General features: G+C 37.6%; 17 protein-coding genes, 1 long non-coding RNA gene and 9 other non-coding genes across 32 annotated transcripts in view; 11 read left to right on the forward strand and 16 right to left on the reverse strand.

The window, feature by feature from the left end:
• Nucleotides 1-16,996: 16,996 nt before the first annotated feature.
• On the reverse strand, nucleotides 16,997-23,437 carry LOC108594443. Its single transcript, XR_004458923.1, has 3 exons — nucleotides 22,750-23,437; nucleotides 21,800-21,889; nucleotides 16,997-17,046 (listed from the first exon to the last, which is right to left on the reverse strand). It is a non-coding gene; the product is annotated as an uncharacterized LOC108594443 (long non-coding RNA).
• A 6,004-nt stretch (nucleotides 23,438-29,441) lies between these two features.
• LOC108607860 (tyrosine-protein phosphatase Lar) lies at nucleotides 29,442-123,231 on the forward strand. Its single transcript, XM_017998943.2, has 18 exons — nucleotides 29,442-29,551; nucleotides 61,373-61,504; nucleotides 61,567-61,728; nucleotides 90,161-90,340; nucleotides 100,891-101,127; nucleotides 101,189-101,335; nucleotides 101,393-101,668; nucleotides 102,239-102,262; nucleotides 106,610-106,710; nucleotides 107,492-107,684; nucleotides 108,749-108,899; nucleotides 108,966-109,102; nucleotides 111,126-111,422; nucleotides 116,981-117,120; nucleotides 117,183-120,521; nucleotides 120,945-121,055; nucleotides 121,121-121,426; nucleotides 121,488-123,231. The coding sequence occupies exons 1-18, from the start codon at nucleotides 29,464-29,466 to the stop codon at nucleotides 121,554-121,556; spliced, it is 6,090 nt and encodes a 2,029-aa protein (XP_017854432.1). The 5' UTR covers nucleotides 29,442-29,463; the 3' UTR covers nucleotides 121,557-123,231.
• LOC108601017 (protein screw) lies at nucleotides 99,392-100,611 on the reverse strand. Its single transcript, XM_017988075.2, is given in 3 exon segments — nucleotides 99,392-100,468; nucleotides 100,470-100,511; nucleotides 100,513-100,611. Coding segments are annotated over 3 exon segments (1,218 nt in total).
• A 1,381-nt stretch (nucleotides 123,232-124,612) lies between the features above and the next one.
• Nucleotides 124,613-127,631, reverse strand: LOC108598492 (zinc finger protein 236). 3 transcript variants are annotated; one of them, XM_033293145.1, is made up of 6 exons: nucleotides 127,469-127,631; nucleotides 127,193-127,311; nucleotides 126,899-127,117; nucleotides 125,663-126,842; nucleotides 125,167-125,603; nucleotides 124,613-125,107 (listed from the first exon to the last, which is right to left on the reverse strand). In XM_033293145.1, the coding sequence occupies exons 1-6, from the start codon at nucleotides 127,587-127,589 to the stop codon at nucleotides 124,772-124,774; spliced, it is 2,412 nt and encodes an 803-aa protein (XP_033149036.1). In that variant the 5' UTR covers nucleotides 127,590-127,631; the 3' UTR covers nucleotides 124,613-124,771. The 3 variants fall into 3 exon arrangements, with proteins under 3 accessions (XP_033149036.1, XP_017840646.2, XP_033149035.1); XM_017985157.2 differs by having other exon boundaries at nucleotides 126,899-127,311; nucleotides 127,481-127,631; XM_033293144.1 differs by having other exon boundaries at nucleotides 126,899-127,311.
• Nucleotides 127,632-127,915: 284 nt separating this feature from the next.
• Nucleotides 127,916-128,631, forward strand: LOC108607915 (nuclear transcription factor Y subunit beta). Its single transcript, XM_017999027.1, has 3 exons — nucleotides 127,916-128,073; nucleotides 128,145-128,440; nucleotides 128,509-128,631. Exons 1-3 carry the CDS (start codon nucleotides 128,001-128,003, stop codon nucleotides 128,590-128,592), a joined length of 453 nt encoding a protein of 150 aa, XP_017854516.1. The 5' UTR covers nucleotides 127,916-128,000; the 3' UTR covers nucleotides 128,593-128,631.
• Nucleotides 128,632-128,699: 68 nt separating this feature from the next.
• LOC108607916 lies at nucleotides 128,700-142,044 on the reverse strand. Its single transcript, XM_033295008.1, is given in 12 exon segments — nucleotides 128,700-129,612; nucleotides 129,672-132,063; nucleotides 132,978-134,306; nucleotides 134,338-134,904; nucleotides 134,963-137,374; nucleotides 137,415-137,468; nucleotides 137,470-137,489; nucleotides 137,546-138,628; nucleotides 138,752-139,019; nucleotides 139,081-139,413; nucleotides 139,474-139,625; nucleotides 141,104-142,044. Coding segments are annotated over 12 exon segments (9,633 nt in total). The 5' UTR covers nucleotides 141,699-142,044; the 3' UTR covers nucleotides 128,700-129,184.
• Nucleotides 142,045-142,522: 478 nt separating this feature from the next.
• On the reverse strand, nucleotides 142,523-143,785 carry LOC108602592 (GTP-binding protein 10 homolog). Its single transcript, XM_017990732.2, has 3 exons — nucleotides 143,744-143,785; nucleotides 143,168-143,690; nucleotides 142,523-143,109 (listed from the first exon to the last, which is right to left on the reverse strand). The coding sequence occupies exons 1-3, from the start codon at nucleotides 143,783-143,785 to the stop codon at nucleotides 142,523-142,525; spliced, it is 1,152 nt and encodes a 383-aa protein (XP_017846221.1).
• Nucleotides 143,786-143,962: 177 nt separating this feature from the next.
• LOC108601464 (tRNA-dihydrouridine(47) synthase [NAD(P)(+)]-like) lies at nucleotides 143,963-145,972 on the forward strand. Its single transcript, XM_017989366.2, has 4 exons — nucleotides 143,963-144,053; nucleotides 144,111-144,261; nucleotides 144,321-144,618; nucleotides 144,674-145,972. The coding sequence occupies exons 1-4, from the start codon at nucleotides 144,022-144,024 to the stop codon at nucleotides 145,921-145,923; spliced, it is 1,731 nt and encodes a 576-aa protein (XP_017844855.2). The 5' UTR covers nucleotides 143,963-144,021; the 3' UTR covers nucleotides 145,924-145,972.
• Nucleotides 145,973-146,046: 74 nt separating this feature from the next.
• Nucleotides 146,047-148,308, reverse strand: LOC108600563 (fructose-1,6-bisphosphatase 1). Its single transcript, XM_033294060.1, is given in 4 exon segments — nucleotides 146,047-146,891; nucleotides 146,893-147,139; nucleotides 147,546-147,625; nucleotides 148,237-148,308. Coding segments are annotated over 3 exon segments (1,062 nt in total). The 5' UTR covers nucleotides 147,568-147,625; nucleotides 148,237-148,308; the 3' UTR covers nucleotides 146,047-146,098.
• A 1,985-nt stretch (nucleotides 148,309-150,293) lies between these two features.
• LOC108595621 (brain-specific homeobox protein) lies at nucleotides 150,294-154,046 on the reverse strand. Its single transcript, XM_017980890.2, is given in 7 exon segments — nucleotides 150,294-150,667; nucleotides 150,809-151,013; nucleotides 151,015-151,047; nucleotides 151,049-151,113; nucleotides 151,204-151,457; nucleotides 152,077-152,211; nucleotides 154,036-154,046. Coding segments are annotated over 7 exon segments (963 nt in total). The 3' UTR covers nucleotides 150,294-150,407.
• A 1,657-nt stretch (nucleotides 154,047-155,703) lies between these two features.
• LOC108600249 (bifunctional lysine-specific demethylase and histidyl-hydroxylase NO66) lies at nucleotides 155,704-157,912 on the reverse strand. Its single transcript, XM_017988417.2, has 2 exons — nucleotides 157,681-157,912; nucleotides 155,704-157,538 (listed from the first exon to the last, which is right to left on the reverse strand). Exons 1-2 carry the CDS (start codon nucleotides 157,843-157,845, stop codon nucleotides 155,781-155,783), a joined length of 1,923 nt encoding a protein of 640 aa, XP_017843906.2. The 5' UTR covers nucleotides 157,846-157,912; the 3' UTR covers nucleotides 155,704-155,780.
• Nucleotides 157,913-159,885: 1,973 nt separating this feature from the next.
• Nucleotides 159,886-160,523, forward strand: LOC117134854. The gene is made up of 3 exons (XM_033294072.1): nucleotides 159,886-159,944; nucleotides 159,997-160,401; nucleotides 160,494-160,523. Exons 1-3 carry the CDS (start codon nucleotides 159,909-159,911, stop codon nucleotides 160,521-160,523), a joined length of 471 nt encoding a protein of 156 aa, XP_033149963.1. The 5' UTR covers nucleotides 159,886-159,908.
• Nucleotides 160,524-162,368: 1,845 nt separating this feature from the next.
• LOC117135062 lies at nucleotides 162,369-162,532 on the reverse strand. Its single transcript, XR_004458968.1, has one exon. It is a non-coding gene; the product is annotated as a U2 spliceosomal RNA (small nuclear RNA).
• A 3,081-nt stretch (nucleotides 162,533-165,613) lies between these two features.
• Nucleotides 165,614-185,867, reverse strand: LOC108608231 (GTPase-activating protein CdGAPr). 3 transcript variants are annotated; one of them, XM_033294542.1, is made up of 7 exons: nucleotides 185,247-185,867; nucleotides 172,649-173,109; nucleotides 171,299-172,587; nucleotides 168,931-170,529; nucleotides 167,961-168,285; nucleotides 166,071-167,896; nucleotides 165,614-166,009 (listed from the first exon to the last, which is right to left on the reverse strand). In XM_033294542.1, exons 2-7 carry the CDS (start codon nucleotides 173,015-173,017, stop codon nucleotides 165,931-165,933), a joined length of 5,487 nt encoding a protein of 1,828 aa, XP_033150433.1. In that variant the 5' UTR covers nucleotides 173,018-173,109; nucleotides 185,247-185,867; the 3' UTR covers nucleotides 165,614-165,930. The 3 variants fall into 3 exon arrangements, with proteins under 3 accessions (XP_033150433.1, XP_033150458.1, XP_017855003.1); XM_033294567.1 differs by lacking the exon at nucleotides 185,247-185,867 and adding an exon at nucleotides 173,422-173,537; XM_017999514.2 differs by lacking the exons at nucleotides 171,299-172,587; nucleotides 172,649-173,109; nucleotides 185,247-185,867 and adding an exon at nucleotides 170,594-170,679 and having other exon boundaries at nucleotides 165,618-166,009.
• A 161-nt stretch (nucleotides 185,868-186,028) lies between these two features.
• On the forward strand, nucleotides 186,029-186,626 carry LOC108597169 (RNA-binding motif protein, X-linked 2). Its single transcript, XM_017983587.2, has one exon. The coding sequence runs from the start codon at nucleotides 186,055-186,057 to the stop codon at nucleotides 186,604-186,606; it is 552 nt and encodes a 183-aa protein (XP_017839076.1). The 5' UTR covers nucleotides 186,029-186,054; the 3' UTR covers nucleotides 186,607-186,626.
• A 43-nt stretch (nucleotides 186,627-186,669) lies between these two features.
• Nucleotides 186,670-188,940, reverse strand: LOC108597155 (probable RNA polymerase II nuclear localization protein SLC7A6OS). 2 transcript variants are annotated; one of them, XM_017983566.1, is made up of 4 exons: nucleotides 188,686-188,940; nucleotides 188,196-188,629; nucleotides 187,004-187,182; nucleotides 186,670-186,937 (listed from the first exon to the last, which is right to left on the reverse strand). In XM_017983566.1, the coding sequence occupies exons 1-4, from the start codon at nucleotides 188,869-188,871 to the stop codon at nucleotides 186,678-186,680; spliced, it is 1,059 nt and encodes a 352-aa protein (XP_017839055.1). In that variant the 5' UTR covers nucleotides 188,872-188,940; the 3' UTR covers nucleotides 186,670-186,677. The 2 variants fall into 2 exon arrangements, with proteins under 2 accessions (XP_017839055.1, XP_017839063.1); XM_017983574.2 differs by lacking the exons at nucleotides 186,670-186,937; nucleotides 187,004-187,182 and adding an exon at nucleotides 187,390-187,658.
• Nucleotides 188,941-202,706: 13,766 nt separating this feature from the next.
• On the reverse strand, nucleotides 202,707-202,902 carry LOC117135082. The gene has a single exon (XR_004458988.1). It is a non-coding gene; the product is annotated as a U2 spliceosomal RNA (small nuclear RNA).
• A 4,719-nt stretch (nucleotides 202,903-207,621) lies between these two features.
• LOC117135067 lies at nucleotides 207,622-207,742 on the reverse strand. The gene has a single exon (XR_004458973.1). It is a non-coding gene; the product is annotated as a U5 spliceosomal RNA (small nuclear RNA).
• Nucleotides 207,743-207,947: 205 nt separating this feature from the next.
• LOC117135061 lies at nucleotides 207,948-208,143 on the forward strand. The gene has a single exon (XR_004458967.1). It is a non-coding gene; the product is annotated as a U2 spliceosomal RNA (small nuclear RNA).
• A 1,976-nt stretch (nucleotides 208,144-210,119) lies between these two features.
• Nucleotides 210,120-210,259, forward strand: LOC117135064. The gene has a single exon (XR_004458970.1). It is a non-coding gene; the product is annotated as a U4 spliceosomal RNA (small nuclear RNA).
• Nucleotides 210,260-211,290: 1,031 nt separating this feature from the next.
• LOC117135069 lies at nucleotides 211,291-211,408 on the reverse strand. The gene has a single exon (XR_004458975.1). It is a non-coding gene; the product is annotated as a U5 spliceosomal RNA (small nuclear RNA).
• A 211-nt stretch (nucleotides 211,409-211,619) lies between these two features.
• LOC117135060 lies at nucleotides 211,620-211,815 on the forward strand. Its single transcript, XR_004458966.1, has one exon. It is a non-coding gene; the product is annotated as a U2 spliceosomal RNA (small nuclear RNA).
• Nucleotides 211,816-213,461: 1,646 nt separating this feature from the next.
• LOC117135068 lies at nucleotides 213,462-213,582 on the reverse strand. Its single transcript, XR_004458974.1, has one exon. It is a non-coding gene; the product is annotated as a U5 spliceosomal RNA (small nuclear RNA).
• Nucleotides 213,583-213,793: 211 nt separating this feature from the next.
• Nucleotides 213,794-213,989, forward strand: LOC117135080. Its single transcript, XR_004458986.1, has one exon. It is a non-coding gene; the product is annotated as a U2 spliceosomal RNA (small nuclear RNA).
• Nucleotides 213,990-224,976: 10,987 nt separating this feature from the next.
• LOC108595698 lies at nucleotides 224,977-226,593 on the forward strand. The gene is made up of 2 exons (XM_017980984.2): nucleotides 224,977-225,467; nucleotides 225,675-226,593. The coding sequence occupies exons 1-2, from the start codon at nucleotides 224,977-224,979 to the stop codon at nucleotides 226,591-226,593; spliced, it is 1,410 nt and encodes a 469-aa protein (XP_017836473.1).
• A 31,309-nt stretch (nucleotides 226,594-257,902) lies between these two features.
• LOC108607674 (protein sickie) overlaps nucleotides 257,903-288,358 on the forward strand; it is a 119,232-nt gene continuing 88,776 nt past the window's right edge. The window contains 2 exon segments of the mRNA XM_033294079.1: nucleotides 257,903-257,977; nucleotides 260,140-260,310. Coding sequence (XP_033149970.1) covers nucleotides 257,903-257,977; nucleotides 260,140-260,310 — 246 coding nt within the window.
• LOC108595720 lies at nucleotides 280,412-281,703 on the reverse strand. The gene is made up of 2 exons (XM_033294897.1): nucleotides 281,588-281,703; nucleotides 280,412-281,531 (listed from the first exon to the last, which is right to left on the reverse strand). Exons 1-2 carry the CDS (start codon nucleotides 281,645-281,647, stop codon nucleotides 280,515-280,517), a joined length of 1,077 nt encoding a protein of 358 aa, XP_033150788.1. The 5' UTR covers nucleotides 281,648-281,703; the 3' UTR covers nucleotides 280,412-280,514.

The following is a 288,358-nucleotide window of genomic DNA, read 5'->3' on the forward strand; positions in this document are numbered from 1 at the left end:
TATAAATAAAGAGTAAAGTAAATTAATTTACATAGTCAATAAATTTAAATTGTATTACAAATAAAATCATTATCTACATGAATACTGAACCACATGCCACTTTTTAAAGTGTATAATATATTTCGCATAAGCAAAAATTGAAATTTAAATTTTCTTGTATTTTCGTTTGCGTTTTCAACGTCCTTTGTGTGTGGAACATTATTGGAAAGTCTTTTGTGCAGCAAACCATCAACGCCCTTAGCCCACCCAACACTCCCCCTCCTGCTCTTATTGCCAAGCATTATGCTGTTGTTATCATTTAATGTGCGGCCAGTTAATTGCCCCGAAAAGAAATTTACCAAGCTGTCGCCTACGACGTTCATTTTATCTGTTCAAAAAGAATTTTTTTTCTATTTCCAATGTATGTGAAATTTAAATTCTCTTGCCCTGGCTGCTGCTCTCATTACTGAGCAATTATGAAGTTTATGCCAATTGCTTGTGGGTGTAAGTGGGGTAAGTTGGGTAGGCTGTCAAAAGTAAGAATTTCCTTATTGAAATTGCTGCCCTAAGAGAGAGAGAGAGAGAGAGAGAGAGAGAGAGAAATGCGTTCAATAAGCTTAAGCTTATTTTCTATTTTCAAAGTATTGCTTTTCATTTGTAGTCCTAGGCTAAAGACTTAAGCGTGGCCACTCTAATTAGTTGTACCAAATTTTCTGCCCTTAAGCTGCAATTGCATGTGAGCTGCATTTGCTTGACCCGCTGGCAACAACTGTTCATTCATTAAGGGTTGCTTTGACGGCCGGATTAGGGATCCATCCCCCACGCTTAATAGTTTTTTTTTCTTGTCAAGGGTGCTGCGTTAATCAAATTGCCAACTAGACTACCAAATGGCAAATCAATGAACCAGGGTGTTTGGAAATTAGTTTAAATTGCAGATTGGCTGCTATTGATTATTTTCAATGCGGAAATCTGTTGCAATTTAATAAAAATGCTCACGAGTTCATTTTAAAATTTAAAACTAGAATTTGTGCTGCTTTTGCGCTCTTCACTATGCCAAGTACTTACTGTAGTATGCTTCATATAAAATATATACTATATTTTATACATTCTGCAGCATTTTGCGTATAATCTGCTTGGGAATTGTGTCAGACTTTGTGTAACAAAGGCCCCCCCCTGTAGTAAATGTGTTTAGTGAATAAAGCGTATGAGAATAATTTGCATAAGAAAGCAAAGCGTAGCTTTAACAATATTACAAGGACCAAAAGGCTTAAATTAAATAAGCAGCAAACGCTGTTAAGAAAAACATATAAATTGAATTTATTACCTTGTTACTTTTTTTCTCTTATCAGTTGCGTTAGTAGCTGTTTGTTATCAGCTTTATCTATATAAGTGAGGCAAGGGCTCTTGCCAAAAATTGCCCATGTTAAGTAGTCTATGACGTATTCTCTTGACATGGCCAATGTGTATGTTATCTGTGTGTCTCAATCATTTGGCTTAGTTGGCCTTTTAGGCCAGCGCCCACACATACACTATAAGCCTCATATATATAAAAGCCACTTGACATATACGCAATGCAGACTTAAGTGCCCCATCATATTGATAAGCTTCGCCCCAACTTTTTGGCATATAAAATGCTATCGGGTTATTTTGCTTGGTTTTGTTTTCATAAGTTGGTCAACTTAATTTGCATTTAAATTCATGATCATCTTTGTCAACTATTGTAGTCACTTAAAGCACTTTGCATGTATTACAAACTAAATAACTTAAAAGTCTTATATGTAAATTTAATTTAATTTATATTGCTAGCTGAACTGCATTAACTTAATGTTTATATGCATTGCATTCATTTGTATAAGACTTTTCTATGTTTTTATATAATGCTATAAATACATTTATAACTCTGCAGCTCGACTACTCTGCAAAGCTTTTGTTGAAGCTTTTGTGGAGACTTTTCCAAAAACCTTTCAAATAGGTCGAAAAGCTTCAAATATAAAACAGCCCTTGTAAAAGTAATATACATACATGCTGCTTATAACATATAACAGTATTACAGTATGTACAAAATTCGTATAACAGTTAATTTATTTGTCGCTTTATAAACAGTTATATGTTATAACAGTATACAACCCTTATATGTGATGATGGTTACATATGCAGCTGTAATTTCTCATTTGCATATAACACAATTTTATGCTGATATATAAAAGTTATATATAGCAGTTTAATTTAACTCTACACAGTCCTTATAAATATGAGTAGAACACAATTCTAAACTGATGTTTTAACCCTTAAAAGATTTATAATGATATCCTATTATATTGAAGTTGTATGAGAGCTGTGGACAGCCCTTATAAAAGTAATATACATACTGCTGCATGTAAAAAAATCGTATAGCAGTTAATTTACTCGGAGAGTATAACAAATAACTGTATACAACCCTTATATATGTGAAGATGGTTGTAATTTTTCTTTTGCATATAACACAATTCAATGCTGATATATAACAGTAAGATATAGCAGACTGCAGTTTAATATAACTCTATACAGCCCTTATAAATATGAGTATACAGTCGTATGTATAACATTTTTCTGCGATATATAACACAATTCTAAACTAATGCTTCAACCCTTAAAAGATTTATAATGTTATACTTTTATATTGGCGTTGAATCAGAACTGTTGTGCAATGTTCTCAAATATACTGCTGCATATAACGGTACTACAGTATATAACAAATTCGTATATCAGTTAAAATACTCGGTGTTTTATAAATAAGATAAGTATAGAAACTCTTAAAATGGATGCTGACGTATGCATTAAATATTCTTAGCTGATGCTGCTGTTTAATATAACAATATCATATAAAAGTTTTCAACCCTTATACTATGATGATAAATTAATACATACATAATGCTTATTAAAATTATCTGCTGCATATAACACAATTCTAAGCGAATTCTTCAACCTTTTGCAGATTTCTTATACCTTTTTTATACTGTTATATTGAAGTTATATTAATAGCCCTTACAGCCCTTATAAAAGAGAACTCTTATACGCTATTAGCAACACATACTGCAGCTTATAAAAGTAATGCAGTATATGTGCTAGCTTAGCAAACTTTGTATAAGTTGAATGCAAAGACTTTAACCTTATACTAACGTATTAGGCTCTCCCCTTTTTAGATCAAAATGTACCATAAAACTTGCCCCTAGCTGAACTTATTTCTGTCTCCACACACAACATATCTACTCTAGTAACCCCTCAAATAGTTTTGGCTTGCAATTCAAATGAAATATCTCACTCTACTGACTCTCAAATAGCGCAGCTAGGTTGACATCTTCTTGCAAAAAATGACACGCATATAAATTGCACGTTATTATGCTTGCAACAAAAGCAAAATGCATCCCTTGACGCCCACAAAGCAGCAGAACAAAAAATGCAATCAAAGTGGAAAAGCAAAGCAAAGCTTTTACTTTAATTAATTAAATGCGTGCGTGTGCTGCAAAGTGCCATTTACGTATTCTCTCTTGTTTCTCACATTCTTTTTTGTTTTTGTTGTCTATTATTTGTTGCTGTTTACATTTTGTGATTAACGGCAGCTGCTTTGGCTTGAAAATCCTTTTCCCCTTTTCTTTCTTTTTTTTGACATTCCTTAGTCTACTTTATGCTGATTGAGTGCGGCTTATCTAGCAGTGCCTTGTGGTTGCTGCTAGCTTAAGCTCTCATATATAACATTCCATATATATATATCGCATATTTCATATGATCCCACTGTTATGTCAATTGTAAGCAAATCAGCGCTGTGGCCCATAAAAAACCGCAGTCAAGACAAATGTTATTATTAAAATGTTCTCGGTTGAGCAACAAAAAAAATATGACAAGCAAAAAAATGCGTAATGGTTGGCAATGCGTACTAAAGCGAGGGCGGCTTGACGAATAAGTCAAAGAGCGTTCAGAACAGAAATTAAGCAATAATTTTGTGACTGTTCAATACAAACTTACAAATACTTAAACAATTTGTTGCATTTTAATATTCAAAAAGTAAAACGTATTTTTGATAATAGCAAGATTTAAATGGTAGTACTTTGCAATAATTTGTCTGGAAAATTAAAAAAAAATGTTTAAAAATTGTGCGTGGTTTAATAGAATTTTTACAAATGTTTTAAAAATGTTTAAAAATGTTTTAAAATGAAAAAATAACAATATTTTCAGAAAATATATCAGAATCTATTCTCAGTTGAATAGAAATTTGTTGACAAATAATTAACAAATTTGTTACTAATTTTTTAAATATTTAAGCCTAATGAAAATTTTTATTTATTAGAGAAATACTTTGCAATAATTTGTCTGATAAAACGAACATTTTCTCAATAAGTTTGTTGACAAATATATTTTAATAATAAAATTTCTTCAATAAAATTTAATATTTCTTACATGAAAATTGTTTTTGATGAGAGTAAGACTTAAATATAAATATTTTATATTAAAATAGCTGAGCAAAATTTTTAATTGTTCGAAGCAAATGGTTAAAAATATGCTCAATAAATTCTTATTATGAAATTGTTGTTAAATTCTTATTCTAAATTTTGTGTCTATTGCTTTGCAACTTTGAGGTCAACCCTCGCAAATTTGTGCGCTGCCCAGCCGCATCCTTTAAGCAATAAAATATCAAGCTAAAAGCCCTTCAAAATGACAGAGAGCTGTTACTGTTGTTGCTGTTGTTGCGCTCACTGCTGCTGCTGCTGCTGTTGTTGTTGTTGTTGCAGTAAGCGGCTGCTATAAATTTGAAGTATTAAAACAGATATCGAATGGATTATTTTTAATATATGACCATGCATACAGTAAGTTGCAAGTGAGAGCGAGACAGTTGCCAAAGCTGGCAACGAAAACTGCAGCCTGGCAGATTGCGGGCGTCAAGGCGAAACGCAATTAGTTCATGTTGCAAGTGCCACCGCCCATCCGCCCCCTCACTCTCGCTCTCTATGTATGTGTGAGTGTGTGTGTATTTGTAGGCAAACTGATGCTACTACACAAATTGCCATACACAGCGTCATATACTCAGCCGCAAGAAACAAACAAATTCGCATTGCCATTGCCACTGCCAAGTTGAAGCTGCTGCTGCTGCTGCTTCCATCGCAGCTGGCATTTTCCGCTGCGTAATCCTTTTATTAATCCCCTTGGCTTGAGCCAAGTTGCTTTACACTGCTGTTGGCACTTTTGCAAATCATGAACGCCGCAGCAGCAACAAGAAGCAGAAAAAGGAAAAAATTAAAACCAAGATCAACATTAAATTAAGATAAATATATGCATGGGCAACATACGAAAAACTCTGCTGCTTCTCCTCAGACTTTACCACAATTTGTTTGCAATGTTTAGTGCAGATTAAAAATTAATTGGACGCGAGTTTTTACACAAAATTTATGCACTACGCACAATTTACGGTTAGGTTAGGTGCTTAACAAAGTGAGGAACTAATTAAGAATTAAAATAAGCAGCAAGTACAAATTGTTTAAAATTTATTTAGCTCAGCAGGCGTTGCATTAAATGTTGAACGTTTTGCTTTTGGATCTGGAATTTTCTGAATATATCCCGGCAATATCCTCACTAGCCATTCCCCAATTCTTATCGCTTGTTGGGATCATAGTTGGGATGCAGCTGTTCAAGAATCACAGGAGATGAGAATTGATTTTAATTTTATTTTGATCACGAATCTTGGAAATACTTTTTAACTTTCTTTGCAACTGGTTTATTGGCTGATTTTTAGAAACATTTTGAATCTGAGATAAACGCACTATATCTTAATTATATTTTTATGTACATCTTTCGAGTGTTTACTGTATTTATAATATCTGTTAGCGTAAACAGCTTTTGCTTTTGCTTTTGCTTAAGTGCACGCGATTTTCTTGGCCGTATGGTATTTTAATAAAGCAAATTAATCAGCAGCCAAGCGTTGGAGCTACTCAAGAGTCACCTTACAACGACCCACTATACAACATAAAACCCGCTCAGATCCCCCCACAGTTTCCCCCTCGCAACGCTTTGTGCAAGTTTTTGTGAAGAGCGCGCAACATTAAAAATTCAAAATGCACTTAACGAAGCATAGCGCGTAAACCGATAGCCAGGCAAGTTGTACAAGGATGTTTACCACGGACATAGTTACGGACACGGACACGGACACGAAACACGGATACAGACACAACAAGGCTGCAGCAACTGAAACCCTTTTTACATTTTTCCTTTTTTTTTGTTTTGAGGGGCAGGCGCAACACGCTTAAGTTAAAAGCATTGTGGATTCTGTGAAACCTTTTGGCAGCTTTACGGATTAAAATTAAGCAAAGGTTTTAACGGCAGTTTATAGTTGAAAAGATAATTGATTTTGACTGAACTTCAAAAAGTTAATACTAAGAAAATATAAATGAAATAAAATGTACACAAATTTAATCCACACTTTTATTACATTTGCTAAAATTATTCTTGCTACTAAATTTCACCATTAAGAGCATAAGCTAAGCCCAACTTAAGCCACGCTTGTCATCATTTTTGTTTATTCTGCTGTCCCTAACATTTTTTTTTGAAGATATTGCAAAAAATTCTCTGCCAGGGCAAAAAAAAAAAAAATCAAAATATTGTAAAATCCCTTTGAGTTGACGGCACTTTATCAACATTAGCGCAACTTGTTACGCATTTTACTTGCTGCTGCTGTTGCATGTTGTTGTTGTTGTTGTTGTTTGGCAGCTCCGTTTGCTTTTTTCACGCACCACGCAACGGGGTTGAAAAGTTAATTCAATTAGCTTGACTCTGCCACTTAAGCTGCCTTTTTAATAATAAGCAGACAGTTAAGTACTTTGCCTGGCAACAGTCATACACACACACACACACACACCCGCACCCGCAGCTAGTACTAAAAATCAGGCAGGTTGGAATAACGTTAGCAGTTAGCAGTTTGGTTAAAATTTTTCTCATTTTCTTGCTTCATTTTGGCGCTGATGCAAATTAAAAACTAAACAACTTGAAACTTTGGCAATTAAGCAATGAAGTGTTAAAAGCCAAAGTAGAGCGAAGCGAAACAAATCAAATCAAATCATCAACAGGGCTTAAAGCCCAGAGCCCAGCCAGCCATATTTACCTTGCCCCAGCGTGAAATAAATGTTGAAAACAGAACTTTAACTGATGATTAAATGTCATATGTGCGGCATACAGGGCGTATGCGTAGTAAATGACATATTAACGTGCCCATATGTGGGTGTGTATGCTTTTAGTGGTGTGCGTGTGTGTATGTGTGTGTGTGCGTGTCCTGTATTTGCCTTGTGCAATTGCACATAAATCAAATAAACAACTCAATTGAAATGTTAGACGCAGTTATGTCATAATTATATTGTCATAAGCTAAAGCTAACGTCATTATTGCCAATATTTATGCACTGCAAAAAAAGTAGTGTTGAATAGATTGTTAGGCAAATAAAACATTCCACTATAATTTCATTACAAAATACATTTGAGCATAATAAAAGAAAAGAAATAAGTCTTTATTAATATGTTTTTTATTAGAGTCTTAGCTATCGAGTAGCTAGCGATATCCTTGTGCTCGATTATTTCTCAGAGTTGCTAATTATCGATAGCTATAAGCAATAGTTTTCTTACTACAATTCTTATGTGATTTTAACTCTTATAATTGCATAAAAAATATTTTTAATAATCATTTTGTTTAGTTGGCATATTTGAAAATAAAATAAAACTTTTGAATAGATTCACACACATTTATTATAATATTTAAAAGCATTTACTAATTATATAATTTGTTTTTAAATCTTAATATCAAATTCATATATTATTGCATCAGAATATTTTAAATATGTCATATATTAAGCTTTTATATTTGACAACATTTAATTTTTTAATACATCACACACATTTGCTCGACAAAAGTGTTTAGCGTCAGAATAAATAATTTTAATAGAAGGCTAATATATATTTAATATTAATGTCAATTTTATAATTGAGTTTTTAAATAAATTCACACACATTTGCTCAATATATTTGAAGTAATATAAAAAAGAAATTTACTATTTGGCCAATTTATTTTTAATTTGAACTTCTATTGCGAATTTTCGCTCAGTGCAGGCCTGCATACATGCAAATGGTGGGGATCATTATCAAGCTTAGGCCAACACGCATCTATCTTCTTACACGCGTGTATATATTGCATAATTTGTGTGGTGGGGAGTCTTAAACTTTGCATGTGTGCGGGTTCCCTTGCCTAATGAGTAAATCGTAAACTAATTGCAAGATAATTAATTTTAATTATTTGTGTATTTTACTTGGCGCTTTTGCCCTTTAGCCCAACACCCCCTTGCCCCTCTTAGCCGTAGCCGTAACCGAAAACATTGCGCACACGATATAATCAAGCGGACAAACGGACGTGGCCAACACGGACCATTAAAAGCACATTAGCTTGTTAAGCGTCGGTATTTGGTGGCCCGCTCTCTTTCTCTTACTCTGTTCCCCTTTTGCTTTCACACACACACCCAACTGCTGTCCACGACATCAACAATAATAACAACAACAAGAGCAGCAGCAGAAGCAGCTACAAACAACAAAACCGGCAACAAGAAGAATAAGCAACGAGAATAACACACGTGCAACTTTTGTTTGTTGTCTTTACTTGTTCATACATCATTATCATTAAAGCGTTAAATTGTTTTGTTGCTCTGCGTTGAAAGCTGCAGCGTGTGGCAGGTGGTTGGGGGTGGTGGCTAAGCGGCGCTGCCAGCGGCGTTTTAAATGATTTGAGCATTAAGGCCTTTGGCAGTCATTTGCAGTTGCTTAATAGAGTGTCAAGGGATTTTCGTCATACTTTTATTTTTACAAACAGATTATTGCTACGTCAATCAAAATATAATGCGCTTGAATTGATATAACAAAATGATGAGAGCAGTAATCAATGATTATGTTTAATAATTCGCAGTTTTAGTTGAGGATTTAAGGGTTAAGAGTTAATTGATTTTCAGCAACTAAAAAATATAAATTCAAAAAATGTTGACAAAGAATTAGCAGTTGCAGTTGAATTAAATAATTAAAAATTTAAATAAATTCAATAAAATGTTGACAAATGTTCTTATTGCAAATTATGCAATTATGCAGTTGCAGTTGAATTAAATAATTAAAAATATAAATAAAGAGACTTTTTGCTATTAAAGTTAAAAATATAAAAAAGAAAAATGTGCACAAACTTATTGCAAATTATTCGTCCATTTAAATAAGTAAGCAAAATAATTAAAAACACAATTAGAGCGGCTTTTTGCTAATTACTTGGGCAATGTTTATTTGGCGAGCTTCAACTATAGTTTATATACATGCGTATATAGTTTGGGTGTTGTGCGCTTATCAAAAACAAACGCAAAACAAAAAACTTGCTACTGTGGCAAATAGCAGAACACTATGGAGCTATCAATTATGCTGCATGCAAGCGAGAGGACCAAGACCCTAGGACCAAGACAAGAAATTAGCCAACAATATGTGAAACTTTTACGTTACATATGTAGTTTGTCTCGTCATTTATTTTGCAGATGTTTTTGCTGCTGCTGCTGTTGATGCAGAGTTTGGGTTTATTTTTGTGTGTCTAATATATATATATATATATCGTACTTTGTACATGTCAGCATTATATATTCATGATACTGTGGCGGTATGAGCGAAAGCTGATTGGGTGGTGGTTGGATGGGTGGGTGGGTAGACATAACGTAACGTTACGTCTTCATACGCATAGAGCGCAAAAAAGTAGGCAACATTTTTATGCCAGCACTCGCTTGTATTAGTTTATTTGCTGTTACACGCTCAGTTTGCATGGTGTGGTGTGAGTGGGCGGTGGGCAGGGCCATTTGGCGCTGCCATTAATGTAGCCGCTAAGTGGCAATGTCATGGTAGGCTAGGCCCCACTGTAGCCCAACCGCAAAAAGCCAACGGAAGATTTCCGGCTAAAAGGGTGCGTGCTATGCTCGCCTCTCGTCCTGGGGGGTTGTTGTTGCTGCCTCGGTTTGGTCCAAGGCGAGGACGCCTTTGCATATTTCATAAGCAATTACTAAGCGGCTTTTAGGCGTTGGCATTTCAAAATACGAAAAAAAACGCAAGCAAACAAACTTGGCTTAGTTGACAACACAACACGCCCCAAACGCAGACAACGTCAACGCACAAATTCACAAATATATATATATTAATTTATGTGTGTTTGTGTGTGTGTGTGTGTGTAACTAGCTAAACGCACTGCACTTCAGCTCAGCTCAGCTCTATGCCAAATGGCTGGGGCATATAATTTATGATTACATTTTATGACTATACACTCATTGCCTGTTGTCTGTTTGCTTTTGTCTTTCTGCTTTGTGTTCTTCGCTTCCTTTTTTTATTTTAAGTCATTGCTTCCTATTATTTTGTTATTAAATTACACGCAATTGCCTTTGGCTTGCGTGTGTGTCAAGTGTGCTCAACTGTGTGTGTGTGTGTGTGATTTTATGACTTTAGCAAATAAAAAAAGTTCAAAGTGTGCGCTCTTGCCTGTCTGGCTGCCTTTGCTGCTGTAACACGCCCACAATGCCATTAAAAGTTGATTTCATTTTATTAATTTTTAGCGGTTTTATGCTGTTGTGATTTTTGATTAATTTTAACAAAATGTTGACAGCAGCGTCTGTAAAAAAATATCTAACGAAAATGTTAACGAAATTACAACAACAATAAACAAAGGAAAGAGCACGAAACAGTAGAGCAAAAAATTATAAAAAAGTAAAAGTATGAAAAGCAAATGAAATTATTTATATTTTTAGATCTAGTAGTCCACATTGAAAACAAGTAATAATAAATATATGAATTGTGCATAAAAATCTGGGATTTGTTTAATAATATATTTTAGTAATGATATTTCTAAAATTGTTCATTTTATTTTATTTCATATTCCTCAATTCTTGGCTACTGTCCCTTCTCCAAACTCAGTAGGCTTTGCTTTAGGCCTACGACGCTCTTACTTGAATGACTTGGCAGTTTTATAAGATTGTGGCACAATTCAGAAATTACTTGTAAATATTATATATATTCTATATGCTGTATGATGTGTAAAAATTAAAATCTACACTTTGATTACTAAAATGCTAGTTAAAGCATTAAAGAGCAGCCACGTACTTGTAATTAATTTGATTCCATTTTATTTCATTTTGTTTCGATAGACCGTATGCCTGTGCTTCCTTTTTCTGTTTGTCTGCCTGTGCTCTGCAGCACAGAGGGGAGGGACTATGGCAACTTGATTATCTAGTACATATCTAAACAAAGGGCAACAATTATCTTAATGCCAGGTGTAAGAAATTAATGTGCTGTAAGCACATTTCAGCACAATATAACTAACGAATACTATGGCCACTGATGATGACGATGTCGCACTTAATCTGCGATAAAGGCGTGCGTCGTCCTTTCGGCCTAACAGCAACAGCAACAGCACAAAAAAAAATAGACAGAAAATAACAGGAAAAGGTATCTGCAGACAAATCGCTGTCTATCCCAAAAAAGCGGACAAGGCATAAGCAGTGTGACCATTATAAGAACCTGATTGTGGTCCCTTTTTTTTGCTGCTGCTGTTGTTGTTGTTGCTGTTGCTGGGTGTCATCTATTTGTATTTTATGTGCTTAATGTCAACGAAATAATTGAGTAACTTTGTGGGCGAGTGTGGTGCGGTGGTTTGAGTAAGGTAAACCGGAAAAAGGCGACAACAAAGTGCAGGTGGATAGAGCATTTGGTATATAGCCAAAGAGATTGGCTGAGCGTGGGGGGTTGGCATAAACTGGGGGTTGCTTGCCTGCTTGGTTGACAACTTGACTGAAATGGAAAGTTAATGTTGATTCTATTTTTTATGAAGAGCAGCTGGCATTAAGAGCTTAAAAATTATCTACATTTTGATGTTGCTTAGCAAGCAGCTGGCATTTGCTTTTTAACATTGAAAGCAAAAACGCGTTGCTGATTCTAATATGAAAGCATAAGATATATGCATAAATACGTAGCCAGCTTTAAATAAATCTGTTTTTTCCATAGAACTCTTGCTGATTGAGTTAATTCTTTGGGTATTAACTATTGCTTTGCTTTTTATGTTGCAAAAAAGTTTTGGCTTGACGCATTTTTTATGCTTTACGCTTTTAGCTTTATGTCTATTCAATGCATTGAAGCTAAACAGCAAATGAGCAAATTTTATGTGCACAACAGTCGGTCCACCTGTTCAGCATACACAACTAGTTGGTAAACTGTTTTTGCCTATAGCTTATATGATTTTTCTTTTTTCTCTCTTTTTTTTTTTGGATGCCTGGCAGATATTATTTTTCGGTTGGCATGGTGCGTGGGAAAACCAATTTCCTCAGTGCGGCACTTACCGCTGCTTTTTCTTCTTTTTGGTAATATGACCATTTTATGGCCAACGCATGTGGTGTGCGTGTGCGTGTGCGTGTGTGTGTGTTGAGGTGCTAAAGCTAAACACGTACTAGCATAGCCCACGGTTAGTTGTTGCTTAGCTTAGAAGAAATATGTGAGCCAGCAGCAGCACCTGCTCTGCTTCTTTTTTTCTTTGCTTTTTTTAATGAAACAATCTCAGCAAATATGATATTTTGTATGCAAACATGCAAAATATTGCCAGAGCCTGGAACGCGAGCGAGCGCGCGCACTCGTAAAATGAAATAAGCCCAGTGCTCTGCTCTCATGCTGAGCTTGAGTTCAGTTGCTGCTGTGAGGGGCTGGGGGGGTCCTCCGATTTCGCTGTATACTTTGTGTGGTTAGCTGTGGGTGGGCGCTTGGCTGCTGTCTTACGTCAAAAGACAAACAAACAAATATTTGTGTTGACAATAAGCCGAGTGAAGCGCGCTGAAAAAAAAAAAGTGAATTAAAGACAGCGCCCCATGTGTGTTCTGCATATAAAAATCGTCAGTAAATCGCAAAATGCTTGCCCTAGAGCGTTTATTATTGAATTTATATAGGCAAAAAGCACTTTAAGAAATATGTTCAATATATTTTTAAATGAAATGAGTAATATTTCTAATATTTTTTACGCGCCTCAGCGCATTTATTATAAATTTATAAGCTAAAGCAGTCCTATAGATTTTTTCAATATTTTTTAATATATGCCTAAGTTTTGCTCTAAACTATTTGCAACTTATTTGTTTTGCTTTGCATTTAAAAATATTTTTTACTAATAATGATAATAATAAGCGGAGATTTATAAGAATCTTTGATAAGCATTATTATTGACTTAAGTCGTTTTTATGCTTACAAATAATGACCAGTGTTGTAGCTTTTAATTAATAAAATACGCATTGAAGAATAGTTTTGAAAAAAAAAATAGTACTACTCGCCGTTGTTTTGGTATCTGTTTATTTTGAAAATAAAATATAATAAGTATGGTATTTAAAGTCTCTGATTTTCGCCACTTACTTTCAATTGAAATTTGCAATTGGGAACACTCTTCTAAATTTCTTCTGTATACATTTGAGTTGTCAACTCAGCGCGCTGTGAAGCGCATAGAGAGGCGCAAGCGTCTGATGCTTTATTTTATAATACATCAACGCATTTTGTGTATGTTTTTCTTTTTATTTATTTTTTTTTGATAAAATATTTGTGTTTTTAGTTGTCGAACGCAAATTGTCAGCTGCATTTAAAATGAGGCGCAAACCCCTTTGATATCCAAGCGCTGCTTCTTGCTTTTGTCAACTTAAGCGCGGCACGTGCTCACATATTTATATATCAGATATATGTGTGTGTGTGTGTGTGTGTATGTGCTTATATTAAATATGTATTGTGTATCAATAATTCAATATTTATTTTCACTTTTGTCAGTTTTTCTCTCATTTGCTGCTTCAGCCATAAGCCTTAACAATGAAGGAAATTTAATCTTTTCTTTTGCCACAATGCTTCACCTGCTGCAAATTTCTTACTTCTTTTTTGCGCTGTTATATATTTTATTTTTTATTGTGTATTTGCACTCTTGCCTCTTGGCAGCGCCACTTTTGACGAGCCCTGGAAAACCCAATTAGTTGACGATGACGTTGATGTTGAAATTTGACAACGCCAGCAGCCAAAAAGCAGCAGCAGCAACGAAACCAATTGTAAATCGAACTCACCAAATTGTATTTATAACTAACGAATTGGGGACAATAATATTTTTTCTTCCTTTGCTATTCGTGCCGCTATTTCTTCTACTGCTATGTGTGTGTGTTTTATTTTTTATATATTTTATCTCTTTGTGAAGTTTGTGCTAGCACAATTTATAATCAAATCACGAGTAAATGCGGGCATGTGTAGACTGTAGTTTGGGCTGGGGGAGGCCCAGAGGCAAGTTGGGCTGATGAAGTGTTGCTGGGACATCGCAGTCGAGAAATTTAAGGGCAGCTCTAAAATTAAGTACACATTAGGGTGGCTCCATTAAGGTGAAAGCTGAACAAAATTTACTAAAATTCTGAAAATAATTTCTGTGGCAATGATGGTTCTAAAATAAATTTTGGGCGTTTCAATAAAATATCAAAGCAACGCTTTAACTTTTTTGACAACTCAAAAATCAAACACTTTGGCGTTATCTTCCCATCAGCTCAATTCTGCAGCGAGTGTTGCCATTTTAGCTTTTTTGCTAATAGATTTAATAATAGTAAAATTAAATTTCGTTAACAATTTATGTACAATTTTTCTCTTCATATTTTGCTTACATTAAAATCTACGAGATTTTTAAATTTTCAATTTAATTTATTTAGTCCACATTTTCTTTTCATATTTTGCTCAGCAGGCGTTGCATTAAAAATTACACGTTTTGCTTTTGGGATCTGGAATTTTGTACATTTACTTTTAAGTTGAAGCAGTCAAGCAAGTTGCTAGTCCGAAATTAAAACTTATTCGAAATTTCCGAAAATAATAAGTACGCAGTTAAGATTTCTTTTTTTTTACTGCATTTGGCATTTACGTGCGGCTTTTTTTAAGTGGACGGACTTTTTCCTTTCTTTTTATCTTTCTCTTGGGCATTGGCTTGGCCTTCGACTTCCTCTGGACTTGGGCTTCCATCGTTTGTTCTTGCTTGTCCGGTCTTTTGGCTCTGGATTTCATCCTGCAGAATGACTTGGATCCGACAGGCTCCCATAGAAATGGATCCAAATCCCAAATGGATCCTCTCTGTGCAGCGCTTCTTTCTCTTGGTCAGAATTTGTTGTTCTGTATGCAATGCTTAAAGAAGCTTTCAAGCAGCGAAGATTCCTCTTGGTCTTCTTGTGCAGCGCTTCTTTCTCTTGGCCTCGCCTAATTACTTACTTACTCATTGGCTTGTGACTCACAGCGCTTCTTCCGCTTTAAATTTGATCGGGGCTTTCTGCTCTTCTGCGCAGTTTGCATGAGGAGCTAAGCTTGACCTTCGGCAGTTCTCCATTGACAATGGCAAAATGAATACCAAGTTACAGGCTTAGGATTTGCTTTCTTCTTCAAGTTGGTCTTGGTCTTCGCTTCCTACAGAGAATGGATCATAGCCGACGGTTTTAGCGGCAATATAGTCGCGACGATCGATTGCTACAGATGAAAAATCATTCACCAATTCTTCCCGATTTGTTGGTACATCAACGTTGAAATAAAAAATATATAAAAATATATACACATTTTTTTTATACATATATATATTTATTAAACTATGTACTAGCTATCTTATCATTCGATCTTAACTTGGCATAATTATTTATTGAATTCGAAGCTGGAATTATTTAATTTAAGGTTTCAATTGTTTATGCTTTAAATGCGCCATTTTTGCAGTTAGCCTATTTCAGCTCTGGCCATTGCCAAGTCCGAAACTATTGTCACAATTTCTAATTACAACTGTGCGCTATTTGCCTATTTGCTAGACGGCTGCCATTTTGTTAAGCTGCTGCTGCTGCTGCTGCTCGGCTCGTGTCACTAAACATGCTCGCCTTGTAACCCCCAAGGAGCAGCAGTTGGGGCAGCTCTACATGTGGGTGGAGGTGGCATTGGCCAACTAAGCTGTCAGCAAATTAACTGTGACGCTCAGCGCTGACCATGAGAGCATGAGGCCCCCAACAGAGCGAGAGAGAGAAAGCGCTCGAACATGCATGGACATGGACACATGTTGGGGGCAATGTTGCAGGCCTTTTCGTTTGCCACATGTGTCGTAAATTGCATGCCCCACAGGAGCGGCAAGCAAACTGCTGCATATTGAACAATTAGCAGATGGCTTACAGCCAAAAAAAAATAAAAAGAATATATAACTATAAGCTGTGCTTTTAATTTTATATCCAATGTATATGTGGCATAACTTTTGTTGCGTAGCTTGATAGCTACTTTTTTCTTCTTCTTCTGGTTGTTGTTGTCAACATAAACGATATACATTTTGTATAAATAACGCCCGCTACGTGTGGTAATGATGTCGACACGTGACAAGCCCACGAAAAAGTCAAACGAAAACGGTAGACAAAAGGCGCTGAAATGAGATATTTTTGCAGCATATTTATTATATGTAGGCAAGGCGTATAAATTTGCATGAGCTACGGGCTGTTCCAAGTATGTGCAGATTGTTGTTTGTACAGTAGCTGAAGAGGAACACACACACACACACACAGCCACACAGACTAGAGTTGTTTGCAGCGGCCGGGCTAAGAACAAATAAAACAAAAAAACATAAATATTTTTCGGTTAGCGCTTCCGCACCTCTCACTCGTACTTCCTTGTAGCTGTTTGTATATCCGTTGTAATTGCTTGCACGTCGCTTCGGCTAGCTACCCTTGCTGGCTGTGGGCTGGTGCTGTTGCATCGACATGCTATTGATAACAATAATAATAATAAGCAGGCATAATAACAATCATTTTGTGCTCATAAATGCCGTTGGCCCCGCCCTTTATAAAATTTTACCACATTTCTGTTTTCATTGATACTGTAAAAATTACGTTTATTTATAGCTATATTTTTATATTTATTATGCTTAGCATATAACAATTTTTTAAAAGTAAATAACAATATTTGAGTGGTAGCTGCAGATCAAAGAGCAACGTTCGTTCCAGCTTAAGACTTCAACCTGCAAATATATGAAAATTTATTATTAGCTTTGCCATTAATACTTTTCATATTTATAGCTATATTTATTGTGCGCATAACACTTGTAACTAATATATTTTTATTGTATTTTTTATATGCTTATAGCTGATGAACTAGGACCAAGTACAACAACAACAACAATTGGTGGCAAATATGGCGACAATGTGTAACGTGAGTAGCATAAACTGTTTGTTTTATTGTTGACTAAATACTTAAGAGCTCTTTTATATTGATGATATTATGTTAAAGATATGCAGTCATGTTATATAAATAATTACAAAAACTATGACAAGAGTGAAACATATGCTGAGTTAATATGCTGTTTATAAATATACAATGGCGCTACTGAAAAGAAATTTACACATATAAATCAGTTTATTGAATATGTTTTAATTATGTTTAGAAAGATTAAAACATATTTATTTGGCTGGCTTATGCCTTAAAATCCAAAAAACTTTTTTTTCATATTTAAGTTTAATTTCAGCTTTTTAACAACATCAAATCTACACAAAAATTAGCTTCGAGCTGATTTAAGGCAACTCTGTTTTCGCCTTCGCTTTCATATTTTTTATCTACTCTTAGTGCTGTGCCCCTGAATGTTTGTGGCACCCCTGATTATATTTTATTATATTATAATTATTACATTTTTTTATTTTATGCCTAACTGAAACATATTAAAATTTTCTACACACAAAATCAATTGAAAACTTTAGCAATTATTTTTTAAAGCAATACTTTCTGCCATTAATAACAACTGATAATGTTTCAAATGTCGCACTTAATTCGTTTGACTTCTTGCCTAACGTGTTCGACTGTAAACCTATGCAGCAACTATAAACTTTTCATAAAATTCAGTAAGTTTGTCTGCTTGCTTATCCATTCAATTAGCCGTTTGTTTATTATCTGGATTTAATTGCATAGAAGCTCGAGTAAATTATGAACATGTTGTTGCAAATTGCAAAAGCGAATAACTAATTAAATGAATTCACAACTTAAATAAGCAACAACTGAATGTTGGAAGTTATTGAGCCATAGCCCAGTTGCATTTTGTACAATTAATTTGGGTAAACAGTGGGTTAAGCCATTGGTCATTTGTCAAGTGCTGCCAAATATCTTTGCCACATATCTCAAGCGCTCTCTCTCTCTCTCTCACTCTCTCGCATATGTGCAACGCTCTGTTGAATTGAAACTGTATTTTAATGTATGATTTGTCCATTAGTGAAAGGAATATATGGCTACGTGCCAAAGCAAAATCGAGGCAGCTTTTGCTCGAGTGCCTGACACCATGGACAAGTTTCAATGCAAACATTTTCTCAAGCATTCTAACGTATTTGCATTTTAGTCAATTGTATGTGTGTTCCACCAACATGAGAAGAGCAATGAGGGGGAACTGGAAGGCGTAACTAGTTTTGGGTTAGATCAGAGGCAGCTTAATTACTGTGAGCGTATCGAATGTGCTTTTGCCTGTCCCTCGAACAACTTGCCCATAATGCAATCTGTTCATAAAGTAATTTCGCCTTTGTATAGCACACAAGCATGTATGTGTGTGTGTTCGTTTGTGTGTGTGAGTTATATGCGGGTAACATTCAAATGTTCGCTTGCCATTCAGTTCGAGCGCTTGGTACAGTTGTAACTTTTAGCTGATAGACAAAGCATTTGCTCTCTGCCTCATATGTGTGCGTATGTGTCTTTGTGTGTGTGATTGTGTGTGTATCTGTGTGTGGACGAAGGATATCAGCTATTATTGGCACAAAGGCAACACAAATTAAACTGTTCTTTAGTCCTATTTGCAAATGAATTGTGCGTGTCTGTGCTGCGTAATTTCGCAACAAACTTTTGCCGGAAAATTGCTACGCTCGCGTCCGTTCTATCTCCTCATCTCGTTTCTATCTCTTTGTATCCTTATCCTAGCAACAGCTGCTGCCTCTCTAAATAGCTGCACTGTGAACAAAATTTGAAAAGCAAAATTTAAATGGCAGCTTTGAAAATGAGACGTGCAAAAAGGCTTCAGATATATTTTTTAGCTTCATCTACAATTCTTAAAAATTGTATGAAAATATGAGCACTTAAATTAAATTGTAAATTGTTATTTTTTAATATTCTTAAAAGTATATCAAAGCATTGAAAATTTTATATTTGAGAATTTTTAAAAGCTTGAAAAGAAAATTGTATGAAAATATATTCATTTAAATTAATTTGTAAATTTATTTAATGAATATTTTTAAGTATTGCCAAGGCAATGAAAATTTTGTATTGAGAATTTTATCAGCAGCTTATATTTAATTAATCTTTTTGCTTAGTATGGGCAAAGAGAGTGGAAAATTTTATATACGTGCGTATACTTTGATAACCTTTCAAAGATTGCAAAGGGTTGTAAGCGAGCATGACGTATACTTGATATACCATGAAAATTTGAATAACTTGAAAAAGAAAACCAACACAGAAATTGCAGCTAGAGGCAAACAAATTTCTTTCTATATGAAAATATATTCAGTTAATTCATATGCATCAATTTATGGCAAAAGACTGAAAATTTGCTTTTCTATAGCGTATACTTAATTTATGTGGATATTTTTAATAAGCAAACTGCAAAGATTGCAAAGTATTGAAAGATACTTGATTTTCGTTAATAATTTGACTAAGAAAAATAAAACCTAGAGGCGCTGCCAATTGCAAACATAAGATTACTTTAGCATATATACAAGCGAATCAGACTCAAATCTCGAATTGGCTGCCAAGTCAAAGATTTCTTTTGATGCCGACGCAAACTTTGTTGGTTCTTTTTGTTTTTCCCAGTGCACTTGTAAAACGGTAAAGGAATAATCCAATATGTAGGCAGATAGGCAATGGCTGCAACACACGTTTCAATGCTTCAAATAAAATAAGTAGCATAATATAAAGGCAAAGAAATGAAAGAAAAGGATTCACCCGAGCTCGAGTAAAACTTTCTGCGTCTTTCTGTGTGTGTGTGACTGTCTCCTGTACCGCTTTGTGCTTTCGTCGTGTATAAAAGTTTTGTAAGGGCTGCTTACTGTTCATGTGTTGTTGTTGTTGTTTTTTTTTTGCTTTTTCTTGGCGTTTCATACGCTCAATTGCTGGTGGTTAGCCAAAGACGGCTGCGTGTTCTGGTCGACAGTCAATTGAAAATGAAATTGCTAAAACTTGCCAACAGCACTGGGGTGTGAGTGTCTGTGTGTTGTGTGTGTGGACCAGCATTTTGCCTCAAAGGAGTTGAAGAAACGTGCGGACAAGCATGCATAATGAGCTGGAATCCTGTTGCAAGCTCAAGCTCAAGCAAATGGCAACGGGTACAGGTAGTAACTGGTTTCGTCTGCTTGGCCCAAATGCGGGCACAGCAGAAAGTTACCGTACTGCAAATTAATACTAAGAGACGCGTAAAAGTATGCAACATCAAATGGCTACGTGCCACAGTTTTGTTTCTCTGTGTGTGTGTGTGTGCAACGCTTTTACGAGCTCAGGGAGTGGGATCCCTTTTTGCTTTGTTTGTCCCTCGAAATTCTTTTTGATCGTAAAAAGCAAGTTGCAACGTGTGGCAAGAGCACCGGGGGGAGGTTGCACATACATATATCCCTGACACTATTTGTTGGCATTTCCTGTTTGCTGTTCTGCTTATCACAGGACACGTTCGCTTGTCGAATATTTTTATAGATTTCCCTGTAACTTGTATTATGATTATTTGTTGTTATACTTTTGCCCTCTCTCTCTTCTCTCCTTCTCTCTCGCTCTTTTGTTCTTTTTGCAACTGAAGTGCATTTGCTTGTTGCGTTGACTACGCAGTTTACAGATTTTTACGATTTAACACTGTAAAATTTCTGTTTCTCTCTCTTGTTGTTGCCACATGTGCAAAAGTTTTCATTTTAGTCACAAAGTGACAGATTGTTCTCCCTGCAGCAGCAACACACAAAAAGCTGCTCGGCTACACCCCATGCGACGTGGCTTACGCAGTTAAAAGGGATTAAACGCATAAAAAACAGACATCATTTGAGGATATTAGGGGAAATAGCTGTGCATTTAACGAGTCGAAAGACTCGACTACAAAGCAAAAATAAAAAGTGTTGCTCTCTTCATATTTTATGATTATTATAATTTCTAATTAAAATGCAATAAAGCGAAAGCTACAGGAATTTTATGCATATTGGTGGGTTCAGTAAGCAACTATCATAGGTTTTTATATTAACAATATGTTAAGAATATATTTGTTTAAAAATTATACTAATAGTTGCAATCTATAGCGCACTTTAGCTTTAGTTGTGTTAAATTAAAGGAAAAAAAAGTTTGAAGCTTAAATTGCGTTCGATCAACTTTTTTTCACTTCTGCAGCAAAAATATCAATTAAATATTTGAGTAAATTTAAAAAAAACTTTTAACAACTTAAGTAGCTTAAGCAACATTTTTTTTTAAACTTTGCACTTTTTGCAGTAATATAATATTGTTTATTGCATAAATATTGAAGTGCGCTTGTTGTTGTAAATTTTAAATATTGTACTTGCAGCTTAAATAGTTGACGTTAAGTTTAAAATTTTTTTCACTTATACAAAATAAATATAATATTGAATTTTGTATTTACATGTGCAAACGTTTTGCATTTATACAGAAGTGAATAAATATTAATAGCGCCAAAAAATTGTTGCAGCTTTAGTAGCTTACATTAAATTGTTCAATAATAATAATATTTAAGTAAAAAATATTGCACATACAAGTGCTGAACTTACCACATAAATGTTTTTCTAACGAATTTTCAGTCAGCTGCTCGTTTATTTTGCAGTCATTTGATTTTCAGTCTCTTCCATTTGCACAGCCAACTAAAAAATTACAAAATATTTTGACTGATTTTACATTTGTCATTTTTATTAATAGTCCACTTATTTTTTCAGATTAACAAAATATGCTTTTCTCAAGTAAGTGACTTTTATATTGTACAATTTTATCATTTGCTGTGTATTAGTCAGGCTATCAAATCGTTATTATTTTGGTGCGATTTAATTTGACGTTTGCACTGCATTGTGTCGAGAGATGAATTTTGTTTTGGCATTTTCATTTTATTTTGCACAGTATATAAATTCAAATCGTCGACAATTTGACATTTTGTTCAATGCCTCGAACTAAACAAAGCGCGTTCATGGCGATATTGAGGAAAATACAAAATAAAAAATGTTTTTTTTTTGATGATAATCGTTTGAATTGCTAAATGGAAATTATTGTGCTAAAAATTGTTTTTTTTTTGCTGGTCAAAATTGTTTTGTGCGTGTGCTGTCAAATGAATAGAAATGTATTTTTAGCAAGCAAGCAACTGTTGATTTTTGGTTTAAAATAAAGCAAAGAAATTTAAATAAATAGTAAAATTTCAAGTTAACATCATACTAAAATTAATGTCATATTAGCTGCAGTACTGCGCATAAATTAATCAGTTACTATAACCATTTGAACACTTATTGGTTGCCACCCAAGCGATTTAATACAGTGACACACACACACACAGGCAAAGAAGAAATCACAAGCATAAAAATTTATTTCATTGTTCGTGTGGAGGCTGCGACTAATTCAAGCATTTGTATTTACGTTAAAATCTCATAAAAATGCGCGCGCGCGCAAAAAAAATAAAGAAAGTCGTTATGAGGTTCATTGTTGTTGCTGCTTGGCTGACAGAGATATTCATACTCACATGGAAACTGGAGCTTAAGCATCTCATATCAGACGTGTGGCTGCCTCTCATACGCCCCGCTCCGTTCGCTCCGCTGGCAATGCGCACATATTTTTTTGTTCCCACGGCGGCATTGTCGTTTACATATCGCTGCTGAACTGCCCAAAGCGAAATTGTGTGGTCCTGGTCCGGGTGCTGGGTCCGTGTTGTTGGCGCTTTTCACGTTTTGCCGTCTAAACGATTTACGACACTTTTGCCAACTGCTTTGGCGCACACATTTGCAATATTGTTGCTACTATCTCGACTGCTGTTGTTGCTGTTGTTCGTTATTAGCATTAAACAAAACCAGGCAAAAACTCACAGCCACGAACGAATGCTGCACACGTTCGTTTTTATTATGTTAAATGTCTCCTGGGGCCAACACACACTGCATACAATGCCTCGAAAACTTGTAACGTCTGCCAGCCAGCATTTGTTTATTTTCTTGTTCCGCTCTCTCTTTCGGTTTGTTTGTATTTTTGCAAATGTTAACTGTCACTGCGTTTGTCACATTTCACGTTCACTCAGCTCTGACACGGCTTTGGCTTTTTACAGCCTCTCGACGCGCCAAAAAGTACAATTAGTTGCTCATTGTATTTTGTCCACACGCACACACAGGCACAAACTTTTTTTTCTGGATAGTTGCAGCAGCCGCTGTTAGACACACAGCGTACCGTCTCAGTTGAGACTGACTACGAATTCCTAGCAATGTCATATCCACCCACACGAAATGCACGAACGTTGCGTATACGAAGTGTAAGCAACGAAAGCTTTGCGAACCGAGTTGAGTTTCTGTTCGCTCGCTCGCTCGCTCTTTGGCTCTGCGTTTCGTTTTTAGTACCTTTGAGCCTTGAGTGCTTTGCTTAAAACTCTTCAGCGTAGCGCTGAGTGAGAATTTCCGGCATGTTGAGCTCAAAGAGCAAAGAGTGAGCAACTCTGAGTTTTACTGCTCGACTCTTAAGTCGCTTGCTCACTCAGCTCAGCTAGCAATTGAGTTATTAAACATTGAGTGAGCTACTCTATGCTTAAGCAAGCAGTTGATTGTCTCTCTTGAGTTTATAAACAAGCTGGTCAAGTTTGCTGCTCATTCTCACTCTCTTCTGAGTTGAAACATTGCAATTGCAGTTGAAGCTTAGATTTTGAGTTATTTAAGTGAGTTTTATATTCCAATTGCAGTTGAGCTTAAACTTTGGGTTATTTAAGTGAGTTTTATAAAGCATTTCAACTTAAGCTCAAATCTGCGTATAAATTTGATACATAAATTAGCAAGTTAAAAAATATACAAAAATACATCACATTTGTGTGATTTGTTTTGCCAAAGCAAACATATGACGTCGCATTGGGAAATAACAACAACAACAAACACATATAACGGGGCAAACATGTAAAATGCCAACAACAATTTATTTTGTTAATTTACGGCAAGTATTTGCATAAATAATAAGTTCGAAACGTAAAATGCAATCAAGTTTTACTTTGAGTTGAGCATTTATGTCTTGAGCTCAAACTGCAGTCACTCACTTTGTCTCAAGCGCTCTTAGCGTTCAATGCCTTGAGTTAGTTCTGGTTGCCCACATTGAGTGTAAAAGCTTTGAGCGTTTGTTTTAGACCAACTGAGTAAATTCACTTGCTCTTCTCTTAGGCGCTCTCTCACTCACTCACTCGCTTCGTATACTCACCACAGCTATTGGCGCTTCGTGCTTACGACTTGGCAAACTTTTTGCTCGTCGTGCGTCGGCAAACACACACATACACACACACAGAGAAATGAGACGAGCACGCCAACGCTGCTGGTCGCTTGGGTATACGAGTAGCTGCTACGGCTGCTATTGAGCCTTGGCCAATCGTAAAAGTTTTGTACGTATTTAGTACAATTTCGGGATTTGGCAGGATGTAACGAGCGTGTAAGAAACTGAAGCGCGCTGTGTGTGTGTATGTGTGTGTTTCAAACGCAAATCAAAGCAACGACAACGCATAAATAAATAGCGAAAAAATAGTTACAAAAATTCACAAAGTTGAATTGAAGTTTCAAGTGTATAAAATGATCGAGAAATAAATAAATGAATTAATTGCTTTGAGATTTGTTAACTTTAAGCAAATACGACACGCCTCGGTTAGAAATCGTAACCCCCGCGCCCCTACCCCGACAAAGCACACATTGCGTATACGCCGCGTGTGTTGCCGGTTAATACTACTTTCGGTTTAGCTGAATCCATCGTTTTTAGCGGTTTATAATGCGGCGACTAAAGCACAATTAATACAACCAAATGCTGGTAAAGATTAAATCATTGCTTATATAAAAAAAGTTGAAAGCAGAGCTTTGTGTGTTTGCCAATTGATATAAAGAGATGTAAGGATGTTAGTTTAATTTGCTTATGCAATTTGCCAGGCAGTGTATTATGCTATATAGACATATGTGTAAAGAAAGGCGAAAAGGTTTTCTCTGGCCTGAAAGTGGCTCAACAAAAACGCAGCGATTTTCTCAGCAATTGGTGTAAGGGACTAACCCAAAATCAAAATCTCTTGTGCACGTTCAGCTGCTGCTGCTTCTGCTTTCTAGTCAAAGGGCTGTGTCATTGTGCTGGTTCTTGGGTAATAGTGTCGTTTCCTTTATTTGTGCCCCGCATTGACTTTTATGTTACCTTGTTTTTTTGTGTTGTATTTTTTGGACGCACACACAATTGAAAATTCAATTGATTTACAAAATGAAGTTGAAGCGGGCTACAAGGCATTAGCTGCTGCTGTGTGCGTGTGTGTGTGTGTGTGTGTGTTGTTTGCTTTTATTATTTTTATCTATTTTCATTTACGATTTTACGAGCGGTACAGCAATTTTTTTTCTCTTGTGCTTAAAGCGTGCATTAACAGTTTGACAGTTTGTAGTGTTGGCTTCAAGGGTCTGATTTCTTTTTGCCTTTGTTTTGTGGGCGGCAATTTAAGTTGGGAGTGGGGGGCAGCAGCAGCAGCAAACTAGCGTCACGTCTGATAGACACCGAGTCTCTCTACTCGGGCATCGTGTCCTAAATCGCTTTTAGCAGCAGCAGCAGCAGCTGTGTGAAGTGCTGCTTCCTCCTTTTTTCTGAGCGTGTGTGTGTAGCCATCAAGGCGTTGAAATGTTTGCAAAGGACATTTGATTTAAGTTAGTGGGAAGCCTGCGGTTGAGATTGACACAATTGCCTGCCAGCGCGCAGGCTTTCTGACCAGCAAACTGATTTGTGTTAGCCCCAAAAATTGTTATTGCCTACATTTTGTTTGGCAATTGATTATGCTTTATATATTTTTAACAATAACAATGCGCACTTTGCATAATAAATTATTTGCAATTAAATTATGAATTGTTGACCTGGTTTTAGCGCTAATTAACTGCATTATGCGCTAAAATTTCATATATATCATTAATTAAGTATGCTGGCGTTTTTTATAAATAATTGTTAGCAACTTTATTAAAGCGGCAAAATAGTTTCGAAAGCTTGAGCTTTAAGCAGCTTAACAATGAGCGAACAACAAACGCGCAATGTAATCGTAATCAACTCGCTGGAGATCAAAGGCCCCTCGATAGAGAGTTAGCTGCTGCTGCATTAAAAGTACAGAAATATTAAGCACAGTTGTTATTGTAGTTATTCCCCCTTGGCTGTTATTGCTTTTAAGCTACTTTGTAGCATACTTTGCTGCGCTTTTTATTGCAGCGACATTTTGCACACAGTCAAAGATTTTCATACTTGCAGCTTTAAGTTGAAAGTTTTTCAAGCCGCTTGTAAATCGTAACAAAATGCTTGATACAGTTTTTCGACACGCAGCTTTTTGTTTAAACAAGTTTCGTCGTTTCGGTGTCAAGTGTTTTTATTAGACCCAAAGAGCAAAAGCAGGCAAAAAAATTTGCAGCTGTTGCTTGAGCAGCAGCAGCAGCAGCAGCCACTAGTGCTACACTTGATTTTTTCTTATGCTTAGCACTCACGCTATAAAAGCCTGGCGCCTATTTTGTGTGTGTGCGCCTATCAAAACAAAATTTAAATGTAGTTTGCCAACAGCGTTTTGCTTTAAAGCGTAACTCATATCACGCATACGCCATATAGGCGCAACTTAAGCAACTTTAGCTTTCAGCTATTAGTTACATTTGCATTTTATAGACACTAATTAATTGAAATTGTAAGCAGGTTTATAATGAAAGCTAAAACTTTTCACTGTCAAGTCAAATCAAAGCGTTCGATTTAATTTCAAATTATATGCATTTATTTTTAGCTATTGACTTCAAGCTACACTATGATTAACTTTTTAGCTGCTGTAACTTCATAAATGTGCTTACAAGCAATACAATATATCAGTCTTATAGCCCAAGATAATGACAGTTCGTGCGGCATATAAAATCCATTAAATCAACTGCGTGTAAAGGCAGCGAACACTCCACTATGCATATAGACATTGTAGGCGTTTGATCAGCCACGCCCATGCACTCTGCATGTCAGGCGCTGCTTCTGGGTAGCTGCTGCTTCAGTTCGTTGTTGTTGACGTTTGCAATTGGTGTTGAAAACTTCACTGGAAATTGGGTAATACGCTCAACGATGATGACGAGCGACTGCAGTCAGCATTAAGTGTAGGGCGCCCCCACATTGCCTGCCTGCCCTTATAACAAAGAAAAATTTTAATTTTTATAGAATGGGCAGCGAGCACTTATTGTTGTTTTTATTTTTTGGGGGGCTACCTACGGTTCGTTCATTTGTAGTTCGTGCCTGTGCTTACAGCACAAGTGCGATGCGATGCGCTGGTAAAAAATCCAATTATTTTAAAACTTTTGACAACTGCAACAACAGCAACAACAACAACAAAAACTTTAAGGCACCAATAAGAAAAGCAAGCGCAGGAAAATGAAGAAACGGGTTGTGCCAGGCCATTATAACTTCACTTGAAAAGTTTAATTGATTTTTACAAGTGCATTTATATATATGAGCAAGTGAAAGAGTGCAAGTCATTCTGCCAGCGCCCAGCCACGCCCACCTGCGGCTATGGCAGCTAACTTTTGTAAATTTGCCTACAGTTGGTTTTTGCTTGTGCTAAGTGGGCAGTTCGATGTGCCCACTTGCCACAAGTTGTTGTAAACAAACTGAGCGCAGCAACAACAACAACAACAACAATAATAATAATAACAAGAAATCAAAAGTAACAATGCTCATGGCTCATGCAATTTGCGCCGCAGTGACTTTGTATTTAACTTTTGCCAAAGCTTTGCCTGCCAAACTGTCTGTCTGTCTGTCTGTCTGACTTTGAGTTCTCATTTTTTTTAATTGCCTCAGCTGCTATGCGCGCGCTGTTGTTGCTTTAATCATAGCTTGTCGTTAGGCTTTTATTGCGCCTTAAGGTATGCAGCGCTTGTTTTCAAACATGATTAGCTAAATTGAGTGCAGAGCTTTTACTGCAAATTGCTCTGCCCGCGCATTACATGCAAAAGCTGCTTAGGTTGCCTTGCCGGCTGTGATTAGCGCCACGACTAAAATGCATTTCATGTGGAGAGCCCAAAGGGCTTACAACACACACACACACACACACATAAGTGTGTTTAGGTGAGTTGAAATTTGAATAGAGAAGCGCGTTGAGCTTCAAACATTTGTTGAAATTTAAATCGCACAAGTTGTCAGTGCGCTTGACTTCAAAGCAAAATTCCTTTAAGTTTAGCCAGTGGCTTTTCCAAATATTTTTGTATTATAGTATTTATTTACTTATTCATTAAGCTGCAGCAGCTTTGAAGGTCTTTGCGAGATTAAAATATGTGGTTACTTGTATTTTTACACCTTTTCAAACAGAAAACCACAAAAGGCAAAATACACATACAAAGCTCTGCTTTGACTTGCTTTGCAGCTTTGTCTACAATATTTCACTTTCTCTTTTGCAGGTCACAGCATATAAAACTCAGCATATATATATATAAGATTAAATCAATAATAAAAACTGCATATCTTTAGCATATATAAGAGTTCTCAATTTAAGTATTAAGTTCAACTTAAAGCAGGTAAATTTGTCATTTAGTAACAACAGCAACTTCCCTCCACATGGCTACGCTTCACCAACGCTTCACCAACAACGCTAATGATGATGATAATGATGATGAACTGAATGCAATTGCTTGAACGCACGCACACAACTGTACAAAATAAAACAATAAAAATACGCAACATGTCAATAGCACAACGCCAGATGCGACAATATTGGCAACAACAACAACGAATATTACAACAATCATTACAATGGGCGTGACAACAAATTTTATTGTACTAATCAAATCAACGCTCACATATAATGCCCAATGCCAATAATAATGATGATGACATCGCATTTACTAACACATCTTGTTATATCCGATGATTTTCGGCTTGCGAAAATGTATTTAACAAATGATTGAACAAACTAATGCTATAACGCCAAAAACAAACAACACTACACACCTTACACCAACAACACTAACTATATCTCTCTCTCTCTGCTACACACGTGCGTCTCTTTCACACAATTAGTGTCGCAGCGGCGTTGAGCACGCTTGAGTGAGAGTGAGCGAGTCAGCCGAGAGTAAGTCTGATTAGCTCTCGTCGCCACAGCCAAACGCGCATTGTAAATAAAAAACAAACACAGCGTATTTTTTAAAGCATTGTTGTTGTCTATATATATATATACTAAGGCTATATAGTATATAAACTATATAATATTGAAATAATGGGTCTGCAGATGGCAGGCAGCTTAGTTGCAGCCACATTTTTAGTAGCGTTGCTTATCTGGACACCAGCGCCCGTCGATGCATCCCGTGAGTACAAAAAATAAAATACATAAATAAATTATAAGCTTAGCATAAAAAAAACATACTTAACTTGTTGGCTCTTTATGCAACACGTTGCAAGTTTGCCAGCTGCCAGTTGCACGTAGGCAAAGTCAACTTCAGTCTGTGTGTGTGTTTAAGTTAAATTAAGTTAAGTTGTTAGTTAAGTTACGATTAAGTCCTGACACTTAAGTGGTTAAGCTCTAAGTGCGTAGCATAAACTGCTGCTGCTTATGCTGCTGGGCGCACAAACTTGCCAAGTTTAGCAGTAATGTTGGACTTGGAAATACACTTTGTTACATATAAATGAAGGCAGCAAGAAATGCAATTAAATATGAAAACTATAACTAAATATTTAATTGATATAGAAATATATTTAGTCTTGTTTTTGACCGGAACTCAGGTAAAGTTTAAATATATTTATATATATTATGACTTCCATATTTACTTTGATTAAAATATATTTAATATATCCAAATAATCTATATGAAAGTTGAATTCAAATATGTTTTAAATATTTACTTTAATTAAGTCTTAAATATATATTATGATTTCCATATATACTTTGATAATTTATCAAATATTTATGATGATATCTATTTATACTTACAAAATATATTCAATATATGTAAATAATCTATATGAAAGTTGAATCACCACAACAATATTTACATTGATTAAATCTATATATATTATGATTTCCATATTTATGATAGTTAAGAAGTTTAAAAGTTAAAAAATATATTTAATATATCTAAATAATGTATATGAAAATTGCATTCTTTACTTTGTTTACATCTTAAATATAAATGATGAATTTCATATATAATTTGAGTTGTTAACTATAATATATTTATTTATCTAAATAATTTATTTAAAAGTTGCAGCACTTTAGCAAATATAATTTCTATATTTACATAATATAGCTAAATAATTTATATAAAAGTTGCATCATTAGTTGCGCCGCTTGACTTTTTGGCTCAATCAAGCAAAAGTTGTAAATTTCAAATTACTTTTATGCCTGCCCGAAAGTAAAACTACTTTGCAGTCATATTTCATCAGTTAGCTTAACGCTCAAGTGTGTGTGTCTATGTGTGTGTTTTTGGCGGCTTTATGGCTTAGCAATGCGCCAAAACTTTTGCTATATGTTAATTATGGCGGGGGCTGCATTTATTTGAGGCTTAATATAGCTTGTCGTATTCTCATATATGAGACTGAGTGAGAGAGAGAGCGAGAGAGTGTGTGAGCGAGAGTTTTGGCACTTTAGGTAGCGATTTGGGGCTAGAGCGTTCTACTTTTTGAGCAGCGACAGCAACCGCTGCTGCTTGTCTAAGCGAAAACTTTTCAAATTATCGTAGCATCAACTTTGTGTTACTTTTTTTTGTAATATAGCGAGAGGCTGTAGCGTTAGTTGCGGCAAATTAATTAAAACTTGTTGCGAGTATAACCAAAAACTGAATTCAGACAGATATTTGAGTTGGCTAATGCTGGTTTGAGGGCTGGCAGAATCGCGAGCGCTTGAGCGGCTTTTGTATCATAATTTTAACAAACGACAAATTAGCCGGCAAACGTTTCCGTGCAGCAGACACTAGACTGACTGTATGTGTGTGCTAGTGTGTGTGTGTGTGTGGCGGGTCAGCAAACCATTTACATGGCAATACATGGCAAACAGCAAACAGTTTTGCATATGTTTTAGAGTTACAACCACTCAACCCAAAACCCACTCCCATGCGCTCTTTGTCTGCCTCGACACCAATTCAAATGTTGTCGTTCTAACATTTTGTCGTTTTGTCAACGCCTATGGGCATATTTGCTGCTTGAATTACATGGTTGTGGGGGGTGGGGTGGGGTGTGGGGTGTGCTAAGCCGCAGCCCGCAACGAGTTGTACAAACATTTCACGCGGCAAAGTGCCGCATAAATTTCAATTTAATGGCACAAAAAGAGGTGCGACAAAACTGCAAACAAAAAAAAAAAATGCAGCAGACAACAGCAGCAGCATGTGCATTGTCCTGTTTGCTAGTTTATTGGCCAAATGCAATACAACAGCTGGTGGCAAGGTGTGTGTGGCTACTTTTGTTGCAACAAACTTGAAATATTATTTCTGCTGATTGCCTTAAAATAAAACTAAAAATCAGCTGCAAATTACGCTTATTATTTAAATTTAAATTGATAGTCAGCTGTGTTAACTTTTAATAATTAATTATATATATTTAATAATATTTTTGTCATTTGCTCAATATGCAACTTTGATTAAACAAATTGTTAGTCTTAAAATAAAACTTAAAATTAGTTGCAAATTACGCTTAAATTTAAATTGATAGTCAGCTCAACTGTAAAATTAGCTTTTAATTTATACATGTCGCTCTCTCATTTTTAGCATCGCGTAATTAGCCTAAAATGCTGCAAGTATTTATGCGTCCATTTGGCTGCCACGGCGCGTCATTTTCAATTGCCAACGATGTTCAGCTGATAAATGTTGATTTATATGACCTTTGGCCAGTGCTGGCGCTTTGGCTACTTAATGTGTTGACATTAAGATTGCAAATGAAAGAAACTAACAGCATTTTGTTGTAGTCATCAGCACACACACACACACAGAGTTGTAATGAAAAGTAATAATATTAAATTAACAGCGCACTTGGGGAATTGTTGTTGCTCAAGCGTTGTTGGCACTATTATTATTTTTTTTTTTTTTGGGGGCTAGGCCGTAGTAACATCTTATTTATGGTCTCTGGTTTCGTTTTTTTGGCTCTCGTAAAAATTTGTTATTTAGATTTATGGCGCTTTGCTCTTTGTTGTTGGCCACATTTATTTATCTGCGTTTCGTTGCGTTTATTTATTTATTTTCTTGCCGCATTGTTGTTGGGCAACTGAAATTTTAGAACCACTTTGCTTGGTCAACAAAAAAACGCTGTGATAAATGCTTAGGCATTATTTTTGTTGAGCAGTCAAGTTGGCACAAGACAAGACAAGTGTGTGTGTTAATCTAATGATATGCGTTGCAAATGTTACGCATACGCAACGTAAGCCAAGCGTTGGTAGGGAAAAAAATCAATGGCACTACTATTATTTTTAAATTTAGCAAACTCTAATTAGTGCATCACTCAAGTAGCCCAAGTGACTTGTTAGCTGTCTCTCTCCCTCTCTTTCTCGCTCTATTTTTTATTTCCACCTCAAGCACAATCAGTTTATGCAAATCTTTGCTTAACAGCCACAAATTGTGGCAAGCCGTTGTACGTTCTTCTCGTTTTTTATAGCACTTGCTGCCAGTTTAATTAGAAAAAATGTTAATTTAATGCTTCGTTGGCTCGTGGCCGGCAGCTTAACAGTTTGACGTACGCTTTGTCTCTATTTGTTTGGGAACTGAGCTGAGCTGTGCTGCTGCCTCCTAAAACGCACACAAACATATATGAGGTCATATTTTATTTGTAAACTGCAAGCTGCTTTTGGCTTAAAGCGTAGACTTAGCTGCAGCTGCTATAAAATTTTAATTAACTAATTTTGAATATTAATGAGCTTGTTAGCCAAAAGGTTCTGCTCGTTAGAGCTTTATGCAGTTAAGTATCATGTTTCATAGCTGAAAGTTGTGTGTGTGTATGTGTGACGTCAGTAACTCACTTTGGCATGTCCTTTAACCTTTCAGGGGCAAAACTGAAATCCCCACGCAGTATTCATTTAAAAAGCGCAAAGTTCTGCAGCGTGCTGCGCTCTGTTAAATGATTCATGACTCACATATGTGTGACACGAGTCTGTATATGTGTGTGTGTGTGTGTGCCTGAAGCAAAAAGTGCTTAACTCGTAATTTTCAGCGCTACGTGCAAATAAGGCCATTGAGGCCGCTTCGTAGCCGTTTAGCGGCACCACAAACTTCAACTAGCAACAATCTTTTATTCTTTTTTTGTTGTTGTTGTTGTTGTTGTTGCTACTTTTTAGCAGTGAAGTGCATTTTATTGTACGAGTTGCTGCTGCTGCTTTAGCTGCACATGAATATTGCAAGCGTGATGAGCACGCGCGCGTTCGCGCTCGTTCTCGCTCTTGCTGCCGCTGCTGCTGCTGCTGCTGCTGGCGGCGGGTCAAAAAGTTTTAATTAATGTTTATGGCTGCATTGCGGCGACTCGGAAGCCCCTTTAAGTACAATTTATATATTTTATTAGTATGCGCCTTTGGCTTGGAGCTGAAACAGCTGCTGCTAGGCTCAAGTCGCTGCTGCCTAAAAGCAGACTACACAATTTTTAATTAATTTATTTCTGCCCATAATAATTTTGTCTGCTTTGCTCTCTCATTTTTTATTAACATTAATCAATTAAGGTGCGCAGTACATGAAATTTTAATTGCATTCCGACGTGTGTGCGTGACAAGAAAGTTCATTTATTTTATTTTGACAACGGTTCAATGTTTTCTTCGCTTCGCTTCAATTTTATGCTTGATTTGCTTACAAATTTATATTTAAGGAGCGAGCACTTTAAGCGCATATCTGTTGTTGAACTCTTTCACTTTCAGCCAATTTCAGCTGCGTGCTCCCATTTTTTTGCCCATGTTTATTTTTTGCTGTTTGGCAGCCAATATTTATTGTTGTTGACACGCTCTCACGCTCAGACGCTCAGACGCAGCGCACACTGAGCTGAGACTGTCGGCCTGCTGTGCTCCAATATTCCATATTATGCCATGACCATTTCACAAAATTTTATGGCCTCATCCTTGACTCGACGCGACGCGACGCGACTCGACTCGACTCGACTCTGTTGCCTGCGTGTGTGTTCATATTTTTTCGTGTTGCGCTTGCTTTTCTTTTTTTTTTCGGTAGTTTCTTTGCACACGCAGGGGAATAATTACAAAATTTATGAGCACGGCAATGGGCGTGGCCTCATAATTGTCAATTGATGGGGCGGGCGGGCAGTGAAGGGTCCGCTCATAAAACTGAAGTAGTTTGCTATTGTTGTTGTTGTTGTTTTTAGTTGTTTGCATGTCATGTGCACACGCCAAGGGGTTAAAGTTGAAAGCCGTCTGGGGAGGCGCAGCAAATCGGGCATAGAGTTTTAATATAATGCGCATTTTAATGTCATTATTTTTTACTGTATTAGTGTGTGTGTCGTGTGTGTGTGTGTAAAAGCAAAAGTGCAAAAGCGGCGTCGACAAAGCGGCCAATGCAAATTGCTGCCATAAAAAAATAAAGAAAATACACAAAACAAGCAAAAAAAGTGAATTTCAAAAGAAAATGCACGCTCTTGCCAAAGTGAGCTATTTTTGTAAGCTACAAAAGAAGAAAGCAAAGCAAGGCAAGGCAAAAAAAGCAAAACAAGCAAGTGGTTCGGTTGGTTGGGTCGGTTGGGTCGCTTGGTTGGTGGCCACACCACAAGCAACGCCCTTGCCCTGGTGGCTGCCACACCGCCTTGCACTTTGGCAGTCAGACAAAGCGACGGCATTGTCGCTTTTGTGTTGCATAGTTGACATTGTTGAATTTTCCACAAAGGTGCAAGATACAGGACAGGCAACAGGCACACCACAAACATTCACACAGACAACCAACACACACACACACACACACACAGACACACACACACTCAACACTTGAGTCAGCAGCACATTTGATTTGGTCTCTACCTTAGTATTTGCTTTAGCTCTACTTCACACTACATCCAGCCCATACATACATATATAAAGCTATAGCACAATAACGTCCGTTAGACAATTGCGACTGTTCATCTTCACACCTCATTGGGTCGCCAGGTGGCGCCACTTGCCACTTTTGCTTGGCAGCGAGAACGCAAAGTTTGTTTTTGCCACTCACAGTTTATTTAGCTTTCTCTTTCTCTCTCTCTCTCTCTCTCTCTCTCTCTCACTCTATGCCTCTTGCTCTGGTTCTGCCCTGGCTTTGGCTACTCCAGCAGCAGTTTAACTTTTAGTTGGTTGACAGTCGAAACACCACAGCTAGCTGCAATATTTAAAAGCCAATGCAAATTTATTGAAAGCCATTTCCAAGTGAAATATTTATTTCTGATTTACTGGCAAAATATTTCAAATATAAACTTGAAGTAACCTTAAGTGCATTTCAAGAATTTTTTAGGTCAAATATTTCTAGCAATTTATTTCTTATATATTAAGCAAGCAATTGGGAACATACTATACAAATATAAGAGATACATAAACTTAAATTAACTTGAAATGTATTTTTATAAGAATTTTTCAAGTATTGAATTTCTAATGTGTAGTGAACTTATAGCCGATTTATACCCAAAATAGTTCAAATATATGTCTTAAAGTAACTTAAAGTGTATTTAGCTTAAGAATTCTTCAAGTAAAATATTTCTAGCGATTTCTAATATATTTAGCAAGTAATTGGCATATATACGTATATAAATTTAAATTAACTTAAAAGGTATATTTTCAAGAAATTATGTGGATATTGTAGTGAGTTTATAGCCAAAATATTTCAAATATAAAAGCTTAATTATACTTATGTGTAGAAATTTTAGTTGACACTAATTAGCAATGAACAAAATCTTACAAATAAATTAAAATATTAATAAGTAAGATATTTTACAGCTTCATTTCTTAAATATTAAATATTCAATTAGGATATTTTAATAAATGAATTACTCATTTTAAAACAATTTTTCTAAAACGCTGCCAAGAATATTTTATAAGTGAAATAAATTTCTCTAGCAGACACTTGTGCAACTTTATTAAATATCTAAGCAACACAAATTTTTTGTTTGTTATGCTGCAATAAATTTCTAAGGCCATATGCCTAACATTAATTAATTTCTTTGCCAAGCGATTTTGCATATATTCTCAACATAGCTGTCAATGTTGTTTTTAAGTTTGCAAGCCAAACACAAAAAAAAACAACAACTGAAAATGCCAACACAAATTCAATTTTGAACTAATAAACTGCCAAAAGTCAACTTTGCTCGCTTTCATAAATGTGCATGTAGTTCATTTAAGGCAATTTTTGTTTATTGTTGTTGTTGTTGTTGTTGTTGTTGTTGTTGCTGCGAGCTTAGCTTTATATAGAATATTTTTTTTATCGCTTGCCAACATTTTGCTGCCATGCACACAAATTGAGGACAAGTTTATTTTTTGTCAGCTCGACCAGCACTTAAAGCACACGTAGCAAGAAGCAAGAGGCGCCCCCACCACTCCCCCAAGCTCTTCTTCCAGCTCACATCCAATGCGCTTGCCACTGAGGTTTGCATTTTGCGTTTGACGCTCTAACTAAGTACTTGACTGGGTGGCAGCGGGGGGTTGTGGGGGGTGGGTAGCATGAGTTGTCGCGTGTGCGGTGCGGGGGTCGTCGTCGTCGTTGCTGCTACTTCACTACTTGCCACCCATAGATGCAAACTTTCCAATTGTTAAAACTTTGCACTTGAGCGATTTTTGTGTAGCATATTTTTTGGCATATTTGCGCGCTCGTATGTACCAAGCACTTTGCAAAGAAAACTTTTCAATGTGGTAAACACGCACACACACATGCATAGAGAGCCCACATGCATACATTGCCACAGACACAACTATTAAAAGCCAGTGCAGAGCAGCCAAGAGAAAAATGCATAAATAATGTAGGCAAGGCGCAAGCTGCAAGAAGAAAAGCAGACAAGCGAACAGCAACAACAACAAGAGCAGCAACAACAACAAAATGTAAGAAATATGAGCTGACGTATAGTCAACGCAGTTGCAACGAATATTTAATGCTCTGCAGCAAGTGCAAACATTAAAACGAAAACAAATCAAATTATCAAATTATGAGCAAGCAAAAGTCGCTGCATTAAAATAGTTGAAACTGCCTTTTGTTTGATCAAACAATTAGCTAATATAGCCTATAGTTAGACTTATAAAAAATATGAAAAAAAAATAGCTACAGGCGCCTGTGTCAAGTTGACAGTTTTTCTTTTTTTTTGCTGTTGTTGTTTGCAAGTTTTTTTCCACACATTATGAAAAAGTTTGTTGTAGCGTTGCCGCTGATAAACGTTCCCTGGATGCTACAACACCTAGCCTAGTATGTGTGTGTGTGTGTGTGTGTGTGTATATAAGTCAACGCACAAACAAGCGACAGACAGCGAGTACATTAGGCAAATGCTACGCGTAGTAGCGAAGCAGCTTTTGGTTGGGCGTTTTGTTGTGGGTGTTGGCTGGTGGGTGGTCTTGCGTGTTCGCAGCGCGTTTTAAGTTACCTGCTCGCCAAGTTGTACGCTGTCATGTTACGGCAATTTGGCGCCCTTGCCCTTTTCAGGGACAGAACAAACAACGAGTAAAGTTGATGAGCTGGCGACAGCGCAAAATGTCAAAGAGCTTGGCAACACTTTTAAGCGTACTGCACTTTAAGGCCCCCACACATTGCTGACCATGGCCAGTTTAAGCCACAAAAACTGAAACTGCACATTAAACGCATTCGCAACATTTTTCCAGCTGCATTTGCAGAAATTGATGCGACGCCAGCGCCAGCATCCAAGTACTTCGCCTCCCACGCTCTAAACGCTCAGATAAGATGCCAAACCATTGCCAATGGCTGCACTAATTTGAAATTATGCCGAGGTACGCAAATAAACGCAGCAGCAGGAACATCCACAGCTAAAATCCATTGGTTACTTTTTCAAGAGCTTGCAGCTTTGGTTGCACTTTTGCCAAAATTTCAGTTTGTGGGCAATTTAATGCTTGGACTACAAACTCTTTAGTACGACTTTTAATGCTCTGAAAAGTCAGAGAAATAATGTTGATAATGCTTTACAGACTTTAGTCCTGCTTTGTTGAAATTTGAGCATTTGACTCTAACAGAATGTTTTTTGTTTTGTGCTTCTCTTTCATTTCGCATTAAAAGTGTTTTAACAATTTGAAACCTTCCTATGAGAGCTTTCGAGGAAATTTCTATTTCAAAGTCATTTCAAAAACTGAATGTGAGTCAAAATCAATGCATTAAGCTTTGCTCTCAGATTTTGTTGGGCCTTAAGTGTGGCCACTTCCATTAGCCCATTGTCAATTTCCATTAAAACAATAATCCAGGCCACAACAAAAAAACAAAATATAAGAAACAAAAGCGACTTTCAATTAAAAAGCTAAACGCCGTAAAGTGTCAATAGCAAAAATGACTTGACGGGCGTTGACTAATTAGAAGGCTTGTCAACGCAACAGAGACAGAGACAGCAGCTAACAGCAAAAGTAAGAGCAAGACAAAAAGGATAAAAGATGTGGCAACAATGCAAGTCAATTAGAGTTGCTGTCAATGACAGACGAAACACATGGCAGGCCGAGCGACCCGAGAGCGACTAAAAGCAAAAAAATAAAATCCCAGGCAAAATTGTGTTAAATAGTTAAAGACTGCAATCGTTAGTTCATTAAAAAATTAACAAACTTAAAGCGCATGAAAGGTAGAGCCAAGAACCAGAAACAAGAGCAAGCGCAAGAGCAAAGCAAAGCGAAGCAGTTACAACTGTCAGCTAAAGGAGCCACGTTAAGTAAAACGGACTTAAAGTTTTAACAAGCTACTAGCAGCAAGGCCCAAGCCCAAGCCCAAGCCCAAGTGTCTGTTGAGTGTTTCAGCGGGTTGGCGGGGTGGGTGTGGCTGCTCTAAGCCCTCTTGGCTATAAGAGTGTAGAGTAGGTGGCTGAAACAACAACAAAAATGTTGCTTCTTGCTATTTACTTATTTTGTTTGCATTTACTTAAATCGGATGAAAGGATTTGCTGCTTAGTGAGCGCGACTTTACCCCCCAAGTTTTCTCTTTCCCTGCACAGCTTTCTTCGCTGCTTTGCTCGTAGCGTTAACAATATTTTTTTAAATGAACTCTTGGGCTACAAATAAAATCGAAAACGTGCTAAATTCTTAACTGTAAGCATTGCGTACATTTCAATTTCAGTTTTCCCAACGTGCTGTTAACAGATTTATGTTCATTGCTTTAGCCAATGTGTAATAGATACGTATACGTAATAAGCTGCAGCCTCTCTACAGTTGTCACCATGAGCAACATTAACCCAACAACAACAACAACAACAACAACAAAAAGGTTCACTCGCTTAGGCGCTTATAATAATGACAACAGCAACAACAAATCACTGACAGTCAAGCTTTGAGTTTAATATTGTTGCCTGCCGGCTGCTTATTTGTAAAAATCCCTTTTATGTAAATAAATTCTCAAGTCCATTTTCAACATATTTATGCGCCATTTTACACACTCTCTGACTCCAACAACAACAAAACCAATTCGTTCAAGCATCTGTAGACATTTCATTTCGTATATTCTTTTTTTTTTCTCTAAATCCCATTAAGCACATTTTGTTGCTGTGTACCCAAAATAAGAAAAATGAGCTTTCGTCGCGTTAGAAAAGGAAAATAATCAGCCCAAAAACCAACAACAAACACAGCAAACAACAACCGACAATAACAAAATGCAAAAGTGTTAGGTAAATTTACTGTTGACATTTCATTTTGTTCATAGAATTTGTCTGCCAAAAAAAACGTGTTTTTTTTTGTGCGCTCTCTTTGAAACTTTTAAACTTTGGTTTTTTCATTTATTTGTTGCTGGTTGAGGCCACACAATTGGCTGTTTTTGTGCTATATCGAAAGTATTTCAATTGGTAAAAATTAGAAGCCAAATTAAACATAAAGTGTGTAGCAATGAATTTGTTAAGCTGTAATAAACAAATTAATATAATGACTAAAATAGATGAAAATTGTTGAAATTGAAGTAATAAGTTATAGCTTTTGATATATTTAGAGCCACTTATTTGTATTAAAGAGGCGATTTTGTCTTTCAAGTTCGGCTCGGATCGATTCTTATTCTAGTTGAGAGTGTTGTTCATTATCGAGAGCAGTTGTTAATCGTACTTCAACTGAACCATCAAGTTCAGTAGGTTCAAGTTATTGGTGAACGCACTAACCAGCTATATAGTTCAGTCGTCTTTTGCTCAGTTCCATTATTCGTTCACTTCACGATCTTTCTCACACCAAAGAGACGAATCTTTTTGTTTATTAAGCTCGATTCTCTCGATTCTTCTTCTACTTTATAGAGGTTTATCGTTCTTCAAGTTTGAAGGATTAGGATTACGCAGTTCCTGTTCAGCTATATAGTTCAGTTTTCATTTGTTCAGTTCCATTATCATTTATTTTCTTACTTCCTACAAACACTATCGATTGTTATATATCGATTGTTATATAAAGAAATAAGCAATGATTTAAATAAAAAACTAACGATAAGCGGACTAAATCATAATCTGGACCGTAGTTCGCTCTTTTATTACAAAAAGTTAGTTCAATCGAACTTACTATGAACTATTCGATACAGCGCTGTTTTCTAGAGTTGCTTAAAGTTGTAGTTATCGATAAATTAAGAAAGTTTTCCTAAACTAAGTTGTAGTCATTCTACTACAAAATACTAAAACTTTATGCAATGTCTATTGCTCTTAAAGCTACAGGCCTTAGCTTATTAACTTTGCCTAGCACTGTCACCAGTTTGGGTCACGTTTCGTGACCTTTTCACATCAGCCCTGCCAGTATACCTCACATCATAGTGAAAAAAACTGTGCACGCTTATCAGTTACGAAAATGGAAATTAATATTTAATGTGCGCACATTTTTATTATTTAATGTTGTCTGTGCTGCTTTGAAATCTTAGACGCTGCTTAAGCCTCATTAGTAAATAATGAAGGGCAACGAAATGTGGCGCATGGAATTTGTCTCAGTTTTCTGCGCTGTTTTTTTCAATATTTTCAGCAGCTCAATTTTTTTTGCTTGTGTGGCATGCAAAATGCACTAAATCGTGTCGGGATAAGCCAAAAAAAAAAAGTTTTTTGGTGTTTTTATAACAACTTTTTTTTGCTGTTGTGTGGGTTTGATATTTTGGTGGCGCCACAGCTTTGGTTGCGTACTGGTTGGCAGACGAGTAAAAGTTTCTTTTTTTGGTGGCAAAACTTTTAACTCGTTGCACGCCATACTTGTTGCCCAACTGACTGTATGTGTATAATGCGTTGAACAGTGCGATGGGTGGTGGGTGGGTGGTGGGTGGTTGGCCTGGCCAGCTGCTAAGACAAACATAAATTACATGCCATTGTCCAATAGAGCGCGTCCGGAGTCCACAAAGTTGCCTCTAATGATGCCACATTCAGACCAAAAGCAGTGAGAGGGCTGAAGGGAGCGAGCGGCATAAATTAACCAAATGCCCATGCAGACGACGCGTCGGTACTGCTCGCTAGGTGGCGCTACAGTTCAACTCAAATTAAATGTTAATTTCATGCCATCATAATCACCGACGTCGCACAACCAACACACATGACCTCATTAAGGCCAACCGCTCTACCAGCAACAACAACAACCACAAAGCTAAGAGCAAAACAATAGCAAAGCCTGCGAAGCTAGCACAGACTGGTCTAGCTGAATATCCTGTAATTAACTATATGAAATTTAATTTATAAATTATATTTGATTGGCTTTCTCTCGTCGCTGTTTAATTCTGCGTATTTGCTGTAATCAATTTTAAGCTTCAGTTTACGCTCCTTGCACAATTTGTTAAATACCTGGATTCTTGGAATACATCATATCCTTGCTATTTAATGCTCCTTTGGGTATCCAACGAACAATGCCTCGGTCATATAATAAAAGCCAACCACATCCCAGTGCTCTGGCCAGTCGCCCACAATGGCGCTGTAGCTGGAGCTGGGGCGCCTGGTATGTGATATTAAAACGACTATGCCTGGGTGGTGGGGGTGGGGGGTGGTCTGGCTCGGTCGCCCGCCACGCTTTGCAAATAAACTGTAAAAATGTTTACCGACAATTTTCTACACAATTTTACGCCCCGCGACTCGTACGCTGAGCAAAGATTGGCTGGGCATTTATTTATTTTTTTGCTGTTCACTGCTGTACATTTGTGTGCAGCAAATTAGGGTACGCATGAGGTCATATTAATGTGGTTAATTACAATAATTAGAAATTTAATTAAGGTGTGTATGTGTGTGTGTGTGTGTTTTCGTTTTGCTTGGCACTAAAAATTCGAATTTACATGTTAAAGCGCTGTATAAAACGAAGTGCTAGGAAATTATATGCCCCAGTCGAAAGTCCATCTTATTCATATTATGCTTTAGTTTATTTGCCAGTGGAGTGAGTGACTGTAAGCCAGGCCAAAAGGCTAACTGCCTGAGCCGCAGTTAGTTAGAGCACTAACACAGTTGTTGCGGTTAATGGCTTGTTGTTTGGCTATAACGTTACAGGCATTATAACTATGCAAATGGAATGTTTTTTATGCTTTGCTTTTTTGTCAGTGGTGTGAGTAGCGCGGTAGCTAATGATGATAAATTTTTTATGTTGCCCTTACCCCCAAATCTGCCAAAAAGGGTTGAGCTGTGGCATTTTAACCAAACAAAGTGAGCTAACAACATTTACAAATAAATTAAGTTGAATTTATGGTTTTTAATATTTGAAGCGCTTTAATATTTTGTGCACTTAAAATTTTAAATGTTTGCATAAATTTAATGAAGCCAAATTTTTACTGCCTGCGAATTTTTGAAATATTTGACAAATAAAATGCGCAAATACAACAAAGAATTTTTTTTTAAATATTTGCAAAAATATTTTGTGCCTTCAGCTTTAAATTAAAAAAATTAAACAAGACATTTTCATGCCTTTAAATTGAGTATTACAAATTTAGTATTGAAAGCTTTGTATACTTACAAAAAAGTAAACTAAACTCAAAGTAAATATATTAAAAATTTAAAAAATATTAAATATTAGTAAAGCTTAAATTAATTTAATGCAGCAAATAGTTTTCAACTTTTCCATGAAAACCAATTACAAGAGGCAAGCACAAATATTGAAAATCTTACAGAATTTTACGCTTTGTATGCATAACAATGAAAATCCATTTATAATTTCAATTATTGCCTTTTTGTGTGGAAGCTTTAAATAAGATTTATGAACAAAACTTGAAATATTTAAGAGCAAATGGAATGAATTTATTAATAGTTGAAAAACCAAATGCCAACATTATTAATTAATTGATTATATGCGAAGCCAAAAGTTTGCACACACATACAAACAAACACTGTGTGATTTGCCAACAAGCAACACATTTAAAAATATATATATATAACATATAATTGTATGTGTCTGCGTGTGTGTGTGTGTGCCCCCCACATTATAACTGTGCTTTGGCATGCCAACGACATTGCTTGAATTTTATGTGCAATTTGATTTGCTGCCGCGCACTTTTTGCTTTAGTTTATTATGTAATGAATATTTGTTGAAAATCGTTGTTGTCCTCTCGCACACACTCCCAAGCAGCGCCTCTATGCTATGCTGGCTATGTGGGCGTGGCAGCCAGCCTTACATACACACATATAGCACATGAAGCGCAAGGACTTGTAGTAGATTTAATTTGCGTATGAAAAATTCCTTTGCCGCTATTGCCAGAGCCAAACGGCAGCAGCTAGCAGCAGCATATAAAGTAAAGCAGCAGCAGCTAGCACGCACAAATTCCACAAACGAGTGAAGCCAATGAATGCGAGTCCTGGCCTCCATTTGCTCCTGCCTCCATTGTTGTTGGTTGTTGTTGTGGGCTTGTTGGCTTCTGCAGTTGTTTAGAGGATATGCATAAGAATGCCTTGCATTTCCGTTTCGGTTTAATGCCAGTAGTGCGTTGTTCTCCCCCCATTCCCTCTCTCTGTTGTATTTGTTGTTTTGCAGTGATTTTCTATTTGCTCGTTGGTGCGCAGCTCTTTCATTTCTTTGGCTGAAAAGTGGAATTGCGCTGCGAGTTTATTTTATGCTTTGAGCAAAGTTTCGTTGCATATTTTAAGGCAACACGCCCTTTTGCAAGCCTGCCAAGCGTTTGCAGTTATGTATGTACTAGAGCTCACACACACAACATAAGCAACGACAAAAAAAAAACAATCAGCTGCGATTTGTTGTAAAGCAATTGCAAAATTATGCAGACCCAACTCACACACACACTCACACACACATATATATACTATATAGTTTTACTCTCGTGCATAACAGACGTTTGTCAGTATAAACTGCCAGCGCCAAGACAGGCAAAGAGTTAGCTAGACAGACAGACAGACATGCAGACCAGACCAAACACTTGGGCATTTCGAAATAATTTGATGTTTTTCATATTTATTTAATTCACCCCGAGGCGGCTGAATGCTTTTGCAAACAAAAACAAAGTGCCGGCAAATCAATTACACCTACTATTTCAACAACTTTTACACACACACACACACATGCAGTTGAGAGCTCTGTGAGTTCGTTGTCCGTTGTGCAGTTTGCATGTTTTGATGTCTATCTTTAATTAGAGCGGCGCTACCAATTGATGACGGCTTGAAGTCAACGGCTCGTTTGTTGTACATCACCTGGTAATTACATGTGCCTGCCATAGTCTAAATACATTTACATAAATTGCTGTCAGTGTAGTTTAGCATTTGAAATGAATTTGAAATGAATTATCTACTGCAAAATAGTTGGAGCAATGCTTTAGATTTATTCGCTAGACAACAAAGTGCAAAGAATTTTTGCTTAGTGCTGACAGCAAATATAAATTTCATTTAGAATATTTAAAGATTTTCTTAGTGTTTAGTTTCTTAAATTTGCTTAACAATTTCTATAAATTTCTGCGCTTGGGTCGGCGTAAATTTGTAACAAAAGCTCGCTCGATTTGCTAAGCCCCGTTGCTGAGCGTTCCCCACTTAGTGCAGCATTTGACAGACGACCATCATCATAATCAGGCATCAGTTGCTGTCGCTTCACTTGTTTGGGTCACATCAACAGCCAACATGTCAACCGCAAAAAAAAAAAAACAAGAAAACCGCAAAGTTAGCAAACAAGTTTTAAACAGCCAAAGGCAAAAGGACAAATCGGCCGGCCCATATGTGTATATAAGCAATATAAAGCAGCAGTTTCGATTGAAAATCAACTCACACACACACACAGAGATACACACACACACTTTGCACATTTGCTTATTTAGCTTTTGTGAAATTTCATAAAATGTTGCACAGTGGGCAGCAGCTGATTGAGAAATGCCAGCCGACTTGACATGGGTTAGGGCCGAGTATTTCTTTTTGTTAAGACAAAAATTTGTCAACTAATTGATTTGAGCTTAACTTTGTTTGCTTTGCAATTCATTTATTATAACTACAAAACTATCAAATAACAAAGTTTATTGCATTTTGCAATTGCATTTTTGTATAATTTTATTTAAAATGCAACTGTACCTACTATGCAGCAATTGTAAACATTTATGTGAGATTTATACACTTTAAGGGTCCCAGCATCATTTTCAATTTAGCTGTTGATAAACATAAAATTCAGCACAAGAGTCTTGTGTTTAAATTTTTATGTAAACAGCGCGCGGGGCATCAACTACTTGCCACCCCTCACACACACACACACACACAGACACATTCACAAATTATACGCACACAGCTGCAGAGAATTTTCCGAGCCACTCACGCAGTCACTTCAATGTCAAGCATCAGCAGCGTTCAGTGAAAACAGCTCGCTCATCAGCATATCAATGGCTCGCTGTGATTTTCTTTGCTCTGAGCTGCGCTGCGCGTTGTTGTTGATTTTTTATACATATTTTTCTCTTTCTCTGCTTCAGTTTAATTACAAAGCGGCTAGCTGTGCTGTTTGTTAGCTATCGTTGTTGTTGTTGTTGTTATTTGTTGTGATTGTGCGGCATTTCTAATTTTACGCTAGACAAATTTTATATGACTGAATTATGATATGAAGCTGGGCCTGCTGCTTTGGCCCTTGGTCAAGTCTATAGACATTATTAAATTTAAACGCTTTAAAATGCGCACAAGTTTATGGTAATGAAAGTTACTCTACAATACTCTTACTATTTTCTAACTTCAACAATGCGTTTCACCAATTCAATAATTATTGCTTTACAGCTTTTACCCAATCTGTAGGTACAATAAATACAATCTACCTTATAAGCTTCATCACCACCCTAATTTGCTTCACCAATGCAACCAAATAAACTCCCAATGCCGTGGCGAAGCCCCAAAAACACTTCTTATTATTATTATAAATATAAATACAACTAACTACTTTACCAATAGCTTTCACCAATGCAAACAATATTATTTTAAAACTTCACCAATCCGTTGGTGAAGCCAAAAGCACTTCTCCTGTTCAAAACTTAAAGTTCTAGCGTAAAGTTGGCAATTGTTTTGGCCTTTTTTAATTAATCTTACACACTTAGTAACTGCCAAGCTGAAATCAAAGCTCTCGAACGTAGATTAGATTCCAAAGTATCGACACTTGCATACAAAATAAGCAGACGAGCCCCAAAAATTATGCTAAGCATATGCCAGAGACAGAGATACAAACTGAAGCGTCAGTCAGATTTGAAGCCTAAGAATGCTTTTGGTAATGACAAGCAGCTTTCGCTTAGCTTAGAAATTCTTTGGGCAGCACTGAACACTGAAAAAGAAAGTCGAACGCACGAGCAGCCCAAAAGGACAACAAGCTTTATTAATGTTTTATGTGTATTGTGTGCTGCATACTAAGCAGCAAAAAGAGAGAAAGAGACGCCAGCCATGTCCTCTCAACTGGCAATGTCAATTGAAAATGTTTGTCCGAACGTTTACGGCTGGGGCCAGGCCAGGCTGCCAGCTGGCGAGAGAGAGTCAATAAGCGTAGCTAAATAAAACTAATTAGTTCCAATGAGCAAACACCTGGGCTAGCTAGCGAGCGAGCTATAACAATTGCAGTGCTCAGGAGGATGACAACAGCAACAATTTTAATTAAATTGTATGGCAAGAGCTCGATGCCTTGGGGCGACTAATAAAATAAATGCAAATACAACGCGCATATTTTGCAATGAAAAGACTGCAATTAAAATGCAAATAGCAACTTTGAAAAATGACAGACAATTCTAAGAAAAACCGCCAAATGCTGATACCACACACACACACACAGAGAGAAAGGGAAAGAGAGAGACACACGTGTCATGAATTACACAGAGACAGAGACCGAGAGAGACAGACATGCAACAACTGTAATAAAGCTTAGCCTGGCATTCATTTCAGACAAATGTGTGTGCGTACGCATACTTTGCGCTGGCACTGTGTGCGCATATTGCGTTTTTTGGTTTTTGCGGCGCTGCGGTTGTGTGCTCTGCCACACACACTGACACACACACTTGCCTCTGCCACTTGCCGCATGGCAAACATCATCATATTCATTATTATGACAGTTGTTGTCACAATTAAAACAATAACAAAAACAAAAGTCGTAAGTTTACATGGTAATTAAATATTTTAATATGCCTGTGTGTGTGCGGGAGTGAGCTACACACACAAAGCCTCTGCTGCATACTTTTGGGCGCATGATGTCTCACTCTTGTTGTTGCCACTTTTGCTTATATGTCTCATTTTTGGGCTGTGGCAAAGACTGGCAGACAGACTGTTTGGGTCGTAATCGTGGCAACAGTGGTTGCAAATTGCGAGGCAAGCTAAACAAAATTACCGCCCATGCTGTAACAGTTGGCAGAGGTTTTCATTTTGATAAAAATTTTTTAGAGTGCATAAATAAATGAAAAAATATTTGAATTGTGTAATTTTCATTTTCTAATTATCAAAGTTGTGTGTGTGGTATTTTTTCACATTGCCATGTTCTTGTGAGTGATTCGCAACTGTTGCTCAACTTTTTGCAAAGCACTTGTCAGCACCCAAGACAAATGTGTGCATACCAAAGAGAGAGAGAGAGCGACGCTGCCAAGCGTTTAATTACAACTTTATTTTAATATTTTGTGCGGCATGCGGCAAGCATTTCGTCAACTTTCAGCGTTCACCAACATTGTTGGTGTGTGTGTGCTTGGCTTGACTTGCGCATTAATTAATTCAATTCAATTTAATACAATGGTATGGCTTTTTTTTTGTTGTTGTCCTTCGTTCCGTTTAATCCGATTTGAGCGCACGCACTTAGCCAATATTATTGAATTTAAACTTATATATACGCACAATATGGCGTTGGGCGCTTTCGTTTTAAGTAAGACAATTCATTCAATTTGTGGCCACTAAATCAACCATAATAATAACCACAACAAATGGACGGCAAAACCCCAAGCCGGCAAAAAAGAAAGAGAAAAAGCGAAGACTAAGCCAGGCAAAAACCAAGCCACAAATTCAACGCCCAATTTGTGCCGCACTGCTGCTTCTGTTGTCAATAACAATTTACGGCAAAGAATCGAAACACGCAGACGACGACCAAGACGACGATGAGCAGCAGCAGCAATAATCGAAAACAGCAGCCGGTTGGTTGGTCGGTCGGTCGGTCGGTCAGTAGAAAATATATATTTCTTTCTTTCTTTGTGTTGTGTTGAGTTCTTTTTTTTTTATTTCTAATATTAATAATCCGGCATACGCAACGACAGGCGGCAGCTTCGATACGTTTTTCTTTTTTTTTTTTGGTTGGGGGCCAACAAATGAGCTCAGACAGGCGTAGCGGGAGCCGCTTCTAATATGTCACTGTTGGTGCCAATAACAATAATAAGCAGCAAAACAAAGCCTAAAAGCTGCCAACCATAAATTCTGAGCTGCTATCGAAAACTCGGGGGTGGTAACTCTAGAACGAGCGAAGGAGCAAGTCGAGCTGATTGTTAGGGGCAAGTGCGCCAAAAAAGACGTTGACACTGTCAGGCCGTTGGTGGTGGCTGGTGGTTGGGGCCTGCTCCATAAGACACTTGCCAATTTTCGAGCTACAAAATTTATGAAAAGTTCAATTTATTGTGCAACATAATTTGAGAACAAAGTAGTAACTAAAGTATAAAATAAAAAATTGAGAAGCATAAAAGAATGAAATCCACAAAAAAAAATGTTTAAGTTCGCATTTTATAAACTTAATTCAAATATTTAATACTTGCATTTATTTTAAAATAAATTTCTGGTGCTCTCTTTTGTAAATTTATGAAAAGTTCAATTTATTGCACAACTTAATTCGAGAACTAATGGAACTAACTAAGATATAAGATAAAAGAAAGCAAGCACAAGCAAACTTTGAAAGCATTTTAAAAAACTGAACTCTGAATTTATTTTAAAATTTCTGGCGCACATTATTTTATATTTTTATTTAAAAAGTTTATAAATTTTACTTGTGAATTACTCACACATGAAAAAATGCTGGCATATCAATTTTTATGCCACATGCACATGTATTATTTTAGCATTTACATATTATATGCTTGTATGTGTGTGTGTGTGTGTGTTGGTAACATATGCCATAAATTGCCTGAAGTGGCCTCTTGACTTCGTTTTGCTGCTGCTGCTGCTGCTGCTGTTCGTTCTGGCTGCTGCCCTCATCTTTCAAGTCTGGCAAACAAATGCTTTGGCATTATTGAAATTTTTACTTTCCATGTGTTTTGCTTTGCCAACGAGACTTTCTGGCTTGTTTATATGCAGGCCAGACAATAACCCACTCGGCAAAGCATCAATTTTACATCAATCTATTGAACACACACACGCAGACAATTCTTTAACACCGTTGACGTCAGTTTATTTGCATATTGCTGATATTTTTACGTATTTTTCATATATTTTTGCTGCTGCTGCTAACTTGACACAGCACACAAAATATTTCAACAATAAGCATAGCTTGACTACAAAATTTTTGGTTTTTCGCAGAAATTTGCGTTGACTATTTTGTGTTGAATTAAGTTTCCAGATATCACTGTTTCGACCTGATTATTCAGCCATACTTTAGTTTTTTTTTGCTGGTGGCTCATCCCCATAGCCATGCAGCAGTGATAATGCTGCTTTTACTGCTATAATTACTTTTTAGCCTTTCGATGTGCTGACTCATGTAAAATAATTTGCTTACCAGCCAAAAAAAAAAGTGAGATGTAACTGTTTTGACAAAACTCTGCGCTTGAGATTGAGCTTGAGCCCTGACTGCATGATTTGTATTTCATTAGCCGCAGCTTTAATGTAAATCTGGCTTTGCTTGTAATTAATGAAGCTGCAATGCTATGACGACAACAAAGCCTAACTAATTAATACTAAATGCTTATAGAAATATACACACGTGTACTCCTTTAAGCTACATAGATTAGAGCAGAGCAAATTGTAGCTGCTGTCACAAAGAAATCCCTTGGCTAATTTTACAAAAATTGTTTTTAATATGCTTAAAAGGTTTTGGCTGCTGTCAACTTTGTGTGTGTGCTGCAATTAGTAAAGATGTTACTATTAATGGACTACGCTACGATATTTCGAAAAGTAAAAAGTTTGTGGAGTTTTGCAGAGTTCGAGAGCAACTTGTGGCAAAAAGGCAAACTGGCTGACAAGTTTTCATGCTAATTGGGACTAGTTACGCAAGCAACTTACATTAATACCTCAAAAGTTCTAAAACATTGCTGCGGAAAAATTTCTTGGAATTAAAGCTTAAGTAAAATTTCAATTTCAATGCAGCGCACTTTGGTGGGCAAGCTGAATGTCTTTACTATCTATGCTGACACAACAACTACTGTTGACCAGTCGCTGGTGGTGGTGTCCCTGGTGGCTTACGTAGCGTATACGTAACGTAATGTAACAATGCGCGCACATGACCCCTTTTGCTTGACCTCACTTATCTTACTTAGTGGTTTAGTGCCTTTGCTCGCTCGCTTGTGCTAACAAAAACATTTAGAGACAGTTGCCACCACCACCACCCAGTTCGCTACAGTTTTGCAGCCACTGTCTAGTATGATCTGTCTTTGGCTCACACTCAGCGCCGCTTTTTGGAGCTTGGCCACTGATATTTATGTCAGGCAGCTGTTGGCATTAGAGGCAACTGGCTTTTAAGGAGGCAAATGTGTGGGCAGCTTCGGTCCCGCATGGCAATAATGTGGGCGACTGTTGCTGTTGCTGTTATTACTGTTGTTGTCGCATTAGGTTTCAGGCCACAAAAGCTTAGGCTTGGGCTGTCTGTCCAGCAAAGAGTTTTTGCACACACACACACATATGTCTGCGTGTGTGTATTAGTGTTTGTGCGGGCAATAAACTTGTCACTTATTATTATCGTCTTAATCGCCTGTCGCTCGCTCACTCGCTCGTTCGCTGCTGCTGCTTTTGACGCTTTCTGTTTGTTTGTTTTAGCTTTTTTTTTTTTTTGGCTGATAGCTTTTATGTACTGTACACATGGCTCTCATAATTGCTGTCATTGCAACAGTTGTCGTGGCAAAATTGATGACCCAAAGTTGTTGCCACTAAGCACTGCGAACTCTCAAGTGCTCAAGGCTCCGGCTGCGGCTCTGTCTTGTGTTCTTTTGGCAACCTGCGGCGTTTAGCATTTTGCGCATTTGCATAAGCCTACAAACATTTATCAAACTGTAAATGTTGCTAAAATACACGCACACATACATATATCAACAGTTTTTGCCTTTAAAAAGTAATGTGCACCCGGCCACGTGACAAAGTTGTGCAAATGTCTTGGCCCCCGCGTCACGCTTGGCTATGCCCGACCTTTATAATCTGGTCGCGCCAGAACGCACGCTGCATAATAATAAAGCAAAAGCAAAAGGCAGCAGCAGCAGCCTTCGAGGCGCCCCAGACAGCGGCTGCCAAGCGATTTGAGAAACAATAAAACAAAGCACCGCCTTTACAGTATGAACAGTATACAAGTCGGTAGGCTCTACTCTCTGCGCTTCTATGCGCGAGCTGTGTGGACAAAGTCAAAAGGCATTGCATACTTTATGGCTCTGTCGCAGGCTTAGCGACAAAACAGCGACTAAACATTTGTGTTTTTCACTTGTAAGGCGCGTCTCGTCTGCGTCTGTTGTTAGTTTGTTGCGACTTCGCTCTCTCTTTCTGCTTTCAAAGGTTCAGAGTGTAATATACATATGTATATAAAAAGATTGCTTGCCAGGCTACATATTAATTCAGAGCGAGCGCAAGCTTGTAGGTTAAGGTGAGTGCGGTGCGTGGGTGGATGTAGACAGTTTTGAAATGTTTACTTTGCTAAACTTGGCGACATTTGATATGCCATGCAGACGACTTATAGCATATTGAATATGCTAAGATGGTCGTGCGACTTACTTAGTGTTGGCAAATGTGCAACTTTAAGCTCATGATATCGATAATTTATGTTGGAAGAAACTAACAAAGATGAATATTGTTTTAATCGATTCATTTAAGTTAAATTGTATGGCTAATAAAACATTGAAGCATTTTTCTTATTAATGAGTGAAAGCAATAGAGATAAACTTTATGTTGTTTATTAGCCGTTATTAATATATTTTGGAGTTTAAGTCTACCGTTATTATTCTCTAACGAACTCTGATCGATTCTTTTCGGAGTAGTATCAGTCATATCAATTTGGCTTATTACTCAATTGATAAATTAATTTGTAAACTTTAACACAAACACAATGATTACAAGTCATTTTTAAGTCGATTAATTTAAAACAATTGTAAAGCTTATGAATGTGCCTTAAAATACTGTGATTAACTTTTTTATTATGTGATGAATCGATTAATACAAAACTTGTTAGTCAATCGATAAACTAACTTTTTAACTTTAAACAAAGACAAGATTACAATTCTTCTTTAATTGATTAATTTAAGACAATTGTAGGCCATAAAATACTGAGATTAATTTCCTTATTATGTAATGAATCGATTAATACAAAACTTATCAAACTTGCTAGTCAATCTATGCACTAACTTATAAACCTTAACACACACTCGCAAGATGAATTTCCAGTTAATTTAATTAATTTATTAATTGAAAGCATTTGTCAGCTAATTAATCTGCACATAAAATACTGAGCTCAATTTTCTTGCTATGTGATGAATCGATTAATGCAAAACTTATCGACTTGTTACTCAACTTTAACAAGAGACAATTTTACTTTTGCGCCTGTATAAACTTTAGATTTGCCTTTTGCAATGCCATTTTACAGCTTGTCTGTTGCTAAGCAAACTTTCTTACTTTCCGATTGAAATTCCCAGAGCGAGTGAGCGAGATAGCGTGAGCGAAAGAGACAAAGCATGTGTATTGTGACTTACGCGATTTCAAGTGCTTACAGAGAGTTTTAGAAGTTGGAGTGTTGGCATGCTGTAAGTAATTTGCGCTATTTATCACAGCTATGACAATGCAGATTTGAAGCAGCGTTAAAATGCCAACACACAAACACACACACATAGGCATAGACAGTCAGTTCACCTGGCTAAAATCTTCAACTTTACTTTTGTTATTTACATTATGCTGACCTACCCAGCAGCTGCCAACGCAACTTGGCAACGACTTTAACTGTGTTGTCCTGCTGAGACTGCTAAGACAGCCTCAAGTCTTAAGTACAGCTCGCTTGCTGCTGCTGTTGTTGTTTTAGACAAGTTTCACTTTAGCCATGGGGCAGCAGCAGCAGCAGCAAGTGACCAACTGCCTGAGGCAGGTTTTTGTCAGCTTCTAAATAACAGAAATTAAGCAAAACACCACACACAAAATAAATGAAACTTTAATGCGTGGCTAAAGTTTGGCCAGCCCGCTGTCCAGTATTTCGCCCGATCATCATCAATGTATGTGTATTTACTTAATATAATTTCTGTCAAAAGTTCAAACTAATAAAAGCCAAAAACGACACGAAGCAGCAGCAGCAGCAGTAGCAGCAGAGGCCTCTTAATGCTAATAATAATAAAAGTTTTGGCCAAAAAACTTTTTGCATTGTCTTTTCAAACTCACACACAGACACACACAGACACATATAGAGAGCTAGGTGGAGGGTGGAAAAACATGCGTCAAGTTGACAGTAGCCAGGACACACTCACTCCAGAAGTTTGTGCTGCTGTAGCTGCTGCTAGTCCTAATACATATCATAAATATTATGACAAGCTCAATAAAATATCAAAGCATGCTTACTGGGGCGTTTACGTGCGTAAAATAAAACTGAAAACAAAAACAGCAGCAGAGGCGGCAGCATCAGCAGCAGCGTAGCGTAGGTGGCTGCTCTTGGTGGCTTGTCAGGCACCCTGGCAATTTGGCAAGTGTCTGCACAGTTTATGAAATTGCCAGGTTGTCTACGAAGATTTCTGGCTCGCTAGCAATCATAAATTGCCCAGGCCTACCAAGACACAAAGCACGACACGACGACAATCCATCCAGCTCCGGAGTGGGGGGTGGGGCTAGTGGGCACGTGTGTTTTTGTTGCGTCTCATAAAGTTTGCGGCATTTTAAGCCCGTAGCCTGGCTTATTGGGTAATCCTGCATAGAAATAATGAGTGTTGCCATGTGTCTGGCTACCACATAGCTGAATAGAGAGCGATGTATAGACCAGCAGCGCTTACAGGGTGTGTTTGCTTAGACAGCTGTTCGAATATAGCTTAGAGTAATTTTTGAAAGCATTGAGCTGAATTTTAATTGCCACAAATATGCTCACAACTTTTTGTTGTACAAATTATGCACTCATAACAACGAAATTCCATTGCAACACCCTGTGTGCAAATCCCCATTTAATAGAACCTGGCGTGAGTTTAAAATTTTCCAAAAACTCACACACACACACACAGACACACATAAAAATATGCTGCGGCTTATAAAATGCCTGCCAACCGACCGCAAATTCAAATAGTTTTACTTACTCGAACCATCCACCTAACCGCACTCAAGTCAACTTTACTGTCCATGTAGCAAGCCAACCTTAAGGCTGCTCCTGCCCAGCTTCTGCTACTTGCCTCGCCTCTATTCTATTTTTTGTTGCACGTGCTGACATTTTTTGGCCGCACTTTTACATTATGCTAGAAGCAAAAACTAATTATATTAAAATGTCATGTAAAATTTTTCGTGTGCGCTGGCAACGGTCAGAAATAGTTGTTAGTTAAGTGTTCAACCTATATATGTGTATGTGTGTGCGGGTGTGTGTGGGTAAATTTGTTGAAGTGTGTGTGAGACATTTAGTGCAGAGTTTGCCAAGTCAGTTTTTGGTCTCTGGTCAAAGTAAATTTTGGTTGGCCAACTTGCAAGCACTGCATTAAAATTATGTTGGAAGCTTGTAATAGTAAAAGTATGCAAAGTAGGTCAGAGATTCGCTGACAAAAAATATATGTCTATTAATAAAAGATACGACTAAGATATTGTCTAGAAATTGCAAAATTAATTTGATGCCTGAAAGTAGCAAAATTTAATATATTAAATTATGTATATAAATCTCTAAATATTCTTCTTTTAAAAATGATAAAATGTTTAATTTTTTCTACGTTAAATTGATAGCTTGGTATTGTTTTAAATATTTTGTATATAATACAAATTTGAGGAACTCATTAAATCGCAACAAAATGTTTAAAGTTTATAAATACAATTTGAATTGCTTAGTTTATAGTATAAACTTTGCTTGAGTTTTGCTCTTCTGTTTTAAATATTTCATTTTAAGCACTCATTAAAGCAAAAATCTATTTTAGTTTAAAGTTTGCAGCTCGATTATGTTAAAGCGTTAGCTTTAATTAGCTTTAAACTTTGTATTAATAAAATCCTTCTTTACATAACTAATGACAATTTGGCCAATACTTTCTCACACACTGAAGCTTAGCAGTGAAGCAGCTTAACTTATTGAATTGCAGATTGTTGCTTGTGCAGAAAATTGGCATCTGTTGTGCTGACAGTTGACAGCTGATTGAGAGGCTGCCTCTGTAAAATGACTTGGGCTTCGACCTAATGGTTTACCTTTTTATCGGTTCATTTAGCTGATACGAAAATGTTAAGGGTCGCTAGCAGCAGCAGCAGCAGCAGGCACGCATCTATTTTCGTTTAAAACAACAACACAAACTATATATACAATATAGCTTTGACAAATAATGTTTAGTGGCAAAGTGTGTAAGTAATGAAGTTGATTTCGGCTCAGAGAGCTCTGAGGCTTTTGACCAACTGGCCGCCGCACTTTTTAATTTTGATTAATGATGCTAAAGCGAAAGCTAAAGCGTAGGCCCACATCATTTATATGCTCGAGTGCGTGTGCACAATACAAAACCTGTCGCTTGATAGGCGCGCTGCTCGATCCTTCGTTTGGCATCTTTGGCATTTGGCGTCTATTGATTGAGTGATTTGATGAATTGTTTAATGGGCGTCAGTTGACAGAAATTGGGCGGAGCGGGGGTGTATTAAAATCAGCAGTTGCCGCTTTGGCTAAGTGTTTGTGCCAGAGAGTTTCACGACGCTTGCGAATCTGTTGCAATTTAATTAAAATTTCACCATTGCATACTTGCAGGCGAAAGCAGTTGCCTGAGCGTCGGCGCTGCTATAATCACTGGCTTTTGTTCAGCAGCTCGTTCGCAACTTGCGTAAACTTTATTTTTATTGCTCTTTCAAGTAACATTAAAATTTAGTTGCACACTACTACGAGCTGAGCTGAGCTGAGCGCACATAGCGCGCAGGCTATAAAAAAAACTCCCAGCGTAAAACTATGCTGCACTTTATATTTTATTTGCAATGCAGAGGCAAAATCCAAGCCTGAGAGAGCGCATCAGCATTTGAGTCGCTGCAAGAGGTGCGAGGTGCGAGAATCCGTAGCGTTCTCTTCTGTTTCTTAGACTCAGCAGATTTAGCAATACTATGCCAAAGTTGCTGCATTAAAAATACAACATGCTCCTCAGGGCCAGCTGGCGGGGCGTGGCAGTCGGGGCGGGCGAACGGATGTCCAACAGAGTTGCAATTTTCTGCCGCATGCAGAAACACTGTGAGAAATTAAAAGACCCCAGCAGACTGCAGATTAATTTTTTTTTATGCTATAAATAAATAAAACAAAACTTTGCGAGAGGTGTTTAAAAAATAGCAACATATTTTGTAGAATTTTTATTTGACCAAATATAATTTATTATAATTTTATATTGAAATAGATTTAGTGCTAATTTATGTAGTGCAAAACTTACAACGGAAAGGGTCTTCACTCTACTTTTCAAGTGTTTAAGATCAACACCCCCTTCTATGTTAAGCTGCTGCTGCTGCTAATCTTCAGTTTCTATTAAGCCTACGATTCTGTTAAGCTAGACCTAACATATTATGCACTTTTATTCACATCCTGTATAACTATTTCAGTAGTTTATTATTTGAAAATAGTTTCAACTCTTCAAACTTGATAAAAAATGTCATACTCATTATTTTTACAACACTTTTTATACACTCGAGCATTTGAAATATTGTGACAAGTTTACGTTGACAAACTTTTAATGCTCAGTGTAGCAGGCAGTCAGTTCTGGCGAGCGAGCGAAATGAGAAGTGTTTGGTAACAAAATGCAATGAATCGTTAAATTTAGCATCGCATTTCAATGCAATTCAGTAAAACGTAATGCTGCTGCTGCTGACAGGTGAATTGCAGCTGTCAGTCAACAGGACGTGAACGAGTTTGGCTCAAAAGTATCAGCGACCTCCTCCCTCCAGCTCCGCACACACAGCTGAGCTGAGCTACTTTTGCTGCTGATAGTTTGTGCTGCTGCTGCTGCTGTCTCGGCACAAATGATTTGTCCTCAGCACGAGAACGAGCAGCAGCAGCAGCTTAGCAGGTCCAATAACATGGCCTGCTTGGCATCGTTAGCATCTTATGACTATTTGTGTAAGGCTTAAGCTTTTTTCATTACAACTGCTGAAGCAAAACTTGCTGCTGGCACTTTGCACTTATTAAAAACTCGTATTGCCTGAGAAATAAGAAACATACGAAATGTTTGGGCGCATAAATTTAGCTGGGGAAGCATTTGGCAGGCCTAACTTTCTTAACTGGGCTTAGGGGCCATAAAAAACAGCTGCATACTTTACGGCGCCTAGGCATATGCTGATTTCATATGCCATTGAGCTCCCCCGCACTTACCACACGGGCTCAATTTTTATGAGCATTCAAAACAAGGCCAAAAGTTATGGCTATAATTTAGCAAAAAAAAAAAGGGAAAACAGCGGAGTTATTGCCTAGAAGCAACAGAAGGAGCAATAAATCGATCAAATTTAAATTTAAATTTTAGCCACAATGCTTTAAATTTCGAGTGTTAATAGCAACTCGACTAGTCAACATATATATAGCTCGAAAATCAATTCAATTTATATTTTATAACATACATTTCTTCTTTTTAGTAAGAACGATAGTATTAATTTCCATATAAATTGCCAGGCTGCCTGGGTTAGTAATCGCATTGCTGCTATGTCTGTGTGGATGTGGGTGTGTATCTATATATCAAACGTTGAAATCAATTTGCACATATCAACAACGAAATTGTTTGCTCTATGCAAGCCTCCAACATATTGCCAACATGCAAACTATGAAATGAAAAATCAGCAAAATGTTGCACGCAAGCAAAAGTTCGGGTTGCACTTTAACTAAAAAGTCCCAAAGCTCTCTCGCTCGCTCCAGCTCGAAAGTAAGTGCCGACGCTATCTATGACAATCTACAAATTTCATTTGGTTTGCCTTTAATCTTTGCAGCTACACAAACATAATTAAATTTATTTAAATTCGCATTCGTAAATGAAAAAGTAGCAACAAGCGCATTTGTGGATTGTAGCAAATACAGCAAATAAACAGAAATCCCTGTTTTATGGCTATAATGATTCGCTTTTATGAGTCGTCACGAAAAGTGTCTCATTCTCAGTCGCTGTGTCTCGCTCTTAGCCATCAAATTGTTTAAGCAAACATAAAACTTTACAAATGCGCCAAGCGCCACGACAGACGCTGTATAAAAAAAAAAAATGCTATGTGTGTGTGCATTGAATTTGCTTTTGCCTTAGGCGAGGGTGTGGAACTGGAGCTGGGGCTGAGCTGCAGGCGAGGTGTTAGCTGAAGCTCATTACAGCCACAAACCAATATGCTTATTGCTGCCTGGGCTATAAAAACTGTTAACGTAAGCGTAAAATGCTTTCAAGTGCTGCGCAAATCCGCGCAAACGAACGAACGAACGAAGGCAAATCAGAGAAGCAATGCCGCGCGTTTTATAATGAGCAATGGCAAATGTAGTTGCATGCAGAAAATGTTGCTGATAACAAATTTTGCATTAGCGCAGATCAATGTAAGATAAACAGCAAGTTGCTGATTTTATATAAATTCAACTTCAATTTATGCAAATGCTGCTTTAAATTTCATAGTGTCAATTTTTATTTAGCAAATATTTTGTTTAAATTTTAGCTTCACTTGCAACAAAAGCTATAGCTGCAGTTTGTCTGGCCTCAACTGAAGAGCCACCCACACACACATAGAGATTCACTTAGTTGTTGTTGCTGCTGCTTATTTGTGTATTTTCCACATGCTCTGTAGCAAACTCTCTGGCCAACAACTTGTCGAGGCAAAAGTTTAACGCAAAACTTGCCAAATGATACGAAGTATACGTAACAACTAAAAATGAGAGCAACAACAACAATGCAACACTAACCAACAACAATGGCAGCACATTACCAAGCAAATGGTCTGTATGTTGTTTTTTTATTTATTTTTGGCCAGCGAGCGTCTTGTAGCAAACTTTAAATTATTTACAATACTTACAATGTCCTCAGATTTGTGTCCAAGGCAACTATGTTGCTCTCTCGCTCACTGCCTTTAGTTTGGTTTGCAAAATATTATTTTATAAATATGCATTTATATATAAACTTGCTGTTTTTTTTTTGTGGCAGTTGCTTTTTGCCTTTGTTGCAATTTTTTTTGTATAACTTGCAAAAAACTTTTAATGTGACTTCGACTTCGAGAGCGAGCGAGACTATTGTTATAACAAAGAAATGCTGAAATAATGAACAGTATTCTTGCTCTATTGGCTTATCAAACATTTTGATTTAAGTATTTTGTAAAGCGCTTAGGGCTTGCTTTTGTATTAAGTAAAGCGAAGTAGCAATGCAATTTTATGTGCTGTCGCCACTCTACGATAAGACCACAGTGCGTATGATTGATGCCTTTACTATTGAATTCTTCATTTATAGTTTAACATACAATAATATTTTAAGCCTTTGTTATTTTCTGTTGCATTAATTTAAGCCTATAAGCTCATAAATATATTATAATTAAATAGATTAAGTTATTATTGTAAGCGCTATTGTAGCTTTAAGTTAAACATTTAAATGCTGAGTAACAAATCAAATACAACAAAAACACGCCGCGTAAAAACCCAAAACTCGTTGCCGCGCTACGCTTTTCGTTCGAGAGCATTAATTAATCCGTTGCTGACCGTTACAGATGCCAATTTTTCGGATTTTCCATATATACAATATCTGACACGTAAGTTGCTGCTGCTGTTGGTTTTAGAAAAAAAAGCAGAGAAGCTGCAAGTTGAAAAAGAATTTTTTAACTTCAGCCCGTAAATGTATAAATCGAATTGATATGTTGGGTAAACTCATTTAAGCACTGTGCCATGACAAAAGGATGCACGCAGGACAATTGACGTGCTGCTGCTGCTGCTGCTGTACAAACGACGAGAACTGTAAAAATGCACATGACAATATTTTGCTGCTTGTTTACCGTTTCGTGATTTTTGCCAGATTTTTAATGCTCGCACACACACAGAGACAAGCATTTAACATGGCTATGTGTAGCTGCTGCTGCTAGTGCGTGTTTGTATGCGCAATTCTCTCGCAATGTGTGTGCAGCACGTACGCAATGCGTGTGTGTGCGTCTCTCTCTGTGTGTGTGTGTGGAACAAACAACATGCGACGTTGTATTGACAGCATATTGTGACAAATATGTAAAAAATAAGATACACAAGGCATGAAATAAATTGAATGCTGGCAAAGCTTTAACACTTTGCCACCTGCTGGCCCCAACAAGCATTTACGCAAATATGTGCAGCTAAACAAATTTTTTGAATAAAAAATTGCGTATACGTTGAGACTGCGCTCACAATTTGTGTTCACTTTTATTAACAGCTGCTTGGCATTCTTTTCATAATTTTCACAGATCCACCGGAGATCATTAGAAAGCCGCAGAATCAAGGCGTGCGTGTTGGGGGCGTGGCAAGCTTCTACTGTGCGGCGCGTGGCGATCCCACGCCTTCGATAGTTTGGCGCAAAAATGGCAAAAAAGTTTCGGGTAAGCATCGGATCATTGCAGCTGCAATTTGAATTCAACACTCACTTTCTTGCAATTGGCAGGCACTCAATCGCGTTATACGGTGCTGGAGCAGCCAGGCGGATTCTCCATACTGCGCATTGAGCCCGTTCGGGCGGGACGCGATGATGCGCCATATGAGTGCGTGGCGGAGAACGGCGTGGGCGATGCCGTATCCGCAGATGCAACTTTAACCATCTATGAAGGTAAGTGGCAAACGATACGATGCGATGCGCTGCGATACGCAAGCGGATGCAACAACATTCTATGCTGAATATGCAGGCGTCCTTAATTGAAGTCGATGCCAAAGCCACAGTCAAGTGCCAGCCCCCACTGCATTGGGGTGGGTGGTGCTAGTGGTGATGGTGGTGGGTTAAGCAAAGTTTTAGCGTAATGTAAGCAAAGTTCATACATTGATTTTGAATTAAAACTGGGTAAAGAACTTTGGATGCCTTGGCGTAAATAGCAACTGTGCCACCAGTTCTCAGTTCGGTGGCTCCCTTGGGAGCGTAGCGTAGAGTGTGCTGGGGTGGGGTAGGGTGGTGTGGCTGCAAAGTTGTTTGCCAGCTTGTTTGTGTGGCTTAAATTACTTGCCAAAATTTACTTTTGCTTATTTACAACTGTGCAAAGGATAAAGTTTTGGGCTAAGCCTAATCAAGTCTATGCCAAAAAGCATAGACACCAATGCCGAAGCTGCTCCAGTGGCTGTGGCTTTTATAGTGTTGGGTTTGTTTGGGTGCGCTCTGGCAATTGAACTAATTTGCTTAAACTGAGAGCAAGCTATGCCAAAGTATTTATAATTTTGCACTAAATTATAAACAGCTAAAAGTTGTTGCTGCTTTCAAGTTTTGCTCTTGCTCTTGTTTTTATTTCTTGGCAAATCAATAGCAAACACTCTTGTTGACTCTCGCGCAGCTGCTGCTGCTGCTGTTTCGAGGGTTGATTGTAAGCAGTTTATAACTTTGGCAAGGCTTCAACAATTTTAATAAGTTTAAAGCAGACGATCAACTAATTAGTTGTGCAATCAACTGCGCTGCGTTTACTTTTATTTATTTATTGATTGTAACGAAAGTTCGCTAAATGTATTTATAGCTGCTCAATTATTATGTGGCGTGGCTTTATTAATGAGCTTAGATACACTGACTGAATCGCTAGTTGGCTGCCACTTTGTAAACGGAAAATAATTATCAGTGTAGGGAGCGAAATTTATGCACACGGCGTATGAGTAATGTGCACTACTTTAGCATACTTTTACAGTTAGCCTAGCCTAGGCTAGCTAACTTATAATTTACTGCTGTCTAGCTTGGCTTGCCGCTGCTGTTGCTTTGTTGGCCCTGTTGTTGTTGTTTATGAGCCCCAGCGCCGCCAAATGTGTGAAAATTGCATAGCTCAGGTGCTGGCAACGAACGCGAACAACAATCAAGGCAGCGGCAGCGGCAACAGTGAAAAATAGTAAACATATTTTGATACACTCTCGCGCCACCCTCGGTTTGCATTTTTAGTTGTTAATTATGCCGGCTTGATTATGCTTTGTGAGCGCCCTGGCGCCAACGTAATTGGTGTGCATTTGATTTGTGGCCGCTTGTAACGCTGCCTAGCACAAAAAGCGGCCACATAGTGAGCCCAAATGTAGCGCGAAACAAGGGGAAGCAATTAGTGTTGTTTAGCCAAAGCACTACAAGCACTACCATAACCTTGTTTTTTGTCATGCACTCAATATATTGGTAAGCAAGGCATAAAGTTTTCTCTTCATAATTTTAAAGCTTTTCTTTACACATTTATTGAGCTGCTTTTGTTGATTACCGCAAATATATCACAACTGCGCATAAAGCTCGCATATAACAGTTATATATATTCATCATATAAGTGCAATATATATAACATTTTCACATGTCTCTGTGTGTGTGTGTGTTTGTGTGTGTGTGTGTGTGCGATATCTCACCGGCAGCTGCACAAACGCCAGCAGCCTTAACAATTAATTGCTTTATGTAGCTGTTGCAAAAGGCTGCGGCATTTTACGATATTTACGTCATGCTTATGCACTAACCAGAAAAGGTTATGCGCAACTTTTTGCTTCACTTTGTTCAGCAAACAATATGCAGCTTTGAGTGCCAGTATTCATGCTGCAGAATATATAAAGAGATCAAAATGATATCAATATTTATATAAATAAAAAAGCAATTTAAATATGCTGAAATTTATAATTTATTAAGCTTAACAAGCTTGAAGACAAGACTAAATGCAGTTCGAAATCTAATTAGATTCCAATTTGGACATGCAGCTTAAAACAAACAGCGTTGCCAGATAAGTAAACGACGTTATTCAACACTATCTTTTGTAGTAATCGCAGCAATAATTGATTCAGTTAAGCAGCCTAACAAAAAGCATACTACACAAATGTTTGTATGTAGGTTTGTTAAACAAATTGTACATTTGTATATTCTAAGTTTATTTTAAATTTTATATATATAAAAAGTACAGTTCCGCACGCTTAATATTCATTTGGCAACTGTTAACTGATTCTTGCATTAACTTGCAATCAGCCTCTTAACTCTTCAGCTTGTGCTCTATCAATTGCCCAATTATATTTTTGCTATATCCTTGCGCTAGCTTTAAACCTGCTTTAATTAAATTGTCGCAATATTGAGCACTAACTACTTTAGTTTGCAGCTAATGTATGTGATTAAAATACAAATTAAAAAGCAAATATTCGCCAATTTCTGCTAAGCACAGCAATTGGAAATTATTTCTATGCAAGCTGTTCTATAATTTGTGTTAACTTGCCAGAAAAACAAAAATAAATTCGAATCAATTTATTCGAATGCAAAGCGTATTAATTTTCATACAAATTGGCTTAGAGCATTTGCAATTCGCAATGTGCGCCACACTCGTTTTCTTTTTTTTTTTTATATATGCGCTCACGCCGCTTGGGTTTAAGTTTTTAGTGTGATAAATCTCAATGTTAAAATTTGCACACACACACACACAGGCGAGCGTACACACACATACACACGGCTGTAGGAGAATCGCGTTAAAATAAACGCGCCGATGCCAATAAAGGCGCTCTAGTGCCACGCCCATAGATGTTGGATGTGGGCGTTTATATGCAGAGTAGAAGCAGCAGCAGCAGCAACAACAACAACACACGTAGTTGGGTAACCTACGAAAAGCGTCGACTCCACGCCAAACACGTTTGAGCTTCACGTGAAAGCATTTTTAATCAAAATTCCCAACAGGCTAAAGCAGCGCCCGCGCCACCAGCGCGAGATCAAAAACACTTGCAACGAGCTGTGCCCCAAAGTGCGAGCGAGAGTGTGTGTGTGTGTCTGTGTGTGTTGCCGCTCTTATTACATCTCACCACAAAGCTGCAGCTGCTTGCGCTTGCAACGCGCTTCAGCTACAGCTTGCCAATCTGGCAGGGAGTTGGAGTCTCGGATAGATTGCAACACCTGCAAATAACGTGACTCTGTCTGAGCAGCGATATTGCTGCTGCTGCTGCGGTGAAGGCGTCGCAGCCGCAGTAAATCCTTTGGCTTGCTATTTTATGCAGTGGCAACCAACAAAATAAAAATACACTTGCAACTAAAACTAAACCAAGCCAAACCAGCAACGTTTGCAAATTTTTTGACATGTTTGTGTTGCTTTTTGTCACCAAAGTTTTTTGTTGCTGTTGTGTATGCAAATATCGAAATAAAGATTAGTCCACACACACACACACAGCGTTGCAGATAAATTTGCACTTACTTTTTTGCATGTGGGCGTGGTCGCTGCCCCCACACACACATTTGTTTTAGTTTGCGTATGCGTATTTATGCGGCAAACGTTTAACTAACTGACGCCGCTAGTCGTCCTGCGATTTAGTGCTAATGTGATGCCAAGCTGCGCACTCTCTCGCTCTCTCTCTCTCCCTCTCGCTCTTTGGCACGTTCAGCGCAAATTTACTGTTTACAATTTGTTAGCTGATTGCTTGCGCTTTGTAAAATTTATTGCCAGCGCTCTATGTTTTGCTAGTTGCTGCTTTTTTTTAGTAAGTGTATTTATTATGATGCTGCTGCCTCTGCTTGCGCTGGCTGCATTATTATTTTCGTATTACGCCAGTCAGTGTAACTGATAGAGCAAACGTTTTGCTCTAGACAGCTGCTTGCTTTATATCCTGCCACTATTTCCTGTTTGCGACACTTGATAGAATACAAAATTTTAATTAAGTGCCAAAGCTGCGCTGCGGTGCGATATAAAATTTTAATTAAATCATTTTCATATTCAATTTAATTAAACTGTTGCGCCGCGTCTTAGTTTTGAGCTCATTGTGCTGCCAGTCTAGACGCTTTTCGTTCACTAATTTTTGGCTTGTTCGCACTTCTGCATCTCTCTTTGTCTCTAAAGTGCAGCAGCGCCCACGAAAAACGCAAACAATTTGCCTTTAAATTTGTTGCTTTTCTTCTTCTTGCTGGGCCGCAACTGTTTCTTTGCCGCAGCCCTAGCCCTAACCCCTGGCCCAGCATAAATTTCATTAATTGCCAGGCCAAAAACGCGGCAGGCAGCAGCAGCAGGCAGCAGATTCATTAATCTCACTTTATAGTAATAAGCGGCTTTGGTGGTTACGGTTTAGGTTTTTAGCTCTGGCCAGGGCCAGAACCAGGACTTACCTACAGTTGGGGCCATTAGTTGGCCTTGATTAAAAAGCTGCTGGGCGCAGTCGCTGCTACTTTATGCTCCTTTCGCTTTCTCTTTTGCTCGCTGCACTTGTTGCAAAGTCAAACGGCAAGTCGCAAATGTGGGCTGGAGCTAAACAAAACTTTATCCTTGGCTTTTTCGGGCGACGCCCCTAACTGAGCCACAGACAAACATTGACAATACACAGAGCGCATTTAACTGGCCAACGGGATGTCCAAAAGCCTCGCAGCAGCAGCAGCCTGCCTGGCCACTTGGTCGCCAGTTTGCCAAAAACAGAAAGAAAGAAAAAAAAAAACAGAAAGTCATATTAATAATGAAAATTGTACTGTAGCGAAAAGTTTAAATGGGAAAATTTTGTAGCCACACTGCGGAGAGTCTGCTCTGCCCTGCAGCAATGCAGTGGCACCAAGCTGTGCTCAGCAGCCACCAACGAGCGAGGCCGCTACACACTTCATTGTGTGCGAGTGTGTGTGTGCATGAAAGTTATTGGGCTTAGAGCGCTTTGCGCTTAATATATGTTATAGCTGGTCATGGGTATTGCTCGAAAAACTTAAAGTAAAGCTGCAACATGAAATAAAACAAAAAGTTATGCTAATAGCATGTGTGTGTGTGTGTGTGTGTGTGTGTCTGTGTGTGTGTGTGTGCCCAACAGCGTGTACAACTATATTATGATAAGGTTGAAAGAAAATTTGTTTGAAAAATTTGCTGCACTCAGTGGTTCATGCTCAATTTAAGCTAGTTACAGTATATACTGCAAAAAAATAATAAAAAAAAAAAAGCCATTAAAAACAGCTTATGAAAGAATTGATGAGAAATGTTGCTTAAAGTTTAAAGCAATTGTTTGGAGTTGCTAAAAATGTCAAATTCAACGAAAAAAAATTAGAGTAGAGCACAGAATAATTTACTAACATTTGCTCTATCTGAATTAGCAAAAGCAAATTTTAGTAGGTTTTTGTATTATATATTTAATATAATACGCAGCAGTTCAAGAAGTGGCAAAAACTATAATCGCCAATATCGAGCGGAGTCTATTGAAAACTATTTTTCGATCAGGCCTACTACAAATGTTAACTCAGTTTAAGTTTTCAAACACTGGCCATAAAATTTAACTGACATTCGACTCTGATCTTCAATGAATTATAAACTATGCTACAGCTATGGCAGTTAATAAACTATACTACACTTTTGTTTATTTTCCACTAAAGTATTTATAGTGTATGGCTGTGTTGCCGTTTTGGGATTTTGTACCCCAGATTTGGGGTTTTTTCATGCGGTCTGAGGTGAAGTTTTGAATCTAGGAGGAAGAATTGGATGGATATTTTGCGATTTTTGCGCCAAAACTCATTTGATAAGCAAAAAAAAAAAGGTCGCAAACCTGTGAAAGTTCAACTTACAACACTTTTCATGAGAAAAAAACAAAAAAAAAGGGTAGCGGCTATAAATATGTAATTAATATTCTTTGGGGTTTTAGCCTTTTTTAAATCTAGGGCAAAGAAATACACGTCTTCGTTTTGCTAGCTTTAGTTTTTAATACAGAATAGACCGATCTGCTTCATATAGAGCTGTGCTCTAATATTATCGATATATTATGTGTGCCTATTATTGATATGTGTAAGAAGTAGTCATTCTACTACAAAAGTGAGCTTTAAAATTAATTTATTATAATATATTTAATATAATATTCATTTCCAATTAAATTAAATTCCATGAGCTTTTTACACCCTTTGGTGTGATTGAGTGGAATTGAGCTATCTTTTTACACTTGCTTAAAGTTATAGTTATAGATATATGTGAGGATGTAGTCAGCACATTAAATTAGCATTCAAAGCAACATTAGCTGCACGAACTTTTTGCTGCACTTTCAACTGTGCAAACACTTGTGTCTTATTTCGTTGCCATTAACAAGCTCATTATGCTAAGTAGTAGTTTATTAAATGCACACACATCAATGCGCATTTACATTTAAATTCATATGACTTATGCTAGCGAGAGAGAAGTGAAAAAATCCAGAAAGTGACTGCTGACTGCCAAAATTGCACACATGTATGCCATATATATATATAGTGACTATAATATAGAGTGTAGCAATAACTAAGCGCTGACTTGTTCGCTATGTTAAGAGCGAGAGAGCGAACAACTCGCGGTGTGTAAACCACACGTAACTATCAAAGTGACTTCGTCGCCAGCCAACGTCTTAAATTGAGTAACGCAACCCATAGAAATATAATGCTATTGGTTGTGGAAATGGGAGCGAGCATGAAAATGCAGCTTGGGAAACTTGGCCAGAAAATGGTTGCAAAGTAAATTGAAAAATTGTTAGCCAAGGCAAAAAAAACGCAGCGGCAAGTGAATGCTCTAATCAAAATGCAAAAACCACTGGAATGAAAAAATATATTTAAAGGCATATAAATTGCATAAATTGTTGCTTTAATATCGTAGCTCAGAAAATTGCTTATATGACAGACCGCCCCCTCCCCATCCCAATGCCTTCAATAGACACTCAATATAACATTTGCGCCCCCGCCGCCACACTGGCAACCAATCAACTGCTTTGTTGCCTGCCCGCTAAGGCAAGTGCAAGTTTTGGTATTAAAGTTTCACATGTAATGACGTTAAATAAAATTGCAAGCGACTTCAAAAAATTGAACTTTTATTGGCTTCCAACAAGCGAGCGAGCGCAAAAAAAAAATGAAAAGTGAAATTACTTTTTTGCTGCTGCTGCTATACTATAAAAGCATTTGCCAGCTCTAGACTGATATTATATGTCTGAGTTAAGGCAACTGGCATGCTTTACATTTTGCACATGCAATATTTCATTCGTCGTGTCGCACTCTCGTACACTTGACTGAAGTTCCTCATCGTCGTCATCATCATAACACAGCCAACGATGCAGCCTAACATGCAGTTCGAGTTCAGGGGCGCTGTGGGGTGCGGAGTTTCTTTTTTGACGCATTGCAGTGTAGCCCACCAAAATGAATTTGATGGCGAGCAGTTACATGCTTATATGTCCTGTGTCTGTCTCTGTCTGTGTGTGTGTGTGACGCATAACATTTGCTGCTTAATAGTTGGCATAAGGCATTAGACGCTTGCACTAACGATAAATTAAAACAAATTTATGTGAAAGTCGGGGCATAGTTAATGTCATGAGACTGCTCTAAGCTTATGCTAACTGCAAGTAATTTGAATGCAAGTTATTCTCACTCTTCTCTCTCGCTCTCTCAGCATGTTTAACATAAGCAAATTTCCCATAGCACAGCAGTTTGCATTTGCCTTAACACATGAAAGAGTATTGTGCACTCTGCACTAATAGTTTGTTTCTCTATGTATATGCAAAGTAGTTACACTAGCCAAACAACAGCAAAGCAGCAGCTCAAGCAAAGCACAAGACACAGTCAGAGCCTGAACTATTGTCTGGCAGCTTGATCTAATACCTTACATATTAGGCTGATAGAGAGAGAGCTCAGCTCACAAAAGCTTTCACTTAAAAAAAAGCAGCGAGCAGCCTGCATTCTCACACACAATAGCAACTCACACACACACGCACACAAACACATAGTGTGCTGGATTTTCGGACGAAACGGAAAATTCTTAAAGCATACTTTTGTGGGCGCAGCGCTTTTGTTTGCCAGCCTGGCTTTGGCTTTCAGCTCTCTGTGTGTTTCTTTCTGGCTTCGTCGCTTTTGTTTGCCAACTGCATTGCCAAGTGGGCTTTGTTGGTTATGCGGCTGCAGCAATGTACAGCAGCTGCGGCCTCTGTGGCAACAACAAAAGCAGCAGCATTTGCTGCTGCGCGTATTTTCTACTCGATTTCTAAATAATAAATGCACAAGCGCATGTGACTTTCAAAATTAACAATCTCCATGGCAAACAATAATAGCATTTTATGCTCATTTCATATGCGCCAAGTTTTTAGTTGAGGTAATTGTTGACTTTGCAGAAAAATTAGCTAGAAAGTACAGTTGGTATAAAAATTAAATGTAAATGAGTTCCACGAACTTGAAAAAGCTTTTAGAAAATAAAGCTGCAGCAGTACAAAAGAATTGTGCAGAAAATATTATTGAAATAAAAGTCTCAAAGTAAATTATAATAAATTAAAATAATTTAAAACTACAATTGCTCAGTTTTCTTCTTACTTAAAGATATTTCAATTGACAAATGTAAGATTGCATTTATATTGATAGTCGACTGAACTGATGTAAATTTCATTTATAAATGAAACTTAACTGTACTTCGCTTTAAAAACAGCAAAGCGTCTTGCAGTAAATTTAAATTTTCAATCAAATGTCGCCCCCATTGCAAATTCATCAATTGACTTTGGCTTGGCTTGAAATATATTTTGCACTTGAACAATTCTAATGTCTACAACTAAATCAAATATATTTATTTCGTGTGTTTTATGCTCACGTGTCGTCGTGCTTTTTGCTTTCTGCCTACATCGCTTGCAGCCTCGCAGGCAAATTAGATTGACTGATGTGGAACGATATATAAACATATACGTATACTTTATTTTTGGGGGGGTCTGGGTAGGACTTTTGCACTTGACATGCCAGCACTTGGTCTGACATACGATGCCACTTGCCAGATACGTGTAGAGCAAGCGGCAAGTCTTTTGTTTCCATTTCTGTATTTTTCTTTGTGTGCTTTGTTTTGTTTTATTTGTTTATTTGTTAGCAGCAGCGTCTGTTTGCCTTTTGATATCTTAACTTGGCGTGCGGCTTAGCGACAGTCAGCGCATTGTAAATCGACGCAATTCCTGAGCGCGCGAGCGAGCGAGCTCACGCCCTTTTATCAGCCGCTTACCTCAGCCGAACTAAGTATGTGGGTGTGGGTGGGTGGGTGGTGGCACGCACTCTAGCCTGTCACATGATATGTCAAGAGTTGTGGTTGTTTATTTATTTATTTTTTTCATTACATGTGTAACAAAGTTTTGCATTTGCTTTGAGCTTGTCACACATTAAAAAAACAAGCAGCGTAGAGCCAACAAAAAAGCAACTGGAAGACACATCAAATTTTCCTTGTGTTTTTGTTTTTTATTGTTTATGCTTTCGCGGAAAAACTTTTACAGTTATCTGTCTGTCAGGGCGTGGCCTTAGGTTATGCGGGGTCATTCTTGTCAGCCTGGGCTGACATGTGGCATAAATTGTGACTGAAATTGAAAGGCGTTGCCAAAGTGATATCAACTTTAGTCTCTCAGTCTCAGACAAAGCAGCAAACGTAGTAATTGCCATGAAAGATTATTCAAATTCCACACTTGAACAAGTGTAGGAGGGGGGGCTATAATAGGCTTTGTGCTCAGCAAATAAATGCGGGCTTGTGTGTTATTATTTATTGTGAGATATTGAAGTTTTAGCAAAAGAAACTTAAATGCAGTTCTTGGAATAAACTTTAAGCGCATAGAAAATAAATTTCAAGCAGCAGCTAAGCTGTAGTTGACTAGAACTTCATGTATATTTTTTGCTTTATTAAGAAATTTATGTTGTGAGCAGCCAAATAAATATAAGAAATAATTATATATCAACAAATTTGTTGCTGTTATGCAAACAGTCAAGCCAAAATGGTTCGTTACAATGTTTTTAACAAATAAATGCGAAATAGTTATTATTTTTAGTGAGCAATTAAATTCTTGGAACAATAATTCAATCAAAATTCTAATAGAGCAGCAAATAAATCTTTTTTCTTGCTATTATATTTCATTATTCTTTTTTAATATCTGATTGCAACAAGAATAATTCCATAATCTAAAGCAATAGTTACTTTTATAAAAATAATTGCTGCTCTTTATAAAAATCACAGCACATTGAGCAGACTTTCATGTCTATTCAATATTTGATAAGCAAATTATGCGCTTAACAAACAGTTGCTCTAAGTAAGACATTTAAGCGCTGCTTTGCCACAACAACAACAACAAAATGCTTATCAGCATTTGTTGCTAAGGTCAGCGAGTTTACTTTTTTTTTGTTGTTAAGCATTTGCTGCTGCATTTGCCTGTTTATATATAAAGTGTTAAATGAGCTGCATGAAAGGCAAGCTGGACAGCCATAAAAAGCAAAGCTTGGGGGGGTTAGCTTTGAAAAAGGCCAAAGTAGACAAAGGGTAAACAGAAATGCCAGTTGTTGCTTATCACACATGCAATATCACATAAACTAACGCAAAATGTCAAACTTGCAGTTGTGGCGTAAATGTCAAAAGGGTTGACAGCGTGGCAAGGGTTTTGCTTACTAGCTCTCTATTTTTTGTTTTGTTTTGTTGTCTTGCATGATTTACGATTGTCTATCAAAAGTGGCAACACACACACACACGCGTATAATATTTATATATATTTTTAAAAAGTAATGCAACGACTGTTAAAAGTTAATCAGTTGCCGCTGTTGCTGAGCTGCATGAATAATGGCCCAAATGCTAGACTGACATTTCATTAAAAACAAGCGCACAAAAAATAAATAATATGCAAAAAAGTTGAGAGGCAGAGAAAGAGAAAGAGAGAGAGAGCGTTAGACTCTTGCCAACACTTACACAGTCAATTGCGCAAATCTGTGCTTCAGCTAGAGCATTCAAAGTTGCAGATGAGGCTGTGTAATAAATAGAAAAAGACAGAGAGAGAGAGAGCGAAGGACTTGGCTCAACATCTGCAGCTCGATTATAATTTAATCTAGTGTGGTATGTGTGACAAACTCACGATGCATGCGACGTGACACAGCCGCCATTTTTCACAGCATAGCACTCTGCATATTACACTGCAAGAAAAACTTTAAGCGAGATAAGCAACTTGAATTGATTTATTGTCATAGAGTTTAATTATGGCTTGAAGCTTAAAAACGATGAAATTTTGTGTACTACTCGCACTTTAAATCAATTTACGCTCAAGCAGCCGCAGCTTTTGTTTATTTTTTTTTTTTTGCTGAGTGCAGAGAGAAAAAGTGAAATAGCTGCCAGGCAGGCGTAAAACAAAAAACACACACAAACCAAAAGGACCTGCAATGTGGCATGTGGCGAAATAGAAGTGTCTGTCATTTTTATAAATAACATTCTTTCTATGTGTGTGTGTGTGTGTTGAACAACATGTTGGCAGTGTGTCATTGCCACTACAATCTAAAAACAAATGACAAAAATGTCAACAATTTTTGGGTGTAGAGCTTAAAGTGGAGAAAGTGCGTAGTGTGGGAACTTTAAGTACCCAACTGGAGAGAGAGAGCGCATTGTCATAGCCTTGGAATGTGCTTTGTGTGGCTCGCTCGCCAATAAATATTTGCAATTTCCAACACCAACGCACAATTAAAATAAATGCGGCTCTTTGGACGCTGGAATTTCAGCTATTGTCATAGTTTGTCATTAAGCCCAGCAATTAAGCCATTTATGCTTTGCCAGCAGAATAGCAAAAATGTTAAGCACTTTACTTTCATGCGCAAAGTCTGCAACTTGAATTCCATGCCATGCCTGTTGTCGCTCTCGCAGCTAATTGAAACTGCCACAAAACCTAACCAGCAAAAAAAAAGGGCAAACATTGCTGCCCAACACTCACTGATGATGATAATGTTGTTGCTGCTGCTGCTGCTGCTGCTGCTGCTTTGGCCGTTGTGGGGTTTATGTTTATTTTTGGCCACATCAGCATACAAAACATTCCAAGCTTAGGGAAATGCTGGCAGGCGTATTAAATGTTATGAAAGTTATTTATAAATAGCACACACAGAGCTAGTTAATTAATATAATGTAATGCGAAATAAATTTAAATTTCTAAGCTGTGGCTGTAGCATAAATTTAAATTGCTATTAAAGCAGCTTGCAGCGTGGCGCGCTGCGCAGTGCAACAAAACGTAGCGCCGCTTAAAATCCTTCCGCTCATTATGAAAAGCAGCAGCAACCTCAAGTGCTGCTGTTGGTTGGGCTGCCTCGCTGGCTGTTGTGGCATGTCTCACAGTTGGCGGCAGCAGCAGCAACTCAACAACATTGCCACACGTTGTGCTTTTCATATTGCCCGCACACACACACATACAATGGAGCCGCCGCTAGCCTTGAGCCAGCTGTGCGCAGTTTCATTTAACTATGCACCGCATACTTGCCCCACCACCAGCAGCAGCAAAAGTGGCGCCTTTACCAACAGGCAGCTCAGCTTTTGCTTACAATTAACCCCAAAAATGAGTTTCCATTAAAAATGCCCCAGAGTCATCGATGTGTCGTGCATGCAACACACACACACACACACACACACACACACACACACTCATGCAACTTGCAACATGCGCTGCTGCTGCTGCTGCTTGTCTGCTCGTCGCTGTCGTCTCGGGCAACTTTACGACAACGCCACGTGACGTATGTGGAGCTGTCAGTTGTGTTTAATGTGCTCGCTTCGTTTTCTTGCATTTCTTTTTGGCTTCTTCTCTGCTGCTGCTGCTGCTGCTGCTTGCCACACGCCGCTTAAGCAAGCAAGTTGTTCACATATACTATATGGGCAGCATTATCGAAATTGTTGTAAGCTTTCAACTGCATGCAGCACAATTTGTGGCATTATATATTTGGTTATATATTTTTCAATTTCACAGTCATAATGTGCAAAAAGTTGCGCCAATTGTTATGCCAACTTCAAATGCTTGCAGTCCATTAAATGTGCTGCTGTCTCCAGCTGGCAATCTTCTATTTTATTACCCTGTGGCAAACACACACACACACACACACAGACACATGCACACATTAATAATTGCTCAAGCTAAGCGAGCAAACAATTTACATTTTCCTCATATGCTGGCAAAAACAATTAGACGCTTGATCACACTAATTGCAGTAGCATTAATCTATTGATTCCAAACACACACACACACACACACATACTCGCACACATGTGGCACGTCGACCATTTTAAATTGAATTTTAAATTAATAAACGTAGCGGTTGCATCAAGAATTACAAATTTATAAGCATCGCTTGCTTTCTTTTCTGCTTTGTGTTTTCACTTCTGCGGTTGCTGCTGCTGCGGCTGAGCTGCTGGCATTCTGAACCAAATCTATGCACAATTTTTTACTCTTGCTCCATTTTGCTTGCATGCTCTGTACGCTTTTGTTGCATAGGGTATATAAACTATAAAGTAAAATGAATTTGTTAAACAACATGTGTTAGTTTATAGCTTTAAATGTTTTAAATTATTTACAACACTTGCAGGCGCATTCCCTTGCCTAATCAAAATGCTTTTCACTTAGTTTCTTTTGTTGCATATAAATCTTGGTTTAGCCGACTGCGTTTTCTTCTCCTTTTGCCTAGTGGTTTGCATTTTGTCTCGCTCAACTCGCTCTCGCTGCTACGTTTTTTATGCCATTGTGTTGCACTTTTTGTTTTCTCTTCTCTTCTTTTTTTTTTGTTTTGGCATGTTTTGCTTTTGTGGTTTTAATTCTATTTTCGCTATAAATTGTTACGGTGCGGCTAACATTTTACGAAGGCGACGCCGTGCGGCGTTTCACAGTTGGCTGCTGCTGCTGCTGCTTGCTGCAAGTTTCGCAGTGTATATGTCTCTAGCATGCAACTAATTACATTTGCATATCTATGGTAAAGTGGAAATTCAGCGCCAGAGCTAGAAAATTCCAAAACAAGAAATTGCCGCAGTTGAGAGTAGCGAGAACTTGCTGCCTTGTCACGGCAAACATCAAACTCGAGTAGAACTTGTACTACAATCAGCATAATTATAAACTTCTTAGCATTGCTTACGCATTTGCTTTATATCAAAATAATAAGCATACGACAACGACAACAAAAACAACAGGCAAGCCAATTAAGAATGCGCTTGGCGGCGACTGATGATGAAAGCAGCAGCCCAGCAAGTTTTAAAGCGCGACGCGAATGCTTGCTGCCTGCTGCTGCGACTGTCATTTTGGACACGCCTACATGCACGAGTGCGTTTTGCTCAAGTTTTGCGTTGCTGCAACTGCGTTGAGCATTTTGTTAATTAGTCTATAATTAATATAAAAAGCTAACAAAGCAACTCAAGTTGGCTTTGATTGCCAGTTTGCTTTGCTTTTTGTTGCTTTTTTCATTATTGTGTGTGATTGTGTGTGTGGTGGCATTTTCAATTAAATTCAGTCAAGTGCAGCAGCTAAAGCAAATGGCGCGCTTAAAAGTAGGCAACAGTATTTCAAGCTTAAGTTTTATACGCCGCGCAACTGCAATCAAAGTTTCTATAGCACAAAAATCAATAACTGTCGCCAACTCCCCAGCGATAGCAAGTCAATTAATCAAATATAGTAGCCATAATTAACATGCTCACATACGTTCTAAAAAAAAAAAGAGAAACCTCAGTTGGGGTAGAGCTGTTGACATGTGCAGCGGAAAAAAACCTCAGGAAAAATTAATAAAGCTAAAAGCATGCAAGCAATAATGTTTATAAATTTAATTATGTAAATGTTGCAACAATAAAAACAAAAACACCACAAGCTAATGCCCCCAACAGTAGCAGCAGCAGCACCAGCAAGGACAAGGACAGACATAAAAAAAAAGAAATTTGTAATAGATGTCAAACACAAATTGAAATGCGAGCGTCCAGCTGTATACAAATATAGTTGGCAATCGTTTATACATATTTATGCTTTATAAACAGTTACTAATACATATGCACACACATATATAACTACTATATATATATATGGTAAAGCTCTGACTGTTGTTGACCCATCAACTGAATGCTCGTTTGCGACTCGCATATGAAATTAATTAAATTTTTTCGGCCTTGTCTGTCAGTGTGCGCATTGTACATTTAATGTCGCTGCTTTATGGTTGTTACCTTAATATAAATGCATGAAAGAGATGCCTATAGTGCTTGTCTATATGTAAATTCTTTGTCAGGCTTATACGCGCGCCCCAGCGCGTCGAGACTTTATTTTTTACATATGTATGTGCGTGTGTCTGTGCTTGTGTGCATTTTTGCATTTACGTTTGGTTATTAGTTTTTCTCTCTCTGGCATTTCCGGTATTTTTTATGTGCACACAGTGCCACAGTGAAAATCAAGGTCCTCGTCGTTGGCCTTTTATTGCTGTTGTCATGTTACTGTCTTAATTTAACTTGCAGCGGTTAATTAAAACAACAATAAAACAGAAATACATGGAAATGCTTAACTCTTGCATTTTGGTTTCATTTTATGTTCATAAGCTTGTGATTAATGCACAACCGAGTGGGGAAACTTTAATTACTAGTCGTACTTCAATTTTGTGTTACTAAAGTTGATCAAATCTAGAGCGTATTAAATAAAACTTTTATATTAACTTTCACAACATTCTGTGGGCTTCGTTTGCAACTAACAAATTTAATGAAATGATATTATTGTCAAAGTTGTACGTTTTTTATTTTATATTTTAAAACTATTTTCAGCTTATGCTTGTTATCAATAGCTAAAGCGAATTAAATGCTCATAATAAATTTGAAGCCCTTCAAGGCAGTTGGCTAACAAATTTAATAAACTCAAATATTCAATTAAATTTAAGCTCACCAAGTCTAAAGTGAATACAAGTGATACATTTTAATGAAACTTGCACTAATTTTTCAAAAATTCCATAAAACATAGAAAACTTTGCTAGATTTATATTTGCGAATGATTTTCAGCTTATGTTTTTAGCTCGCGCATAAATCAAGAATATCGCTAACGATGCTAATAATAATAAAAAATAAAAAAAATTAAAGTTAGTGCCATGTCAGTGTTTATGGAACATGCTGTTCACAGACTATTAAACAATATATTTAACAATGGAAATAAATCTCATGGCAAACATTTAAGCGCAACGCATTGCCGTGCATTGTCATATTATGTTGGTGTGCGTGTGTGTGTGTCAAAGGTAAATGTCATTAACTTAACAGTCTGCTGCGGCATTATGCAGCGTTTTATGAGCAGAGAGAACCAATAAATAATGTATATATGGCATATAAACAAGCGTAGAGCAGAGAAATGCATATTAACGTTTGCTTTTAGTGTGTGGAATGTGCAGCGTACTCAATTATACAGCAAAAATGGGCTGGAACGCGCGCTGCTTTATGCGTTTATTACGAAATGTAATTATGCAACTTTATGCAAGTCTATTTAAATGTTTAACATGTCATTTACATATGAACGGTTTAATGTTCGCGCATTGAATCGAAATTGTTGTACGCTTGACAACCGAACGACAGCCAGACAGACATACGTGCGTGTGCGTATAATAATAATAATATAACAAAACAGAAAGAGAAAGAGAGAGGGAGCTGGTAGAAAAATAATAAAATATAAACAACGAGCATAACAAAGAGCCAATTAAAAGGCTAACAATGTGCGCCCATAGACCAAAAGTTTTTTAATTATAAGTTTAAATTCAACACAAACACACACAAAACAAAAACATTTAAGCCGTGTATGGATGTGTGTAACTTCAAAAGCATAAAAGTCTGTTTGTTGCCCATAAAAGTATGCTATAAAGTGTGCGCATTACACACATGACCATGTGTGCTAGTCCAGCTGCCAATGACTTTTTTTTTGTTGTTGTGGCTGTTGCCCAATGTAACTGTAACCAGCATTATATATGTGTAACTGTAACTGTAACTGCAACTGTAGTAGTAGCTCTATAGTTGTATTTGTATTTTGTGTATTTGTAGTAGTGCTTAATGGCCAGCATTGTTAATTGCGTGCCATAAATCTGTGCAGCAGCATCGTCAACCTCAAACTACGGCAACTTTTGACTGTTCAGTTTTTGCTAGCATATATATTTTATAACTCAGCCAGCTTTTAGCCACCTTCTGCAAAAAAGACAAGCACACATACACACACACACACACACACACTGACAAATGGGCAGACAAAGTAGCATGTTACATGTAATTAATTTCAAATTATTTATACATGAACGCGCATTGGCCACTAAAAGAAGCTAAGAGCAACAAAAGCCGCAAAATGTTAATAAAAACTTTAGCCCGAAAGCCTGCGGACTTGCTCACACACACACACACATGCATATGTATGGGTGTTGCTGTAGCTCAATTAAAGACAGAGCAGAGCAACAATAGCATTGTAGTCCATAAGCAAAAAAGTTTATAATAAAAGCGCCAAGAGATGGCTGCACAAATAGTCAATTGAGTGTTGCTTATTGAGCACTTAACAACACTTATTAAATGCATATATAATTTTTAATTAAGCTTAGCTCAAAACAAGGCTTTGAGGCTACAAACTTGCTTTTTGTTATAAGCGAAGCTATCAATATCTTATAAAAAGGGAAACTGCAACTATTTTCTTTGCAGTTATTAATAATAAGATTCTTAATATGTTGCTCAAACTTTCAATTGGTCAATGTGATAATGCAAATTTTCTTTATAATATTGTAATTCAAATTCACAAGAATTAATAATGCAAATTTTCTTTATAATATTATAATCCAGATTCATAAGAATTTCATAGTAAAGATAAACAATTGGGAAGGCAAAACACGAAAGCGAAACTCATTAAGTTCACGTAGCTGATTGACATAATAAAATAATAACAAAAAACAAGTGGACAGGTTAAAGTTGGGCGCCACCAACATTTTAATACACTTTGACTAGGGTATCGCACTAGGGTATCGCACATGCACTCACAAACGCATACACACAAAACAGCTAAAGCGCGCGTCACAGCTCGTTTCGCTGTAGCGTCAGCAGCGACGGCGCCGCTGCGTCCGCAGCGAGTTTGTATGGACGGTCAGCACGTGCACCCCGCTGTCTATATGAAAATTGAAATGTGAATAATTCCTAAGTTATTTGACCGATCGTTTTAAAACTTGCACAATCGGTCGAAAAACATGACTAGGCAATTTTAAGATTTATTCAGATTTTTAAAGATTTTTCTACTGCCTTATATATTGTTTTTTCGATTTTGCGGGGGAGGGGGGCGGAAATAAAAAAATAAAATAAAAGCGTTCGGGTTTGGATATGGAGCACCTACATACCAAAATTGGTTGCTCTAGCTCTTAAAGTTGCTGAGAAACAGTTGCTCAAACATTAAGACGGACATGGATATATCGACTCAGCTCGTCGAGCTGATCAAGAATATATGAACTTATGGGGTCTGCCACGCCTCCTTCCTTCCTGTTACATACATTGAGCAACTTCATAATACCCTTTTCATTTTTTACAAAAATGTCAAAGTGTATAATAATACAAAGTTGACGTATCTGAATGACATTGTATTATTTTTTGTTATCATTTTACATGTATTACATATTTAGATATTTTATATATTATGCTTTTCGTTAAGCTAGTCTCAAATCAAGAAAAAATATAGCATAGCTCTGAAATTAAATTGAAGATTGCAGATTGCTATATGCACTTCTCTTAGTTATTAAATTAAGATTAAATAATAAACACAAAACCTATTAAGTTAGCATTATCTTATAAAAAATGTGAGCTCAACTTCTTGCTGAAATTTGTTTGTTGCCAATGTGTTTGTTAGATCTATGGCCTAACTTTAATTTTTCTTTTATAAATGCAAATTTACATGCTAATTCATAAGAATTTTACGAGTGCTTGAGCTACATTTCGATACGAAGAACGCCGATTCGTATCTGAATACTTATTCCTTTATTTTTTATTTAAGTTGCTTGCCTGAGACGTTGTTGGCTGCGCCTGTTTCTGCGCATTTTCTGTATTTACGTTTAATACTTTTTTGTACGGCCCGTTTCCACTTTATTAATTTTAAGCCGTCAAGAGTTGCTGCAATATATTTATTGTCTTTGGCTTACAGGCAGTGCCGCTGCCTTTACCGTTACCAATTACCTTACGCACGCAGATTTCCTTTTGATTGTTACACACACACACACACACAGAGAAGAGAGTTCATATACCTCAGTCTAACTGCCTGCTGAGCCTACTGAGGTCTCCCTACCTGGTCTGCTTAACATGTTGGAGCATTAAAGCGTTTGCCCTATGCGGCCATAAAGTCGGCAATGGTTGCCAAGCGGAGCAGCAAGTACTCATAACCCAGGCAGGCAGTAGCAGTAGCAGCAGCAGTAAGGCGGCCGCAAAGTATTTATTTGTTAACTGGTTTAATGACGCCTGTGGCACGCAGCTGCCACGCCCTTAGCTCATAAAATGCGTGCCACGCACTTTAAGCCACAAAATGCAATTGCTCTCTCTTTGTACGTGTGTGTGTGTGAGTTCGCTTGTGTATAAATCATAGCATTTTGGCTTTAAGCGTTAAACTGTGCAGCATTAACTGCTTTTTGGGTCTGGCTGCCTGGCAGGCGGTCCGCTTCAGCTCACTCTTTCTCTTTCTGTTTCTGTTGCTCTGCACGCTCAGGTAGCTACTGCTACTCCACTCTCCTCCACTCTGTGAGCGCACAACAGCTGCGTTCCAATAAGCACATAATTGAATTCTGATCATAAATTTGCATTATGTCCAGAACGCGCGGCTTCATTTTGGTTTTGGTTTCGTTTGGTTTTGGCAGCAGCAGCAGCAGCAGCCAAAGCGTTATAATTTTCATTTTCAGCCTCTCTCACTCTCTCTTTCTCTCTCACTCTCAGTTAGTCTCTTCGCACAGCACGTGGCTTATGTTATAATTTTACCCAAAACGCACATTTCGCATTGGGGCAGCGAGATACTCATAAAAACGTGCTGCATGTAAATAGTCCACGGAAAAGGCGCACAGCTGGATGAATGCCAGCATAAAATGCAACGATTTATGATAAAAACACCTAAAATGTATGGCCGGGCAACAAGGCCAAAAAACAAACCCCCACCCACGCCCCACGAATGGTCAAGAGCTCTGGCAGAACTGCAAATTAATGAAAATTCTGTGGCAAGGCAAAATTAAATGGAACATTAGTGGCTTGTATATATTTATATAAAAAGGCAAAAGCATAAATTGCTTTAAAATATAAATTTAAAGCTAAATTTATGTTAGAAATAAAAGTTTCTTTAATACAAGTTAATGCCCAAATAAATTCTTGGTTAAATTAGTAATTACACCTTTTACTTTATGAAGCATTAGTGGCTTGTTTTATATAAAAATGCAAAGCATAAATTGCTTTAAAATACAAATTTAAACTTCTTACATTTACTTCTTACATCATTGCATTAATAATTTCTGACTTATTAGTTATTATAGCTTGTATTTGATCAATTTCAAACATTAGTGTCTTTTATATAAGAAGGCAAAGCATAAATTGCGTTAAGATATAAATTTAAAGTTAAATTTATATTAGAATAAAAGCCTAAATAAATTGTTAGTTAAATTAGTAATTACACTTTTTACTTTATTTGTGGCTTGAAAATTTTTTGTATAAAAAGGCAAAGCATAAATTCTTTTAGAATTTAAATTTAATGTTAAAGCTGCTTGAGCATTTCTCACATTTAAAATTTATATTAGAAATAATATTTCTTCGTAGTCTTTTACTTTAGCAAAGCTTAAATAACTGTGCTCGTTATTTTCAATCACTTGACAGTTAACTTGAAAACTATTTCAAAGCATTTAGAGCTAGACATAGATAAATACTTAATATCTTAACAATTCCATTAGTGAAAACAACAAACCTACATCAAATTGTTAGGCAGCGGCTGGCGTTTAACTTATTTTAAATGCCAAAGCAAAATGTATTATTATTCCAATGAAATCGAAAGTTTGCTTATATATCTTGTTATCGTGAATTGATTCATTGATTTAATTTTTACATTCAAATATGCAGATGACTTTTAACCTTCGGCTACTACATCTGTTTGTATTCCCAAAAATATTTAGAACATTTATGCATAGCCAGGCAACATTTTTTATTGGCATATTTATGTAGTTGTTGAACAATTTCTTGACTTGACTTTGGCTTGCTGCATGGAGAGAGGGAGAAAGGTATACATTAGGGGCGTGTCATATATTTCGCATTGATTGTTTTCAATAGCGCACAACAAATGTGCCTGTCAAAAATTAATCACATGCACTTAGTAGTAAACACCCACAGACATAAATACACATGAACAAACACACAGACATATATATATGTGTGTGTGTGTGTGTGTGTGTGTATTCGCGCGCGTTTATAGACAAGCAAGACAATGCCAGCAACACATATTTATAATTGAATTTGGCTTTTGTTGTTGCTGTTGCTGCTGCTGCTGTTTTGACGCTGTCTGTCCAAGTTGGCAGGTTGGAAATCGATGGGCCAACAGGCAACTGGCAGTTGCCTGAAAGCACGCAATTTATTTTCATTTCTCTAATAGACTTATTTAGACACACACACAAAGAGAAAGAGAGAGAGAGAGAGAGAGAGAGCGCTACAGTCAAGCTGCCAATATGCGTGCATAGCGTGATAAATTATTTGTAATTTATTAATTTATTTATTAATTTTGCCAGCGTGTTTTGCTTTTGTCTGTCCGCATTGTTTACGCAGCTTACAGCTCACATCATTTTGACTATGCAGCAAATAATTACACACACACACACACACACATGTGTGTGCATTTACTTGTGTTTAAATATATGTTAAACATTTATCAAGAAACATAAGCGCTAATTGCTGTAAGCGTTTTTTGTTTTTTAAATCAATTGCTGCGCTTTAACTGCTGTCAGTCTTTAACAATTAATCGATAACTGTTTATCGCAGCAACTCTGCACATTTTTTATAGCTACTAATTTAGCCTTAATAAGCCAAAGCCAAGCAATATGAAGGTGTTTATAGTATCTTGTGCTTTGTTTGTTTTCTCTGCTGTGTTTTTCGATTTTTTTTTTAAATGGAGACGACAGCGCAATTTAATGGCCAACTCACATGCAATTCAAACGTTGTTGTCAGCTTGTGTTGACAATACAAATGGTTTTTCAATGATTTATTATTGCATTAGAACGCATTAGATGTGAGAATGTCTCGCTAGACAAAAGTTACATTCCGTAGGTCCAATCCCAGTCCAGTCTGCAGCTCAGTGCGCAGTCAGTGGAAATGCATAAAAATGAGCCATAAGTTTAAAAATTTATAAAATGCGCTAGCGCATAACTGCCAGACCCACGACCAGACGCTGCTGTTGTCTTGCCATGGGGCGTGGCCGTAGTACCATTTGATACAATTCGCTTGCAGGCAGAGCAGAGCATTATCAAATGTCTACGACAAGAAAAATTAAATTAAATTGTAAAGAGTCAGCCAGAGAGTGAAAGAGAGCAGACTCTAGCGCGTGCTATATGTTAAAATGGTCTTCGACAGGCTGCTGGGCTGGCTGGCTGGCCTGGCCTGGCTAAAGAAATTGAAACTGCAGCAAACTCTAAGACGACTATCTCCGGCTCTAGAGCCGATGCTGCTGCCGCTGCTGCTGTGCAATGCGACGCGTTGCGACTGCTCTCACAACCTTCGTAATGCAAACTTAATAAGATGTAAGAACGTCTTGCCCTGGCTCTGACTCTGACTCTCTCTCTCTCTCTCTTTCTCTGTGTGCATGTCGTCTGTCAGTTGATACACATGCAACTATCAGTTCTACTGCACTGACATTTAGACAAACAGACAGACAGGCAGTCGCTACGTTCCGCAGCCCCATTGCAGCATTTCGTCAGTTTGGTACGTCAGTTCATCTGTCGCCGTGTCTTTGTCGGTTAGACATTTTCCTAGCGGACAGCTCAAAGAGTCAGCAAAATTGTTGTTGCCACTGCTCCCACGTTCCACCTTCTTATAACTGTAATCAGTAAACATTTTATGCTGCAAACTGTAGTGCATATTGTATTAGACATGACATGGGTCTTATATACTAGAGCGAGCTAGAGAAAGAGTGAGAGAGAGAAAGAGTGAGAGAGAGAGAGCGGCAGAGTGAGGGAGCTACAAGATTTCTTGGTATATTCTACAAGTTGAAAATGATTCAACAAGAGCTATCAAATATATTGCAGACTTGCTAAATATTCGACATATCGTAAACACACGAATGTCGTAATTTTCTGTTTATTCATCAGATGTGAGCTAGACGAATGTAAATTTAAATTTTAAATTGATAATACTAAAGATTTGCTTACTGTATTTAAAGCTAAGCTTTGGAATATTGTAAACTAATTGAATATTGTTAAGTTCTCTTTGTATCTTTGCTATTATAATATAATGAATATCGTTGCTTAACTTTAAAGTGCACACAAATTTCTAGTTAATTTCAATTACAAGAATTAACTTTTTAGTGTCGATTGCATATCGTACATTTTGCTTTGCTCTATTAAAAGTAAATATTTGAAATATCTCTAACTAAATATCGCATTCTAATGACTCTAGTTGTTAAACTTTAAAGTTTAGAATCATTAATTTCCAACACTTGCGCTCAAACTTCAGCAACAAAATTTTGTCTGAGCACCCTTTATGGTTCCATATATCTATTAAGTGACGTCATTAGGGGTTACTTTGAGGACACTTGAGGCGTACTCATGGCAACATTGCCCCTACACTTCTGCAATGCGTTACAATTGTTCTGCAATGGCAAAGGATGTCTCTATGGCATAATGATGTTGTTGCATGCGTTGCTCCTTCATTAGTCAGATCAATGAGCTGCTGTCTGATGGCAGAGACATGTGCCAGAGCTATGGACAGAACGGAAGTGTTGACTTGCCACAAATTTGTCGGCATCTTGTGCATGGAAAACTTTGTGTGTGGTTTTTCTTTTTTTTCAACAGCTCTTTCAATTTTTTTCTCTACTCTATTTTTTTTTTTATTTTGCTGCTGCCTCTGGCACTTGCGGCTTTATTGTTGGCATTGTCTAACATCTTTAGCAAGTTGCCTTTTTCCGGGGCTGCCACTAAAAAAACGGTTATTTACTCTGGCAAGCCTTGGGCGGCTTGCCTTGTGCCTTGTCGCAAACACTTTTCAGTTTGCTCTCATCCTCGACGCTGCCCGACGCTTGTCTTGCAGCTTTTGCCTGTGTGTGTGTGTGTGTGTGTGTGTGTGCCTACTTAACACAATAAACACTCAATTTTCGAGCATGTTTTGTTTGGGATTTGCCCCAACTACTTTTACACACACACACACAGATACATAGATAGACAGCATGTATCTTAGGGCGTGTGCTGGGTTCGAAACTTTGCTAAGCAGCAATTGTTTGCTTTCGGCTTTGGGCCTAATACCGAAATCGAGGCCTATAAATACATTTAACGTCTGACAATTGCTGACTGCTGTTGTGCCTTGATTTGTTTTCAATTGCCTTGCCGCAAAGTTTTTACAACTTATCAAGCCAAGTTGACACCAAGTTTTAACTTGCATTAAATAGCTGTCAATGCTTGAGCATAGAGACTGGCAATATTAAAAATTTAAAGTCCTTTTCAAGCTGTGATTAGAGGCTGCGAGTGCTTGAAAATTACGCGCAAATGTTGGGCTGAAATCTCTGCGCAACTTTTTAATTTTCTAACGAGTTTTATTTGCAATGAACACAGCTATTTTAATAATTTAGCAATAGCAACAACTTGATGCAAAGCGAGCTAATGCTAATACGCTTTGGATGCTAAAGAAAGAGCGCGCAACGCTTATTTTCTTACGTAGGACCTGACCCTTGGCTGCAAGTGAAGGGAGCAAAAAAAATGCTAGAGCGACTGTTATCAATCTTAAAAATGCATGAATAATTAAAATATGCAAATATGCTTGTGGCCAGTTTGGCTGTGGCAAGCAGCCTTTAAGTCCTCTGTAGCCTCAAAGACTTTAAGGCAACATTTTGCTTTTAACATTTGCTGCTTGCCTTTCGCTTTCGGCGCGTCTCTAAAATGTTTGCTATGCCAACACTCAGCTAAATTCCCCAACGCGCTGTAAACAGCATATTTATCAGCCAGAGTAGAGAAACAAAAAAGAAAGAGAAAGAAACGAAGGCATGGCAAAAACGACGCGTGAAAATTGCGCCTTTGAAAGTGACTCAATAATGCAAACACCTGCAGAGAGTGAGAGAGAGTTAGGCTTTTATTTTCTTTTATAGCCAGCACGAGTGGCAAAGCCTGAATGGGATGGAGAGTGTGAGCAGCTTAGGTCAGTGGCATCAAAAAAAAAAAAAAAGCAGACTACATGCAAATAAAGCGCTTTATGTGCGTTGCTTTTGTGCCGTCTAATGATGTTTATCGCTATCAAGACACTGCTGCCTTTGTAGCCAAAGCAAGAAGCGTGTGTTGCTCCTCGCTCCTCCGCCAGTCAAAAAGCGCTGCAAAAAGCATTAAAAAGAAAATGTAGCCAGGTGCAGAAGCTACCGAGTGCGAGTCGCTTTTGGCTTTTATTAGCTATTCCATTAAAAAGCGTTGTCACATAAAACTCACGAAGCGCCAAGATGGAGCAACAACAACAACTAGGAACAACAACTCTGTGTGCTGTTGACTGTCGCGTCTGTATTGTTCACACATTTGCCAGCACTTTTTGCAGCAGCAGCAGCAGCTTAATTGAAATGCATGAAAAGCCACATGAATTTGGTAGTCAGCGACACAGTGGCCAACACCCCGAACATCCCACGCACCCCTCACCACGCACCCCTCACCACGCACCCCTCAGAGCTTCAGCGGCGACACTCGCTTGGCTTGGCTGCTTGGCTTTATAATAAATGCAGACACACACGCACTGACGCACCAAGCGACGCGCATTGGTCAGCGATGCACGCCGGTTAGTTAGCCAACCCCTCCAGCTCCTCTCATGCCCCACCGCCTCTGCTCTAACACTGTAAATGAAGTGTTCAACGCCTGCATCGCTGCCTTTCCTGCCCTCACTCCTTTACTGTCTGCTGTTAGATTTTTCCATTGCATTTTCAAATTGGCGACGCATAGTCAACGACAGTAGCAACAACAACAATGTGCGTCCACTAAAAGCAACAACAACTAACGACAGCAAAATCAACAACTTTAGTCTTTAACTAAAATGTCGGCTGCTGCAACAATTTGTTGCTAGGCATGCACTAAAAATTTAAAAAGAAAAAGGCAGCATTCAGTTTTGTTTATTAACTTAAAACTCAACGTTTATTTTATTTATAAGAATTTCTTCTTAGTGCAACAATTTTTTTATTAACTTAAAATTTAAAGCAATATATTGCTTAGACATTTTTATTCTCACTTAGTTGACTTTTTTTTATATTTTTTAGAATTTTTATTCTGCTAGGCAATTTCATAACAATATTCTATAAGTATAGTTAAAAAACATTTCAGCTCTTCAAAGACATCTTTATACTTTTTAGCAATTTATAGAAAAATATTTTGTAGAATTTTTTTAGAAGTTCGGCAACTTTTAGCTGACGCATATTTTTAGTGGCGCACTCGGATTTATTTATTAAGCATACAAATCTCAGCTCTATCAATAAAACTCTCAGCCTCGCTAACTGCAGTTAAAGCAAACAAATGTTGTTTGGTTATGCAGCAGCTAAAAATTGTATTTGCCACAATAGAAAAATCTGTTTCAATTCACGTCTGTCTCTCTCTCTCACTCACTCAGTCTGTCTGTCTGTCGGGTTGTCAAACTTCATACAATTTTGTGCATTTGTTTAATAAAACTTTTTATTTGTTAATTTTTTGGCACGTTGTTTTTTATTTTGAGAACTTTTTGTTGTTCTGCATTTGTGAGAAAGCGATGCTGCAATAATAAATAAAGAACCCAAAAACCGAGCAACGACAAGTGACTGAACATGAAAGAGAATGAGAGTGAGAGAGAGAGAGATAGAGAGACAAAAATAGCTGAAAATGGCAAGCCAGACAAACGGACAAAAGAATGTTGAGAGGCAACGTCAAATGTCAACATCAAATGTTGTTCTTGTTGTTGTTTGTTGCTTTGCATTTATGCATATGGATGTGCATGGGCATGTGTGTGTGTGTGTGTGTGTGTGTGTCATAATGCATACACACATGCATATGTAGTACCGCGCAATTTTTTGTCTCTGTTAAATTTTAATTTCACGCTGAAAAAACACGCACAAGCCAAAGCCAGAGCCAGAGACCAGAGAGCTGAAGAGTGTGTGGCTGGCTGGCTGACTGGAGAGAGATAAGGTAGAGAATGTGCGGCAAGCAACTGCAGCTTTGTCGTTTATTGTAGTCGTTGTCGTTGTTAAATGTTTTGACAAAAAAGCGCAGCAATAAAATAAATGAATCTCACTCAAAACAACAACGAACAAACAAAAAGAGCGCGCGCGAACGAATTATAAATATGCTTAACACATGTGCATAACTAAATGAATGTACAAAATAAATGCAAAGCTTAAAGCTTACAGTTCTTCTTAGTTCTTGCAACTTAAGGTAGCCAAACATTCAACCTTAACTTTGTGGCATGCCCAGCAGCTTCCGGCAGCTGCAGCAGTCAAACGTCGTTGAACGTCTGCTGCATTTAATTGGAAAATGTAAATGAGCTTTGTTTCATTTTGCCAGCGGATTTGCTTTAAACTTGCCTCAAACCTCAATATGCAGTTGCAACAACAATAACAACAACAACAACAACAATGCTGCGTGCCTTGTTTGTTGCTTTAAGTGCGCGACACAAAAGAAATGTGACAAGGAAAAATGCTGACCCCGCACGCATACTCAAAACATATGCACACACACACCCACATATGCAATTCTCTGTCTGTGTGGGTATGTGGGTTGCACGCCATTGTTTGACTTACAAAATGGCGTAGAAAACGCCAACAAAGGCAAACTGACGCGGGTGAGCTTTTAAAAAACGGCAACTTCCGTTTATAAAAGCGTCATGTAAAACAATACTTTATATGTATGTGTACTTGTCTGTGTATGTGTGTGTGTGTGCCGCTGCATATTTGTGGCATATTGTTTTCCAAAACTTTTGCTCTGCTCCTCCACACACACACAAACACAAACGTCACATAAAAAACTATAAACGTGCTTCACACACATATTTTTAAGCTAGCTACTCTTCATAGGCGTAGCCCAGTCAAAGCCAAAAGGGGCAACCTAATTGTTATACATTAATGTAAATGCTTTGCCCCACTACTGAAATTCTGGCTACGCCTCTGCTTCACTTGCAGCATAATTTTTAGCCCTGTTTATTTTTATACAATTTTTTTTGTAACATTTTCTTCTCTACTTTGTGCAATTGCAGGCGATAAAACACCCGCTGGCTTTCCAGTTATAACACAAACCCCAACCACACGGGTCATCGAAGTGGGTCACACAGTCCAAATGCAATGCAAAGCCATTGGAAATCCAACGCCAAACATCTATTGGATCAAGAATCAGACAAAGGTGGATATGAGCAATCCACGCTATGCAGTCAAAGATGGTAAGTATCTTATACTATATCTTTATAACTATAGAATTTACAGTTGAGCAAATATTTGCTGGACATTTAACAGGCCAAATCTTACGCCCTCAAAAAAAATTACTCATACGTCTTAAAAAAAAGTTTATGTAATGTAAAAAGAGTTCAACAGCCCAAGCAATCAAAATAAAATTATGACGCTTCAATAAATAAAAATTGTAGCTATTTGTTACAAAAAATTGCGTATATGTATGATTTTAAATGAAAATTCATAAAAAATAACATGCATAATCAAATTATTGCGCTTCAATAACTAAAAAAATTCGACCTATTTTGATAAGTTATTTTCATTAAAGTAATTCTAGAAAAAAACCATCAATATACCTATTTAGCCAAGATATATTTAATTTGAGCAGTCATTTTTATAATAGAAACCCATAAAAAAAGTATTAATCACCGCTTAAGTTGTTTTGTCAAATGTCCACATATATTCATAGTGTAGTTAGTCTATTTATTGATAGACTGGGAAACATAATTTATGTCGTGTCAGTCGTAGAACTCATGAAGCTTGAAGTTACCCTTGAACTCTGTCTGCTTTTAGTTAAATTAATATTTATGTTATCAGCTAAAGTCACTTACTCAATTGACAAAAGCACAAAACGCGCTTATCAAATTGAAAGCATTGCCTGTTGTTGTTTCAAGCTTTTAGCTGTAACATATACGAATTGCAACAATCTTCATTTATTAAAATTCAACTCTCTTGGCGGCCCTTGTTGCCCTTTTTTTTTGTATTTTGCGCTTACGCTCATTTGAATTTCTTAGAAGTTTACTTATGCTTCAACGCATTTTGTGTCACAAGTTTTTTGGCGCTTGGTTAACGTTTGACTTTTGGCAGCTGGCAGCCAGGCAGGCCGGCAGTCCTTTTAGAGCTGAAGGAAATACTTACCTTTTTAGCCATTTTGCGCGCTGCTGACAAACGATAAAGTTGGTCCTTTTAAGTGCAACCTGTATGGGGCAGCTGTGGCGGCGGGCAGCAATTTTATGAGCGCGCTCCAGCTAGTTGAGATCTTGAAACTTTTTGTCAAATGTCAACAAAATGTTGCCAGCTGCCTCTAATCAAGTAGTTGGCTCCTACAGTTAGGACACTCATAATATTGAGCAGCATTTCTAATTACGTATACGCAGCGTGCGCTCCCTCTCTCTCTCGCTCTCAATGTCTCAATGTTGACATGACACATCAAACGCTGACATCGACAACTAACAAAGCCGCCGTCAACAGCAGGCGAGCAGCAACGTTGGTCATTAGAAGTACAAATATTGACATTAATATTGACATTAATATGCATTAAAAGAGGTACCTTTTAAAATGACATCAATGGCCACCAACACTGCGTCCGAACCAGCAGCAGCAGTAGCAGCCGCGACAGGACGCGGCGATAATAATGATTATATTTGCGTTAAAGCGCCACACAGCAGGTGCCTCTGAGCTGAGCTGAGCGCTCTAGCTTCAATCGCGTTTCGATTGCAAGTGCCATTGACAGGCCGGTCCGTCCGTCCCGATCGGAGGGAAAATGCGGTATAGCCGGCGCCACAGCCGGAAGCCCCGGCCAATTGAAACGTGTTGAGCATGGTAAAAATATTAACATGCAGCCATAGCCATAGCAGTTAGCATATGCTGGTCACACAATGCTAATGAAATGGCCCAAATGTTTAATGACAGCGCAGCCGGAGAACAAACAATTGACTGCATACAAAGACAAGTTATGGCCTAAAGCAGCCGAACGAACGTTGTGTTTATGACTTGGTCATAATGAGCTTTGTTGCCAGCACACTATTGTAATATGCTTATGGGTATACAAATCAAGGCTGCACCAATAAGTATGCTATATAATTTAATTAAAGCTTCTAGTTCAGCGGCTTATTGTTAATAAATAGTTGCTATAGCCGTCTTAGAGTACAACACTTACAATTTTAAATAAAATTACGTATACGTATTGTATGCTGTGAATTTTATTTAAAAAATCAACTTAATTAATTTCCAGCAATATTAAGAAAATAATTGCGCTTCAATAACTAAAAATAAATCTACCTATTGTATAAGAAAAAGTTACGCATACGTACAATAAATGAAATTTCTGCAAATATAGCAACCATAAGTTCAGTTTATCTAAATTTTATATTAAAAACCTGCCAACAAATCAAAGCTCACCAACTAGCTTGCTATATAATTTAATTAGAACTTCTTGAGCATTATCTTTGCTACTTCTACAACACTTTAAGTAGTTGCAATCTCTTGTTGTTTAAATAGTTGATATAGTCCAGTTGGCAACTTAATAACCATTATGGTTACAATATTGCCAAAGTTTAGAATGAGTAGCTACTAAATTTAGTTGTGTGCTGCAATTATACAGCAAATAGTAGTAAGAACACTTTGTTTTAGTGTCTGTAGCGCATTACAAATTAAAAAACTGTTGCGAAAAATTTCCCCAAGGTAAAATCATTTTTTACTGCACGATGTTCTCTCAACATGCCTATGCGCTCTCCCAATCTCTCTCTGCAATCATTTTTTTTGCTGTTGTCTTGCGCTTTGGCTCAACTTTTGGTCAGGTCGACTAATTTGGCGTAACACGAACAAAAGTGGCCATGACTGGTGCGGGTTAAATTAGTTTTACGTGGGCCGTGCAAAAACTTTTTGTAGCGTGTGTCTCGGCCATAGTCATGGCCCAAAGACAGGCCGGTCCGGGCCATCTTTGGCACGTTAAGCGAAACGTAAAAATATTTCCGCCAGCTAAATATCCTTTTGGGTGCTCTAAACGTCTCTAAGCGGCCGAAACGAAACGAAAAAAAGAAGAAAATGTTTGGCGGTCTGGTGTCTGTTGTCTTAAAGCAAAAGGTTTTAAATTTATGAAAATGAAATGAATTTGTGCTTGAGGCGCGGACAACGGGTTTGGTCTCTAGTACTAGAGTAGAGGAAATATACATATTTTTCATAATAAGTTATGCAAGTCATGTGCCGTTTTATTCAATTAGCACTTTATGGTCCTTTCGTCCACCCCCCACACTCTGCTGCTTTACTTATTGGTGAGTGGGCGCGTCTCTTCAGCTGCAGGCGCGTTGATTTTTCGGTTATACGGTCGGCGCCTGGCTAATTAAGACCCTCGGGAGTAGAACGTGAGTTCTCAAATGAAAAGTAACATATAGTAGAGTCGAGTCGAGCCGCTCTACACTCTTTTGTGCATGCGACGCTCTCTCATAATTAAATTAGAACATTATTATTTTCGCACAAAAAACGCCACGGGCTGAATGCCTTTGCCTTTGTGTCAAGCTCTAGCTGCTGTTGCACTCATTATGCGACTTTGGTCAATGCTCCATTTGCTTTAAGACTCGTTAATATGATTATTATGGACCCTTGCTCAAGCATTTTATTATTAGATTGGCTCTCCAATGCGTTGCAAGGCAGCCAACCCAATAAACCCTCGAGAAGTATTAAACAGGCTTCTCAGCTTGTGAGCAGAGCTGCTTAAAATTTAAATTTGTCGCATGGCAAATTGTTTATAATGCAAATTTACTTTCTCTGCAGCGCTACACTTAGCTAATTCCCTCAGTACTGAGGCTTTTGCCTGTCATATTGATATTCGACTTTGTCTCTCTGACCGGACGGTCGGCCACTGGCAAATGACAACGGTCGCACTTCAATGCGCAAATACGCTTATAAATATTTTATTTAAAATTACTTTGGGGGCCATTGCCGCACTGCCGTTGGTAGTTAATTTTGTCCACGCTCTGCTCACTAACCCACGGACAATAATATTGAGCATAATACCTTTATTTTTATACGATCCGGTTTCGCTTGCTCGCCAAATAGTCCCAGCGGGCTTTGTTCAATAAAAAAATATAAAACAGCAAGCAGCAAAATAAAAACGAAAACGAAAACCATAATAAAACCTGCATAGGCCTCTCTCACTCTCTCTCTCGCTGCATGTTCTTGGTGTTTTGTATTTTCTAGAAGGGTTCAAAATGCGTCTGGGGAAATTACTTTATAGATTGGTACGGCGGCTGAACAAAAGGTATAGCGCATATATATATATTTTTTTTTTTTGCCATAATTTGGCTTTTAAGCAAAAAAGAGGCTTATCACAAATTGGTTTTGCTTGGCCAATTGTCTTAATGGGTTCGGTAAGTCTTAGACGGCGTAGGTCAAGGAATTGAAAACTACAAGTGGCCTATTGAAGAGTTAATGATACACAAGGGACTAGGCCATGCAATTTTCATTTGAATTACGCAGCTAATTTAATTAGTTATAGCAAAATATTATAACTAGTGCCAAAGTCTGCTTATTTTAATGGACTTTAAATTATGGCGGCAACTAGGTTTAAGCTTTACGAGCTGCCATAAGCAAGCGCACCTGAGTTTTACTTTACTTCCATTTAAGTTGCCGCCGCTGTGTGCGACTTTTACGCGACTGCAGCACGTGGCAGCGTTTGCCAGCTGTGGCAGCAGTCTGGGCCTGGCCATCAAAAAAACCCAAGCGGCTATAACTTTAATTGCTATGCCCATCATTACAATCGCTCTCGTTGCCTACAACATGTGGGTGGGGGGTAAAGGGGTAATGTTGGGCGCGTTGCTGCAATTATTTACTTGAGCTGTAAAACTGTAGTTAAGCCAAGTCAACTTGAAAGCATTTGAGAAAGTTTAATGCTTAAATTATGAGCTCTACCCCAAGCGCTCAACTCTCGCTCAACTTGAATCTGAATGCGCGCCGAGTGACGCTTTTGGCTCGCAAAACAGTTGACAGTCACTTTTGTGTCTGAGACAGTAATTGCCAGAAAAAAGAAACTCTGCATGACGTTGCCAACTTCCCAGTTTCGGTTTGTGGGGGTCAGTCAAGTTTTTGAGTCGAAAGTTTTCTTAATTTTTTGCGCGTAATTATTTTGTTCGCTGCTTGGGCGATAAGTCGTCTGTCGTTTGTGCATTACCAAAATTGAAAACTTTTTACTCCCACAACCCGCCCGCCCCCCGCACACGCCCCTTTGATATAAATGTCACATTGTAGTCGACAACGACTACTACTTAAATTAAAGCATAATTAAATTAATAATCCCATTTGGCCACGCAGCCAAGCTGAACACAAGCCTTAGCTAATGCCAACTACTTGCCACACGTATTTGTGTATGTATGTGTGTGTGTGTGTGTGTGGCAACGGAAGTTACAAAATATGAAAATGACTGCGCAAGCGGAAGTGCAGTTGTGGCGTGCCACATGTGTTGTTGCTGCTTGCAACGAGGCGAGGCGAGGCGAGGCGAGGTGAGGCAGTGTGCGGGCTGCGGGGTGGGGGCAGCTAGCCCCTATTGTCTCGCGGCTGTTGTTAATAGCAACGGTGGCACAAAGGACGCTAACGCGACAGCTTTTGCCATTGAGGCTGCTCTCGGGTTTGAGTTTGAGTCTGGCTCGTTGTCGTTGCTGCTGCTGTTGCCCTTTGGCTGCCTGTGGCTGTGATTGACTTTGGCTAAATAGTGTCGTTGTGGCCATAAAGCGCCACGCCCAGCAGGCGTACGCAGCCAAGCATTGAATGCCCGCCATTGTAATTGTAAGAATTGCGGCATTCAGCAGCTCAAATTGGATTAAATTGCGACTAAACTGAAAGCAGCGACTGGGCGTTTGAGGCTGCAACTAAGCTAAACGCATCACAAAATGCTGCAAGCACTTAAGTGCCACACCCTAACCAAAAATTGTTTGAGAGTGCTTTAGACTTCAATAGGTCAATCATTTTAATCAATGTTTAGGCTGCATTTTGTATTTACTCAAGCTTAAGCTTAAGACTTGGCCACTAAAAATATTGTTTATTTGATTGATGCGCTTATAATAAATAAAATTAAAGTGAATTCAAGTGTCAACTTCTAACTTCAACAATCTTCAAATATTTTGCGACTCTCTGCTTCAAATTTTGTTGCGCTTGCTAAGTTTTTGTTAATCTTTTAAATTTAAATATACAGCAAACTCAGTCTCAACTCAAACCTACAGATATATTTCTCTCAGTTCTATTTACTGAGCTATCATTTAATTGTATTTTTATATAAAGCAAGATATATTTCTACTAATCACTCAACAATCTTTTTCTTTTATTTAAATGCAGTATTAAATATTTTTACATGTATTTATTTTTATTGTATTTCATATAAAGAATATTTCTATTACTTTTTAAGCTTTTACAGATTTAATCTTTATACAAAGCAAGACCTATTTCTTTTTAATATTTTGTATAAAACATTTTATTGTTCTACTTCTAATTTATCAAGATTGTTCTTCAAGCTGTTCACAGCTAATTTCTGTGTGCTACTCTCACAGCTCGGCAACATTTGCACATATGCTTTATTTTAACGATGCTTGAAAGAATTTTTAATTTTCATAAGAGTTCCACACACACACACACACACACACAGACACACACTCATCTACATTGACACAAACTGTAGGACAGAGGCCAAGCCAGCCAAGCGCAGAGCTCAGATGCTAGCTTAATTTTTATTGCTACAGTCAAGCTGCACGCAAGAGTTTTTGCCACCCCCCACCCCACTACCCACCTACAAAATAAAACCCTTTTAAGCAGCAGCTGCTTCTTTATATGTATGTGTTTGTGTGTGTGTGTGGCTTATGTTAATGTTTTGCCAGCTTGCCAGCAATTTTAATGAAAGTTGTGCTTGCCATAAATTTTAATCAAAAAAAATTTTGCTGCTGTTCATTTTTATGGCAACGCATTTTACCTTGAAAACCAAATAGAAAAAATAGAACACAATGCGCGCTCGAAAAAAGATCAAAATGTCTCAATTATTTAAAATGCAGTGGCATTTAATGGTTGTTTGAATGGTTCAACGATTCCTAAACAACAATCATGTTGCATGGCTGGTGGCAAGCGCAACAAGCGTAATAAATGTGCTGCCGTATACGCCAAATAGTATGCAATAAATTTCACAACAATCAACTTTGAGGCATGTAGGTGAAGCGCCCAGCAACAACAACAATAACAACAAAAACATCAGCAATCAGCAATAATAATAGCTACAACATAAAAACACAAAATGAAAATGAAAATAAAATGTTGCCGTTGCTTTTGCTGCTGCTGCTGCACACACATAAAAATGTAAAGCGACATAATACACAGCCAAAATGGTTTGTTGCAAGGCAAAAAACCGCGTCACAATCTAACAGCATGCATCATTTTTAGCTGTTGCCTTGCCACATGTTCAGCGCTTTTTTCTATTACGAACTTATCTTTTGTTTTTGTGGCAAATACAATGTATGTGTTGCACTTCAAACCTAAATGAAAAACAAATGCACTCAACAAAAAAAAAGCAATAGTAATGACAGCTTGAAATCTTTCCAATCTTACTGCATAGTTTATATTTTAAATAAATTACTATTTATGTTTTGCTGCATTTAAATCATACGAATATTTTTATTTTATTTATTTTGCTCAGTGCATTGCACAATGTCATGATTTTTTAAATATTTAACATGGCACAACATATACGAATCATTAAAATAATGCAGCCAACTGTATGCTGTGCATTTATATTTTTTAAATATTGTTTAAAGGCAGAGCTGACAACAATTGCATTAATTGGTCAGCAAATGATTTAAGTGACAGCAGCAATGAGCTTTAAAATTTAATTTTATGGCTTAGAAAGTTTGTCATAATTTCATGGGCTGCAATGCGTCAAATTTTATCGCTTAAATGTGTGTGCAATTAAAAAATATATTTTTGCTGTTGGCCCGCTATAAATAATGAAACGATTAAAATCGCAAAAATATTGCATATGAAAATTTGCAAATGAATTGTGGTTTGAACTTCTGCGCTATACATATACATATATATATATATATATATATATGTATATAAATCTTTTTAAATTGAGAGACAATGTGAGTTATCGATGCTGATTAATTGGCACGTGTGCGACTGAGAGCAAAGCATAAATTGAATATCAGCGTTCGCGTTGATTAATTGCAAATGTTTGACAATTATTATAGCATACATTTGTGGGCGCGTTATCGTTTTGGCTTAGGCTGCTTTTATGGCATAATTTGCTTAAATAAATTTCTAAAGTTTATGTTGCATATGCACTTCCAAGAGTGCATATTTCATTGTTTATTAGTCTCATAAATATAATGGCGCAACTTGGAAACTTTACGGCGTACACACATTAGCTTAATATGCCGGAATAAGTGTACGCTCGATATTTAATAGACTACTGCAGATTGTGCATGCGGGGAGCAACATTGTCATAACTTTTATACGGCCTTCAAAATCATATAAAAATTGTGTTAATTTTCATGTGTTATTCCGCCAGTCGGCCAGACCACCCCCCCACGCACATAAAATAAAATGCAAGGTAAATGCCGGACATTTTATGAGGCTATCAGCATAATGTTGTGGCCTCAGACTTTCAGACCCTTGCTAACATTAAAGCAGCGTATGCTAAAAAGCAACAACAACAAAAACAACAGCAGCACATCGGCTTTCACATTTATTGATAAATCTAAGATCTTAAGACCACTTATGCGCACATATGCATATTTTAAGAGTTATGTCTGACTGAAAAAAGTTATTATCAGCAACAAAATGTTGAACTTTGCCAAGGGTAAAGGTCTAAAAGCTTTTAGGGGTGTGTCATAAAAATGTCTTTGCTTGCCTTTCCGAAAAGGTTCCTAGAACAACTCGCTGCGGAAATGAACGTCTTAATCAGCTTTAAGAATAAGTAAACATCAACATGAAGGGTAAAAGGAAATGCTCAAAACTATATAAAGCAAAGTGCTTTTAAACTGAAAATAAAGACGTAATTATAATTAAAATGTATTTTATTTTTGCGTAGTTTTCTTTGATTTAAATTTCATAGCTAACTTATTTAATGTAATAGGTTGTATAATTATAATATAGCTAATTAATAATAATAAAGTACAAACAATGATTTAAATATAAGATAGATAAATTTAAATAATTAAATATATTTTATATATTCTTCGCATTTTCTTACTATCATAATTTATAATACTAAGCTTATATTAATTATTTTGTTAATGACAGCCGCACTCCTTGGCCACTGTCTTTTTATATTTGGTCAAGTCTATAATATCTTCATTCAGATATCGCAGTATAGTTATGGAGCCCAGCACAGTGGGCACACAGCAGGGCTTAGGCAAATGCGGCTGCTTCAGATGCATTAGAGTCTGCACTATGGCATGATTGGTGGCATTCATTTTGGTGCCCAGTGGAAAATTGCAGCCACCGCCACAGAAATACGCATCAAACTTTTTGGGCGCTATGACCCAATTATGCATTTGCAGCTCCTTAAAGTCCACTGTGAAGTTAAGCCGCTCACACGAATGCGAGGGCTTGTGATGATCTGACGCACCCAGCGGCAGCCCATTGGGCAACGTTGCTTTACGTTTGTGTAGGTCGCGCTTGAAGCGAAGCTTTTGCACCTTCACCAGCAACTCGGGCCCATCAAAATAGCCCACAATGTAGGGCTCCAGTTTAGCCTGCAGCGGCAGCAAACCCATGCTATGCACACTCCATTGTGCATCGCCCAGGGAGATGCGTAGCTCGTGACGCGCTTGTGGCAAGCTTTTGTTAAGCAGCAGCCAGGCTCGCAATGTCTGCGTCAGATTGAACTCCAGCCAGCCCCTGTAGCTGCTTGTGGTGTTAAGCGATTGCAAAATGCGATAAACGGGCTCGTTAAGCTCGCCGCTTGCTGCGCTCAAATGACTGTGAACCCGCCTATAAACAGAGAGCGTAATGTTTTGTTGTCCTGGCAATTGAGCTGCTTGCTTATAGACACGCAGTCGAGCTTGCACTAGATTGCTGTCGGTTATGGCATTCAAAGTCTCAATCTTGCGCAGCACTTGCTCATTGCTGGAGGGCAGACTGCGACTGCAGAAGGTTAAAATGCTATTGCAACTGGCAATCTCCTGGCGATCCTTTTTCGATATAAGTATATCATCGTCTAGCGCGCGCTTGTGCCGCTGATGCAGCACCTCCAATGGCTCCTGCTCCTCGTTGATTTCATTGTACACTTCGAGCAAGAATTTGGATGCGGCATTATGTAGCGTAGGTTGCGCCATGCGCCTAGGACGATCGCCCAGATCCAGCAAAGTCCAACATATCCAGCTGCTCGCTGTAGTGTCCTTGATAAATCAGGCGGCTGCTGCTCCATATGATTGTTCACGGTTATGTAAGTGGTGCTCTGACTGTAGCTCAAGCTTACGAGCAGCAGCATTAAATTGAAAATAAACATTGCTGCAGGTTTGACATACAATCAGTAACTGAACTGTAGAGTATAGCAGCAGCGCTTTATATAGTTAGCCAGGTAGCTAAGCTAAAACCCTTTACTACCTAACTGCTTAATACAACAGCTGCCTAAGCACAGGTAGCCCATGGATTTCCATAGATTTATAGCTGATTATATTTTTATGACTTTTTGTTTTATTGCCAATAGGACCTTTGATTTTACCTTTTCCAAAGGCAAAGTTACTCAAAATTAATACTAATTTATTTTTATTTATTTACTTTGCAGGCGTTTTGCAAATCGAAAACAGTCGCGAAGAGGATCAAGGCAAATACGAATGCGTTGCTGAGAATTCCATTGGCACTGAGCACTCGAAGGCGACCAATTTGTATGTTAAGGTGCGTCGCGTGCCGCCCACTTTCTCACGCCCACCAGAGGCAATCAGTGAGGTAATGCTAGGCGCCAATTTGAATCTAAGCTGCATTGCTGTTGGCTCGCCCATGCCGCATGTCAAATGGATGAAGGGTAAGTGTCAAGTCTGTTAGACTTAAGCTGAAGCATTTAACTGACTTTCTTTTAATTGCAGGCACCTCTGATTTGACGCCAGAGAATGACATACCCATTGGGCGTAATGTATTGACATTGTCTAATATACAGGAGAGCTCGAATTTCACCTGCATAGCTGCCTCATCCTTGGGTCAAATCGAAGCCGTCTCGATGGTCAAAGTGCAATGTAAGTTAACGCAGCTCAACTCAATGCTCAAGCTCAACTAATTTAATTGCTTTGCAGCTTTGCCTATTGCGCCCACTGATGTGACAATCTCTGAAATCGCCGCCACCTCAGTGCGCCTGGAATGGTCCTACAAGGGTCCGGACGATCTTCAGTACTATATCATTCAATATAAGCCACGCAATGCGAATCAGGCGTTTAGCGAAATCAGCGGCATTATAACGATGTATTATGTAGTGCGTGCCTTGAGTCCTTATACCGAATACGAATTCTATGTCATTGGCATGAATAACATTGGGCGTGGTCCGCCCTCGGCGCCGGCAACTTGCACCACTGGTGAGACAAGTAAGTAGTCAAAGTAAAATATTAATTTTTTAGCATAAATGTAAACTAACTGCTGTTTCTTTTTCTCTTGCTGCCCACTTCTTGCTCGAAACGCAACAGGATATTTTCCAAAATATTATTTATTTTGCCTTTGTGCCATTTGTTTTCAAACTAGTTGCTTTAGATATTTTGTACAATCGTTTTTATTTAACTTTTGCTGTCCATGACATGAAATTTATATCCTTTTGTCAAATCTTACTTTTGCTTTATATTAATTCAGTGTCTATGGCACTGTTCGTTTGAATATTTTGTAGAATTTTGTTTGCTTAACTTTTACTTTGTATTGAGTAATTGCATATGACTGGAATTTATATCCTTTAGTGTGTTTGTTTGTCTGTCTGAACATATTTATTTTCAGTCGTATGTTAGTTACTTTGTCAAAGCAACATATTTACTTAGAATTCCACTTCAGGAGTATTCCCAATTTTTATTTGCTTGTCATTTTATTTAAAATGCATTACTAACTCGCTCTCTTTATAATAATGTCGTGTCATTTTAAACAAATGCTAACCATGCGCGCAGGCGATTTCTCATTTCCTGGCACAAGTAAGTATCCAAGTATTATTCTAAGCCTTTCCTCTTTTTTGGCACAAACACAAAATTTTACGACAAGCCAAAAAAAATAAGTATAGCAAATAAAAAGCAGCAAAAAATAAATTGCCAAAACAATTTCAATAACAATTGCTGAGCTGAATTCGCATAACATTAGAGCAAGAATAAGTAGAAGTTGAAGATGAAGGCAGCAGCAGCAGCAGCAGCAGCTCAGCTCAGCAGATAGAATCAAAGGTAAATGCAATGTTTAAAAATCGTTGCATACGCGACGCAGCTGTGGCACACACACACGCGCACACATACGCACTGCGCTTACATAAAAGTGGCTGGCAGCGCATAAAGTTTGCATTGTTATGCGTTCGTTTGGCTGCGCATCAATGTCGTTGTAGCATTACGTGTATGTGTGTGTCTCTGTGTGTGTGTGTGTGTGTTTTAGCCCTGGCAATTGCGCGTAAGCAAGCGCTTCTCACAACTGCCTTCAATTGCCACAAGTTCTAGCCCCGCTCGCTCCCCACTCTGCCGCCCAAGCTGCTGTCTGCTGGCTCTGCTTGAATATTTGTTTTTATGCTGCGTTTTTTTTTTGTTACTTGTCGTATAAAAGTTGAAAACTTTTATTGCTGCAATTATGCTTATCGCTTGCCCAATATCGTTTCGAAATAATATTTCGATAGCGCTACAGCAACAACAAATACTATTGTAAAATTCAGCTGCGTTGCAATGATAATGACACGTGTCGTTTTTAGTGTGTGTCTGCATCTGTGTGCGTGTGTGTGTGTGTGTGTGTGCGTCAGGTAGCAGCTGTCCTTATGGATATTTATGACCTATGACCAAAATCCTCTGCTATGTGTGCCATAAACTCTGGGACAGCTTAATAAGCATTCGGGGGTATCAGATGTGAGCGCCATTAAAACACTTGTGTCTAGTTCAAAAATTTTGAGTGCTACTAAAAAGTAGACATAATAATTTATAAAGACAGCTTAAGCATTAAATAAAAATATGTTGCTACATAAAAGTTGCTAAAGCTAAATTGAAATATTTCAAAATAATCAAGCAACTGGATACAACTGACTGAGGCGTTTCACTTGATTAAATCAAATGCAAATGCATTTCGATGACTAAATATTTAATATAGAATTTATAATGCAAGCTTAAGCATTAATTAAAAATGTGTTGCTACAAAAAGTTTGACTGCCAATAATGAAAAATAAATTAACTGCCTGCAGCGTATACTTGATTAAATCAAATGTAAATTCAATTTGAGATACTAAACACTTGATATAATAATTTTTAAATGCAGCTTACGCTTTATATAAAAATATGTGGCTGCATTAAAGTTTTATTCGAAAATATTTAAAAATAATTTAAGCAACATGCTCAAGCAACTGACTGAGGCGTTTCACTTGATTAAATCAAATGCAAATCCATTTCGATATGCTAAAAAGTATATATAATATAGAATTTGTAAAGCAAGCTAAAGCATTAATTAAGAATATGTTGACTTTAATTATTAAAAAAATAAATGAACTAACTGCAGCGTATACTTGAATAAATCAAATGTAAATAACAGTAGATATAATAATTTTTATGCTTTGTATAAAAATATGTTGCTACATTAAAGTTTTAGTCGTCTGCCTATTCAAATATTTAAAAATAATTTAAGCTCCGCACCTGACTCGAAGTGTAGCACTTGATTAAATCAAATTGTAGGTCCCAGCTGCAGCTGTAGCCATTTCTCACTGGAATCAGACAAAGTGCTTTCAACAGTGCTATATACGGCTCTCGCAACAATAATTAGATAAGCATAGAAAGGCAAGTTACGTATACGCATTGTATGCTGAATTTTTTGAAACTAAACAAATGTTTAATATGGTCTAATACATTTAACTTTAATGCGCCTATGCACATGCGAAGCGATATAGGCTTATGCTTATATATATCTTTATATAATAGCCAGCAGACAAGTGTGTAGCTAACTCTTTAACAGCTCCTTTCGTCATGTAATAGGTCATAGTGCCCCCAATGCACATGCCCTGCCCCATGTTGTCTGCTGCTGCTGCTGCTGCTTAGGCGACTGCTAAGAATTTAGTGCCTCTCCATTTGTGTAGGCGTGTTGAGCATCGAGCATAGCAAGGGATACATATTAATGGAGCATATCCGTATGTAATATATATGTGTGTGTCTGTGTGTGTGTGAGTGTCTGCTGCTGCTTAAATGCAAGCTACGTTGACGGTGCCTGCTAACGCACATAACACTGGCAAATGGAGCCAAGAGAAGCAGCATGACCAGACTGAGCCACAGCCAGCGCCAGCGCCGAGTCCTTTGCCTGTTATTTGCAATTTTTGAGTGCCCATGTGCTGCATGCAAATCTTAGCCTAGACCTCGGTAGCTGGCAACTGCTTACGCCGGATATTCACACACACACACACAGGCACACACACATAGCAGCAAGTACAAGCAACACACTTGTGTAACAGATGAGATGCTTGCGATATAAATTGTGGGTAAAACGTTGCAGTGGCACATGTAGATATTGCAGTAAAATTGTGAGAATTGGAATTTATTGATTGGCCATTAACCAATTGAGCAGCAGCCAAAGAAGTAAAGGAAACACACATATCCTACTCCCCTCTCTCGCTCACACACTCAGCAGCTCACTCTCTCTCTCTCTCTCTCGGTGTTTCGCATTACCCATTGGGCATACTCTCGGCTCGGAACTGACGCTTGTCAGTAATTGAGGCAGCGGTTGTTGGTGTTCCACTAATTAGCAGTGCAGTTGCTTTTGCCAGGCCGCTTAACCCCCCGCTCTCTGCCTCGCTTGCTTCATTGCAATTGTCCAACAATTTCACGCCTCGCAAATGCATTTCAAACAAGTGCGATTGCGGCTTTTGCGGCAAAGCTGCCTGACTATGAGATGACTTGCAATTTATTTTGAAATTCATTAGCAGTTGTAAATTTAAGGCAGCAAAATTAAAGTAACGTAGTTTGCAAATTTGTAAGAGATGCAATTAACAATAAATATGCATAAATAAAATGAAATTCAACTTTCTATGTTAGAGCAATTAATTGCAGTAAGTTACAAATATTAATTTGATTCAACTTTAGACTTTTTTATATTTTTTTCTAATGGATTTTAACATTAACATCTGAGCTCTATCTTGAGCTAAATTGAAAACACATTTATTGATTTAAGCTGTAATTGTAAAAACTGCTTTCTTCTATACAAGATTTTTAAGATATGTTAGATCGTTGAGCGCTTTGGAAGCTTGCAAAACTAAATTTTGTTCTACAAGAAATACTTTTTTGTCTTAAATAAAAAAACATAAATTTTATAAGTGTGAACTTTGTCGAAGAATACGAGCCATAGTTTATAGTTTATATATATATAATATATATAAAAACTTAGGCAATTTTCTTCAAAGAAACATTTCTGATTCTATACACTTCATAATGTATTTTTATACATAAGAAAGGTTAAAGTAATATAAAAATAAATATATATAAATATATATAAGCAATATTCGCAACTTATAGAGCGATATGTATCGATAGTGTATCGATAACAACTAAAGCGAACTCTCATCACTGTTTATTTAACACAATTTCCTCTACACACTTTGGCAATAAACAAACTTCTCCCATAGTTCGCATAGTTTGGTAGCCATGCTAAATCCCTTTTTAGCCTAATTTACTGGCTATGAACAATTACATATGCGGCTGGCATACGAGTCACAACTGCATCATGTTGTGTACGTGGAAGTCAAAGATTAGGAGTTGTAGCCATTTTGTATGGGGGCTCGGTTACAATTTCGCATTGTTTTGTGGCACAACAAAAATCAGTTGCCAGACTTATATATATATGTGTGTGTGTGTGTGTAGGTTATTTAATGTTGTTTCATTACTGTTGTTGTTGTTGTTGTCGTTTTTGCAAATTTTGCGCGCGTTGCATTGCAGCGCACATTATAAATGCAAAATTCACACTTTTGGTAAAATTGTACGGCCTGTACGGACGGCGGACGGCAGACGGACGGACAAAAGTTCATTGCCTAGCATTGTGATGGATGATTGTTTGCATTGCGAAACATTTTGCGTAGTATCGGGAGCGCCGCTCTAATTCCATTGTTGGCTATTTATATGATTTTTTTCATGCAATGCATCTAACATTGTGTGTTTGTGTGTGTGTGTTTGATTTAAGCCCTGGCTATTGGCAGAAATTGCTGAAATTCATTAAACAAAATTGCATATGCATGATGCATATTATCGAGCGTGTTTAAACTAAATTTAATTGCGCAGCTATTACTGAAATTAGACTAATATATTTCATTTATAAATTTTGTGTTGCAGAAATGGAAAGTGCGCCACGTAATGTGCAAGTGCGACCATTGAGCTCCTCGACTATGGTTATTACTTGGGAGCCACCAGAGACCCCCAACGGACAAGTGACCGTAAGTACTCAGCATCAGTTGTGCATATTAAGCAACAAGCAGCAAGGCATTGGACACTTTGTCACGTTGCCTACATAATGTGCAAGCAGCAGTCGCAACGCTTAAATGCAAATGAAATCAAAGCCACAAGCCGTCGCCTCACTTATATTTCAAGAGAGAGTGGATCAACTTCTAGAGCTAGGCTGCAATTATTGTGGTCGAGTGTCAAGTGTGTTTGCAGCTGTGGCAAGTTCACAAATCTGTAACCTCAACAACGTCGACTCATGGCTTGGGCTATCAGTTATGTATATCAAAACCAATGGTTAGCCAAAGATGATGGCAGTTGTGGTTTTTGAGATTTCTATACACTTTGATATTTTTTATAGAAAAAAATGCAAAAGGGTAAACTAAAGTTGTGCAAATGTATGTAACAGGCAGAGATACTTATAAATATTCTTGATCAGCAAGACAAATAAAGTTTCAATAGCCATGTCCGTCTGTATGAGCAACAGTAACTCAGAGACTATAAGAGATAGAGCTATTAAATTGGGTATATAGACGCTTCTATACTGTCCGTAGATTGCTTTTATATTTTATTCTTCTATTTCCTCTCACTTTCTACAAAAAAAAATCCGTAAAAATCTGAAAAAAATCACACATAGCCTTCGGATTAATTCACATTTGTTCACTAGTCAAAGTATATATAAAAGTTAGCGGCGCCCAAAATGAATACACTTTCTTGTTTTTAGCTTAAGTGTTCTACTATAATTAAGTTATATATTTTCTCGTATCCACTTTGCAGGGCTACAAGGTGTACTACACAACCAATGCAAATCAGCAGGAGGCCTCATGGAACTCACAAATGGTTGACAATAGCGAGCTGACAACTGTATCGGAGCTAACGCCACATGCCATTTATACGGTTCGTGTACAAGCGTATACCTCAATGGGAGCCGGTCCGATGTCCACGCCGGTGCAGGTGAAGACACAGCAAGGTGAGTTGGGTTGGGTTGGGTTGGTATTGAGTGTGCGCGGGGCAAACAAAATGATGATGACCAAATTGATTGAGCAATCAAACACAATTAGTGCAAAGCACACACACGCAAACGAACACACACACACACAGCTAGAGATAGATTAAATGCAAAATGTGTAATGCAAATGTTGAAGTTGCAAGCCCGAAAACATGCGTCATTTAATTGCTTGGCTTAGCCCAAACACACACAGACACAGACACATAGATCACACCAATTATTTAATTATAATTCCAAATGTGTCTCTGTTCGTATCGAATATGCAGAACAAATATTCAAATGTGCGACTGTTGCAGTTGCAGTTGCATTTGTCAGAATTTCATAAGCAGCTTTTGTGGCAACTACTAAGGCTGTTCCTAAGCCTGACTTTAAAGCACTTGCCTGGCCTGGTTGTATTAACTGTAGTTTGACCAGAAACTAATGCGCTTAGTGTGTGTTCATTTGCAAATTACTTATGTCAAAATTTTATTTGTCGAAAAGCTTTTATTAAGCTTTAATTGATTTAATTGTTAGCCCAAAATTAAAATGCGCTTATTTGCATAACTAGTTCAATATTTTGCATTCAAATTAAAAGTGCTGGCAAGCTTACAATTTATTTAATCAATTATGCCAGCGACAGCTGTCAACAAATTTAATTGCAAAAAAACTATAATAATTGCCTTTTTAGGCTAATGTCGAGCTGTGGTCAAAAATTGTGGACAGCTATTTGGTGTTACCAGAATATGTCACTTTGGTTGCCATCAACTGCCAAAAGACTAAAATGAATACCCACACACACACACAGACACACACAAAAGTTGTGCGCGCTATTGACACTTGCTTCGTGTGTGTGTGTGTGTGTGTGTGTGTTTGTGTCTATAAATAAATGCCACATTGATTTGTTTGTATTTTATTTAATTTCCTTAATTTCCGTTCCATTATTACGCAAACGCAATGCAAAATCAATGCGTAACATCATCGACAACATCAAACATATGCATGCATTTTAATGGGGGATATATATATGTATATGTATATGTATATAGGTGTGCCATCACAACCGAGCAATTTCCGGGCCACCGATATCGGCGAGACCTTAGTCACATTGCAATGGTCAAAGCCCACGCATTCCAGCGAGAATATTGTACACTATGAACTCTACTGGAATGACACATACGCCAATCAGGATCATCACAAGTAAGTTGCGCTAATTTAATTTATGCCTTAACACAATTTAAATTGTTCGATTCGATTCGATTTTAGGCGCATTTCGAACTCCGAGTCCTATACGCTTGATGGTTTGTATCCTGATACGCTTTACTATATTTGGCTAGCAGCTCGCTCGCAGCGCGGCGAAGGCGCAACCACGCCCCCCATACCAGTGCGCACCAAACAATATGGTAAGTGACTAGCTTTAAACGCTGCTAAGTTAGTTTAAACACCTAGCAATTTTACGAGTTTCTATAGCCTTAAGTACAATATATATTATATACATAACTATATAAATTATTTAAAAACAAACGCGTTTTGTTTTCAACAAACAATACAATTATTTTATATGCCTTAATATGTAGTTGATTATGTAGTTGAAAACTTTATATATATATGAATATAAATAATATACATATATGAAAATTTCCTTGTGTGTGCGTGTGTGTGTGTATATAACAGTTTTTATGGGTATTATATGGCTTACAAAAAGGAAACAGGTAATATTATAAGCGTGTGTGTGTGTTTCTGAGTCTCTGTGTGTGTTTGTGTTGATAAATTGCACCTCACTTTACTATAAACTATAGTATCTTATATAAAATATAATCTTATGCATATATATGTATTGTCTAGACTGTTCATATTGATGTTATTTTTAGTTTACTGCAAGTTTTCTTAACTATATATCTTAGCATATATACACTGAACACTAGTCTACTTATAAATACGCATATATACAATACATATATACTTAACATACATACAACAGTTTAGTTAGATTTACATACAAAACCAAAACGAATTTGTGGCCTTCAATTGTTTGCGCTTTCAGCAATAGATCAACAAATATTGCGTATACGAATATTATGAGCATACAAATTTATTTTATAAAAACAGCAGCACTTACATTTGTTCTCTGATTTGTTTTATGCACTTTAAAGCCTCAATATGTCGTTAAAAAATCGTTTGTTGATCTGTTGCCGAAACAGCTGAAAATATAATTTAAAAAAAAAGGCACTTCAGTCTCACTTCAGCCACATGACAGAACAAACAGCACAATAAAAAACGCAATAACATGCACAATACTTTTATAAATTACTTTTTAATTATTCCTAGCTAGTTTTTGCGTATATGCAACTGTAGCATGCAACGATTCAAGTGTATGCACTTGTTCAACATGCGAATATATTTGCATTACCATTGCTGTTGTTCAAATTATGCAAATTATGCACAAAAGTATTTGCAACTTTTGTTTTTGTTGTTGTTGTTGTAGAGACAACACACAGCATGCATACATATTTAAATGTCAAAATGCTTAATACACTGCAACATGGGGCAGCATGCAACCTTGCTGCAAGTTGCAGGCGGCACAAGCCACAAGCCAAAATTCCTAGACAAAATCTGCCAAAGTTTGTACTTTAGTAATTGATTTGGAAATGCAATTTGAATGGGCGCAACGCTTTATGGTTTTCATATTTGCACGTCTCACAGTCAATGCTGTGAAGGCAATATATATAAATATATAACAGTGGTTTGAGTTTAATAATTGTTTTTGCGGCTATGTTGAAGCGCTGTTAAATATTTGCTTGAACATTAAGTTGTTGAAATTGAAAATTATTGTTATGAGTTTTGGTTTTCAGTATGCAACTGCACTTCATTACGTCGTTTTATTATATTTAGCTCAAATTTAACAACCACATGTTTATGCAAATGCTTATGCTTGTGTTTTATTGTTTGTAAAGAGCTCCAAAAGGCTTATGATCAATACTCAGACAACTTATTTATGTGTGCAATAAATATTTATTTTATAATTTTGCTCAACTAAATTAATGTGAACATTTAGTTTGCGATTTAAATGAAGCACAAATTGTTTTAGAATGTGTAATTCCTAAGGCTTAAGCTTTAGATAACTTATTTAATGTGGGAACTTATATCATTTTCGAAATGTATTTTTATTTAACATTCTACCACATATATAACTATATGCCCTATATAAGTAATTATGCCTATACATTATGTCATTTATTAACTATTCTTTTGTGCTTTCTTTCGTTACATGTTTGATTTTTGGTTTGAACTACTTTCATTTCGTTGCAAACAAAACAAAATAATAATCAAAACGCTAATCGCTCTCAACGCTATAAAAACCTAACGCTAAAAAACCAAATGCACAAAAAAAAACACAAAACAAAAAAATCTATTGTATGTAATTAGTACCAGGTGCTCCGCCACGCAATATCACGGCCATTGCAAACAGCTCGACTACAATCTCGCTTAGCTGGCTGCCTCCGCCCGCGGAGCGCTCCAACGGTCGCATCATTTACTATAAGGTGCGCTTCGTTGACGTGGGTCGCGACGATAACGAAGCCAGCACTCTGACTCTGAACAAGACCACAATTGTGCTCGACGAGCTGAGGCGCTGGACCGAGTACAAGATCTGGGTGCTGGCCGGCACCTCGGTGGGCGACGGGCCCAGCTCACATCCACTTATAATACGCACCCAAGAGGATGGTATGTATGACAATAGCAGTCTTGCCGTAAGCGTAAGTCTGTTACATTAACATTTGATCAGTTTATCATTTGATCATCCTTATGCTTAATTTCTAATTTATATTTAGTTTGAATCATTAAGTTACTCTTTGCTTTTCGTTTTCGAAACATTTACCCAACTTATACTAATCGAAAACAAAAATTTTGTACAATTTTTTGAATTTTGATAACGAGCATATCCAACACAGGAGCTGCTGGAACGCACAACGGAGCGTTTGTTTTTTAATCAAATAATAAATAATCAAAATTTTAACATTTTTGTTTTTGTGTATTTACCTAAAGTCAGGTTTTAGTTAGACGACTGGCTGTAAATAACGCAAAATCATTTTTACGCGATATGCGCAAGTTGCTAACATATCGTATAAATATATATACATATATATAATATATTTTTGAAAGCAGCTTTATTTCATTTGTTTGCTTTGTAGTTAACGTTTTTTCAGTTCTATTTTTCCAGCTGTTTTATAACAGTATTTTTAGCCCTACTCTTACTTTTACAAGTTTTTCCCATGAGATTATAATTTTGTGTTTCATTTGCTATTTTTAAGCTTTATTTCATTCAAACAAAAAATGAACAAAATTTTTATTAATTGGTACTATAAAATTGCATATTTTTTGGCGCAATTTTTGACTACTTTTTGCACTTGTATACTCTATGAAAAGAAATTTGTACATCTTTTTAGCACAACTCTTCTATTGTGTACTATATGCAAGCAAGCAATTATTTATTTTTAATTTTTTTGCTCAATCAAATGAGAAAATCTTTGCATAAACCAAGTGAACTTTTTACTCAATTGGTTGCATAATTAAACTATTTATATAAATAAATATATATACATAATTTTTGGAATATATATACATTATATATGCATCGATTTGTTTTGTGGTAATTTGCATAGCACCAAACACGACCTGAGATCTGTCTATATGTTATTTTATCTCAACTAAACAAATATTAAAACACACAAAAAAAAAAGAGAATTATCCTTTTGTATAATCGGTTTTATGCATAACATATTTAATTGATTTATTTACATAATTAAAATCATGCAATTATAAACGTAAACAAATGGCTAAAATTATGGTCCATACCCCAAACCCTCCCAAACCCACAAATTTGTTATATTTTGTTTTTATATTTGTTGTGTAACTTTGGCAAATAATGCAAAACGTTTTGCTGCATTTATTTATGTTTTTTAGCACACACACACATACAGTTAAACATATACTATAGTGCATAACTAATATTTACATGTATGCATACATATTTTGAATAATATTTGTTTGAAGCTCGCTGTATTACAATTTTTTGAAGCCGGCTCTCACTGCTTTATGTTTTTTACGTGTCGCACACATTTTTGCACTTTGGCGACCCCCCAACCCCAACCCTCACTCACTGCCCCATAACTACTTTAAAATCCGCTTACATTTTTTTTCGTTTTTTTTTTTGTAAGCTTTGTACATATTTGTATTTTACTTTATTGCTATGCAAATACATGCGTACATGCTCTGTATGTTTGTATGTGTCTGACAACAATAACAATAAAGTAATTCCTTAAATTGATTTTCGCATAAAAATTATTTGATTTTTGTATTTAATTTCGGTCTGTTGACACATTTGATTAAGTTTTATTTGCCATCACCTGCATGTTTGCACAGTTAACACATTTGCATTTGGCTAACAAAACAAATTTTTTCCGTTTTCCTGTTTTTGTTGTTGAAAACTGACCTCAGTGCCCTGCGAATCATTTGTTAACGCAACAATGCCTGGCATTTTATTATTTACAATACACATTTTTTCGGCCCTACAAAAAGGTAGTTTATATGCCAACAACAGCCAATAAGTTAGTATACCTACCATATATGGTTAATTAGAGTCTGATGCAGTTTATTATGCAAGTATATTTAATTTCATATAGTAGCAAAATTAATTGCATAGGCAATTTAAATATGCTGCCCACGAAAAGAAGATTAATTATTTAAATTAGTTGGTCTCTATTACATTTTCAAGCTAATATTCTTCTCTAAAAATTAACTGAAGCTTTTTCATAATAAAGTGTGAACAGATTTAGCAATTAAACTAAAACAAAATAAAGGTAACAAGTGGGCAGGCATTGTTTTAACAAAACATCTATAACATTTCACTTTTTAACTGCGCAACTAAGCAGCATTGAGAAATTCAAGCTCAGGATGTTTTTTATATATTTTTTAAAATTATATATTGGTTTAACATAAAATTCAAACTAGATATGTGAATCTCTGGGCTAACAAAATCTCTCAATTTAACTACAGCAATAAATTAACTAATATAAATAGCTAGAAGCTTAAAATTGTATCAAACAGTGAGCTTTAGGCTCAATAGTCCTTAACCTAACGTAGTTTTAATAGTGGCCACCTACAGATCAGCTAAACTCCAACATAGTTTTTAATGCATTTTTATCATTACCATATCATCCACTCAATTTTTTTAATTGCTTGTTAGCTGTTTTGCCTGACTTATATAATTTCAAACTTACTAAACTCTCACTTGATATTCCTTTGTTTTGTGTGTGTGCAAACACGTCCACACTTAATTTTTTGTTTGAACTAAGCACAGCATAATATTAATAAATGTACTTACTTAACTTAATGCTAAGCACTTAAGTAGCGCTAACTAAGTTAAGCTTTAAGCACCAAAGACACCAAAACTAACACAAAGGGCACCTTATTACTTAGAAGTGAAGTGAGCACCTGACAGCGCACCTTGCACTCCAAAAGCCAAAGTCAACAACACTGAGCTGGCAAAATGCACCTAAAGCATCCCAATGCAAAATGCACCTACAAAAAATGTGTCTAGTCAGCACTTGTCTGCCTTTGTCTTCTATATATTTTAATTGTACTCAATTTAGCACAAGCAAAAGTTCACTGTATGTATATCCGTATGTGTGTGTGTGTGAGAGAGTTCCATTGATACCCTCTGGCAGTTGGAGCTGTCATTAAAGCTGCCGCTGCTGCTACTGCTGATGCCCATATAAGTATGCTATGCTAAAAGAATTTACTCTATTTCCCTAACTCTTATTTCGTATATATGCATATTTCGTTATGATGATGCGCTTGTTAGCTCTCGCTATGGCTTTCAATGCAAATAGCAGCTGTCTAAAGCTGGGCACTTGCTTTTTTCCATACCCTACTTGCTCTCTTCCTGTTTATTCTATTTGCAAAGCAGGCAGCTTGTCTTTTGTATGCTTTAGACACATACGCGCGCTACGTTCCAGTGCAGCACATAGTAACCAAAAAAAAAGTGCAAAAAAATAATCAAAAAAAAATTGCAAGCCAACATGCTGAACTAGAAGATACTGCGTAAAAGTAAATTAAACTTACAGATATAATAAAAATAATACAGCGTAGAATTTTGACCATTATGACATTTTAATACAGTTCAGTGTTCATTTGATAATAAGTCTGGCAAACATAACTTAAATTTAGCTACTGCTAGCAGTTCGCATTTTTTAGTTAGTATAAAAAAGAAGAAAAAAGCAAAACTGAGCACCTCGAGCTTAGCACGCGCTCGTTGCTCGACGCTCATGCCATTCAGCTAGCATACAAAAAGAAAATAGAGAAAACACTTCTCTAACGGTAGCATTTTAATTATTTTATATATTTTTATAGTGTGAGTCTAAGTGTGTGTCTGTGTGTGTGTGTGTGTGTGTTTGAGTATGTGTGAATGACAAGACAGAGACAAAGCTGCTGGCAAGCGCATCAGTTGACACACGCCATATGACTCCACTGTGTTTATAAGCAGCTGCTCCACTGTGCAGTGCGCACTGCAAGAGGCAACAGCACTAATGAAGCATAATTTAACATTTGTGCCCGCCAGTTGCATTTGAATAATTTGTATTGTACATTTATTTAACATTTTTTAATGAAGTCTTCGCAGCAGCCAAATTTTAATAACATCAGGCGTTGTCTTTCGCCAGCAAACGCAAAAAAAAAAACATGCTAATGAGCATACAAGTTAAATTATATATGTATTTAAATTAACATGTGCACACTAAGTTAGCTTTAAGCATAATAATTGTGCACAGTTTTAATTTTAGACAATTTGCACGCTTGGCTAAGCAACCAACTCAATGTAAAAACTTTTCAAATATGCCCAAAATTCAATATGCAAAGGGTCAGCAACGAGAAATGTGCTGCTTGTATGCAAAATGCTTGAAAAATGCATAGTTCACATGTATAAGAAGCTAGTGGGGGGGGTGCTGGGTTCAATATTTTTTGAAAACTGTATACTGTAAACTAAAAAGCTATATCTTATGTCTTTTTCATATTAAACAAAAACTAAACACTTTACACACATAATATAACTTTGCTTGGCCACTCGCACTACTTGCTCTGTTTCGTGCACCTTTTTTGTGAATGCAAATCGAAATGGAAACAACCAAAAAAAATTTTGAAACTTTTTTGATGTGAATACAAATACAAAATTATATGCGAAATTTGATTTTTGAACGCAACCCTTAATGGATGGTGGTTATTTTAATAAATAAAATACAAATAAACATAAAAAAAACCTTTTAAAACTATTTAGAGCGAAAGAGTGAGTATTTTTAAATGGTTTGACTATAATGTTTAAGAATGCCAATTAGCAACATATACATATATCTATAATCTATACACATAACTTTTTGTGCTGGTCCTATATATAAATATTGTATAGTAGACCAAACACTCATATTCAAATCTCTTTTTGTTTTTTGATTGTTTTTTCTATTTCAACCGAATCTTTTTTCAAACGCCATAAAGTCAGCAAGGAACATTGTTTTTTGTGTTTAAGGCTCTTAACTTTTTTTGGAAAGAGCTCTAGATGTACAAGCCTTTGATTTACCTATACATACATACATACATATATGTGTTGTTTAATTTTACATTTAATGCACACGAAATACGTTAAAACTTTTTTGAATGCTTACATGTTTGTTTTTGCAAATTCCAAAAATAATAACAGCTTTGGATACAAACGGTTCGCCCTTTGTTAAACGAAACATTTTTTGTGTACAATTTTTTACTCTATATATAAGTATGACTCTCTTTATATATATATATATTATATATAGCAAGGTATAAGCTGCACTCTTTAATCACTTTTGTGCACCTACTGAGCAACCAACTTACCATATACTATTTATACTATTAGCACTTAAGCAGCACTCTTCCTCGTTTCTTTCCGTATATACAACATAAATTATATAATTTATTTAATAACTGTGATGTGGTGATGACCGTTGCCATTTGGAGCCAAGTTCGTTCTGGTTTTGTATATTGCTCTTAGGGTCTAAGGCAACTCTTTAGCATTTAGTGTTTGCTGTCTAGTTTCAATTACTCTAAGTATCTCAACTAAGTAGCTTAGCCTAAGAACCTAAGACTGAAGCTATACTAATCGATTAAGTTAGCTTTAAGTACAAGTTTGAACTGATATTTTAAGTTAAAACTTTTTGTGTATGCACTGAGCTAATCGTTTGTTTCTGCTACGTCGTCTCTAGTGCCTGGAGAGCCGCAGGAAGTGAAGGCCACACCGCTAAACTCGACATCGATACATGTTAGCTGGAAGCCGCCATTGGAAAAGGATCGCAATGGCATCATACGTGGCTATCATATACACGTTCAGGAAATGCGCGATGAAGTGCGAAAGAACTGAAATCTATTATCGAATTGTGGCACTAATAAATTCCGTCTTTCTTTTAGGGCAAGGGCTTCTTGAATGAACCCTTCAAGTTCGATGTGGTGGACACTCTAGAGCACAGCGTAACCGGCTTGCAACCCGACACCAAGTACTCCATACAAGTGGCCGCGTTGACGCGCAAAGGTGACGGAGATCGTAGTACTTCTATAGTGGTCAAAACTCCCGGAGGCGTACCTGTGCGTCCTACAGTGAGTCTGAAGATAATGGAACGCGATCCAATTGTATCGATAGAACTGGAATGGGAGCGCCCGGCGCAGACATATGGCGAACTAAGAGGCTATAGACTACGCTGGGGTGTTAAGGATCAAACCTTGAAGGAGGAAATGCTCTCGGGACCGCAAATGACCAAGAAACGCTTCAATGATCTAGAGCGCGGAGTTGAATATGAATTCAGAGTAGCTGGCAGCAATCACATAGGCATAGGCCAGGAAACTGTAAAGATATTCCAAACACCCGAGGGCACACCCGGTGGACCACCGGCCAATATAACTGTGCGCTTCCAAACTCCAGATGTTGTATGTGTTACCTGGGATCCACCTACGCGTGATCATCGCAATGGCTTAATAACACGCTACGATGTTTTGTTTCACAAAAAGATTGATCACGGTCTAGGCTCGGAGCGAAACATGACGCTACGCAAGGCTGTGTTTACCAATCTGGAGGAGAATACGGATTATATCTTCAAAGTGCGTGCCTATACCAAGCAGGGCGCTGGTCCGTTTAGCGAAAAGCTTATTATACCCACTGAGCGTGATATGGGTCGAGCGCCCATGTCGGTGCAAGCGGTGGCAACGTCCGAGCAAACTGCTGAGATCTGGTGGGAGCCTGTGCCCAGTCGTGGCAAGCTATTGGGCTATAAGATTTTTTATACGATGACTGCAGTGGAAGACTTGGACGACTGGCAAACCAAATCGGTGGGATTAACTGAGTCTGCGGATCTGGTGAATCTGGAGAAGTTTGCGCAATATGCTGTCGCTATAGCAGCGAGATTTGAAACCGGACTGGGAAGACTAAGCGAGAAGGTTACAGTCCGCATAAAGCCCGAGGATGTGCCGTTGAATCTGCGTGCGCATGATGTCAGCACCCACTCCATGACGTTGAGCTGGTCGCCGCCCATAAGACTAAATCCGGTTAACTACAAAATATGCTTTGATGCCATTAAGGTGTTTGTCGATTCGCAGGGCTTTCTACAAACGCAGAATGTGCCCAGGCGTGAGATTATATTGAAGCATTTTGTCAAGACGCATACCATCAATGAACTGAGTCCTTTTAGCACTTATAATGTCAATGTCAGCGCTATACCCTCGGACTATTCCTATAGACCGCCTACTAAGATAACAGTTACTACACAAATGGCTGCTCCTCAACCCATGGTGAAACCTGACTTCTTTGGTGTGGTAAATGGTGAGGAGATTCTCGTTATACTGCCGCTAGCTTCGGAGGAGTACGGCCCTATATCCCACTACTATCTGGTGGTGGTGCCAGAGGACAAGTCCAATCTGCACAAGCATCCGGATCAGTTTTTGACTGATGATTTGCTGCCTGGACGCAACAAGCCGGAACGTCCCAATGCACCTTATATTGCTGCCAAGTTTCCTCAACGCTCTATTCCCTTTACCTTCCACTTGGGCTCCGGGGATGATTATCACAATTTCACCAATCGCAAGCTCGAGCGTGAGAAGCGCTATCGCATCTTTGTGCGCGCTGTTGTGGATACGCCTCAAAAGCATTTATATACCTCAAGTCCGTTCTCGGAGTTCTTATCGCTGGATATGCGTGAAGCGCCGCCAGGCGAGCGTCCACATCGTCCCGATCCCAACTGGCCCTCAGAGCCTGAAGTGTCAGTGAATCGCAACAAGGATGAACCTGAAATTTTGTGGGTAGTGCTGCCATTGATTGCTGCCTTTGTTGTCTCCACCGCGCTGATTGTGCTTTATGTAGCGAAGCGTCGTCGTCAGCCCTGCAAGACGCCCGATCAGGCTGCGGTTACACGTCCGTTGATGGCCGCTGATTTGGGCGCCGGACCCACACCCAGCGATCCCGTAGACATGCGCCGACTGAATTTCCAAACACCCGGCATGATCTCGCATCCACCCATACCCATCTCCGAGTTTGCCAATCACATAGAACGCCTTAAGTCCAACGACAATCAGAAGTTCTCGCAGGAATACGAAAGCATTGAGCCGGGCCAACAGTTCACCTGGGACAATTCCAATTATGAGCACAACAAGTCCAAGAATCGCTATGCCAATGTTACCGCCTATGATCACTCGCGTGTGCAGCTGCCGGCGCAGGAGGGTGTGCTCGGCTCGGACTACATCAATGCCAACTACTGCGACGGCTATCGCAAGCACAATGCCTATGTGGCCACGCAGGGACCGTTGCAGGAGACTTTCGCTGACTTCTGGCGCATGTGCTGGGAGCTGAAGACTGCTACAATTGTCATGATGACGCGCCTGGAGGAGCGCACCCGCATCAAATGCGACCAGTACTGGCCCACGCGCGGCACTGAAACCTATGGCCAGATTTTTGTTACCATAACCGAGACTCAGGAGCTGGCCACCTACAGCATACGCACTTTCCAGCTGTGTCGTCAGGGCTTCAACGATCGTCGTGAGATTAAGCAGCTGCAGTTCACGGCCTGGCCCGATCATGGCGTGCCCGATCATCCAGCACCGTTCTTGCAGTTCTTGCGTCGTTGTCGCGCACTCACGCCACCCGAATCCGGACCCGTTGTGGTGCACTGTTCCGCCGGAGTGGGACGCACTGGCTGCTACATTGTCATTGACTCCATGCTGGAGCGCATGAAGCATGAGAAAATCATTGACATCTATGGTCATGTGACTTGTTTGCGTGCCCAGCGCAATTACATGGTCCAAACCGAGGATCAGTACATCTTTATACACGATGCCATCATCGAGGCAATAATCTGTGGCCAAACTGAGGTAGCCGCGCGCAATTTGCATGCTCATCTGCAGAAGCTGCTGACCACGGAGCCCGGCGAGAGCATCTCGGCCATGGAAGTGGAATTCAAGAAGCTCTCCAATGTTAAAATGGACTCGTCCAAGTTTGTTACCGCCAATTTGACCTGCAATAAGCATAAGAATCGTTTAGTGCATATTCTGCCCTATGAGTCGAGTCGTGTCTATCTGACGCCCATTCACGGCATTGAGGGCAGCGACTATGTCAACGCCAGCTTCATTGATGGCTATCGCTATCGCTCGGCATACATTGCAGCTCAGGGACCTGTGCAGGATACCGCCGAGGACTTTTGGCGCATGCTCTGGGAACACAACTCGACCATTGTTGTTATGCTTACCAAACTCAAGGAAATGGGCAGGGTAAGTTTAGTTCATACACAGAAAAAAAAGGGATAATTACCAGAAACAATGTCAGAACCAAAGTATGAAATATTTAAATTTTTTAATAACCTTAAATTTAATCCGAATTGGAATTAAAATAATGTAGTAGCAATTTCGAAGGATATTTATATACCTTTGGATTACATATGATAATATTAGAGAAGAAAACTTCCTCAAGTTTACTCCTTGCCCAGATTGAAGATGAACCAACAACTAACACGTTATTCAATAGACTAATGCTTATTAAGTGAGACAAACGAACTAACGAACAATTTCAAGAAAGTCATTTTAATCCTGAAACAGAATTAATTTAACCGGCTTAAATCAAGATTGATTTAATGTATTCGTACTTTTCTTTAATCTGTGTACAATTTATAATTTAATGTTTGGTCTGCTTGACAGGAAAAGTGTTTCCAGTACTGGCCACACGAGCGTTCGGTGCGCTATCAATATTATGTCGTGGATCCCATAGCCGAGTACAATATGCCTCAGTACAAACTGCGTGAATTCAAGGTAAGTTGCTATAGCTAATGCGTCCAAAAGATCTGCAGCTCATTAATAATAACTTTTGTTTCCAGGTAACGGATGCTCGCGATGGCAGCTCACGCACTGTGCGTCAATTTCAGTTTATTGATTGGCCCGAGCAGGGTGTGCCCAAGTCTGGTGATGGCTTTATCGATTTCATTGGCCAAGTGCACAAGACCAAGGAGCAATTTGGCCAGGATGGTCCCATCACTGTGCACTGCTCTGCGGGCGTGGGACGCACTGGCGTCTTTATTACGCTCAGCATTGTCCTGGAGCGCATGCAATACGAAGGCGTGCTGGATGTTTTCCAAACTGTGCGCATCTTGCGTGCCCAGCGTCCAGCTATGGTGCAGACAGAGGTGCGTCACCATTAATTACTTAACTTATTATGTTTTAATATATATCTTTGTTATTTTCTAGGATCAATATCATTTTTGCTATCGCGCTGCTTTGGAATATTTGGGCTCATTCGATAATTATGCCAACTGAGCTGCTGGCTAGGTTAGCTTTTTGTTAAAGTTGCAACAATCCGCATAAAACGCATTTATGATCTACACGGATAACTCGACTTCAAAGTATTATATTATATACATATAGCCAGCTACTGCCCACACACATACACACACACATACTTACTACTAACACACACACACACATTTATACATGCATAGGCTATAGTTGTGTTTGTGCACACTCGATTTAAAAAGTTGTATTGTATACCCCTGCCCTTTGTTTAGTTATGGTAGCCTGCAATTTGTGTTTGTTTGTTTCGTTACTTTGACATAATTGTGAACTCAAAAAGACTGTTACAAGTTTAATTATCAGTAATTTTTTAACGAAGAAAAAAAAAGGAAAAGTAAAACAAAACACAGTTCTTTGCTCTAACTAATCAATGTAGTCGAATCAACTTGTGGTTGGTTTTTGGTTGGGAGTGCAACTGCAGCTCCATGGCCTGGACCTGGTAACATATACATATTTGAACTAAGGACTTGGTAGCTCTTAAACTTACTGTAATGAAAACCGAATCTCTAAACGACCAGATTATGAGTCTAGTATATGTGTAGTTGCCATTTGAACTTAAATGCAGCAGCAGCAAGTCTGAGTGGAGTAAAATATCATTAAATTTTAGACATGTTTGTATGTGTACCAACAACAACAGCAACAACAAGAACAACAATCAATCAATCAAATACTTGTGTATTTTATATATAAGTTAGTGCGTTTTTTATAGACAACAATAAGTAATAATACAACTCTTCAGTTTGGTAACCTATGACATAGAGAAAGCAAATGAAATGTAAACCGTGCAATTAGTCAAAAGTCTTGCGTATAAACTTATACTAGTTTGTTTAGTTTTTAGTAATTATATAAGCATATATTTAGATGCATATATGTTGAGCTCTGAAAGTCAAGTAAAGCCTCTATGCTAATCACTTAAAAGGTTCTGTAATTTAAGGCAAACCAATTTCTAATCCTTCCAGCTCGGCAGCTTTTTAGAACTTTTTTGAATCTCTCTTGCAGCTATTTTAATTAATTTTAATTGATTTTCTGTATATACCACAATACCTAAAGCTATAATAGTGTCCTAAAGCTAGACAATTATGGTACCTAATGTGTATGAATATAATGACATAATATATTTATAATCAGGCAGACAACAAATGTAATGTAGATATGTACTGTAGTATATAATATACATAACAAACACACATGCATATTTATAACATATGTACATACAGACATATTTGATTTGCTATCAGAACTCAGCAACAACTAAACACAGATACAGACGCAGACACACACTCACACTCACATGTTAAAACCAACATAGTATGTACGCTAATAGGTACTTATATTTAGCTATATGCATTAAACAAAATAATAACAATAATTATAATATATAAACATAAACATATATTTGTTATAACAGGCCGCAGAAAGTAAAATTCAATGTTAGGTCGTAGTAAATTGAAAAGTTAGGGCATATATTTGGCATAAATATATATATTAAAATTATAGCGATAACAATAGCAACAATAGATGTCTAGTTAAAGGTAAACCACGCCGCGTTGCAAGCATATTTAGCATACTACGAGTATATTTATATGAAGATAAATACATAAATCAATTCGAAGCAAAGTCTATATTGTATATTATGCAAATTTGCCAGCTTGTCAAATTCTGTTGAAATATATATATTAATTGTTTAAAAAAATATATATTTTACCAATTTAGACGTACATAAACAATTTTAATGAGAAGTGCATACATTAACATAATAATAATAATAATTATAATAATCAAGCAACGTATGATGCGATCGTATTCCCTAAATATAATTGTTTAAATTAAGCAAACATATTACGTTTAACATTATCATATAACAAAAATATCATTTTGGAAAAGCAAGGGGAGTATAACATGAACATGAAATATTAAAAAGACAAAATAAAATACAATACAAAGTGCGTTGCGTTTTAATTCAATCAATCCACAGCGTGCAAAAGAATTAAAAATCTAGAATGATTTTAAATTTAGCGCCCTCTGCATTTCATTTTTTTAAATATGTCGCCCTGAAAGTATACTATGATTTTTATTCGCAGCTAGGCAATATTTTCATGTAGCTCATTTTGAAAGCATGCAATGATTTTCAGCTTAACACAAACAATCCTCTAGAGAAAATTAGCCATAACTCGTCCATATCATGTCGTATTTTCAAAACTTTTGGTTTGCGACACCCACAGGACGAAACTCTATCGATCTGCATCAAAAAAATGTCCATCAATTTAGAATTTTTCAGCAAAAAAACACAAATTGGTCCTTTTTTCGGAAAGTACAATCAAAAACAGAAATTGCTCCTTTTCTTGGAAAGTACAAGGACGATCCGGACTGTTTGGCACTAATTTCGTCCTGATAATGCGAAGGATACGATAGATATAGCCTATTTTCTGTTTACGAAAATTGCTGCTTTTCTCAGCTCCTGTAAGGACTTTCGTCCGTTGAGTAATATATTCTAAGATCTCTTAGGAAGCACCACCCGGACACCAAAGGACATCCTTCTAGTCCTTACAGTTTCCGAGAAAAGGAGCATTTTATGTTTTTTGAACAATTTTAGCGACAATCCCCTTCATTTTTTTTTCAAGATATTTTGTTATCCAGGATTGGATATCCTGGTATGCAATTCAATAGATTCTATAGATTAGATTCTATGCACAGGAGTTCAAAAATGTGTGTCCTTTATACATCGAAAGGATAACTGAGTAGCAGAAGCTAAAAAACTAAGTGTGGCTGCGAACTACGAACTTTGGGCAGTTCATTGTCCTTTTTAACCTGATTTATCTAAATCAGTTTGATCATAATCCTGGGCATTGGAAATACATCAATAATGTCCGTATATATAAAAAAATTGCTTACATCTCTGCTACTGAAAAGAGAATCGCCGCTTAAATAATCAACAATGATATCATGCAGTTAATAAAGAGAACAAGAATGATCGAGGCAGTTTAGCTTAGATTATTAGAAAAATCTACAACCATAACTTAAGCTTAGATTTTCAGCAGATATAAAAAATTTTAATGTAAGCATTCACAATCTTCCTTACAAATATATTAACTTAAATCGTTTGAGCTTAAAGATACTTATGACCACATAACAAGCGTGTAAAATACAAAAAATAATATATATATTAAAAAAAAATACTTATATTAACCCATGGCTGCTTCATCCTCTGCTGACTCAGCGTCATTGCTTTGTATCTCAGACAATATATTCAACGGATCTTCACTACGCAAATAACCGTTGTGCTCGGGCTGCGGTTCAAAGACCACTTCTCCTTTAATCACACGCACGCGTGGTCCATGAGCACGCGCCGTAAACTTTACCTTGCCACAGGTGTCCGGCCGTAGGCGACGATGTGCGCGCAAGCCACTGACAACCACAAAGTACTTGTCGCAGCCATAACATTTGTAACGTTTCATGCCAATGTGACGCGATAGATGGGAAATCAAAGTCTCGCGATGAGTAAAGTCCAGTGAACAGATCTGCAAGTAGACAGTAGACATTATATGCTAGGAGAAAGTATTGTATGCAGTTGACTTACCTTACACTTGAAGGGCTTCTCGCCTGTATGCCGACGATGATGAACACGCACCTGTCCTGGCGTGCGAAAACGTTTCTCACAGTAGTTGCATTTGTGCGGCAGTTCACCTGTATGTATGAGCATATGAATGCGCAGACCGCCTACAGTCGTATAGGTCTTGGAGCACTGCTCACAACGTATTTCACCTGCACGCTGTACAGTGGAATTGGTCGTCGAGGTAGAAGTATCATCAGCTGAAGCTGAAGCTTTTGGCTTAGGCACAGCTGCCAAAGTAGCAACAGTGGCTGAGGTGGCAGCAGGCGCAGGCGTAGCGGAATTAGCTGTAATCGTTTCTGCAGCTTTTGTTGAAGTGACTGGTGGAGCAGCAACAGCTGCTGCTGGTTTTGTTTCTTCTGCGGGCACAGTAGTTGCAGTCGATGGCGATAAGAATTCTTGCTCTGAAAGTAGAACAAACAAATTAATCTAGGAATGGTCTTGATATCTTAGATAAACTCACTCTTAAAACTTTTCACAGTCACCAGCGTTTTCTGCAACTCTTCCTTGGACAACCCATGCTTGTCCTGTAGATGCGAATAAAAGCTCGGAAATACTTCATAGCAGCGCCCACACTTTGGACACTCCCAGTGAAAGCGAAAACTCTTGAAGGTGTTGCGTAACATATTCACTTTTTCATGGCTTTTATTGTTTAGCGCCAGCATGAGCACCTTTGGCGGCAAGTCCTCTTTATTGATATTACATTTGAATTCGCTATTTTGCGTTGTTTTTTGGAGCACACTGCCAGGCAGCGGCAGCGTTTGCTCAATGCTGCGTATTTTATTCTGTATGTCTTCAATGATCTTGCGTGATTCCGGCAAACTTTCATACAAATCTATGGCATTGAAACAGGCATTTCGATTCAGATTTAAATTGTTTAAGACACGCTTTGACATCGACGTTGTCAAGCCTTTGTTAGCTGGTGGAGATGGCGTGGACGTTGCAGCTGCTGTGGGTGCTGGAGCAGCATTTGGTACATTTGAATTAGCGCTTATCATCACAAGATTTGGCTTTTGCGAGTTGTTGTTGTTGTTGTTTACATTGGGCGCTAGCCTAACGATTTTAGTATTGGGTGGCAACTTGATCAACATGCAATTGTTGGGTAACAGCTTCAATGCATTGCTCTTAAGTGTGACTTGCTGATTATCGAATTTCTTGATCCTTAAAATATTGCATTGCTTAGGGACCACTGTAGCTGTAGAGTCCTGAGGCTGCACTGCTTTCTTTATGGCTGGTAAACGTAACTTACTACGCAGCTGTGATAAGCTAATTGGCAAATTATTTTGCGGCTCTTGAATTGGCTCCATCGGCTCTGCTTTTATTTCTATATCCGCTAGCATTGGTTGCTCTAGCTCGGGTTGGTCCGTGTCCATTGGCTCCTCCTTAATTTGCACATCGCCTTGCGGTATTGGCGTTAGTTTGCCGTACATTTTACTGGCTGCCACCAGTTGGCCCACATTATCCTGCATATCCAAGTATTGTAGACGTCCACAAGTTAGCGGATTATTCTGGCGATGCAGGACTAGGCTCTGGCGCGTTTCAAAGTGCTCACAGCACAGAGCACAGACAAAACGACGCACAAAAAAGTGACTGTTCATATGCTTGGCAAGACCAGTGCTATCCTGACAGTCAATGGCACAGATCTAAGTGTAACAGATTATAAAAATATATGATCTTAATGAAAACTGCAACTGCTTACGCGACACTTGTTTCGGCCTCCTTCGTGTTTGCGGAATTCGTGATCGAGCATCTCCTCCAGCGTAGTGCCGCAATAGCCACAACCATAGCGGCAAAAATGGCGATTCAGGAAATGATTGATGTTATGTGAAGCAAGTAACATTAAATTATCGCTCTTAAAACTGCAAACATCGCATTTGTATGTTTCATTAGCGGTCTCGCTCTCGATCTCACCAAATAACTGTAAGCTCATTAAAGGCAAATTGTCACAATCGGCTGTGTGTGTGTGTGTGTATATATTTAGGTTATGTATTACCTTCTTTTGCTGATCGAGCGTCGCTATAAAATTTATTTCGTCTTCAGATTTGTGTTCATTGAGCGGTACCGTTATCATATTTGGCCGCTCTTCGATAATTTTTAGCATTCCACTGCCAGCTGTAAAACACAAGCAAATGTAAATCTAACGGTACAGTGTGTTTTATTAATAGTTACACTCACACACCCAAGCATTTACACACACACTCACACAAGTGTACTCAATACAAATAGACCAAAGCAAACACATACTTGTTCATACATCATCAGAGCATACCCTTATATTTACCGCATGATAATTGCGAATCCGTTTCACTTTCCTCTACATCCAGTTCGAGTTTTATTTCAGTGTCATCAATATCTATTTCCTCCTTTATTATAATATCTGCTTCAAGCATTTTAGCAAACGCGTGCACAAGAATTTTTAGTGCGCAAATATAAATTACCGCTGCGATCAGTAACGAGTGATGAGCTATCGAATAGTAACCCGTATTGCAAATCCGATAGGTTGTCGAGCATACAAGTATCGATGCCATGCCAAGCAGACTACAAGAAAAATGGAATAAAGGGCAATGAAAAATAAAGAAAACAATCCTAAATAAATTATAAAAGAGTATTTGTGGTATAATAGTTAGTTCTTGCGTTCGCAAATAGTATATTAGTCTAAAGAAAACAATCGGTACTTTAAATCAAAGTTATCGACGTATTTCTGTTGATTTACACATCGCTAAGAAAACAAGCTATAAAAAGCAAAAACAAATTTGCGTGTAAAATACATATGCATATTTAAATTAACAAGAATAACAGCAATGAGCAACAGCGAGGATTCACAGCAATATACTAACGATGCTACAGTTAAAGACGAGGATGAGGCATCGGGTGGTAGGAATTTAAAGCTATATTGGGTATATATATACATACATATAGTATATTTGTTAATCCGTACACTGCAGATGAATCTGAGGATGTTATGCTACGTGAACAGGATCGATTTTTACCCATTTGCAACATAATCAAAATAATGAAGGTCCCCGTGCCACCAAATGGTAAAATAGCCAAGGATGCCAGAGAGTGCATACAGGAGTGTGTCTCTGAGTTTATATCCTTCATTAGCAGCGAGGCCATCGAGCGCAGCGTTGCAGAGAATCGCAAAACCGTTAATGGGGATGATTTGCTGGTGGCTTTCAGTAATTTAGGCTTTGATAATTATGTCGAGCCACTGTCCGTTTATTTGCAGAAGTATAGAGAGGTTTATACATGGCAATATATAAACAAAAAAACCGATGGCTAATGGATTTTTACATTTATTTTTTTTAGTCGAACAAATCGGATCGGAATTTGTTTCTAGAGGGCAGCTGCTATATGCAATGTGAGGATGGCAGCGAGGCTGGGAAACAGTAATAGGAATACGTAAATATCATAGCTTAAGGGGCGTAGAATGCGTAGAATTATAAAAAAAAACCATAGTCAAAAACCAGCGTAGTTTCATTTTAATATATATTTTATAAAACACCAATTACTAACTTTATGTATATGCTACAGGTTAACATATATTGTATGTGTATGCTCAAATATACTTATTACATAGTAATATATCCTGTATGTAATTTATTTACTAAATAAAAAAAACAATCAAACACAAAGAAACCTTAAACGATACACATTCATTCATAAATAAGCTAAGGAACATTTTGTACCCAGATAAGAAAACAAATTTAACGCTTAAAAACCACTGGATTAGTATTATCTATACGGTATAGTACACAGTATATATGTAATTATATATATATATGACTTATTTTATGTGATGAAGACATGTAACAATATGTGATGATGTTGCTTAGTTGTCTAGGAAACAGTTGTGGCCCTAATACGAATTGCTTGTAGCCATATTTAAAATACACGACACAATATTTGGTTAAAATAGTTGGGCTGTAACTGAATTGCGTTTGCAGCTAATAATTCATTTACAGCTTTGTTTGCTAGCTTAGCGCTATGGCAATAGCTCCTCAGCTTCATCCAAGGGCTCATCTTTAATCTTAGGCAGCATGTTCGTGTTTTGCAGCTCATAATCATTGAGAAAGATATTGCTGTCATTATGCAGCAAATGCAACGTGGGCGCTGCCTCAGGCAGCAGCTGACCCGTGGAATCAAAACAAAAGCTTTCGAAATGTTTGCTGCAAATGCGTTTCGAGTTATCCCACTTGGGTATGGCATCAATTTTCAGATTATAGCACCATTTGGCGCGCAGATTGCGCGGCTCCGGAAACTCCAGCATGGGCAGCTGCACATGCTTGACGCCACAGACAATGCAGCTCAACACATTGCTGGGTAAATGTGTGGCGCAAATATACTTGCCACGATAGCGTTGCACATCAGAGAGGTTGAGAGCCTGACACCACTGGTGCAAGAGATTCCAATCTGTGGAAATTGAGAGATTAGCATCAATTGTAGCAACTTTTTAGATGGAAATAACATACCGCTGGGAAATTTATGCAGTTGCACGACACGCTGACGACAGTCGGCCATGCAGCAACGTGCAGGGGGCAGCTCAGGTGGAGGACTTTGTGCCAGGTCACTACGCTGCTTTGGCGCTAGATTAAGCGTAGGCACGGCACTGGACATGAGACGACGCACACCAATATATTGGGCCTCAAAGTGACGACTGCAAATGAGCTTTGTATTGCGCTGCGCCGGATAGATGCGTATGTCCAGCGCTTGCTCCCATTTGCGTATGGATTGCGGATTGCTGGGCAAACGAAATAGCTTAATGCCATCGCCACGTGGCCGTCGACAATAGGGCAGACAACATTGCTTTATCTTCCAGGGCGGCAGTTGTCCAGGTGGCCAACGTGTTTCCGGTTTACAATCCAGCGAGCCGTCTGGCATAAGTGACGTCGACAACTCATCTTCGTCATCCTCCTCCATCTGCCGATCCGATCCGTCCAGCTGCAACTGCTCCTCGGAGCTGGCAGGTGATAGCTGCTGCTGCTCAAACTGTCGCTGGCATTGCTCATTGGTATGAAGCTCCTCGGGCACATTGTCGCCAAGCTCCAGCGTAGGCACAGCCCAAGGCTGCAGCTTCCGCAATCTTATGCACTGCGGCTCAAAGTGCTCGCTGCATATCATTGTCTTCCATGGACGGCGCTCATCGTATTTAATGCGCAGGTTATGCATCCAGTGCTGCTGCATTTGACGATATCTGGGGAATTTATAAAGATGAACGCCATGATGCATACGTCCACGCTGACAATGGAACAAGGAGCATTTGTCATAGCCCGACTTGATGGGATTTAAATTCGTACTGTGTTTCGCTTCTGGCGTCTCTGGCTCTTCCTCAAACAGCTGCATGTGTGGCACCAATAGATTCAAGTGCTCCGGATCGGGTAGCTCAGCTAACTCCTCCGACTCATTTAGCTGCTCCTCCTGCTGCTGCTCACCATTGCTGTTGCGCTTCTCCAAACGCTGACTAATGGCCTCAAAGTCGTTTTGAAAAAGCTGCGCTGGCGCACGAGGTCCCAAACGCAACGTTGGAACGCTGCCATGCACCAGTCGCATATTAACCATGCATAGGGAATCAAAGTGTGCACTGCAAATGCGATAACGCCAACGAAAGTCTGGATCGAAGGGCACTTGTGTATTATGCTGCCAGCGTGCGCACATCTCTGGTGAATTGGGAAACTTGTGCAGCGTCATATTCTCGCTGGTCAAATGATTGGGGCAGTTGTCAATTTGACAAAATTTGCTGGACTTACGTGGCAAGCCACGGCGGGGTAGACATAGTTCTATATTATTGTCAGCTGCTGACTTGATGGGCAGCGCTGTTGGCTCTTCGGACCCGTCATACTCCAGCTGATCGCAAAATTCATTGTCGTATATGTCGACTGGACGAGTGGGACCAAGTTTAAACGTTGGCATAGCGCCACGTCTAATGCGCGATCCCTTGAAGCAAACGGCATCAAAGTGCAAACTGCAAATGCGAAAGCGCCAAGCATGATTGGTATCCACCTGCACTTGTGAGTTATGCATCCATTTCTGCAAAGAATCAAGCTGTGTGGGGAACTTGTGCAGCTTAAGATTCTCATCCACGTCGCTAATGGTTACAGGGCAGCCACGCACGCTGCACTTACGCGATGTATAATAGTTGCCATTGCTCAACAATTGATTAGCAGCTGTTGAGGATTGCGATTCCATGCAGGCATTCTTGTATTTCAGCTGCGCTTCATTATCCATTTGCTCATAGCTTTCGCATTTTTCCACATGCCCCACTTCAAGTAGGACTTCAAGTGGTTGCATTTCCAACGGCTCTTGTGAGTTGTCTTCATCGTATTCGGGCACCTCTTGCTTGATCTCAGGCGCATGCTTATACTCCAGCTCTCCCTCTTCATCTGTGGCATGTTCCATCATTACTATAGGCTCCAGCAGCAAGCTCTCATCAAATTCTTCATCCTCATCCGGTTCAACCTTGCCATTGCGCATTTCACACTTTGCCATAAATCTCGTGCGTATGCGCTGTGGATTAGGCAACAACTGTTCCCTCTCTGGCAAATGCAGCGTGGGCACAGACCCTGGTACAAGACAACGCCACGAGTGAAAGCATTCCGGCTCAAAGTGACGACCACAAACGTATTTCGTATCGGCCGAAGTTCGCACAGCATTCGCATCCAAGCATAGATTATGACACCATTTTTGCTGCATACTCTCATTCTTTGGCATGCTGAAGTAACGTCGCTTTTCAGTCTGCTCATCAGCCTCACAACCTGGCACAATGCACTCCACCGATTGGGATAACTCCAAAGTGGGCACACCATGTTCGAACAATTGCTTTGTCTCGGGATCAAAGCAGTTTGAAGCAAAGTGCGCTTGGCAAACCTGCAGGTACAATATATAAATTATTATTTATTTCAGAGGATATTTAATGTATATATGTGTACAAAACAAAGTAGTTAGTTGCACCTTTTTAAACTCGAGAGCTTATCCGACTTTTTACCCGGTTTGCTCTTTTTTTAATTGGTTTAGTTTGACTTTGGTCAACACGTAGTTGTACATCCCTTTTTAGTTCACGTAGATGGCTTACTCGGGTACTGCTCAGCCTTTTATAATTACTTACTGCTGTCTTCTGTCGACGCAGAAGTTTTTCTCGTTCTCGTTTTCGCCTATTTCTCGATTCCAATCGAAACTTTTCACGTACAGCGAAGTCTCCCAACCTCTGTCTTTCAGCAGCACGACGTTTGGCTATATCAACGCGACGCTTTTCCCGTGCATTTGCTAATTCTTCTGGAGTGTATTGACTGGCTATCCTACGAAGTCGCTGTGCATGACGAGTTCGTACGGACAGATGGGATTTACGTCTGCCCATTTTACATTTTGTACATACGCCTCGTAAAAAACTTGTTGATATTTTTAGAGTTAGTGATGCGCATTATTCGTAGTAGCCGTTTATCGATATGTCTATTGCCTTGCTAACCAAATGTCATCCGGTGTAAAAATACTTTTTGGTTTTTGATTTTTCAAATTTATAAAAATAAGTAAACGTTATAAATAATATAACGACATAAAACTAATAAATGATTAAGGTATGTATTTGCAGTCATATCGATAAGTATATTTGTATGGATTTTTATGATTTCTATTTACTTTTGAAATGATTCTAGCAATGTGTGGAATATTAAAATATACAAAATATTAAAAATCAGTCCTGCCATTCTCAAGATATAAATGGTGTAACTAACACGAATTTGTTTTATATATATATATAGTAATTTACTATATATTTTAAAACTCACCTGAAATCCATCGCTGCTGGCCTGCATTGAACGATGTTTACAATTTGCCGCCCACTTGCGTATGGTAGGACGATCCTTGGGATAAGGATACAAACGCACTGACTCACTGCGCTGTTGGAAGCAGCTCAGCACTGAACAATAGTTCTCATAGATATACTGCAGCGCCTGCTTGTCCGCCTGACTATCAGCCATATTACCCAAGTGCTTGGCATTGGGTATAACATGCTCATCATGGCCCAGCTTCAGTGTGGGCAATGCCCAACTAGTTAGCTGCTTCTTGTTGATAGCTTCGGGCTCAAAGTGCTCGCGACAAATGTAAAGCTTTCTGGGGTCCACAAGACGTGGCTGCTGGCGCGTGTTTACAAACCATTTGAGCAACTGAGTCTCTGCGGTGGGAAAGCGAAAGAGTTGCGTTTGCTGCAAGCAGCTGGGTATGCAACAAAAGCGTTGCTTGCCACGTGGACTAGGCGTACTGCTGAGGCTGGGACTTGCGGCAAGTTCAGTGCGTATGTGTAATGGATGTGGTGGTTGTATGGGCTGCCAATTCCAGTCTGAATTGCTTAAATCGCCATTTGTCTGCGGTTCAATAAATTCCTGCTTAATCTCTGTCACTGCCAGCGGCGTCGTCTGCTCCTTTTTCACTTCCATTGCTGCTCGTGCTGCTACTGCTGCAGCTGCTGCTACTCGAGCTGCTGCTGGAGCTGCTTGTGCTGCTGCTGCAACTGCTGCGGCGTCCTGATCCAGTTCTTCCGGTTTCCTTTTGCGACAGTGTTTCAGGCTCCAAAGCCGAAAAACCGACTGCTCATCGGGTAGGCTCAAGGTTAATCCTGTACAGCTATAGGCCAGGGCTTGACCATGTCCCAACTTTAAGGTAGGCACTGCATGCTGTTTGAGTTTGCGAGTGCCCAGCACCTCCGGCTCAAAGTGGTCTACACAAACGCGTCCCACACAGTCATCAATATCTATTTGCAAATTGGCGCTCCATTTGCGCAATTGCTGTGGATCTTTGGGAAAGCCGAAGGTGCTGAGCTGATGGGTAGCGGTGCGCTCTTTGCGACAATGTTGTAAGCAACAAATGGGCGTAACATTATTGACAGCTTTAGAGCGTCGTGGGCGTGGTCGGACTGCAGCAGGCACTGCAGTCTCCACTTCCTGCTCATCGCTATGGTGCTCGGCAAACGTTTCCACCAACGCCAAGGGATCAAAATAGTCCATATCCTCATCCTCGTCAGAGGCTTTAAGCTCTCTAGCGGATGCACTTGTGGACTCTTCTTCATCCTCCTCATCATTGTCCGGCGCTTCTAACTTCACTTCTATGCCCGCCTCACACTCGCCGCCTTCGGCTTGCTTCTCCAACAACCTCTGCCTTGATAGCTTCATTATTAAACACCACATCCTCATTGTGTCCCAGCTTCAACGTCGGCACTGCACCCGTCCTCAGCTTTAGCTTGCCACGTACCTGCGGCTCAAAGTGGTCGGCACAGATACGTCCACGACACTGATCTGGGTCCAGGCGCAGATTCACGCGCCATTTCTCTAGCAAATCCTCGCTGCGTGGATAGCGATAAGTGCGCAAATCATTGTCAATGCTGCGCCGCTTGCGACAATGCGCCAGGGCACAGGTGGGCGTAAAGAATCCCGGTATATTCTTTGGATTCTCAAAAATAGGCTGCTCATCGTGTCCCAACTGCTGGGTGGGCATGGACCAGCTTCGCAGCTGTTTGCCATCGATGCAGCGGCGATTAAAATGCGCGCTGCACACGCGCGAGCTTCGATTCACATCAGACGCGTCCAAGCGCAGATTATGGCGCCACTTGCTCTGCTGTTGCTTGCCCGTGGGAAAGGGGAAGAGGCGTGCATCATGCTCCAGGCGACTGCGACCACAGCCAGGCACACAGCATTTAAGATCCAATTGCGGACGCCTCAACTGTAAGTGGCCATAAAAAAATAAATGAAATTTAATTATTTTAACTACGGTTGCTTACCTGCTGGCTGCTTCTTAGTTGCTCATCCTCCTGCTCGGACTGCTCCTCCTGCTTGATGTCGCTCAGCAAACGACGCTGACGTCCAAAGAAATTACTTTGCAACTCGACAGGATTCAGCTGGAAGAGATTATCCAACTGCTCATGGCCGAGGTTAATTGTAGGCAAGGACCCAATATTAAGTCGCGTCTTGCCAATGCAAATATCCTCGAAATGGTCATTGCAGATTTTATATTTCTCACGCTCGCGAAAGTTGAGATGCTCCAGGTTGAGGTTATGACGCCAGCGCTCAAAGAGCTGCTGATCTTTGGGAAAGCTATTCATTTGCACTTCATCGTATCTACGCGTTTTGCCGCAGCTGGGCACGCAGCATTTAAAAATGGGATCGACGTAGCGGTCCTCAGGCCTTGGATTGGTTATAAGATCCTGCGGACTAATATCATGGCCCAGCCGCAGGGTGGGAATGGCCCATTTAAAGAGATGCTTGGGTCCAACGCAGAAGGCCTCGAAGTGTTTGTGGCAAATGCGCACGCCCACGCAGTCAACAGGATTCATTTTGAGATTCTGACACCATTTCCAAAGCAAATCCTCATCGTCAGTGGGAAAGCGAAACAGTCGCACGTCAGCCGAGTGCAGCTTGGAGGCGCCACAAGCCTCCACAGCGCAAACTTCGTTGAGAAAAGATTGCGCCTCATTCGGATAAATATCCGCAGCCTGATGACCCAGCTCCAAGGTGGGTATGGCGCCCAAACTCAAGCGCTTGCCATTAAACGAATGCGTCTCAAAGTGCATGGAGCAAATGCGAAATTGATGCCGCATGGCGCCACGCGGACGCATGCGCAGATTGTGCAGCCACTTACGCAGTTGAGTCGACGCATGTGGCAGTCGGAACAGCTGCACGCCTTGGGAGCGCTGGCGGCGACAGCTCTCCACAATGCAGACGCGCTGCAGACAGAGCTTGTTGGCCTTGAGCTTGGCAGGATTCTGATAGAGTTTGTAGCCTGGCGGCTCGTTTAGATCCTGCGTAGGCACCGCCAGCGCCACTGGACACTTCTTGCTAAGCACATGCGGCTCAAAGTGAGCCGAGCAGACGCGACGTTGCGCGCTGCCCACCATTGGCACCTGCAAGTTGTGCGCCCACTTGGCCAATGTGGAACGATTGAGTTTGGGAAAGCGATAGAGTTGCACGTTATGCAACGCACGCACCTTGCGGCAATGTGGCAAGCAGCAGCGTGGCACCCAAGTGGGCTTAGTCAAGCTGCTGCCACCACCAGCACCAGCAGCAGCAGCATTTTCGGATTTGAAATGCGTGCGTCGCTTGTAGAGCATCTGCCTGTCCGGATTCTCATAGAGATTCTCTATATTGCTGGCCAGATTAAGCGTAGGTAGCGCCCAGGGACGCATGCGTTTGCCTATGCAGTGAGCCTCAAAGTGCAAATTGCAAATGCGCTGCGTGGGCAACAACGCAATGTCCATCTGCAGATTATGCGCCCACTTGGCCAGCACTGAGGAGTCCTCGGGCGGGCGATAGAGTTTAATATCATCAACGCTGGGATTACGCTTGCAGGTCTCCACACAGCACTCGCCCTGCTCGTCGCCTGTGTTGGGTGCACTGGGTCTCGCATAGAACTCGGTGACCTGCTCCGGCGTAGGCAATGGATAGGCAACATCATCATGTCCCAGCAGCAGCGTGGGCACAGCCCATTTCTCCAAGCGCTTATTACGCAAGCAGCGATCCTCAAAGTGCACCTCGCAAATGGCGTCATTGAACAATTTGATGCCATCGGGCACAGCGCGCTGCAAGTTGGCGCACCACTTGGTCAGCAGCGGCAAATTGCTGGGAAAACGATGCAAATTGGCATGATCACGATCCCGATTGCGTTTGCAAACAGCGACGCAGCAAGTCTCTCTTATGTTCAGCTTCTTAATCACATCCGGATTGCGATGTATGTTCTCATCACTGTGTCCCAGATTAAGTGTGGGCACTGCAAACGGACGCATGCAACCGCCAATGCAGTAAGGCTCGAAGTGCAGACTGCAAATGCGCATCCCTTTGTGCATTTTATCCTCTGGTATTTTGAGATTTTGACACCATTTGCGCATTTGCTCTGGTCGCCTGGGTATGGTATGGAATGTGATATGCTCACTGTTGTGGCGCTTGCTCTCGCAGCTGGGCACACAACAGACGTCCATGCTGTCGCTGACATTTAGGCTAGAGCTGGAGCCGGCGACAGAGCCCATGCCCATGTAGGCAGCGGCGTTCAGCTCGGCGTCCATATAATGCGAATGATTGCTGGTCGAGGAGCTGGTCGACGTAGCCGAGTGTCGCTGATATTTGTGATAATTTTGCTGCTGTTGCTGTTGATGTTGCTGTTGCTGCTGCAGCAAGTGTTGTTGCTGCTGCGCTGTATTGTTCTCTTGGTCATTTGCATTCTCGTCCTGTGTTATTTTCTACATATGGCGGCCAGAGCTCATTCTCGTAGACATTGAACCTATCATTGTGTCCCAAGATGCATTGTGGGCACTGCGCCTGTAAGAAGTTTAGTATTAGATCATATTAGAATTATATTTAAATATGCTTTTTACCTGGTGATAGTTTACGCAGTCCTAGCGCTTCCTTTATAAAGTGTGCGCTGCATATTTTGTGATTCTTGCCGCGATACACTTCGGGATCTAGGCGTAGATTATAGCACCAACGTCGCAGCAGCACTTCGTCTCTGGGAAAGCGATAGAGCGACATGTTAAAGTCGGAGCTGCGACTGCGTCGACAAAAGTTGAGACAACAGCGCTTCTCCTCCACATAGAGATTCTTGGGATTATCATGTATCTTGCCATATTGCGCTCCCAAATGCAGCGTGGGCACAGCCCAGGGCTTGAGACGAAACTTGCCAATGCAGCGCTCCTCAAAGTGGCGACTGCAAAAGTGACGCGGCTCCTTGGCCTGCACGGGCAGACGCGCGTTCTGACACCATTTGATGAGACTCTTGATATCCTTGGGAAAGTTATAGAACTTGAGATTACTCTCGCCGCGCTGGCTAGTGCAATGTGGCATGCTGCAACGTGCCACTTCGCCGGTGGTGAATGTATTAGTGAGCTCACGATTCTGATACAAATTGGCTACATCATCGTGTCCCAAATTGAATGTAGGCACTGCCCAATAGCATAGGGAGTAACGATTGATGCAGCGCTTGGGGAAATGCATGCTGCAAATGCGATAGTTGGCATAGCTCGAGGCCGGTATGTGAAACATTTTGAGATTGTGCAGCCATTGATGCAAATACTTTTCATCTTTCGGGAACGTAAAGAACTGTAGCGTTGGACTCGTGCTCTTGCGTACACCGCACAGCGGCACACAGCAAAGCGCATCCTCCGAGTCGTCCAGCGTGGAGGAATGCGCCTGCAGTCCACCAATGCCAGCAGACATTGAAGCATCGCTGCCATAGGCATTGTTATAGCCGCTGCTGTCATGCAGACTGTAGCTCGATTCACTTGTCGAGTTGCTATAGCTGCGCTCCAGCTTGACATTGACCTCGCTCTTGAGCGCAGGATTGAAAAGTGCAGAGCCATCTGTAGTTACATTCGGTTGACGTTGTTGCAAGAGCGTATTAAGTGCCGCCGTGGCCGGCAAGCCGACACCAGTTGCATGTTGCTTGTGCTGTTGATTTGGCACTGCAAGCAAACAAAACATTTATTATTATTTAAGCTTTATAACTAGGCAAACAAATTAATTCATTAAAAATCTAACAATACTTCTCGCAGCATTATCTTTCTGCTTCACTGACTTTAACTCACTTTCAATGGTGCCCATATGGCAATCCTGTAATTTATAGTTCGCCTGTTGCTGCTGCTGTTGATGCTGGTGTTGTAGCTGCTGTTGCTGATGCTGAGCCGGCGCATAATACTTGCCACAAAAGTAAGGCGCCGCCATACGATGCTCATGCAGCTCTATTGCCGTTTGATACCACAAACGGCAAATTGGACAATCGAAACGCTGCTGATACTTGTGCTGTGGCAAATGCGCATAAAGCTGTTCACGCGTGCCAAATGTTCCCGAGCACATCTGCAAGGCAATTCAATAACAATTAGTAATGACTATTTAACAAATGCTACATTAAACATACATTGCACACAAAGTTATTGTGCTCATGCTGCATATACTCATGTGTTTCGCACTCGGCAATGCTATCAAAGTGCTTGCCACAGTATTTGTGGCAAAAGAATTTGTCGCCGCGATGCAATTGCTTGTGCTTTAGCAGCTCATCAGTGCTGATAAAGGACATGGGGCAGATGTTGCATTTAAAATCATATTCCTGCAAGCTGCAGCTGCTTTCAGCCACATGCCGCAAATAGATTTGCTTCTTGAAAAACACCTCCTTGCAACGTTGACATATTGGAAACTGCGGATTGGCGTTGCGCTCCGCTTGCAGCTTGCGCCGCTGATAGTTGAGCGCGTGCTAAAAATATAAATCAATTAACCACAACATTGTTGTCATTGGCATTTGTTAGAGACTTACCTTTGAATTGCCATAGGCGTCCTCCTTATCGTTAAGCTCTAGCTTAGGACTCAGCATTTCATCAGCAAACTGTGGATATTTGCTAAAATCAGCAAAGGGCGTATTATCGTCTATATAGCTGGACTTGTAAGCATGTTCGTCCATGGGTTCCGCTACAAGAAAAAATAATTAATCATTTGTTTACAATTTGCAATTAAACATGTGTCGGCTTTTTGATAAACGCTTGCAATTTAAAGTACACATCATTTAAATTTAGAATTCTATTTTGGTATATGTATAATATATAGTAAGTATAATATATTTAATACATATATCATTTTATTTTATCAAAATATAGGTTATATTGTTAAAACTTGACTTTGAATTAATAAAGAACTTAATGTATAAAAAAAAACTTTTATAATTCTGCTCTTGAGCGAAAACGGAAGCGCAACACAAGCGTAAATAGAAAACATATTTCTAATTATATAAATGTTTCCTATTTTAGTTTTTAATAGATATTATGTAGTTATATTTTCTATTTTTCTTTTCGTTTCTTGCACAAATTACTATTTTAGTTTTCTCTGCCACTTTATCATAAATTCTAATTATGAAAAATCGATTTTATATTATATACACATACACACACACACACACACACACATTAAAATCATGCACACATCTGCTTGTCTCTTTTAATTATAACTTCCACATGGAAAACTCTCACCAAACAAAAAGCAATTAATTGCTTATAAAATATATAACTAAATATATATCTATGATATGTAAGTATAACAAAATTTATTTTTACTTTGCACTTTCTTAGATAAACTTTAGGGAAAATCTAACAGAAGAATGATATATTATGCGTTGCAGCAAACAATTTTATACCGTTTTTTTTATGGTTGCTATAGAGCGCAATTGTTTTGTTGTTGCTTGTTGTGTTGTGTCTTGTTTGATAAGCAGCACGCATATAGCGATAAGAACCATAGAGATAGTTTTTCTTGTTTTTCATGTCTATACACTCATAAATATATTTACATTTATGTGGATTTCTAACCCTTTTCCATAGAATCTCCTTATTATATTATCCAACAAAGTTTTCATTGTGCTGCGCTCCACCCTTTCGCCCCATTTGCTTTAATGTATACAAGAAACGCATATTATCCAATTTCGATTATATAAAAACAAAAGATGAGTTGAGAAAATAGGGTTATAGCTGGGTTGTAAGCATCTTTCTACGCGCGTACAGAACAGACATGCAATAGATACATACAATGGCCACACGATGTGAGATATACGTTTGAAATATAAGTACGTACGTAGATATAGAGAGAATATACTCGAAAAAAGCGACCGACCGAACAAACGAACGCAACAACCTCAACAAAACTCAACTCAAACTTAATAAAACAAATTTGTGCGAGAGCGGGGCAGAGCGGGCGTCATGTTTTTTATTGATTCGATGGCACCGACGGAAGCAAAGTTACGGCAGGCTACTTATGCTATAGGGAAAATGGCTCTATACTCAAGTAAATTTAATTGCATGGCGCTCTCTTGCTCTCACGCGCGCACTCTGCCTTGGACTTGTGTGAGCTTGTGTGGGTGTCTGAAGTAGGGATATCAATATCCTTTAAAGCTCAATACTCACATTTTATTATCATGTCGCTTTGAGCATCGAGTGTAAGACGATTTACTGGAGCTGGCGGTGGTGCCATTGGATTCTGGAAATGTTGTTGTTGTTGTTGCTGCTGCTGTTGTTGTTGTTGTTGTTGTTCCAAGGGTTCGCTTTTTATATAAGGATAGGAGCTATGCATTAGATTGTGCGACATATACGAGCGTTGATTGAGATGATGTTGTTGTTGCTGCTGCTGATGTTGATGATGCTGATGTTGTTGTTGTTGTTGGTACTGCAGAAGTTGGTTGTGTGCGTAGGCAACCGTATTGGTCTCAAGGTTATAGCCACCCACTCCCACCCCCATGCCAGACGTTGCAGGACTCCCATAATAGCCAGCGCCGTATGCATTCATAATACTGCCATTGTTGTTGTTATTGGTTTTACAGTGCGCCGCAAAAGCAGCAGGCGCATGTTGGGGTGGGTAGGAAGCAACATGTGAGTACCAACTGCTGCTGTGTTGCTGCAATTGTTGTTGCGCTTGCTGCTGCTGCTGTTGATAGTAGTGATGTTGCTGCTGCTGTTGCTGCTGATGTTGCAGCAGATCCGGCGTATTACTGTGTTGAGCCATTACGAGAGAGTAGCAGACGGGCTGGTTTATGCGCGTTTACTTTTTATTATATTTTGACAAATTTTTTTGCGTATTTGTTGTTGTTGTTCTTTATGGCTCTCGCGCTCGCTTACTCTCTCGCTTATTAGCACGCTCTGTCTTTTTCATTTGGCGTCGTCTTTTACTATATACCAGTTTTTCAGAGTTCTGCCCTCCTCACTAGTTGTGCATGTATGCGTATATATGTATGCATCGAAATGTCATTATTTTTATATTCATTGCGCTCTTAAGTGTCGTTCGCACTGCAGCACATTTCAGATGAACAACGTTGCCGCACATGCTCTAACACTGTGTATTAATTGAAATTTCTTGCACGGCATATATTTTTACATTATTTTCTTTTTGCAAGTTTTAGCGCGACCGCGGACACAGACACAACAAACTCTTCCGCGCTTTTGTGTGTGTTTCCAATTGGGAAGCTTGCTCAACACTAAATTATATTACTTAACACTAAATATTAAATGAGAATCGCACAGAGAGAGCGGGTGCAAAATAGCGAGTGCGCTTCTGGCGCACCACCCAGTGGGAATTTGCATGCATTTTAATTATCGTATTTAAATATAAAAATTATTAATGGAACTGCTTGTAAGCTTCAATTTTTTTGGTAACCTTCTATTGTTATACAAAATAAATTTTAAACGCATAAATAAGATGCGAATTGTTAAGAGCTTTTCTAGTGTTGAACAATGCCAACTGAGCGCACTTTTCAAAAAAATAACTACGATTAGGCTTGCTTTTAAAAACATTATTATTATATACAAAAAACAATAGAAATAAATATAAGCCTATGTTATTTTTGGCCCTCTAACACCCACACGTTGCTTCAGTTGATGCTTTATCAGCTCCGTGTCAGCCAGTTGATGCTCTGCAGCCAATTCATCCAGTGTTTGACGCAGCTGTTTTTTTACATGCGTTACACGCACTGAATTCTTCGCCGAAATGGGCAGTATATGTTCAAACTTCAATACACGACTGGGGCGTACTTCCTCTGGGCAATGCTCCAGCCCACTTTCTAGATTAGTTATGCTAGGTTTCAGCTTAGAAAGTAAGTCCTGTGCGCCTTCCTTGTCCATTTTATTAAGCAGCAAAACGCAGGGTTTTTCCAGCAGCGTAGGATCATATAGCTCTAGCTCCTTATTGAGCGCGTAGATGTTCGCTAAACAATCTCGATGTGGATGCTGTGGACTTAGTTGGAAACCAAAGATATCCACCATAAAGAGAAGCAAGCGTGTGCGTTCTATATGCTTAAGAAACTTGTGTCCCATTCCAAAGTTCGCGTGGGCGCCTTCTATAAGACCGGGCAGATCAGCAACGGTAATTGAACGTAGATCGCTGTACTCTATAGTGCCAATCTGTGGACGTATGGTGGTGACTAAATTCAATAAAACAAATGTAAAGCTGAGCAACTTATAAACATGACTTGTACTTACAGGGATATGCTGCAATCTTTGGCTTAGCATTAGATATGGCCTTAAGAAATGTGCTCTTGCCGGCATTGGGGAATCCAACCAGGCCCACATCGGCTATTAGCTTCAAATCCAGATTTACTGTGCGGTGTGCGCCAGGGCGTCCAATGAAATTATTTCCCGTGCAGCCACCTGTACCACCGCCAGCTACTATACACTTGGCATCCGGTTCATTCAAATCGGCCAACAGTTTCTGCTGTTCATCATAAATCTGCACGCCCACTGGCACCTCAATGCGCTGATCGACGCCGCGTTGTCCAAATATGCTCACTTTGCTGCTGTCCTCGCCGTTGGAGGCGACTACACGTTTGTCTTTCATATTTTGGGCTAATTTGCGTAATGTAAGGCCTTCTTTTGCCACAAAGTAGACGCAGCCACCTTGACCTCCTACGCCACCATATTTGGGTAAGCCATTCCCGCCATGACCACCACGCACTGTTAGACGCAATGTGTCTAAAAAGCTGGGACGAAAATGTGCACGTGCTGGCTGTAAAATTGATTGTTAATAATTATTAATTAGAGCTTTTTACTAATACGTACTGATTTGGTCGATTTTAATAAATATTTAAATAGCTGCACCATTGCAAAGCTAAATTTAATTAATAACTTTTAATCTTAGGAATTGTTATGCATTTCTATTACAAACAAAACGTGTAGTGTGACCATACTTCGCAAAGAAACGATAATTTAGCATCAGCTGATTTCTATCGAGCAGCACTCATGCCTTATCAAAGTATACCTATAGTGCGCACTCTCTCGCACACATTATCAGTGTTCTAAACACGTGTGGCATTTGTTTATATTCTTCAAAAAGCGAAATGGAGCCGGGTATTTGTTATATTAAACCAGAGTAAGTTATATTTGTATTAAATTAAAAAGCTTTTAAGTATGTTTTTCAATTAAACAGATATTTGTTGACCGAGAGCAATGTCAACAATGACAAGCCGCCGCCACAATCTGACGAAACAAACAAGAGAAAGCATGAGGACGATGACGATGCTGCAAAGCAAGACAATAAGCGCGGTGGTAAAAAGGAACGCAAGCGTGGTCAAAATAAGGCATGGTCAATAGCAAAGTTTAAGACTTAGCTACAAGTTTAACCTATTAATATCCACAGAACCGTCCTGTATTTAAGGATGAACGCTACTCGCATCTTTGTCACTCCTTACTGCAAGGACCTGGTGGTGACCCTTGCGCTTTGCCCAATTGCAAATATGTGCATGATTTAGAAGGCTTTCTGGTAGCCAAAGGTGAAGATTTGGGCAAAGAGTGCTATGTCTACAAGACAAAGGGCTATTGTAGCCGCGGCGTCACCTGTCGCTTTGCCAAGGCACACACAGATGCAGAGGGTAGAAATCTTAAGGCGCCACACTATGATGAGCAGGCGTCAACAACATGCAATGGCATAAGTGTAGGTAAGTGTTGAACTTCTATTTAAGTTAAAAACACAGCTAACTTGCAATCTTCTAGAGCTGCAAGTGCGTCTACGCAAGCACGACTATGACTTCACCAGAAGCAAAGAGCTTATAAAGCAAGCGGAGCGCATACGCGATGAGCGCAAGCAGCGTGAAGAGCAAGAAAAGGGAACGCCAGCCGAAACACCCACAGGCTGTGCTGTGGATGATTCGCCGGTAGGTAGAGATGCTGAGCGCAAGCCCGCTGTAGATTTTCGCGAAAAACTTGTGCTTTCACCATTGACCACTGTGGGCAACTTGCCCTTTCGTCGTATTTGCAAAGAGTTTGGCGCTGATATAACTTGTGGTGAGATGGCCTGTGCTGTGCCGCTGCTCAAGGGTCTGACGCAAGAGTGGGCGCTAACCAAGCGCCACGAAAGCGAAGATATCTTTGGTGTGCAGCTGTGTGGCAACAATCCCAATGTATTATCGCAGGCAGCGCAGCTGATGCATGAGAAAGCGAAGGTTGACTACATCGATCTGAATATAGGCTGTCCCATAGATCTGATCTATCAGCAGGGCGGCGGCAGCGCATTGATGCGACGCACCAACATACTGGAGCTTACAGTACGCAGCTGTTCAGCTTTGTCAGAGTCGCTGCCATTTACAGTAAAAATGCGCACAGGCGTCTACGCAGACAAGAGCGTGGCGCATGAGCTGCTGCCGCTGGTGGAGGAGTGGGGCGCCTCCGCTGTAACGCTGCATGGACGCAGCCGTGAGCAGCGCTATTCCAAGCAGGCCAATTGGGCTTATATTGAAGAGTGTGCAGCGCAGGCCAAGCACATGCCTGTTATTGGCAATGGCGATATACTCAGCTATGAGGATTATGTAGAGCGTCGTGCCTGGGCGCCGCATGTGAGCTCTGTAATGATTGGACGCGGTGCGCTGATAAAGCCCTGGATCTTCCAGGAGATCAAGCAAAAGCAGGCCTGGCAGCCCACATCAACGCAACGCTTTGAGCTGTTGCAGCGCTACTGCAACTATGGACTGGAACACTGGGGCGCTGATACTAAAGGTGTGGAGTCTACACGTCGCTTTCTGCTGGAATGGCAATCGTTTCTTTATAGATATATACCCGAGGAACTGCAACAATCACCGCCGCAAAAGATTAATGCAAGACCGCAAAAGTATCGTGGACGTGATGAAATGGAAACGCTTATGGGCTCTGCTAGCGCCAATGACTGGGTGAAGCTCAGTGAAATGCTGCTGGGACCAGTGCCTGAGGGATTTAGCTTTGTGCCCAAGCATAAAGCAAATGCTTACTAATTTGTTATGAACTTTAAGATTGTTGTTGATAAGTAAACACTTTAATCTAAACAAATTTGTTTTGATGTTCAGCTTATCAGTTGAAAAAAAAAAATTTAAAAACATGGTCAACGCTGTTCCAGATCATTTAAAATACATAAAAAACATTGCTTTATTGTCTTAAAAAACGTACAAATCACTTTAGATAGCTGAGAGCCTCCTCCACATCAGCCTTTGAACCCAAAAAGATGGGACTACGTTCGTGTATCTTCTGTGGCACAATATCAAGAATACTAATCTTGCCATCGCTAGCCAGGCCACCAGCTAGGATCATCAAATAGGCCATGGGATTGCATTCGTAGAGCAGACGCAGCTTGCCATTGGGCGCAGACTTGGTGGCGGGATAAATGAAAATTCCACCGTATTTGATGGTGCGATGCACATCGGCAACCATAGAGCCCACATAGCGAGCACCATAGGGTTTGCCCTTGGTTGGATCTTTCTTGGCGGCAACATAGTTGAAGACACCCGCCTCCCAGTCGCTGGCATAGCCCTCATTGATGGAATAGATTTTGCCCTTCTCAGGTACACGCATATTGGGTTCCGTGAGGATAAACTCACCAATAGCAGGATCGTAAGTGAAACCATTAACACTGCTGCCCAGACCCAGCACAATGGCTGTAGCAGAACCATAAAGCGCGTAGCCGGCGGCTACCAATTGGTTACCTGGCTGCAGTGCATCCTGCACAGTGGGCACACCACTGCTGCGCTTGCGATAAATGGCAAAAATGAGCCAAGTTTGGGAAAAGACAGTATGTTGGAGGGCGTAAGAGGATCCAAAACTATGATTTTGCCTGTAAAAAAATTTATATATTGTTCAAACTTTACTTTCATGAACCTTCTGGACGCTCTGTTTCAATCAATAACCTGGATATTTCTGGCACATCAGAACAGGTGTATATGAGGATTTCAGCATTTGATTGATGCTAATTGGACAGCACATCCAATTTCTTCACCTCCTCGCCCTGCACATTCACATCACCAGCAATGCCATGCAACTTGGCAATGCCAGCCTTGCGCACAGCTGAAGCTGTTGCCTTTATCGCGGTCTGTATGCAATTGAGCAGCTGGGAAAGATCGCCAGTTGCTTCCTTGAACTTACGCTGTTCCTGCAGCACAAAACGCGTCAGCGTCATGGCATTCGAATCGAAGGCGGGTCCTTGTTGAGACATTTTAGCTGTGGAATTAGAGCAGAGATTAGTGCAAGCTACAAGAGAGATTGGAGCAGCAATACATGATGCAGTTATACTTATTAATTGTGAGAGCAAAATGCAGTAAGTAATAATATATAAAGACATAGGTTAAACAGGTTGATTTGGTTGATAAAAATTAAATTACAAATTATTATAAAGCGCACAATAGAGGATTGTTAAGATTCTATAACTAAGGATTATTTTAAGCAGGCAAGGAAGAGACTAACTAATACAATGTAAATGAGAATTTAAGTTTAGGATGCATTTAAAGCAACTATAACAAAGGCAAGCTTGGATGCAGCAGTTCTATGGGAAAAAGGTCAGTCAACAATAGATAGAACAGGCATTGGTAGGAGCAGGAGTGTATCAAAGGTCCTTAGAAACACTTACAATCACCGTTACTGGCCGCCATGTTTATAAATTAATATGATTATGGTATGATATAGTAAATGATGCGGTTCCTGTGGCTCCTTGAAAAAAAAAACAACAATAGCAAAAATTTTAAACAGAAACTGCAAGTGTATGTCGCCTGGTGAAGGTCAAATCGTATAGATAGGGCAAGAGAGCAATGGAAGCTCGTGGGTATCAAAATTTATTATCAAAACTTGTCTCAATGTGTGTGTGAGTGTGTGTGTGTGTTTGGTGTGGTAATTTTGCTTGTTTTGGGTTACGCTCTAGCTGATAACCTGTTTATATTTATTTGCCGCACATATGTAGTTGTTTTTTCTTATATTTTTATAAAAAAAACCGGAACAACTGAAAATTTTGCGGATTCCGTTTAAGTTTAGCAAAATGTCAAAAGCAACGACACGTGCCATGGTTTATATTTGGCATAATTTTATTTAGTTATACATATACATACATATGTATGTATATTTATATTTATATACGTATATGTATCATTTATTGTATAGATAGTGCTCACGATTGTCTTTGCTTTGACCCCGCGGACCGGCAAATCGATCATAACAACATTTGTTTAGCTTCTTTCAACCACCAACACCATATAGTTTATATATGTGTATACATATACATATGTATTTGCTATAAGAATAACAATAACAACAACACTTTCACTTACAGCGTAACAACAATAAACGAACTGATCAAAACAGAGTGCAGAAGACAGACAGTACCGTCGTCGCTGGCTGTGCTAAAGAGACTGAGAAAACATTAACTTTTCAGCTGGCAACTCAGCCAGGGGGAGAAGATAGAGCAACAAAGAAAGAGAGCGGTGGGGCTGCAGAAGAAGAAGAGCTCAACGTCACGACAGTAGTGCCAGACATATAGAATGGGAATGAAAACATTATCAGCGACTTGTATTCGTAATAAAGTATACGCTGCAAAGAACAAATAAAATGTAATATAACTGATTGTATTTATAATTATTAAAAACTAATATTAAATTCTAATATATTTTGCTGCGCACACAATTTTATAAAATATTAATTTAATTTGCGCTAATATACCCACTGTGCAAGTTTTATATGCACATAATAAGCAGATAAGAAGTAAATGTATGCATAAAGCAAAGCTACAATAAAATAGAGAGAGCGGTGTAAGTGTGTGTGCTTATGTGAGAGAGCGACATGCCCCCATAACGCCAACATAAAACGTTCACTGATTGAGCTAATGAGCAGAGTTGTCGCTCCAAAGCTGTCTCAGTGGGTGTGGTTGATAAAGATAAAGTAAAAAGAAATTGTATTTTAAATTGATGTTGATATGATAGCTGTAGCTAAATTTGCTCCCACTTTGTTTAAATCTATATGCACAGCTGTTAAAAGCGTTTTTAGATATTTATACGTGTGTCACCCTGTATATACAATATACATGGTAGATTGAAATTTTTCAACAGCTGATTATGTCGGGAGGCTCGACTCTATAAGTATGGGCTTTCAGTAAAAATCGAAAACATTTGTTTGGCTTTTGATAACGAAATTCATAGAAAGTAATTGATAAGTCTGCGTCTTTGTAGACATAAACAGAAGTTTATGACTTATTGTTTTGTCATTGGTGCAACCTTGAACTATTTTTGCCTGGTACGAGCAAGTTTTTAAAATGCTTTTGATTAGAATATGTTAATACTATATACACGCGCAGCTTTGTTAGACTTTTGTATTAATAGAAAATGTTATAAATTGTTTCGCTCTTTCAAACATTTGCGTCAGTAAAAAAAGAGTAGAAATTATGAATTCAAATTTATATCAGGAAAAGTATTATTTTCAGCATCAAACAAAAAATATAATTACTTACCTTAAAACTTAATATCTGGTAGTACTATATCCGTTCGAGTTCCGAGTCAATTGAACATTCATCGTTCAACCACTTTGCCAACGGAAAGTGTCTCATTTAAATGGCTTACTAATAACCCGCAATTATTTTGCCATTGTTAAGGGCATTTCACAATTCACCCTCAATTTCAGTATAAAAACGCCCACAAGGGTCGACAGGCGTTGGGCGTAGCCAAGCCACTTCAACCCTATACAAATGTAGCCGTTTAACCTGATTAGTTCTCAATTGAATTTGATTGCCCGGGAAAATAGATTTGAGCCAAATACATATTATTCTTTTTTTGTTGTCAATTTTGACATGAGTTTTTATTGAAAGCATTAAGTCTAAAGCAGGCTAATACATCAAATATAGACTAGACAAGATGCATGGCAAGAGAACAAGTAGAGAGTTCATAAAATGGAAGTACTTGAATATAATCACTAAATTTTAAATACTTATTTCAGTTTTCTTGCTTACAATGTAATTCCGACTAGAGTGATGCTCATTGGAAGATCTTATCAAGATCAATATTTACAGTGGATTTGTTTTTCCATATTATTATTGGGTTTTAAAATTCTAAGACTGATCTAAGATTAGAACTGTTCAATAAACCAAAAGAACGTAAAAATAGTTTGATAAAACATCGCCTAGCATATTATTATTTTTTAATTAGATTGTGATTTTATAAGTATCTAACTACTTACGTATATAAGATTAGTATTGTATATAATATAAAAAAGATTCTGGGAAAAGAGCATAGAAAATTAATTTCAGCTGATAACTCTTTAAAATGTGAACTATTTGCTTGTTTGTCAACAATCTAAGATTCTAAAAATATGTTCCAATTATTACTATAAGAGTTTTTTCAAAACAATAAAAAACAACAAAAAAGGTTAAATATTGTTACTTAAACTTTATGCGTATTTGCTGTCTTTATATTTAAACTTTATTGCTACTTTTGTTTGCCTTTGCCTTGGACGCCTATGTTAGTTGATATAACTTGCTGTCGCCCACAATATCCACATCACTGGAATTGTCCTCCCCTTCGCTGTCCGCCTCCAGATCCGAATAATCATCCGTAGAGTAGCCATGCTGAAGAAAACACATCGACAACTGCTGGCTATTGGGCGTTGAGCTGCCCGCCCCACGCAGCTTGCTTGACTTGGCGCCTTCTGTGGCGGAGTTGGAGGAGCCTTCGCTTTGTTGCTTGCCCAGTTCGGTGCGTGAGAAGTCAACGGGCTCTGCCAAAAATTTTACAACTAATTTGATTTTGTGCACAAACTTGCAGCAAACTTTCGTCAAAGAAGCCTGCTAAAAGGCCAAAAGGCTTGCGGCTAATTGGCCAGCAAAACTTTTCGCCCAAGCAAAGTTTTCTAACTTACCATTGGCAGTATCGCGTCGACGCAGCTGCTTCTTATGCTTCATTCGACGATTCTGAAACCAAGTCTTGACCTGCGTCTCGCTCAATCCCAGCGCTGTTGCCAGCTCCACACGCTCCGGCGTCGACAGATAACGCTGCGCCTCGAAACGTTTCTCCAAGCCAGACAGCTGCGGGTCGCTGAACACCGTGCGCGCCTTGCGCCGTCGGCCAATGACGCAGCGCATTGACGCCCATGCCTAAGACCCAATGCCAGCTCGGGCACACAGCCTGGCGCACCAAAGAAGGGCGCTCCTCCAAACAGGCTGGCTGGAAGTGAAAGTTCATATTAATTGCATTAAGCGCAAAGTTGTCTCCAAACTTTTCGTGTTACTAATGTCCATTGACACGAGCGCGTACCTTGGGATAAAAAGTAGGGATCCACAGACTTATATGTGCCCGACGAGGGCGACAAATAGCCTAGGGTCATCTGCAGGAAGCCGTGATCACTGTACGCTGCACTCGGGTAGAGCACAGAGCCTTGTCCGGCACTTGGAGGCGCAGATGTTGGCGGGGGCGGTGCGGGCACAGGTCCTGCTGCTGTTAATATTTGTTGGCTTGCTGCTTCGGTGGCCGGATGTGCATATTGGGAAGCAGCACGTTGCTGATGGGCACTGAAAAGTGTTCAATATAAATTTAATTTAGTTACACTTGGTAATTAAATTGTTTTGCAGACTATTGTGTATGTACATTAATTTATAGTTCTTCACTGAATTAAAAGAAATATTGGAATGAAGATTGAGAATTATTTGCTGTAATTTAATTAGCCGCAAATATATTCGGTATATTATATATATTACACGTATAATTTTGTTTATATATTTTTCCTTCAAATATAACAATAGTTTCATGTTTTGCTTTATATAACAATTAAAACCAAATTGCCTCAAAAAGTATGCTATATATTTTGAAAGAGATTCCTGTAAGAAAGAAGTAATGAAATCAATTTGTATTATTTGATTTTGCCTCTTGTGTGGCCCACTGTGATTAATAGCTTATGTTTGTTCAGTATGATGTGGGAGTAGAGTGTTGATGAATTGTTGTTTGCAACACGGATAAGTTACAAAGCGGTAGAGCAACGAGTCAATTGACATTTTTTGTCATGAAATACAAAAAAAAGGTAAATTTGGATTTTAATTGTTGTATATACTTTGAACTTTACATTTTGTATATTGCTCTTTTATAAACGGTAGAATATTGTTTGTATGTTAAAAAATATAAATAAATACTTACCGTTGAGTGTGCAAGTTCTTGATATACTCCTCACTAGCATATGGCGACGCTGAATGGCTGTGACTGGAGTTATTGGGACTGATGGCTGCAACTCTTTGAGCCGCCAATGCCGTCGCTGTTCCGCCACTGCTATATCTATTTGTATTATTATCAAACGTTGAAATTGAACTTGAATTTGCATGAGAATGCGAATGCGTATTGCTTCTGGCACTTTTCACAGTAAATTTATTGCTCTTCTGATTGTACGGACTGTTGTCATTATTCTTATTATTATTATTATTGTTATTGTTGCTACTATTGTCGTTGTTATTATTGCTGGCACTATTTAAATTTTGAAATAATATATGTTCAATCGAAAATGGCGTTTTTGTGGTTAACATTGTGGTATTTGTTGTGGCACTTTTGCCGCTGTTAACATTTGCAGCCGCCGCCGCTGCCACTGCTGCTGCTGCTGCTGCTGCCGTCGCGGCAGCAGTTGCCACTTGGCTGTCACTTGCCTCATTAAGCATTGACATATCCCGTGTTATATATTAAATGCGTATTAAATAACTAACGCGATATCCGAACTGACTGTTTGACTGACGCACTTGCTCACTAACTGACTGACTGACTGACTGACTGCCGACGACAACGCGCTTATGTTGTTTACTCGTTGACGGTCGCGTTGAGTTTGCGACAATCACCGCACATCAACCAGCAAATCGCTCTAAACGATCCGAAAAGCCCACGCTCGAGCTGAAAAGGGCACACACATACAGCAGCCTCGCACACTTACACATCCTGGCAGAGTGCTGCTGGCAGTTGCCACCCCCGAGAACTGGCAATGCAGTTTGTAGTTTGCCATTGCGGTCCTGTTGTTGCTGTCGCTTAGAGGCATCAAAATAAAAGAGAAGAAAGGCAGATAGTAAATGGGAGCACAACACGAACAGTAAACCTTGTGTACTCTCTCAAAAATTGTAAATGAATAAATTTCAAATAATTTGAAATAGCAAGTTTTCGACAACTTCTTAATAAGTATGATAAGATTTCTTCTTGGAAAAATAATCAATGCTTATTAAATGTAAATTAAAAAAAAAACGGTTAAATTCCAAAATTGCAATGCTCGAAGCAAATATTAAGAGATTTTACTTTAATGGAAAAATAATAAAAATAATTATTTTTTATGCTTGCTGCATAGTTCATATGAAATCTGCTATACTTTTGCCGTAGAGTATAGGCCGGAAGATACTTAAATAAACACACCCCATTTTCATTGCGTGTCATATGGTTGTCCCTCTCAGTCTCTTTCTCTCTCTCTCTCACACTCTTTTCGCTCTGTAGCTGCTCTAGTGATGCTATGCCCCATCCTACCAAACAACCTCAATATGCGACCATCCAATTTAGCCATTTGCACCGCTTGATGCAAAGCCATCATGGAGGCATTTTATATACTATATATGTATGTACTACAGAACTGCAGGAGCTGCTCTAACACCAGTTCTTGTCTATAAAAAAGTTGATACGCTTTTTAGTTTCGACTCTGTAATCTCAAAAATATAATGTCGAATTTATAATAAAAATTTTTATTTTCCATAAGATTTTCATGCAATTTAGCAGCCTTTAAGGATTTGTTACCTAATTTAATTGAATGAGTGCAGTTTTTAGAAATTTCAGAATTCCAGCCGCTCAAATTTTTTAAATATTTCATACAACTCTTTGCTTCGCTTATCCCAATCACGCGTAAGTCTGGCCAAGCTCTTTTATATATATATCGATACATAGTTGCAGTTTCTCTTATGTATGTATGGGTATGTACATATACATATAGTTGCTTAAATGCTTAAGTGTGTTGTGCAGCAAAAGCGAAGTTTAATTAAACCATGTTAGCCACAAAATATATAACTTGCCAATAGCTACAACTAACAAAACGTAGCTGGCGCTGCGCTGCTGCCGCTGCTGCTGTTGGCGTCGCTGCCTCACGTTGCCGCCATTTTGCGCATAATTAACGTGTCAGGGGCGCCATTTGTTTGTGTTGTGTATCGGCTTTATTGTAGCATGCATATTAAATTCATTAAATGCCACAATTATTGTAATTAATTTATTGATCGATGAACGGGCGTCAACGGGCGCAGCATTCAACGCTGTCTGTCTGCGTTGGCAACACGGCGTATGGGTAATGTTGTCAATCAACTAGCCACAGCGACTGGCAACACAACTGTACTTACAACACTCATACATACGCGCATAATAGATTTCTGTCTAATGAAGCCATAATACGTATTAGCAGCAAATTCTCCGCCCAAACGTAGTGCGCTTTAAGCCTTGGTAATTAGCTAAAAATACTTGGCAGTAACTCAATCATTAGGCATACCGTTACAAGTCCCCATACACATACATGTATGTACACACACACACACACACGCGTGCTGGCAGAGCGGGATAGAGGGTGTGTCCTGTGCTGTTGCATTTTAGCCAATCAGCGCACGCCTTGCTTCGCTTTGGGGGTTGCCCAGCCAAGCCAACACTGTTTGTCCTTGTTCTATTGCTTGACGCTTGGCGCTGACTGCTGCGCTCTGGGCTCTGCCTGTGGATTGTGGGTGGTGGATGGTGGCCGGTGGCTGCTGGCTGGCGGGTGCAATGACAAAACAATAACGAGAGCAACGACTCAACCATGGAAGATGCGACCAGCAAGCAAGACAAATTTGCTCGTTTTATTAATAAAATAAGTCACGCAAAGTAAGTCGAATATCATTATTAAGTTAAAGCCCTAAAGCGGGCGCATTAGGTGTTTACATATCTATCTCAGCATGTGTGTGTGTGTGTGTCTATTTTTGATATAAGTATGGTCAGTGCTCAGTTCTCATATAAATATATATTTACATTCAGCATAACAATAACAATTTTCAATTAAATGAAATTTTTAGATAACAAGCTAAATTTATTTTTAGCTATGAAAATTATTTTTTTTGCAAATCAAAGCTTTTATGCAACAATAAAAATCAAATCAAAAAAGTGAAAAATAAATTTCAAAGTAAATATGGAACACTGCTGCCGTAACAAAGGACTAAATTGCAAGTCAGAATACAAATAGTCAAAACAAATAGAATAAAAAGCATTCAAAAAATATATAAAAGAATAAATAGTATATAAACCTCGGTTAGCAGGCCTGACTTGGATGATTTAGTATACCAAAAAAGTGCAAGTGAGTAAGAGTGGTGGTGCAACAAATTCTTTAACTAATTGTGAGCAAATGCTCGTTCAGCCTATCTCAATAAGTTTCAATAGAATAAAATGGTAGCGCAATACATATATTCTATATACATATTATGTACCACAAAATACAAAAAATAATTTATGTATTCAATAATGATGAACATAATTAAATTAAGCTCAATATTTTTATGAATAAATTTGTATATAATTAAATATAATACGTTAAATAAATATGTAATTCAGTTTGAAATTGAATCACAATTATTATGTAAATTATCATATTATGATATTCTATATAATTGCAGATATAATTCATAATTTTTGTATTCTAAAATATTGCCTAGTTTTATATTCATTTTCCTAATATAATCTATCCCAAATTTTATTCTATGTATTCAACTGTATAAAGCTGAGCTAGTAATTTTAGTAGTCAGTTATTTATTTATTCAATAAACAATGGAATTACAAATTCTTGGCAAAAATATGTCAAGTATATGGCAATTGAGTGGTATTTAATATGTAGCGCCGATGAGCTGCTCAGTCATAATGAGTCCGCGCTCAAACAGAGCGGTGACTAATTTGAAGCGGTGCGTAGCATCAGACAGCGGCAAAGTAGAGACCAAGACATAGTTGGGGTAGGTCTTGACCAGATAGTCAATAGCAATGGCTTCAGAGCATTGTATCGTCATGGAGGTGGCTTCATCAGTACGCTGCTCCAGCTGATTCTCTGTGTGATAATAAATACGCAACTCCTGCTGCTCAGACACCAAGCGCAAGATATTGGCACGCAGCAGACGCACCTTGGAGTAATCGCCCAATGCATAATCGCAGACGCAATTGCCTTGAGCATTAATAACGCTCTGTGAGCCAAAAACGGTGCGAGCCTGTTCCTCGGGCAGCAGCAGTGGCGGCAATGCAAGCTGCTGATAGCGCTTGGCCAGCTGATCCAGTGCGTTGTCCATGTGAGTCGAAGTGGGCTTTAGATTTTGTTGCATTAGCGAGCTAATATTGGCCAAGAGCTGCGCACGCAGCGAGCTCTGCGAGTTGCTCTGGGTAATGCCCAATTGCTGCCAAATTTCAAATGGCAAAGTATGACGCAAACTAATTTGCTGCTTAATGGCATCCTGCAGTACCATGGGCACCAGCTGCTCCAGCAAATCGGCGTACAATTGCTGCTGACAAACGCTCAGGGCAATGTGAAAGGAGTGCCCCGTAGGCGCCGTTTGGCGCAAGTGCACTATGCCGCGTGGATAATAAAGCACATCGCCTGCCTCTAGATGATAATCGAGTATGGGCTCGCTCAATTGATCCAGCGGGTAAAACTGCGTGGGGCCGCGCTCGCGTGCAAAAGCCTCCTGCACAGTGGGTGGTGGATGTAAACGCCAGTGCTGGCGTCCCTCGAGCTGCAAGATAAACATATCGCTGTCATTGTAATGAGCGCCAGTTATCTGACAGTTGGGTGGTATTAACTCCATGCTGGCATTAACGCGACAATGCAAGAATTCTTGCAGTAAATTGCACAACTGACGCACTCCAATCACATAGCTGCTGGCCTGGTTGAAAAGCAAGGCGTAGCCTGCATTGTAATAGTTCCATACAACTGACGGCATGGCGCGTCCCATTGGCTGCGGTGCCTGATTGCAGCCATAACGCCACTTGAGCACCTCGACCTGACTGCCGAACTCCAGGCGATGCAGCGAGAGCATTGAGCTCAACATGCTGCTTGAAGTCAATGCTTTGAAAAAGTTTTGGCTTCTGCGCTGCACCACGCACGCACGTTTTTCCCAGAAAGTCTTCAAGAAGTGCGTCAGCTGCAACGGGCCCAGCATCCATTGGAGTATGCGTCTGCCCTCCTCGATGCTGTTCTGCAAATGCACCGATTGCCTGGAGCTAAGCGACATATTGATTGTTGTTGGGCCAGGCTCTGCTTTGATAATCGGTTCCACATCGATACCGGCGTGTAAGATCCCGGCATGTAACGGCGGCACGGGCTCCACTAATATTTCCGATTCATAAACACTTTCAGTTGCGCTGTCCCCAACATCAGCGTAATCAGCATCATCATCATCATCTGTTTCAGATGATAGCTCTTCGTCATCTTCAGTATTGTTCGCGTCATCTGGTGATAAAGCATTGGCCTCTAGCACATGCCACTGCAACAAGGAAGGATTGAGAGTAGGCGTAGCTGGCGCTTGGGGGGGAAGGGTTGGACCTTTTGCTGTGCCAAAATTCTGGGTAACAATAATAGTAGGAGGCTCTTCCACATATGCCTAAAAAAAATTGAAGATATTATTAACATCAGCTTAATTAACTACTTTTAGGTACATTAAAAGATGACTTGGCAATTTTAAAGTAAAGAAAATAAAAATAAACTGTCAAACTGCAATTTGTCTTATAAGTAATTTTTCTTACCCTGCGCCGCCCGCTCGAGACCAGACGCCGCCCCCTGTTGGAGCACGCCTTAGCCCACTTTTGGCTATTCCAGGGATTTCGTGATGAAATCCACTTATTAAGTGGCCTCTGTTGCTTCTTCTTTTTCTGTGCTGCAAGCATGCCTGTTGTTTTTTTTGGTGCCATTAAATAAATAAAATCAAAATTTTATATTTAATTATTTCACTTATTAGTTGTTGCCTCTTTAGCTGCCAATACTTGAGTGAGTTCAATCTATTGTAAAATTTGTAAGTTAGTCTGGCAGCTGCTCGTAACATTAAATGCAAGTAAACTTTGATTGCTAAGAAATTAGTTTGACATGCAGTGCAGCGTTGGTTGTAATTAATATCGATTATTTTTATTTTTTATTCTTAGCTCATTAAGTCGATTAATTTACATGCATTTTTGCTCTACACACACGTGCGCATCAAACGTGCTAAGCCTAATTTTTATAATAATAAAAATCAGCTTGCAAACTTTTGCGGTTTGTGCTTCCTACTGGCAATTACAACATTTTGTGTCAGTTTGCATGGCAAATGCTTTTGTCTACTTATTGTCGTTGGTTTTTTTTTTAGCAGCATAATTCCCTGAAATCAAAGCTGAAGTGTGTCGAAGATCAGGTTACAGCAGCAGCAGCAGCAGCAGCGGCTTTCTTAGATGCTCAGTTTTGTTCGGGGCTGCTGCATCCGCTGAGTTGAGTTTGATTCTCGCTAAATTAACTTCAGCAATGAGCCGCAGAAACTTTAGACGTGGCAAAGGGTCTTTTGTTTTGTGTGCTTGGCAAAAGCCTCTTGCCACAAGTGGCAACATCCTTGATACTTAAGGTCAAAGGCGGCGTTTTCCATAAGGGTGTTATAGTTTTCCTGTTCTCATTTTGTAAGCAGCACATCTCAATGGAATTTGCTGACAGAGTCTAATTTTAGCATTTTTATGCTCATTTGCTACATATGGCATCCTCTTTAAACTTTAATGCTGTAACATGTATTATAATTGCTCTTATAGCTTACAGCAATTTATGCATTAGGCCCAACTATAATTGGTAGGCTCTGCGCTTTCGAACCCTCCTAGGGTCGGTAGTTTAATTTTATTCTTTTAACTGCGGCGCATACTTTGGTATTTGCTGCTTATTAAAAGTCTCTTGTTATGGCTGCTGTAACCTTTTGGCCGATGCCGCTACGTCCGCCCAAACAATTAGAGCACTAACAAATGCAATTACCAGTTGCCTTCACTCCTTGCTTCCAGACACCAACACCTACCACCCCACACTTGCAGCAGCGGCAACAACACAATTGCTCTCATTGGCAACAATTCAGCGGCAACAAGAGCCTGCGCTTGTCCTGCTAACAACAAATACACACACAACACACACACACGCACAACAACAACTACGGCAAGAGCATAAAAAAAAAGTTTCCCAAACGCGTGCCACATATTAAATTACAACCAAATATGTGCACAACATTATTTTTCACAAGGGCTCGGGTATGTTGCCAGTGTGGCACGGACTTGGTCATGGGGGAGGCGGCACCAGTTTGTAATTTGCTGGCATTTTTTGACGATTTTATCAGCAGTGGAAAATAAGTTGATGTTATTTTGATACATTTGTTTGATTCGACAGCCTCGTGCATTATTTGATTTAATTTCCAGCACATAATTGACTCAAAATTTGATTTGAGCTACAGTTTCAAAGGGGTGTGGCTGGCAATTTTGCTTTACTGAAGAGTTTGCTGATTATAGGCTTATGAATAATTATTTTAAAAATCTACGCAAATTAAGATAATCAAAGCCATCACCAATCGAAAGATTTGCCTGGCATAGTTGAAGTTTTATCTTTACTCGAAAAAAAAAATCCAGCAGCGTCCTGCGTTTATGCAATGAGTCATGCAATTTGTTTAATTGGTTAGTATAAACTAAATTGTTTTTCGTATGGATCCCCTTTTCATTGTTACTATAAACAATCGTGTGTATTCTCCCATTGCGACACAATAAACAGAAGCATAGAATAAACTGACAGCGAATTTTGTAATTATCAAGTCGCATGCCAGTAGTTTATTAGGTCTTAATCTTTTTATTTATGTTTTTCTTAAATAAAGCTACTAAAGCTTTCAATGTCTCCAAAGTTCTCTCAAGCAATCAAATCATGCTCATAAGTAAAAAATTTAGCTACAGTTATCAGTTCAGCATTTAGTTTAATTTGAGATTTCGCTACAATGAAACGTTTGCTGCTGATCAGCTTGTCTTGCTCAGTAAGTAACTTGTTAAATATTTATCAAATTTACCCTTTCAAAAAATATATAGAGTATTGTCTGGGCCAAATCAGCTATTGATATTGCTAAAGATGTTGAGCAATTTGCTGAAACTACGCAGCGCTTGATAATGCAAAACAATCTTGACTATGCTATGGAATTTGCTCAAACCATGCTTCACTGTAAAGTTGGTAATGAAAAGCTACAGAATACGCTGAAGTATTGGCTCGACTGGCGCTATGCGAGAAACAGGAGCTTAACTGGCAATGAAATAGAATTAGTAACTAACAATTTGGTAAATAGCGTTGAATACGATAAATTGCATAGCGAGTGTACAAATGATTCCATTTTAAGACTGTGGGATAGCAAAGTAAAAAAGAAAAATACATACTTGGAGGCATTTAAAGCTTATGCTAAAAATAATAAGTCGCAACTAAGTGGATCCACTAATAAGAGAGTGAAAAACATATTAAAAGCATTGGATGAGTTCGAGCATTCGATAATACCATTTCCTGATCAAAAGTTTTTGTCTTTTTTAATTGCTGTTAGAGCGAACAAGGATCGCATACTCTTAAATGAGATCAGGCATTCACTTAAGGTTCCCTACAACAATATAATGCAAACCAAACTGAAAATTATGAATAATGTTTTGCATAATACCACAACATGTAAAGGTACTAATAATGAGAAATTTTTAAATGCAAGGCGATTGTGGAGTAGTTGGCTTTATGAAAACATAACGGCTGAGCAAATTCAGCATGTAACTGATAAAATTGAGTATAGAATGCAAATATCTTATTATAAATGTATCTATGAAGTTTATTATGTTGCTTTGCTAAATTACTCACAGCAAAATGCGATATATTTGGATAGATTTGAAGATGAAGTGACACCAAAGGTGCGAGAACTTAGCGAAGATACAAAGGAAGAATATCCCAACCTAATGAAAAGTTATGATATTTTTCTCTACGAAACGCTTGCAAACGCTTTATTGCGTGAAAGAGTATTTCTAGTATTTGTAAAAACCATTAGAGATATTTAAATAAAATGAAAAGTCTTTGACGAATATCAATGCTCACAAATTTAATAAAGTGTTTTAATTAAATCGCAAATGAATTCAAGCAAAACCAAAAAATATTCAGACATGCTGATTTGTATAATCTGTTCCATAACTTAGGCTGAACTCAGCGTACAGTTGAATTTCAATTTCGTTACAATGAGTTGTTTACTCGAGATTGCTTTGTTGCAATGTATTTGATAAACGAGCAAATTCAAATTGTTACTGATAGGATAGAGCATGAAATGTTAGTGTCTCATTATGTATGTGAAGATATGTATAATGGACAAATATTCAGATATTAAAATGTTTTAATGATTTTCGTTTCGGTTATTACGTGAAAACACAACACAACAGAACAATCAAAATGTGGAATATGGTAATTGAAAAAAGATATTCTAATCAAATTGAAAGTATATACAATATTTTTTTTAATAATATGGAGAAAGGGATCTCAAAGCGATATATCTGACTACATTATTCTCGATCTGTAAGATTGGGCCATGTGCATCATATCGAGTTTGTTTTGTAATTGTGAGTTTTAATTTTATTAATTATTCAGCCGGAATTAGGTGAGTAAAGTTTTACCAAAAATTTCATTGAAAACTCTTAATGAGCACTTTCATACCGCAGAATCCATTAATATGATATAGCGTCAAAATTTTGATTGTATAAACTTGACAAGTACATTTAGCTGGTTTTGATTATTTTATTAAAAAAAAAAATTAAAATCTAACAAAGTGGCGTACTTGTCAGCAAGGGCACAATCTCAAAATTAATGAGCAAATTTAAGGGCGTCTTCTGGGGGCACGGCGTGCTCAACAAGAAGTCATCTGATTTGACCAGAGAAGCTGTTTTATGTTTATTCTCAAATAATTGCCAACACGTGCCCTATCAGCGTCAATCAAGCCCAACACACTGCTCTGCTCAGCGGGGCAGAGGCAATGAAAGGGCAGGGCAGGGCAGGGCAGGTTCATGAGAGAGAATTGTTGAATACGTTTTCACACTTAGGCACAACATTTAGTGCATATTGCACAATGGCCCGCATGTTGTCCTTTATGCTTTTTGCATACCTGACGACTTGCTGGTGGTGGTTTCGCCTGTTTTCTTTGTTATGTCATTGCTAAGTAGCCAGCTAGCTAGCTGGCCCTAGCAACCGAGCGGCGCAGATGATTATGAGATAAGAAGACTCGGCATATGAATGAACATAATGTAAAAATCGTCCTGCTGCGTTTCTGTGGCAATTTAATCAAATTAATTTTCTCACGTATTGTGCACTTTTTAAAACTCACAGCAGGCCAAAAAATACTTTGATATAAAGGCAAGTCCTTAAGCCCTTTTGTACAATGTTTAGTGTTAATGTATTATTTAGTTGGGCCAAAGTCCCGGCGGTACTGCAATACCGGGCCAACCCGTGACAGAGGTGGAGCAAGCCCCTAGCACTCCGTCCGATTCCAAAAATCAGTTTAACATTTGTTGTTCTCCAATGGAGAAACTATCAGATGTTAAGCATAACTTGGCACTGAACAAGCCTCAACTCAGGTCCTTTGACAAACTATAACAAGTTGGGAATTATTGGCAAAACATATGTGTCAAATACTAGCATACTTTTGGGATATATAGTTGGTTAGGCTTGGCGTTTATAGGTAAGTAAGTGATTGGTATTTATAAGTTAAAATCTAAATTAATCACTTTTTAGTTGCGGTCAATACTTTCCAATACAATTTGTATTCACAAAAAACATTTGCAATGAATCATTGTGATATATCATATCAGCAGTTAAATAAGCAACAGCTCTTCTCAATTATTCCATACAGAAATAAATAAGCAACATTCGCTTACGGATCAAAAAACAAAGAAAAGTTAATAATCAGCGTTTTATATGATGTAAACAGTAGCCCACAATTGATCGCTGCTGTCTTACTGAAAAGACAGTCGACTTATGTACATATACATTAATATAATATTTGTAAACATTGCTATCTCAAGCCTCGGAGTACATAAACCCTAACCAGCGAGTTGCTTAGCGAGCATTATCGCCTCGTGTGCTGTGTCCAGTTGCACACTCGTCTGGCGAAGCGAACGGCGGGATGGATTTCCGGAGCCCAATCTATTTATAAGCGTTAAATTTATACTAAGCTGCAGTCTTAATTTAGTGCTCGGTGGCTTCAGTTGTGTGTCCAGTAACTTTTTATCCAAACATTACTCACAGTTTGCTACTTTATCATGCTGCATGTGTTGCTAATCAGCCTGGCTATATTTGTAAGTTAATTTACGCTGCAAGAAGCGATTTAAAACATGAGTAAATTGTGGAAATATTGCAGAGTCTAGGCACAGCTGAAAGTCCAAGGATTGCTTTGCTGCAGGAGCTGCAGTTGAATGCCGAAACAATATTTAAAACTGTACTAAGAGTTGTTGTTGCAATTAGCTGAAGACGCTATAAAATGTGAGATTGGCGGCCAACGACATATCGATATATTTAAGCATTGGATCAATTGGCGGAATGCTTTTAACAGAAACCTAACCGAAGCGGAAGCTATATATTTACAGCAACGCTTAGAAAATTGTTTTCCGTTTACTTTTCCGTACCGCCAGCCGCTATATCAGAACAATTTTTGCATAAAACAGAAATATGATTTTATTGTGGAACAACGTATGAACTTACGTTATGGGACTTACACTAAGTTTCAAGAGTCAACGTTATTCAGGCAAATACTTAATGAATTGAAACATGCTACAAGCGAGATCGATAAAAGAGTTTATCAAGCACTGAATGAATATAGCATAGCAGACCACCTTAGCTTTCTAAATAAACTGCGTAGTATTAATGATCGAATGATTGTAGCTGAATTGATGCCATTAATACGAAAAACTTATGAGCCTGTCCAGACAATTGAGTGGAATCACTTAAATAAAAGTATTCATTTATTTAAAATGTGTAAGGAGTATATTCGCTTCGCCGATGCGGATAAGTGGCTCGCGGAAATTGCTTACGATAATATAGATTTCTTAAAAAATATGGCAAGCATTTCTAATCGGATTGACGATGATGGTTTCTTAGATGCAAATCTTTGTAGCAACGGCGATTATGCAACAATGCGTGAGACAGCAACGCAACTAAAGAATAACTATCTTTACATGTTTGAAGAAAAAGCTGGACCAATCCTGCAGAGATTTAGCGAGAATATGAGAAAGGAATATGCTGATATATTTGAGTTGTTTGATCGATTTGCTTATGCAGCTTATAATAGTCGTGTTTATGACTTTTTTGAATTCGCAAGAAAAGTTATTATTACAGATACAAAGCTAATCGCTTTATAAAAATCTTTATACATTAAATTTATATTATACAATATGTAACATATATTCATATGTATATCACTTGAAATAAAACACAATTTGGAAATAAATTTGTATATGCGCAAAATGTTGCATTCAATTACTTGTTTATTGTTATTTCTTGTTTGTATTGGGTAAGCTTACAAAAATGTGTTTAATGTGTTCGAATAGCTTGGAATATATATATAAATATATATGTATGTATGTTTGTTCGACATTTTTATAAATATATTTGCAAGTAATATATGTATATTTGTGTGTATTTGTAATATTTTTATCATCAAGCCATATTTTTGTTTCGCTTTTTATTCTTCAGTCATTATATAGAATACAATTGTTTATAGCTAAGTTTTGGGCTTTAATGCTCGTTATCAAAATATATCAAATGCTAACTTATGTATTTAAAGCTTTCTATTTAGTTATTGTTTTCTTTTTTCAATTTCAATTTCAACTCTCTATTGGTTTTGTGTATATTAAAGTTGCATTTATTGTTTTAGGCTTTCAATAAAAAATTTGGCAGCTGCTTAGATGTAAATCAAATATTCTTATGAATTTGTTTATAAATTTTGTTAAAGGAAATTTAGCTAGTAGTAAAAATAGTAACCACATTACAAATTCCATGCTGGTTCTAGTAAGATAAGCTTGCCATTTATATTAATGGTCAGATACATTCGATTTTCTAACTGTTGGTCTTCAAATTTATTTCATAATCAGCAATTGTTTGAATAGAACAGCTTTAAATTGCTGTGTGCGTTACTTGACAAATTTATAAAAAAGAGAATCATAGAAATTCTGTTGCGCCTTATTGTTTAATGCATTTTGTGTTATAGCGAACTTTTACCATAATTAGCCTATTATATCAATTAACAACCATTTTGTTACGCAAGTTTGTTTTATAGTTCCTTCTATCTACAAATGTTGGCGCGCAGCAATTAATATTTATATATAATTTTGTTAAGCATACGCACACAGCTTGCCTTTTGTTTATAGAGTAAAAAGTTTGTTTAATTATAGTATTAAGCAAGCCAGAGTATTTACAAGTACATTTTAAAAAACTGCATATAATTATTGCATTTTGAGTTTATTATCATAAAAAAACGTTTCAAAATTTATAAATAAATTTGTATAATCATAATAATAATAATAATAATATACTTAGAAGCAACTTACACAAAAGTTGCGTGCAAATGCAAATAATTAATTTTAAAATAATTTACACATGCAAACACAATTTCATTCAAGCTCAAATAAAATAAAACAAACAAAAGTTAATAGCTAATGCGAAATAATTTCATAATTTTCTGTTTCTTTTTTGTTGATTAAACTTAACGCCTAAATAAACGACCAAATGCAATAACAAAATGTTGCAAATTGGTGCGCGTCTTTTCATTTATATGCTTTTCCTTAATATGAATTGAATTTATATTAAACGTCATGGTTTCTATATGGGTGTGTGGCATGTCTTTGGAGCCGCTTGCAGCCAGTTGTCCGAAAAAATGCACTTAGAATTGAATTATATTATAACTTTTGATAAATACTAAATAAATTAGTGTAAGCGCGGCTGTATATTTTATTTTCGTTGTCCTAAGCCTATTGATTTTGTGAACGAGATTCAAACATTGCAGTTACATCGCGTATGGAGAATTGTGGTGAGATCTTTTCTCGATTGCTGTAAAAATAAAGAACATTAGTACAGATAATATTGTCAAAGATATGGGCAAAGAACTTACTTGACGCTGGCATTGCTTTCAGCATGCTGCGGCATAGAATTTCTAGAGAGACGCTCGCGTCTAGGCGCTGCTGTTGTTGTTGTTGTTGTTGCTGTTGAATTGATTGTCGCATTGTTGGCTGCAAACTTTTGTGCCGCCGACTTGACGCTTAGATTGCCGCCACTATTTGTATCACAATTTTGATTCTTCTCATCGGAGCTGCTGCGCACACGCGGCGGCTGATGCAATGTGCTCTCAGAGCCAGCAGCAGCTCGCGCCAGCTGCTTCAAATTCGCATCCATATCCTTTTGGAGCGTATGCATATCACCGCGTGATTTCGATTTGAAGCGCAGCGATTCAGTTGCAGCAAAATTGCTGTCCTCCGTATTGAGTTCGACTTTGGAGCGCGACTTGAGCGTATCGCCATAATATTTCTGCGTCAACTGCTGACGTCGCTCCTCTTTGATTTTATCAATGCGCTCGCGATCCAAATTAATGCCAGTCAACACGCTCTTGCGTGCACCAGCAACTGGCAGCAGATTCAATGCCGGCACATTGTTTTGCTGTATCAGCGAGATGCGATTCTCTGTCGTGGGTGTTATGATCAATGGTTCGGGCTCTCTTTGCTGGCAGATTTCCTCGGTTATGCTCATGCCAGGCAGACGCTTGGGCGGATTTAGCGTCTTGGGACGCGTAAAATCAAAGCTCTTGCGTCGATTGTTCAGCTCTGTGGGCTCGGGCAGCTTGCAGGCGCTCAGATCCTGCAGCTGCTTGCCGCCAAATTCACGCACAAACGCATTCTCATCCAGCGAGCGTGTAATCTTTTGCGCTGTCTTATTGAGTTTCTTCAATGGCGCTGGCTTGAGCGCCGTTCCTGCCGCTGCTGGCGGCAGACTCAGCTCATTGGGTTTCTTCATGGAGCCAGCGCGTTGCGAGAAATCAAAGTTAGGCAACTGCTCAACGGGCGAGCTTTCAAATTTGTTGGCCAACTCCTTGACACTAAATGAGGGTGATTTGCTGCTGGGCGCTTCCATGTTGGGCTGTTCACTGAGGCTTTCGAGACTGTCGAGCTCTATGCGTTCCTGCTCCGATGTTTCCAAGTTTTCCAGCTCTAAATGTGGCGCACTGAGTTTCATTTCCTCGCCACGTAGATTTTCATAAACTGTTTTCGGTTTGCGCAGTTCAATGTTCTCATACATAAGCTGCTCCTGCTGCTGCTGCTCCAGCTCCAGCTGCTCTTGCTCCAGCTCTAGAAGCTGCTGCGACATCTCAGCTGCCTTGCAGACGCCACCATCCTGCTCCTCCTCGGCAATCTGCCTCAAGCCGTGACTCAGTTGACGCTCTGTGAGCAGCTGATTCACCTCGGTAACCGAATTGCGAAACAGCTTCACCTGCTCATACACTGTGTGCTCATCAAAGTTGGTCTCCAGCAGCTTGCTGGCTGCTGGCCGCTCCTTCTCCGGCGACTTGTAGGTTATGCTTATGGTAGACTTGATGGGACTGCCTATAGCATTGGGCTGCTTCACATTGCTGGGCGTTTGCTCAAAGTCCTCGTAGAGCGGCGAGCTCTCCTCCTCGTTGGCCAGCAGCGAGTGCATGCTCAGCTGCCGCTGCAAATGCTGATAGCCATACTCGCTGGGCGTTACCGATTGACTAGTGTTGTCTGTAAAATTCGAATTCGGCGAACTGCACATGTTCACGCTGCTCTGCAGTTGCTCCTTGACGGGCAATGTGGCAGCTCGATTGGCAGCCTGTGGCAGACGCACCTGAGGTGGCTGCAAATCCAGCGATAGCTCACGCTTCAACGCCTGCATATCGCGCGGCTCCACATCCTGCAGCTTGTTGAACTGTCGAGTCAAAGTAAAAAATGTAAGCAAGGTTTTAAAATTGAAATCTCATCGCCTAACTCACCTGTTGTGCTAGACTCTCAAGTGAGCTGTCCAAATAGCTATTGCTGGTGGCATCTACGCCTAGCAGCAGCTGCTGCTGTTGCTGCAAGTTGCTGGACACACCCGAAATGCCCGACATGGCCGAGTTTATCATCAGCGGCTCCATATCGTACTGCGGCGTATTGACAGCCGAACTGTTCTCCGAACTCTCCTCCGTATCGCAAAGCAGCAAAGAGTAGCGTGGACTATGCGCTGGCGTTGTGGGCGTCGGCAGCTTCAGTGTTGTCACATCCTCGGTGCAAATCTCTACGCGTGGCTTAACGCGCTGCCCCAAACCGTTGCCATTGCTGAAGAAGAGATTACAATGAGTTAATTAGGGCAATATTAATTATATTAAATTTGTTAAACGAAAAACTACAAGCGATTCCTTCATTTTTTAAAAAATTCTTACAAATTTCCTATACAAAGGATTTGATCATTAAAAAGATTTAAAAATTATTTCGAATTCAATTCCATTACAATTTGTTTCAATTATTATTAAATACTTTTGTACAGAACTAAACTCGATATCAAATTTGTTATTAAAAATTACAAATGGTTGAATAAAAACTCTTTAGGTCTGACTTATTTTAAAAATTTTGCAAATTGCCATTTGATCTGTGGCAATTGTAAATTTTAGAAGGATTTCAAAATTATTTCAATTACAATTTGTTAATGGAATTTTCTACAGAAATATAGCTATAGTTAAAATTGATTTGTTAAATATTACAAAATTCTCACATTAAAGATTAAAGATTTTAATCTATCTGCAGCCCCCACAGATGTTTACACATTTATTATTTACATTTAGTTAAAAGACTTTAAAAACAATTTCAAGGCTGCATTACAATTTGCGCTGATTTTAAAAAATAAAAACTAATGGGCTACAATTTAGACAAAAAATAAAAATAAAGGCATTTCCCCAATTGATTTTTAGCCCATCTGCTACTCACTGCACGGCTCTGCTGACTGGCTCCGGTTTGCTATTGGACTGAGTGAATGTGCCCTGATAGCTGAAACGCTCCTTGGCTGCCAGCTGATCCTTGCGCTTGGCGCCCAGCTGCACCGAGGGATAACTGTAGCGAGCTGCCGCTGTCTTGGGTGAGGCTAGCGCTGCTTGAGGCGCACGCGCTGGCTTCGGCGGCGGTGGCGCATGCACTTCGACGGTAGCGAATTGCTGCTGTGGCGTCGGATGCTCCGGCGTGCCGCAGTCTATGAACTGTATGTCCGAAAGCTGATCCTCGAGCTTGTAGCGCTTGCAGCAGTTCTCGGCGCCGGCGGGCTCGTGGCCACAGGGTGCGGGATTAACAGGCGGCGCGCGTGCTGAGCTGGGCGAGAGCAGATTGAGACGCGGTTGCTTTTTGGGGCTGGGATTCACGCTGTTCGTTTGACTGGAGAAGTCCTCGGGACGAGCGCGCATAATGCGGCGTGTGGCACAGCCCGAGGCAGGTGGCACATTCTCTTTGCCGACGCGTGGCGAGCTCACCAGCGATTCACTTTCACTAAAAATGCGCATTTCCGGCTCCTCGCGATCAAAGTTCAGTCCAAGCTCGGAGAGCTCACGCGATGGACAGGTGGTCATGTGGCCACGCTGCGGCGACTGCAGCAGGTCAAAGTACGAATCATGCGAAACGCTGCGCGAGTGTCCCACAGTGCGCAGACTGTCAATCGAATTGGAGCGTATGCAAAGCTCCATGGGCTTAGTGGCGGCATCGCGTGCATCGCGCGTTGTCTCCAGCAGCTCAATGGACTTGGGCTTGTCGTGCTTGCTCAGCTCCTTGCTGGCATGCGCATGCGAGGCGGGCACAAAGCTGACGCGTGTGGCCGACTTTTGGCTGTTCTCCAGCATGAGCTTGTGCCCAGGCTCGTTGCCCTGGCGCTGACTGCGTGTAAAGATGGATTTCCACGAGGGCGTCTTGTCTGGCTTGCGCTTTTGCCAGCTGCGTGGCACACTCAGCACTGTGTGATATTTATCTGGCAGACTGGAGGGACCGCCGCCCACCTCTATGTAGGCGCCGCCCATATTGGCAGCAGCATTGCTGGTGGGCAGCATATTTATGGGCAGCGACTGCTTCAAGTCGGCGCTGCTTTCAATGCGCGAATGCCGCTCCTGCGCCTCCTCCAGGCTTATCAGCTTGGCGCCGCCAGTGCTTAGACTTTTGGGTCGCTCTGGCTGCACCAGCGATTGGTCTTGCTCCCGCTGCTCCACCAGCAAACTCTCGCAGTCTGTCAGCGACTCCAGACGCAGCTCGCCCGCTGTGCTGTTGCTTGTGCTCGCTGCTGCTGTTGTCGCGCCCGCGTTCGCTACTATGCTCAGATGCGCATTGTGATCCTCCAGCGCATCGAATATATTGTGACAATTGCGTATTAAATACTCGGTTACCACAGCCTGTACGCCCACGCCTCGCAATGCAGCCACGCCCCCAGATTCTAGAGCTGGCGAGCGCAGCAAGTTGGGCGCCCACACAATAGCCAAATTCTTGTCCGTCATGCCAGTGCGCTCGTGATGCTGCGACACCTTGTGCAAGTGCTCCGACAAGTATTTCAAGGTGCTAAAGATAGATAGAGAGAGAGAGAGCATGAGTTAGTTGTTCAATTTAGTTAGTTCAGCATTACCAGTGATGTAAACGAATGTGAAAAAATGGGAGTTCAATTCTTGAATTTAGAGATTTTTTAATGCATTCATTTTTATTCAAACTGAATTGGAATTAGCCTCAGAATACATTCATAACGATTTATTTTGATGTTGAAATGTAAATGATTAATATTGTATTAATTCAACTTGAATTTAAAAGATTTTTGAATGCATTATTTTTGCCGGATTTATTCATATCGAATTATTTTGATATCGAGTGGAAGAATGTATTCAGTGCTGTGAATTATCATGATCGAATTATTTTGATGTTGAATTCAATTCAGTTTGAATTTTTAGTTTGAATGCATTTAACTGATTTATTTTAAACTGAAATTCATTCCTTTGAATTCTAATTCAAATTAAAATTTCATTCTGTGAATCGACTGAAATTTAATTTCTTGAAAATATAGATGCTTCAAAACTGAATTTTGATATTACGCTTCAGAAGCTCATTCTTATTACGAATTTTATGAATGTTCAATCGACTGAACTTCAATTATTGAATTTAAGAGATTTTTGAATGCGTTAATTTTTTTTCAAGCTGAATTTGAATTTACGCTTAGAATGCATTCTTTGAATTCAAATTTAAAATGGAATCGACCTTTTTCAATAAATTCTTTGATGTAATTCACATTTCAAACCACTAAATTTAAGATGATTCTTTTACAACTCTGAGCATTACTTACCGATAGTGAGGCGGCGGCAACTTGAGCACCGTTTCCTTCATCAGACGCAGACGTTCATCGGCCTCGTCGGCCTTCACTTGTATCGCCTCGACAAAGTTATCGTACAGCTGATAGGTGCACAGTGGATTGGGCAGCTCGCGAAAGTACATCTTAAGCAAGGAGCTGACAGCATGAATGTCCTGCTTCATTTCAGGATTGCCCAGATCGGGCACACGCTCCTCGTCAAAGGCGCGACGCAAACGTTGTATGTTTGAGGTTATGCCCGATAGACGATAAATGCCATCGATGACGCCATAGTTTTCAATGAACTCGGCGCAAGAGCGCAACACCATGGGTATATCCTGGCCGCTATTGAGCAAATGCTCAGACAGATCACAGCTGAACACACGCTCGCGGTAAATGCCGCTCTGCTTGAGGCGACGACGCGATGGACGCGACAGTATAAAGGAGCGAAAGAAGGCTATAAGCTTGCCATGCTTGCGCAGCACAGGCTTCGTGGGTGATGCATCCAGATGACCCACGAGCGGTGCAGGCATGGGAAAGTTCCGCGGCACCTTATCGCCAATGGTGGCTACACAGGATTGTGGAAAGAAGCCCACCTCGTATAGAGATTTTTGCAGATGTGACTTTTTGCCACGCCACCAAATGGATTCCGCCGGGCTGGGCATGTCTATGACCGAAATCATATCGCCCACTTCTATGTTGATTTCATCCGGCGCCTGCGCCTGATAGCGACGCACTCCATAGGCGGCACCCACTGCGGGCGTATTAATCGTACGTTGAGTCTCCCCATCCGCCAGTGGCAGACGTCTGCCCTTGTTGTCCAGCTGCAGCCAGGTGAGTATAGTGCCGCATGTGAGCGAATCGGAGGCAATTTTGCTGAAGCGCTCCAGATACTTGGCCACAGCATATTCCACTTCTTGCTCGCTCTGCAGCTGCGCTTCGGCTTGGAGCTCACACATGTTGCGCAGTCCGCTGATCTTGCGATCGTAGACACAGCGATGCAGCATCTCGTCCAGCATTTGCATGTTCTCAAAGCTGCGCTTAATCAGAAACGGTTCGCAGCGTTGCGGACAAACGCGTATGATGAACCAGCAGTTGTCCGGCGTGAAAGCTGCGCCGGAACGCATCGAACTATGCGCCAGCTCGCCGCCAATGGACTGCGAGGCAATGCTGCTGCCCATTTGCTCCGATTTGTCATCCAGCAGCTGCACAGACAGCGCGCCCAGCTGCACGCGCTCGTAGTGAAAGTGCGCGCATTCCTCCAGCTTGGGAAAGCGACAGGATTTCTGCATAGACAAAAATAATTGTTTATAACTTTCGGCCATTCGGCTTATTCAGTGTACTTACGCTATTTAAAGGCTGCACGGCCATATGTCTACTTGGCTTAGCTGGCGCAGCTGCTGCCGCTGGGGGACTGCAGCTGGATTCGGTAGAAGCATTCGAGATTTGTGATGTATTCATGGAAGCAAACATTTCCTGATAGCTGCTGCCCAAGCTCAAGCCACCCAAGCTCTCAGCTGGCAATATCTTAAAGTTCAACTGCGCACTGATCGCAGCCGCCGGTGCGTCCATTTCGAATTGCAGCGGCGCATCCTTGACGCTAATGTTGCTGCTATTCGCCTGGTGACCTGTTGTCACCTGACAAGCGCTCAGCTCGTTGGCCAACGCATGTGCATGCAGCTGAGCGGCCAGACCGCTGCTCACCTTCTCGGACATGCTGTTAACTGATGGCGATGCTGTTGACGCTGGTGGAGAGCAGTGGTTGCAGTTGCGGGCTCTGTGGGAAGCACTCAAAGCTGTTTAGGCATCTAAAAATATAGCTAAAGTCCCTATATCTTCTATACTACTTTATGTAAATTTTTATTAAATTTTGTTAAAATTCTTAAACTAAAATCTATTTTTTATATATTTATAGCTTTTTCAATTATTATTTTTCAAACGTAACAAATTATGATTAATAAATATTTTATGGCTTGCAGTCTTTCTACATAAAATTTATTCAATTACTCAAGTGACTTCAGTTGAATTCCTACACACACACTCAAACATTCATTCATTTATTATAATGACGACAACGTCTTCATTGAATATTTTAAACAAAGCACCCCCATGCAACTTACACGTCTCAAAAAAAAAAAAGAAAAAGTATCAACAGCTTTATGATTTCTGTAGAAGCTTGCAATACACTTAGCTTAAAAATTTTGTAGTTGCTAAATGCAGCTAACTGGTTTCCACTTAAAAAAAAATTAAATAAATAGCTATTAGCTGAGACAAAGATGTTGGACTCTGTTATTAATTTAAATTATATTGCAATTTTATGGTTACACTCGTTTAAAAAGGTAAGTAATGTTTATAATTTATCAATGTATTTAAGTTTAAAGGCGCAGCTTGCTTTGTAATATAATATTATGTTATTAAAAAAATCGAAAATTATGTGTTTACTTAAGTTACATATTGCTAAATACTGCTATTTATAATTTTCATATCGGAATTAGTTTTATTCTTAATTGACTTAAGCTGCTAACTAAATTTTATTATAGTTGTCATAGAAACTGCAATTAATTTTATTTTTAATTGGTAAAATCTTCTAATTTTAAAATCATCAACAAATTAATAAAAATTGTGCTTTAGCTTTTGTTATTTTTTTAAAAAATTATTTTTATTTTAAGCTGCTCAAACAGCTGACTAAATAAATTCAGGCAATTTATAATATTTAAAAAAAATAACGAGAATTTATATTTATACTGCTGTTAACATCTTTATAAATCTACATATATATTTTTTTTATAATTTTCATAAAAATAATACAAACTGCCACTAAGTTCTTGCAGTGTAGACACTAAGCAACACATGTTTATGTGCAAATCATTTACACCACATGGCACTTAAGCTAATATTTGTCTTTTTTGCTCTCACATCAGACTTGAAAATTGATGATGCTTTTAACTGCGTATCTTTTGCAGTGTATTTACGGCTGCTCTTGCGTTTACTTTCTAACGCACGTACAAACAAACAAGCAAACATATAATACATATATATAAATTTTTATCAATTACTCAAGCCGTCGTTCTACTTTCGGCCAGCTCTAGCTTTAGCTCTCTATGGGCAAAAGTTGTGAGTCGTGTCTGGAATGCCTTTATTTGGAATAAGGCCAGTGGCGCAGACGCTACGCTTAAGGATCTAGCACACACACACACACACACACATACACAGCTAGCATAGATATAAATAAATGCATATATTGGCAGGCAGGCAGACCGTGTGTCGATATAATAAATATTTATAAACAACCAGTTGTAGTTGTTAGTGTTGCCGACTTGGCTAGCGGTAGTTCTGATTTACAGGCGACACAAAATGCAATCGCCGCTTGGCCACAAGAGAGGCACACACAGCTTGCAACATTTAAACTTTCATAAATTAAAGCGGTAATAAGAGAGGGGGAGGGGGTAGGCCAGAGCCAGAGTGCTAGAGCGTCGGCGAAATCGCAGAGCGAGACGCAAACGAGTTTCGTGTCGTTTTTGGTCTGTGTCTGCCACAAAATGTTGCAGGCAGGCAGAGGGGGCGCTGCAAGGCGTGTCTACGTTTATCAAAAGCAACAAAACTATGTTGACGCTAACGGCTTGAAAATGCAGTCACATAGACAAAACAAAAATACACAATAAATGACAATGTTCAATAAGCAACTAAAACCATTTTCGGAAAAAAACCAAAACAAAACAAAACTCAAAACTGAATTGGACATCCCATACCATCAAATGTAACAAAAGTAGTAGCTGTAATTTTGGGACCTATAAACCCAACGGGAAATCGTTAAACAAATGGGAGTCGAGTTAAAAATTATTAATGCATCATCTATCACAATATGCAGATTCAGTTCTATGAGTTAAGCCTCATTAATGTAAACTGGCTGTAGATCTATGCTGAATGAAAAGACTTTTTTAATTATCATAAGTGCCATAAGTTTCGCTCTAATGCTAAATTTCATTAGTTTATATTGATAGAATAAGAATTAAACTTGTTTGCTGCATATATTAAACATTTATTCATGAGCTTGAGATGTTCTCAGCTAATAGTTTGGCCCATTCGGAATGATTCCTAAGCAGATTGTATAATGCTAAACGGTTTATTTGAGAACTTTGTATAAATTTATGCAGTTTATGTAAACAAAAAGTTAAGTAATTAAAGTTGGGGTGCGATTAATGTGCTTGATTTAAATATTGAAGGTTAATAACAGTAAGTTAGTAAGTCATAAATTAATCACAATTAAGTCAACCATAAAGAATAAGTCAACTAATTTAAATAAATAATTATTTATAATATTTTTAATTATTTATCAATATTTTATTGCTTTCATTATTACGTAGACAACTAATGTAAGCAAAGAATTATTTGTTTATTTATTATTTAAGTTTTATTTCCAATATCTAGCCAGCTAATATAAATAAATATTTATTTATTAATTGAATTTCTGTTTAAGTTTGCATTTTTATTTATATTTTTAATCCATTTCTTGCTAGTTCAATAGGTTTAATTCTGACTATCAAAAACGCTTCGAATTTTCAAATGTTTTTAATCAATTTTTTGTTAGTTAAATAGTTTGCAGCTTGCAGCATTTTTAATAAATTTTTTTTAGTTGTCATTTTCCCAAACTTGTAGCTCTACTTTGACATGATTTAACATTCAATTAAAAACCATTTAAACTGTTGCTGCAATTGTTGTAATTGCTGTTGCCGTTATGTCGTTTATGAAATAATCATTTTTCTCTGTTTGTATGTGTGTGTTCAAATGAATTTTCGTTACAACTGATTGCAGTTTGTTTATTAATTTGTTTGATTTTCGTTTTTTTTTCTCTCTATGCACTTTGACTGCAATAAAGTTATTTTCCCAGACAGGCAACAAAAATAAAGTAAAACAAAAATTCAAACGTTGGTCAGCAGCGCGGCCTGCAGAGTCATGTACGTCACTTTCTCTCAATCAATTAAGCTGCATACAATGTACATGCATAAGTGTGTGTGTGTGTGTGTGTGTGTTTGTATTTGTATTTGGGTAGCGATTTCAATCGCTTGCAGCGTTTGTAAACTAATTAATGCTATGAAATAACTTAATATTGAACAATAGCTGATGGTCTTTTAATAGTCTCATTTTTCACTCTTTTTTTTCTCACAGTCAGAGCTAGTTGACCCAATTGAGCAAGCTTTGATATAGAGGCTGACAAGCAGGCTTATGCGTGAGTTTCTGTGCGTGTCGATTCAAGTCGAGTCGATTTGAAGTGCATTTGAGTTGCTCGTACTTGTATTTAATAAGCCGCACGTTCTAACTTGTCCCGCAGCACTTGTCAGTGTGTGTGTGTGTGTGTGTGCGTGTGTGTGTCTCTTAGTGTCCATTCTAGCATCTGTCAGTTGCTTGTGCTAATTTATGGCACTAACTGGGTCATTTCACTGGCGTTTCTAGAGCGCACAAATTCAGTTGCAACTCAATTCAGACAGACAAAAGATGTCGACCATAAAACGACTTCCAACTTGCTGCACTGAGAGAAATACTGCATTTTACATTATTAATTATCAAGCTTAATGTTTCCAGCAGTAATAATTTGACAATAAAATATTTCACAATCAAATATTGAGTCTGCTTAGCTCTGCTAATGAATTTTAAATATTTATTTTAGTTAATTTCGCATACTGTTTAGTGGACAAAATAATAATATAATTTTTTTTTTAATTTTACTTTAGAGTAGCAAGCATCTACCAAATATTTTTTAACATTATTGCTTTATATTTGTGGCAACACATAATACTTTTTAATTAGCTTTGAAAATATTTAAAATTTTTTTTTTATTTAATTGCTACAAATTTCTCTCAGTGCAATCACTTTTCATGCATAATGTGCTTAGCTTGCGCGCCAGTCAGTCAGTAGTCAGTAATTCAGTCAGTTCTTCAATTCCTGACATCTTGTTGAAGTATTCAACAAGTGCAGTTAATGTAGACGGGATACACACACACACACACATGCAACAATACGCAGCGGGCAAGCGTATAAGGAAAGAGTTAACTACACGGCATGTGAACGCACAACAGAGAGCTCTCCGCTTGGTCTTGTGGTGCAGGAAATGGGAGGAGCTTAGAGCCAAGCTAAAATTGCAGGCCTTGGCTGGCTGGCTGGCAAAACTTTGGGAAATACTTTGCGCTTGATTCTAGTGCATTAAGTGTTAATGGCTTCTTGGGAATATACGCCGCCTGATCTTTTGTGTCCATAGCAAATGCGGATTTGCTGCATGGGGGATTTTTCTTTTGCTGCTTTTCACACAGCGTGAGAGTTTCGGAGTGGCCCAAGCAACACTTGATTATCTAAAATTTATGGTGCTACCAAGATGCGCCTCAGTTGATAAGTAAGACATGAAGGGGAGTTACATAAATCAAGATTAAAATAAAGAAAGAGTAAAATTTTGGAATATAAAATAAGCATAGCAAGTTTCCCAGTTTGAAGCACAAAAAAGATTTCAATCTACAAAAATTCTAAGCGCAATATTTCGAAAATTTAACCTACAATAGATTTACTCCAGTTGATTTAAATCTAATATACTAATTTATGCATAAAAGTCAAAATTTTAAGCCAAATAAAAAGATTACTCAAATTGATTTCAAACAATTTCTAATTTATGCTTAATTAAAAATAAACAAACAACTTTTCAAAAATTAAAACCACAATTTTAATATAAAAAACATAGATAAAGTGAATTAAATCTAAAAGCAAAATTTCTAATTTATGCACAATTATGTACAAAACAAGTTGCAATAAATAAATTTAAAACAGAAAGTGTACAACAAAAATTTATTTGCGCTTCTTTTTGAATTGATTAATTTTGCTTAAACAAAAACATGAGCAAAGCTCAACTTAGTCAGACATTTAATGACCTTAATAAAATTACTACAAGGTTTAATTATAGCAAGTATATTTAAGCATTTAAATTGCAAAAATAAAAATTATATACCATTACCACTAGCACTGATGAGTGTATAGCTCTAACCCAAGTGACTCATTGCCTATGAGCAGTAGTTAAATTATTTTGGTATTAATACTGCTCACTTTACATTAAATTAAAGCAATTTCCCATGGCACAATGACTAATGAGTTTAACAAACAAAAAACTTTTTTGTATGCATAGCGAAATTTGAAATTTTTACATATTTTATAAAGCGAATTTTCGAGACGCTATTAAATGAGCGAAGCGACGCGACAAATGAAATATGTTATGTTAGTTAGTTAGTTAATCAAGCACTGGCTGCCGGGCCCCTAAAGGCAAAAAGTTTCAACAGCCATGCGATGAACAACTTTTGGGCTACTGTGCGCTAATCTGTTGCACAGTGTCTTATATCAGTCTACGCTCCAGTTGAAGAAAAGAGATAGTTGTGTGGCACTTGCCGAAGGAAATCTGATCAGTTTGGCGCGCTTCGTTGACTCATAAAGCTGATTTGCTTATATGCATATAAAATAAGTGGGCGCAACCAACTTTTATATACACTTTGATTTTGGTATTAGTCAAAAGTATGAAAGAGCTGTGATTTTCAGATTTTTGTAGGCGTTAATTAATTTTTTTCTTTAATTTTCCAGGGAGGTTCGAGGCAAAAATGTTTCAAAAACTTGCTTTGGAAATAGAAGAACTTAAATACCAAATTTAGTTGCTCTAGCATTGATAGTATCTGAGTTCTCGTTGCTCATACAGATGAACGGACAACGGACATTGCTATATCGAGTCAGTTTAACTTGCTAATCAAGAATATATACACTTTATGCTGTCTGGCCATGCCTTCTTCTCTTTGTTACGTACATTTGAGCAACTTCATGTTACCAATGTTTATAAAAAATACCAAAGTGTATAAAAATATATATGCTGGCTGTCAAATGCCATTCCCTTCAACACTTTTGCCCTGTTGACTCATATAAAATAAAAGCTGATGCCCCCCCTCAGTCCAGTCCCAGTCTCTGTCTCTGGTTCAGTCAGCGGGGGAGCTATGTACTCATTCGTACTGCAATTAGTCTAAATGGTGGTGCTTGCTTCGTTGCTTTAGTGTTGCATTAGTCAACGGTGGGAGCCGCGTTTTTCACTGAATTTATTTATAGCATGCTGGGCCAGGCCGGGGCCAGTTCAACATTTTAGACATCTCTCATTACAGACATAACCTCGTAGTAATTGCAGATAGAGAGAGCTTTCAACTTCCGGTCACATAACAGGTGCAGCCATAAAAAACAATAAAACAAGCCCCAACTAAATTGCAATCAACATTTTTATATGCTCTTATTATATAATGAAAAATTCGTTGAATTTTGAAATAGTCTGTTTTCCATAAAAGACAAGCCCCAACTAAATTGCAATGTATCTTTATTTTATACAATGTATTTTGAAATATTTTTCTTCTTTAATGAATTGGCATTAAATTTTAGCGTTATTAATTTACTATTTACGCTAGGCCTTTGTTATTAAAATTTTTCTATTTGATTTGCATTTTTATGTATGTAAAAATTTCATATTTCAAAAATATGCGATGCTATCTTATCAAAATTATGATATAATTTATGTAGCCTCAGCATTTTCAATTTGAAGTCAACCGGTTTTTAATTGAACATGCAAATAGTTGAATATTTGATGTGACATGTTTTCAAATTATAATACACATTGTTTTTTTTTCTAGATGCAGCTGCCAAGTTACTGATTTTTTTATTAAACACGTTTTAACTATTAACTGCAGATTGAAATAAATTTAAGATATGACAAAGCAAACCTAACTAGTTCAGAAATTTTCTAAATTATATATGCATATGCATTTACTTTCTATAATTGCAATTTGTATATATTTGTGTTATTGTATAAAATAGAAAAGAAGTCAAAAAATAAAAGCGAAATCGACTAAGTTGTTGGTCATGTAAATTTTCTACTTGACATTTACTATAAACGCCATAAAAACCTAAACTAATGTCATTTAACGACGTCGATGTCGCCGTCTCAACGTTTGTTAAAAGTTTTGCCAAGCGCACAGGTACAACAGCAAAAAAAAAGACAAAACTTTTTTTTAATGGAAGTGAAAGTTTTTTGCGCGTCGACAGCGTCTAAAGTTTAAATATACAAACACACACACACACACACACACAGACGTCACAGCACAACACAAGTCTAGGCTAGATAGCACCATTTATTTTATATATATACATATAGTTTTTATATGTGAAGCGGCTAGCGCCAGCGTGCCAAATGTTTAAAAATGAAAACAAAATATACATAAAGACTACAATAAAATGCACATTAACAAATATGCGTAGCAGCTGCTGGAAAGTGTTTGCCAAAAAAAAAAGAAAAGAAAAAGTTAGATACAATTTTATTTCGTTCGAAATTTCATTGAAATAACAATGAGCAGCGCATATGAATTATTTAATAAATTTTTAGCATACTTTAGTTTCTCGAGCGTGTGTCGAGTGTCTTGGAATTTGAGATAAACAAACTTGTTAGTGGATATAAAATAAAAGTTGTGGCTACTTGATGAGCCGATAAATTGGCGAAAGAATTGTTATTTAATGCAGACACATTTATATTATAAATAGAACACGAGTAGTATTTATCAAAAGAATTTCTAGCATTTTTATTTGTTTTTTTTTTTAAATTTATTTATATAGCTACTTTTGCCTTTTTTGTGTGGCATTTGGCTAGACTATGTTTAGTTTTAGTTTTCAAAGCAGTCAATGGAGTTGGAATGCGAAATTTCTCATTTTTATTTTAGAATGAATTTTTTTTAGAATGAAAATATCATATAAAAATTCTTTAAAGCATATTAAAGATTTTTTTTTTTAGCATATTTTATCTTATTCCTTTTTTTTTACAAATTCTTATCATTTGTAAGTCGATTATGACATATGATATAGTGAAGTTTACCTATTTCTATGATTCATATGTAAATCCATAGATAAAATGCTGCTGGCTTTATCAAATGCTTTGCAGATTGTCTGTGACACATTTGAATGAGTCAGGCAAACTAGAAAAACATTTGCACACAGGCTACTACACAGGAGAAATGAATATATGCAAAGATTTTTATAAATGAGCTCATAGTACAACTCTCTGTAATATAAATGGCAAAGACATTCGATTGAATCGTGATACGTCTGGGTCGCTGGGCAATAAAATGAATTATTCAATTTGTCAGGGCCTATATATAGATTGGATTTCAATCTTTAGAGCTTATCAAGCAGTGCTTTGATTTATAAAAATATGTGCATTCCATATATATTTAAATGCCTGCAAGCGCACTCGCAGTAATTATTTATTATTAATTATTTTAAACATTTTTTTAGCTGCCATCAAATATGACAAACGTCGTCGGCGTCGTCGTCGTCATCTTCTTCAACAAGTTGTTGGGTTTTTGTTTCAACAAATTGATAAACAACAATAACAAACAGCAGCAGCAAAAGCTGTCGACTTGTCAGTTTCAATTAAAATCAATTGAGCTCAATTATTTGGATACGCAGATGAAATAAAAAACCCGCGCGGCTGCCATAAGTTTCTGTTTTCAGCTATTTATATATATGTGTGTGTGTGTGTGTGTGTGCTTTAAGTGTGTGTGGGTTTTTTGGTATGTGGCCCTCAACTTAGTAATAAGAATAAATAGGCGTGGCTAGCAAGAATTTATATTTGCACGTTTGTTGTAAACATGAGATGCAAAAAAAATATCTTGACGCGAAACTTGCGGCACAGGTGTAAACAACAATAATAATAACAGCAACAACAACAACAACAACAATGCTGGTTACAAACATGGCAACAAGACAAAAGTGCAAAAGCTACAGCGAAAAAAACTCGTTGAGTGAAAAGAGCAGTTGCTTCTTGTACTATACCCTGTATGTAGAGCATGTAACTAACTCCAAAGGGTTGAGTGCAATAATATGATTATTTTTTATTTTAAAATTTGTAGCTGTGACTTGGCTACGCTTATATAACAAAGTTATTTAGTTTGCGAGTTTTATTTAATATAGTTTCTATAGCATGTAGCTTAGAAATTAGAATTCTCAAACAATTTTTAAGCAGTAATATTATTATAAAAATAAAAACAATTTTCAGCAATTTGCAAACATTAAAAAATGTTGATCTTATATGAATGTGGGTTTTTAAAATTTTCATAATCCTTGCAACATGCCTTGAGCTTCCAAAGATATTCAATATATAAACATATATAAATTTTTTTAATTAATTGTAATAATAAATTCATATTTTAATTCATTTACGTAATCATTTTCTTTTACTGTTGACTTTTCATATTTGTTATTAAATAAATATTTCTGTCTCTTCAATTTGCATATTTCAAAACAAAGGGTATGTCTTAGCTCTGTCAACAGCTGTGCAACACTTTTACTTGTTTTGACTGCAGTTTTTTGTGTCTCTCTTGCTCTTTATTTTGTTTTATTATTTACAACAACATTGTGGTTGTCTGTTTAATAAGCCACAAGAAAAACAGATGTTGTTCCAAGTCACATCAGCTAACCAGTTGGTCAGTGCTGTTGTGGCTTGCAGCAAAAAGGGTTAAGAAATAAATAAATATATAATTATAATAACAACAGCCAGCCAGCCAGCAAGCAAGCTGGGCACGTTGCTCTCGACCATGGTTATGCACCAAGCTTGTATGTAGGTGTAATAGCCGTAGGTGTGTATGTGTCCATGTGCATTAGTATTAGTGTTGTTGTCTTATTTTGTTTTTTGTTTGAGCGGATGTTTGAGTTGAGTGCACAGCTACCGAGGCGCAACGAATTTAATCGAACTATGCGCACACGTTATGGCTACAAAAACACGAGCCATTTTCAAATGCAACTACAGTAAAATATCGTTAAGTGGACAACGTGAAAAAATTAGTTTATAAGTTTAAGAATTTAAAAAATAATTTAGGTCTGTTTGGTTGTAAGATATTATTCAAAAAGTTCAATAATAATGTTGAAAAGTTCAAGAACTTTAAAGCTAATTTAGGTCTGTTTTATTTATAGCCATTATTTATTATTAGTTTTAAAATAAATATTTATTAAAAATGAATAAATTTGAATATAATGTTGAGGAATCTAATTGAAAATTACATTCCTTATTTCATATAAGTTTTAAAATATAAAAAGCATTTTTGGTTTATTTCATTTGAAGCCATTATATATTAATTTAGAAATAAAATTTAATTCTAAAATAAATATTTTGGAAATGCCTATTTTTTTTAATGATAATGTTTACTAATCCAATTACAAATTTAATTTATTTTATAGTATTTATATTACAATTGTATTAGATATAACCAAACTATTATAATTTTTTAAATATTTTAACTACTATTAACTCTGTTTTTCTTTTTGGGCTATTCCTTAGCTATTTACTTCCTCAAGCTTTCACTGTGCCTACGAAATTTTTAACTATTACCAACTCTTGCTCTGCATATAAAAAAACCTACACACACACACACACACACATTTACATATATGTATATATCTATGCTATCTGTGCAACTTGACACGTTTCGGTCTGCAAACTGAGGCGTACGGGCGGCTTGTCTGCCCCAATCGTCTGTCTTACTGTACCCGTCCGTCTGTCAGTCAGTCAGTCCGTCCGTTCGACTGGTCATTTTCATCGGAGCGCATTGCGCTATGGGAAGAGCTATGAAATGAAATTGTTAAATGTGCCACATAATCGTGCGCAGTCGCAGCGCGAATCTTAGCCCAGAGACGTGAGGCACATAATAATAACAGTACTCGCTATATATATAAACATATGTACATCGGACCTCATGCTCATATTCGTAATAATAATGAGAAAGCTTCCACAACAAAATGTATAAGCTTACATAAAAGCAAATAAACAATTCAACAAAATGTTGATAAACTTAACTTGAGATATTAAGATTAAACTTGGGCTCGCAGCTAAAAAGATTATAATTAACTATACATTTATTTAAGCATTTCCTCAAGTCTTTGATTACAAGTTTATTAACAGCGTCTGTTTAATTGCATTTTAAAGATTTTACAAAAATTTTACATTACTCATAATAAATTGTCTGCACTGTTTGGCTGTAATTTGAGTTTAGGGAGGGTTGATTGATGCGAAAAGAAAAACATGTTTTTCCAGCTTTGTGCCTAGACATATATGTAAATTTCAAAAGTTCAATGTAAATTCTTGTTGAACAAAAATTTCACTTAAGGCGCAGCAGTTATACATAAATAAATGTATATGTATAAAATAAATAACTGTTTGTGTTATTGGCAAAAGTAAATGTTGCAAGAGCTTGGAGTCGCAGAAAAAATGAAAGGCCAATGCGACAGGAGTTGAGGCGGCTTTTTATATTTTGTTGTTGTTTTTGGGAAAGTAACGCAGGCGACTTGCGCCAAGAGGCGCCGCAGTCGACGTCAGCGGCGCAGTGGAGACTTTTGGAGACAGGCGAGTGTAACTGGAACTGGCGGTGAGTTCAATGTCAATAGCGTGGGCAACAACATACAACAATTTTTTTTATTTTTACTTTTATTACCACTTCCGTACAGTGTGCGAAGCCTAAGAGCACGGCCACACCTAAGCCCTACAAAAAAAAAAACTAAGCCAGCGGCAACAAAAAAAAAAAGTAAAAGCAAAAACAAAAACATTGTACAAAGGAAGAAACAAGAGACAGGGGCAGGAGGAACGACAGTGTACTGCGAAATGGGGTGGAATGTGTTAAACAGATAGAAAGACTGACAAATGTTGGGGCAGCGGCAAAAACGTGAAAAAGGGGGTTGGTGTGGGGGCAAGGGAGGCAGACAAGCAGTCAGGCATATGCTGGAGTTGTTTCAGGTGTATGTGTGTGTGCAGGGTGACAAAATTGTAGTGTAAAAAAGCAACAAAAATAATACATATATATGTATGTGCATGTGTGTGTACACATACATACATTTTCGCTGTTTTACATACCAAAAGCAAACAGGCAAAGTGCGTACATTATGCGAGCGGCGATCCATGCGTGGGAAACCGAAAAGGAGACTTTGGAAAAAAAAACAACCGTATGACGAAAGCGACAGCAGCAGGCGGCGTTTTTGCTGAGATGTTGACCCCCTCGAATTTTGGGCGTTGTTGTAATATTTGTAACTGTAATCTGCGCGTTTCTTCTTATTTGGCACATACACAAAGCATTAACCGCACACACACAGAAATTCGCGTTAGATGTGGAAAAATGATAAAACAATAACACAATTGTATAGACAGCGTCGTCGTCGTAGACCCCAGCGTCTATTATTTATTATGCCCTCAACAATACACATACACTGACACACATTTTTAAATAGAAGAAGAGATACTTTTCTGCTTGCAGCATATCTTTTCTTTTGCTTTTCACACACACACACACACTCACTCATACACGCGCACGCATGCACAGAGTTTAAAACTTTTGCAATGCGCTTAAGGCGGCAGCGTGCAGCCAAAGCGTTGTTTTATTTAATATAAAGCCATTTGTTTTTAACTTTTTGACATAATATATGCAATATATTATAGCAAAAATAACCTTTTTTCTTCGTTTTGATTAAAGCAACTGCGACACGCACACGCGCTCTCGTTCTTCGGCGTCAAAACAACAACAACTCAACTGCAGTGTGACCATAAAGTCTTGCCATGGAAATGCCTTTTTTACGGAAATGTACTCAAAAATCCACACTGCGTTTAGGCGCTAAACTAGCAAGTGTCATCCAGCATCGTTAAAAGTGTAAACAAAGTTGTGTGAAAAATGAATCCGCTAACAAATATGAAAAATGTGCTTAAATTAAGCGAACACGAACTTAAAAATCCCAATGGCAAGAGCTGGCATGATATGTACCGCGACTCCGCATGGATATTTGTCGGCGGCTTTCCATACACTCTAACTGAGGGCGATCTAGTGTGCGTGTTTTCCCAGTATGGCGAGGTGGTCAACATAAACCTGGTGCGAGACAGCAAGACGGGCAAGTCCAAGGGATTTTGCTTCATCTGCTTTGAAGATCAACGCTCGACAGTGCTGACAGTGGACAACTTGAATGGCATAAAGATTTTAGATCGCACACTGAGAGTGGATCATGTGAATAACTACAAACCGCCCAAAGATAATGAAAAAACTGATGAGGAGACATTAAGACTCTATATGGAAGGCTGTGCACCAAAGCCGATAATCAAGCCTGCTACAGAGGATAAAGAAAAGAGTGTAAAGCACGAGGAATATAATATCAAGAAAGAAAAGAAGTCCAAGCGTAGCAAAAGTTCCAAGGAAAAGAAGTCGAAAAAACGTAGATATAGTTCGGATTAAAGTATAGTTTAATGAGTTGTGCTTAGCTTATAAGAATTCAATATTTTTGTATAGTAAAATAAAACTTAAATCTATTCGCTGCTGTTGGCGCTTTCATAATCCTGCTCATCATATTCTGAGCTATCTGAGTCGGTACCAAGACCCTCAGCTTCTCTTAATATGCGACGCTTATAACGCTCGTATGCACTCCCTTGACGATCGACATTATAAAAGTCCACATCATCAACAAAATGGCCCGCATCGGTGTCTATAGTATGTACATAAGGATCCTGAAACGTATTGTGATCCTCATCATCACTGGAGCCACTGACAAATTCATCCTCTTCATCATCTACAAAAATTCAATAAAAAAAATGTTAGTCATCATTGTATTGCCAAACAATCTTGGTAGTCTTACCAAACATAAATTTATTCATTTGTCGACACAGCTCATCATCCGAGCCCATGGCACCCGCATCATCATCGTCTGGATAATCGTTGGCATAGTAGTTCTCCTGATTTGAATCCTCTGAATCGTAATCTTCATCCTGATCATTGTAACAATCTTCCAGTATGATTTCGTCCATAGCAACCAAACTATAAATAAGATTTGATTTAAGAACGCTATGTTTATTTATTTATAGAATTATTTATTCAAGCTACGCATTTAGTTGTAACTTAGCTCTAACAGAAAATTCGTGGAATGACTTAAATATAATGTGTAAAAAAAAACTGAAAACTCTCAACTGGCAACAAAAAGGGTAAACATTTGTTTATAAATATTTTAACGTGTCGCTGTGCGTGTGTTAGTGTGTGTGTATGCGGTGCAAAAGGCAAACAACATAAACTAAAAACTAATTAAGTTGCGTTTGGCTTTCTGGAGGAACTATGCCCAGTGTATTTTTAGTTTAGTTTTGTTCTCTTTGAATTTTGATTATTTGCTGGCTTAATTATTGGTGCGGGCAGTATTCGCTGATCACATCGTTGTAGTTGTCAAGTAGTCGTAGTTGTTGTTCTTGTTGTTGTTGTGCTACCAGTAGCAGTTGTTGTAGTAATTAAACGGATAATATAACCTTATGTAGAGAATCAGACGAATTGCATTACAAATCATTTGTGTTAATTTCAGTTACAGTGAACGCTTGCTGAAGTCAATAATAATAATTTTACAATAACTATAACCTAAAGTCAATATTTTTTAAAGATCCTTTTTTTATATCAATAAGTTTTTATCTTTTATAGTTTAGTTTAGAAATCTATACAAAGTTATGTTACGTACATTATTAGAAATTATACTAAAAGCCAATCTTTTGCCGATTATTCTTGAAGCTAATACTTCTTTGGTGTTACTTAACGAGCGTTCACTGTATAAAATAATTTAAATACTTAAAAAACACATAATTTATGCATATGTTGATGTAAGGACTTTGACGCATGAGTTTACCACCACACACACACACATTACGCATACGCCGCATGGCTCCGAGCACAACACAACACACACACACACACATACACATATACAAAAGCCCTAAGTGTAATTTAGCTGTAGCTACATGTAATAGTTGGTGATGTTAAGGACTGGCTGTTCTGCTTCAATATGTAGAACGAACCTTAGATAATTGTCATCCATTAGGTCAACATAGGCCGCTTGTGTTTCATTCTCAGGCACATACAGATCATAGACATAGCCAATATCCGAATCGGCAGGCTGTTGATCATGTGGCTGCTGCAGTGTTTGTGGCTCTGTTTGTGCTTGATGTGATGCTTCTATATCCACTATTGTTATCTTTTGCTCTGACGCTGGCGCGCTGCTGCTGCCCGCTGCCTGCGCTTCAGTCTCTGCTGACGACTCATCTGTCAGCGTTGTGCGCAGGCAGTTGACTACGCGATAACGTTGTTCGCGAGCACTTTGTTGCGCTTCCTGGCGCTGTTTTTCCCGCCTCTGGGCGGTTGCTATTGCCGGATCGTTAGTTTGACGTACCAGCTCCTTGGCCGCAGCTTTGTTAAGACGCGCCGCAGCAAATTGCTTGGTGGCGCCATTGTCCTAATAAACAGCATATAAATAAGCTAAAGCACACACCATTAAATAGATTTGCTCACCTGTTTATCTAGCGTGCCTGCAAATTTCAGCAGCACTTGATTAACATCCTTTTCTTTGTTTGCTCCAGACGCATTTTCATCATTCTCATCGTTTTCGAGTCGCCGACGCTTGCCGTTTAAGACAAACGCTGACTGCGGTGCTGGATCTTCGTCAATGCGACGTTTTATGCGTACCACGACCGGCATTTTAGTTGTTTAATACAATTTAAAAACACAAAAATATAGCTACGCGTGTTTTCGCATAATCTATAACAGTAAAAGTATCGAACAACTATTTCATGCTTCGATAAATGCTGCCAAGGCTGCCAGACTGTCGGTTTCATTCCAGTTGGCGCCCAATTTTTAATTGTTAATGGAACGGTGTACTTTCTTAGAAGTCCTTTCAAATTGCTAAATTCATATTTTGTTATATTACGCATATAATATAAAACTAAATAAATTCATATTAATATGCTATTATGTGGTTATTATAACATATATCGGCTAGCTTGCGGCCAAATATATCGGGCTTATGCTGAAATCAAATGAACGGACGTCCATTAACAAATATTAAGTAACAAAACACAGTTTTATAAAATAAATTATTAAAATAAATTTAATTTGAGCGTGCGCGCACTTGTTAGCTATATTTATCGGCTTTTTTATAACCGATAGCGATTTATTGCCGAATTACAGTTCAGTGTCAATAAGCAAACGAAGAGAACGCGATGCGCAAAAAAGTAAGCAATGGAAACTCTGCGCCGACTTAAACAATTTGCCGAGTGCGTGCTAACGGTATTTTGAAAACATGTAGTTGGTTTTGGTAAGCGGCAGCGTACAGATTGCCGGCAGCTGCAGTACGCGCGCGGGTGCTAAAATTACGTACGCCAAAATTTACGTGAGGCTTGCCAGGCCAAAGTGCGAAAGCGGCCCAAGCGGAGGCTGAATTAGTGTTTGTGTGTGTGTGCGTGAACGCGTGGGTGAGCGTTGTGATTTGTTGTTTTAATCAACAGCATAAATGCAATAATTCTTTAAAGTGGCAGTTGCCCAAAAATATAAAAGTGAAGTGCAGAGCTGCGTACACAAATACATGCATATGTTTTTTTTGTTGTTCTTTCATTGTCTCGCGCGCGCGCGCCAAATTAACGCTTGTATGCGGCTTTTGTTGTTGTGCGCTTAAATGATTTACAGTTTGATTGCTATCCACGCATTCCGCAATTATGTTTTAATTGGCGCTAAATGGTTTTACATGTGCACACACAAGGGATTAGCTGCTTTACTAGCTGACAGGTGAGTGTCTACCTAAAATATATGTATGTGTGTGTGTGGCATGTGTGTGCGTGCTTGTGTTTACTTTAATTTACACCTGCGGCATGGCTGCTGCTTCATTGTCTTCTGCTACTGTCAGCGTAAATTGAATTCTGCGCGGCATGTAGTAATCTTTTTGGCAGTGGCAAGGACTATAAAAATATTTACGAGTAAATATTACATGCTTACAGCATTTCAGCCAAAAGCTAAACAAACATATGTTTGCTGGCAAGGGGGCGGCTGCTGCGGGTTAGAATGCTGGGCGGGCGGGTGATGCTATTTTATTTATGAGGCAGGCCACGCGAGCGGCTCAAAAAATTCGTGCCACGTAATGAATCATTGCGTAGCACTGGTAAAAATTTAATGCCTGCACATATTTTCGTATAAATTATGACCTATAAGCTAAATATGCTGCTCTGTGTTTAAGAGCAGCTTTGTTTTACTTTATCAACTTTAACTGTAATCTGCAATTAATTTCATTTAATTTTCACATACTTTTTGCTCTCTTGCTACAGGCGCCAACGCCATTTTGGTAATGCCCACGGAGAGCGTCCTGGTACACGTGTGTGTTGTTGTGGGGGTGATGCGCTGTGACGCACGTTGTGGCATATACAGCGAATGCGTTTGGCATAATAATGAAATAATAATGTCGCCTTTTGTGTTGTGAGGTGTCTCGTGCGCCTCTTGTGGCAATAAATTAATGGGCTTGCTACATAAAAATGGCAGCGCCTGTCGATGCTTTTTTCATCTACTTTCCTTTTTTGTTTGCTTACTCACATGAGCTTGAAAGTCCTCCCAAAAAGATTAACATAAATATTTTCTCTGTTTCACGCTGCTGTGTCCTTAACGCAAAATGATGAGCAAAAGATCTGAGCTGATAAAATGCTAATCATAAGAACAATGTTTCGCCATCGCGACAACATACGCGACACCGGCTGCTGCTGTCCTCTTGCCACGCCCCCCACCCCCATACAAACTTACTTTCTTTTTTTTTTGTGTATTTTGGTGGTAGCAAAGTTTTCCGCTTTCTCCACTTAAACAAGTTTAACAAGCTGCTTCAAAGCTCTTAAAACAAGTGGATATTATGATTATATTATGAACTTTGGTTAGGGCATATATATTTATATAAATTATTCAACGCTAAAAAAATAATTTTTTTATTTATTACAAATGAATGTATGAATTTCTGTTATTTTATTAACAACTTATTAACAACAAAGTGCAAGCTTTATTTTATTGTTTCTAAATGTTAGCTTACATTTTAAAAAATATTTTTTTTTAATAAATTTAGCTCTATTAATGTAAGTGTATCAAAGCCTTCGACATAGCCAACATATCCTGCCTTAGTTTTTTTTTTACTGCGTTGCCTTGTAACATTTTTGATTAGCTCAAAGTTTTTGCTTTTTGGCTCAGACAAGCTGTGCAGGGTGTATCTGTGTGTGTGTGTGTGAGGGGGTTGGAGGTGTTTTAATTTTTGTTTAAACTTGACAGCAAAACACCTCGGGCATCCGTTTTGCTCGAGTGTCTCATTGTGGCTTTGACAGCCTTTGTTTTTGGGTTTGGAGGGGAGGAAGCTTTTGGCTACTTAACCGAGAAATTTTTGGTCATGCAAGTGGCAGGATCATATATCCTTGTTAATTTGTCTGAGGGTTGTTGGTCTGTTCATAAATCATTATAATGCATTTTGTTTTCGAGACAAGTTGTTGTCTCGAGGTCAGCACTGGGTCTGGTCATTTCAATAACGAATTCATCATCGTTATTTACATTATTACTTTTTTATAAGGTGGTGAAGATGATGATGAAGCACAATGTGGGGCATAAATAAAAGTTGAATTTTTTGATAGGCATGCTAAAAAAATGTTTAAATATTAATTCTCTATTAAATGTTGAATGGCGCCACAACTTTAACCTGTCCACATTGTTAATATATATGGTATATGTTTTACTAATTACAACGTCAAATTTATAATACTTTTAAATATAAAAACTGAACATATTCATTTAAAAACCTAACAAGAAATTTTAAAATATTATTTTACATTATGTAAATTAATTAGTAAAATTATTTTCGGCAAAATGTTCTAGTAAATTGCTATTTAAGCAAATAGTTCTAGTTATTTTTATGAGCTTAAATTAGTAGCACAATTAAATTTAAAAAATATGTTCTTATGTTGGGTAAATAAATCCAATAAAATATTTAATAATTTAATAAGTCAACTTAAAGCAATATGAACAAAAAAAAATTATTAAAAATATAAAATAAGCAAATTTCGTAGCAAAAAAAAAACTAAATTTGCTACGAAATTTGCTTATTTTATATTTTTAGCAAATAAAAAACTAAATTTGCTACGAAATTTGCTTATTTTATATTTTTATTAATTTGTTTTGTGCTTTCTCCATTAATTAAATTTTTGCAGTGTATCTTAGAGTGATTACGCAGAGTGATTTATGCTATATATATATCCACACACAATCACACACAAGACTGCTAGCAGTACAGCCATCCCGCCATCATTTGGTTACTTTAACTCAACGAGCAAATTGTATATCAGGGAGTCGATACTATAGCCATGCTTCACTACTACTCTTTGTGCTGCTTTGGGCTGCAGCTGTCCTTAATCTCTAATGGTCACTGCAGTGAGATTAATTTTACTTTTTGTATTTTTCACGTACAACAATTTTTGGTTTAGGTGTCTGCTCAATTATTTATTAAAGTCGATAGCTCAAACTAAGGGAGTGTAGTTGGATTTTTGTGCAGCAGCAACACGTCAATTACAAAAGCAAATAGAGCATGTCACACACACAGACACACATACACAGAGACGCATTTTTGTCTGTCTGTCCAACTGCTACCCCCCACCCGCTCTTGTGCTTGTATTGCAGCCCTTGCTGCTGCTGCTGGTGCCAACGCATTTCCACTTTCACCAACCCCCAATAACAACAACAACAACAATGGCAAAAACTTTGGTTGCATTTCATTGCAGAGCAGCAACCCCCACAGTTCAGTTGGTATCAGTTCAAACAGCCCCTCGACTCCTCGACCGCTCTCTAATATCATTTTGCAATTTGCACTTGGCAAATAAAGGAGTGATGCTGCAGGCAGATAAAAACGTTTCCTCTCCTTTGTTCTAGCCTCAAGCCAAATCGCAGCTTGGCTACAATGTATTTTATTTTTGCAAAAGCGTTTACAACTCAATGGCCCGACCAAGGGCACATAACATGCTGCCCCAAGCCGAGTGTGTGTGCCCCATGCGCTTACCGCACATTGTTAAATAAATTATCGCCTACATCGTTATTACATCGATCTATTGCTAGCTTCAGTTAGAGCGCAGCTCTTTGCAGTCTGTCCAGAAATGTTTCAAATCGATTTAAAGTTTAATATTTTGGCACATTACTTGAATAATATGTTTTTTTATTATTAAAAAAATAAGAGCAACTGCTGCGGCTATTCAGCAGTTGAGGCATTTATTCTTTGAATTATAAAATTTACAAAAGTTCGTTTTTATCCTATTAACACTAATGATAATTATAACTACGATAATTTGTAATTGATCTCAATTTTGCCATGCTAGCTCACTTGATAGTTTGTTATGCAAACTGTTAACACAATTGAAATGAAATGATTTATTATTATAATTCTGGCAGCTCGTTCACTGCTTGTTTAGTCGCCAACAGTCCATACACAACTGATTTGAAAGGCTCCCTCGCTTTCTGCTCTGCCTGCCAGGCCCCTAGACATTGATTACAGTGAAAGGTGAGAGCCCAAGTTTCTCTGAGAGCGTGAGCGATAGCCAAAGGTCTTCGTGTTATCAGTCCAAGTATTTGATAGCGGAAGGAGCGCTGCTCGCGTCTTTCGTCTGCATGCGCTCGATCGCTCTGAGTTGCTGAGACTGAGCGAGAGCATCGCTGCTGATGAGAGAGCGTCCATCGTTCGATGGGGCTGGGCTTTGTTTTCACTCAAGGTAGAAATTTTCCATGGCACGCAGACTGTCTTCAGACTTGGCACAGCTGTTGTCACAGCATTAAAATTGCCAAATACTTTATGCAAGTCTCTAGACTTACAAATGGGATCTATTGTTGAGTTGAGTTATTGATCTAAAGTTTAGTTATAAATTTATAACAGAAATTGAGCAATAACTCAATGCTTCGGTTTCCATAAATATAATTAAAATACGAGCTAGACTTTAATTAAGTAATAAGTATCTTCAGCCACATCCCCATACTCCTGAACTAAAAGTAATCTTTATTCGAAAGGACTTACCGCTAATCTAACATTAATTTGTTTATTAAAATTTTTAAAAAATATAATTTTTGATTTAGATAGGAATTATAGAAAGGCGCTGTTATATTTTTTTCTCTCTCTATTGAAGCTGTAAAGTTAAGATTTTGGCATCATAAATGTTTCGGATGTTGTGCATTTTTTTTTCACTTTTTACTTTACTTTTAGTTCTTAGACTGTTACAAATTATTCAACTTTTTAGTAGTTTTTTTTTTAAATTAACGCCTTAAAGCAAATTTCTTTTTAAATATTTCTCTGTCAAACTTAGAGCATACCCCAATATTGAACACCCCGCTAAACTAGCCGTTTATCATCCCCAAATTATAACTTGACTTACCGATGTCAGAGCTCAGTCGCACCCTTTGCTCGAGGGCTTAGCTCCAAGCGGTTGCTCTCCTGACTTCACTTGATTGACATGACATGACCCACAGCTTGGCTCTGTCTCAAACGAGCGTAGAAAACCCCAAAAATATAACTGGGAATTGTATGACAAACAGCTGATTGCGTGTTCATCTCTCTGGCCCTTGCCTGGTCACGATGATTTATGCTCGCAATTGAATTTCTTGACTTCGCTGCTGCCCCCTGGGGTGGGAAAACTATGAAACTTTTTTTGTTTTTGGTGAAATGTGAGTAAATTAGCTCATTTTCCGTTACACTTGGCTCACGTGCTCTCGTTAGTCCAAGACCACGACCAAGACATGTGCCGAGTTCATTGACACTGCTGCTCGCTCTGGGGAGCAGCAGCTGTTTGCATTTTGCCAAGCATTTCTTATCAATAGTTGTGTGGACTCTGCAGTTAGAGAACTCTCATTGAGTTGAGCTCATGTCACGTACGTTGGGCAAAAGCTGATTGCCTTAAATTGTTTTCGGCCATTTTTGTTTGCGCATTTTCGTTTGTGGACCACCCGGGCCAGGCGTTAAGGGGCCAAAATACTATTCCACACATTGTTCTCATGCCCTTAAATGCTCCCGTTTAACAGCAAATTAATATGACAGTCAAGGCAGTTGGAAAATTCTCAAAACTGCTTGTCATGCTGCGTAATTGAAGTTCATTTACCATAAGCTGCCGTTTTTATTTACACAAAACTTTTTAAACAATTATGAAAAAGGATAGTGAAGAGTATTTGAAGCATTTTAATTATTTTGTTTAAGAGAAACTTTTATTTGAGAAAAATGTTCGTAGCTTTTTAATAATAATTTTGAAAGCTTAGAAATATTTTAAAAAATATTATAAAATTTATTAAATATTATATAAATATATTTTTTTAATTTTAAAGAATTTTTAAAGTTTATCAACTCTGCATTTATATGAATTTGTTTTGTATGAATAATTTTCGCAGGTACCAAGGCTTATTAAAAATATTATAAACATAAATCTAAGCATGTACTTACATTAATTTTTTATTTATTTAATTTACTGCATTTTTTTTTATAATTTTGTGCATTTTTTAAGTGTATTTATACTTCAATTTTCTTTTTGGCAACTTGCCCTTTGCCCAAATTTTCACATGTGTTATTTTTACAGCTACTTGCGAGTTGCCTAGCAGTTTATCTGCTTGTTGACAGTTGCCCAAAGGGAATTCGTTATCAAAGGACGCATAAATCTATTGCAAACCAAATTCTAAACTCAACTCCACTTGGGCTTAGACTAGAGCTCAGTCTCTTGGCTGCTGTGTTTTTAAATAAAATATGAATCCAATTGAAAGTTTTGCAGCTCTGTGTAGAAATTATTTATAAAGAGCTCTTAAAGTTGACAGAAAACAGCAACAAACATTGGTAAGGGGTTAAGAAAATTGGCAGCTGTTAGTAATAATAAAAAATAAATGAAAATTTAATTTAGTAAGATTTTGAGTAAAAGTAAAAGTATAAATCAAGTTGTTATTTTAATAATTTATATTTATGAAGTAATTGAAATTTAGCATTAATGAGGAGAAATTGCAATTGAATACAAAAATTAATAAAAATATATTTTATTAGTTGCAGTTTAATGAAGTAATATACTTTATTAAATTATTTATTAATAAATTAGTTAAAATTAATAGCAGCTTAACAGAGTACTAAATATTTTAAATTATATTAACAGTTTGCTTGCAATAATAAACACTTTTTATTACTATTAATGCTCAAATATAATTCTTCTGGTTAAAGCAAGCTCAACTCTTATTTAACGGTCGCCTGCCGTTGTCTGTAAACAATAATAAAAGCTAAATGTAATTTTCCTTACTCCTCCGCTCGCTGTCGCTGCTCATTAGCACTTTAAATGGCTTTTATTGAGGCACTAAAGCGCATTGTTTGCGTTCTTCGGTACAGAGTCTTTATGGCGCGGGGATGCTTTTTTGTTGTTGCATGCGTAATAAAATTATTTCCGCTATTGTTTAGTGGGTTTTTCTTTGCTTGTTGCCGTTTAATTTATTTATTTTTGGCTTTTCGGGCAAATCAAAAACGTTTGCTTCATTGCCTGGCACGCAAAGGACGCGACGCGACGCGACTCGACTTGACTTGATTTAGCTGCGTTTGAGATAAAATGCGCTTTGTTTGGTTTATCGTTGGCCAACAATGATAAACATAAGTTCAACTGCGCCTAGACATTGACAGGACATTGTGGCCCATGAGGCCCAACAGGAAAACAGGACGACAAAAAACCCATTGTATGTATTTGTCCTATAGCTATGCAGTGAGGCCAAGCAGCAGCAAGTTGTAGCAGGACCCCAGCGAGGACTCTAGCCCCCCTAACCTAACTGTAACGACCTCTGGCTCAGTTGAAATGTTTGCATTTTAAAACCAACCCTCGAAAAAACGTTTGCCAACTTCAATTTCAGTTGCTGTCATTCGAAGCGAACCCCCCAGTTAGCCCCTCAGCCCCCCTCAATGTGCTGCACGGTATGCCAAAGCTTTTGGCATTGCACAGTAGTTCAATGTGATATATTTTTAGCGTGTATAAAATTCTTATAGGCAAAATGCAACAAATACAAGATTAATTAGAATATAATTAATATATAATTAATCAAACAGCGGAAACACTTAAATAATATTTAAAAATAATTCGCAAATTTATATGGAAGCAAAAAAAAATGAAAAAAAAAATAATTACATTTTTTGTAATGTTTTTATTTATTCTAAATATTTTACACCCATATACAGATTTCAATATAATAATTTATAGCTAGAGCTGCCGAATTTAATTTACAAAAAGTTAATAAGAAATAGAAAAATACTTGTCTTTCTTTTGAAAATATTATATTTTCAATAATGTAAAAAATTTTTACTTTCATATTTTTTGGTATAAAAAACGGAAGAAATATTCTTCTAAATATCAAAAACTGAACTTTAGGTTTCTTTGATTTTTATTTGTTTTCCTTTTGAAGAATTGCAACTTGATTAAATTTTCTGCACTTTAAAAATTAATCAATTAAAATTTTTCATATATGCAATGCATTTTATGCAGCTTTGCACCACTGTGCCATATTTTTGTTCAGTCCCTTGGGAATTGATGTCGCTATTTTGTAACCCCATTTGGCCTGCATTTTGCGCGCTTTTTCGATTATGTTCCTCTGTGTATAGCGATGTGCCAGGACCGGCCAGAGGGTGTCCTCTAACATGCTGGTCCAGGTGGAGTAGCTTCATATATACAGTACATACAGCACTGTCTGTACTTTTGTGGATCTCTCCGCTCTCTCTCTCTCTCTCTCTCTCTCTCTCTCTCTCTGTTGTCCGGCTTTGTTAATTTTTTATTAGATTTGTTGCAGTGTCTGCACTCTACGCATAATTTGTTGCTTTTGCCAAATTGTTGCTGCTGCTGTAGTTTCGCTCGCTGTCTCAGTCCAACGATTGGCAAAAATTCAATCAAAAAACTACAAGCGTAAACAAGTGGGTAACATGGCCAACCTGGCAGCCACTTCAATTTTCAAGTGTTTTCCTTTCAGTTGAAGCTACGTTTGATTTTGTAGTTGGTGTAGTTTTTAATTGACTATTGTCCTGTATTTTTTTATACACTTTGACATTTTTGTAAAAAAATGGAAAAAGGTATCATGAAGTTGTGCCAAATGTATGTAACAGGAGAAGGAGGCGTTGCAGACCCCATAAAGTATATATATTCTTGAATGTTTGGACGGGCTGAGTCGATATAGCCATGTTCTCCGTTCTGTCCGCCGTCGTCTGTCCGTCTGCTATGAGTTGCGTTGAATGTGCTCAGCAACTATAAGAGCTAGAACAACCAAATTTGTTATGTAGGTGCTCCTATATCCAGCACACTACGCTTTTATTTTTTTTTTTTTTTATTTCCTCCCCCTCCCCGCAAATCGAAAAAACGATATATAAGGCAGTACAAAAATCTTTAAAAATGTCTGAAATAAATCACAAAATTGCCTAGTCATGTTTTTGACCGATTGTGAAATTTCAAAACGATCGAATAAATAACTTAGGAATTATTCACATTTGAATTTTCAATATTACACAGCTGGTGCCGTGGCTGACTCGCCATTACAAACGTCGCTGCGACGCAGCGGCGGCGCGTGCTGACGCTACGCGGAAAACGAGCTGTGACGCGTTAGCCTGTTTTTGTGTGTATGTGTTTGAGTGCATGCGTGTGTTTGTTGCGTATACCCTAGTCAAGGTGTATTTAAATGTTGGTGGCGCCCCAACTTTAACCTGTCCACTTTTTTTTTTTTTTTGTGTTTCGAATTGAAATTCGCAGCTGGCGATATTTGTGTTTATTCAGGTTTAAACTGCCTGCCTACCTTGACTTTGACTACGCTAGCACATTTTATGCTTGGCTCTGCTCTGTTGCTCCTTAAGACACCTAACAGCTATGCTAAGTCCTTGTTAAGTCCTTGCTGCTGCTGCTCTGCGGGCAAAAGTATCCTGCGCTTAAATTACTTGACAGACATACGCGTTTTCCGCTGATATCTGCTGATTATCTAGCCTTAGATACACTTCTTAGTTAGAGCATGTAGCGAATTTGAAGCCAACATGACTCAACAGTTTCGAAATAGTGGAATTCGATTTCCAGAAAATATATATACTAGCTAATGTGGAATTATTTTAGATTGGGATTCACATTTAATGAATAATTGAATTTGGAATTTTTCATAATTATAAAACATTAAATTACTATTTATACATATTTTTAGTTGTGAATTTCTAGAAAATATAAACAGAAGATGTGAAAGTATTTTTTAATATTTTTCGTGGATTGGTTAAATGAATCATTTGCTAATAATTTAGAAAAAAAAGCCTTAACCAAATATTATTATTTTACATTTTAAATTATTATAAATAAAATATTTGTTAATGCTAAATTGTCAGAAGATATAAGCAAATGATGTTAAAGTATATTTAATTTTTTTTTTTGGCAAGACATTATTTTTTATGTAACATTGTAAATTGTAAATGTAAAAAGCTGAAAAAATACGTTGACTAATTATTATGAACAATCTTTTTTTATTCTTATATTTTTAACAAATATTATTCAAGTTTATTTTACGCTGACTTTAGTTTTAAAATTTTCCTTATCTTAGTTATATTTATTTTTATTTCGATTTCACTGCTTCTTTTACTTCTTTAGCCTTCCATAGAGCATTCGCTCTTCAGTCTAACGCAAAGCCATCGACATTTTTGTTTTTATTGCTGATTGTTTCACTTGTTTTTTGAGGATAACAATAAATTTTTATTGTTGTTACGGTCGCCTCGTCTTTTGCTTATTTTGTTGTTGCGTTATTTATATTTCGGTTTCCCGTTTTTTTTTGTTTGTTTGCTTGGTTTTGCTGGATTTTCGCTCTTAGCTAGGGATCTGTCAAGAGCGCTTTTGTTTTTATTTATTGATTGCGGTGCTTTTTTTTTACTTTTTTCTATTTTGCGAGTATTTGGTGCGCTGGAATTTTTAGCCAAAAGTTTTAGTCGGTTGTGGTAACGACTGTGGCTGACAAATGGCTTGAGCTTTGTCAAAAAGTTTTTCTCGCTTTTTTTGTTTGACTTAATATAATTAAATTTCAGCACACAGTAACTGTAAACTTCATTAAGTTTTTTAGCAAAAGCGTTGCCAGCAAATTTTCTCGTCTCTTGTTGAGCCAAGCTAATGTCCCAGAACATTGTCAAGAGTCACTAAATGCCAAAGGGGGTGGCAGGGGGGAGCGGCGGAAGCTGTTGCGAAAATTGTCATAACTATGGCCCCATTTTGTAGCTGTAGCAATTAGACGCCAGCTGGCTTTGAACTTAACCTGTTGGTCTCTCTTTCTCACTTTTGGTTTGGTTGGCGCTAAACTTTTACTTGGATTTAGACTGTTGCATAGTTTTTCATAAAGTTGTTGCCGTTGCCAGGCTGCATAAGAATGTAGTGCCTTGCCTGAGTTGCTTGTAGTTTCATAACAGGGCAAATGCAGTTTAACATTTGTAGACTACAATAAGTTAAATTGAGTTTTTAAGTACGATGGGATGAGCGCATATGAGAAATAAGAATTAAAAGTTGATGTCTAGATATTTCAAGTTGAGTTTAGTCATAAAATTTTTAGTTAGCTTAGCAATTGCTAAATTCAAATTTCTGTAATGCAAAATATTCAATATAAAATTCATCAAACAACTCACGCTCCATTTATTGTAGTGATCTATTTTTTAGATTTATTAAAAAAATGTTTTTGAGCTATTGAAGTATAAAAAGTCTGCGAAATCTTTTAGTAATTTTTTTTTCGTCATGTGGCAATTTATAATAAATAATATTGTATATTATTATAAAATATAAAATTAAACTAAAGTGCAAAACGAAAACAATTAATTAATTATAAATATTATAATTTTACTCAAATTTTAAAAATACCGTTTGCTTAAAAACTTTTTTTTTACATAAATTCTGACTTACATGTTATTTAATTCTTTAAACAGTTTTATTTAAATTATTTTTTTACCCATTGAAAGTTTGTTTGCTTTACAATTTTCTTTAATTATATAAATGTGATTTTTATTTACATTATTTTATACATACATAGATATATATTTTTCAAATCTTATTTTTATAGAATTTACTTTAAATTAATAAATGTTATATTATTATCAGTTTATCAATTATCAGTTTATTTAATTTATACAATTTGTTATTTATTATTTATATTATGTTATTTATTCGTTATGTTTATGTTATGCTCTTAGTTTCTTTCTCTTAGCATTTTCTTTAATTTAATAATTGTTATATGCTCAAAGACACTTTGCAGTAATTTCTGCTTATCATTAATTTTTCTTCACATTTTTTCGCCAAGTCACTTTGCTAGTTTTCATATCCCATTGTTTTCTTTTCGCATTTTGCACATTGTGGCCACAATATGATTGTAGTACAGTTTGTCATAATTTGCAACTGTTGCAACTGCAACAACAATTGCACGTAGCTACGCCCCAACACCACCCACCGCCAACTCTATAAAGCGCCCACTGCCACGCACTTGTTTCTTATTAACTGCTAAGCCATTTGGAGTTTTGCATTCAAGTTAATAGAGAAAGATAGACAGAGATAGAACAAGGCAAAGCGCAGCGCCTGGTGCGGCACACAAGTGACTCTTGGCTGGCAACTTAGAGAATGAAAGAAGTGTGGTGTGTGGCATGTGGCATGTGCTTGTGCCTGGTTGTTGTCCTTTGGCTATGTCGCTGCATAATTTATGACTGCTTAGTTGTTAGCCTGGCGTTGTATGCAGTTGGCTTTTTTTTTAGTCAACGTTGCCACTTGCCATATTGCTGACCTCTCTGTGTGTGGCACGAACACAGAGAATGCGACGTCTGACTGCGTGGCAGGACTCTTAAATCAAGCGTCTGTCGATTGATATGTATGAAAGCCATTTGCATGCCAACTTTAAGCGCCTTGGGTCAGCTCGAAGCGCCCTTAAGCGCTTCTCCAGCACTAACTCAATTATTAAACAATTTAATTTTATTTCCATTGCACGCTGGATTTAATGTGATTGGAGATTAACAGCCAGACAGCCATACACACACACACACACACGTCCGAGCTTCTCATAAGCAGCTAATAAATTTTTATGCTGTCCAACATAGTGGTTTAACTTAACGATTTTATATTACACAATGCCTGCGTCGTCTTCCTCTTGTTTTTGTTGTATTTTATTAATTTGGTGACATAAAGTTATAAATTTACGTGTAAAACTTATTATGTGGAGAGCAAAACCTGTAACCACCCATTGTTATACAACCCAAACGTTCCTCTGGACTGCCATTTGGGCCTACCCAGGGATAAACTGAGTATTGGCCGCTCGTTCTTACTCTCTTAGTTGTTGCCTTTCTTAATTAGTGTGAAATGGCACGTGTGCGCTCCACTCAACAACAAATAAGTGATAAAATAATACACACTAGCATCAGTCCATAAACTCAGTCATTAATCATTTAGTATAATACCCAAAACACCGCACAAGGCTTAGCAACTTAGTTTATGATTAGGCAAAGGCTTCAAGTTTTAAATTTATTATTCAGTTGGGCCGAAATCCCGGCGGTACTGCAATACCGGGCCAACCCGCGACAGAGGTGGAGCAAGCCCCTAGCACTCCGTCTGATTCCAAAAATCAGTTTAACATTTGTTGTTCTCCAATGGAGAAACTATCAGATGTTAAGCTGATAAGAACAGATACTACACTTTGATCTTAGCCATAAGGCCGAGAAGCGATAACTTGAAATGCAAATAGTTGCACTAGAGCATGAAACGAAGACTTGAACCAGTTGGGAATTATATGTAGATATGTTTAGGTTGCAATTAAATATTGCATACTTTAGGGCAATATCTTTTGACTAATTGTTTTTGGCTGTGGGTAGGTCGCGGGGAATTTCAACATTTTACGTAAATATAATTTAAGTATTTAGCTGAGATCAGCATTACATTGTTTGTTGTTTTATATTTTTTGTTGTAATAATTTGTTATTTTATTTTTTTCTTTTTAAAACGTATTTTTATTCTTCCGCTATGGCCGCGACATTAGCGTCATTGTATATACACATGAATATTTTGCACATTCTGTGGCCTTTCTTGTTTTTTTTTTTTTTTCAATTCTTTTGATTTTTATTTAGTTTAAACAAGCTTGCTGTTACCGCTGGGGCAACTTAATCTAGTTATATATGCAGAGTCTTATTAAGTCTTATAATAGATAAAAAAATAAATCTTCGATAAGCTAAAATTAGAGTTATATTTTTTTAATATTCTCAAGTTTATCACAACAGAGGTTAAGCATAATAAAATTTATGAAAATTTATTAATTATGGCCTGATTAAGCTTTATACGTATTATTACTTATATTAAATACTTTTATTATTATTTTATCTTCCCTGCTGTCCTCTTTATCATTCGCTGTTTGATTTACACCCAATGGAGAGCCGCTTCTAAGCAATTGCACATCACTGTGCCTAGAATCTTTCGATTCCAGTATTTGCACGCGCTTAGGCTTGGTTTGTACTTGGCTTATAAACGTAGTCAAAGCACGTAGCGTAAACTTGGCAATAAATCCGTAAAACCCAACCGACCGTGCTAGCTCACACACACACATGCATAGAAGGCAGCCCGCTGCGCTACACGTGGCGTATTAACAATATCGACATGGGTAAACAAGTGCTGTTGCTCTTGATGTTGTTGTTGTTGTTGGGGGTGACTGGAGAAAGTAATTTACACTTTTTAGCAAAACTTGAACTTCGCTGTTGACTTAAACGCTTTTCTCTCAACTTTGCTCTCTCTCTGTCTCTCTTTGCAGTCAAATTAAACCATCGAGGGTGCAATAAAAATTAACACAAATGTATCATAATGTGACAACCCTCACAGCAGCAACAAGGACACGTGCTAAGCAGCCTTATCTATAGGCATTATCAGCCAATATGCCGAACCTTCATCATGTTGACTATAATCGGAAATACTCCGCTACGGAAACAATACAGGTAAGTGACTGTCAATACTTTGCCCTTTGGCAATTTAAAATTCAACTTGAGAGTTGCGCTTAATTAAAAATAAGACGTTAATTTACGAGCCCCCTAAATGTGGCACGCGACCCCCAAAGTGGCTGCCGGATGTCTTGCTTCCAACTAGTTACTTATTTACCTTTCCTGTCCTGTCCCGTCCTGTCCTGTGTGTCCTGCATTTTTGCTCGATTTTTCACACCCAACGTGCTTCGGCAACTTTGACTAGGTCTTGATTGATGTGCCACGTTTTGTTTGTCTGCGCAGCTTAACAAATTAATTGAAGAGTTTTCTGTTGCTTGTTGTTGTTGCTTTGTTTACAAAGTGGGCAGATACTGCCCCAGACTGTTTGCTTGTGTTGCACGCCGCTTCGGCCGCTAATTGCTGTCATAAATTTCTGCTCCATTTAGGAAAAGTAAAATTCCTTTGTGAAGTGTTTGAGTTTAATGGGATAATGGGGTTGCTTAGCTGGTGGTTAAAATAAATAAAATATTTGCTGTGCATAAATAAATCAAGAATATATAGTAGATGTTATTACAAAAAGCATTTTGTGTAAATTTATTGGTGCAAATTAATTTAATGAATGAAAATGCTTTGTTAACTTTATATATTATTGAATCAACGGACTTGAAGCAAATTCAAACAAAATTTTATGTAATACATTTTTAAAAATATCTTTCATTCGGTTGACAAACATTCTGATATGAAAATGGACCTTTCTTTATTCATAAAATATTACAAAATTTATAACATCTACAGCTAAAAGTTATAAGTATTTTTTATAAATTCATTCATGTAATCGAATCATTAAACTTAAAACCAAATCAAAACTTAAACTAATACATTTGCTAGAATATATGTCGGACTAAATATTCTATTAAAGTTTATTGCAATATTAAATATACTTAAGCAATTACACATGGCTCAACTGATTGAGAAACATTCTGATATACAAATCGAATTTTCATTATCAAAATGAGCGCACTCTAGAGTATTTAGCTAGTCGTCTTTAGATACAAATAAAATCTTAAAGTCTAAAAGCTTGAAAATATTTTTATTCAAGCATAATTGTTATTGATTTATCAAGCAGAATTAAAGCAAATTCAAAATTAAATGTAATAAATCTGTAAAAATTTGTTTCAGTGCAAATATTCCCATAAAGTTTATTGCAAATTAAATTTATACATAAGTAATTACTGTTGGCTCACTCTGATATATAGCGATCGATTCTAGAGCATTTAGCAAGTCGTCCTTGTTTCCCTTTTGTTTTGGTTAGCTTGTTGTCTCAGCTTGCTCTGTTCTCGCCATGCTGTGCTTGTTGTTTTTAGTGTTTTTGCATTTGTTGTTTTTGCGCAAAGGCAGCATAAAAAGGCGAAACGAAGCGTTTGGGCCAAGTTTGATGTTTGGCTGGCGCTGCTTTTGTTTTTGTTTGCTGTTGCATATAAAGCGGCGCTTCCGCATGCCGACACACAACAGCTTGGGCGCTATCTAGGCACACACACACACAGACATACATGTATACATGTGTACATGTCTGAGCCTTGACTGTGAATGAAACTTGATTAAGTAGTTTCCGCGTGTTTTTATTTGCACAATAAAAACATAAAATTTTCTTTTTTTTTGCCGCTTTCGTTTTATGTTTTTCTTTGTTTCGTTGCTATTTTTGTGTTAAAGCTAGAATAACGCGTTGGAGTAAAAAGTGTAAAGTGGATGCTTTTTGTTGTTGTTGTTGTTGTTGTTCTTGTTATGTCGCAACGTGTTCCAACGTGCAACGTCGACATGGGGATGTGGCAAGTGGTGCTGGCGAGAAATATCTCTAGACATGGCTGTGCTTTGCCATTTAAGCCGCTATTTTTATAGCTTTTGTTGGAATGTTGGCGTTATGACTATTGTGACATGTCCTGGACGTGCTATAGTTAAAACTCCATTTATACTTTTGTCAGCCAGTTTGTAGACGGTAAATTGCAACAAAATTGCCAAAAGCTGTCAGTTGAATTTTCTTTTAAGCAGAATGCTTAAAAAAAAAAAAGAATGCGGTAAATGCAACTTAAGTGGCACCAACAACGTTGCGGTTTCTTTTAACTTACAAAACATATTTCAATTACTTTATTCAGTTAACAAAAATAAATATTGATATTGTTTATAGACTCAACTGAAATTTGTGCAATCAAAATGATCATTAAATTAACACTGATTTCCATCCACTTTAACTTCTATTTATAAAACTTACATACATATGTAAATATGTACGTATTAGGGTTGTCGAAAATATATCAAAATATCAAAATATCGATATATTTGCGAAAAAAATAAATATTTTTATCATGATATTTTTAAGCCGTAATATCGATATATAAATATTTTTTTTTTGATATTTTCCGATATTTTGATTTCGGTCACACTATTCATGTTTAACAAGTGAGACGCAAGTTAATAAAGATGAGCTCCGCAAAATCTTATTATAACGAATTAAGTGACAAAACCGGAAAGTGCTCTTTATGTTCTAAAATAATTAAAACAAGTGGAAATACTTCAAATTTACTGTCGCACCTTAAAAATAGGCACCAGGCTGCATACACAAAATGTGTAAGCAAGGTATGTATGCATGTCTGCGCTTTGGCGCCAACGCCAATGATAACATGCGAATTTGGCGCAATTTTTTAGAAGCTTGTTTTTTATGTAACTAATATATACAATTTTTTTTATTAGAGCTCCTCAAAAAACAGCAGACCATGCCACATTTGGCTAAGTTGGCACTACGCTATCTGATAATACCCGGTAGCTCAGTATCCTCAGAAAGGATGGCTTCGGCAATTAAATGTGTAGTGTGCGACTCACGCAGCCGTATGACTGATCGGCACGTAACACAGCGTGTATTTTTAAAGTCACTGGCGAAACAATATTGGAAATAACTTTAGCTTTAACTTACGTAAACTTACAGTATCTTTGTATCAGTATCATTGCTTTAAGTAATAAAACTTTAATATGAAGTATTTGTGTTGTTAGTTTTGTTTGAATGAATTCATGTGGGTCATTAGGATCAATAGAGGTAATGTATACGAATAATTATATAGAGAGAAAGAGATTTCTAAAAGCTTTCTGATCCTAAAAATAAAAAAAAAATTTTATAAATATCATAATTACTCGATATATCGATATTTTTTCTTGATATTTAAAAAAATCATTTTGATATTTTTCAAAAACGAAAATATCATTGATACGATATTTTTAAAATATCATGCAACCCTAGTACGTATGTACCGTTGATGGCGGATAATTACTCGTACTGGTATAGGAATACGAGATTATTTAAGCCTCGTCATCTATTGTATGATATAAGATGATCCTAACTTAAATAGAGGGATAACATATTGGCAATATTGGACCTTAGCTAAATTTAATGTTTGCGCAAACTTTCTTTATATTGCGATTTATTTTTTATTGGCCCAACAACCGAAGTCATCAGGCACTGCTAAAAATTCATTTTAGACTCATTAGAGTGTCCCTCTCCACGGAAATCTTTAGTAAAAGGCGAAAGATTTATTCGACAACTGAAGAGAAACCAGAGTAACTTTTCAACTTCCTACCCTTGGATTGTACTTTAATCTTTACATGAACTAGTTGAGAATTATAAGTATAAGCAATAGAAATTGATTACACTTTTCTGCATAAACCTAAAAAAAATTGCAGGTAAATTAGCGGGCGTTTTTGAAGTAATTCCCAACTGGTTATAGTTTTTCAAAGGATCTATTGTTAGGGTTGTTCCATGTCAAGTTATCGCTTCTCGGCCTTATGGCTAAGATCAAAGTGTAGTATCTGTTCTTATCAGCTTAACATCTGATAGTTTCTCCATTGGAGAACAACAAATGTTAAACTGATTTTTGGAATCAGACGGAGTGCTAGGGGCTTGCTCCACCTCTGTCGCGGGTTGGCCCGGTATTGCAGTACCGCCGGGACTTTGGCCCAACTGAATAATAAATAAGACAATCAAACCACATCAATTAATCTATTGCGGGGCAATAAAACAGTAAATTCAATTGCTGAATACCGTATTCAGCCGATGAGTTAAGGCAGAACATTCATTTGCTTGTGGTCTTCTATTATTTGTGATAGAAGCTTTAACACTCCTTAGCGAAGACAGACTTCAAATTAAACTTAATGCCCTACAAATGATTTTCTATCATTTTAAAGTTTTCAATATTCCTTAGCTCTACAAATTGCAGTTTGATTTGCCTGCTATTTAAATATTAATTATGCTGTAAACAATTTCCTAATGCTGCGTTATCTCTACTTGAACTGCATATTAGCGCCATATGACGCTCTCGCTAACTTCCCCCAGACACGTAACATTAAAAATGATTACACAGGTTCGAGCAAGTGCCAAAGGCGGAGGAGGCAACAAACAACAAGCAAAGCGACAGCCAGCAGAACTTGAAGGACTTTTACTGTCGGAGCCCCCATAGGGTAAAAGCAATTTCACTTTTCGCCGCATATGCTGCCTGTTCAACCTTTTTTTTCTTTTTTTTTTTTTGGTTTTGTTTGGCAGCCAAAACGAACAACAACAATTTAGCTTTGCCGCTTTTTTTGCTTGTGTTTTGGCAAAACAAACAACATAAATATGGATTTCTCATTAAAATGCCAAAGTTATGCGAAGTTGCCGGCACACGTTGCCATTAAAGCAACAAAGAGAGCGCAGGCGCGTTGGCTTGTCGCTCTCTCGCTCTCTCAATGTCAATGTCGTCTACACAAACTTTCGCTCACTCTCTTTCTCTTTGCTCTGTTTGGTTGGGCAGTCACGTGTTGCCATTGATGGAATTTCATTGTCTGTTTGCCGGCTTAGTCTCGTGCTCAGCTGCAGGCTCTTCGCGCGTCTTAACACTTCAGCTGAACAACAATGCGAGGCATTTGTCATGAAACGGATTTCCGGCATGCAAAGCGTCGCGACAAAACAGTTTGAGGCAATATCCAAAGGATCCTACACACTGCTTTTTAACTGTTTTCACAAAGTTTATGCTGATGAAGACAATATAAAGAAAATATTTATTTGTATGCAGCTTATTTAAATTTTATAGCGTGTTCAAACTTCTGCTCTTGTTATTCTTATTTTGCCTTTGGCTTTGACACTCTTGACTTCGTCGCTTGGGTACTTAGCCTCTGCCTACAACTTGTTCAATTTTTTATGACAAAGGCGCAGCCCACACAATGCAAAATGAATAAAGAAAAAAATTGTTGGTCGTGCTTTGCCGCAAAACTGGCTATTTAGCATTTTAGAGTAGGCAAACTCTCCCTACCACCCCCATAAACTTAAACATTTTTGTCAGCCATATTGTGTTGCCTCGCATGAATATTTCATTAATCTCATTACAAACATTGTTCACAAGCTGTGTGAATTTTAATCAACGCCTGCGCTATTTAAACATATAAATTTCCTTAAGAAATTTCCACAATGATAATAGTTAATGAGCAATATACATGATAACCTTGGGGGTTGGGTGGCAGTTTGTGTGCCCAAAAACTATTTTGCGTAGGGGGTCAATTGTCTATGGCGCTTTCAGTTAATAGACAGTCTGTTAGATTTTATCAAGGGAAACATTTGCCTGCCAGTTAAATAGTTAAAATGCGTACAAAATTGCTTGGGTAATTTAAATTATTTTGTGGGCTGCTTTTAATGGCTTAAAGTGCACATTAAATTATGTTTATAGCCTTAAAATGCTTTTAAGGCATTCTTATAATTTATTTATTGCAATTTAAAGTTATTTCTTGCATTTGACTAGTACGTTTAACATAATGATCCTTTTTATAAATTCCAACCCTCTTTGCGCCTACCTGGTCAGTCTGCCAAGAAAGCAATATCAGGAATTTCGCACACTCAAACTACTTGTGCTTAAAATTCCCAACTAGTTCAAGCTATATGCACATATTGTACTCATTAATTCTCGATCTAAGTTATCTTTGCGCAGAGGCGATATCGTAACCAATGAAGTTCTACTGAGGTGCGATTATTGCTAGTTGAAAACTTTAACCAATACCCCGCCATGGGGACGTGAAATACCGTCCACTACGGCAATTTTTGGAAGCCCGAGAGGGCTCATAAATAATTCATATCAAAACTATTATATTAAGTTAGAAAATTAGTTGAAGGTTTAATTACTTAGCTTATAGGTTTATAAGGAATAGCCAAGACTGTTTGATGAACACATTATTAATAAGTTTATTGCATTATTAATAAGTTTATACACTGCTGGTGGTCTTAGGTTAGACGCACCTAGACACTTACGTTCAAAATTTTAACTATTAAATAAAGTTGATATGCATAAACCTTGGGTACTTCAAGTATAACATTCGAATAATTATTAAAATTAAACAAATGTGTGTTTTAAACATTTTCTAATAGAATAGACGCACTTCGGCTTATTAATTTTTTTCAACTAAACTTAATTAAACTTAAGTCAATTTAAATTTTTAGTATGTTTTATTATTTGATTTTTAAATACGCAGTCGATCACTTTTTACGTTTCACAATTTTCTACAAGACGTGACTATAATATAAGCAAGCATCGGTGGATCGCCAATGTCGTATCATCCAGCGGAGTCTATAGTCTATAGCTGTCCAGCTGTAGTCCTACAGTATTTTGTTAGAATTTATGATCAAGCGACATCCAACTTTAAAATCTCTTGATTCGGCATCATTAAAACCAAAAATATCTTGACATGTTGAGCTAAATTGTTGTTGCTTCTAAGTGTACTAGAGCATAATTTTCTCTCACAATCAGTCGCATATGATAATTTTCTATTATGTTAGTCTCTGTTTATCCCTTTAATATGAATAAGAAATATTTCATTGAAGGTTGTTTTAATGTGTATAGTATAGTATAGTTTGTTCTTGTATCATAATCTTATATAATTATTTGTATTTGGCTGTAACTCGGATAAATATTTGTTTGTTACATTATTTTCCAATTATACAATAACGGGACGGAAGGAAACTTACTTAGATTTAAATTATTTATTAGGCATGTGCATATCATTTATATATGTATAGATATGCCTCTTTGTTTAATAGAACTATAACTATACCTCAGTCTAATATTGTGATTTATTTTTTATTGGCCCAACAACCGAAGTCATCAGGCACTACGAAAAAATTCATTTTAGACTCATTAGAGTGTCCCTCTCCACGGAAATCTTTAGTAAAAGGCGAAAGATTTATTCGACAACTGAAGAGAAACCAGAGTAACTTTTCAACTTCCTACCCTTGGATTGTACTTTAATCTTTACATGAACTAGTTGAGAATTATAAGAGAATTTCTTTAAAAGAAACTCCTCCAGGTAGGCATTACTTTCTTCAAAATAAATTCAGGTAAATTTACACATTAGTTTTTGTAGTAATTCCCAACTGGTTATAGTTTTTCAAAGGATCTATCGTTAGGGTTGTTCCATGTCAAGTTATCGCTTCTCGGCCTTATGGCTAAGATCAAAGTGTAGTATCTGTTCTTATCAGCTTAACATCTGATAGTTTCTCCATTGGAGAACAACAAATGTTAAACTGATTTTTGGAATCAGACGGAGTGCTAGGGGCTTGCTCCACCTCTGTCGCGGGTTGGCCCGGTATTGCAGTACCGCCGGGACTTCGGCCCAACTGAAAAATAAATATTAACTATATTAAACTATTGTTTACATCGAGAGACTACGATCACAAATAATATAATATTCTGCTTTAACTCATTGAATTTTGAAGCATAAGATGGACGAGCTGTAACGCTTTGAGATAAAATCTCCTCAGCGAAGACAAACTTCAATAAAAGGGTTTTCAGGCATTAGACAAATTAAACTTAATGCTAACTCCCATTTGAGTCGAGAGGGGTCATAATAACGACGACTGCATGCCGCTGCTTTCCCCGCATACACTTAAGCCCAATTACAATAACAACAACAACAACAAGAAGAACATGGCAGTGACACTAAGCAGAGATAGACACAAGGGTAAACCATTGAAACTGCCAACCTGACCAAAAATTACGGCCACAATTTATGTTTACGAGTATGTGACTGCAAAGTTGGATTTTTATAGTTCAAGTTCGGCATTTAAGGCCGTAGAAAAAGTTTTGGCTCGCATGTAAATTTACGGCCAGCTAGTTGGAGTTGCGGAGTTTGGAGTCAACAACTTGAGCCTTTTTATGTGCATTCGTTTTGCTAGCTAATTCCAGTGCCAAGAAACAGAATGGAGCTGCCAAGGAAGAAAAAAAAAGGTAAACCGAAAGCCGTTGAGATTTGTTTTGGTTTTGTTTGTGGTGGCGGTGGCAGCGGCGGCAGCAAAGCGAAACGTTGGTCAACGTTGACTGAGCTTTATGAACTGGCCAAAATGTAATTCGACCTTTGAACCTGAACCTGTGTGGAGCGGGCAGGGCAGACTAGACAGAGATATAATTCATTTTTATATGCCTTAGCCTACTTTCAAAACGCATTTGCATGCTAGTCATGTCGCAATGTCGCACTGATTTCGTTTCCTGCAAATCCCACTAGACTTGGTTCATTCTAATTTATGTGTTATTTATGCAAAAATAATGGCTTTGGTATTGATGAAGATGCCACAGGACCAACAAGGAATACCAAACCGCAAAGAGAAACAAAACAATAAAAATAATTCAATTAAAATGGAAACTTAAGGGCAATTGACTGGGAATTGAAAGAGAAGGGAAAAGAGAAGTGTTTGAAAAAAAATATGAAAGTAAATGCAAATTCCCATATTATCCATATCTGCAAATTAGACAGCTATTTTCTATATAAGCCTTGGTTCGCTTTATTTTATTAAAATGACTAAAACTAGAACGTTTTATATAAATAGCATATAAGCCAATCAATACTAGTTTACGACCAAAGTTTTGCTTGTCGAGCAAGTTTAGCTTATAAAACACATAATTGCGCATAATATTTTATAGGTCGCTTGAAAATATTTCCCGGTCTTGGCAGCTGTTGCGCTTTATGTGTGTCAACATTTATTACAGCCACAAAAGTCAATTAGCCAACTTAAGTGCGGGTGCTTAATCGAGCGCGGCAAAGCTTTTTATCGTACTCAGATTCGCTTTATTGCGCTCTAGCCTCGCAGCTATTTCAACAGTTTATGCAATAAGTCACTTGCTAAAAGACACACTGACAATTTGTGTTGGCAAGTCATTAATTGAAGCAGAGTGAAGAAGAAGTTGGAAATAAATGCTTAAGAGATTTATGCAATATGCAGCTGTGATTACTATTAAAGTAGTTTAATTTAAATTTATTTATAATTGGCCCAACAACCGAAGTCATCAGGCACTGCTAAAAATTCATTTTAGACTCATTAGAGTGTCCCTCTCCACGGAAATCTTTAGTAAAAGGCGAAAGATTTATTCGACAACTGAAGAGAAACCAGAGTAACTTTTCAACTTCCTACCCTTGGATTGTACTTTAATCTTTACATGAACTAGTTGAGAATTATAAGAGAATTTCTTTAAAAGAAACTCCTCCAGGTAGGCATTACTTTCTTCAAAATAAATTCAGGTAAATTTACACATTTGTTTTTGAAGTAATTCCCAACTGGTTATAGTTTTTCAAAGGATCTATTGTTAGGGTTGTTCCATGTCAAGTTATCGCTTCTCGGCCTTATGGCTAAGATCAAAGTGTAGTATCTGTTCTTATCAGCTTAACATCTGATAGTTTCTCCATTGGAGAACAACAAATGTTAAACTGATTTTTGGAATCAGACGGAGTGCTAGGGGCTTGCTCCACCTCTGTCGCGGGTTGGCCCGGTATTGCAGTACCGCCGGGACTTCGGCCCAACTTCTATAATAAATATAAACATATCAGCTCGCATAACCATCTGTGTGTGCTTGAAATTGGCTTTCAGCAGTTGGCAAATCCACAAGCGAATTGAGTTCTTGTCTTTCCCTTAAGCCCTGGTATTCACATAGGACTTAAAGGCCAATTCCTGTGAAACAGAAACATGCAAATGCAAAAAAATTTCACCTCTCTGACAAGGCAATTGCTGACGCTGCAGCTGTGTCCTGTGTGTCGTCCTGGGAGCAAGTGTGCCTGCCTGCCTGTCGTCTGGCGACTGTTGCTAGTTTCTAGCAGGCAAATTGTTTTGTCGTCGTCGTCACCGTCGCCAAGTCGTTTGGAAAATTGAAATGATTAATTGTTTGGGCAAACGTTAGCACTTGTCCCTGCCAATGCCAGTGGCAATCGAAGGAAATCAAGTTGTCCTGTGAGTGGCTTTGCGTGAATTGATTACCCGCAGCTCAAAGTTTGAAAATCAAAACACTTTTTATTGACAGTTCTGGATTTCGTCGCGTCAAGCGCAATTTGTATTTCTTCTTTTTTTTTGGCTCCACGCTATATCTTTGTACGTGTTGCCAATTTGACAAGCGTGCGACAGTTATTTGTCAGCTGGTGTGTTGCTATAGAATTGATTGACGGGGATTAAAGAGTGAGCGGGAATGCGGCATGCGAAATGCTAAGAACAGCAGCAGCTAAATAAAATAATATAGTTTAAAGTTATTTGGCAAAATCTTCACAGACGTTGAGTTGAATTTAGGAACGTTTGTTAATATGAGAATCAAATTGCTTGGTTCGTGTCTGGACTGAAAGCGCAAGCACACAGTTAGTTGGTGTCCTTGCTGAAGGGACATTAAATCCGAAAAATACTTGGGAAAAATATTTAAGGGTTCCATGAATAAACTAGATTATTCCTGATTTAAGGGAGGGACTTAATTCGGAAATAGTTTTGGCAATAACATAATTCCCAAGGAACATTCCAAAAAGGATGCGCTGTGGGAATTTCTATGGTTGCAAAGCTTGCTAAAAATACTAGCAAGTAAAATAATGGTAAAGTTGTATGCAAAACTGAGTTAATTTTAGGAATGCCATTTATCAATGTTTGCACAAATTTATCATAGGGAAATTTGAATGGGTTTTATACCTATTTAACAAAATGTAAATATATTTAATTCCCAGCGTTTGAGCTACAGCCAAGTATTAAACCAATAGCAAATGACACACCAACTTCATCTGCAAAGCACAGATAAAAAATAAAATTCATTAACGGCACTAGTTGAATATAAAAGTAAAAAAAACATACAATTTTATTATTTTTTTTATTTACCAGTATGTTAAAAATGCAAAAATGCTATTAAAACTAATTATATTAGCAATAATATGCTAGCTTTATTACAATTAGCGATTAACTGGCAGTACCCACTGTACCGCCTTAATTGTGAAGTAAACAAAAAAGGCATAACTTAAAGATCTTATAAACAATTTTGTTTTATCGGTAAGTGTTTGTTTGCCTGACTCTGTTTTTGGTAACCTCAAGCTAAGGCTCATTGCCTTTGTCCACGTGTTTTTGTTTTGCTTTTGAAATTTTTTTCGCTGGGCTAAAGTTTTATGCTTCGAGGCTGTTTTCTATCTTTGTTTTGCATAAATTTTCACTTTGTTTTTATCAGGCAAGTCATGAGTGTCGTGAGGGTGGACAGCTTTAGCCTTAATTTCGAGTCTTTTTTGTGTGCTTGCTGTTTTATTTTGGGGGAGGGGGGGCCTGGCCTGCCTGAGATTGTTCTATTGAGATAATATTTTTGTTTCAGCGTTTTTTGTTAATCCTTTACTCCATGACTGCGACAACGTTGGCGACCCTGGGGTTCCTTGCCGCTGCACGCGATGACTGCGTTCGCGCTTGGACATTTTATAGTTATTGTCGAAATTCCCTAGATGGTTTTAGCAATTTCTCTGCCATTTACATTTTATTTTGTTGCATGTGTCGCGTCGCATGGAAATTGCGGCTCTATTGTTTTATAGTCGCAACGGGCAACTCTCTTCAGGCACTGCTGTTATCAATGAAAAACATGATGTATGGCCAGGGGAGGGGAAGTGAGTCGAGTCGAGTCGAGAGTCCGCCTCGCTTCAATAAAAGGAAATCAAATAAAGCAAGCGCAGGACAACTGCATGTATGAAATAAATGAAAGTCCTTGGCTAGACGCAGACATATCGTGATGTTTACTTGATGTGCCTATTTTTGGTGACAGGCTTTTATTACGAGTGGGCTATTAAAGGTAAATGTGCGAGGGCCTGAAATGTCAAAAAACTTGACGAAATAGCATACACTAAATTTGCATAACAATTATTATATAAAACTTTTAAGCTACAAAGAAAATTATTTAAAATAAGAAGCATATCTCAGAAGCTAATTAAATTGAATTGAATATACATAAAAATGTAATATGTGAAATACTAAATTACCAGAAATTCTTGAAATTCCCTTACAAGCATTGCAAACCAAACAATTTGTTTTGTATATTGCCAATGCCACCACCCCTTACAACTAATGACGTCACACGGCCAACCTGTTAGGCTTGTTGACTTTCAACCCCATGTTCCCCTCTAAGGGGAAATTATCAAAGACTTGCCCCTTCAGCTGGTGCATTGAACCAATGCCGGCAAATAAGCGAAGGCTAAGGTCATTTGTTCACTTCCAGTGAGCGGCAGTCCATGGTTAAAAGTCCTTTTGGGCAAGGACCAAAAATTTCCCCGCACAAGCAACTAGCTGCTGCTGCTGCTGCTGCTGTTCAGCATTGACTTTGGTCCTTTCAGTGCTTGTTGGGCTTTGATGGCGCGCGCTTCATACGGAAAGCATTGGCTGTAAGCGAATTTTCTCAAAAAACGAACAAAATGAAAATGCGAGCGCGTAATTTTTACCCACCGGCAATGCAAACATTCTTTAACAACTGTGGATTAACATAAAGAATGTTTGCGGCATTTGTCTGGCAATAAATATAAATAAATAGCAAAACAATAAATAAGTAAAATAAAGTGCTGTGCGAAAAGTTGTAGTGTAAGCCAATACTTAAATATTTATAAAAGCGAAATTTGCAATGCAAAAAGCCAAGACTTTATGCATAAAAAATTAGCCAAGCAGCCAAAGTCGCCAAAAATGTAACAACAACAACAACAAAAAAAAAAAAAACAAAAAAACAACAACAACAAACAACAATGTGTTAAAGTGTAAAGGAGTGAACAAACGAAAATACCATAAACATATATACAACACATACTATGGCTATAATAAATGCTAAAACAAACACAAATATGTACGTAAACGTAAACGCAAGCGAAACCGAAACCGTAACGAAACTGAAACGAGTCAGCGAGGCGAAATAATCATAACCGCCGTAGACATAACGAGTATACGTAATGTCTGTCGCTAACTGTATGGCACCGACTTCCGTTTCCTGTTTTAATGTTTACGTTTGTGGCTGCTGGCTTCCGACAGCGCAACGACGACGGCCACAGCGGCGGCGACGCGACTCGTGTGCATTTGTTTGTTGTGTGTGGATTTTTGAGCTAATGTAGTAGCACATTTTAGCATTTTAGGCGCAACAAAATAATAGATAATAAAATGTAATATAATGTCCTTTCTGGCTTAGCTCACACACACACACACACACACACATATATATATACGCTTAAGCTTAAACAAGTCCCTTGCCCTTATCGTCTTGCAGTCATTTTGGTCCTGCGTGCGTGCTGAACGCCGTTTATTGCGCTTCGTTGCTTGCTGGTTATAAAAATCAGTTGGAAATCTTGTACCGCCTAAATGTAGGCTACTATGCGGCTAAAGCTGGTCTTGAATTAGATTAGATGATGTGCTATAATGAAGCTGTGAGGAATGTGGAGTGAAGTTGAGTCAACGTCTGAGGCTTTTAGCCAAGTTAGGGGAGACGCATTCTGATACCGTTAAGCATAAATAAACATGTGTATGTGTTTCGGGTGGCGAAGTAACAGTTTGCTTTATTTTGTTATACATATAATCAACTCAAAAACTAAAATATATCAAAATTAGCTTAAAAAGTGTACAAAAATATTTTTGTATTTACTTATTTGTAGTAATAGTTTGGTCCAACATGAATTAACGTATGTTATTATTATTATTTTAACTATTCATACTGATATTTTGCTACTTATTTTGTTATTGCTATGAAATATTATGTAGATTTTTTAATTTTATTTCCGATTTGTTTAAGTTGCCCAGTCAGGTAACAGTGCACATATCTTTGTTATCATTTATTAAAAAAAAAAAAAAGGATTTTTAGCAAATATTTGGTTCATTTTCTACCAATTATATAAAATACTAGTCAGTCATATTATGTTTTCTTATAAAGCAAAAAAGTACTTGCTTATAAAAATAGCTAGAGCTCAAATAAATACCTAATTTTGTTTGAAATTATTTAGTGCATAATGAAATATAATGAAAGGAATTTCTCAGTTGTTCATTAACATAAATTCGCTTTGATAACTTATTTTAGACACGGAATTTCTCACGAATTTCAGGCACAGCAGTCACACATATTTAATTTAATTTAAAAATAAATACATTTATGCTGCGCAGAACTTAAAATTTTTGCTCAAAATAAAAATATACTTAGCACCTCTTTAAGTGCGCACAACTGAATTCAGTTTGCATGTCTTGACTGTCAGACTGACACGCTTTGTTTGCCTTACTTATTATGCGGCAACTGTTCTGCCGAACTGCACACACACACACACTCACACCCACACACACGCAAATATGAAACGTGCTGCCTAATTTTAGGCGCGAGGCTACGCTACGTGGGCAGACTGCTTTAAGCAAAGAGCACACAGAGACAGACTTAAAGTTGAGTCATAACATGTTGTTCACATTATAGTCAAGTACAAATCAAATTGTTATAGATTCTATATGCTACAATTAAAGCCAGCGAAGCGTCTTGCGTATTCCTGCGTATATGTCTAGGCTTCCGGCGCTAACCGGAAGTACTCAAGCAAATACAAAAAAGAAAAGAAGGAAAAAAGCTGTAGCTAAAAGACAAACAAATCCAAAATAAACAAACCTTGTCTCTACTGTCTGTTGTTGTCTATTTCCCATTCCCCAAGTAACGCAGGCGTGAGTCGAAAAAAAGCTTCAGAGCCAATGCAAAAGGAAAAAGAAATGCTTACGTAGCGGAAATTAAGACCCACTCCAGCATGAGTTGCAAACAAAGCTGCCAAAAGTTCGTAAACAAACACATGTCCCTCCAACGCTACTGTATCTGTGTGTGTGTGTGTGTGTGTGTAAACAAGCCCAAACATATCACATTTTAATCCGATGTAGTGGAAAATTGCACAAGAAAATGTGTGCGAAGAAAAAGTTGTGAGCTTGTCGCCTGTAAATTGATTAGGCGTCATTTTTTTTTGTTGTTGTCGCTGCTCTTCTTAAATGAATTTGTTGCTACAACATTAATAAGTTTAAATGCCAGCTGCTGCGTAATTAAAATGTTGCATCCCTAGCTAAATCCTAACAAATGTCTTTGCACGTTAAATTTAATAGTCCGTGAGATTGTCTTAAGTTATGAGCTCAACACGTGACCATATGGCAGACTCAACAAGATATATAGCTGACAGTATAGTACAGACTGGCGCCACATAAAAAGAGAAAACTTTAAATTAGTGTAAATATTATGCGCAGCGCCTATAAATATGCAAAAGCTGCCTTGTTGTCAGCTTGGCTTGTCCATTTTGTTAATGAAGTAACAAGTGTAGTCTTGTTGCGCTGTTGTTCACATAATTGACCATTAAGCGACGTGGCATGGGAGCGACAATTACACTTTGTTGTCTTAGTTGGGTAAAGTTTTTAGTTAATTTTGTGAGAAATAATAAGAAAATTTAAATGACAATTGTCAGAGAGTTTAATGTTATTTTAGTTGCTTTACTTTTAAGCTTTAAATTCAAAAGACGTGCTGAAATGATTTAATGCTAAGAAGTGTAGCCTCGGGTAACGCCAAGACAAGCTGTTGTTTATAATGTTTATGACTGCACAAATACTTCTGACTGGGCACTGACTGTCATTGCTTGTGCTACTTACACATCAACTTCAAAAAAAGTTGTCTTTTCTTTTTTTTTTTTCAATTCCAATTTATTGTAATTTGTTGTTAAATGAGTTTGCTATTACCTATGTGGCAACTTTTCCTAATTGTATTAAAAAAAAAAAAAGTTGTCAAGGCAAAATTATAGACCATTGTCATTAGCAACGACCACTCCGAGCACTTTGGTCGAGCTCTTGTGCTTCTGGCTCAATTCCGAATTCCACAGAAGCAAAGCAACAATTGATTTAACAACTGATCTTTACTACTAACAATAAGTACGCTCGCAGTTCTATTGCTTGCTCGCTTGGGAGCTCTCTCTCTCTCTCTCTCTCTCTCTCTCTCTCTCTCTCTCTCTCTCTCTTTCTCTTTCGTATTCCGATGGGCATTAGATCGAATTATACACTCTAATTTGTATAGCATTTGCTGTAAGCAACTCTTTGCTAAGTCTTGCTAAGTTCGACTCCCAACGAAGCCTGAGAGCCTAAGTCGACGACGCTCTTCTGTACTCAATGCCTCAGATGCTAATGCCTCACTCCTTTTACTGCTCAAGATCGTAGTCGACTGACTTCGTCTTCGTTGGCTGCCAAATAGAGAGCGCAAGCATCAATACTCTTACCTCCAACTAAGCCCAAGCGCAGCTGAACATCAGTCGCTGCTAAGTCTTAGCAGTGAGCACACGTGTCCTAAGTGCATAAGAGTTTTTGCTTAATATATATTATATTTTTTAATTATAACTATCCTACCGTTGAAGCTAAATACCTTTTAAATTAAAATTGAATAACTTGAATGTGCTTTGAACATTTGAATTGTTTGTTTTGCCATTTTAATTTATATTGCATTCCTTAATATTACAAATTTCTAAGAAAATGTTTTCATTTCTAATTGTTTTCTTAGAAACGTAAAAATATGAAAGAAAGAGCAATTTCATTATAAAAAACTCTACCTTAGATTTTGCTGGTAAATATGCTAAGCCAACTTGCATTTTGACTATGGCCAACTGTCGCTAACTGTCCTAACTCTTGGCTAGCCTGCTACGTTGCCAAAGTGTAATAACTAATTTCCATATTTCTTTTCCACACTTTGGAGCGCACTTCTGTTTTTTGGTGCCTGCCTTGGTCCCCCCGCCTATAAATTGTCTATAGCTGTCATACTTTTAGGCATTTAATAAATTTTATGAGTCTGTACGGTAAGGCAAAGCCAAAAGCTTGGACTGCCGCTGCTTTCATTTCTTTATGCCATTTTCATTTTGCTTTCTTTGCTTAATAACATTCGTTCCCGCTGTCCGCCTGGGGCTATGCTAACAATCTTCAACGTGTTTTTTTTCTCGTTTCGCTTGCTCATTCCTACTTTATTTTCACTGTGTGGCGCGCTGTGAATCGCGGCAAATGTGAATATTTATGCACACTGACTACAAGTTTGTCCTGTTACGCCGCCACAACTTCAATCTCCCACCCACCAAAAAACCAAAAAAACGAAGAAGAAGAAGAAGCATGCAACAATCTTTTATATGAGTTTATTATGTATGCTTTTGCTTTTGCTGAAAACATACAATTTCCTCAAGCGATTTCCGTTTGCACTGATGAGTCTTATTAAATTGTATGTTCTGGAATGGGCGAAGCATGGGGGGGGGGGCAAAGTATGCATTGGGGGCACATATACAGCGCACATCCCCGCTGGCTCGTTAACTAACAAAAATATGACGACTGCTTGCAAATTGCGCTTTAATTGAATTGCACATAGATTTTTGTTTTCTATACAGACACACACACAGTTTGGCTCGTCTGCTAACAAATTTTCAAACACGCATAGACCAGTAAACTTTTTGCCACGCCTTTACGCCTCCATAGTTAACAGCCCAGCCCCAAAAAAAATTGTAGTCACCGCCCCCTCCCGCATAGCTCAAAAAGTCTTTAGAAGTGTTTGAAACTGTCATACGCACGTAGTTTTTTCTACGCTTCTACATCGTTGACTCACTCCCCCACTTCACTTCACTTGGCTTTCCTCACTTAGTCAACAGCTCGCTTTGCGACGATGTCTGCAACAACAGACTTTGCCACTTTATTATACGCTATAGAACATATAGAGGGTATAGTCAGTTTCTTGTACAGTTGGTAACTAAAAGAATTCCTTAAAAATTCAAATTCAAACTTAATATTTGGATGTCCAAAAATGTTCATAATATATTCATTTATTTAAAGTTTAAACTTCAACTGCAAGCAACATTTTGTAGATATTTCATTTTAATATTTCTGAATTTATTTATTTTAGTTTTGGTTATTCAAGGCAAAACTGCATTAGTTATCTGACTTATTAAAATTTAGTTGGTTGCTTGATTATTAACAAAAAAATTCTTAAAAAGAATCGAATTTTTATATTCGCAAAAACTGTTATGATAATTTATTAAAAGTAAGTCTGAAATTCCAGCAATAATAGTATAGATATGTACTAGCAAAAAATATTTAATTTTTTTTTATATAGTCAAAATTTAAATTATTTTATTACTTCACTTGTATTTAATTTGTATGTTTCTCGCTTTATTTATTTTCGGTAATTTCAAGCAAAGTTATCTGACTTCCATTAATTTATAGCAATTAAAATTATCGCATTTAAATTACTTATTTGACTTCCATTCACATTTCTCTCGCAAAAAATTCAAATTAAATCACAATGCAAATAGATTATTGAACACAAACTGTATTGAGCTTAATAATACTCATGCAATTAGGATAAATTTATTTGCTCAGCCAGCTGTTTAGACAACTATCCCAAGAGTATTAAAATTTGTTCATTGATTTGCTGCCCGCTTGTTTGACTGTTTGATGAGCATTTCGCTTAGATTACCTAGAAATAAAAGTCAGAAAGAACCAGCGCGTTGGGCGAGCAGCAAATCAAAAGCATTTCTAACCAACTTGTCGAGAAGTTTGCGCACTCAGTGAGTGAAAAGAGAAAGAGCAGGCGGTGGCTGTGGCGGCGTCGGCGGCACAAGAACTGAGGATTGAGTGCAAATAAAATGATGTCATGAAGTGGTTGAGAAGCTGAGAGTAAAATGCGTTGCGTGCTGTGGTGCTGGTGCTGGTGCTGGTGTTGGGTGTGGGGGTCAGAGGAGTAGCCGCAATGCATGCTCCACTTTATTTCAGCTATCAACTCGTAAAGTTTGTGGCTTGATGGTTGGACAGGGAGTTGGGAGTAGGAGAGGGGGGGGGCAGTTACTTAATGCGGGTGCTGCTGTGATTTTTCTGCACGAACTCACAGTCAACCGCAGTCGAGAGACGAAGCATACGGCAGGCAAAAACTTGAAGCAATTACAACAACAACAACAATACGCTGGCAAGCAGGCAGAAAACTTAATGTGCGCTTTTTCCTATTGTCCGTTTGCAACAGCAGCCAAGTGTTGAACTTAAAGTGTTGAGTGCAGCTTTGAGTTCTACATCTGCCCCATGCTTTGTGGTAATTGAAACTGAGAGTGGCCTGACAGTGCATTGACCCAAAAAGAGAAAAGGAAAAGAAGGATAAAGCCAGGCTAAGAGAAGAAAAGTGAAAAAGCAGCTGCTGTGGCAACTAATTAGCTTCAATGAAGTTACACTTTGCCTACTTAAATGCAGTTCGCTCTTTTGCTCTCTCTTTGCTGCTGCTGCTGCTGCTAAGAAATTTAATTATAAATTAACATTTTAATTGCAAATTACTTTATACTTTGCACACCATCGTCTTCATGCTCATTGGCATTTAATTTCAGCGCTACCTGTGCACAGGTTCACTTATTTTTTCCAGCCATTTAATTTTTATCATGCGCCAGCAATTATGCAACTGGTTGCATGCAACTGATTTGCACTGCAGCTTTTAGTTGCAAATTGCTGGCAATAAAACTTTGATCTGGCTGCTGAAATTGAAATTATTTCAAGTTTATTAAGATGTTGAGCACAACTTTAAACGCTGCGCTTTAAACTGCTGTGCAGCCAATAAATGTTGCCTGCATATTTTACTGCATTTTTTCAGTCCATTGATTTTTACATATGTGCAGGAATTTTTTATATATTTCTTGCATTTTTTAGTCGTGCTCTCTCGTGTGAATTGCTTGTCTTGCATTCCAGCACGCAATTCATGCAAATGTATTTTTTTCTATTGACCATACACGTTTTTGTCATTCAGTTCAGAGTTGTATTATAAATTTTTTAGTTGACTGCAAATTGTTGCATGCCAAGAGTTTTTTGTAATTTATTATTTTGTGCTTTTTTCCGACTTAAAGCTGCGTAACTAAAAGTCCCAGTTAGCCTTTATTTTGCTGCTCAGTTGAGCCTTTAGCGTTGCCTTCACCGTTAATTGCTTTTGTAGACAAATTATTACGACTCGAGTGGTCGCTGCTCTGCTTTGGCATCACTCAAAAACAGACAAAACCACAGTTCCAATGGTCATGACCATGACTTTGGCTTTAGGACGCTGCTCAGACACCCAAACAAAATACAAAACATGCAGCTAACTTTTGTTGTGGGTGTGTTTTGGCCCAGTCGTCAGTTTTAATTTAACTTTGACATGCATCAGCTCAAAAATCCAATTACAAAACAAATGTACAAAGCGTGTGCCCTTTTCAATGTTGTTTTTTTTTTTTTTTTGGCTGGCTGTGTACAACTTTTTGCTGCTTGTAACTGAACCCAAGCTAAAACCCATTAACGCCTGTGTAGATTTATATATAAAAGCGTGTATATCTATTTTTTACGCTAGCGCAAACTGAAGATTTATGAAACCATTAATTTTGTGTACAACAAACAAAGTGTAAAGAAAAAAGTGCAACAAAAAAAGATTAAATTAAAAAAAAACGAGCATGGCAGCTTAGAGCTGGAACACAGCCTAGGCTGTCATTATGCATAAAAACAGCAGCTAGATAAGATAGAGTAAGGGGCTGAACATAATGTCAAGCAGTCGGCTACGCAACGCCGATCGCAACGCCAATGAGGAGCAGCTGGGCGCCAAGCCCAAAACAAAGACTGACAACAATATGCAGCAGTCAACAACAGTCGGCGCATTGTCAGCCAACTACATGGAGCTGGAGTTTAGCCAAGTTGAGGCCACAGGCTTTAGCGAGCTGCCTGTAAGCTATGCCACCAGCACAGTGGTGCCTTTGGTTTATCGCGAACAGGGACCGCCCACACCGCCGCCGCTGTCGCAGATACCTTCGAGGGAGTCGCGGCTGCTGCACTCGGCACCGAATACGCCCAGTCGCGGCAAAGTGGTGTTGAGCAAAAAGGAGCGCAAGGAGCTGAGCAAGCAGCTGGGCCTCGAGGAGTTTGGCATCGGCAGCAGCAGCTCAGTGCAGTCAAGTCCCTACAAAGGACGTGTCAGTGAGCTAAAGAACTGCATAGCGCGTGGACTCTTTGCCACGCTGCATCGTGGCTCACAAAAGTGCTTGCAACAGCAGCAGCAGCCACAGGATTCGCAGTTGAGCAGCAGCTCGGACATGCAGTTAAGCCAGGAGCTTTCACCGCCGCCACCCGCACCCGAGCAGCAGCAGCATCAGCAGCAGCAGCAGTTGCTGCTGGCGAACAACAATGAAGATGAGGCAGCCGACTATAGTGAAAAGCTCAAGAATTTGCCAGTGCGTCAGCGCAGGGTTGCCACCTCGCATATGGACAACTATTGTCTGTTTGATCCTGTGGATTTCATCAATGAAAAGGCTTTGCGTTATCCGAACAACGCCAAGCACGGACTGCGTGATCCTTTGTTCAGCTCACGGCAGCATTTGGTGTGCGAGGATGAGGAGGAGCTGGTGCCAGAGGTTATCTACGATGGCGATGAGCTGGAGGAAACAATTATCATCGAAACCTCAGCCGAAGCAGAGCTCGAAACTGAAGCCAGCGCTTGTGCTTTACCCCAGTACGAACATCATAATTACTTTATCATAGATCCGGATGATTTTGAAATGGAAGCAGCGCCACCTATGCTAGACATAGGCATACCCAATCCCTATACCAATGAGCAACTAGTCAATGCCAAGCTGGAGCAGCAGAATCTACAAAGCGACATGTCCAACAGTCAAGAGTCCAAAGATACGGAAACCACCTCCACAGCTTTAGTTGAATCCTCCACCTCAACCAACTCGGCCAGCTCCAGTGGCAGCTCCAGCACTACACAGCAAAAAAAGAAGCTAACCTTTCTCAATCTGTCGCCCTTTCGTACGACTAACAAGAAATCTACGCAGAAATCAAATACGGAACAACGCGCTATCTCCGAGTTAGTTACCTCGGATCACATGTTGCACTTGCAACAATTGTTGCAACAACAGCGCAAGGATCAACGCGCTCATACTGTGCCCATCGAATCGAATTATGTGCTGTTTAATCCTGGCCCCGTGCCGAGTCGCCATGTGCAGTACAAAATACGCAAGCCACGCCCACTTTCAACGCACAGCGATGCGGATAGTGGATTTCTATCGCCCTGCTCACCAGACGAACTGAAGGCCAATCCGGCTATACTAGTGCTGCAGCAATGCGATAGTGTTCAAGGTTATATTGAGGTGAGTTTGGATTAAATTATGGAACACAATATGAATTTCAAAACAATATCAAAGCAATCCAAAGTTCGCTTCCAGCTGATTTTTGGTGAATCAGATTGACCTTTTAGAATGACTGAGACAATTGCAAATATTAATCGTGTAATTTATATATAGACTATATAGTATAAAGATCTATTAGTTAAAATAAATGAAAACACAAATATGGGAATATACTTGTGTCTTCTAAAAATAAGAGTTAAAGGGTGGGCTTAACTTACAGTCAAGAGTTATCTAGAAGATGTGGTTTATTTGAAATATTTAGACTATAACAGCTTTAGGTTCTCCACTTTCTGCGATTTGGTTGTCTAAAATGTCCAGAGAATTATGTTGCACCCCTAAATAAGACAATTTCAACACTATGACAGTATGAAGAACTAATTAGATATAAAAAGATAAATTGCGTTCGTTAAAATTTAAATAGAAAATGTAAGGAATGAATATAAACTGACTTATCATAGGACTGCATAACAAATTAACTGCTCTCCATTTGGATGATTAGCTTCTTTCATAAAAAACTCTCTTTAATAACTTAAAAATATAAATCTTAACCTCGAATTCTTTGCTGCACCCCATATGCGCATATCTTAAGCTGGTAATCATTGCGGCATGTTCACTTCGCACTTGTCGCCATTTGCCGGCTCACTTATCTTAACGACCGGGCAACTTAACAAGTCTTATTATGCAACACAGCCCCCGGGGAAGACCTTCCCAGCATCCCCCTTCGCCAAACTCCTAACCCCTGAGGAGTAACACAGCCAGCCAGCCAGGCAGCTACCCTGCTTAAAGTATAAATTATCAAATATCCATGTAACTGCAGTTCAAGCGAGTACCGAGTGCACTGCATTAATGGGGGAAGGTTTCTTGTACTCAGCACGAGGTGTTTGAGTGTTGGGGGTTAACTTTTGCTTAGCCCCGCTGATTGCATCAATTTTACTGTTTTCTTTGCGTCAAGTGGCTGCTGCTGCTGCTGCTGTCGCAAGCCAGCGGCGCCTCCGGGGAGCAATCAATCGTCGCGTTTTCAGTGTGCGCTTCATTAGTTTTTGCGCTAGCTACCAAACATTAGTTCGATTGTACAACAAAAAGCGGAAGTGCAAAAGAGAAAAACAAAAAAAACACAAGTAACTAGAAATTTTTCAACAGCTGTGTGCAGCATCTTTTGCGACTTTTAATGGAATTGAATTAAATTTGTTGCCTTGGTGTTGAGTTGCTAAAGCAAACGCAGCTGCAAATTCTCTATGCCACACTCACTTTACACTCCATACTCCACTCAATTTTAGCCCCCCATTCAATATCTGGGCCGCAGGCATTTTGCATCATTTGTAAATTGAAATGTGCGCTGCCAAAAATTGTTGCCGCAACACCAGCATAGACTTTCAATATCTGTGCTTTGGGTTTGGCTTTTCGAACCATTTTTGGTCATTGTTACCCCGCGTTGCAGCAAATGAAGCTTACCAAACAGTTTGCAGCGCTTGCAGCAGCAGCAAAGAAAAAAGTGTCAAGTGCAGTACTTTTCATATTTGTAATGGCAGTCGTTGAAACAAATGAAAGAGAGTGTGGCTGAAGGGCCCACCCGCTGATTCCAGGGAGATGGGGAATGGTCAAAAGTAAATGGGATGTTAATCTGTAGCGCTGTGGGTAGCAATAAGCTAAAGGAAGAAGGAGGTAGAGAGGGAGGGGTGTAGAGTAAGAGCTTAATGGAAGGTACTTGTGTCTTCCAAAAAGAAGAGTTAAAGGGTGGGTTTAACTTGCAGTCAAGAGTTATCCTAGCAGATGTGGTTTATTTTCAAGACATAATCAATTGTATTATAAAGAAACAGTAATATTTCTTAGCATAGGTAAGAGAGGAAGATTTTCACTTAAGGTGTTATTTCACTTATGGAAGGTGTTAGTTACAGGTAAATTTCGTGAAAGGTAGCTCTGAATTTCATTTTAAAATTCAATTACTCAACAGAGTAATTTTCTATATGTTCCAAATGCCTTCTTTTAATAAATGTTAGAAGCTTTTAAATAATGAACTCAACTCTCTTTCGAGTCTATTGTGAATTTTTAGCCACCCACACTCATTAAGCCTAACCAAACAAGAGCCCAAGCAATTTATGCAAAGCGACACATGCTGCACTTCGAGAGAAGAAAAAAAACCATAAATTAACGTCGGCCTCGTGCCAAAGCCAACGTTGCTCTGTGGCCAGGAACGTTTGGTAATCCCAGCTAAACGTTGAACGCACAAAGAGAGACCCAGCGGCGAGCGAGCGACTCTCAGTCTCAATTGCAAATTGCACTGACTCAACTGAGGCATGCAGTTCTCCAAACAGAAACAACACACAACAGTTAGGGCGGATATGCTTTACGAGTTGTGCTAGGATGTCCATGGTGACATGTTGCCAGTGTATGTTGCCCCAAAAATCAAGCTCGCAGGCGCTAAGCTGTCAAATATGCGACATGCACTGCCCATTGCCATTGCTACTGTTGCCAGCTGCTGTTTTCCAGAAACAGAAACGTTGGTGGTTGCTATGCACCCAACCAAGCCCAAACCATTTGCTGTTTATGTGAGCCCATTAAAGGGCTGCGGGGAGAAGAGTCGCGTGTCGCGAGCTACTTTATGTTCTGCACCCCCGCACGCCTGTGGCAGCGACTCTCTCATGCCTCATGCCTGATTAGTCCAATAAGTTGTAAAAACCGTCGTCCGGCGATTATCTACTCGTGCTTTTTATTTCGATAACTTTTTGATTTATGACTGGCAATAAATGTTCAATGTGCGCATTTTATAATTATGTACATATAAAGCCGTCGAGCCGGACAAAAGGAATTAAACGCTATTGCCCTTTGTCGCTGCCGTTGCCAATGGCCATATGTGCCAAATTGTGCATAATTATGGTTTGGTAATAATTTTTTACGCTCGCTTTTTGTTGTTTTGCAAAAAATTAAGTAGCAACATATGTGGATAAATATTGAACGAATTGCAGATGAACTTCAAGGCACATTTGGGGTGCAGATAAGAAATATTTAACATACATTATATAAATGAATCTTAATATTCTAGAAACTTTAAGAGGAACTAAAGAAGAATTTAATTTAATTCTCAATAATTAATGTTGAACTTTATGTCTAATTCAACATTTATATTCACTTTTTACTTTTTTTAAATATACAATATAACATTAAATGTAATACTCAAAAATTAAATTTACCATGTTAAATGTTTGTTATTCAATATTCGATACAGCTTTAAAATTTAATTTTATTAACCTTTTGTATCTTATCAGCACACTATTATAAATGAATTGTTATTTGGCATAAATAAAACATTTCGCATTGCAATTATGCAGCCTGAGCTGGATAAATAACTGCAACTGCAGCTGTCAATATAAAATGTAGTTGTCGTGGTGCGCTGGGGGCTTAAAGTAGATGCAACATTAAGTTGCAATTCGTTTGTGCAACAACGCTGCACTATGGGGTGTGGGTAATTTGATTTTCAGCTGAATGTCAAAATAAATTAATAGAGTCAATAGTTAGCATGTAAATTTAAATAAATAAGCATAAGTTTTGTTTGTTCTCCGAGTCAATAAAGCATAACCTAGAGCATTTTGAGAATTTAATTTTATTGTATACACTTCATTTGATTATACGAAGCCAAAAGAATTATACAGAAAAGCAATTTTAAAATATACATGTGTGCAGACAAAAGTATGTGTGAATTATTAATTGTGTGCGTTAATTTGTTGAGCAGCTGCTGCGGCAGTTTCAGCTGCATTCTTAATACAGGAAATGAAAGCGCATTGGCAGGAGCAGCAGGAGCAGGAACTGAGCCGTATAATGGACGTTGGCGTTATTAATGCACATGGCTCGTTGTTATCGACATTGCCACTGCTGCTGCTCCGTTGTCCTTGCTATTTCGTAGTTAAATGCACATTTCATAATTCGTTGCACTTTAAGTTTTCAATTTGCTGCACACCACTATCTGATGCAAGGCGAAGCGGCTGCTGCTGCTGCTGCTGCGGCTGCAGGCCTCGTTTGGTCCACTTTATGCCGAGAGACAGCACAGCCAAGAGCAAGACCGAAAAACGAAAGCCAACAACGCAACTCCAGCAGCAGTGACAGCTAAATGCGTTGCACTTATGCTTAAAACATGTCAGACGACGCAGACAGCACTCAAACGGACAAACCGACAGTTATATGGACGCCACCAGTGCCACAGTCTCAAATGGGCGAGCTCTGCTTGCTTCCTTCGCATTCGCAGGCGCTTTCACATTCGCTTGTAGCTTAAAATTTGCTGCATGCTTTTTGGCGCAATCGCTTTGGCTTGCTTCGCTTTTTTTTTATTGCATTTGAAATGGCTGCATTGACATGCCAAAAACGATTAGGAGCTGGGATTGCGAGCTTAAACAGGTTTATGGTCTGTATAGCCAGGAATTAGTGGCTTTGCTGCTGGGCGAACTGCAATCGAGTACTTTTGATTTGAACACGTAGTTATTCGATTATGAATCATAGTTATAAGCAATCGAATTCGACTATTCATCAAAAATTAATTCACAATAGAAGCAATTTTAGTTTAATTCTAATTAGTGTTGATTGTAATTATAAATATTTTACCAGAAAAGTAGTAATACTAATCGTAATTTAATAGCTTTGGGGTAATTAGTTTTAAAAGCAGACAAAATATAGAGCTATGGAATTAATTGAAAACATTTATGCGGGGATTTCGGTGAGGCCTTCAAATTGTAAGATCAAATTTCAAAGCTTGTGGCTGCTTGAAATCAATAAAAAAGCAGCTTACGATTAATAAGAATTGTTTTTTAAAATCATTTTTTTTTTTATTAAATGAAGAACCAGTACATCAAAAGCGTACTATAACATCACATTTATATAATGAATTTTAGCCTAACAACGTAGGGATGCCCTATGCGGAATAGAACCTAGCAGGATATCCTCATCGACGTCTAATTGTTTTAGCAAACCCTTGCCGACGTAGTCGTCTTAGGGTCTAGCGGGTAATAGGCCTCTTGCGAGCAAGCTGGAGTGTCTCAAAAGTTTGTCCGCTTATCGGCTTGTGTGGCGTCCAATTTGTTTAAATAATAATGACGACCAATACACATTTTAATTTAAACTTTACTTACTCAAAGCTCAATAATTCCGATCGGCGCTCCTGTCACTCTCTCTACTCTGAACTTATTCTCCTTCTTTTTCTCTCTCTCTCTCTCTCTCTCTCTCTCTCTCTCTCTCTCTCTGCTAACTTCACTTATTTCTATAGCTTAATAAATTCTCATTCCATTGCTCCTTGAACTTTTCTATTGTTTTGAGCTCATATATTCTCTCTCATATATTCTACCACTAGTTTCGACCCTTTCTGTCTCTCTCTCTTCCTCTCTCACTTTCATTTTAATTGTCTGTAGCGAGCTCTTTAGCATTTCGCCCGTAATTCTTCTTGACTTTCCATATATTTTGCACATTCGCATAAATATTCTTGTCGCTCATAGTAAATTCATTTGCACTTAAACACACTACACTAAATTATCTCTGGTTTATCATTTAAAGTGTTTTATACACATTTAGCACTCCACATAATATTACAATGATCATGACAGATTTACAATCTGTATAAAAGTGTTATGCTGCTTATAAGCGCGCAGCCCAAAGAAAAACTTTTGCTTATGGCATAATCAGCGTCGCTTGGCTGCAGCCAAGCCAAAGCCATTTGCACTAGTTTGCGCTTACTCTTATTCTCACTTACTCTATCTCTCTCTCTCTCTCTCTCTCTTTCGTTTGTTTGCCTGCTCGCTTTAACTGACTGGTGAAAAATTATAGCCATAATTTTGGCCACTAACAAGGCAACTCGCTTGGCAAAACTCTCTGCACAGTTTGGGGCGCCGCCACACCCCAAAAAAAAAAGAAAAGGAAAAGTTGCTGTTGCCAGCTTGTTGCAGTTGCCAGTTGCTGGTTGTTGCATACTTTTTGACGCTCAATGCATATTTTAAAATACTTTGTCTTGCTGTTGTTGTTGCGCATTTTTGGTTTATTGGCAAAAATTATTTATTAAATTTTTAGCCGCTGGCCAATGCTGTTGCCGCTTGGCTGCGTTTGATTTTGTTGTGTAACTAACTAATTAAAAAGTTAGCTCTTTTTTTTTTGTGTAGTTGTTGCTCTTATGAGCTGCTATTCGCCTCAAACTATGCAATTAATTTCGAATATGAAGACTGGCAGCTCAAGAAGCCGAAAGCAAAACTATGCAAACAGAAAATAATTGCATTGCATTTCACAGAGCCACAACTATTTGCATTTCTTTTAGCATAACGATTTACCCAAGCAAGCACTTTGTGCATTTGAAAGGTAAGAAAACATTACAAATAAATCAGAGCACAGAGTCCACAGTCCAGGCGTAGTCAAGGCCAAGACAAAGATGCCAACAAGCCCAGAGAAACAAAAAATAGCTTTGCACAGCTTATAAATGTGAATCATATATATATATACATATATATACATTTGAGCGTTGAGCTCTGTGGGTTGAGCAACTTATGGGAATTCTCTTGCCTGTTTAGCTCGGCTGTGAAGCTGCCAAAGAGATTGTCATGGATTGACAAGCGCATCTGAAGTAGAAATATGTGTTAAATTACATAACATCTCATTCATCAGATAAGGGCAAATGTGTTGATGCATATAAATATAATTACTTATATACAGTAGCGCTGAATAAAATACGTACAGTTCAAAAATACGATTTTATATACTGCTGCTTAGTTTTTTTTTACATGAGAATATTAAGTCTTATGAAACCCATAGGTTCTTATAATTTATTTGTATTTTTTTTTCTGCTGCTGCTTAAACGACTCTTTAATATATATTTTATATACCTTTTTTTTTTGTAAGCAATAAAAGCTAAAATTTTAATTATTTTCGTAACGCGGAATCGTTCAGGGTCCCTTTCTGAACATAACTGGATCGTTTAAACAAATTGGATAGGTGAGATATGGTACAAGGACCTTTTAAGTTTTACAATTATTTCTATTTTTAAAAAAGAAAAAAAAAATTACTTTGCCAAGTGATATTATACGGGTAGAGAGATCAGTGGGACGTATTCTTATAATGTTTTTCCGATATTTAAAAAAAAATTTTTTTAGTACAATACAGCATTAGGTCAAATTCACCCTCTTAATTATTTTTTTTAATTTAAATTGTAATTTTATTTTAACAGCATTTCCAAACTCTTAAAATTTCTAACGTGGCAGCTGGTCAACTTTTCTAAATTTTAAGGCTCACATTTATTCTTTATTTTTTAATATTTTAGTTACTCCTTTCCATTTAATATTAGCAAAATGCGTTGTTAATTTAAAAGAAACGCAGCAATCTTTGATGTAAACATATCTTTTGTTTTTAGTTGTGTACGAATTTATCTGTGCGCTACTGTAAGCCACTTATACATTTCTTGCTTATTAATAACATATTTATTGTTAGCCATATTAATTCCATAATGCAAGCTTTGCGTATAACAACTTTGCTTATAATTCTCACATTAATCGCATGTTTATTTGTTATTATACGCAAAACATAAGACACTTAAGCTAATGAAAGATAAACAGCCGACTGTTTGCTTATAAATTCAACTGAAATTTATGTTGAGCGCTTTAAAGGGCTGACACGCTTTTAAAATATTGAGCCAGCAAACTCTATTAACATTTTCATGTGCTCTGGACGCTGCAGTTAGCGTAGTAAATGTCGTTTGCATAACTTTGGGCGTAACTTGGAGCAAAAAAAAAAGAAAGTAATGCAGATATTACAGCTGCCACAAAGAAAAGCGCAGAAAAAACTTTTTGCAGTTGCAATTCTGCATTCGATTTAGTTTGTTGGCTTTTATTTATGGTTTTTTTTTTTGTTCAGATATGTGTGTCGTCACAAGGTGGGTTTGGGATTGGCGTTGGGGGGTTTAAATGAGATCGATTAGTATAAAGACTCTAGAAGATCGAAATGGTGCAGACAATAAGCAATAAAAATGAGCATAAGTAGTAGCGACCAGTTATTGCATACGTCTCTGCTGTGCCCAAATTAGGCGTTGGACTATATAATTATCAAACGCATAAGTAACATAACAATCAAGCATTGCCATAGATAAATGAATGTCAGCTGTAGTTGTTAGTTGGCATAACAGAAGAAAAAAAAGGACGCACACACGCATTTGTGTGTAAACAAGAAAATTTATGTTTGTAGGTAACTTTTGGCTTTAGGGGCTGTTATCAATAATAATGTGAGGGTTGTTCGCAAGAACCATAAAACTAAGTCCAAAATGTCAAGGCTTTGTGCCTAGATGTGTGTTGTGAAATTAATAACCTGGTTTACTTTACTTTTATATATATACAATTTTTTTTGCTCTTTGTTTTTTTGTCGACCCTTTGTGCATGGAGGTGGGTGGGTGGTGGTGGTGCGGGGTCACATGCTGTGGGGATTTATTTGCCGGAAATAAATATTAGCCGCAGTCAAACACACTTAAGCCTATGGGCTGTTTGCAATGTCTCTGCCATTTATAGTTTAACAGCAAGCCCTCTTTACAAGCGGGTTTTACACAAGCTTAGAGCTTGCTTTACACGCACAAACGCACACACTCACACACACACATGCACGAATGATATATGTATAATGTTTGCTGTTAGCCAGCCGCGTCGATTCCCATAATTGATTTTGTATTGGCTTGCTTCATGCCTTTTTTTTCTTTGCTATGCGCAAAGGGATGGTAAACTGCATCAAACGCATATTGAATTTCAAAAGGAACTTTTTGCAACTAAACATGCTGCCATCAATCACGCCCACATGGCTCTACGTGTTCTCTAGAGCTGAGATTATAGCCAAGGAACTGTCAACTGCAGTGCGCTTGCTTCCAGTTTCAACATAATTGCGTTCAACTAAAATCTTATTAAAAATTGGGGTAACCGTACAATGCTGCAAGTTTATGCTATAAGCTAGTGTAAGTAACCCCAGGGTGTGTTGTCTATATACACATATATATCCCTGTGATAGCCCTGCCATAGACAAAACAAACAAGACCTAAACATTTTGTCTGAGATGCCAAGCAAATATGATAAAGGGGAGACAGCAGTGCAAGCCACTTGAGTGGGTGGCTTGAAGTATTTGAGATAGAAAATCTAAAAATATATTTAACCTTAAACTTATTGGCGAAGTTATTGCAGTAGACTTAAAGAAAATTGTGTTTATTACATTTGTGTAAATTTAAACATTTTTTATTGGTAGTTTACTTTCTCTTTCTGCTTTTAGTTTCATAAAAGACTAAAAAACCAAAAAAAGTAAGAAAGAAATACAAAATCTAAAAATATTTTATGCAGCAATACGCATTTTAAATTGAAAATTATTGGTTAGGATATTTTAAATTGGTTTAAAGGAAATTTTATTTAGTACATTTTGTTAAAAATTAACATTTTTTATGAGAAATTAACTTTGAATTTCCGCTTAAAAGAATAATAATTCTAAAAATGTATAAAAATATATATAAATATTAGCTTTGTGTCAAAAATCTTTATAACTATATTTTTTAACTTTTATTATTTTACAAGCGATTCTCTTTGGCCTGTTTTCTCTTTCAACTGCATAAAGGACTAATAATCTTTATTATATTTTAATATACTTTGATATATTTTTAATAATAATTCTCTTTGTCTTTCTGCTTTCAACTGCATAAAAGACTTTAAGCTGTAATCTCATCCATCAATATTTTATCGCATGTTATAATCTTAAATGGGAAATAATAGCTTTGATGCTTTTAACTTGACATTTAGCTTACTCGAGAGTTGATTGATCAACTTGTTGTGGCAACCCTCGCTGCCAATGCTGCAACCACCAAACAAAAGGCTAAACAACAAAGAGCAAGAGCCTGAGCCTGAGCCAGAGCTGAGGTGGTTGAGAGCACAACAACAACAGATACAACCTGAAGCCTTTTTTTATGCCTTGCTAAGCAAAATGTTGCACAGGTTGCCATTGCTTACGAGAGAAAATCTCCATGTCTGTTGCAGTTGCCATAACACCCGCTAGCCCCTGCTCAGCAGCAGAGTGTGTAATAATTTGTTTTTATGCCTCTTGCCCCCACCAAATGCAACCCTCGGCCCATATTGTAAACTATGCAGCAGCAGCAGTAAAAGCAGCAAGAGGTGGTGGCAGCTACTGTGGCAGACACCACCAGAGCCTTGCAGCTTCATCAGCATTCAAGGCGAAAGTATAACAAATATTTATGCTCTGAGCTGTGTTATTAGATTTTAATTTCTTGCACCCATGGAAATGAAGGCTTTTACCCCAGAGCTAGGCCTAACCCACCCACAAGAGTTGGGCTAAGCGTGCGAATGTTTTGCATTTAGAGTGGGAGTGGGAGTGGAATTGGGAGTTCGGGTGGTTGGTTGGTTGGCATTGTTGCAAGGTGTCATGGCCAGTAATTGAGTATGGTTTACGCTTGTGTCATCGTTTTGGCATTTTGCTGCAACTTTGCAAATATTTGTCTAACTGCCTTCGTTAGAGCGTATCGCCTTCACTTATTTCTGCGCTCAAGAGTGTTTGCAAATTTTGCTGTTTTGCACGTGATGAAAGCCAGCTGCTGCCAACACCACCACCAGCACCACCCCCACCCACTTCTTTTTTATTGTTGCAGGGTTGTAAGTTTGACGTTTACAAAATTACATTATTAGAAATTGATGGTTTAGTTTGCGAGGGAGTTTCAAGTTTACATTTGTTTGCTGCTGTAAAAAAATGTGAAGCTGCTACAACGTGCTGGCTGGTGGCAAGTGGCATGCCACACGCTCTAATGAGCGTCAGACACTTTTAGCTTGAATGGGAATTTCTTTTTACATAATGCCGCAGCACATTTTCATTTGGGTTTTGGTTCGTTGCACACTTCTAAGCTCAGCCGCATTTGCAACTTGGCTCGTGTGTGCTATAGAAACCAGCTTAACCTCAATGCAAGTTTTCGTCCTGGACTCACGCACGTTAGCTACACTTTATCCTTTACGCTTTTGCATTTACATTCGACTTTGGCCAAATGCTACAAAAATATAGTTTAAATATGCAAGTTCTCCTTACGTTTTGCCCAATGCTCGTTGCGCTCCTTTGTGGCCATTTTTTAAATATTGAAAGTAACGCTAAGGTATAAATGATGTCCTCCAAAGCTTTTAACTTAGCGCTGCAGTTTGAAAAAAAAAATACGAAAGTTGTTCAAGAAGTTGTTGTTTGAAATAAAGTAACTAAACTTTAATGTTATAGAAATAGTAAAAAAAGAATTCCATACCGAGTAAAATTGTTTTTAGTGTTGAATCATAATATTCTGCATATAATTTATTAAAATTTGTAATACCGAAAAATGTGTGAAATTGCGTATATAAAATATTAATAGAGTTTATTGCAATTAATACATTTATTGTAAATATATAAATTTTCTTTAAAGCTAACTAGAGATAAATATTAAATAATCATTTCATTAATCATTAAATGAACTGACTTAACTTTGAGATCATGCAAATAGTGAAATAAAATTTCTTCTCCCGAAATTGTTTCTATTTTAAATCATAATAATTTGAGCTGCATAAAGATTTAAAATCTAATAAATTTCTTAACTATTTATATTAAGTGCAGAACATTTTCCTATTTGACAAATTAAAGATAGAATTAAAAATAGAATTTATTACATTTAACATTTATATAAAAATATTCTTGACTTCATTGCAATATTAGGAATTTCTATATTTTAATTTAGACTATAAGTATTAGCTTAAAGTTTGTATTAAGTTCAGCATATTTTCTATTTGACAAATTGAAGACCAAAAACGCAAAATAGAATTTATTACATTTAGCTTTGCTTTACTTCTAAATGAACTTATAATGTTAGAAATTTCAATTTTTTAATTTAGACTATAAGTAATAAGTTAAGAGTTTGTTTAAAACGAATTACAGTTCGCGCAACCCTCGTTTGCATATCAGTAACGAACATTTTACTAGAGCATACAACAGCAATTGCCATGGCTTTTCAAATAGTTTTTTGTTCAGTTTGCTCAAAAGGTATTAGAGTATTTTTTTTTTTTAGTGTAAATTCTCTGTTCCCAATTTTTTGCTTGCGCTGGGTAAGGCGTCTGCATTGCATAAATGTTGCTGTGTTTGGCATAGATTTGCATGGCAATTGAGTTTTGGAGTTACAAAATAAAGGGAGTGAGCTACACTATCGACTGGCAACATATTGTGGCGCTGGAGCGGCGTCAGTTGGCGCCCCAAACTTCCGTCGCTGGTCAGTGGCAATAAAAATGAATGACACCGGAACTTGACTATTTGCATGAGTTTTAAATTCGAGCAAAGGACTGGCTGACTGGCTGGCTGGCTGGACTTTAGATAAAGCTGGCATAGTGGGGTACACAGGTGACACTTTTGTTGATTTAATTGTTTGTTTTTCATTAATCCGCACAGACAGGCAGAGAGTGATGTGAAGATTTTCCAGCAGGCCGCACACTATTAATCAACTTGATATGGGCTTAGAGCAGAGCAGAGTGTAAGTGTGTGTGTGTGTGTGTATTTTGGCCCAAAGGGAAATTGTCTCGACTGCTGTCTTGTTTATAATTAATGTGCAGCACGCGGCTGAGGCAGCGGCAAGTATGTATCTGCCCCATGTTGCATGTTGCTATGCAAATCCCCTTGACGCGTATTTGATGCTCAAACGTCGCTGCGCTGCTAATGAAACGTCGTCAAGTTTTTTGACAGTCTCAGCGACGAAAAGCCAATCTAACTTGCAACAGCCAACAGTAAACTTAATAAACGCTTGCCCCAGCCAAAAATTGCAACTGCAGTCGCCAAGTTTTCATTAATCTTGTGTCACGGGCTAAAACTTCAACTTTTGCACTTCTGCCCAACTAAATTGGTTTTGCTCGAGATCTCGCTCTCGCTCTCGCTCTCGCTCTCGCTCTCGCTCTCGCTCTTCGCCATGACAAGCGCGTCATTTACACGCTGCCCACAATTAAATTGAATTAAGTTGACAGCACGAAATATATATATAGCTATATAGGGAAGCAAGGTAGCGTAGCTTTTGGCGCACCTGAGTTTGTAAACTATAGCAGCAGCTTAAGTCTGCGCTTTGCCGCTTGTCAAATTGATATTTGATTCATGACCAGCACATTTGTCAAGTCATTCATCTTTTTCAAACCCAAAGCTTTGCCCCCCCGAACAACTTGGGCGTCCATTTTACTTTTTTTTTTGTTGTTGTTGATGAATGGCCCAGCAGCCCTTTTGCTGTGATTTCCTAACACTGCCGCATTATTTCAGATTATGTTTAGACTTAAGCTTACGCTGCAAGGTATATTAGCTATAAAAACTTTGAGCTGGCAGCTGCTTAAGCTTGCGCTAAACTAAAATTGCTCTTAAAGTATCGCAATTTGTTTTCGTTAAATCATATTTCTTGATCAAATCATAACAATAAGTATTCGAAATGCTTTTAGTGCTTGATTGGGGGTGCGTAAAGCATTAAAATTCATTGATTGCCAAATTTGATTTGGTTCACTTTTGAAGCGAAGCGAAATATTGGACACGTGTTTGCAACCCTGTTACATGATATTATTGCTAGCAGCTGTAATCTCTTAAATATAATTTTGTTTAAAGATTTTATCTAACAAAAATCGATTAGAGAATATACTTAGACATTTATAATGTGGCAAAAAATAAAAAAGCCTATTGCTAAATTATAAAGAAAAGAATTGCTACATTATGTTTTTTATGTATTTTATATTGATACTACTAATAAAAAATATTTGAAAAAATGTTTTATTATTATTATCTAGCAAACAAATATATAGTGTTGGTTATTGCTAAATTAATAAGCATAAGTATAAGAAATAATATAATAATTGATTGAGCATAAAAAATACAAATTTAAAATTATTATTGCAAATGCTTTTGCTTATAAAATTAATCTTACAAAATTTAATTGGGCATAAAAATATTACAAAATATTTTGTAAAATTCATTATTGAGCTTAAAGTTAAATAGGTTCGCTGATTGCTAAATTATGGCTTAGATCTTTAATCTAATCTTACATAATTTAATTGGACATAAAAATATTCAAAGATATTTTTAAATATTCATTATTGAGCTTAAAGTTAAAGCTTAAGGTTTGCTTTGCTAAATTATGGCTTAGAGATTTAATTTTACAAAAATCGTACTTGTTAACAATTATATTAAATTATTTATTACTTAGCATACATTTAAATAGCGTTGCTGCTTGCTAAATTATAAAGTATACTTGCGTCTACTCTATACAAATCTATTTGCAATTTGTTTGCTGGCTAACAGAAATTTTTGTTGATTTCACTTAAGCGTAAGCCGCAGGCCCTAAACATATTAGACTTGTGCGGTTCCCATGGTGTCCGACCCGTTGCTTATTTTTGCCGCATCATCATCAGGCGGTGCCTTTGCCACAGGACATTTGCTCCTGCGGCGATTCATAGCACGTAATTTCTTGTGGGGGGCAGGAGGTAAAAGTTTTGGGCTATAGGCTTACACATTTCATTTTTGCACGATTTGTCAAGTCAGCGGAAATCGTGCAAGCCTATCAGCGTGGCATAAAATTGAAAAATTACTTTGCGTGTGCCAGTCACAATAGTGAAACTTATGAAAAAGTCATAAAAAAATGAGAGCTCTAGCACACTCAGTTGGGAATTATTTGTTTTGTGTGCGCTGCGCTTTGATTTGTGACCGAACTAAACGCAAACTTTGCGACACGCTAACAAGTAGAAGAAGTTATGCGGCAGAAGTACAGTTGCGGCAGCAGCACGTAGCAAGCAGCAAGCAGCAGCAGGTGGCAGCTTCAAGAGGCAGCAAGCAACTATTAGTTGTGGTTTTCGCTTGAAACTCTCAGCTGGCAAATTGTAGTGCAAATATTTTTGTTTTCTTGCTCTTGCTGCTGCTGCTGCCAGCAACAGAACACTTAAAATTGTTGACTGGGTTAATTAACGGCTGGCTGGCAGGCTATTTAGTTTTCGACTTGTGTAAATGGTAAACAATTTGCTAGGCTACAGCCCAGCTAAATATTTGCATTGCAGGCAGTAAAATATTCAAGTTGCTGCTGCTGCTGCGGTTGACAATTTCAAGCCAAGAGAATCTGCAGCCTAAAATGTTATTTCAATTGATTATTTTTATGGCTTAATTCAGGACTACCCTCAAATATATGTCGCCTTTTACTATTGTGTTTTATTTATTCCCAAAAGCGCAGCTACTTTAGGCTATTTATGTTGACTATGTTGCTTGGTGCGTGTTAAAAAATAATTTCCCCAGATAATTTGACTACACACACGCCCAATTTCCGTGCTCGAGCTTATAGAAAAACTTTGCCAGAGTTGGCAAAGTTTTTTTCTCTCTTCGAAAAACTTTTGCATGCGCGTGTGTGTGGAATTTTTGTTGTGATTTTTGTTGTTGTTGTTTGGTCACATTGTTTATTTATTTTAATGCAAACGGTCGTGTGTTGATTTAATTGAGCCAAATGTGTTATTAGGCCATCAACATAATTGGCAGCACGAATTAGTTTTATGCTGGTTGGGTGGGGGAGTGCGGGGTAGCAGGCAACTTAATTATTTGCTTAGCGTCGTGTGTCGCATATTGAGGCAGCAGAAAAGTATGCTACGAATTATTTGCCATCATGTCAATTGACTACGTGCGTAAACAAATAACAACGCGTGGGGGGGTCTGTGGTGGTTTTTCATATTAATTTTCCATTTTGCAGCATTTTCATAACGCACAGCATGAAAATAAATAAATAAAAGTATCTTTTAAATTGTTGATACAATCCACAATGATGCTGCTGCCCTGGCGTATATATATTTTTAAAAGGGGACTAAATTATTCTCTCTCACTCACTGCTCTTTGGGCTTAAGCCCTGGAACGTGACCCCGGACAGTTGGTACATTGTTTGTTTAACTGTTGTTATTATTCCCTTTCAATATTTGTGTGGGCGTCCCACCCTGCCGAGCTTGGGGTCTGCTTGCTTCGATCTCATCATTGTTGCCATCGTATATGAGAGAGACAGGCCAGCCCCAATGCTGACCCATTGTTGACCGTACTCCAGCATGTTGGTTGCCTAGGCTGTGCTACCTTCCATGTATGCTTTGGGTCCTTGCGCTTGCTCTCAAACAACAGCAACGTAAAAAAAATTGAAAATTTCGTTAAGCTCTAGCGGCAGGTTTGAGTGCTTTACCAGCAACGAACGAACGAACGAACTCTGCGCCTATTTTTGTGTAAACAAGTGAAAGTGATTTATGCATAAAAACTTTGCTGTCACAGCTACAAGCTCTCGACGCTCTTACTCTTACTTTTGGGTTGCCATTGCCATGTAGCTGTTGACTCAGGCGTATGATTATTTTGGAGTGCCTGGATTTATGTGTGCGCCTGCCTCTCGCTCACTCTAAATTTTTATTGAAATGTATTTTGTGGCAAGTGTATGCATGCTGCATTTAATGCCTATTTAAATAAACAAATCGAAAATGGTACATTTTATATAAAAACGAAAAAAGGCGGATAAAGCGCACCAAAGATTGAACTTTTAGGGTGTACAAGTGTAAAAGAAAGTAAATAAGAGCTTTTCATATTTTATTGACTTTTTTCTTGACAAAATAGCTTAAAAATCTTTATAAAAAATAATAAATATGTGTGAAATATATGACAAGTCTTGCAAATCAAATGCGTTGATATTTAAAAAAGTTTAATTTGTATAAAATAAAGATGGGATTTCTTGTAACTAACAATGATAAAAAGTAGTTAAGCAATTAAGGTTTTGGCTGATTTGCTTTTAATATAGATTAATAATATGTTGTTGAATTGTTGTTATTGTTAAAAATATATTAAATTTAATTAACATTTAAACATCTTCCCCATTAATTAAACTTGTTTTAAGAAACTTCTAAAAAAAAAATCATAACAAATAATTAAGAAATTCAATACTTCATTCTTTTTATGATATTTAATCTTTTTTTTTTTTAAGTATTTCTTCAAATATATTGTATAAACATGTTTTGGAAAATTATATAAGAATTTTAAGAAACAATTTTCATTCATTCTTTTTATGATATTTGCTTATAAATATCAAAGTGTATAAAAAACTGATTGATTGACTGTAATTACTTTTGTATGTATGCACTAGCTACTATCATAGATCAACGAATAATAGCTCAATAAAATATAATTACTTGTTTTCTTAACAAGCTGTGGCTACTTAAAGTTAAGCTGCCCAATTAGCAGCATATCAAAACTTGAGTATTTATGGCGAAAGCTACTTCAAGCCAAGGCAAACAACATATGCAAGTATATAGATATGTATATAAGCTGGTAATAAACGTAACCATTCAAAGTAATCAAGTGCTGGGCACTCAAACAAAGCGCTGGTCAAACAAAATTGCGCTTGCCCTTTTATGCGTAGCAACGTAGCCAAATTAATTTAACGCCAAAACTGTTTGGGGGGAGGCGCAGGCAGAGTATCCACTCGTATGACCATAAGCCATGTGCCCAGGAGCAAATCCTGTTTTAGCATGGCGAACATTATAATAAAATTAATCTCCATTTGTTGAAGTGGGGCGACGTCTGGCAGCGTCCAAAAGCTACTGGAGCCAAAAAGTGGCAATTATTCATTTTATGAGCAAGGGGACGCTGTCATGTGAAGCATTAAAATTAAAAATTAGCCAGCCAGCCAGCTCTACTTAAGGGCGCTAGCGGGGGTGTGGATTATATAACACACATTTGATGTAGTCAACAAGCAGCGACCCCTTTTCATCGTTAAAGTCAAGAAAATGAATATTTATGCGACACACGACGGGTTCGAGCTGTGGAGTCCGCTGGGTGCAGAGCATTGTTATAACAAGAGCACATGTCAAAATTTTCATAACATGGCGCGCTGGATCAAAAGGAACTACTAACTAGACTGTGGGTTAGGTGTGACTATCAAGGCACTGGCCTGGCTATTCAAAAATTAAATCCAATTATCAGTTTAAGGCCACTCGCAGCTCCATTGGGTGTTGTACCAGACATGTGGCGACCACAAAGCCCAGAGCCAGCAACAACAATTACATGAGAGCAGCAGCAGCAGCAGCCAAAGAAGTTTGCTGCATGCAACAAAGTTTCATTTTAATGAGAAACTTTTGTTTATGCAATCCGCCCATGTTTGTTGCTGGGTCCATTCAAAGTCGGCAACAGTTTATGCAACTTACTTATATTAAAACAATGTACATTTTATTAAGCCAGCTTAGAGCTTTTTATCAGTCTTGATGCTATAAGTTTTGCAACTTATTGTGGCAGCAAAAAAATGTAGAAAAATTATAGAATAAAATGATAAAAACAAATATTAAAGGCTAAGCTTAAACAATCAAAGCGCATATAAAAAATTATAAAATATAATTAACTAATAAAGTTTTAAGCTCTAAGCCAAATCCTAAAAAATCAAAATATCAAAAAAATGTATTTTAATAAAGTCTTAAAGTCTAAATCCTAAACAATCGTAGCATTGTTTAAAATTCAACGAAAAGTGGCTACAAAAAAAATGCACAAAACTCTTGTGGACATTCAGGTATCTACTCTAATCCCCTAAAAGCCCAAAAAGATTTGACAATTTGTTGTCTGTTTACTGCCACTAACAAAAAAAAAGAGAACAAAAAAATAGGCTCCTGGATTTAGCAATTTGTTGCCCTTGAGCAAGGCTTTGCTGCTTTCCTTGCTTCGTGCATATTTCTTTGCGTGACCTGGGGCGCACACATGCTCCAAAATATTAGCATAAGTGGACAAACAAGCTGCGTTCTATTGTTCGGGTGGGGTCCTAATGCCAAGCAGGTTCAAAAATGTTAGAAATGTAAATAAAATCAACAGCGGAAGGCAGCGCCAGGCAAGCTGAAGCCACTACACATGTTCACAAGCAAGGAAAAAAGGATACCATAAAACGGAATATTAGAGTGATTAGACGGAAGTCTGCTTGACATTTGCTGGTTAATGTTGGAATATTTTAAAAGGTAGGGGCGCTTTGTAGGACGAGTTTTCAACAACTGTGTTTAATTGCAACGATAAGCGTTGCAAACCACTATTAGCTTGTTGTTTTACATATTTAAATGCACTTTAATTGGTTTATGTACAGCACAATCATCTATTATATATAAATACGCTTTTGACTAATGCTCCTCATTCATTGCTCTCTATTGCAGGTAAGCCGCTTTTGCTTTTGCCCATTGAACTATTGTAAGTGCTTTGCTTGTGTAAGTAGCTTATACTGACTGGTAAGTATATGCACTAAGCTTAATATGAATTTAATAGCTGTGCTTGCTTTGCCTTAAAGTACAGTCGCTCATTAAGCGCGACTCGTGCTCATTAAATTTATACATATTTAATTGACTTTACGACCCGAGCATCAGCAGCATACACTCTACCAGCTTTTGTCAGACTACTCTACGCTACTCTACTCTACTTAGCGCTTCATAAAAAATATGTGCATATGCTTGCAGCTTGGCTGTTGTTATGCTCAGGCATAAAGGCTTTAATAATATGCTGCCCCAGACGCGTGCATCATGTTCATAATTATGGCAAATGCAGTGCCGCGTGTTAAAATGAAAAATACATATAAAGTTTAAAAATATAGCACTGGCGCTTGCAGCACTTAAAAGCGTCAAGACGCACTTCAAATACACTACAAATTTAAAGAGCAAACAATCTTTAAAATAATAAGATTGCAAGTAAGAGTTTGTACCTAAAAAATGCAAGCTCGAAATACGTAAATAAAAGTATGAAAAATTCCAGATATTTTATATTGGTATTCTGTAATTCTATTTAAATTTTTTATAAGCAGAAAAATTAAATTTAAAGCAACAAATAACTCTTGACGTATTATCAATTTTTATTAATGTTTTTCAAAAGCAATTTATTGAACAGACAACTTTTGTGCAAGTTCAAACGCGCAAGTTATTAATAAAATTCAATATGAAATTAAAGCAACAAAACTATAAATAAATTGATGCATTTTTTAAATTTTACTACAATAGCGCAGAGTTTATTATGTGCCAACAATAGATATTATTTTTTTTATTTTTTATGTTGAAAATAAATAAAAAGTTTAATTTAAATTTTAATTAACAAATCAGTCTTGATATTTAATATTTATTATATAAACAAATGCTTTAAATTTCCATGGTAATTTTGGAATATAAATTAAAATGCAATTGCCATTAATTTTTAAACAGAACGTTACCCAAGCTCATGTAAAACTTTCAACACTTTGTTGTTGTTGTGTCAACACTTCGGACACTGTCTGTTGTCTGGTCTGGCAACAATGTTGCTAACGATATGTTAAAAGTTTTTTCAAGCGAAGGCAGCTCTGTCAACGATGTGTCGCTCTTGAGTTTTATGCATATTCAAGGAAACGCTTTAATAATCATGTGATTTGTAGTCTGAGGCACTCACCGATATTTAAAGTGTCTATAAATTCTGTTGGCTTCCAACTTAAGCTAATCAATCATTGTTGCATTAGCTCTCAACTCACAAAAAAAACATAAAGTATGACTATATAATAAGCTCTAATGAGCGTCTCTAAATTATGTGCAACATTTTCCGGCTTCCTTCCGCATCATGTGTTGTTTTTTAGTCTCGTTTTTTGCAATTAATTATGAGGCACGTTGACATTTTCTCCAGCACGCAGTTGAGCGCACGCTTCGACTTTGATAATTTATTTTTAGTGGCAAGCACACGTTGCAAGCTGCTTCGACATTTTAGCGGCGCGTTGAACTTGACGCAATTTAATTTTGTCAAAGATGCGCAGGCAGGCGGCAGACACGCCTAGTTGAGAGTGCACATTTTGTTTATATAGTGACTATATATATATGTAAAAATAGCAAAAGAGACACACTCATGTCATGAACATGCCACACTGGGGAATACCCCAAGCCCCAAGCGACTGGAAGCCACAGCAGTTCCAATGATTGAAGGCATAAAAAAATGCAGCATATAAAAATACCTACAGTTAATTAAATTGTCAAAGAAACAGCTACAAATATTTTGAAAAAATATTACAAAAAAATATTTGAATGACTGTTTAATCAAATGTATTATATTAGTTTGCTTATTTCTTAATTAAATCTGCTGTTCTCAGACTTAAGTTTGTTGACTTCTAATGCGCTTTGCTCTGTTTATTTACGCAGTACTCAAGTGTATTGCTATATATAGTCGCTGGTCCCCTTTCAATATCGAACGTTCTTATTTTTGGGGCAGCACTGTTTGATTTTGGATTTTGCCGCAACACATTTGTTTGTCTTTGGGCGTTAATTAACATGAGTAGTTTACTTAATTAAGCATAAACTGAAGCGTTCTATATTTTTGTTTATGTCTCAGCTCAAGCATAAAGTGTATGCAATATAAACAATCGGCTTTCATAAGTGTTGATTTAGTTTTTGTGCCTTAACGCTACATTAACTATAATTAGTCTTCATCAGGTCAATGTGACAAGTGCAACTGCAATTTGCAAAACTTGCTGCTGTGGCAATGACTTGGCAACTAAAAAAAAATATATACTTAAAATTTGCAAACAACTAACAAGTCAAGGCAAGGAGGTAAGGTCTGGGCAGCCACCCAAGCCACATTGACATTCACATCCAGGCCACTTAGTTTGCCATGTTGTCCGTGTGCACAGTCGTTCAACTTCTACTCTCAGGCTCTGGGCTCTGGCTGGTGGCAAGTTTGGTTGGAGAAGTGGCAAGGGGCGTGTTTGACGCCGTCGCTTGTCAACTGGCAAAATTGTTTGTAAAAATAGCGTGTGGCAATAGCACAAAACTGAGGGTAGCACTAGTTCTCAGTAGTTGTTGTTGTTGGTGGCGTTTCGATGTTGTGAAACATGCTGCATATATTTCAACTATAAGATGCAACGTCTGTGGCACAGTGTGACGCAGGTTCAAATAGGCTGAGAAGGAAACTGACTACGACTGCTGTCAGTAGTTTTTGTCTACAAATTTTGTTTTAGATGGACATTTGTTGTCCAAGTTGATTAGCTGACAGGCAAAACTAGTTGAAAGCCTGGGGAATACCTCAAGTCTATTTTGGGGCGCAAGAAATTGACTTTTGTGGTTAATTGATTGAAAGAGAGATAGAAGAAATTCTACTTAGTTGAAAATAAACTCTTGAGCTTTAAATACGAAATTCTAACGCTACTAAGCGATGGAAATAAATTTTAAAATCTTTTTTATGTGTAGAGGCCTCTATTGTGGCAATATAAACGCTTTTAAGAATAAATTTGAATATAAATTTAAAATATATTTAAATATTAAAATATTTTCATTTAAGTAAATTAAAATTTGTTTGTTAAGTTAGTTATATTAATAAAAATTATACTTTTTTAAGCTTAAATTTATAATGAATGCTAACTATTTGAAATATATATATATAAGTAAAATAAAATAGTTGTGGCAATATATGAGCTTTAAAAATTAGCAACTTATATTTATTTCATTTTTTTCATAGAATTATTTTTAAACAAATAATAAAAATATATAATAAATATGTTTTTACCGCTTTCTTAAAAATAAATTTATTATTATATATATTAATATATGAAAGCAAGCTGTGAAACAGTTTATTTTTAAATTCCATTCCATTTTAGAATAAATTTCTTAACTTATTGTTAGATTAATTCAATAAAATAGCTATAGCAATATATTATGCTAGCTAATTTAGCCTCTAATTTATTTAATTTTATTTGAAGGAAAATTTTCTATTTGTTTTAAATGAGTTTCATTATTATACATAAATATTTAGTATTTATTATTTATTTTTTTTATATTATTATTATTTATATTTAATCCTTTTTATTTTTTGCTGCCCACGCCACTGTCGCTTGTATTTTAGTTTTGACAGCATACCTAATATTTTAGCCAGCACTATAGCGTGCACACGTACTCACTATATCCCCCCCCTGCTCCCTTAGCCAGCTCAAGTTACTCTTGCTGGAAATTAATCCCTTGGCTGTATGACTTTGAAAACTTGTTGAGTTTGCGAAATTGCTTTGCACAACAGCAATGTTGCATTAATGTTGCAACTATTGTTTATTTATTTCTAATGGTTACAACGCTAATTTTACACTGGCTTGACAGTTGACTGAACACGGGCAAAAGGTTGTTAGGGATAAACGGGAACTTAGCATAGAGGGTTAGTTATGCAGTCCACTTAGTGGCAGTTTGCTTCTTCTTTTTTTTTTGTAGTGCAGTCTGACTCATTTGGCTGATTGCTTATTTCAATTTGTTGCAAATCATTTAAAGCCAACTTTTAAATTGTTTTATTTTTTTGCTGCTGCTGCAGCTCAAGTGTTTGGAAATTAATTTGTAATTGAAAACTTTTGAGTTTGCTTTGCTGCTTCATGTTGCATTAATGTTGTTACTATTGTTGAAAGCCCAGACGCACCCCCAAAGCATTTTGCTATGTGTTTGCCTCCAACTATGCTACGTGCCTGTTGTTATGTTAATGCTTTCTTCATGACTTTCCTTTTATTGTTTTAATGGCAGCTGGCAGACTCTCTATGTATGTGTGTGTTTGCTCCCCTTTCAGCATCTAATTGTTTATTTTGTAATTTAAATATTTTTCTTCATTTTTGTAAGATTTTTCGTTTGTCGGTTTGAGTAATTGAAAATCTAGCAAAGCTTTCAGCTCATTGTTGTAATCCCAAAAAAATACACACAGGTACAATAATTTCGAAAATGTTGCTGCTGCTTTCGAAAAATGTTGCCAGACTTTTGACCAAAAATAGATTTCCCCCAACTAAGAACAGCGGCACACAAAGTCTTCTCGCCTTCTTATGCGCTCAGTCTCTTGCGGATCGTGCGCGCGGCATCAACTCAAAACAAAAAAATCGCCAGAGTTTCTTTATCAATATAGAACAGCACACAGTGTAAATGGATAAATAGAAAAGCGTGTGCTGCATTTTCCCAACCCATTGGGCTCCATTGCGTGTTACGTGCTCCGCTTTATTGAAATGCGCGTGGTCGTTGCTATTGCTTTTTAATGAATTAATTGCTTTGTGAGTTTTTGTGTTTCGCTCTCTCTTTTTTGTTGCTGTGCCGTTATCTGAAAGAAAATGTAGTGCGCAGCCAACGGTTTAATCAAGTGGAATTTATGTGCTTCAAATAGTGCAGTTAATTAAGTGTAAATACCAAACATAAAATTGAAAATTATACACCAGCAGCATTAGTTGTTGTTGTTGCTCTGCAAGTTTTCCCGCCTTGTCAACGCAAATACATAAAACATAACTGCAAATAAAAAGTGCTTTATGAAAATATAATTTATGTTGAGATAATTGGCATTGCGGCCATTAATAAATCACTTTAAACAGCTTTGACGTGTGCGCTTATTAAATTCAATTTAAATCCTCGGGGTACACAAAAATATAAAAAGTAATAATTGTAATAAAGTTAATCAAGTGTGGTGTGCTTAATTGAGTTGCACATTAATAGTGTGTGTGTGTGTGTGTGTGTGGTTAAAATGTTCAATAATAAACAATTGATTAAATTATATAAACGAAGTTAAAAAATCAGAAATAAATTAATATGGTCATCGTCATAGAAAAGCTTTTAATAAAAATATGTAAAACAATGCTTACAGCTTGTAAAAGGAAACAAAAAAATTTAATATTATTATTTCAAAATGTCTGTTGTCATTAATAGCATCAGAAAATTATTTAAGGAAAATATATATAAAATTCAAAGAAGAGTAAAATAATGCACCCAAAAATTTAAACAAAAATTTAAATATATTTTTTTTAATTACTAAAAGAATTTTCTTAAAATTTTTTTCAGTAATAACAAAATGATATTTTGTTAAATATGCTTTACATTAGTTTTAGGTTATAAGGAATTTTTTTCATTCAGCGAATTATTAGAATTACCATCAGTATAAGAAAATCGTTTTCTTTGTAAGTTTTATAGCAACAAATTGAGTTTTCTATATAAAATGCTTTTGCGCTTTTCTGAGTAAAATTAATGAACATTCAATTCAAAGCCATCAAGGTCATCATTACATTGTCGGTTTTCACTTTGGCCCATACAACAAATCTCACTTAGGCCCTACGGCCTGTAATTATTTATGAATTTTTCATATTACCCGCATAATGTGGCAATTTACGAGCTACAAGGGACGTTTTGCACCCCTTTTTTGTTGCTGCTGCTACTACAAATGAAGCCATTAGTGAAGGTAACAGATTTTCTTTCTTTAAGAATGCGCGCAAGTTTCTTTTTAACGCCTGCAAAGCTTTTATGTGTGAGTTTGATTTAAATTCAAGCGCCACAGCTTGTGGCGCAAACTTCGATACTGATTTTCTGCTTGCCTTGGCATGTGGGCGCACATTGCGTATGCGTGATGCTTGTAAGGCAAGGGTTGCAATTGTTATAGCTGTAGGCGCTCGTTACGCGAAGTTTTGTTTTTTTTTTTTGGGCCGCACGTCAATTGCAGGTGACTCATGGCTGTTAACTTGGCCTAAGCACGCCATGACATTAACAGCTGTTAACAGTATTTCGCCATTTCGTGTGGCATAATAATAAGCTGAGACTTGCGCCTGCTGCTCTAGCTGAAGCTTTATCTTGGCAGCGCTTTTAGCGGTAATTAAATAAACGCGCGAGCCGTAAAATAGAAAACAACAAAACACAACAGCAAAAACTTTTGCTGCCTTTCGACAAAATGTGTTGCCGCATAATTAATTGAAAAACATAATTAAAAAAATGCTACACAAATACTTTTGAAGCTCGGGTTTCTTTATGGGTCACTAGAATCTAAAAGAAATTAAATGCTCTAGGACACTTTAGTGTCAGTTTGTATACTTGGATCCTTCGCTAAAATTGCTACCAAATGGAAACATTTTGTGTGTGAAGTTGTCGAGTTAATGAGCACGTTAAGCGCATAATACTGCTAAACGGACTAAGATCGATCACTGCTACGTATTGAGGCCTTTTACATGGAGTTATTCATGTCTTCTAACGGATGTTAACGACACACACATCTTCTACACACATCAATTTAGTAGCAAGTCTAGACGACAGCTGTGCTCAAATTGTCCCGTATTTCTTAATTGAGCTTGCCGTGCGCAGCTTAATGCTTGCAGCGGTTGCTATCGTATTGCTGTTGTGTTGTGCATCAGCTTCACATGAGTCTTAGTCCTTCACATGGACTTAAGCGCATATCAATAGGTCGATGAACAGTCATATGTTATTTTGTCCGCAGCATTTATATATACGGTGTGTTGGTCAATCTCTTATGCTAAATTTAGTCGATTGTCGTCATGTATTGCTATCAGCAGAGCTCTAGTTCGGACTACATTTTGACGTGTTTTAGAGCTCGTGCTCAACTACAAGAGGCCAGCGGTTCATTACAGAAGTATATAGACTTAACTAGCTTAGCCGAGGCGAACCAAGTTAGCCGAGAAGTATGTCTGGAGCGTGATCCTCTATTAGTTGCCGGCACCAATAGAGTGGCTAAAAATATTACATATTCTGAATGAGTATAAATACATTCGTTACTGGATAATTATCGAATGACAGTTTTCCCTAATTACCAAATATTTAACAGCCCTTTTTTGACACTAAATAAAGAATTTCTTAGACATAGCTCCACGATCAAACAAAATAAAAAAATGAGCACACAAGTAATCTATACTGTTATACTTGACATGATGTGTAAACATTATAGACGCTATCACACTCTCACAATAATGCTTAACAACATTAGAAAGCATCATTCTCTATATATGCATGTGATCACACGAAGCATAGACGTCAATGAGAGCTGCAATCGCCCGCAACTACCTTCCAAATATCCTAAAGTATATATGACAGAAAAATCAGTATGAAGTTTTGCGCCACAAACTTCATGATGACGCTACTTACTGTAACTCAATATTAATCCATTCATAGATAACATCACTCATCATATATATACTTTGCGCGGCGATATAGTATGAAGGTAAATACTTATGCGCGCAGTAATCTTAAAAGATAAGAAAATTAAGGCTTGTAAATCATGCCACCCTTCACCTAGAGTAGCTAGCATACCACTATGATAGCAGCAACAACAGCAAACCCATAAAGATAGATTGTGAACATAAACTTTGAAACTATTGATTACATCGGTATAATTTGAAAAAAAATTTTTCTTGTGGTTAATATATTTGAAATAAGATTATTACACTTGTTCATTATATATAAGAGTACTGAAACTAATACCACTTCGGTTATTGATTTTCACCTTGTAATTGTTAGATTATATATGCAACGAATAATAGGCATGTTTATATAAAGATGACTCGCTACTAGTGCAGAGTAAGTATCAAACAGCGGATCGAAATATGTTTAAAATCGTGTTATACTTAAATCTCATGCCATTAGTGCGACTATTTGAGAGAGAAGTAATGTAGAATTATTATCTATTCTCAGTCCATTTAGTCATGGCTCCGCAGTTAGCTGAGAATAACTATTCTAATACATACATATACTAACATCACTCTGCATGAGAACTGAGCGCACTTATGTAAAAAAACATAAAATAGGCACTGCATCGAGAAATGTTCTTTCTACACATTCGTTATGCCCGAATTCGAGTTCATGGCAAACCACATGATTCTCTGTTTGCCGCTTTTGATACTCGAGCTTGTTGTTTTCAATTGGCTGCTGCTCTGCCTCTGCCTCTGACTCCCCCTGACTAATTTGACCACTTAGCCTCAGCTGCGGTAGGGAGCGTGTTTTTAACGTGTCACCAAGGACTATACACTAACCAATTGCCATAAAAATGCCAGCGGCACTTGTATACAGGCAAAAAAAGTTTTGCGCAACTTTGATGCTAGCCTGGCTTTCATATTTGTTTTATTTTGGTAGCATCTTTTTTTGGGTTTGGGGTCGCCGCCGCAAGTGGGTCATATACATTTTTGATGAGCTGTCATTATTAAATGCGACAAGCCGCCCTATCGCGTTGCTAAACGCAGCGTGAGGGGCTGTCAAACTTTGTTTTTGCCTACAAAAATATATATATTGTATATAATTTATTTATGTGACAGTTGACAGGCAACGTTGCTACAGCAAAAAACCAAAACACACAAAACTTTTGTTGTTTTTGGCACAATATTTATTATTTATTTCGATTTTTTTTCGTTGCTTGTCTTGTGCTGCTTTTAATGTTGGCTAATTTTTATAGCACAATAAATGAAATGAGGCGCAACGAATTGAGTCAAGTCCAAGTAGGCCTTTCATTAAATGTGACTAAAATTGTTATCAATTAATGGCGTAGCCGCCACTGGGCACAAACAAAAGACAAAACAACGCATGTGGCCGACAACTTTCAACACTTTTGTATAGCGCCGGAATAGTGGGCGTTCAAATTGCTGCAATAAATTTGTCTATTTTGTACACTAGGCCACACCTACGTGAGGGCAAAGTGGCCATAGACAGTTTGTGGTTGGAGCTGCTGAAATAGGGGATAGTTCAGTTAGTAGTTTATTGGCTTTTAAGCAGAGCTAAACAGACGAGACGAGAGAATAAAGTAGCGCCAGTTTTCATTAAAGAAAAGCTTATGAAAATATTTTTATAGAGTTAATAGAGTAGCGCACTTTTGTTGTAACGAAAGGTTTGTAAAAATATTTTTATGCTGTGTTAAAATAGAAACTTAATGTCTATAATATAAAAAAATAGTAAAGCCTTTGACAATATTTTGAATTTCTTTAGAAAATAAATCTTTATAAATACTTAAAGGCTTTATTTTATATATACAGTAACATAAAATGTATTTATACAACATGTAAAAGAAATATTTGCAGACGTCATACGCTAAATCAAATAATAAAAATAAAAATCACATATAAATCTTTACATTTCAGTTCGCGCAGCTTAAGAGCTTACGCAGCAAGGAATAGTTTTTAGTAGCTATTAAAACACATTCTTTGTATACAATATAAGCAACATTTATAGCATTTTTATAACAATGAACCCACACTCAAATGTGATGTCACCAGCGCCCCATAACCCCAAACTTGACAGTTCAGTTCATTGCGCACATCAACACGTTGCCAATCTGTGTGTGTGTGTGTGTGGGATACAAATGAAATCAAAGACAGCGTGCTCAAGGTGCTGTAGCTTGTTTTGACATTACTTTTGACTGTCGAACACACTGAGATTCTTCTCTTTGTAGCAGCAGCACCCATTTGACTTTGTCGAAATTGAATTGAGTGCTTGGTCAAATGCGATAAAGTTCAATAATATAATCAAATCTAATGAGGTTAGACTTGGGCTCTCTGACATATAAGTGAGGGTGGTTTTTGCATTAACGCATGAGTTTTATCAAGGAAATTTGTACAACAGGTTGCTTATTGGCTACACTAGGCAACATAAATATGTAGACAATATTGCTAGACTTGAATATTTTTAATGCGAATAGACAAAGCTTTAAGCATTTATTGTGCTCTAAATATTTGCAGTCAATTTTGTTATTTAGCAAAGTTGTGTGCATAAAAAATTTTCATTTGATCAAAGTATTTTGTCACTTTACAACATTTCTATGAACAAACTTTGTTGCCTTGTGCTGTTATTAGGCACAGCTGAGTGCACTTTAAAAGAGAGTAAAGCTGTAAAGCTGCTTAAAGCAACTGCCATTGGAAAGATAAAATTTATATGTGGCAGACAACGTTCGATTTAACATAAATTTGAGCTCACAGTTTGCCACCTGTCGAAGTGGCTGCTGCTGCCTTCAATGCAAATTCCAATAAACTAAAGTACGCCAAGTTGCGACATTTGATAAAGAACACAACACACGAAGCGCGAGCAAGACAGCAGAGAAGTATAACAACCCCCCAGCGGCATTTTTCGTTAACATTTCTGACAAGCTATAAAATTTTTATCAGCATTACTTTTATTTTGACATTTTACTGACATTTCACAAAAGTACTTGGCACACTCTTGGAGTCAAAAGCGCCTGCAGACTCGCCTCACACATTTGCTAGATAAGTGTGCAAAATGGTGGGTGGGTGGGTGGTTGTTGGTGGCGCTGGCAGTTTTGTCTGGCAAGCGCTTTTTCATTTAGCAAATGGCAGTTTGACCTTTTTTTTCCTGCCGTGTGCAAACTGAAATTGATTTGCAGCACGATTTGTCACAACCCCTTTTTGCTTTTGGCCCACGCAAACTAAAATTTATCAGGCTAACAAAATTGCTGAAAATCTCTTGCTACTGACAAGGGTGTCAGCTCCAATTATGCAAAAGTCTAAGGCCAACCTGTTGTTGTTGCTGTTGTTGGGGAGTCCCCAAACAGAGCTCTTGAGCTTTTACTCTCGTTTTCAATTAGTTTGCGCCCAAGTGGGCGTGTGACTTTCAACGCCTGTACATGAAATGGGCTGAGCTAAATCAACTTGAATGTCTGGCTGGCTGGCTGGCTGACTGGCTGCCTGGCTTTTGAAAAGGGTAACGCCAAACCAAACAGTGCTTAATGTTTATTATTATTATTGCATACTTGTAGGCGTTGCGCGTTCAACGCCTGGCCACGTTGATAAGCCCTTAATGTGCCGCTGTTGCGGTGTTACAATAAAACTTTATCATAATTGACATTTTAATGGTTTTGCTGAAAAGAAAAAGTGTTCCCAAAATAAACTTGCTGCATACTTGCAGGCGCCAGTAAGCGTTATTTAATATTTATTATGTCTGCAGATGCGGGCTAGCCCCGCCCAAAAAACTGTCCAGACTCGCAATAAAAGGTGCAAGAATATTGTAGAGACAACAATGCCATAAAAAATTCATACTAAGCGTTTTTTATGTGCTTCAACATAAAAAAAAGCGTGAAAATAAAAGAAAAAATTTTTTATCTCGAAACATTTGGTAAAATTAATTAATTTTTGCAATAAATATTATAAACATATAATATATATATTAATAAAATTATATAATTTAGCAAAACAAAACTTAAAAAAAAAATGCAACCAAAATGAGATTTTTTGTTGTGTAAATTAAACTTGATATTGATAAATTTACACCCTTAACGGAATTTATAACAATAAAAACACATAAATAGCTGAAGCAGTAAAAAGTACATTAATTAAATTGTAATAAAATACAATTAAATTATAAATATTAAAAGCAAGCTAAAATTTATATTTTTTATATAGAAAAAAAATGTTGTTAACATTAACTTAATTACAACAATGCATTAACTATAAAAGCAACTGCAAAAAATGAACGTAAAAAAAGTGACAAATTAATTGAAGCGAAACTCAATTAAATATTCAAAAACAAAGGGCAATACATTTGAAGCTGACAGCATGTTGGCCCGTTGCGTTAGTTACCAAGGCTCTTGCGATAACATCAATGGCATTCTGACGCGCGACTATGCAAAGGTTTGTATGACAAAAGAGTGAGCAGAGAGGTACTAACTAACTAATGGACTATGAATTCGATTAAATCGATGCAAAAAGTGTGTACGATGCTTTCAATATTTTACACAATTTGCATCGACGCACTGCGTACTGGCCACGGGCTCTGTTTGCTGAACAAGCCCAACGAGGTGAGTGCAAACACACACACACACACATAAACTGAGAGTTAGTTAGAGCAGCTGTTATTTATAAAGCGAACAGCGAGTGGAACTACTAAGCTTTAGTCGCATTGTTATTTCAGTTACAGTTGCCTTTGCTGCTGCTGTTGTTTGGTTGTGGCAAAGGCTAAACAAAGCCAAGCAAAATACAACAGCAGCAGCAGCAGTAGTTGAAGCTGCAGTCATTGTTGCCTTTGTGGGTGCCCCAGGCAGCAGCAGCAGCAGCAGCAGCAGCAGCATATTTGCGGCATCGGCTTAACTTGTTTCCAGTTGCTATTGCCATGGCCATGGCCATTGCCATTGCCATAGCTAACTGTAAATGACAGTTGCAGCTTGCCTTTGCCTTGCTGCCCAGTTATTTTGCAGAGACAAGTTTTCACTTTATTCCATCTACCAAGTCCAAAGCTAAAATCCGCCAGGCTAAAGTCCAAACGCGCGCACAGCCTGAGCCTAAAAACCTCTGCTGCTGCTGCTGCTGCTGCTGCTGCCAAAGCAATAACAACTACAATAATAATAGCAACAGCAGTCAAACAGTTGGATCAAAGAAAAAAAAGAAAACGCATTGCATAAGCAACAAGCGCAGCGTAGACTAAATGGCAACCCCCCCCAGTCAGTCGGTTGCTGGGCATAAAGATAGACAAACAGCACTGGAGCTGGAGCCAACTAACAAAAGTACAATGCAAGCTATTTTTATTGCCAAGCAAGGCGTATAGAAAATGTGTCGCATGCATACGACGCATGTTGGAGATAGAAATGGAAATAGAAATAGAAAGGGAATTAGCAAAGGATGTGCCGGGGCGTTATAATAAAAACTGTGCAAGGATGTGGCTAACGATGTGTATGTACAAAAGACAAAAGGCTTACAAACTGTAAGAATATCTCAAGTTTCTCTTTAGACTACCGCAGACCATAATTTACTTAGAGTTATTATATTTAATAATGAAATATTTGCCTTGGACATAAATGTGATTAAAGTTTTTTGAGACAAGCCATTGCTAAAAGCTAAAATTTAAACAACCAGCTGGCTAAGATTTCAATTTAAAGCAGCACGCATAAAGTTTGGCGCTGCAAAACTTTTCATACACTTTCTCTATGGAGTGGGGAGCTAAAAATTTTCAAAATATTTATAAAGCTGCTTTGGAAATAGGAGAGCCCACATAACAAATTTGATTGCTGCAATTTTTATAGTCTCTGAGTTTTTGTTGCTCATACAGACGGACAAATAGATGAGCAGACGGCTATGGCTATATCGACTCTATTTGCCTTGCTGATCAAGAATATATACATATACTTTATGGTGTCTGCCACGCCTTCTTCTGCTACATACATTTGCACAACTTTAAGTTCTCCTTTCCTTTTTTTTTATACAATTGCAATTTAAATTTCAACTAAACACGAATTTCATTTAATTTTCCAAAGATTTGCTGCACATGTTACTTCAATAAAATCCCCCAGACTAATTCCTCTCCCCTCTCCAACTGCTCCAAGCACAAAAGTCTTAATACAATAATCATCTTATAAAAATTACCCACAGCATATTTGCCTTTCTTGCTTGCTGGACAAATATATTCGCACAGCTTTTCTTAACGACTTACAGACATAACGTATACTAAATGGCTTGAGTTTAATTTGCTTGCCAATGAAATTTGCTTATCCTTTCGTCCGGCTCTGCAAATATACATGTGGCAGCATATGTTGCATGCCACTGTGCGTCCGTCTGTTTCGTCCGTAGATTTTTGCTACTAATGATTTCCTGATAACCCAAGCCCAAGGGCGACTTCCTCAATGTCTGTTTTGCGGGCACTGCAAACTGCAATTTGTGCAACATGAGCGCAGCTGCCTGATGAGGACAAAGTGTTTCAAAAGTGTGCTTTACCAAGTTTTCTTAATTACTGCCATGTGAAATGGCTATTAAATGTGTGTTTAATAGTTTAGTCTAACAATTTATTTAAATGTTTTTTGCAGATTTATACAGACTGGGCCAACTATTATTTGGAGCGTGCCAAATCGAAACGAAAGGTCACTGATCTTTCGGCAGATTGTCGCGATGGTCTGCTCCTGGCTGAGGTCATTGAGGCGGTTACCAGCTTTAAGGTTCCCGATCTCGTGAAGAAACCCAAGAGTCAACAGCAAATGGTAAGTTTACAAAAATGTAATATTTTTTATATAATATAAAATATTAAGGGCTGCGATAGAAATATTCTTGAATTTTTTTGTGTTGGATTCAAATACTTGCAGAACGCGTAAACTTTGATTTATTCTGAAATAATTATCATTAGTTAAAAAATATTTGAAGAAATTTGTGGGGCAAACAGTCAGCTCAAAAAATGAAAATCTAGCATTTAAAGAGTGGAATACAAATTTTCGAATCGAATCATATTTCGTTTATGTTTTGATTTATTCTGACAAAATTATCATAATTCGGGATAGAATTCAAAAAAAAATTCCTTATAAAATATTAAGCAGTAAACGAAGTAAGTTCGAATCACTTGTAAGCTTTGATTTTAATTCAAGGACTTCAATATTATAACCGTTAAAATAATAGTTAATAATAGTTAAAATATCTTTGAAGAATTCTGTGGAGTAAAAAATTCAAATATTTAAATAAATACATTTTCTAGAGTTTAAAGAGTAGAATGCAAATTTTCAAATCGAATCCAATTTTCGTGCAAGTTTTGAATTATTCTGACAAATTTATTATAATTCAGGAAAGAATAAAAAGAAAATTCTTAATAAATTATTAGGCGGTAAGAATTTAATTCTAGGCTACAATTAAAATAAATAAATAAATTTTGAAATAATTATCAAAGTTCAAGGAATTTAATGTAATAACCGCTTAGTTAAATCGAATCAAATTTTCGTTTGTGTTTGATATATTCTGAACAAATAAGGAAATAATTAAAAGAAAATACCTAATATAATATTGAGGAGTAAGCGAAATAAGTTCGAATCTCTTGTAAGCTTTGATTTACTTTGAAATAATTCAATGACTACTTGAAGATCATTGCTGCTCTTCATGTCTGAGAACAAGAACTCTTATAATGTTACAACAACTTAACAATTTGCTGTACTCTTCCTCTCTTTGTTACCTAACTTTGCATAAATTGCCGCAACTTTAGAGCACTCTGGTTAACAAAATGCTCAAACATGCTAAAAGCAGCGCTGCAGCTGTAGTAAGACTTAATTAATTAAAGTTTTACATCTAGTTACACGTAATTGAAAGGATTCCTCATTTGCAGCCTTTCAACTTAACCTGCAACCGCACACACCAACACCAACGCTACACACACCCACAACCAAGCCTATTGTTTTTATAGCCACCACGACGAGCTGGCAGAGCAAAAGTTCCAACCATTTATACACGTGGCAACGTTTGGAGTTCTTGAATTTTCAGCAGCACGCAAAACGCATGAGTCACTGGCAAATGCGTTAATTGTTTTGTGCCTTTTTCGTTGCTGTGCCTTCAACACAAAGTCAAATAAAAGCAAACTGGCAAATGCGCCCCAAAGTTGCGTTAAACGTGAAAATATTTTTCACATTTTTCTATGTGGAAAATGCAAGGCAGCGCTAGATTTTCATGTCTATGTCTGTGGGTTTGTCATTACGTCGGTTTTCGTGCATTTGAATAGTACGTCATGCCGCCGAGTCGAGTCGAGTGACTAACTGACTGACTGACTGTTTGTATACGCCCAGTTTTATATTTTTTTTCGCTGCCGCCGTACCACATGGCGTATGACAAACTTTGAGCACGTTGCACGCTTTTGGGGCGTCTGCAAATGATTTCCGCCGCGCTAAGCATTTGCCACCTGCCACGTTGATTCGATTTGTGTGCATGATGATGGCTTAGCTCAGTTTTTTTTTATTTTTTTGTGCTGCTGCTGCTGCAGTTCATTGCATTTATAAAATTAAAATTAAAAACTTTTGGCGCAGCTGTTGAGAATTTTGTCGCCGTCTTAGCCAAAGCGCCTTTTTAAATTAATGCTGTGCTTGCATTCGCCTATTTGCTTCAATTCTTTTTTCTCTCCTTTACGTCTGCTACGTGCGCAGCGTTTTAAGCGTCTAAATAAACAACGCACAGCAGTAGACTATTGATTTATATATAAAGAGAGAGAGTCTCCTGGGCGGGGCTGGGGCTGGGACTGACTCGAGCCTAGTTAGGCGCACAAACAAAAGACGCCACTTGGCATATTTTTGCTGTTTGGTTTCTTTTTTTTATTTTTTATTGTCTGCCGTATTTGCGGGCAAGTTCATTGCCGAGTTGCCATGAAATAAAAATTTATTTCAACTTTGTCAGTGCATAGACACAATTTTTTGTTCATTTTTGGGGAACCAACGCTTTGCATATTAAATAGCTAAAAAGAGAGAGAGCGAGATACAGTGCGAGAATCTTTTGAGAAAATGATAAGCTCAGCTAAACGTGCATTGTGGCACGTGCTGCATTCCCCACCCCACACCCCCACACACACACAAAAATTCTAACAAATTGGCAGTATGTGTGTGCGCAGCAGTGGGCGTGGCAACGCCCCTTTCGCGTTGACGTATGTGACATGGGCGCCAAATTGAGTTAGTTGCAGCGCATTGCATTTTAGCCAAACTTGCCTCGCAGCTCGGTCTGGGGCTGGAGCTGGGGCTGGGGTCCGGGGCCTGATGCTTGATGACTGCCACTCCAAGCTCCAAACTCAATTTGGCAAAGGCTGCGGATGAATTTTGCACCCAAAATTAGTTGGTAGCATGCGAAATGTTTTTGTACAAATTTTCGAAGCTACTATAGAGCGCACACTGTTGTTTGTGTGTGTGCTGGAGGCTTTATAAATATTTGTTAGGCAGCTAAAAACGCATTGTGAAAATATGTGAAGCCAGCGAAAATGTTGTTGCGCTATAAATTAATTTTTAGCATTTTTTAGCAGTTGAAGAGCAAAAAGAAGTTTGCTCGTTAAAAGTTAAAGCGTTTGAATGTGCAATTCAATTAATCTACAGCTTATAATAATGCTAGTATAAATTTAGTTTTATTTATAATTAACTTTTTGCCTTATAGCAAACTTAATCTAATATGCAGAAAGTAACTATCGTAGTATCATTTATTTGACTATCCATAAAAATTAAATACTTACTCTAAATTCATATATAACAATTTAACAATACATGATTTTGGACTTCAGAATGATGTGTTAATTATATTGCGATTAAAACTTTAAACAAACTATTAAGTAAACTTTTTTCTATACTAATTTTTCCAAAAAAATTTCAATTAATATGCTTCCAATTTCAATTACTTTATAGAAATGAATTTAAAGCTTCTTATAATTGCATTAAAAGTTAAACAAGCTTAAGATTAAGTCAACTTCATTTAATCTTATTACAATTCGATGAAAAGTTAAACTAGCTTAAGATTAAGTCAACTTCATTTAAAACCCAATTTTCGATTGCTTTTGATTACTAATCAAAGCTCATACATTTTGCAATATAAAAATTAATTCACAGCTTATTACAATTCGATTAAAAGTTAAGATTAAGTGAACCTTTCTCCAATTGCTTTCAATTAATATTCAATGGACTCATTTGCCTTTCGCATAGTTTTGCTTTATGCTGCTCTGACTTCCATTACTTGTCCTTAGCTTTTTGTTGCTGGTTTCATTTTCAAATTAGTTTGCTCGCCTTGTTTTTTGGCCTGGCTCATAACAATGCTTTTAGCTGCTGCTGCTGCTGCTGGCGCTGCTCGCGTTTTCCATATCAGCGCAAACAAACAAAGGCATTTGGAAAATTTGCCACCATCGCTTGCATTTTTTTCTGCTGCTTTTTCCATTTGCAGCTTCGTCTATTGTTTCTTTACATTTTCAGTTTGCTCAGTTTTTCATATTTGCATGCCAGAGCGAAATGAAAAATCAACGCGTTAGCCAAGACACAAACCATTGCCTAGACTGCTGCCGCCGCTCAACAAATAAATTCAATAAAAACAAATAACACGAATTGCTGTGCGTTCTGTTGAGTGTAGACTAAAGTAAATTTTATCAACTTTTAAATCAAATATTAAACTTTTTTTTTTACTCTTAGTTTTCGTTTTCTTAGCTTGGCGCGTGTTTCAGACCAAAAACTTTGTAATAAACTTTTCTTCAGCTGAAGAAAAACTTCGTTTCTTTTTTTTTTGCTACGTTGGCGAATGCAAACTTTACATGCACTTTTTTTTGCGTCCCCTTAAAACACGTACTGCAATTTTTTACCACTTTGGTTTGGCTCGCAACGTTTTTCTAATGAGTGACGACGACGACGATGAGGACAAAGCTAGAGCATTGAGCTTGCAACGTAGTCAAATGTGGGGCTTGCAGCTGTGCAACTCGTGTGGTCGGCCAGCCAACAAACATTGTGGCCAGAGAGGGAGGGAAAGAGAAAAACTGCAACTCTTGAAAAATCAGCGAAACGTAAAAGTGTTCAAAGTCAACTTTGACGGGCAGCCCTTGCTTGAAACAATTCAAACGACAAATTAAAGAGCAGTTAGGGAGCTTTAAGAGCAGCTTTAGGGAAAAGAGTTAGGAATGGAGAACTACATACAACGAGTTTTAGCAGAAATTAATTTAAAGAAAATTTAAAGTTAATTAAAACTGTACTCAATAATTTGCCACAATGAATGAACTCAACTACACAGTTGTCTTTATTATTTAATTGCAATAAATGTTAAATTAAAGCTTACACTTCTTCTTGCTAAAATAATTTGAACAAGGCAAAATGAAGTAAATAATATGGAACAAAATTTTCTTTATTATTTATTTTTAATAAATTCTAAATTAGATTTATAAAGCTTATACTTCTTTTTCACTCACAAGTCTGCAGCCCTGAATAAAGCAAAACGAAAAATCGAAATTAAAGGCTCACATAAAATTGTGGACTTGAACTAAATAATATTTAACATAAATTTTTTATTATTTATTCTTAATAAATTCTTAATTAAATTCTTCCAATTGCTCTGAAAAAAATGCAATTTAATAGCTTAATGACAATTTAAGCCTTAAACAAATGAAATAAACAATATTCTAGACGAATCTCTTTATTATTTATTTTTAATAAATTTAAAATTCAATTCTAAAGCTTCTTCACCCACACGTCTGCAGCCCTGGTTAAAGCAGTTGCTCTGACAAAAGACCAAAACTCCACCTGTAAACTTTACATACAAATTTTTGCAAATGCTACTAATTTGATTTACCAGCTCCGCACTTGAACACAGAGCAAAAGCTACAGAAGCGAAAGCTAAAAGGCAACACATAGCAAAAGGTGCACACAGCAGCAAGCATTACATATATATATGTATAAAGCTTCGAATGTAGCTGTAGATTTTTCCAATCAAATATGCAAATTGCAGATACACATGCGAGTATTTCTTTAGATTTAAAAGAAAAATGAAATTAAACTAAGCTCTTGAGCTGCCTGATAATATATAAATGTATGTATATATATTTAATTGCCAGTCTTTTGGGCGCACGCTACGTATACGCAATATTTGAGCTATTGTTAGTGCAGTTGTAACTGCGTCTGCTTTACAATTCTTCTGTAACAGACAAATTTGCTCGGATAAGGGCAATTGCTATATTTTATTTGTGCTTTTGGTTGTTGTTGCCAGAGTTAAATAAACAAAAAATGCATGTGCATGTGATGCCTTTTTGTTTGTTGATTATTGTATTTTCCAAAAAACAAACAAAGAGAAATCACTCTATAGATTACAAGGCATACACAAGTCAATTATTATGTAATTAAAGTAAAACAATAGCTCGATTATATGCACTTGACTGCTTTACACATACAACTTTATGGCTTTTGTTTAAGCGCACGACACACAACTTTGATGTGGAAGGTGTAGAGAGGGGAGTAGCGGCGTAGACTGATTGTCTCAGTTGTATTTAAAGCTTAAATGAAGACTTGTGACTTTTAGACATTTTCAATGTTTGGCAAGTGCAAAATATTGCAATTTAGCAAGCAAAATAAAGCTAGAGTAAATAAATAATTCAGAGCTGCATAGCTGGAACTTAAATTAAAAATAAAACAAAATTTATAGCAATAAGTTTGAAGGCATAGAAGTTTAGTTATTTATTGAATTTTGCATTGTTACTTTAATTTTATTTAATTTAATGTTCAATATGGACATCGAACGATGAAGAGAAAAGGATTACAAAAAATATTTAAAATTAAATTTAAATTTAAAAATTATTTAAAATTATGTTTTTGTTCTTAGATTTAATAAACTAAAAAATTTGGAGTGTTAAACAGACCTAATATTCGTTGGGGAAACCCAATCAGGTCTGGGTTAGTGTTAATTATTAAATTGAGTAGTTAACTAGTTAGATTATTTTCAATTAATTTTTAAATAAGACATGTGTTTTTCTTTATTTTAATATATTTTATTTGTAGTCTTTATTGCTTGTTACAAAATTGTTAAAACCAATTTTCAAACTATAAATTGTTCTCTTACTTTTTGGTTTGGCCAACCAACCCGTACATATCTTTCATCTTCTAACTTAAACTGCAAACACAATTTCGTTTACATTTACCTTTATCTTTTGCATAGTCTACTGTTATCCAGAATGCATCGCTTTAATCTATTTATATGCAGACAATCTGTGCAGAGAGCTTTGCCTCTCTCACAGTTTATTTCAATTGGTTCCCAAGGATGCAGGTTGTAAGCGCAAATGCATAAAATATCACACAATAGTAGCTCACAGCCCAGCCCGGCCCAGCCACTCCCCCTTTAGACGCTTACGCTCAGGATTTTAGCTTGTCAGCCATTTGCAATGTTCGATGTATGTTTGTAGCAGCTGACGTTGGTTTTATCTAAAATGAAATCTGCTTAGGTAGCAAGGCAGCCAGCCAGCCAGCCAGCCAGCTTGCCACTCAGCATATGCAACATTTACAGTTAAAACTACACCTCAACTCGCTCTCTCTCTGTCTCTCTCTTCACCCCTACTGCTCGAACTGTTTGTTGCTTCGGTCCAGTTGCGGCATCTGGCCCACATAGAAGTTCATTAATGCAACAGTTTACTTGCAGCTATTTTTACAACAATTTTTAGCCTTACCATAGAACGTGTTTGTATCTTTGCTACAGTTTTTATCTTTTACTCAGCGTATCTGTGTGTGTGTGTTTTGCTTTTTTAATTGTGCAAACAATGCATAGTTTTTATGGCAACATTAAAGTTTGTTAGAGCCGCAACCACCAGCCAGGCAGGCCACAAGTGGAACGTAGCTTTGTTGTATACATTTCAATTGCTTAAATTTAGTCGATTTCCACTTGCGCAATGCACAGAGAACAACTGAAACAAAAGAAAGGCAGCAAAAAATGTTGCAATTGTGGGTAAAAGAAGAAAAACTTTTGTAACCACAAATCAGGCGGTAAAAACTTTTCTGTTCGGCCTTTTGCACGTGCAGCGGCGCCCATAAATTCCAGGCAGGCACAAATTAAGTCGTGGGTGTGCATTGGGGCAACCAATCAATGACTGTGCATAAATTAAGCGACAGCACGTGAAAGTTTATCAAACGTTCAAATACAGTTCCAATTTTTAGCTCATCATTAGTATCAAAAGTAACGTATTTTCAAATTTTAAAAAGGTCAAATGCATTAATGAATCTTTTGGTTTTAATTCAGCAGCAGCAGCTGCTTCTTGTTGTTGTTGTTGCGGTCGCTTTGGTTGCGCTGCTGCACTCTACTCTATGAGTTTTGTTAATCATACGCAACGTATGCCAGACAAACATCGTGCTAATGTTCAAAATTGCAAAACAAACTAAACAACAACAATTTTTGGCTTTTATTAGTGTTTTGGGGTTTCGCGGTTGAGCATTGAGCAATACAGATGCGCTTAATAGAGCAGTTCAGTGATTAGAAATTCAATTAAAGTTTAAAATATATCAAGTGATATACAAATGTTTGTAGAATTTAATGCAGCAGTTCATGTTCAATAATTAAGTTCGAAGCGCATATTATAAGAAGTGGAATTTAAAGTAAAAATGCAACAGCTTGTTGACTAATTTTAAATCTAAAACACACTATCGAATTAAATTAAAATAAAGTTGACTAAGAAAGGAAGCATTTTTTAAAACTAAATTTAAATACTTTTTCTTTAAATTTAAAACAATTTAGTCAGTGTTGAGCATTCAATTTATTGTGTAATTTTAACAAGTGGAATTTAGGTTAATACTGAATGATTCAAATAATTTTTTTGAATTCCTTTGAGTTTATTTTAAAAATCTCCATGTAATAATTACACATTAATTTGTTAAATTTTCATTATGTATATTTTTGAGTAATCTAATATAAATTTTAAATAATCATTATTTATAGTTATGTAATTATTCTTTTTTTTTTTTGCTTAACATTGTATTATTAATTTTAAAAAGCTTATACTTGTTGCTTAACTCCAAAGTCAATAAGTTTTGAAAAACTCTTGGCTATGTTTACACTTTTCTAATTATCAATAATCGCGACTTGCTTCCGACATCCTTTGCCAAGTGTAGCTGCTAAACAAACATTTCTGTAGTCTAGCTCTCCAACTGTTTTGTTGTGTTTGTTTGTTGGTCAGCGCCTGGCTGCGCATTCGTCAAAGTTTCGCCAAAGCTTTCTAATTACAAATGTAAATCCCCAGATAAAGCTTGTATGTGTATGTGTGTGTGTGTGTGTATGTTTCTGTGTGTGAGTTTGGAAAGTGGTTTGCTGTAGGGCTAGTCAACAATAATTGTCAATGGCGGACACTGCTGCTCTGTGTAGCGAGGAGGATTTAACTGCAGATAACTAGCTCTAGCTCGGAACGTGAATTAGAGTCATGTCTCCATGTTGGGAACTTGTCGCCTGCAGTGCGGTCTGTACGTTTATTTTGGTTTTCGCTTGTTTTGAGGTTTGTTTTTCAACAACACAGAGCACGCAGCCAAGGCGAAGCGGAAGTGCAGTGAAGCATTTCAATTGACAGGCTAAGCTGCTAATCTTTGGACAGCAGCCAGAACTAAAATGTGTTGAAATTTATTTCTATTTTAGAGTCTGCGCACAGTTGCCAAGATTCACGCACTTAATTAGACACGGCGCAGATCATTCCCCAAAAGCAAAAACAGAAAAAAAAAAACAAAAAATAAAACTCTTTAATTGCAGCTGCCAGCACCGGCAGCACTCGCAGTCAGTCGAATCTTCAAACGCGCCACACGCCACATCGACCTCATTTTGTTGCTGCTACCGCTGCCGCTGCTAAATTTAGACACTCGCATCCAACTCTTTTAATTTTTCTTCTTTACCACTTACATGATTTCTTTAGACTTACACTTGTGCCTCGGCACAGGTTTGACCCACGGCCGACACATTTCGTAGTCAGATTTATGTTCGTCATCATTTGGGCCACAAACTTTATGGCAACACACTGAAGGCCACAGAGCAAAAGTTCAATGCAATTTATCATTGCGTCGTTGCCACAATTGTTTGCTGTACATTCAGGCACAAGATCGCGATCAGCGCATGTTGCTTTGAAATTCTCTGTGCTGTGCCCCTCATGAGTTAAAACTCATGCAATTGACATAATTTACTGTTGAGGGGATACAATAAATTTTTTAGCAAAGCCGCACTGCAGTGGCAAATAAATCTAAATTAAATCTGGATTATTGTAAAGGATGTGTGCTCATAAATAGTTCTTTCTGTGTCACGAGTTGCCAAGAACACATTACAAAACTAATAAAGGCTCAAATATTATATTTTTAATTTGACAAAACATTCCACAATAATAATTTAACTTTCTTCAAGCTTGACACAAAATAGGCACACCTCATAAAATACATCAAAAATAGATAGAAATAAATAGCAAATAGAAAAAGTAATATTATGCTCATTAACTAAGAATAAAATAGCAATAAAATTTTATTCTATAATTCCATTTAACTAAATATAGAGTAAACAAGTTTCATTTATGCCGCACACGCAAATTTGCAGTGATATTTGTTTTACTTTCCTAGACAATCAGATACAATCGTGATCATGGCCATAAACGTGTGCGACTCTCCGCGCTCTCGTATTGAATATGAAAATGATGATGATGTTATTATCGTTATAGGCAATGTTTTGCTTATCTTTAATTGCCTTTTGACTGTTATGTTGAACTTGCCCATAAATCAAGCACATAAGAACGACTACAAAACTTGGCCTACTTTAATGCCAGCAGCAGCAGCAGCAGCAGCTCTCAGTCTTCATCCTTTTGTATGCATCAATTGCACGTTTTTGCAATTAAAATTTATGAAACTATTGAACTCGCCAATTTGGATTTTTTAATGAATGAATAATTAATAGCGGCTCAGCCGGCGCAGTTTATTGAGCCAGGTTGTCAGTGTCTTCACTCAGTTTTGGCAAAAGCAAGAAATTGCAATAAAACTGAGCGAGAGAGCGAGCGAGAGTAGACAATGATCCATCAAGATGCTGTGGAGGCGGCCGACGGCCGTTGCGGCTGGGAATGTTGCTCCCTGATGACTTATTGAAAATTCCATTTAAAAATTGTTTACTCATTGTGCGCAGAGAACGACACAGCAGCAGACACAAACACAAACGCACCCACACACCCACAATTATACGATCAACTGTCAGAGGCGCACAAACGAAAATCGAAAAAAAGAAATTGTTTGTCTCTCAGTTTGGGGCCCCACAGCAGCAGCAGCAGCAGAAGCGAAGCCATAAGCAAAACAAAACAAAGTAAATATCGAAAACAAAGCGCAAAAGCAAAAGACAATATTGAAAGATGTGTATATGATAAAAACAGATTAGCTCAACTCAATCAATTTAACCGTAAAGCAAGCAACATGTCGCTTAGCAACACTTGTTGCCGCAACATGTGCTTAGCAACATGCGAAATGTTGCGCAGCTACGTTTAGTGTTGCCGTTGCGTTAGCTAGAAAAAAGCTAAGAGATATTTATAAATTAGCTGCAGCTCGCTAGTAATTTATTTATTTTATTTAATTTTGACTGCTTTAAGAATTTAAATATTATTTATAATAAAACGAAAATAAATATGGCGAAAATACGAAAAAAATAAGTTCTACGGTTAAAGAAAATAATCAAATTTTGACAAATATTATTTATGTTTATTCAAGCAATTTTTTAATAATTATTACTAATATTATTATTGTTAAACAAAAGCGCTTATCCCAAGATCACGCTACATTTAAAGCTACTTCAAAGCATTTCCCAGCTGAACAACACAAACCTGTTTTTTATTTTGCCGGCAACTCCCCCGCCAGCAGCAGCAGCAGCAGCAACAACAACAACAGAAACAGTGGCAGCAGCTGAGCGGCTGTGAATAAGCAGAAAAACAGCTGTGTATCTTACGATCGTTTTTATTTTGTATCTTTGTCTTTACGCTTCATTCGGAACCAACTGTTGCCGCGTTCGGTTGTTGGTTGGTGCTGGGGCCCGATATTGTTGTCTTTCGATATTGATTAGAAGCAAAGAACTTTACGTAAATTATTGCTATTGGGCGCGAAAGACGCTAGACCATTTGGCCACAATAAATTGATGGCTAATTAAAAGCAGCTGATGGCAAATTAATGTGTGTGTTAAAAATAACATAAAATTCAATTAGAATACGAAATTCTGTGACTTCATGCTAATTTACAAAAAGCAAAAAAAAAAAAGTGAAATATCAAATTGTTTATTTAATTGTGCGCGTTGATTGTTTTAAATGTTTCGCTAAATTCAAACACAACACATGAGCCCAATTAAAGTTTTGTTGAAAAGTGTGCACGTAACATTGCCTCGCTCCAATTGTTAAAATTTAATTACGCTCATTTTTTTGTCGTCGCATTTGAGAGTAAACACTTAAGCGGCCTCGCAAGCGGGTCAAGCAGGCAAAGCAGCTCAAGTAGCCATAGCTCATCCAACACACGCAATCGCAACTGGACTGGCGTGAGCTTGAGAAAAAGGTAAATGAAAATGTTTGACCCATTCAACAAAAACAAGATGTTTATCAATTTTCAACTAAAATGCTTGGAAATTAACATTAAATCAACATAAACAATGTGAGTAGTCATAAAAACTGCAGACGCACGCCACAAGCGATGGGACCCACAGCTAATTATCATGACAGCAACTGTCAAAAGAGTAGGCGTGACTGCCACGCCTACAAGCGCTACCTAACGCACGCACTCACCCGCTCGCTCTCTCTTTCTTTCTATGCATGTCCTGCTTCTATTTACGACTTTGATGACTTTCACTGCTGTTCTTTAACAGATTCGTAGGCAGCAGCAGCAGCAGAGCCAGATCCCCTTTTTTCTTTTTGGTTGTCAGCTACCTTTTGCCTTTGCCTTTGGCCACACATTTCACCTACATGCTGGCAACAACAACAACAACAACAACAACAACATAACTTGGCCTTTTGTGGCAGGCGTGTGCGGCCAAAATAAGTACGTGCCCATATTTCAGTCAAAAAAGAGGCACAGCTGTGCCACAAGCAGCGCCGTAGTGCAAGAGGGGGTGGGTTGCTAATAACCTAAATGGAACTTAAGTACTAATCAGCATTAGTTGAGGATTATATGCCAAAAATAAATATATCTTACTCTCTCTTTTATGTAAAATCTATTTCTCGACAAATAATATATTTTATTAAATTTAATACATAAAATATGAAAGTAATTATTCTTTTTAAATCAAATAATAAATGTATTTAATTTACAATATTATTTATGTTGCACTTACTAAGCAAAAATATTTTATATGCGTATGTTCTGATCTTCAAAAAAAATACTAAAATAAAATAGCTAATAATTTATAATTCATTTATAATTCGATTATTATCGTTAGTTAGAATAATACTATTAGAACCCACTGCTTGGCTTATCTGCTCTCATATTTATACCTTTTCATACGTTTCCATTTCATTGCATTGTGCCCAGCATATTACCTAGTTTATTGACGCTTTTGACTATTGTTAGCCTTTATGGCCCGAGCCCTGGACTAAGACGTTAACAATAAAATATACATGCTATGGCACAAATTATATAATTATGCTTGTATTAGTATTATTATTACTGATGGGCCCCGCACATATTACACGCTATTGGGCTATTGAGCCATTGTTAACAGCGTCTTGTCAAATTTTCAATCAACTTTTGCCGCATGGCCTAGCCCATGCCACTTGTGTGGCTGCCTGCCACATGCTGAGCCACAAAGTCAATGTCGGTCGCACAGTTAGCAGAGCTTAGTTGGTAGTTGGGATTGGAGCTGGAGCTTGGCCAGCTGCCAAAAGGCGTTTTAATGAGCTTTTATTTATCAATGACAAGCGTGCAGCGTTAGCCAAAGCGTTTGCCGATTCATCATTCGCAGTCTTAGTCAAGCAAATTGAGCAGCAAATGCTGCTCGACGGCAGCCGCCGCCGCAGTTAACTGTCAAAGAGCTAAGCTGTTTATTAATTTAACAAGATTTTGTCAGTCGGGCTACAAGTCACATTAAATTTAATTTCTGGCTAATACGAACAAAGCCAGCATTAGGCACGTTTCGGGCTTCCTCCAAAATAAAGCAACAGCAACTTCCACTTCCACTGCCTGGACGCTTGTAATGTTGCATATGTGGTCGAGGCTTCAGCTTCAGCTTCGGGTGCTGCATGCAGCTGTCAGCTGTTGGCTGCTGGCTAGACAGAATTAGGCTTTTTGTCTAGCCAGATAAGCGTTGAAAGCGGCAGCAGCAGCGGCAGCGGCAACAACAATGACTGTTGCAACGGTTTTTGGACTTTGGCCCCGAGCTGCCACTGCTGCTGGCTTTGATGATGAGTCACGAATTCGAGTGCATAAAATGTGATGTGTGTGAATGTGACTGTGTGTGTGTGTGCTTAGGCCTCAACATGTGGCATGAGTAAACTCTGTAGAAGGTTACAGCAAAGCAAACATTGTTGCATTATAAACAAAACTGTCAACGAATTTTGCCATGTGTCTGTTTACTGCAACGCTCTCAAGTATATTCATTATAAATATTATGGCAAAATCAAAACAGCTGTTGGTTTTACGCTAGAAAGCTTAAGCTTTCAGTTGAATGTAACTTTGAGTCTTGAATTTAATGGCATTAAATTCTATTAAATTAATTTAAAAGCTGCAGTTTTGTTTGTGGAGAATTTCAATTGTAAGAAAACGCGATTAGTACTCAAATTTGAGGTCCACGTTCTGCTTTCAAAGCTTTGTAGCTACTTTCAAAGTAAACACACACGTGTAGCTTTGTTTATAATCAATAATTTAATTTAATGTTAGGAACACGTTGCAATTTCAACTTATAGTAAGCTACAAACTCAAAACTTCTTCGCTTCTTCCAAACTCTTCTGACTCACTTAGCATAACATAACATTAACTGTAACTTAACATAATCTTATAGTTTAATGCAATATTATTCTATGAACTTTAAATTATAGCCAACACTGCATATTACTTGAAATTATTTGTCTAAAATTTCTAAAACTATCTCAAGCTTTCACGAGCTGCAAAACTTTTCAGCTTGTGCCCAAAAAAGTTCAACAACTATTTAGCACTTGAGACCTGTCATAACTGTTTTGCACCACCCAACGCCACCCACAACTGCTAATTAAGCTCATAGTCTAGCCCTACTAATTGGCCCTACAAAGAATTTATGGCTTTGAAAATACTTTCGACACCTTCTTGGCTTCGAATGCCAAAAACAACAAATAATTGGGCACAATTGAGTTAAGCATTGAAAATGTCATTTGCAAATTGGACAAATGTGTTGCGGAAGTTGTTAGTGCGCCTTACAGTTAGCAAATAGACAAGGCTGGCGACACTAAAGCCAAAAAGACATGCTAACTATGCAAGACACAAAAGCTACAAATTCGTTTAACTGTAGTTTTTGCCATTTGTCGTGCACAAAATCGATTTGCAAAAGTTTTTTTCTTTTATGTTTGTCAGGCGGTAAATTTGACCGAATTGTTGCCTTTTGGAATTTTATGTGCAACTAAAATTGATGAATGTGTTGCGCTATTTAGCAAAGGGCCTAATGCTTGGCTAAGTTAGTGCTTGAAGTTTAAGTCGCAAGTCTTAGACTAGATTGTTAGCGTGACTAAGCTTTAAGGCAACGTATTTTTATTAATTAATAATAAACTGCTTTTAATTTGGCAAAGCTAATATTTCATTTGGGAACATTAGACGTTGCTTATATTATTATAAGAAAAATTTAAAAAAAAAATGTGTATCTTATTATAAATTAAAAAGTCAGTAATGCAATTAGTTTAGTTTATGTATGTTTGGCTAAAAGCGGTTGCTACTTTATATTTAACTCAAACTAATAGTAAAAAAATAATAAGAGTTTAATTTTAATTACATAAAAGTAAGTAAGCTAATTAATTAGGAAAATATATTATCTTAGCTTGTTTTAAGCTCAGCTTAACTCTTTTTATTATACTATTATCTAACTCTAAAGTCAGCAATAACTTTTATTACTATTATGCTTAATTTATTTTTAATGTAACGGTTTTATTTGTTTTATTTTTAAGTCGCAGCTAATAGGCTTTAAATATCTTGCTTCAAATTTAGATTAATATCGCTTTTAAGTACTTTGACAACTTATCGTTGATTTATGCTCATCCATACCTTGAAAAGCTTTTGATTTGCTGTGCTGTTAATTTCTTGAGAAAACGAAAATTTATAATTAACTGACAGCAGCAGCGCTGTTGCTTCTCTTTCTTTTTTGGGTCTTTCTGCCCGCTCCGCCCAATCAATTTATCAGCTTGTCGGTCTTTCTGTCCGTCCGTCTGTCTGGCCATTTCAAGCTGTAAGCGGCACGCGCGCTGCGCTGTCGACCGCATTAAAACTAAATAAATTCATCAAGAATTTTATTTTGTTGAAGACAAAAGGTGTTTGGAACTTTGCCGAACCGAACCGGTTGGGCCAACAAAGTTTGAGTGACTGACTGTGAGTCAGTTGAGCTGCACTTGAAGCTCTCAGTGCATCGGTCAGCTTTTAGCCAAAAGCGCAGCTCAAGGTCAGTGGCGAGCGCAGTTTATTTGCGGTTTGCAAATATGTTTACCCGATTCTCAACTTAGCGTAAGCTTTGTTTACGGCTCTTGTGGCGCATCAATAAAGCGGCGGCTGGACCTCACACCAAGAGTGCCACATAAAGAACGGAAATGGGCGCTACAAATTAGCGCAACGCTGAAAAATCTCTTTGTGGTCCACTCTGGTGCTGGAGCTGGGACTGGCTCTGGGTCTGGGTCTGGGGCAGTGTGTGAAACAGTTTTCGGTGCGGTTTTGGGTTTTTAGTTTTGCGGTTTCCGTGTGGCCGCTAACAATTTCTTACAAAAGTAAACAAATTATTTGATTTCAGTTTTTGTTTGTGTGTGTGCGCCGCCTGCGGTTTTGGCTTGTTAGGGTGGATGCCGGCGAACTTCACTCAAAATAAAGTTGCGCGCGAGCCCCGAAGCCCTGAAATATTTTGCTTAAAGTTTTTCGGTGGGCGAAGTTTTTCATATTAATTATATGGCGGTTATTGGCATTTAATAATAACTAGGAAGACATAAATTGTAGCATAGATGGGCACACAGTAGCAAACGCGAAGCAACAAACTGATAAGGCGGCATAAATAAAAGCAAAATATAAAGGGAAAGTCCCTTTAGAAACTTTGAATGTTGCTAAAAAATGGCAACAAATTTCTTTCTTTATGTAAAATTGGAGATTTTGTGCTTGAGAATTTATGAATCTTTTAACTAATAATTAATCATTTAATTGCAAAAAATGTTGTAAGCGTTATGCAAAGATAGTAGCAGAACTTTAAGAATGAAAAAAATTAACTCGGTCTGGATGTTTGAGCAACTGATGATCAGCAATTAAAAGAGCTACAGCAATTTATATCCAAACAAAATCGCTTTTATTTTATTTATTATTATTTCGCCCATAAATCGTAAAATAAAAACGATTTACGTTCACAATATTTAACGGAAAAATCTTTAGCATGTTCTCAATCAAAAATTTTAAAGAGATCAGATAAGTAACTTAGCTATAATTCATTATTATATTAGAGTTGATAGATAAACTTAAAGTTTTTATACGTAAATATATTTTATAGTTTTTGTGATACAGTAAAATTCAATTTATTGTTTCTTTTTTGCCAAAAATCTCTTGGGGAAAACAAGGCTTATCCTATATTATATTTTATTTTTGTTTTATATTTTCATAACACGCGCAATACTTTGGCAAGCAAGGGAATAATAAAGTTGATAAAGCAATAAATTTGTCCATGAATACCATTTAAATGCTTGACAATACAACACGACACGAGTTTATTTCATTATTTTGTTCGTGCAGCATAGCTGAGTCAAAGTGTATATAAAAGTTGGTTGCGCCCACTTGTTAATTCTTAAGCTGTTACTTATATCTTTGTATAATGTTTACAAAATTATGTTTGGAATTCAATTAAGCTATGTGGTTAACAATTTTGGGAGCTGGCTTGGCTGAACATCATCTTTGCTCCCTACTGTATATATTTTTAAAATAATAATATCATATTACCTTAACCTTCCAACAGTAGCTAATTAGTCTTGAAATCGAATAAGGCGCTTTGCAACTAAATGCGAATCCAATTCAAAGCCCGCACATGCTTCTGTGCTTAGCAACGCGTTGAAATTAGCCTAAGCAACTGAAGTGAAGTGAAGTCAAGAAGGCCACTCAAATTATATTTTATGATTTCCTGTCAATCTTAATGAATGTCTCTAACTGCTCTACATATGTATATGAACGAATGTTGCTCTCGAGACGTAATAACCATAACAACAGCCAACTGATTTGTCGAGCAATGAAGCATAGCTAATTGCAAAGCACTCGCAACAAAACTTGTTGACTGCTAATGAAGTCATAAGCAAAAAAAAAAAGAAAAGAAAAGCGAACAATAGGGCGCCTCTTTAGCGAATGCTTAAGGTATTTCCAGCGGGCCCAGAACCCAACCCTACAAGCTGCCAACAAGTTGCAGACAAAGTTACAGGCGCAGTCGCAATGGCAATGGGCAATGGCAACTGTTGCACACACATAATTCATACAAATTTTTCAACGCCTTTGCCTTAAGATTTATGGCAAGCCAAATGCGTGACTGCCCCACGGTTGTTGCAACTTGTGAGTGTGTTGCACGCATGCGCCTCAAACGACTTTCTTCCTTGTTAATTTCACGCGAATTGGCCATTCCCAGTTTGCCATTCCCATTCCCATTCCCACAATTCCTCATGCACCTCATTGATGTTAAATGTGTTCAATCAATATTTTGATTACACGCTATTCATTCTTAATGTGATCTCGCATGTGTTGCCAAAGCAAATTAGCCATATTAATCAGCAAATAATAAACAAGACAGCGAAAGCAGCAAAGAGAGAATGTCCAAGAGATTAACTAACATTTCGCACAGATTAAAGCAAGCAGCTAAACATTTTTTTCTTATCTGCAAACAATTCGCAACAATCTAGAATTTATAGTTGCAAATTAAGCAAATAGAATGGGTTAATTTTTGGCATCTGTTAAGCTTTTAACCTACTTTAAAGTCATTAGCTTAATATTACTTTTTTTGCTCAGCTAATTTCGTTTAAACCAGCATAAATTGAATATTAATTCTTTGAGTAATTTGGAGAGTTTAAAGAACATTTTGCTGGCTTTATATTAATTTTCTTTAACATTTAGCAACATTTTATCTGCTAAATAAATTTCAAACTATTAAAATCAGCTCAAAGCCTTGGCAAACAAAATTTTTTTGCTCTAAGTTAGAAAGTTACTTTTGTTGGATAATTAGGGTCGACGAAATTCTAATCCGAAAGAATTATATGTCAAACTATTCGAAGAGTCAACTTCATACCTCCAATTTAATACGTAATTAAAACTTACTTCCAGATCTTAGTACATATTAAACTCTTTGCAAATATTACTAACAATTCTTGAAAATATTTGTATACGAATTATTTCTATATCTTAAATAATATCGTATTAAAAAAATTGTGTATAAAAATACTATTAACTATTATTACTATGTATTTATGCAAAAGGCCAAAAATGATTAATGGATTATCTTTATTATAAATTAAATCAGTTGCATCAGCATAATTTTTCAAAGTTTACTTAGCGTTAGTTGAATAATCGTCTAAAATGAGTTAAGTTTTAAATTTGACAAAATATTGCCGCCTACTTAGCCGAAGAACTACGCAGTAATTTTCAACTATTATGATTTACGAAGCTTACGTAATCCTCCGGTAAATCAGTTCTTGCTCACTTTTAATTCAGCACACATTAAATTAATTGTTTAGCATGGCGCAAGCTCGAAACGTCGAGCTGTGTGACTTGCATTGCAAAAAGTTTGAAGCAGGCTGCTCAGTTGGTCAATCGTCCACTCAATCAGCTCAAGTGCTGTTGGGTCTGCAGTCTTTGGACTGCTGTCTCCTTTACTCACTTGAGAGAAGAGAAGAGAGTGTTGCGCTCTGCTCTGCACTTGAGTGTTAATGCTTTTGTTGTTGTTCCTGTTGTTGTTACTTTGCTTATACTGATTGCTCAATGGTCACTTAGACTGACTCTCATTCATTAAATGCTATTGACAGGAAAGACAGCAAGGGGGGGGGGGCGAGCGAGCTTGGTTAGCAGCAGGGGTTGGTCATTTTTTTTTTCACTCTCTTTTGCAGTTGCAATCTGTGCAACGTGTCTTATCTTTAATCGCTTTGGCTTGCTTTTTATTGTCAGCCACTTTGGTTCGCATTGTCCGGTTGCAATTTTATGCTGCTTTTTTTTTTTTTTTGGTACGTGAGCATTTCGCTTGTGATTGAAGAGGCGCGAGCTTGCGACTTGCAACGGAAATGTCAAGCAGCCACAGCATGAAAAGCGAGACATAAATCTCAATCATGCGCTTGTTGATAATGATGAAGTATTTGCTGCTATGATAATCAAGTTGATGACGCAGCTGACTTGCCACACCACCCACATGCAACATGCAACATGCAACTTGGCAGCTGCTGCTGCTGCAGCTGTGTGCATCTCAAATACTTTGTGCTTGTTGTGCATTTTAATTTGTTACTTGCCAAGCATTTGACAAAATGCAACGCCCACCTAGAAAAAATATAAAATGCAGATTTTTCTATACAAACAAAACTCATGTGGGCTTTGGCTAAATAAATTCGCGTTGCTGCTATACAAAAAAGAAACTGCATAATTTTAATTGTCATATTTTATTTTTAAGTGTTTTTTTTTATAATTCAGTTTCTTTCATTTAAATGTTAGCATTTATTCCTTGGGCTTCAGTCTCTGGTTCAGCATTTTCTGTTTCTGGCTCTGCATTTTTTATTAAATTGTTATATTCATAAAAAAAAAATTTATTCAAATAGCTTATTTCTAAAATATATTTATGTATTTTTTGGCTCTGTACCTAGATCAGTCATCATAGAGTCCATTGGCCACTCAAACTTCGTTGTTTTATTTTGTGGCAAAGGCTTTTGAATATTAAACCAGCCTCCTTGGTTAGCAGCCTCAGTTGCAGCTGCAGTTGGCTGCTGCTTATTACTTTGCTTAGACTTGTGCTTCTTCTTCTTCTTTCCCTTGTTAGCATTTGTTGCATTTTCCATTACGTTCATTACATTTGTAAAACCGAAAAAGTCAGTTTGATCTGGCTGCATTAGATTATCATTCTTCAATTCCTTTGGTTTCTGCTTCGTCTTCTTATGCTTGTGCTTTTTCTTCTTCTTACTGTTGTCATTATTGTTGCCACCTAACTTGAATTCCATGATCATATCCTGGCCGCTAACTTTAGAAGAACTTGGCCCATCGACTTGAGCTGACTTGGGTTCATTTTTATCATTAATGTTGCCACTTGACTTCATCATAACATCTTGGCCGCTTACTTTAGCAGCGCTTGGCATCATAGTTGTATCCTTGTCGCTCACTTTAGCAGAGCTTGGCATTTGTCCATAGCCTTGAGCTATGTGTTCATCTTTATCATATTTATAGTTGCCACTTGAGATCCACTTGACCCACATATCTTTGCCGCGTCTTCTAGTATTAGGGCTTGCCAATGGAATCGGCTGCTCATCACTTTCGTCATCTAAACTCAGATTTTCTTCTTCTTCGGACTCCTCTTCCATTCCTTGGTACTTTCCTAGTCGCTCTACACCTTGCTGAATTCTCGTACAGGGACACTCCAGCGGCAGTTCATCCCAACTAGCTGCAAAAATCGGTGTTTTATCATCAGGTGCTCTTTTCCCCATTTTGACCTCCAGTCTTCGTAATAATTCTTCGGCACGTGGATTCTCTCGTGGTTTATAGCAACATTCGCTAGCTCGTTGTTGCGCTTCTTTTTTTTGTTGTTTCTCCAATTTCTCCTTTTGGTTATAGTTTGCAACTATACGTTGGGCTACTTCAGGAGTCTAAGTAACATTTAGTTCATTTTTAGTTAGTCAGTAACTACTGTTTTATAACTTACTATGGGGCTTAGATAGTCCTTAAATTTGTTGCGCAAATATTCAGTCGTTATATGGCTCATTTTGTAGCAAATTTTAATTTAGAAATTAAATTTTATTGACTGTACTGCTGTCAAAATTTTCCACATTTACTGCAATTGATATAAAATCTTATTAACGGTTGTCTGTCTCGACAGCTTTTGAAATGCTTCGATTTGCCTAAAATTTTCCACATTTACTGCAACTTACAATGCATTTTGTTTGTAATGAAAATTAGTTGACTGCATTAGCTTTCCGACAATGTTTGTGCTCTCCCAACTCTGCATAATATCAATAAATTCTAATTAATTTAACATGCCAAAGTGCAGTTTGCAGTTTTCTCCTCGCAAGCCCAAAAAGCCGCAAAACGTGTTGCAATGCAGAGTAAAAGCCAAAAACAAAGCAAACTCAACTCAACTCGACTAATATCTAAGGCAGCAACATTGTCTCGCTGTCGATGTGTGTGGAAGTCTTCCTGACTTGACTACATGTTGTTATTGACATGACAAATAAATTGGCCTACTCAGGCTAGGGAGAGGAAGAGGGGCAGCTACTGCGGTTTGCCTGCCCAGAGGCAAAACTAACCTCAAAATAGTTTGGGCCAAAATTATGCATTAATAGCAGAGCGCACGAGTTGTGGCGCCCCAAGGGGGGCGTGGAGACAGTGACGACTACGTGCAAATAATGCAGTTAAATTGCTGTTGGCCTGGCCAACTAAAACCAATACAACTAACCAACAAAATAACAACAACAACACAGCAACATGCGGCAGCAGCAGCAGCAGTCAGTGCACTGTTGGCTAATTTTAGCTAGAAGCGGCAAACTATGCAAAATGTTGCAGACACACGAAACTGTCGACGATTACAACGACGACAGGTGCCAAAGGGCATCATACGTTTTAGAGCATATCTAACGGTATACATATATATGTTAGTAGCATTTGTGTGAACATACAGCAAACTGCCGGCCGTAACAATTGTTAATTGCATTTGCTAGTTGTCAACATGACCAGTCGAGCTTACGTATTTCTTTTTTTTTTTGGTTTTGTTTTGCAGTCAGACCCACACAAATTGTATAAAACTTCACTGAATTTTGTCTGCGTACCGAATCTCAGTTTATATCTCAATTTGTGCAATTTAAGCTTGTTCCGAACTCTCAGTCAACTGCCAAGCACTCGACTATAAAATAAGAACTGTCAACTTGACACATCATTCAACTTCATCAGCAGGCCCATCTTTCTTCACACACTAGCTAAAGAATAGGGCAACATAACAAGACATAAACAATGGTTACAAACAGGAGACTACACAAAAAGTTTAAACAGGGCTTTGCTGTATTCAGATACGAGTCTGTTTATGAAAAATTATAATAACACTTAAAATGAATTTTATATAGCATTATTTTCTCACTATAATTGTCAATAACGACAATATGACAGTGACGCAGAGTTAAATGGAATTGAAAGTAAATAATTATTTAAATAATGTTATTTATATTAAAAGGCCTCTGAACCAACTAATATTAAAAGCAATATGTTGCATTTTCCCACAATTGAAAAAGTCTATAATTTATGTTATGCTCCCGCAAATCGTAGGGACTTGTCTCTATCCCTTAAAGAGGAAGTGTATAAAAATAATTTAATTATCATGCAATTTATAATAGTATTGCTCATAATAATATAATATTTGATTGCTAACTCCTCACCTTGGATAAATAACTCCAAGGCGAGACTTATTATTGTTCTATATTATTTACTACTACCTACAGTCTATCCCGCCAGTCCGTTGTTGTTGATAGTAAAACTATCATCCAAATCCTTTTGTCCGGTGCACGAGGTTGAGAGAAAATAATTTAAGTAATAACTCAATCAGTCTTCTGTCTATCAAGTGTATTTAGCAAGGCTATGCTATGAACACCAATATTTCATTGTGCTTAAAAAAATAATTTAAAGGTCTTGGCTAGAGGTTTTTAATCACACAAATTTATTATTATTGTGTATCTTTTATTTACATAACAGAGTCCAAACGAAATTGTCTCTAATACCTTGTTTACTGCAAAATATATTAATAAAAGTTTTATAAGGAGTTTTATTAAACATACCACTACCTATATATTTTGTATAACGTTCTTTGATGGTTACAAAAAACAATTTATCAAACACAATTATTAAAAAATTGCCCTGCACATTTGTAGCAGACAATTAAACCATTGCCAACACGCCTACGTGGCCGCAAATTAAAATAAAAAACCAAAAAGTAAAATAAATAAATGCGAACTGAAGCGAAAATTGTAAAATATATTGCACGGAAATTGAGATTCATTTAATGCATTGTGTTGTTGTTGTTGTTGCTGTTGTTGTTGCATTGTAAGTTTCGTGCGTTGCCAACCCACACGCTGACACTGCTGTACACACGACATTGCATTCAGTTAACGGCAAACTGGCGATATGTATACCAACAGTGGCACGAAATCACACAACACAAATCACATTATATTTCATTGTCCAGGCGGCAGGTCCAGGTGTTCTCACAAGGCCACTCAAGCGGACACAACAACAAAACTGAAACTCTGCGACAACACTGGACAGTATAAAATCTAAAGCCACCCGCCGATACCAAACAATTCAAACAAAAACAGCAAACTGCAATGCAACAAGGACGAGCAGCTAAAGCAGCAAACCCAGACCAACCAAAGCACGCGCGAAGCAACAGTTACAAATTAACGAACTGCGCAAGTGTCAACACAGCTCAATATGCAAAAAAGGTCGAGAGCCAATTAAATGTTGAACAGTTGAGAAATGTAAGCTTCAAGGATGCGTCTGGTCTCTGCTCGTCTCTGCTCTACTCACTGTTCAGATGCAGATGGCGTGCCATGGACTAATGCTTGGGAATTTCTGGACTAGACGAGCCACAAGCCAAGCCCATGCCCCATGCTTCATGCTTATGTTGCCGTGCAAATGAATGCACGGTGCAACCAGATGCCCAATAAATGAAAAGCCTGATAGGAGACCCTGCACAGATACAACATGGGTTGCCCGGCCAAGCTATGGAGACAAGGCAGGAGCGATATCAGGTTGTTTCATAGGCGCAACTAAACGCTTAGCTCCACACACACTTCGTTAACAACAAAAAGTACAAGACATAAAAAATCTCATTGTATAGAAACTTGTTGAGCGATCTAAGACCAAATGGTTTGATGGAGTTCGTGGGAGCAACTTTGGAAATAATTAAGCATTACTTTGTTATTGTAAGAAGCACTATTCGTATGACCTCAATTTATACTTAGAAACTAAACATTTTAAATATGAATAAATCTTGTTAAAACTATCATTCAGTTAGGTCACACTCACGATTTTAGCCTGCTGTAATCGGCACGGTCTCAACACAAACATTGCGCAATCCGCAAAAATTTTATTTATGAAAAGGTGTAGACATTAAATAAAGTGATCCGGCGGCTAGGGAGTTTGGAAATCTAAAAACTTGGAGATGTCATACAAGCAGTTAAATTAACACTAATACTGCTTCATTGAAACGATAATTCATTAGGTGTTATATTAATATTGGTTGAAGGATATTATATGCTTAGCGTGACAATATTTAATAATTTGATTAAATAATTAATAAATACATACATTAGTATTGGACCCATCCCACCCGAATAAATTCACCAACCAAACGCACAATTATACTTGTTTCTTAATTTAAATAAACTGCATTGGATATTCTGAATTATTGTCAACTATTTATATGGCGCCTAGCAAGATTCTTATTAAAATCAATTAACTAGTGTTTTGTGTTTCTATTTCGAGAGTGAATTTGACTCATACAACTTTCAACCAACATCAACAATCATCGTAGCTGTAGTGCGATAAATAGATATAATTTATTCTTTTCATTGATTGTTATACAAAATATAATATAAATGTTAGTTGTTAGCTATATATTTCTCACTTGTGTGTGTGTATTTGCTTTTGCGTATGCTTTCATTTATTTTATTTTTAATTTATTATCTCTTCTGAAGAATCTTGCGCTTTTTTGGAAATAGTCGCTGCGCTAGCATATAATCAACTTTAATCAAACATTATGGAGTAAACGCTTAATAATATATAAAAAGCCCAAAGTTCATCATTTTTCACTTTAATGGTGGCGCATTCAGCTGTCAGCGATTCATAATACTTTCACAACAGAGAGGCCCTCAGAAATGACTCTGCAAATTAATACTTTTATGGTTTTCATTTACAATATTTCATTTTTCTTTTTTTAAAATTGTGCACTGCATAAATCTATGAATTATCTAATCAAAGCAAATGGAGAATTTGTGTGACCGCGACTGCTCTGCTGTTGCGCTGTGGTGATAAAAATAATAAATTTAATTTTGAGCACATAGCGTAAATTTTATTTCTAAAGCATAACAATCAAGAACAGTGGTAAACAACAAACAACCCCAACCCAACACAACAACTAACAACAATCAAGTCAAAATGCTTAATTGTTTAGCTATAATTAAAAATGTTGGCCACGACCCTACAATGGCGCATAACACATGGATCTTGGCGGGCGAGAGTGTATTAAACTGGCGTAGCTACTCTCAATGTAACGCTTAAAAACGCGCTAATTTTTGATCAAGCCGCATTACATTAAAGACGCCCCCCTGGCCGAACGTTGCACGAGTACCGAAACGTATTTCTTACAAATGTGCATAATTGCCACATGCATTGTAAATAAATACCATGTTGCCAACTAACAATAAAGAGAACAATGCTTTATAGGCTTCGCACACGACTCTAAGATCTAGGTCTGCTGGTGTCCTGTTGACGACATCCCAGCTGACATGCTGCAAAAAGAAAGCGCAAAAAACTATAATATTACTTATTATTTTTAATATTGGCAGAGTCGCAACAAATATAGTAGAATTTCAATTTTTTGCCCGCATGATGCCGAATGCTTAAGCCCAAACATGCTGGTCTGTGTTATTTGTTTAACATATGTGCCTGTAATTGATGTTTTTGCTATGGATGTTAGATCGTTTTTGATTTATGTGTAAGATATATTTTGATTGACCTAGATTCTATTTTCACGAATAATAGAATACATTTGTAGTGGCGACGGAAATTAGGGAAATGCTAAAGACCTCTTGACTAGAAATTTAATAAGCTAAAACAATAACAAATTGAGGAGGTTAACCACTTAATTCAAATGTCATTACTATAACTATCAGGTCGTACTCAAACGCTTCTTATATAAACACTATTCCTTAACATTATTTATTAATTATTTTCTGCTAGTGGCGAAAGGGTTAAAAACTTAATAAAATTAGAAATATATTAGTTAAGTTTTCTCACTGAGGAGCGAATTATATAGCTATAAGACAACATAAAATAATTAAAAAAGATATATTAGAATGGGTCGACCGCGGTTTGGAACCCCACTAAATTGATTGGGATAGAATGGAAAAAATCTCATAAGCAATAATACCGATAATCGTTTAACATCACAAACTAATCGGAGAATATTTCCACATCCTGTTTTTAATTATATCTAAAATAATTAATCACTTCTATTTATATAATAAATTTTAAATATAAAATTCAATTAGTATACCCATAAGACAAGTTATTGCATATAATAAAAGATCCATATTACCTTCTTATACCACAAATAAATAGTTTAACTATACTTTCATTATCCCTTTCACAGCACAATCAGAAACAAGGCGTATAAACAATATAATTCAAACAGAAGCTCTTTATGAAATACCCTCCACAAATAAATTTTTTTGTATTAATTATGGTTTTTATTAACTAAAACCATTTTCTCTGACTTATCCCTAAATAAACATAGTTTCGTACTTGGACTACAATATTGTATAAAAGTTAATTCTAGTGAACTTGAATGAAAACTATTACGTTATAATTCGGGTAACCAGATCTATATCGCGCTTTGTAAGAAACCAAGACTAACATCATTTTTGCATAGTTCTGATTTCAAAGGCGACTATCTAACATCTACTAAAATTTGACTTCAATCTGCTTAATTATTTCCTCACATCAAGCACTGACTTATAATGTGTTGCTAATTGAAAGTAACTGTTACCATTTACCGCTGCTGCTGCAACTGGTCCAACTAATTAAGCTTGCCAAGCAGATACTCTACAGCTTAATCAGCGTAGCCATCTATTTAACAAATTAGCTTCCTACACTCATGAGCTTTCGTTTCCATAACCATATGTGTTAACTCCGTTGCTCACCATGGTAGTAAGTCAGGTCATTAGCGCAGTGACACAGCCAAGTATTTCGGTTCCTTCATTATTAAAATACAAATAGTGGACAGGTAGCGCAGTGTCGTTAACCGTGTGATCAGAGTGCTGTAGTGGCAAGTCACAAAAGCACATAAAAAGTGTTGGATAAAGAGGAAAGATGAGCGAGCGCAGAGAAATAATAATGGCGCACACTTTCAATTGTGTTAGTGTATCCTCGCCACTTTATACGCGTCATTCTAAGATACTAGAGAAGAGCTTCGCATAACACCTGCGACAGCATTCCAGACCTGGAACTAAATCAAAATAAAGTCCAACCAACAACAAATCAACGACGATCAGACAAATACCGTAATATAGACCATTTAAAAACAAAAACGCCCAAAGTATAACACAACAAGCGCGCCACACTTAGCGAAGAACGTAGCCAATGGCTAATATGGTAATATGCATAACACTGGTCCGTCAGCAGACCAATTTGAGTATGAGTTGTCACCCTT

Source organism: Drosophila busckii, chromosome 2L, assembly GCF_011750605.1.
Source record: "Drosophila busckii strain San Diego stock center, stock number 13000-0081.31 chromosome 2L, ASM1175060v1, whole genome shotgun sequence".
Taxonomy (NCBI): domain Eukaryota; kingdom Metazoa; phylum Arthropoda; class Insecta; order Diptera; family Drosophilidae; genus Drosophila; species Drosophila busckii.

What these genes read in the sequence shown, in the direction of transcription:
- LOC108595698 (XM_017980984.2), top strand. Translation starts at nt 224,977, where the DNA reads ATGTCAAGCAGTCGGCTACGCAACGCCGATCGCAACGCCAATGAGGAG. An exon ending in CTGCATCGTGGCTCACAAAA is followed by an intron (nt 225,468 to 225,674) that starts GTGCTTGCAACA and finishes GCGTCAGCGCAG; the next exon opens with GGTTGCCACCTCGCATATGG.
- LOC108597155 (XM_017983566.1), bottom strand. Translation starts at nt 188,871, where the DNA reads ATGCCGGTCGTGGTACGCATAAAACGTCGCATTGACGAAGATCCAGCA. An exon ending in CAGGCACGCTAGATAAACAG is followed by an intron (nt 188,630 to 188,685) that starts GTGAGCAAATCT and finishes GCTGTTTATTAG; the next exon opens with GACAATGGCGCCACCAAGCA. An exon ending in AATGAATAAATTTATGTTTG is followed by an intron (nt 186,938 to 187,003) that starts GTAAGACTACCA and finishes GAATTTTTGTAG; the next exon opens with ATGATGAAGAGGATGAATTT.
- LOC108600249 (XM_017988417.2), bottom strand. Translation starts at nt 157,845, where the DNA reads ATGGCACCAAAAAAAACAACAGGCATGCTTGCAGCACAGAAAAAGAAG. An exon ending in TCTCGAGCGGGCGGCGCAGG is followed by an intron (nt 157,539 to 157,680) that starts GTAAGAAAAATT and finishes AATTTTTTTTAG; the next exon opens with GCATATGTGGAAGAGCCTCC.
- LOC108595720 (XM_033294897.1), bottom strand. Translation starts at nt 281,647, where the DNA reads ATGAGCCATATAACGACTGAATATTTGCGCAACAAATTTAAGGACTAT. An exon ending in AGGACTATCTAAGCCCCATA is followed by an intron (nt 281,532 to 281,587) that starts GTAAGTTATAAA and finishes AATGTTACTTAG; the next exon opens with ACTCCTGAAGTAGCCCAACG.
- LOC108601464 (XM_017989366.2), top strand. Translation starts at nt 144,022, where the DNA reads ATGGAGCCGGGTATTTGTTATATTAAACCAGA. An exon ending in GCAAGCGTGGTCAAAATAAG is followed by an intron (nt 144,262 to 144,320) that starts GCATGGTCAATA and finishes TAATATCCACAG; the next exon opens with AACCGTCCTGTATTTAAGGA. An exon ending in ATGCAATGGCATAAGTGTAG is followed by an intron (nt 144,619 to 144,673) that starts GTAAGTGTTGAA and finishes GCAATCTTCTAG; the next exon opens with AGCTGCAAGTGCGTCTACGC.
- LOC108608231 (XM_033294542.1), bottom strand. Translation starts at nt 173,017, where the DNA reads ATGTCCGAGAAGGTGAGCAGCGGTCTGGCCGCTCAGCTGCATGCACAT. An exon ending in CCAGTCAGCAGAGCCGTGCA is followed by an intron (nt 168,286 to 168,930) that starts GTGAGTAGCAGA and finishes TCTCTTCTTCAG; the next exon opens with CAATGGCAACGGTTTGGGGC. An exon ending in TTGAGAGTCTAGCACAACAG is followed by an intron (nt 167,897 to 167,960) that starts GTGAGTTAGGCG and finishes TTGACTCGACAG; the next exon opens with TTCAACAAGCTGCAGGATGT.
- LOC117134854 (XM_033294072.1), top strand. Translation starts at nt 159,909, where the DNA reads ATGAAACGTTTGCTGCTGATCAGCTTGTCTTGCTCA. An exon ending in TGATCAGCTTGTCTTGCTCA is followed by an intron (nt 159,945 to 159,996) that starts GTAAGTAACTTG and finishes AAAAATATATAG; the next exon opens with AGTATTGTCTGGGCCAAATC. An exon ending in GTGGATCCACTAATAAGAGA is followed by an intron (nt 160,402 to 160,493) that starts GTGAAAAACATA and finishes AATTGCTGTTAG; the next exon opens with AGCGAACAAGGATCGCATAC.
- LOC108598492 (XM_033293144.1), bottom strand. Translation starts at nt 127,589, where the DNA reads ATGCTTGAAGCAGATATTATAATAAAGGAGGAAATAGATATTGATGAC. An exon ending in ATCATGCGGTAAATATAAGG is followed by an intron (nt 127,312 to 127,468) that starts GTATGCTCTGAT and finishes TGTGTTTTACAG; the next exon opens with CTGGCAGTGGAATGCTAAAA. An exon ending in GACTGTGAAAAGTTTTAAGA is followed by an intron (nt 125,604 to 125,662) that starts GTGAGTTTATCT and finishes TTCTACTTTCAG; the next exon opens with AGCAAGAATTCTTATCGCCA.
- LOC108597169 (XM_017983587.2), top strand. Translation starts at nt 186,055, where the DNA reads ATGAATCCGCTAACAAATATGAAAAATGTGCTTAAATTAAGCGAACAC.
- LOC108602592 (XM_017990732.2), bottom strand. Translation starts at nt 143,785, where the DNA reads ATGGTGCAGCTATTTAAATATTTATTAAAATCGACCAAATCA. An exon ending in TATTAAAATCGACCAAATCA is followed by an intron (nt 143,691 to 143,743) that starts GTACGTATTAGT and finishes TCAATTTTACAG; the next exon opens with CCAGCACGTGCACATTTTCG. An exon ending in AAAGATTGCAGCATATCCCT is followed by an intron (nt 143,110 to 143,167) that starts GTAAGTACAAGT and finishes TATTGAATTTAG; the next exon opens with TCACCACCATACGTCCACAG.
- LOC108607860 (XM_017998943.2), top strand. Translation starts at nt 29,464, where the DNA reads ATGGGTCTGCAGATGGCAGGCAGCTTAGTTGCAGCCACATTTTTAGTA. An exon ending in AGCGCCCGTCGATGCATCCC is followed by an intron (nt 29,552 to 61,372) that starts GTGAGTACAAAA and finishes TAATTTTCACAG; the next exon opens with ATCCACCGGAGATCATTAGA. An exon ending in GCCGGCAACTTGCACCACTG is followed by an intron (nt 101,669 to 102,238) that starts GTGAGACAAGTA and finishes CCATGCGCGCAG; the next exon opens with GCGATTTCTCATTTCCTGGC.
- LOC108607915 (XM_017999027.1), top strand. Translation starts at nt 128,001, where the DNA reads ATGAGCAACAGCGAGGATTCACAGCAATATACTAACGATGCTACAGTT. An exon ending in CGAGGATGAGGCATCGGGTG is followed by an intron (nt 128,074 to 128,144) that starts GTAGGAATTTAA and finishes CGTACACTGCAG; the next exon opens with ATGAATCTGAGGATGTTATG. An exon ending in ATTTGCAGAAGTATAGAGAG is followed by an intron (nt 128,441 to 128,508) that starts GTTTATACATGG and finishes TATTTTTTTTAG; the next exon opens with TCGAACAAATCGGATCGGAA.